The 238,331-nt window shown below is 41.3% G+C and overlaps 16 protein-coding genes across 31 annotated transcripts; 6 read left to right on the plus strand and 10 right to left on the minus strand.

Annotated features, from left to right (window-relative positions):
- The first annotated feature begins 2,021 nt into the window (after nt 1–2,021).
- Nucleotides 2,022–20,011, plus strand: ntn5 (netrin 5). The gene is made up of 7 exons (XM_044021802.1): nt 2,022–2,224; nt 8,237–9,711; nt 11,345–11,533; nt 14,116–14,265; nt 17,507–17,557; nt 18,964–19,044; nt 19,153–20,011. Exons 2-7 carry the CDS (start codon nt 8,247–8,249, stop codon nt 19,734–19,736), a joined length of 2,520 nt encoding a protein of 839 aa, XP_043877737.1. The 5' UTR covers nt 2,022–2,224; nt 8,237–8,246; the 3' UTR covers nt 19,737–20,011.
- Nucleotides 20,012–24,967: 4,956 nt separating this feature from the next.
- On the minus strand, nt 24,968–39,435 carry si:dkey-33c9.6 (active breakpoint cluster region-related protein). 6 transcript variants are annotated; one of them, XM_044021799.1, is made up of 23 exons: nt 39,071–39,435; nt 36,900–36,992; nt 36,046–36,170; nt 35,809–35,913; nt 33,401–33,634; nt 32,465–32,572; nt 32,318–32,372; nt 32,181–32,233; nt 31,573–31,710; nt 31,322–31,443; nt 30,231–30,387; nt 30,012–30,131; nt 29,860–29,935; nt 29,326–29,421; nt 29,059–29,133; nt 28,856–28,953; nt 28,010–28,111; nt 27,353–27,516; nt 26,933–27,072; nt 26,230–26,364; nt 25,849–25,954; nt 25,573–25,711; nt 24,968–25,297 (listed from the first exon to the last, which is right to left on the minus strand). In XM_044021799.1, the coding sequence occupies exons 2-23, from the start codon at nt 36,949–36,951 to the stop codon at nt 25,193–25,195; spliced, it is 2,505 nt and encodes an 834-aa protein (XP_043877734.1). In that variant the 5' UTR covers nt 36,952–36,992; nt 39,071–39,435; the 3' UTR covers nt 24,968–25,192. The 6 variants fall into 6 exon arrangements, with proteins under 6 accessions (XP_043877734.1, XP_043877732.1, XP_043877733.1 ...); XM_044021797.1 differs by having other exon boundaries at nt 26,918–27,072; XM_044021798.1 differs by having other exon boundaries at nt 29,059–29,136.
- Nucleotides 39,436–41,073: 1,638 nt separating this feature from the next.
- ponzr1 (plac8 onzin related protein 1) lies at nt 41,074–45,921 on the minus strand. 2 transcript variants are annotated; one of them, XM_044021803.1, is made up of 5 exons: nt 45,877–45,921; nt 45,517–45,650; nt 44,047–44,184; nt 43,264–43,409; nt 41,074–41,528 (listed from the first exon to the last, which is right to left on the minus strand). In XM_044021803.1, exons 3-5 carry the CDS (start codon nt 44,180–44,182, stop codon nt 41,391–41,393), a joined length of 420 nt encoding a protein of 139 aa, XP_043877738.1. In that variant the 5' UTR covers nt 44,183–44,184; nt 45,517–45,650; nt 45,877–45,921; the 3' UTR covers nt 41,074–41,390. The 2 variants fall into 2 exon arrangements, with proteins under 2 accessions (XP_043877738.1, XP_043877739.1); XM_044021804.1 differs by lacking the exon at nt 45,877–45,921 and adding an exon at nt 45,792–45,851.
- A 2,081-nt stretch (nt 45,922–48,002) lies between these two features.
- zgc:194312 (uncharacterized protein LOC794943 homolog) lies at nt 48,003–52,587 on the plus strand. The gene is made up of 2 exons (XM_044020506.1): nt 48,003–49,049; nt 52,024–52,587. The coding sequence occupies exons 1-2, from the start codon at nt 48,097–48,099 to the stop codon at nt 52,163–52,165; spliced, it is 1,095 nt and encodes a 364-aa protein (XP_043876441.1). The 5' UTR covers nt 48,003–48,096; the 3' UTR covers nt 52,166–52,587.
- Nucleotides 52,588–54,674: 2,087 nt separating this feature from the next.
- Nucleotides 54,675–70,380, minus strand: acadvl (acyl-CoA dehydrogenase very long chain). The gene is made up of 21 exons (XM_044020764.1): nt 70,293–70,380; nt 69,928–70,017; nt 69,762–69,822; nt 68,780–68,851; nt 68,409–68,481; nt 68,230–68,294; nt 67,809–67,943; nt 67,524–67,668; nt 66,718–66,847; nt 66,474–66,599; nt 65,300–65,498; nt 63,518–63,622; nt 63,156–63,242; nt 62,061–62,123; nt 59,451–59,552; nt 58,564–58,661; nt 57,452–57,524; nt 57,249–57,321; nt 56,998–57,070; nt 56,835–56,910; nt 54,675–56,415 (listed from the first exon to the last, which is right to left on the minus strand). The coding sequence occupies exons 2-21, from the start codon at nt 69,999–70,001 to the stop codon at nt 56,278–56,280; spliced, it is 1,968 nt and encodes a 655-aa protein (XP_043876699.1). The 5' UTR covers nt 70,002–70,017; nt 70,293–70,380; the 3' UTR covers nt 54,675–56,277.
- Nucleotides 70,381–70,661: 281 nt separating this feature from the next.
- On the minus strand, nt 70,662–88,537 carry dvl2 (dishevelled segment polarity protein 2). Of its 2 annotated transcripts, none has more exons than XM_044020763.1 (15): nt 87,987–88,537; nt 82,447–82,516; nt 79,906–80,060; nt 77,615–77,724; nt 77,268–77,397; nt 76,729–76,819; nt 76,497–76,566; nt 76,238–76,377; nt 76,066–76,142; nt 75,898–75,965; nt 75,681–75,800; nt 75,105–75,236; nt 74,398–74,574; nt 73,313–73,537; nt 70,662–72,353 (listed from the first exon to the last, which is right to left on the minus strand). In XM_044020763.1, exons 1-15 carry the CDS (start codon nt 88,145–88,147, stop codon nt 71,797–71,799), a joined length of 2,283 nt encoding a protein of 760 aa, XP_043876698.1. In that variant the 5' UTR covers nt 88,148–88,537; the 3' UTR covers nt 70,662–71,796. The 2 variants fall into 2 exon arrangements, with proteins under 2 accessions (XP_043876698.1, XP_043876697.1); XM_044020762.1 differs by having other exon boundaries at nt 75,681–75,806.
- A 1,884-nt stretch (nt 88,538–90,421) lies between these two features.
- si:ch73-335l21.2 (RING finger domain-containing protein) lies at nt 90,422–97,595 on the minus strand. 3 transcript variants are annotated; one of them, XM_044021908.1, is made up of 3 exons: nt 97,534–97,595; nt 93,478–93,564; nt 90,422–91,577 (listed from the first exon to the last, which is right to left on the minus strand). In XM_044021908.1, exon 3 carries the CDS (start codon nt 91,519–91,521, stop codon nt 90,883–90,885), a length of 639 nt encoding a protein of 212 aa, XP_043877843.1. In that variant the 5' UTR covers nt 91,522–91,577; nt 93,478–93,564; nt 97,534–97,595; the 3' UTR covers nt 90,422–90,882. The 3 variants fall into 3 exon arrangements, with proteins under 3 accessions (XP_043877843.1, XP_043877844.1, XP_043877842.1); XM_044021909.1 differs by lacking the exons at nt 93,478–93,564; nt 97,534–97,595 and adding an exon at nt 93,235–93,471; XM_044021907.1 differs by lacking the exons at nt 93,478–93,564; nt 97,534–97,595 and adding an exon at nt 93,231–93,471.
- On the plus strand, nt 97,319–99,034 carry si:ch73-335l21.4 (E3 ubiquitin-protein ligase-like). The gene is made up of 2 exons (XM_044021910.1): nt 97,319–97,943; nt 98,701–99,034. Exons 1-2 carry the CDS (start codon nt 97,496–97,498, stop codon nt 98,760–98,762), a joined length of 510 nt encoding a protein of 169 aa, XP_043877845.1. The 5' UTR covers nt 97,319–97,495; the 3' UTR covers nt 98,763–99,034.
- Nucleotides 99,035–99,790: 756 nt separating this feature from the next.
- On the plus strand, nt 99,791–103,058 carry LOC122766753. Its single transcript, XM_044021906.1, has 3 exons — nt 99,791–99,998; nt 100,117–100,190; nt 100,443–103,058. Exons 1-3 carry the CDS (start codon nt 99,970–99,972, stop codon nt 102,995–102,997), a joined length of 2,658 nt encoding a protein of 885 aa, XP_043877841.1. The 5' UTR covers nt 99,791–99,969; the 3' UTR covers nt 102,998–103,058.
- A 9,733-nt stretch (nt 103,059–112,791) lies between these two features.
- si:ch73-335l21.1 (insulin receptor substrate 1-B) lies at nt 112,792–158,783 on the minus strand. Its single transcript, XM_044021145.1, has 4 exons — nt 157,901–158,783; nt 144,338–144,639; nt 140,878–144,040; nt 112,792–113,648 (listed from the first exon to the last, which is right to left on the minus strand). The coding sequence occupies exons 1-4, from the start codon at nt 158,235–158,237 to the stop codon at nt 113,641–113,643; spliced, it is 3,810 nt and encodes a 1,269-aa protein (XP_043877080.1). The 5' UTR covers nt 158,238–158,783; the 3' UTR covers nt 112,792–113,640.
- Nucleotides 158,784–161,850: 3,067 nt separating this feature from the next.
- On the minus strand, nt 161,851–178,709 carry agfg2 (ArfGAP with FG repeats 2). Of its 2 annotated transcripts, XM_044021146.1 has the most exons (14): nt 178,304–178,709; nt 176,523–176,616; nt 174,051–174,166; nt 172,358–172,502; nt 170,845–170,965; nt 170,652–170,756; nt 169,612–169,644; nt 167,849–168,109; nt 166,010–166,082; nt 165,826–165,869; nt 165,483–165,575; nt 164,369–164,488; nt 162,183–162,253; nt 161,851–162,036 (listed from the first exon to the last, which is right to left on the minus strand). In XM_044021146.1, exons 1-14 carry the CDS (start codon nt 178,468–178,470, stop codon nt 161,989–161,991), a joined length of 1,491 nt encoding a protein of 496 aa, XP_043877081.1. In that variant the 5' UTR covers nt 178,471–178,709; the 3' UTR covers nt 161,851–161,988. The 2 variants fall into 2 exon arrangements, with proteins under 2 accessions (XP_043877081.1, XP_043877083.1); XM_044021148.1 differs by lacking the exon at nt 169,612–169,644.
- Nucleotides 178,710–183,032: 4,323 nt separating this feature from the next.
- Nucleotides 183,033–205,542, plus strand: acap1 (ArfGAP with coiled-coil, ankyrin repeat and PH domains 1). Of its 2 annotated transcripts, XM_044021214.1 has the most exons (24): nt 183,033–183,297; nt 183,404–183,512; nt 188,195–188,252; nt 191,425–191,544; nt 192,504–192,557; nt 192,699–192,757; nt 194,176–194,359; nt 194,669–194,713; nt 194,842–194,937; nt 196,373–196,447; nt 196,537–196,649; nt 197,188–197,239; nt 197,532–197,632; nt 197,916–198,027; nt 198,164–198,375; nt 198,444–198,513; nt 198,657–198,751; nt 199,429–199,622; nt 199,748–199,798; nt 199,971–200,143; nt 201,002–201,111; nt 202,452–202,562; nt 202,652–202,713; nt 204,848–205,542. In XM_044021214.1, the coding sequence occupies exons 2-24, from the start codon at nt 183,460–183,462 to the stop codon at nt 204,943–204,945; spliced, it is 2,298 nt and encodes a 765-aa protein (XP_043877149.1). In that variant the 5' UTR covers nt 183,033–183,297; nt 183,404–183,459; the 3' UTR covers nt 204,946–205,542. The 2 variants fall into 2 exon arrangements, with proteins under 2 accessions (XP_043877149.1, XP_043877150.1); XM_044021215.1 differs by having other exon boundaries at nt 183,033–183,512.
- A 225-nt stretch (nt 205,543–205,767) lies between these two features.
- slc16a13 (solute carrier family 16 member 13) lies at nt 205,768–212,279 on the minus strand. The gene is made up of 6 exons (XM_044021216.1): nt 212,165–212,279; nt 210,685–210,915; nt 210,189–210,332; nt 209,334–209,590; nt 208,403–208,934; nt 205,768–207,729 (listed from the first exon to the last, which is right to left on the minus strand). The coding sequence occupies exons 2-6, from the start codon at nt 210,911–210,913 to the stop codon at nt 207,503–207,505; spliced, it is 1,389 nt and encodes a 462-aa protein (XP_043877151.1). The 5' UTR covers nt 210,914–210,915; nt 212,165–212,279; the 3' UTR covers nt 205,768–207,502.
- A 3,031-nt stretch (nt 212,280–215,310) lies between these two features.
- Nucleotides 215,311–221,221, minus strand: bcl6b (BCL6B transcription repressor). 3 transcript variants are annotated; one of them, XM_044022702.1, is made up of 13 exons: nt 221,070–221,221; nt 220,220–220,967; nt 219,547–219,627; nt 219,249–219,457; nt 218,862–219,110; nt 218,653–218,772; nt 218,295–218,487; nt 217,981–218,192; nt 217,765–217,898; nt 217,488–217,634; nt 217,252–217,382; nt 216,237–216,374; nt 215,311–216,131 (listed from the first exon to the last, which is right to left on the minus strand). In XM_044022702.1, exons 4-13 carry the CDS (start codon nt 219,446–219,448, stop codon nt 215,991–215,993), a joined length of 1,665 nt encoding a protein of 554 aa, XP_043878637.1. In that variant the 5' UTR covers nt 219,449–219,457; nt 219,547–219,627; nt 220,220–220,967; nt 221,070–221,221; the 3' UTR covers nt 215,311–215,990. The 3 variants fall into 3 exon arrangements, with proteins under 3 accessions (XP_043878637.1, XP_043878635.1, XP_043878638.1); XM_044022700.1 differs by having other exon boundaries at nt 220,220–221,221; XM_044022703.1 differs by having other exon boundaries at nt 217,792–217,898; nt 220,220–221,217.
- Nucleotides 221,222–224,130: 2,909 nt separating this feature from the next.
- trip6 (thyroid hormone receptor interactor 6) lies at nt 224,131–234,208 on the plus strand. Of its 3 annotated transcripts, none has more exons than XM_044022220.1 (11): nt 224,131–224,212; nt 224,715–224,757; nt 227,898–228,114; nt 230,459–230,562; nt 230,649–230,762; nt 230,858–231,445; nt 232,329–232,425; nt 232,526–232,695; nt 232,778–232,956; nt 233,061–233,181; nt 233,939–234,208. In XM_044022220.1, the coding sequence occupies exons 3-11, from the start codon at nt 227,907–227,909 to the stop codon at nt 234,068–234,070; spliced, it is 1,713 nt and encodes a 570-aa protein (XP_043878155.1). In that variant the 5' UTR covers nt 224,131–224,212; nt 224,715–224,757; nt 227,898–227,906; the 3' UTR covers nt 234,071–234,208. The 3 variants fall into 3 exon arrangements, with proteins under 3 accessions (XP_043878155.1, XP_043878157.1, XP_043878156.1); XM_044022222.1 differs by having other exon boundaries at nt 232,332–232,425; XM_044022221.1 differs by lacking the exon at nt 224,131–224,212 and adding an exon at nt 224,229–224,599.
- A 1,657-nt stretch (nt 234,209–235,865) lies between these two features.
- On the minus strand, nt 235,866–236,566 carry sst5 (somatostatin 5). The gene is made up of 2 exons (XM_044022223.1): nt 236,322–236,566; nt 235,866–236,223 (listed from the first exon to the last, which is right to left on the minus strand). Exons 1-2 carry the CDS (start codon nt 236,442–236,444, stop codon nt 236,032–236,034), a joined length of 315 nt encoding a protein of 104 aa, XP_043878158.1. The 5' UTR covers nt 236,445–236,566; the 3' UTR covers nt 235,866–236,031.
- Between the last annotated feature and the right edge of the window lie 1,765 nt (nt 236,567–238,331).

Consider the following 238,331-nt stretch of genomic DNA (forward strand, 5'->3'; position numbering starts at 1 on the left):
TCAGCACGCTCCCTTGCTGCAGGACTCAAACATTGGCAGCACTGCACACCTGTCAAGGACCACCTGCAGAGAATTATCAAGCACGACGACAATGTCTTATATCATTTTAGCTGGGACGTCTGTTATCGCTGCAGCTCAGCTCACTGATATCTCTCCTTTGTGTTTTAACGCTGCGATATTGATGCGTAAACGTGCCATTTCACCCTTCTAATTTTCTTTATTGCACTTGTGTTGCGTCCAAGGATAGCATTTCTCAAGTGCACTGTAACTACTTGACACACACACACACACACACATACATACACACAAAGCACACACCTGGGGAAACATTCCTCGAGGGAAGTCATCAATCAGTTTTATGGCTTTCTCTGGGAAAGTTTCCTCCTTTCCAATCAAGCATCTTCTCTCTCTCTCTCCCCCTCTCTCTATTCTGTCTAATATTTCCATCTGTATCAGTTTTGCTTCACATCTGAGAACAATCCACTGCGGCCAATTAACTTCAACCATTATTCCTATTCCACCGAGGGATAATTGGAGCAAACTGGAGGGTGAGATCTCTGCCTGGACAATATGAGACAAGGCTACTGCAACTGGCTTCTCTCTGTATCCTCAATTTGCCTGCCAGTGGTAATAAACCTGAGGTGGAGGAAATGCACAGTGTAAAAAAGAAAGTCCTAACAAGTCCTGAAATGCTGAATTGAGTCTCAAAATCCATATTTTCTGCTGTAGCCACTTGAATTAATACTCTCTCCAGAGCTTGTAGCAACAAATACAGCCCGGTGATTTGTTTTCAGATTAATTCTGATTCTCAGATTTCTATAAAGAGAGTGTAATGTGTTGCCGCTGGTGGAGGAAGTACTCAGATCTCTTACCTAAAAGGTCCTCAAGACATATTTTTCTTATCATGAGCGGTGAGCTCATGCAGAGACAAAACATTTTCTGCTGTTGCTGGAACAGCTTTGGCTTTTTTCAACAGAGAGATTTTTCCGCATGCATGTGTCTGTCTGTGCTCGTCTCATTGTTTGTATTGGGCACCGTTGGGAAAAGCATTCTGGAGTTTTTCAATAAGGGAGAGACGGTGAATATTATGTCTATTATATCTAATCTGGTAGTAGAGGAAAACATGAAAAAGTAATTTATTCAAGGCACATATACGAAAGCAGGTCTGGAAGTCATCTGTAACTTTAACTCTTAATATTTAGACCAAGGCTGTAAATAAAGACAAAAATAACTTGTTAAATAGTAAATATATAAGTTGTTTTGTTTTTTTTTTTCAGTTGATCAAATTGTAAAGAATGACGTTGTCTCTTTCAGGCTTTGCTTGTTGCTGAATATAAACATGATCTACTGTAATAAGATTCCTGCACTGAAAATATTGTATTGTATATTAACAGTATAAATCTTGTGAGGACCAAAAGGATAACTTATCAAAAGAAAATTGAAACCCTTGTGTAGAATATCTATCTGTCAAATTACACTTTATCCTGTCAATTAAAATGCGTAAAATTAGTACAAAAAAAGCCGAGATAGTATAGAATAAATAGTGTAAAGCACTTAAGAGGCAAATCCCTCCATTTGTTATTTGATATATGATAACTTTTGTTTATAAGACTTCAGAATATATTACCCAAGCAAGGTGTGTATGTCCACATTCACATTAGATACCAGTTTGTCAATTTTGTTTGAGTAGTTTGTCTCATTTGAACATTAATTGACAAAATAAAGACAATATATTATTGTTACCATTATCCTGGATGGTTTAAGAAAGCGCCAAATAAGAAGTATTTTGAACCTAAAACGAACCAAACATTGAACTATAGGAGGTTATCAGTGGGTTTAATAATGCTCTTGGTTTTACTGTGATGGATATGATACTTTATTTTGTCATAAGAGACCGTTTGGCAGCGGTGCGCCCTGCGTCAAACAGGATGTGGCCCCGCTCGGGGTGGTGGGAGCTCTTTCGGCTCCAGATATAAGGAGAGACACCTCCCAGCTGGTCCCGTTAATTTGCCTCCCTCTCCTCCTCCTCCTCCTCCTCTTCCTCCTCCACTGTACCCGGTGTATTGCCCCCTCTCGGTCGGTTTATCTCGTGTCCCGCTGTCTCTGCAGACGAGCTGGAGGAGGAAGTGGATGTGCGGACACTTGCTGCGCTCCTCTTTAATGACCAGGACGCACCGCGGGAGCAGGGGAAGTAAGGAGAAGAGGAATCACAGGGACGCACATGGTGAGCACTCCTGATTTATATTATCGTCTCTCTCTCTCTCTCTCTCTCTCTCTCTCTCTCAGACTGTGAGACAGACTGTGAGAGTTGAATGTGCAACTTTTCTTTCTCCGTGCGCGCAGAGAAGAGACTTTACGCGCAAGTTTTACGCAGCGAGTGCACGGCAAATCTGAGCCTGTGGTGTTTTTTGTGACTTAAATATTTATTTACTTAATATTTATAATATATATAAATATTATTTGCAATATGTTACTTTAAGTTGAATCAGGGAAATATTTGGCACTAGATGTAGATCCAGTATTATAAAAATTAATTATTTCAAGTGCCTTTATTTATTGTTTAAACAAAAGTATTATACAGAGACGTTTTACATTTAGACAGCAAGCTGTATAAAATGTCAGATTTAATACATCGATAAATCCGTTGCCTCACATTGAACTCATCCAAGTCATTTTTACTTTACAAACTCAGACTTTATTTTGCCTCTAATTGCTTTAGTTTTCAATAGATCATTGTTCCATTATATTTAATAGTAAGAATACTCAGTCTAATATTGTTATGTTTCTGTCATTCAAAATGAAAAATATTATATGAAAAACATAAATTACGTACATGACAGGACGATACCAGGGTTTGCAATTAGTTCATCTGATCTTGGAATAATGTCTCCCCTCAATACAAACACATGCGAGTAATTACGACAACGAGTTTATTTTCTTCAATCACAATTCACTTGTTTGATCGCCTCCCACTGTAAATATTATTCTTCCTTTCTATCCCGCAGGATAAAGCGAAATTGGCGGCTGCTTAACGAGAGCAATTAGCACAGAATGGTTGTAATTAAGCTTCACTCTCAGCGTCTGCCAAAGTCATCAAGACTAAAACACGACCGACGTTTATGTGCAACGAACCGCAGCAAGTGAATCATTCTTATTAGTCCCAGCGCCATTAAATGCAACGCAAGCCGCAAACCTGTGTGTGACTCCAGGCTCTTTAAACGTCTCACATTAGTTTCCCAAAGTCTCCCTTTTTTTTCCCAGTACCTGAATGCAACACTAAATATATCATTTACAGTCTTTTTTAATCTATGTATCTATTGATACATGCACATGTAGATAAAACAATACTAACATATATATATAATAATATAAATATAATAAAAGTTGTGTGTGTGTGTGTGTACGCCATACAAACTGATAATATACAGTAAAATAGCATCATGCTGTATATTATCAATCATCTATCCACTGATATAGATACATAGGTAGACATAATAATAATACTGAATAAAACAATGAAAAAACAATGCCTTTAATATACAATATATTACTGTATTATAATCTATAAATGTACTATATATTAACTATGGAGACACATAGTGCTTACAATTTGCACATGCAGCTGCATATATAATAGACGATACACTGCAAGTTATCCAAGAATCCTAAATAAAATAAAAGTAGCATAATGTAGGTGCATACATGCACATCTAAATGGTTTTTATACTGTACAATATATAAAATCTTATTATACGATATACTGTATATTATCTGTCTATACATTAATCCATACCTGATCCTAAATAATATAAGAAAGTTACATCTATAGGTGCCTAAATCCATATATTCTTACATTTATATGTAGAATAAAAGGTGTGCATACGTATCTGTGTGTGTGTGTGTGTGTGTTACAGGGGCATACATTGCAGTGCAGTGGAGGGTGTTAATGTAGCACACAGTAGTAAAAAATAAATATTAAAACAGGTTGCTTTTTATTTTCATTTCATTTTTTTCATTGTGATTAATTAAAGAGGTAAAATATTTTTGTTTCATAGTTCATACTATTATACTATTTAATAGTGCTGTAAACAGTCTTGCATCTCCATCGCTAACCTGCTCGGCCACACTGTGTGTGCGTTTGTGTGTGTGTGGATGCAATTGTCGACGCAGTCATGACCAGTGGCCTCACTCTTATTCCCATCATGCCTGAGGTTCGTCTTTGGCGTGCCTGCAACGCGGAATCACAATGATATCATTTCCATCTGTTTTTCAATATCAACATGTGAAGCTCAGTGCTGCGCACACAAAGCCGCTTGCCAACTAGTATGAGGCTATAAAGGGAGGGGTGTAAGTTGACAGGAAACTTAAATATCAAGTGGGTGACATGTGGTTTTTTATTCAAAAATGAAATAAGCAGGACACTGAGGGTCAATGCAGAGGCAGAGGCACCCTCACATGTATCTGTGACGGTGCACTTGGCCCCCCGGGGGAGGGGAGGGGTGCATTGTATGCACCGGGGTTGGCGGTTTATTGTTGATGCACGTCTGAAGGACGGAGGCCTTTTAGCTAAAGATACGAGCAGTGATAATCCATTTTGTGCTGTCTGTTGCTTCCACCTCCTGCAGGCCCCCCCCTCCACTAAAATTAGATTATTACACCTAAAACAGAGCTCCTGGAATCTGCTCCGTGTGGAATAACACACACATGCGCTTCAACTGTGCAAGCAGGAATGCAGTTTGGGAATACAGACCGCATACGTAGCCTCTCTCTTCTCACCCAGTGTTGTATTTCTGACCGGCTGAGGACAATTGCAAATTAACAAAGGTGTCAGTGTGGTAACATGCGCCAACAGGTGCTTTGCTGCAGCTTCAAACATGTCGGCTATAAGAGAGAGCTCATATAATTGATCATATTTATTTAAAGGCCCCCGAGTCTTGGAGCAGAGTTGCAATGTAGAAGCCTGGGAAATCGTCCCAGGATATAACACTCTTGTTCATTTTTATACAAACAACTCATTTCGTCTTTTGAGACTCGCGAAGGTGCAGAGCAACTCAAATCTAAAGTGTTTGTCTCCGTCTTGCTACGCACATGGCTGGACAAATCTGCTGTCCATGACGAAGAATGTTAAAATGTGTGAGACAGGCCAAATCCAGCTCATCTGCTCACCAGAACAGCCCCAGACCCAGACAGGCCCGCAGCTCCAAAGTGTGAACAGACCAGAGCGAGTTACAGTAACAGGTAGAAAGAGACTATACCACCAGCAGAGATTTTACGATCATTTTAAGTCTTCGTTTAACACAATAAATTAGTTGGGTTTTTTTCGACAGAATAAAGCTCTAAAATGTGACAAAAAAAGATAAAATCCCATGTTGCAAATGTATTCTTATAAACTTAGCTTCATTACACTTATCTTTCCTGACCATTCAATAGTAGAAGTGCACTACAAGCACATTATATTGATTACAGGCTAGAAACAAACTGAACTGCCAAACAAGGGTTTTGTACGTTTCTGTTTGCTGACAATAACTAAGAGCATGTTGTTACCAATACCTTTTTAATAAAAAAAAAAAGAAGAAGTGTAAAACATTTTCCTTCCTTATGACATTTATCATTTCTAATCCTCCAACTTGTCAGGCACTTTAATTGCATTTAATTACACCTCAACAAAATGAAGAATGAATGAAGGTTTACGTTAGGAAATCAATACGGACTGCAGCTTGTTGCTCCGGCTTCGAGCACTGACATGAGTGGCGGTTTCCCTTCTCTCCTCTGTTCGACTATGCTGTAAACATGCCCCCAGGTTGTCAGCAAGTATTTTTCCAGCCACTTGCCAGCCAAGCATAGCTGCTTTCACAGATCACCCGCAGGAGATGTCGTTGATCTTATCATACCACAATATGACTGTATAAGCTTTTTGAGGAGGCGTGAAGAAGTCTCACTGAATGCTGTCGAAGTGGAGGAGTTCTTGTGGGGGTTTGTCGCAGACCTCAATTTGCAATTTTCTTGTGAGAAGGAATAGGTGATGACAGCCTCTTTTACGCATGAGCTATTTGTAGTCAATACAGAGCACCTTGACAACAGGAGTGGTGTAAAATACCCCTGATGTCTAGGTTTGGCATTTTTGACCCATCAAGTGACACTTAAAACGGAATGCCGCTCATCCGCAGTATGTTCTTCCGATACCCCGGCCGTGTGAATTTATGGAAAGCGGCAGAGAAAAACACTTGAAACCATATCCGATGGGTTCTGGTGGCTGTGCCAGACAGATGATCTGGTTTCAGAGGAGAAGAGAGTCTGGATTTGGCCTAGTGGGGCGCATTAAAAAACCTCAGGGGCCTCTCTGGGATGAGCATCCATTTATCAAAGTGGTTGTAATGGGGCAATGTTTAATTAGTCATGTAATGTGACAAAGACAAGAGCAAGTGCATGTCATGGGAATGTTAAACAACCTCCCCCCCTTTCCCTTTGCAGCCTTACATGTTTGAACCACCACAACCCTGAGCTGTTACTCGTCCACACTCACGTATCATTTCCCAACCAGAAATAATTCTTCGTCATACTCTCAAAGCTCCTGAATTTGCTGATAACCTTTGCCCTGCTCATAATCCTCTCTGACAACATCTTCCCTTCCTACACGGCCAAGACGTCACCACTGAATGAAACCGAACACCTAATTAATCACACCATCAGCGTATAAGTCCAGCTTTTTATCAGTGAGTTCAGATTCCCACGGGACATGTCTCGACATGTCAGGAATGACCAGCCGAGGCATTCTGGGTCCCAGGAATGCGGCTCACTGGCATCAGGGTCACAGTTAGACCGCTCATCGCCGCACTCGCCACTTGCGGTGTATCCCGTGGCAGCTTCACAAAGAGTGAGGGGAGCCTCGTATGTGGTGTCCGATCTCCCCCTTTTGTCCTTTTACTATACAGTAGCTTTAACCGATCCTACCATGTCTTCTGACTTCGACCTCAGGAGGAGAGCAGCTTGTCCGAGGGCTTGCCGTAGCCTCCGTGCAGGCCCCGCGGAGCTGTGTGGTCCCTGAGGGGAGCCTCATATTTCGGTCGTTGGCTAATTGAGCAGGATGACGAGGCCACAGAGGCTCTCTGCCACGTCCTCTCCTACGGGTTTGGTTTATGCAGCCCTGCTGACTTTGCTGTCAGTGTCAAACGCTTGTTAGGACATCATCAATCTCGAAGCAGTTAAGAATATTCCCAGACCAGAATGAAGGGGGCAGGTGATAGATGTACGGGGAGATAGAAGGGCAGGGGGGGGAAAGCCGTTTGAAACTGTGCAAGGAAGGCAGTTATTGATGTAAATATGACAGTCCTCTTGAGAAAGAAAGGGAAAGAAACCCAAAAATGAAAGTGGAAATCTGGAACTTTCTTAGCACGGAAGAATCCATTTAGGGAATGTGCTTCTGGGCTTAGGGTGAGTTATTAAAAACAATAACAACTGGTTCCGGAGAAGGACATTCCTTGTTCGTTGTGACCACATGTCAAAATTAATCTTGACAGACAAATAAATTACTCTCATCACCAGTTGTAAGGGATTTATTTGCACTGTGGGCACACACAAGCCCGTATTTGTCTTCACCACGGAAGTCTCCACGTAGTGGGCTCATGCTGAACACCCATTTTGATCTATAAATCATTTCCTACTATCCCAAGCCCTAATCTCCCAACTCCTCTTCTCCCCTCCCCTATTTTCTCTTTCTCATACACTCTTTTCTGCTCAGTAACCGCTCACACTCAGCCCCCTCGCTCGCCTGCAGCACTGACCAGCGGTAAATGATTTGAAAAGGAGAGAGCCATAAATGTGATGGATGTGGTCCAGCCTGGGCTTTAGCCCCAGCTGTTGGGCATGTTTTTTGTCATTTAACACAGACCCACTGGGTGCGTGGCCTTCTTCACCCCCACTCATCCACTACTTTTTGAAGAAAGTTGAAGACTAATAAGTTCTTAAGGGTCGCAGGTTCAAACTAGCGGCTGACACCACTGTGATTGCATTTTTACGGGTCGAGACCTTTATTGGCTTCTGCCGTGAGCCAATAAGGTGCAGTTGAAGAGATGTCATAAGCTGGTACTGTGTGTTTTCAATAAAAACGCAGGTGGGCAATCTTAGATTTCCTTCTCTAGCTTTAAATTTAAGTCGTATAAATCATTCAGATTGTGTCGTTTTACGATGAGACTCCCAAGATTTTCTCCTAAAAATCATCTTTTTCTTTCTTCCATAGGCTCAATGACATGATGTTCCCACCCTTTTCCCCTCCCCCCTTTACCTCTCTTTTCCCCATTTTCCTTCTACTCCTCCTTTTCCTCCCCTCATCCCTTGTCTCCTCCTCCCTTTTCCACACCCCACTGAGCTGGACTTCTCCTCATGACCCATGCTACCACCTAGATGGGCGCCCACGTCACTGCCTGTCAGAGTTCATCAACGCTGCCTATGGGGTCCCAGTCAACGCTAGTCACTCGGTGCAAGGGCCCAATCACGATGGCAACATCACCGCCCTGACCGACCTCCACAACCCTCATAACCTCACCTGCTGGATGGCTCGCAGAGGCATGGACACCGGGGAGTGGGTGCTCTCCATACCTCTTGGCCGCCGCTTTGAGATTACCTACATAAGTTTGCAGTTCTGCCACCAGGGGGAACCATCAGATCCCATTTCCATCTCCATCCTCAAGTCAATGGACTACGGGCGCACCTGGAGGCCAATGCAGCACTACTCCAGCGACTGCCTCACAAACTTTGGGCTGCCATCGCAGACAGTGGCTCGGACCAGGCATCAAGAAACAGAAGCTCTGTGCTCAGACCCTCGTCCACTGCAAAAGCAGAGGGGCGGAATGGTGCTGGCCTTCTCAACCTTAGACGGACGACCGTCCTCACCCGATTTTGACCACAGCCCCACCCTCCAGGACTGGGTGACAGCCACAGACATACGCGTGGTCTTCCATCAGGTGTCCAAAGTTGTCAAGACCAGCAGTTTGAATAAACAGGATGAAGCAGAATGGCGTGACAGTGGAGAAGATGACCGAAGCACTGGGCGATTGGCCTACAAGGGCCGCACTGAAGGACAGATGAACATGTTGAACACGGATAATACACTGGCAATTTTTGACAGGGAGTCCAAACAATCAGCGACAAGAGGGAGGAACAAAGGAGAGAAGGTGGACAAACATGGAAGGAAAAGTCACAGCAAGGGGTCCAGTCAGGATGAAGATGGACACAATGTGACCAGCAAAGAAGGGGGAGATAGTTTTGGTACACTCACGCATTCAAAGAAAGGTGGGAAAGGGAGAGGGCGTGGCCTTAAGAGGGAGAAGGGGAGAGGGAGTCATTGGCTACCTTGCCCCAATGGCGACTGTGATTGGACAGTGGAGGGGCAGCGTCAGGGCAACAAAGGGCAGGAACTGAGGAGGAGGCGGAACAATAATCTCAACACGAGGCAGAGTGCAAGGAACCTGCAGGTGGCGCTTCCCTCCACTTTTACCTCCCCTGCCCAAGCTCCTCTGGCTCTGTCCGACCTGCAGGTCGGAGGCAGGTGTAAATGTAACGGACACGCTTCCAAGTGTCGCCGTGACGACACAGGTCGGGCAGTATGCGTGTGCGAGCATCACACGGCGGGGCCAGACTGTGACGTGTGTGAGGACTTCTACTTTGACCGACCCTGGCATCGAGCTACACCCACACACCCAAACCCCTGCATTGGTGAGTCATGAAAGTTACACGTCACCCTCTGTTAAATGGAATAAACCTATAAATACACCACCCTCCATTTTATGAAGTACCTCTGCGTGTCAACACAAACATCTTATCAGCCAATCACAAGGCAGCGACTCAATGCATTTGGACATATACTGTAGACAGGGTCAAGACGAGCTGCTGACATTCAAACCGAGTGTTTTCTTAGAAACTGCTGATTTTGATGTACAACCATATTTGGGTTTATAGTGAATGGTCTGAAAAACTGAAAATATCCAGTGAGCAGCAGTTTTTTGGGCGAAAATGCTTTGTTGATGACAGCGGTAAGAGACGGATGACCAAACTGGTTCATGATAGAAGGGCAACATTCTATCATGACACCACACCAGTATTATTTACCAATGTGGTAAAGAACACCACACCGGGTACCATTCCTGACACTTTATAGGGTTCCAGTGTTGCTAATAAGGTGAGATCAGAGGTGGGGGGATTTGACTCGAGTCCGACTTAAGTCGCAAATGTGAGGACTTGCGGTTGGACTAACGTTGGAAAACGACTCGATGTAGACTTGTGAAAAAATGACTCAAAATGACTTCTGGAATATTTACATTTTTTCAAATATTGAGGGGGTTAACGTTCCAATTTGCTTTTGAAACACGGAACACATTGGATGTCTGCTTTTGCGGCCTTGCTTACAAACCTGGCAACCGAGCGACACCAACACCACAACGTGAAATTCCATTCGACACTTCAAATCCCACAAAGGAAGGTAACACATTGAAGTCAGTTGGTTGCTATTTTAAACGAACGTTAGTTAGTTAGTCTTGGTGGGTCAAAAGCTGGTTATGATAAGTGCACGGAACGTGCTGCTTTATTAGGCTAATAAATGCATTTCCAGGGTTTAATATCGGCCGACGGTCAGTATTCTTTACATTTTAGGCTCTGCAGTTTCATTTATTTTCATTTTATTGGTGTAAATTATATATTCTTTTACAAACAATTAAATTGTATGGCACTGTGAAGCTGTCCTTACGTTGTATGAGTTATACAGTGTTTCTGTTACTGATAAACTCTAGCAGTTCGGAATTACTTACTAGTGTCTTTTTAGCATATTTAAATGTGGAATACCTGGGAAATCATCTTCATCTTCTACATTCATACGACTTAACTTGCTTGATTTAAAGCAGAGACTCGACTAGACTTGGTTGAGGGTAAGACTTGGGACTTGCTTGTGACACAAACAGATTATCATCTACCATAACAAAATGATTCTGGATTATTGAATTCATATTATTTAAATATGGTTATTGTAGAAATGTTACATACCGAGCAGGAGTTTTGACAGAGGAACATTGAGAGTATGCTGGCAGAGGTAACAATGACCATCTGGTGAGGGAACAAAGGACAAGTCTTCTTATTTCTGGGGTTTACTGGTGGGAACTGCCAGGGACAGGAAGTGGGCGGGAACCAGGTGATTTTCATCAAGCTTGACTTGAAAAGGAAAAGTGACTTGAGTTTACAATAAAGCATGAAACGAATGAAAACTAAGCGGGTGTTACACTACTGTATAACTAACATTTCACTTCCCTTTACCTGAACATTGGAAGTAAACCAAAACTCCTTTTTCTGTTTATTTCAGCCTGTGAGTGTAACGGCCATTCAAACAAGTGCCGCTTCAGCATGGAGGTCTTCCAGCAGTCGGGCCGACAGAGCGGAGGTGTGTGTCTGAAGTGTCGACACCACACGGCTGGACGCCACTGCCAGTACTGCCAGAACGGTCACACACGCGACCACAGCAAGCCTCTGAACCACCGCAAGGCCTGTCAACGTCAGTCACTTCTACATTTATGAGTTAACTGTGTGTGTGTGTGCGTGCGTGTGTGTGATGCAGGGTCAAGTACATTCTTGTTGGTGTATTTGTGTCTATGCAAAGATGCTTAAATAAGTTTCTTTACTGAAGTGTGTTTTCCTGGAGGATGAAAGTCAAACCATAATGTGAGAGACTGTGTGTGCGTGTCTGACAGCCTGAATGCACATCTGTGTGTGTTTGAGGGTGTGTTTTTACGCAGTCTCTCTGTCTCGTACAGTTGTACAGAAGTGTTTAAAGGTTCGGTTACATTGTGAGAGTGGACAGCTATTCCTGTTAGCGGTACAAACATGGAGACACATAGAAACCCCCCTCTGGGCTGCCACCTGTAACCCCCGTCGTTACCACCGGTTGGCATCTGCTGTGACCCCTGACTTTTCACTGGTCACATGTCCTAAGTGACTGTGACACTGTGGCATGCTTTACTGCCGCACCAATATATCCAGAGTTAATGGGGTGGCTTTAAGCTTGCTGCAGGTGCAGGGATGAAAAGGATACGCTATAATTTAACCAAATTTTTAAAACTGTAGGACGTAACTTTTAAATGTAAACAAATGTGGAGCTAACAGCCAAGCTAATAGGTGAATATCCAGATTTGTTCCATACTTAGAAGAGACTCCCACGCGCTGCTTCTCGACTTCTCGACTGTATATTTTGAACTCCAAGTTGGTGTTTGACTTTCCTCCCCACTAAACTTGAATGGGTATCTGAATTTTGGATTAAAAAAAGTGACCACACTGTTGCTTGACCGAGTCTGTTCTCAAATGCTGGACTCAGCATACAGATAATGTTACATCATTTCTGTTCGCAAACATCAAACAGAGGCAGAATAATAACAGCAAAATCACCTAAAGTTGCACACTGCAGCTTTAAATTTCCTCCTGCTTTAACTTACAGCTGCATTCAGAGGACACCGGCGATATAATAACTTAGTCAGTCCTGTCAGGCTGTAAGAACTTGTGTAAACTTTACTGGAGTGTGAACAGAGCTGTTTCGAGTGTGGGTGCTTTTCTTTATCTGTCTTTGCTCATCATGTGATAGAAGTGGTAAACAGACGACTTTGCAGTGTAAACCGTGGCAAATCCCGGCTGTAATCATTATACAGCAACACAAAGTGGAAGAGAAATGAATTATAAAACATGATGGGGGCTCTGGCTTTGCGGTTTATAGCGTAAAATCAGCGGGAACAAAAATGGAAATTTATCATTCTTCCACCGTCAAGCTTTAAAGAACGCCTCATCCCTTATGTGACATCTGCTTAATAACTTCATGAAGGAATTTGTCTTTGTTTACGCATCAGGGCAGCTTAAGAATACCATCCTTGGTGTCAGTCAAGGTCTTGTGTCTCGCTCAAGGACACTCCCTCAGGACAGACGCTTGCTGTCATGCAGGATTAAAACCTGAGGTTCTGTCGTTGACGGATGGTTGACTTAATCCAGTCCATTGTACAGCCTTGTGTTTTGTTCAGAGATCGCAAATTTTAACACCTTCTGGCTTAAAATATTTTCTCATGCGTACATGTTGTCACACGGCAATTTGCCGTCTTCTCCTCAATGCCAAAGACGGTCAAGCACACAGCCGACGCTCGCTTGGCTCCGTGCTCACTTCATATTCATTCAATTGAAATCTCGTACATGTGAAAGCAAACCTGTATGACCACAGCCGTGTGGGTGCCAAAAAAACTTTATAGCTGCGTGACTTGATATTTTTATTTTCATAGCCATACCTATAATGACTGTGTGTAATTTGAGGTAAAGGACTGTGAGGTGATGAGTGCAGAGAAACGACTCCCCCGAGCTCCAACAAGCATTTTAACATCTTTCAGCTGTTGTTTCAGATTTGTAGCTGCAGTGCGTAACTTTTGGGGATTTTTTTTGTGCTGTTGATGTTATTATTCTGCTTCTGTTTGGTCTTAGTGGACGGAAACTCTGTAACATTATCTGTGTGCTGTGTCCTTCACCTGAAAACAGGCTCTGTCATGCAATACTATCAGACCTGACTGAGGGAGCGTTTCTGTGTATACAGAGGTAGACAGGAACAAGACAGGTCTGCTGAAGTAAACCTGGATATCCACCAAGAGGCACGTCTCGTCATTTTCTGGTTCAGAATGTTAAACCCTGATCTGTGGGACGTGTAGACTGGATGGCGATAGCCATGTCAGCTATGTCAATCGTGTGACATCATACCAGTGTGACACAATAATAGCCCGCCAATAAATTCAACTAAGTAGAAGAATTGGACGCAGTAAACACTGCTGCGTGCTGACATCATTTTTTAAAAAAGAAACACACAAGGTTTTGTATCCTCTCTCTCTCTCTCGTCGTGGAGCATGGTATATTTAGAAAATCTTGCATTTTCCATTTCTTTTTTTCTCCCTAAAATGACAATTATTGGTTGACCCGTCAACAAACTGCAGTGCCAATATGCACAGATTTGTACAGATTTTGGTACCCTTCACAATTGTTGAGTGCAGGTAACTGAACGAAACTGAAATGTAATGTTTTTCGGATAAAAATAAATAAAAATGTTTGAATCTTTTCCAGCATGTCAGTGCCATCCTTTGGGAGCAGTGGGTCGCTGGTGCAACCAGACATCAGGTCAGTGTCTGTGTCGAGATGGGGTGACCGGCCTCAGGTGCAACCGCTGTGCCCCAGGATACAAACAGGGAAAGTCTCCTCTACGGCCCTGCATACGTAAGTTTACAGCCAGGAGTCGGCATCATTTAAACTGTCAGATGCTGTTATACAGAGACTGTCCTCGTGGGAAAGGTTTGCATAGATACTAGGTTTTTGTTTAGCCCAACAGATGGACAACATCATAGGAGGAAGTCTTCAATGCTGGTTACTTGCAACCATAGACATCCAAACAGTCTGAGTTGTATCATCATAACATCCAACACAACAGTGGCAGATGCTGGTCTCTGAAACACTGGACGCTGGAATAAATTCTTCAAACAAACAACTCAAACAAGAAAATGCGATAATCATGTAAAACTGAAATGCAATAATTGTGTTTTTTGCACAAACCAAAATGGGCTGTACCTCAGAGCAAATCACACACAATGACCAGCTGTTTGTCTACAGCCTTCCCTCACAAAATACTCACATGGGACTGAGACAGAAAAGGCTCCGCTGTCGTCTTTGTTTCTGCAACGCTGTCAATCAAAAACTAATTCCGCCTTTCAGACAGTTCCTCCAATCATCATGCAGAAGCCCACTGACATGGAAGCTGAGCTTCCCTGGAGGTCACAATTTTGCCAAATCTGTCGAGCTCACCACAGTGAAAAAAAACGATTTGTTGCCGTCCACCAGTTGAAGCTGGGCTTCAAGTGGTTTCAATGCGGCTGCTGCTACAGGAATACGAAAATCACGCAAAAACAGATGATTCTGAACGAGCTAGTGACACATTCTAATCACGTTCTAGGGCACGGTCAGTGTTGAAATGTAAATACAAAACCGTACATATTTGACGCCATTTTAGAGGAAGCTGAGTTTCCCTTGCTGTCTTAGAGCAAACGCCAGTGAAACACAACATTCCACCTCAAAATGTGAAACACAAGCTCTGGCAGGTTTGTCTGTTCAGAAACACAATGGCACAAAATGGCCGCCTCTGTGAGGCAAGACCCTTGCCCAAAGTATATATAAAAGGCTCATTCTGAGACTACGTACACAAAATGATTTTAATTTTAAAGCAATTACACACACATACTTATGGGAAGTATATTCAAATTCTGCCAAGAAACCCTGCTAAATGTTACACACTGGGCCGTTAATACTTTGTTGTCAGTCATGACAAAGTGACCTCATTAACTTCTCCTTCAGCCTCATTTGCTTGTGGCCTAAACGGATTAAACCTCAGATCAAGAGCTCTAATCCTTTATCAAACAGTGTCTCGATATTAAAGGGCCGCTGCAGCCTGGTTTAATTTGGCTCAATCTACAAGCATGTCCCCTTCTCATCGTCCCTGGAGACGGTTTCCATAGCAGCATTAACATGAGCTGACCACCACGGGGTGGGGGGGAAACCTCATCTCCAGCTGATCTGTGATGAGCATCTGATCCAGTGGATTGTTGCTTCTCCTGTCTTTGCTCATGACCGCTACCGAACCTCGGCCCCGAGTGCTAATCCACGTGTGCTCACCGGGATAAACGCACAAGTGCCGACAACTACACAGGCACTAACACTGTGTAAGCTCCAATCAGGTGACATCGGGAGCCAGCGGCGACGAGCTTCACACCTGTCGCACTGCGGCTCAAAGCGCCCCCATCACAGAGGCCAGACTCATAACTCTCCCAGTGAAAGGAGCGAGGCAGAGAAAACCTTGTTTGTTTTTACTGCCGGACCATCTCAAGCTATGTATAGCATCTCTTACTGCCCCTCACCCGCCAACGCCGCCACATCCACCTCAGCTCCTCCTCTCATCACACTGACCAAAAGGCACGCAGGCAGCCAGGCTAAACTTAAGCTCAAGAAGATCCCAACATATCACTACGCATTTGGTCAAAAGTGCATTTATTGCTAATTAAATGTCCAGTTGGTAAGATTTAGGTGGTGAGTGTAATTGCGTTGAAATAAAAAATATTTTAGATGTGTAGCCTTAAAATAATCCCATTTGCATAATAATAATAAACTTATTTATATAGCACCTTTCAAAACACTATTACAAAGTGCTTTGCAGGACACACACACACACACACACACACAGCAATTAAAAGACATCAGAACATAAACCAGACCCGAATAAAACAATAAAAGCCGTAAAGTAAGACTCAAAAACATCAAAACCGTGATAAAACATGATATAATAAAGGCATTAAAAAGGTTTAGGCCTTGCATTTCAAAGGCAGCCATCTTGCACCATCAAGTAGTACATTATTACTCAAAGCAGCAGCTACACAACGGAAAAAGCCTGCAGAACTCTGCTGCTCATTACAGCTTAGATTCTTTAGCCGCACTGAAGTTGTCTCAGATTTCGTCTCATGATGAATTCATGCTGCCTTTAAACCACATATTTGAATAGATGAAATTATTCAATTAGTTGTGAACGTCAATAGTAATAGTAGAGGGATAAACCATCATGACTCAGCAATGAAATGATAAAAAATAAAGCTTATTTTCTGCAGCAGATCAGTTAATAGACTGAATATACAAGTTTTGAGTTTTATATAGACGATGGCTTAATTTATGAAATTAAATGAATTTTATTTTTTTATTATAATAATATTTTTCCATTTAATGCTGGGGTTTTTTAGGGAAAGTGCATGAACCGGCATCTCCAATATTTATTATTTGTAAACCTTTTTCTAAGGAAAAACTACAAAAATATCAAAATGTACAGCTTGGAAAAGTAGCATTCATTTCTGAAGATATTAAACAATACGCAGCCTCAATATGATCCATGTATGGAGTCCGTGGTGTACGTACATCCACAAACACAGTGACTTCCTGTCGTTAAAATAAAATGTGTGTGTGTGTGTGGGGGGGGGTCAGCTGGGTGGGGGTGTAGGATGACACTGTCCCAGTTGTGTCAAAGAGGACGGGACATGAACATAGGAGACACGGCGTTGGCTTAGTTTTATATGACTGCACTGTCACACACACTTTTACTAGCGGCCTGGATAATGTATGGACAGACCAGCAGGTTGTTCAGCTCACACACACACACACATGCCAACTTTATTAAGCTCTGTTTAATGTTTGAGACAAAACCATGCAAGAGTAAAGTTTGTAAGTTTGTATCTCGTGTGTCTTTGGCCCATAAAAGGACCACACAAACAGCGGCGATGACACAGACAGGCCTCACACACACACACAGGCATTCAAGCAGAACAAACCTAACACACACACACACACAAAGGAGCGTCAGCCTGACAGCTTGTGAAGACACCGTGTATCTATTCCCGTCACCTGTCTGAAACTGTGTTTATGTTTGCAGGAATTCAAGAAGCCGCTCCGACACCCGTGTACCAGCCTCAGTACAGCATAGGTGAGTGGAGTCACTGGCGAACAACAGACACTTTGATTTATTTATTAGCTACAGCCAATATCTATTTATTTATGTTTGTTTTTTCTTATGTGGCCTTTGCCTGTAACATGCCAAGACAAATAACTGTTGTCATGAACATGTGTTTGTTCTTGTCCTCGGATATCTCCCCAAATATTATTTGCGGGGTTTGTTAAACGGAGATGAATGAATTTGTAGAATATTAGTATCAGTAGGATGATGCACCTTTCAAATGTGGCCAAAAAATATAGTCAGAAAACAAGTTTTCTAACACATCTCTATGAATAAAGGCTTATATCAACCATCATTGTAATGTCACAATGAAATCAGAAAACGCATTAGCCTTGGCAACCAATGACATCAGAGATGCAACCTAATATTTAGATTAGCCGATCGTTTATTCATCGTCATATGACGTCATTATGAATGGGAACTTTTACAATTTAAATGCAAAGCTCAAGCCTGTGTGAGTGGAGCATACAGCATGTGAAAGGTATGCACCGTCCTCCTCATAATTGGATTAAAAAAAATTGAAATTTGGAAATGACATTTACGTATCACATCACTGTAAACCGTATACACCCAGCATATATATTGTTAATATGTTTATGTTGCACATAAGAAGTTTAGAAAAACAATGCATTCATGCCTTTTGCATGAATTTTACAAAATTATTATTACATGCATAAGACAAATTAGAATAAATTTAAAGTGTAGGAGAAGATTTCTCCTTTCTTTTTAAGAAACAGTGTTTAAAAACCTGATTTTAAAAAGTAAAAACAGAGCAACAGTCAGTGGCCACGGGAGAATACTAGCTTTTCTTTTTAGGCTTTTCTTATCTTTACATTTTAGGCTTGCTTTTATTTATTTGCCTTCACTTTAATAAATCACTTTAGACAACACACAAAGTGTGTGTATACACTATAAAAGAGTAGCAAGTATATTCTGTATGAGATAACTATACACAACAACTACTTTCGGTCAAAGGGAATAATAATAATAAATGCAGGCCAGTGTAATGAAGACAGGAGGAGAGTGCACACCTTTTCTAGTGATGCAAAAGTCAAATGTTCGTTTAATGTAAAACAGACTCTGATGACGTCGTCTGTTGTTGATTTTAACAGAAGGGACCTTGAACTAAATGTAAAAAAAAAAGCGCCTCCAGCTTCTCAATGCAGCAGCTAAGCACTCCCTCCTAGTGGCGGCTGGAGGAATGTCCCACCTGCTCCACTCGAGGGTCATCTGTTAGTCACAGGATACTGTGATGACAAATAGAAGCAGCCATATTGTAATTAGGGGAGAAGACATGTGCTGATATGCTTGCTATGAAATGATACCGTGTCATCTGATGAATTCTTCCTCCCTTCTCTTCACTCTCACTGTGCTAGCGGAGGAGTGTGTGTCGTACTGCCAGCCTTCTCAGGTTAAAGTCAGGATGAACTTAGAGACCTATTGTCTCAAGGATTACGGTTGGTTACTTTTTTTTATTTTTATTTATTTTTTTAAATTAACAATAATAATAATAAAACAAGTATAAACCAATGATTGATTGAATGTTTTGTACCTTTGCATTTCAGTGCTGAAGGTGCAGGTGAGAGGGATGGAGCGTTCAGGTCCCTGGTGGCAGTTCTCCATCGCAGTCCAAACTGTCTTCCGCACGGGGTCCTCCTCCCATGTTCGCAGGGGCCCACATTCCCTCTGGGTCCCCGACCGTGACCTTGGCTGCGGATGCCCCGCCCTCCACGTGGGTCGGACTTACCTCCTGATTGGCGCAGAGGAAGGAGAGCGGGGCTGGGGCCCAGAGGAGAGACGCCTGGTGGCGGACCGCTCCACTCTGGCCCTCCAGTGGCGGGAACACTGGAGCCCCAAACTCCGGGGCTTCCGGGGGCAGGACAAGCGGGGCCGCTGCCCTCCAAAGTCCCCCGATAAGGACCACCACAGGGAGTCGTCAAAACCACAGTCAGGGTACATCCCCCCTCACCTGCTGACTCAGAAAGACACTGACAATGTGAACACACACTCTGCTAAAGTGGACATAACTCACACGGACACACACGCTCAACCAGAAGGCACAGCAACCACCTCCTCCTCCTCCCCCTCCCCCTCCTCCTCCTCACACACCACACCTGCTCTGGTGTGTTCAACTCCACGTCCTGAATAAAACTAAATATCTATAAGAAGAGAATTAAAAACAAGATGACTGGGAGAAGAAAGAGTTTATTTTACACGTTTGGCCTGAAGATGGGATCAGGAAATACAGGAGTGACTTTATGTATATGAAACAACAAGGTCAAAATTTGATCTAAAGATGTGAAGAAAAACATGTTTTTACCGTGAGTCAGAAATATCGGCCGCGGCCGTTGTCAAGAGGGTTTAAATGTTTTCTCTTCATGAAACGATTTCAACAATTAAAGTGGATGAAATTCTAACTGAAAAGGCCACTCAAGATGTTTTGTTTTTAGTTTGAATCCTATTTATTGTTGATTTGTTTTTACTCAAATAAAGGGGAAAAGTGACAAAAAAAAAACACATAAAGGTAAATGTTCTACCTCACATTTCCTGCACACAAATGTAACCAAAGAGTATTCACAGATGGTTTGTGTCGTGAAAATAAATAAATGAATATATATGAATATGAATATATATACTGTACATACACAGTATCTATATGTATATTTCTTCTGCATTTTGATAAAGGTTTTGATACATATGAGGCCAATAAAATATCTTTGACTTAGTTTTCTCGCTTTTTTCTTTTTTTTTTTTTAATATTCAAAATTGAGAACAACACTAAAAAAATGATTATAATTCTTGTCACATTTATCACAATATTGAAAGACTGATTCCACATGGAGACTCCATACTGGAGTTTTTCCATGTGTTTCTTTAAATTGTGCCTCATTATGTTACTTTATTTTTTTTCATGTCAATAGTTACATTAAGAAGCACACACACACACATGTTGCATTAGTTCTGTATAATATTCAGGGAAATTGACACTATCTTCAATCTGCCGCCTCGGCAGACAGCTGACGTGAAGACCAAACTAACCCAAGCCTCATTTTCTAATCGTACAGGAATCCTCGGAGAGACGCGCACAGGCCTCAATATGGATCTAAAAGCATCGGCCTGGCCTGTCGTCACGGCTTCTGTTTCCATTTGGGAGATATGGCGTCATAGCCCCAGGGAAATAGTAGTGGACAGGCGGGAGGTGTAATAAGACAGATGGGGGATTTCCTATTTGCCGAGCAGCTACCTTGTTTTGGTAGCAGCCATGTCAGTGATTGGTTGTGCTGTAGCCTGTGATTGAAAATGAAAGGAGGAAAAATAGACTCGCTGACTGATGTACGAGCGTGTGTGTGTGTGTGTGTGTGTGTGTGTGCTGTACTGTTATGTAGTCCAAACATCCAGCTATACAAGGATCCAGAATCAGCAGCTTCTTCGGGGGCCAAAGCACACACACAGGAGCTGCCAAACAAAGTCAGTTTTTCTTAATAAAACAGCTCATTTTACAGTCTTGTTGAAGCAAAATAGAAATAATGAAAGCGCAAGTGATGTTTACCATATGTTCCAAGATATAAAATGTCTTTAGTCAGGCCTTTTATATACTGACAAATTACAATCACAACTTTCAACTGACAATTTGTGTGTCCTCTGATATTCCATCAAAATGTTATATTGAAATTGAGGAAAATGTGCTGGAAAAAAAGTGAGATTTTGGAAAATAAAGACAGAAAAAAAGTGAATTTTATATGAGGAGAGGGAATATGGCCTACAGCCTTTTACCATCTATAATTAAGCCTATAGAAAGAGAAATGAAACATGCTATAGTGGCAGGCTTTTTGGAAAGGTTACACTTCATTAAAATCCTGGTTTGAAAACAATAAATAAACGTTCCACAATTGGCACATAAATAGAAAAGTTATATAGAGTGACATTGTCAAATCAAGTAGGATGGATCTGTTTAATCAATAAGACATAAAGAATGAATTTAAAGCCACTATAAAACTTTGTCATTTTTAATTATTTTGTTTCCTGACAGTTTGGTGTTAGAAATGTAGGGAATATGTGTGTGTGTGTGTGAACACACAAAGCACCTGCTGTGTGTGGCGGCAGGAAACACCTGTCAGCGGTCGTCTCCGCACAGCCCCCGTCGACATGAGGGGGTCTGATCCCAGAACGACCCTAACACACACACTTACACAGACACTAACAGACAACTTAAGCCCCGCAGCTCTCTGCTGTGGAGGGAGGGAACACGTTGTCTGCGGCTTTGTTCACATTAAATGACAACAAACACTTTACTGAGGACGAGGGCGAGCCTACTCTTGGCATACGGAGAATTGGGCAGCAGTGTGTGTGTGTGTTTGTGTGTTTGTGAATGTGTGGTGTTATGTTTACAACCTGCTGAGGGTACATTTTATGAGAGGTGACTCCTCCTGCACTGCAGCCAGTGCCAAAGTTCAACTAGACTAAATGCAAACACACATTCTTACACACAATACACACAATCAGTTTTATCCACTGATTTCCTTTTCTCACACACACACACACACACACTCTCTTGTACCATCCTTGTACATAATCTTCCTCAAAGACCTCAAGTTCTGCAAATTTCTCCACCACACAAGTTTGTACAGCTATTCTTCTTAGGACACCGCATTGACTTCCATTCATTTATACAGCTTTAACAAAGCGTGATCCCTAACCTTAACCCGACGCATCAGAAATGAGGTTCTTCCAGATTTTTGGTCTCCATGAGGTCTACTGGTCCTGACGAGATCAGTGTTTATGCTAGAAAAGGTTCTAAATAGGCAACAAATACAAGAACACACAAACACAGAGAGAGAGAGAGCTTCTGTTAACCTGAGAGGCGGAGGGTCAATCCCTATGATCTGCAGCCTGCATGCCTTCCATACAGACACGCCGCCGACACAGCAACCTGACTCCCAGCTGGATTAAAACTAATCAAGTATGGCACGGCTCCGCACATGCCATCAAACAAACACACACACACTCAGAACTACATCACTGCATCACAAGCATGTGCTCAAAGGGAGCTTTTGCTTGTTTTAAGTTACCTTTGAATTGTTCCTGAAGGTAACGGAGCAGCCTTCACATCACGTTGAAACTTTTCAGCATCATACTTTGCCCGAGTTTTCCCGAGAGATGACGGTGAAAGGGCCCAAAAGATCTGTAACGTACAATACAGACGATAAATGTTTAATCATTTACAGTTCAAGTGGAAAAAAAACAGATGTCAGACAGACATGATTCATTCACTGTAAGCTGTAGTGTGTATTGTTAAATGTCAAATTTCACACAATGCTGATTAGGGTCATGAGCTCTGTTTCACAGTAAGGCAGCATTACTGCACTGCACACAGGAAGTCTTTATGTCAAGACAGACAGAGGCAACGTGGGTGCCGCATTAATAAAGAGAGTCTACTGCACAGACCAAATGTTACACACTGCAGCTTTGAACGTTTGAACCTCAAAAACACACACATGGTCTGCTCAAGTTGAAAACTACAGGTTTAGAGGTCAGACCCGTTTCCGTAATATTATTTTTTTTGAAGTCACTGGAACTGTGCGTTAAGTCTGTTCTACAGAACCTGACTTCTCCAGTAAAAACTTTCCCACCAGTCCCAGGTGTCGACCAGTCGTCTTTTCCAGTCTTTAGACACAAATGTCTCAGGACTTCCTCGGCTTTGTAGTCTGCAATGGGAACCTCACTTTGTCTTTGTAGTCCTCAAGCGGAACCTTGTTTTGGCAGCCACCGTGTTCGAGGGGACAAGTGATTTATGACGCAACGCGGCGACAGGGAGATCCAAACTCTTTCTTCCCCAGTTTGGGACTAGTTCTGGATTTTGTTATGGCGTCCACACACAGTTCTCAGTCTGTTAGTACTGGGAGGGCTGGATAGTGGGGTCCAGGATTAGGGGATCAAACAACTGAAGGGGGTTTTAGGGGTAAAAAGGTTGGAGGTAACATTAGCCCGGCCTGCCCAGGTGGTGCGCTTGAAAAGGGACTCCCATCTGTGGTGTGGATGCATCCAACACGGGTCATTTGTGCGTGTGTGTTTTCAACATACCATAAAGTGTGTGCTTGACTTTTATGGGGCGTACACTACGTGGTGAACTCCGTCTAGTTGGATTTGAACCGTAACTGATTGGATTTCAGGCGCGGGGAGGTGACCTCCAACCCTTTTATTACATCTGCACTGTTGATTTTTGGCTCGACCACATTTCAGCGTCATGTTACTCCGTGCCACCGAGTCCATCTGCCTCCCGAGGAGTCCTGCGTGCATATATTTAGACACAATAAGTTACATTAAGTGACAGATCAAGTAGATGGATTTCAGGTTTACTCACGTGAAATTAACTTTTACTGAAAATCATGAAGCACCAAATGGGAAAACTAACTTCTCAAATGCTGTTTCCAGGTCATACATGGATCGTAAACCTTTTAAGCCGATGTGGATGAGAAGGAGGAGGAGAACAAAGAATCAAATATCTACTATTTTAATAAAACTGATAACTCCCTCTGCTGATGGAAAAGTCATAGCTTGACCACTTGTATTCAAACTGCATATTTGTGGAGATTTTCACAAAGGTACAGCACATGTTTCATGATTGAATTCTGGAGAAAGAAGAATAAACCTGATTGATACTATCGGTGACTGCTTTGATTTTCAGCCTTGACTGCAATTTCTCCAGCAATTTCTCTTCTTTTCTTCGTTGTTTTTATGGCAGTTGGCGTCCACTGCAGTTGAATTTATTTACCATTGTAACTATCTAGGCCAACGTCTGTAAAACACCAAGAACAGACAACAACATTGCATGATGGGATTCAGAATGTTCAAGTAAAAAATCATTCCTAGCTAAAAAAAAAAAAAAAAATCCTCACAATATTACAGCTGTCACATTATAGTGACTTTTGTTTATTTTCTTTTTTCCAGACTTTTGGTCAAGTTATGATTAGAGGCTGACTTAAACGTACAATGTTGCTACAGCACCTTTGGAACCAAGAGGAACAAGGCAATCAGAGATGGCAGACTTCAACCCATTCACACAACAAGCCTCTGGCAGCCTCTGCTGGTCATAAAGGCAAGTGCAAGTGCAGAAACACAAACAAACAGACAGACACACAGAGCCACTAAAAACAATACGTCTGGCGACGATTGCTTCCTCAGCGCATCCTCTGGGGTATGCTCATGTGGGGGTAGACACCAGTGCAGACATGGTGGAGGAGAAGAATGGGGAAAAGAATGCTGCCACTGCGACCTGGATTTGGAAGAGCAGATGAAGATGAAGACAAAGAGGGACGACCATGTCGCCCTGACACTGTCAAGAGTTTCAGAGTATTGTCGACATAGGACAAACAAAAGGTCTTCACAAACAGCCATGGAAGGATTTATTGTCGACGCGTCACAATGCTGTAGCCATTTATTTACATGTTGGAGTTGTCGTTTTCACAACTCACATCTAATGTAGCAAAAAAAAAGGTTGTTAAACTATTTTTACAAAAAAAACTTCAAAAGTCACAATAATTGTGCCAATAATAAATACATTTGTTTTGTTTCTTTCTGCCAGCCGTGACCCTGCTGCTGGTGGTCTCACATGTGGGTGGTCTCGTCATCTTCAGCATCTGTGTCATGTGGCACAGAGATCTGGGCTTCAGGGAGGTTGTTGCACTGCAGGTAGCAGAAAACCACCTGGACCTGAAACACAAACACACAGACTCATGACTCATGTGCTCACAGATAAACAGTATCCCTTAACTGTTAAACAAACATTCTTTTTCTAGATATACAGTATATTATTGGCAATTGTCTTGTTTCCTGCCTTTTCTGATCTATATTTTAAATTAACTTAATAATGAATAGAAAAAGAAAAAAGGGAACAGTATAGTTTAAAATGCAGATTTACTGATTCATTGATCATTTTCTCTCTGTATTCATCAACATTTCTCTTTGTTTCATCCCTCCATCCACACCTGAACCACCACCTCCTGGGATATGTTCACAGCTGGGTCATCACCCTGTCCAGCCACAGGGGGGCGTAAAAGGCTCGGACCAAACACTGTGGCCAGGTTCATCAGAGACATCTTGTTGACGTCTTCCTTCTCAGACACACTGGAGACACATGGAGTAGAAGAAAATTATTTACAAGTGTCAGCAATGGCATTTGCGCCTATGTCGGTTAAAAAAAAAATAGAAAAAATAATGGATTTGAGATCAACTGTGAGAAAATATGTGTTGGTGTTTCAGACCGTTGCAGGTGGTGCATGAGGTAGATGAAGGTGTGGCGGTTGGTCACAGGACAGGACTGTAGCAGAGACAACATGGAGACGAGACGCGAGGGTTTGTCCTGGATATCTAAAAGTAAAACAAATGCAACACATGAAGCCCTTTAGATGCATTTAATGGTGATGTCTGTGTAGGTCTACGAGACACGCAATATTAAATTACATTTAATATAATTACAAAGGTTTGTTTGCCCCTGTCTTCTATACCTGCCAAATAAAATCCCTCCCCCTTAAGCACAGCAACCAACAACCGACACATAGAGATCTTTGTATTTTGTTCAAATGATGTCACATAAGGTTCTGCTGTGAAACTATTCTTCGTGAGACAGAATGAATTCCTCATACCCAGCATCCTTGCCAGACTGTGGAACAGCTCAGCGGGTATAAGAGGCTCAGGCAGCTCTCTGAAGTACAGCTTGAGGACACCAGAGACGTTGTTCACGTCGACACTTCTCAGCCTGGTCACAGCTTCACGCAGATCTGTGCAGGGCAGGTGATGAGTAGTATTAGAACAATTAGTCGGTTTTAGTCACTTAACAAAAGGCTCACTGTCTTCCCTGCACCAAAGTTTTTACATCCAGGTACATGAGTTTTTGATTCCCTCCATCAGTACAATCAAATGTGTTATTTTGTGATGTTAGTGCTTGAAATTCTTAGTTCACATTTACGTCAGTGACACAAACTTGCCAAATCAGACAGCAGCTCCTGTCTGTCTGTGAGCTAAAAACACAGATTTCCCTGCAAGGTGAGGTTTCAGTTGTGTTATCAGGAAGAGCAAATGTACCCATGTTGTTTTTTGCAACTGTATTCACCACGGTTACTCAGAAAGCTTTTAAAAGCCATAACAATCTAATTATTTCCAGCAGAATAAATTTGGTGTATTATTTGTTGGGATTTTCTCAAAGCTACAGGACGTGTTGGTTGAAGAGAAGGAAGAAGCAGCCTGGTGAATACTATGAGTGACTGCTTTCCCAGCATTTATTCATAACCGCATTAAAAACATAACAGCACAACCGGAAAGTGATGACGCAACTCTGTATTTTCTTACTGCTGTTGAAAGCATTCTTGAGCGCGTTGATTTCACTGGATGTCCCCGAAACCCTGTAGATTCCCACCTCATCCATGCCTCTACTCTCCACCTCCTCCACACAGCATCGCACCACGTGGGGAACCAGCACTCCATCCTGTCTGCCAGAGGATTAAAAGTATTAAGCAAAAAGGAGGGGGGGGGAGAGAAATCCTCAGATGTTTAAGACATCAGGTTGATTCACTTCATTGTTGCTGCACTTCTGCTTCTCTTTCAGGCTGCGGTGCCACAAAACAAACCGCCTCACTTCCTGAAGCTGCACAGAGGGTCAAATAAAACTAGACTGGCAGCTTTCACTTTAAACACTTTATAAAAACCTATGAGCAGAGTCTGGGTTAGTGAAAATATTGTCTCGTACTCAGATGACTGGCAGAAACTTACTGAGCCACAGTTTCGATAGGGACACTGAAAACAGGCAGTGGTGAAGCTGTGGAGCTCGGTGGTTCAAGCCGGTGGTGACTGTACTTGAGGGACAGAGTCAACTCCAGAGAACCAAGCTGTAAAATCTGTCTCCTCCATCCGTTGTGCAGGGATTTAGACTCCAACTGTGACAGCAAAGAGATCAGAGTGTTGAGATTTGTACCATGGATAGGAAACAAACTTTTGTCTTTAAGAGTTTGCATCTGCACACAAGGGGCTACACACAGGAAGTGATTAGCCTTATGTCAAGACTGTGCTAATGAATCAAAATGGCATTTTAAAATATGAGCCAAAATTAAATATAATATATATATATATTATAAACCATTTAACAAAGCAATGCTGTTAGACTGGGTTTTTCATGAACAGCCACCAATGTTTAAAAACATTTGTTGAGAATGACCAGACTGGACCAAAATGACAGAGAGACCCAGAACTACTCATTACTCTGTATTATGTAATATAAATGGATGTAATTATATATATATATATATATATATATATATAAATACACATACACATATATACACATATATATATATATAAATATGCTTCTTATATTTGTCAGTCTCTAATTATCACCTGCTGCAAACGACAAACAGTAGTTGAGGTTTGTACCTTGAAGGTTGTTTTTCCCAGGACGGTATCATCCCGTCTGTCGGACTGACTCACACAGAGCAGCCTCAGGTTCTGAGCCCCGTCAACCTGGAAAGACAGCTCCTGTTGGAAATAAAGAGGAAGTCATTAACCTCATCCCCACCGACACTGGACACTTCACTGTCCTCAAGCTTGCGACGGGAGTGCTCACAGTCCCGACTCCCAGTGGGATTTAGAGTCAGCTTTACTGCCACTGATCATGTTTAAAGGGCAGACACGCTGCAGACTTTTTAATCCGCTGCGAGTTCAGCCGAGGCCTGACATCATCATCAGAAAAAACAGACCAGTCGACGAAGAATCCAAAAGGACAAATTTTATCAAATCTGGAACAACTGGATTCTATTCATAGCTTTTTCATTCACTTTATTTGATCCCACTGGCAATTTTGTTTTATAATTTACTTAGTTATTTATTGACTGGTTATTTATGATTTCTCAAATGACAGCAGCATAGGTCCACCCTGGTTCCAATATATAGTTTCATGTAAACTGTTCTATCTACAAATAAGTTGTATTAGAGTTCTAAGTGAACATGTGACACTCATCTGGATCTGTCTATCCCAGGTAAACTGTCAGTACTAAGTACTAAGAAGATAATATGTCCACTGATGTCACAAATGCTGTGAAATGTTTAAGTTATTAGAGGAGAGCGGGCATCCATGAATATACTGATGTGCCTTTTCTGGCCTCAAAACAAACAAAACTGGAATGACATTTGTTTTTATTTTTATTGCAGTCTATTGCTGATGTATCTACATGTCTGTTTCAAATAAAGCCATAATTATTAAAAAAAAGAGAAAAGTCTGACCTGGTCCCAGTATGGGTTGAGGCTGTGGACTGAAGAGTGTGTCTGTGTCTCATTATCATAAAAGTCACATCCATCCACTTCCACACACACATAAACACCTGAAAGAAGAAGAACATGGCCTTTATTGTTGACTTGCTTGTGGAGCAAACTAACCACTTTTATCATTTTGTGTAATTTGAAATTAGTCAACACTGAAATCCTACGTGCTGGTTGCTGCAGGCCGCGGGCAGAGTGAATGGCCACACGCAGAGTCCCACACAATGACTCTGTGTCCTCTACTGCTGGGAGACAGACAAAAATAGCTTGAAAATGAGTGGATTTATAATCGTCCTGAACAAAAAAGAGATCAAACATACAAAAGCCTCACACAGTGAGTGGATTTTATTTCAGATACAGGTTGTGATTCTGCAGAAAAGAAAAAAGAAAAAAACACAGAGGGAGAGACAGATGAAAAGAGTTGGTGGTCGTACCAGCCCTGGAGATTTGTAGTGGTGGCTGCTGGGTCATTCTCAGTTTCACACATGCACTGGTGAGAGTGAGCAGGTCTGGTGGGACAGTTTCTATGTCTGACAGTGATTCAAGTCAAGAGGTGCAACAGTCAGAAAATAACACTGACATTATATAAAACGTATGTTTTACCATGACAATATTCAACTAATAATTGCAATGACCATGATGCATACACATTTTCTATATTATAAACTGTACATTATCTTTTAACCCTGTTACAGAAACACAATGGAAAACTTCACATGGCTGCAAGTAACAAGAAAACTAATCTGCACATTATCATTTTAAATAGTCGTAGAATTTGGTACATTTAAAAATCACCATAAATAAAATAATAAATCAAATTTAAATAAATAAATAAAATATGGTTAAAAAACTAATCACCTCAGTATAATGAAGTTCAAGGTGAAAGCATCAAATGATCAAATAAATTCAATCACTGTTAGGTTTACAGGGTTTCTTTGTCTGAGATTATTTGACATTTGAGAACTTACTGTCTGCACTGAGTTTATGAATGGCTTCTCTCCATTCTTCGAGTTCATACAAGGAGGAGAGGAGGAGAGTGTGACTCTGCAAGTGAGACAAAATGGATTGCTTTTATATTTTAGCTTTTATATAGTGTTGGGCTGTGTGTGTGTGTGTGTACCTTGCCACTAGGGCTGTGCAGCTCCAGTCTATAAAGAGGAGAGTATGTGAGCAGCATCAGATCCATTTGCTCTAGTTTCTTCTTGGTGCGAGCTACAAAGGACATTCCTCTGGATCCCCTCTTCACACACAAACACATTTTTCTCACATATCTGATATAAAGGTCACACTCATTTCTGTATTTGTGTCTTCCTCGCACACACAAAGAAAAAACCCATACCGATTGTTGCCGAATCTGCTGTCGCAGGAGATACATCTTGCTTCTTATGGTGTGTAAACGGAGGTGTGTGTCCGACGGTCGTTCCTGATCTGCAGACCAGTGTAGTTTGAGACCAGCCAGAGGCAGATACCAGCAGAACCTGTACTGATCCTGCTTCCTGGAATAAACAGTTACAAAAACATGCATCTCAGAAGAGTACTATATATACATATACATATATACATATACATATATATATATATATATATACACATACATATATATATATACACATATACATATACATATATAGTACTATATTACTATATACTATTTCTCGCAACTGTAAATCCGTGCAATAAAAATACATGTAATCATCCTGTAGAACTGCACTTTTCCCATGTACCTGTTATACATTTATATTATAACTTATTTTATTGCCTTATTTTGCTGCTATAACAATCGAGTTCCCCCTGCACTGGAATAATACAATTTGTTATTTCCTCACTTGACTAACTTGTTGGAGTCTTTTTTTCTCATTTTCAAACAACAAAATAGAACAAGGTGTAACACTCTGCACAATTATTTTTGTACTGTCAGTATCTTTAATAATACGGACATTTTTAGCAGTTATTAATGAAAGTGTCAATTGTTCTTATTAAAATCCTGAAGTCAAGTCATTTTGTCCTTGGGAAATAACGTACATCCAAGATAATATACTAAATATTGAATCTATCCTTGAGTTTTTGATTCACACATTCATCTGATAATGAACCTTGCAATCAAAGTGTCCGTTTCAAATCATTCGGTAATTGATTACAACAGTGGTTCCCTTTTGTCTGACATACTATGAGAGACAAGGCAGGTCAAAGGTAGCATATGCAACAAACCCTCCTAAAACACATTTTTATTAGAAGCCTATTCTTCCTGATGGTTTTTCAATTGTACTTTTGTTTTATTGTTATCTATATTATCTCTGGGACTTATTTAGCTGCAAGGTAGCATGTCTTTCTGTGCTCCCAAACATGTCATTCCAGGTGTAAGGTGTAATGTAACAAGTGGTAAAAACCACATTTCCCACAGGCCTTTGTCTTCCCTGCTCCTACACTCACCCTCTGGTGGTATGTTTTAATCTGACACACAGCAGGAGGTCGGTGTAAAGGAAAATGTGTCGCAGGTTGCGTTCTCCATCAGTGCCATCCACCACAAAGCCGTCACGCATCAGCTGACGTCTCTGGGGGAGATAGACACACACACACAGATATAGAACATTTTCAGGTGTGGTAGGAGAAGTGAAGATGGGTGTACATGTAAACATGCAGTTAAAAAATGTTTAGCCAGGTTTAATGCATACAACACTCACCATTCCGTGACTGAGCATGACATCTCGCTTGCACTGTGAACTCTCATTGACACCAGACAGGAAGCTGCGAGACAATCTCAGCGCTTCCTGCAAAGCTACGTAATCGCTATGCTCCGCTGGTGTCGTCTTCAGGAGGTCCTGCAAGATCGGAGAGAGGATTCTCTGTCAGAAAATGTCAAGTGGTCGGTAAAAGAGTGGCAAAAGAAAACAGTATCAGATAATGTTTCAAAGGTGAAGTTTGGGATGTTATGTAACTTTAAAGTAAAAAAAAACAAATCTGTCTCCTTGATGTAAGTAGTTCACACAATGCTCATTAAGCTCATCAGCTCCACAGGACTCTCACTCAGTGTTTAGATCTTGGCGACATTCCTGCACAGTAAAGTGAGACGACTGCAAACACACGCAAGCATCCATGAAACATTTCAGAAGTGAATCCTACTGCCAGACATTTAGCTCTTAACTCTATATACACACAAACGTTCCCTCAGTCAGGTCTGATAGTATTGCCTGACAGAATCCAAACAGAGGCAGAACAGTAACATCACCAACAACAACAAAAATCAATAAAAAATATGGTATGTTTAATTCATTTTCTGAGGTTTGCTCACACGCAGCACTAGTGTTGTCTTGGTCACTCTGTCCAGAGGTTTGTATAGTAGAGCTGTAAAGAGAAAAACAGTCAGACACCAACTGCCAACAAGTCATGTTATAAAATGAAAATACATAATTACACACATTTCCGTACCCTCAAATGTGTATTTGGTGCGAGACTTGTCAGCGCCGTTGTTCAACATCATGCTCTGGGAGGAACAATCAAGAGATATGACTGTAAGGCTGGTGGGTCAATATTGATGTGTTCACACTGCTGCTCTGGAAGCACAGTAGTTTGTACCTCGGCCAGAGTTCTGAAGCGAGGGTCTGACTGTGTGCACTTGCGGACAACTTCAACGGCATCTTCATAGTTTTGAATGAAACCACCGTAGAGACCGATCTGGTTCACCTGTGGAAGCAAAGATAAAGTGATTAGAACTTTCATTTACATTACATGTCATTTAGCAGACGCTTTTATCCAAAGCAACTTACAATGGTATCAAGTACAATTAGCCAGGGGTGGAATCGAACTTGCGACCATGATGTCTTTGGTACACAAGGTAGGGTCTTAACCACTGAGGCACTCAGTGGCTGGAGCCACTCCACCTTTAAAATTTAAAGCTGCAGTGTGTACCCTTTGGTGATTTTTGCTATTATTCTGCCTCTGTTCTTTATGAATACAAGCAATGTAATCTCGTTGTGGACTGTATAATGACAATAAAGGTGATTCTGATTATGATGTAACATTATCTGTTCGCCGCATTCTTCATCTGAAAAATCAGACCTGGGAGCGGTTGTGTGTACAGCAGGATCGGGCGGGGACAAGAAGTGTTTAGCCCATCAAACTGCTGACAACCAGATATTTTGAGCAGTTGAATTCACTTTCCACAGTCTATTCGTGGGCGCTTCTTGTTTTTAGTTGCCTCTGCCTGTCTTAACATAAAACAAAGCGCTATATTCGTCGTGTGGCAATGATAGAGTAATACAGCTATGTTTAAACTCATTTAACAAAGGTTTCAATAGTACAAGTTACTGCAGTACAGTTTCAAGTGATGCAAATATTAAATAGGTTATTGATTTTGGTATTTATCTTGTTTTTATCTTAGCTTTGGTCTCCACCATCTCCTGAGGAAAGTAAGTGGCTTTCTGTATCTGTTTGACTTCTGACCCTGACCAGGATGTATGCAATGGGAGAGTAGCTCAGTCATACAATCTATAAATTAACAGAAAAACTCACCATTTTCAGAAACACTTCCCCCACCATCAGCTCAGAGTCTGTGTGGTTCATGTCTCTTTGTTCACCCGAGGCAGGATCTGTGTGGCAGTGAGCGTTCAGCCGGGCCTTCAGGTCTGAGTAGAAGCTTTGGTGCATGTCTCTAAGCTCAGGCACCTGGTAGAAAACAGTGTGGACTTGTTGACTGGACAGAACCGGCTGGGAGGTCCCAGCTGAGGCCCGCAGAGCCTTCATGGGCTAGAAATAAAAATAAAATGAAACAGTCAAGGAGTTGACCTGTAGAAAGAGAGAGGTTCATGGCAGACAGTGCATGTGCTGCCGTGTAGATAGAAGAGGAAGATGGGTGAGGTCATGTGAGAAGAGGAAGATGGGTGAGGTCATGAGAAAATCTGTGAACATATACGAAGCATACATTTTACATTTCCAAGCTTCAGTCACCTGTTTCAAAACAATAATATATAGTACATAACATAAAGCAGTCAACTGAATCAGTAGAAAAAGAGTTGATTACAATAAGTTAAATGAATGGCAAACAAAATGTATGATTTTTGATGGCACTAGGACCAATTTTGACATAAAGTTGAATTTAAAGGGTGTAGAAATTGAAAGAGTCCATGAAACAAAGTTTTTGGGAGTCGTAGGGTTAGGGTTAGACCACAAACTTTGTTGTTAACCACAAATAGAACATAAATTATGCAAATATGTTGCTATTCTTAATAAAACAAATTATTTATTGAATAAAAACTGCCTAAGAATATTTTAGGATGTTCACTTTGTAATACCTTATATTTCCTTGTATTGTACAGCATAGGCAAAAATAAGCCACATGCTTCAGCCTATTGCATTTTCAGTTATTGGCATATATATCAAATTAGGTCACATTGTTTACTTTTATATGAACGTAACCGAAATAAAGATATTCATTCAAATACAACAACCTACACACAATGCAGCAACTAGCAGCAATCTGATGCAGTTCTCACAATCACTTGAGTAAAATTAGCGTGAGAATGAGGAAACAGGTTTGCCGTTGCTATTAATAGCAGAGAAAACCAGAAATAAGAAACTGATCGAGGTCTTCCTGTTATAAAGAGAACTGTCTCTTACCATGAAAAACACTTTTCCACTCTCGTCCTTTTTGTTAATGCGAGTCAGACTTCATTTATTGCTGTTGGTTTAATCCTCAAAAACAAGGTAAACGTGAATGAATGAATGAATGAATGAATATCATGTGATACAGGTCAGCAAGGAGATTTACTATTCAGCTTTTGGATTTTGATCCATTTAATTGTGCAGAACTCGTGCAGGGATCCGTCAGTAGAAATTGAATACCACATTTATAATTGTGTTTTCATTTAATTTATTATCAACTGGAAAATTAAGAGCTGAAAGTTGTGGGATCGCTTCCATGAAGTGTGCTATTTTGTACAGCAGTTAAACAGATTCTAGTGGTGCTTTTCCACTAGACATTTCTAGCGCTACTCTACTCGGTTTGGTATCAGACACGCCGTTCTCCATTACTTCATAGTACCTCAAAGCTGCATCCATCTGCCATGCTGTTGTTTTGTTAAAGTCTTTGGGACAACTTGCGGTCCTTATCAACCTTGTCACTTTGTCCATGGGTAAGAAGGCTTCTTTGGGCTGTTTTGATTCAGTTTTGGAGTAAGAATCCGCGTTAGGCAGCCGGACACAGGAATTATAGTGACGATCTTCCCCAGCTTCGCCCAAGTCAGGATAGATTTCCCCAAAATCCCTTGACCTTTTAACAAAAAAACTGACCCAGAGACGTCTGTTTAGCTGTAGACATCTATGTTCAGTTCATCAAGCTGATGGGCGGCGCATTCCCCGGAGCGGTTTGCCTTTCGCACTGCACCGATCACATGATGACACAGGAAACTCTCTGTATTTTACAGTTAGATTTGCTTGTTAACATATCTCATAGGTATCAGAATATTTCAGTCTTCAGTTGGTTGCAATTTGCAAATTCACTCATAGATGTCCCTAAAACACAAACAATGGTCCTTTAAAACAAAGGCAAACTAGCTTTTTCCACCTTCAAAATGAAGCTAACCTGATGCTAGCTGTAGTTATAGACTGTATTAGCCAGAGACGGCGAGAAGAGGAACCTCATTCCAATTCATTTATGGTCAAACACGGAAAAAGAAGAACAAACATGTTGAATGTGAACATACTGCACATGTATGTATGACACAAGTCCAGAAACACGCACGTGACTGCTACTCATGCTCAGATATAATACACACATACAAAACATTTAGAGCTTCCGTGGGAGTGGTAAAGAGGAAGTTATACAGAGTCATTTATAGTTATATAATATCAGCAGGATTTTTTAGTTTGAATATGTAAATATGTAAAAAAAAGGGATATACATGTGTTTGTGTATTAGTTACCATGAGCAGCACCTCCAACTCTCTCAGATAAACCTCCTCACTCTCCACGATGCCTTTGAGAACCAACAGCCTCCTCTCCAACATTTCCTCTGAGCTGCAGGATGTCTGGATCACACATTCATGTCCAAATCAGTCACATGACAAAATAGATATTTAACATTTTTCTGTTATCAGCTCCATTGTGTTGTGCAGAAAATGATATATTGCAACACATTTGTGAAGTGGATGTGCACTTACAGGGGTTACAGGGAGGTCTATGCTCTCTTCTTGAAGAGAAGAAAGATAAGAGGGCATCACCACCTCCTCCTCCTCCTCCTCCTCATGGAACACATCCTCCACCAAGACAGCAGTCTCCACTTCCACTAAAACAACAGACACATGAACACAATCAAAACCTTTCAATCAGACTTCTGCATGTCTATACTCTAAAATGTAAAGAGTTCAAATCTAGGAAACTTCCTTTAAAAAGACAGTCTTTGGAGCTTTGTTTATTGACATTGACTTGACATGTTTAGTTGTATTGACTTTATTTAGTTAGTTTAAATAACTTAACTTATCATAATTTTGCAGGTAATTACTGAAAAAATGAGAAAATGATTGACAGATTTAAAGTACAACTTTTAGGTTCCCCGAAATTAAAGTTAGCAAATTATAAAAAGGCAATGGCATATATGTTGATTCATTTGAGTGTTACCAATGTTATTTTTCAAGTTTGTCAAACTTCTACAAAACACAACATTAAAAGCCCTGCCCCTGGATGGGCCACGATCCACACTTTGGGAATACTGTTCCTTTTAAAGTTCATATACTGTGTGGAAACATGAAAGCTCATTACTATTTAAAAGTAAGAATAAAATATATGTATTATATATTGAATACACAAAAAAAGATAAGGTGCAATAAAATTGCACTATAAAATTAAAAATTCAGTTCAACAGTCTAAATGCTTTTCATTATTGTACATTTGTGATCCCTGGGATTATACATATACTATGAACACTTTGAGAGTATTGTCGGCAAAATCTAATGCCATACTCTAGAGTGTTATAAATTAGCATTTACTTTATATAACAAATGCCTCTGTCCCTCACCTGGCACGTGTTCTGATTGCAGATACTGCACAGCATCCTGGTAGACGTCCATCAGAGTCTCACAGGTCTTTTACCTCACAGTGTAGCTGAGGTCTGGAGATGCAGCATTTGAAAACACACACACGCAGCTGGTGAGAAACGACTTCCTCTTTCAGTCTGAGATGCACAAAAGAGGAAAATACAGCTTCCTGTCTGGGTGAAGCTCGTTAAAACAGATGACAACTGGCACATTTATCCATTGCACTTTACTTCCTGCAAACATGTTTATTTCAACATTTACTGCCCATTTACTATTCTGTACCATAACTTATGACTGATTATTACTTAACTGATAAGTATTTCAACTTTAACAAGCTGCTTTGAGACTACACTGCAAAATATGGTACCCCCATTAATTAACATGACATTAGTTGTCTTTAATAGCACATGATATTTTTTGGAACTTTAAACACACCATTAAAACATCATTCTTTTCAAATAAATGTTATATTTTTGAAGAAATGACTCACTGTGATGTTATATTATGATTAATAGCAAACATATGACAGATTCTATAAGTAGAATATATTTTTAAAACAATACTCGACTAATTTTGAATGTTTGTTAAAGTAAGGTGGAAGTCTTTAAGCAGCAAATGATCAGCAGTTAAACAACTAAAACATTTAGTGTTGAAAAAATACATATTGTCAAGTTGAGTTTATGCATGTTTTTCCAGCCACCTTCAAATTTCTTGGTGTGTATACAATAATATTATGAGTTATAAGTTATAAGAATGAAGTTGCAGATTGAGATAATGTGGAAAAAATCATGAGCTGAGTAACAAATGACCTTCCATGACATAAACATAAACAGTTTGTACTGTATATATATATATGACAGCTAAAAACGAATTACACAATAGAAACGTGTGAAACCAAATTAAAAAACAGCCCTTTTAATACATGTAATCAAGTTTCACTTACATCAACCAACAATCCAAAGTTTGTCTTACTAAAATGTGAAGGGAAGATGAACTGTATTTTAGCACAACACTGCCATCTGCAGGACAAACATCGATAACACAACCTCTTCACAGAATCACAGCTTGTGAGCTATGCTCCTTCCAATTTGTTGTTTTAGCTATTGACATTATATTTGGATGATGAACGATGCTTCACACTTCCACTACAAAAGCTCTCTGACAGCAATCATGTAACTTCTCCAGCAGGGAATTGTTATAAATTAGTTTAAATTTTGAACAACTTTATGGTTGGTGTTGGGATGTTATAGTGAAACAATCACACATTAAAAAGAAATACAGTTGACCTTTGTTTCCAGTGTTGTAATGTACTTAACGTAAGTACACATATCTCTTCTTCAAATTTGTTACTTATATTTCTAGCAACTTTTCCTCCCCTACATTTTCTAAATAAATTCCTTAAAGCCGGATAAAATCAGAAGAAGAGTTTGTCAATGGTCTGTACCAATTCACACACTGCTGGCAAGTATGTTATCCAAGGTCATATCAGCATAGTGGAATCAAACCCACAAGCTTAATTGCTCAATTCTAAATTAAATTCTAAGTACATTTATATCAGAAAATTACTTTTGATACTGGGCCACACGGTGGTATAGTGGTTATCACTCTCGCCTTGCAGCGAGAAGACCCGGGTTCGAGCCCTGGTTGGAACAAGGGCCTTTCTGCATGGAGTTTGCATGTTCTCCCCGTGTGTGCGTGGGTTCTCTCCGGGTTCTCCGGCTTCCTCCCACAGTCCAAAAACATGCAATGTGGGGATTAGGTAAATTGGACACTCTAAATTGACCATAGGAGTGAGTGTGAGAGTGAATGGTTGTTTGTCTCTAGCTGTGTGTGGCCCTGCGATGGACTGGCGAACTGTCCAGGGTGTACCCCGCCTATCGCCCGATGTAGCTGAGATTGGCACAGCACCCCCCGCGACCCTCTGGTGGAGGATAAAGCGGTAGATAATGACTGACTGACTGACTTTTGATACTTAAGTACAGTAGCCTAAATGTCATATACTTTAAGTATACTTCATATTTCTTTTTTCATATATACTTTTACTCAAGTAATACTGACAAAATTGACTTTAACTTCCACCAGAGTAATTTCCTGATACTTTTACTTAAGTATCCCTTTCAAGGTACTTTATACAAGACTTTTTGTTTCTCACCTCTCCTCTAGACTGCATGAGGCCATCATCTGCCTTGGACTCAGGGACAGTCAAACCAGCTTTTTTCTCTGAGAAATCCTTTTATGGCAGATTCCTGAAGGAAGGTGCCAAGTGAACTGGAAGGAAGGGGAACCGTTTAAGAGACATTTGGTCAGACAAGTGTTGTTTTAAAAAACTGATTTTATCAAAAAAAAAAACAATCGACAAACACTGTTAATTTCAAGGATAGCAACAAATACAACACTACGATTACTCATTTGAAAAGTTGATGGGTCTTTTGCACAGCAGCCATTTTAGGTAGAGCATGGTAGGACTATCACAGGTGTAAATGATCAACTCAATGATGGCTGAGTTCCATGTAGCTTCCTCAGTTTCAGGGTGCCTTGGTGCATTTATATTTGTTTGAGTCTTTGTAAATTCTTTTTCGCCCTCTGTTTTCGTTTTGAAACACAGCTGGGGGGGGGAGAACAAGCACAGGATGTGGTCTGTGCTTGTTATTGTTGTGATCACACTGACAATAAGGTGCTAATTTAGATCATCAGTTTATGGGCAGAGCTGTCTTAAAATATTCTACACAATTTGCATCATTATCTAAGCTATTTGACGTTTATTTATAATATTAAAACACTAAAGTTAGAATGTGTCTTTACAGTAGCTTAAAAAAAGAAAGAAAAAAAGACAAATCTACATTACTATTTTTATAATATAGGTTTTATAGTTTAATGTTCATTTGTGTAATTTTCTCTTGCCAGTGTCGCCAGTTCAGTGTATGATTATGACAAACTGAGACGAGACCATACATTTATGTCTATCAATGTGTGTAAATCTGTGGTTACTTTATGCAAGTTGAGTCAAAATAGAAACATCTGCTCAGAACATCTGTGTTGCATCTTTGCTGTCTAAACTTGTGATTGCCGGTTCCTCTTTATTGTTTCATTTACTGTATGTTGTCGTACTCCAACAGTTGTACTAGAAATATTATGCATTTTGACCAAAAACCTACAGCTAATCACATTATGCAATAGAACACCTTATATTAACAGTGCAGTTCTTAATAGACCTTTAACAAAGGGCCTAAACAGCAGTTTAGTGCAGTCACACAGACACAGTGGTAACAGTGGTGACTGTAACTGAAAGTGTGGTTGTTTAGTGGCGCCAGTTGATTTGCATATGTCTAAAGCTGATTCACTGGGATTTTCCCGCACAACAGGATGTTTTGGGATTTTCTCCATCATCTACTGAGACTGAGTGAATGTGTTACTATCAGACTGAACGAATGAGTAATTAGTAGTAGCAGCTGTTGTAGAATCATTACAGTTCTTGCAAATCTCTCAAAGTCTGAACCTGCTAAACATGATTGTGTGCAGACATCATTTCATTGGCCACTGTAATAGGTAATAGGTCTGCCGTAGTTCATCTGCTTCAAGTATAGATATGTTGTGTTTTTAGATATGGTCTTTGCCATAACTTGGTTGTTTATAAGTGTTGCTTGCTTGTGTCCAGGACAAACCAGCCTTCCCTCCCCCCCCGACTTGAACCCCTGTCCAGGGCATGCACACAAAAAAGAATAAAATAAAATGTTCATATGTAAAAATAAACAGCAGTTTTTGTTCCTATTGTTACAGTGTATATAGATATAAACTGTCCTGTGCTTCCATTACATCAAAACCAAGAATTGCCTTGTTTTCTTTTTTGATACCGGTGAGTCTTTGGTACTTTTACGTTTCTCACACAACAGGAACGTGATCAGGTGTTAATTAATTAAAAGGTGGACCAAAAAAAAATTACAGTTTGTCTTCCTCGTGTTGATGCTCCATCTGAACTTTAACAAGTCATCTTGATCACATCCCTTAATGCATTAAGTAAAATGAACAAGCAGTGTTCCTAATAAAGTGGCCAGTGAGTGTGCGTAACTGTAAATTATACACTGAGAAATGAAACATCTTTTAAGCAGCAGGAAATACATGATTAAACGACTCAAGGAATAAAGAAAAACTATTTAATACGTGTTTGAAGGTTTGTTTGCTTTTAACATTTTGAATAAAGACATCAGTGATAATATTGTAGCTGCATATGATCCTGTCATCAAAAACGATTATATTACGAGAGCATGCGATGCAATAACAGCTGTAATCACAAGGAGAGACAATAACTTGATGTGATGACACAATATAACAAGCTATAACAAAAAATCTACTTTGAAATGTGAAACAAAGCTGCAAAGCTGCATATTTTTGTAAAAAAAGAAAATAAAAAAATTAAATCACTGCTATACTAAGAAAAGCAAACTGAAACGACTGTGTTCCCACATGGTTGCGTCCTATCCCCTCATGACCTGTGAGGTGACCACTGTGGCGGTCGCCGGTCCTGAGCCCCTGATCTTCAGCTCACGGTTCATCTGGCACCACACGCATACATAACACCACAACAGCTTACAGCAGTCATCACAGCAAGAGCCCTGCGGGAGGAAGACAAAGACACAGGGCTCAAAACATCAGCTATGAGAGTTTATTTGCTTATTTTTTACCCAGCCTTACTGACAATGATGTGGGAGTTCAATCTGGATTTTGTAATTTCCCACTGAAGCTGACAAACAAGGTAAATAAAAACTAGTGAGAGTGAGGCCACACAGTCCAGTCGTGGACTTTGGAATGTTTGTCAGCACAAACAACTGCTGGTGGGGTTTCCTGCAGTCGTCGTTTAATACGAATGAGCTTTAGAAGGTGTTTGAATATATTTTCATTTTCCCCACCTTTAATTTCATCCACCTGGGCAACAACCCGTAATGCTACAGTTTGCTGTTTACTTCCATGTCTGTCTATATTCACATCTTTCATGAAGTAAAGATTTAAAAAGGACTTAATATCGATCGATTATGTGCAGTTTGTCATTGTTACCATGTGAATTCTTAATTTATGCCCAAAAACATGTTTCATGAGATAGGACGGAACAAATATGCATCAAACGTATTCAAACAAATCTATACTATAAACTGTACTGAACAATGCTCTGAATTTGAACCTCAGGATACACAAATCCAGCTAGTATGCACATTATATACAGTAGTCTGACCATCACTGGGCTAGCACTTCTGAAGAAACTCATTTTATATAAATCATTTTCCAGTGTGCTAATCTATCTCACACAGGCAAACTGAGTAGAATATCATTGATCAGATTTCAAATAAATCCTTTAATAGGTTGCTCAACAGTGTGTACTGAGTTCAAGTTTATTCTCTGTTTGGTTACAGTTACCTTTAGCAAATCTTGAAACTCACTCTTCCTCACTGACTGATGAAAAATGCAAACTGTGCGGTATTACAGTGGTGACAAATGAGGAAAAAATAGTAGCTGCACTGCAACATTCAAATCAGAATGTTGAAACACAAATGAAGAAAGAACAGAAACAAAAACACTTTCTCTCTGGGAAAAGAGTTGTGGGTTTTGGCTTTTTATGACATTCAGCCATGTTTCTAAGAAACAGATATCTATATTCAAGAGTTACCTAAATATTAAAATGCAAGATAAAAATGTGTTTAATTTTCGTGGCAGACAGAAATGATTTAGAATTTGGAGGACATGGGGGCTTAGCATGTAAATCAATTGACCAGGGAACTCAACTTCTGCAAATCTTCGACACTCTGTTTACAGCCTTGGCTGACACTGATCACTGGTTTCAGCTCATCTTCAATAGAACATGATATTGATATTGTAAATTATGCTCCCATTTAGAGGGAAACAGACTTTAAAGTAAGGCACCCGTGGATGCCAGTGTAATTGACAGCTGGTATCATCCAAGGTGCCTTGTTGGAGTTGAAGCCTATGAACAATGCCAATTCTGGAGGTTGCAAACAGCAAATTGACACATTCATGGGCGAGGTCACATCCGGACACTTGCCGCTTGGTCAAAATCAGCTGAGAAGTCGAGTCATTTGAGCTCAGGACAGAGAATTTCTGCGGATTAATCTCAACAATCCACTCAATCAATTCCCGTGTTCACTCCAAAAACTGTTAACTCTCTACTGGCTTCTACTCATGAAGATCAGTGTCAAAGCGTGGACTGTGACGTCTCACATTACAGATTAGGACAATGTCGCCAATGTACTAACTTGACTTTACCAGATGTACACGTTTTCATTGTTAGTAGCGACTATAACAGAGATTTCACCCCCTCCCTCTCCAAACCGGCCTTACAGGGATGGCGTGGCGCTCTCTGATGGAGGAGCGGAGTAAGCAGGACACCACACAGCAGGCGTCCAGGAGCGGCATGCAGCAGCACCAGTTGTTTAAACTGGCTGTCTGACACTGCATGCAGGGGAAACACCAGAGACCACAGCAGCCTCCGGGGAAGAAAAAGAAACAAGAGAAAAAAGATTCAGGAAATTTTGTCTAATTAAATTTCATATTGACATTTCCCAGAATAAAAGTCCTTCCCTCTATAAAGTAAATTGCACACAGTACATTCTGAAAAATGTGGGAAAGGACTTAACAGTAAGTTGCAAGCTGTAACTAATTAATTGTATTTTATTTTTTTACATATATTCATTATTAAATAATACAACTGTCACTAACCCTGTACTGTGGGAAAGGAAAGTTCAGAAGAAATAAAACTGAAAGTATCAATCTAATATGATGCAATCAATTCTCATGTGAATCATGTGAACTATAAAAGTGCAATACTCATTTATAAAATAAAACATCATTTTTCAAACGTCCCCATAGTAAATAAGCTATTTTTTAACTACCACAACCTTTTTTTTAATTTCTCCTCTTCACTCCTCCCCACACAGGCACATTATGAAACGTTTTCACCTGTCATTTCCTACTACAGCACACCTATAAATGTGAAGATTTCAAACTGATCAGTGCTTGTACTGCATTTCATTATGATTCCACAGAGCAAGGACAATATTCCCTCAACCACTGTTTCTCAATCCACGAAGGAACTTTTGGGACTTGATTGTTGGGTAGACTTACAGGTGCCCATATCTGAACAGCAGTCGCAGAGGCCAGTGCTCCATGTGCCAGGCATATGGGCATGGGTGGTGGTCACTGTCATCACCTGGGATGGCATTGCTGCTTGTACAGCGATTGGTTGCTGGTAAACGGCCATGGCTGAAATTTACAGGGAAGAAATTAAGAACTGTCATATTAAAGAAAAAGTTGTTGAGAATGTGGTGCTACTAATGTTAGTTTAGAAGCATCACAGATGTACCCATAATTTATGCACATGAAATGCAAATTAAAAAAAAAACTTCCTCTTTACAGTGCTCTTTCTTTTGTCCCACCCTGATAGTGTATGTTCTCATACAGGTTTATGCCGATTACCAATCTGTAATGTTCAGTAAAATGCTTTAAAAACTTTAACCATCTCTCTCTATCAATATTAACATAAGCCTAGGACCAGGTTTACATTCAGCATGGTCTGTCCTGCTAACTCAATTTAGCTTTCAGATACAATCACTCAAACACAAACGTGACATTTAATATGTATATTTGTTTTCTGACGTTCTATTATCTTACAAAAATCACAAAAACCTTCCCAAGCAGAACTAGACTCACAACCAGGGACGCATGATATTGGACTTTTAGCTGATCTATCGCTAGTGTTCGTCTAAAGGAACTTGACACTTAAATGGCAAAAGGTATCTGAGGTGTGCATGCAAACTTTCCAAGTAAGACAACTTATTCAACATTTTAAACTTACAAATAATGTGATATAATTGAGACATTACACGTTTATGAAAAGCCAAACCCATATTCAAGCACAACAATATACCCTTTCTTGTCTTTTTTTGTTTGTTTTACCCCTGTATGCCTTTTTATTATTAATAAGTCAAACTTAACCATCTTCATGTATAAGCTTAGCTATTAGCTGGGTCTGCCATGTGCAGCAGCACATTAGCTCTCATATACAATCATTCCCTAACCCTAACCTTAACCTCAAACATTAAACTTAAATTAAATATGCAAAATTGGGTTTTTAAAACCAGTTTAAGTAAATGGGGTTTGTTCATTTTAAATATTTGTATAACAAAAGTCATAAAATCATCCTGTGGGGGAAAAAAAATCAGCTAGCATAAAGTTACAGCTACCGCTGTAGTTTAATTATCTTTTCCTTTAACTTGCTACTTAACTATGGTAAAAAAAGAAAAAAAAATAAGAAATTGATAATGACTAAAAATAGAAGTTAATTGTTTTAGTGGTCAACTGTGACACAACATTTAAATTATCCGTGTAAAAATACAATAGTACATAGTAATAGTAGTTACACTTACGTTTGGCCTAGCGAGTGAGCTTTCTCTCACAATTATTCAGACATTGAACTTATGCTAAAGCTGTATCATTTATTTAGTTAAACTTCCAAATGTCGCAATATTATAAGCTCAAAACAGGGTTCAAATCAGCAAAAGTCATATTCAGACTGATAAAACAACTTGTTCTTACCTTCTTCGAGGTCGTTCTTTGGTCCTGGATGCGTAAGCTGTGAGAGAAAAGTGAGCTCTGACCACAAATTCAGTGTCTCTGCAATAAGTTTCTGTTTCCAAGGAAGGAGCAGTTTACAGCAGCAGACTGAACACCTGCAGAGAACAGGACGTTTACAAGTTAAATCACAGGAGGAGGATGTAGTGAACTCCAAAAACACAAACGTACTCGCTTTGAATGCAAGAAAATAGTATTACAAATGAAAATGGAAAAACGAAACAAAACATCAAAGTCACCAGAAACCAGCAAGATTAGGTTCTAAAATAATCCAAAACAACCAGCAGGGGGCATAGCAGTTACACAAATATAATATTATCTTACTCTGACTGAAGATATACATCTACATATTAATGTACGTTTTATGTAAACAACCAGCCATAAGCAATGGGGCCATATTTCAATATGGCAGTGGGCTGCCACCTACAGGTTGGCCTTGATAGTACTGTCTTATTACGTTATGCTTATTTACGAACACAATTTATGGTTTATTTCTTAATTATAGAAGAAACTGCAATCACAAAAGTTGTAATCTTTTATTTGTAGTGGTAATATGAATAAAACATTTCAATGTTAATGTTCTAAGTTAAGCTCAGTGTACGTTTTAGAAAATCTCGAGAGGCTTCTGCTCGACTGTACAGGTCACAATACCAGCTTTGAGCACATGGTGGCGTAGGAACAGGTGTAAATGTGTCTGAACTACAAAGATTTAAACTAAAATTATAATATTCATATTGTGCAGTGATGATAGCATGAGTAAGGACCGTGACTGTGGTATCACAGCTGTTACTTGGTTGTACTACATTAAACTTACTTGCATGTGAATGTAGCCTGATAGGGAATTTATTATTAAAAGATCAACACACATCTGATGTTACAGCAGTTACAGATGTGATTCTCTGCTACTGTAATGGCTGTAAATGTTGTTGTTTTTTGTCAATTCAGATAAATTGTAAGGTATTTCATAATGTTTTTAACACAAATAATTCTGCCCCAACAATAATAACAATAATAAGAATAATAAGAATAATAATAATAAAAATAATAATAATACATCATGACCAGTTAGTGTTGTATGCTTTGTGCGCTCTGGAGGAAAATGTGTAACTGAAAGAAATTCCGTTCACCTTGAGATTTACTGAACATCTTCCCTTTCCTTCTGATGTTTTTCCAGCACGCATGCAATCCAGCAGAATCATCATGTGTTGCCATTAAAGCAAAGTAACACACATTACTGGCAAAACATCTACAACAGCAGCAGTGGATGGCAACAACGACTCAACACATATGAGCGTCAGAGAATTAAGTGTGAAAAGTCCAAAACGTTTGTGTCAAACCCTCTTAAAACATAAATGCTGCAAGTCTACTTTAAAATAAAAAATACAAAAAAGACAAAATAACAACGCAGACATTTTGTAGTTATGGTTAGGCATTTAGTTGTGATGTTTAAGGATAGGGTAAGGGGCAAGGGAATGTGTGTGTGTACCTGGTATTCCTTATGTTGTGGGTTAGGGTTAGGTCCTAAATCTGTTTACACAGTCACATTATGGGGATTTGACAAAAATAAAAATGACTAAAAAAATCATAAATGCATAAAATCAAAAAGGTGCACGATATTAGCATTTGTTTCTCTTTGAAATAAGGTAAACATATGTCATATACAAACCACAAACAAAGTGCCTTTGAGAAATAACGCTGCTATCAAACGTCATCAGACTACTGGAGGAATTGATGTAGGAATCTTTGAGGGACAGTAAAAGTTATTTCTGGTGGAACCACAGGTTGGCCCACGGCCGTCATCTGAATAGACTGGGGTTAGGGGTGGTGTTAGGCATTTAATTGTAATGGTTAAGGTTAGAGTACATATTATGTCTATGAGTGTCCTCACGATGAATAAAGTCCAAACGCGTGTGTAATTGTGTTTGGGGGACCTTTTCTGACCTGAACGCTGAATTTGTCAGGACAACAAGTCCTCATGGAGACCAAATCCTGGTCCTAATGAGGCTGACTAAGTGCTAAGATTTGAATTGTGGTTAGGTTAAAGTTAGTGTAATCTATTGGTTATGGTTGAGTTTAGGGATACAGCTTTGTTTAGTGTGTCCAAAGGAATAGAAGTCAAAAGCTGAGACTGTTGTGTGAGTGTGTGAGAGTGTATCTGGTATTCCTTGTGTTGTTTACACACACTATGGGGACCTGTCTTCCTTATGCCCCCAAGTCCCCATAAACTTTTTAAGTTGAAGACATGTTTTAGGGTCAAGGTTAGGGTTAAGTAAAGGTTAGGGTAAGTCTTCAGGAAATTAGTGTCTGTCAATTCAATGTGCTGTCAGTGTGCTGTCAGTGTGTGTGTGTGTAGAGAGGAGAGAGAGAGAGAGAGAGAGAGAGAGAGAGACTTGTGAAACTTGTGCCGCGGTGTAACTGCGTCAATCGTCAGTGAGAGAGCAGAGAGAGAGGATCATGCAGCGGATAAGCTTTTCACCTCCTCCTCCTCCTCCTCCTCCTCCTCATTATCATCACATGAATCCCGCCATGCCCAGCTGAGGAATTATGCCATCCAACAACAGCACGGTGCCAGACCCAGCTCAGGAATACACCTGTGTGCGCTTCTACGTCTCCACCGCGTCCTTCTCGCTGCTCCTCTTCTTCAACCTCATCATCAACTGGACCATCGTTCGCGAGGAGCGTCTGCGGACTCGTGTGCGCTACGTGCTGATCTTCCACCTGCTGGTGTCCGCGCTCGTCTACCTGGGCATGAGCAGCGTCTTCTACTACCAGATCCACCTGGACGCGCGGCCGGGACGCGGCGCGTGTCTGCTCATGGTCACCGTGCTGATCACCAGCGCCTCCAACGCTCTGCTGACGCTCACGGTCATGGCTCTGGACCGTTACTGCGCCGTGTGCTACCCGATGCGCTACAGTGTCACCTGCACGGCGGGGCACTGGCCGTGGCTGCTGGGGCTGTTCACGTGGCTGCTGGCCTTGGTCATCCCTCTCAGCCTGCTCCTCCAGCTCCGCGGGGAGGACGGCTACCCCCACTATGACGAGAAGTGTGGCCCGGAGCAGCTGAGGGTGGGCAGACTGCACAAGGTGGTGTTCATTGGTTTGTGCACGGTGCTGATTCTCTACACCTATGTGCGGATACTTATTGAGGGACGGAGGTTAGGAGTGCTCAACCGGCGCAATCGCGCCGGGTGCAGGACCATCGCCCTGCACGGCTCTCAGCTGGCTGTTTACATCCTCCCCAACTTTGTCAACTTCATCCTGTCATCGCTCAAGAAGCACGGGCTGATCAACACGCCCACCAAAGAGCTGTCAGCAGTAGTAATCTTTGCCTTCTTCAGCCTGGCGCAGTGCATCGCGCCAATTGTTTACGGTTTGCGCAAAGAGGAACTCATGGATCAGTTGAGTCACAGGTTCCCCTGCTGCTCCCGGTACTTGAAGAGTGTCCTGGGCTGGACTTTGAGAGCCAGCTGGCCGCAGCACTCACAACACAGAACACGGTATGTACCAACCATACACAATACACACACTATACACACACTAGCACAGGCTGATGTACATATACACACACTGTATATACACATTCATACATGTATATATACAAACATACATACATATATACACAAACACATACAGTGTACACATACAGTGTACACATACATGTCATTTAGCAGACACTTTTATCCAAAGCAACTTACAAGGGAATTGAGTACAATCTGCCAGGGGTGGAGTTGAACTTGCGACCGTGAAGCCTTTTGCACACAGGGTACCGTTCTTAACCACTGAGCCACTCCACCTACAATCGCTGTATTGTGAGATCATCGTGGATCATGTATTGCATATCGTATTGTGAGGTACCCTGTGATTCCCGCCCCTATTCATAATTAACAAAATGACCATCATGCTCTGTGAAATAAGACCTGAAAGTAGCGATTGAGACGTTTAAGTTCTCAGGAAAAAATGCGATGCCCATCGTGTCACAAAATCTACAAAATGATCCTGTGGCGTTTGGTGTGAACAGGGCATAATAGCTTCTTTCTTTTCATCATTGAAGTCACCCCCTGGTGGCTGTTCATGATACCATTATTTCCTGGTTGGCTTCAGGCGGAAACCATATTGTTTGTGTGAGCAAGTGTTTTAGTTGGAGGAAGGTCAGCCATCTGCCATGAGCTGATCAAACAACTGTAAATTTAAGCCGTAATTACCATTTAAAAGGGGTGTCAAACTCACACAAAGACGTTTTATTTTGCATGAGGGTATTTGGATATGAAAAGACCAGTTTGGGATACAGTGGCAAAAACAGCCGACGCAGCAGCCAACCCATGCAAAACAAACACATGCCTGGAATAACGAGGCAGCATTGTTTACAGTTTTACTGACATGGTGCACAGCAGCACGTGAAGGACACCTCCACTGTCTCGTGTGTGTGTGCGTGTCCACTATTTCGTGTCACTTTTGTTTGATATGTAATAAGCAAACCAAACACACCCACGTTTATTTCACATCTGACGCTGGTTCCTGTCTATACTGGTGCTTCAGCGAGCAAATGCTGAGTAAATGCTGACAGTGTTTAATTTTAGTGCAGTGTTGTAATCTTCCCTAATTCAAAGGTATTCAGCCAGACTGAAGATCACTTGACTGAAAAACATTCAGTTTTGTTCATGCAATATTACTGTGACAACCATTCCTACAATTATTACTACACTTAAAAGGGTATTTCTGTAGAAATGAAACTTTTGCGCTACTGAACTTGTCATTATGCTGTTCAAATGACAGAGTAAAAAAATATAATCTTTCGAGAATAAAGTCGTAATATTAAAAAAGTCATATTACCAGAAAAATCATAATTTTATGAGAATAAAGTCGTACTATGAGAATAAAGTTGCAATATTACAAGAATAAAGTTGTAATATTACGAGAATAAAGTTGTAATATTACGAGAATAAAGTCATAAAATTACGACTTTATTCCTGTAATATTACGAGGAAAAACGTTGTAATATTGTGAGAGTAAAGACGTAATTTTACGAGAATAAAGTCATAACATTTATAGAATAAAGTCATATTATTATGACTTTATTCTGATAATATTACGAGAATAAAGTCATAATATTACAACTTTTTCTTGTAATATCACGAGGAAAAAACAAAATTTTATGAGAATAAAGTCATATTATTACGAGAAAAAGTCATATTACTATGAGAATATTATAGATTATACGTATATCCACGTTTCTCATCTTGATGCAGGTTGCAGCTGAGGATTCGAGATTTTGCTTGAATAATAATTACGACATAATTCTTAAAGGATTATGACTTTATTCTCATAATTACATAATGACTTAAGTCTTGAAAGATAAAAAAGGTTGGCCCTGATACTCTGTCGTACATGGCAGTGCGAATGCAACAGAAAAAGCACATCATCTGCATTCCTATTTCTCTCACTGCATTATTCTCTTGGCCACCAGGGTGCGGGTTGTTATCGGAAAAATGGCACCTGCCATTCTTCTGTATCCAAAACATGGTGTTGTGTGTTTTTTTAATCACGGGGTGATTACTGTGATACAACACCTGCTCTGAGGTCAAGATCCTTGTGTCCTTTACTGGCATCTCGCTACTGCTGCATCTTTAAAAAGGTCCACTGTGTGAGAATTAGTGACACCCGATGGTGAGACTGCAGATTGTAAGAAACAGCTCACTCCGCCTCCCCCCTTTTCCCGGTTGTATCAGGGAGCTATTCGACTTGTGCAGTCCACAAAGCCTGCTAAGAAAACAAGCACACGTTGAACACGTAAAATCAATATCAAAAGCTTATTCTAAGGTAACAAAAACATTTTCTTTTATTTGAAGGTGCTTATACACGAATACAAACATATTTATGGGTGGAATATATTTCATTTCTGCCAATGAACCCTCAGCCCTAAGTGACCGTGACGACTGTGACCACACAGGAACTACTACAGACAAAAAAGACGGCACATGGGTAGCATGCATGCAACTTAACACATCAGATAAATAGAATCTACTTCCTCCTAACATTGTTTTGCTCATAGACCGCACATGAAAAGTGGACGTAGTCTTCCAACAAGGAAGCAAGAGTATATTGATTAGCCACCAGCAGCCTCAGTTTGAATGGAAGTCCATGGGAAACATGAGTAAAGATTATCCTGAGCAGTAAATGGGAAATCAATCACTTGCTTCAGTTGTTATTCAATAGACTGATGTCAATGTTGTCAATTATGTTCTCATTTAGAGGAAAACAGATGAAAACTGTGGCACAAGTGATCAACAGTGCGAGTGTTTCCAGTTTCCGATTCCAGTGCAAAACCTGGTCAAATCACTAATCTTCAGGCGTCAAAATGGTAGTTTATGACCAGTTTTATATTGCCATCTTGCCACAAGACTACAACAGCAGCACACGTGTTCATTTATAGAGCAATGGTGTAACTTAAGCTTGTCTCTTTTATCCCCTCAGGGAGAGAACACTGACCACTCTGACCATCCTCTCCCAGGACGTCCCACAAGTCCCTGTGGAGGATGAGGAAACAAGGCCAGTGTCTGACTCGAGTTTCACACATGACTCACACTCATGTCAAGGAGATACAGACAATGCCTGATGGGGTGGCAGTGTCTCAATACGAGGATCCTGAGAGGCACTGGAACGCCTGATGTTCTGAGCCTATGAGGAACAAAAGAGGAAGCTCCTTGGACTTCATGACTGCAGTCAGTCAGAGGAAGATGTAAAAGAGCAGTGTTTTTGTTTTGCTCCATTGTGACCTTTGGCCAAGTCGTGAACAAACACGCAGACTCTCAGACCAACTGGAGAGCACAGCGTTGCTTTCAGGAGAAGTGGTTAGTTCTCTAAAATGTGACTTTTCCTGGCAGGTCCAGGGATATGAACCTCAAGACTTCAGGTCAGAGGTCATTCATTTCAGACCTCTGGGTTAGGAGCAGTGCTGCATTGTTTCACTGTGATGGAGAATGGTTGTGTTTCTCATGTGTTCATAACCTTGTGGATATTAAAAGCTGTTTAGTCGGATGGACTTGATCCACTTGAATGTTTCTAGTGCCCTGTGATTACAAGGGAGGTCACATTGAAGGTATTGAGTCAACACTAACAAAATCTGCATATGAAAACATCACCACACTGGGTTTAGAAATAGTTGCTCATTTGTCCATAGTAGATGTGGACAGCTGAACCACAAGTGTTTTTTGAGGCTCAGTAAAAAGAAAAAAAAGGGCTTTTTAATCCGATTAGATATTTTATAGGCATTCAAACTTTTTTTTTAATCTGATGTGAACTAATTAACAGAGAACAGTGACTAAATAGGCCTAAATCTGACACAAATAGTGCTTGATAATAATCTGATAATAACACAGTGCTTTCTCCCCCTGCACATTACAGCACCTTAACTGATCTGATTTTAATAATAAAACAGAATCGATATTTGCACTTGTATTGGAAATAGCAAGTCTAATCAAACATTAAGACATGATTCAAATCAAATTCACATTAGATCTCAAAACATGTTGCAGTTTCTATTTCTATTTCAGTTAATCTGATTGTGATGTATTTGACATTTCCTGTTTGCCTAGTATTCTGATAAGTTCACTACATCCTGGCTTCAAGCTAACACTTACTTATGGCGCATTTCCACCGGCTCTACTCGCCTCACCTCGGCACGGTTTAAGTAGCGTTTCCACTAGCATAGTACCTGGGCGTGCTTAAGCAGGTACGATGCGATGATTGGTCAGACTGCCGGCCGCTGACTGGCCAGAGGCCCGTCACAGGAAGAGACAACCCACACAGAAATCAAGCCGAACTGTGCCGAACTATAGATCACTTAAAACGTCTTAACAATCCTAAAAACGGGGCTTAACCTCCAACAACTACAGAAGTGTGGTATAAAGTCGCGTGTGTGTCACGTGTAAAACGAAGTCACCGCAGTGTCACTCAGTCGTGCATTGATGACTCCGCCCACATTAATTAGGTACTTTTTTGTAGTGAAGATGCAACCTAATCGTGCCGTGTCGTGGTGAGGCGAGTAGAGCCGGTGGAAATGCGCCATTAGACTTATTAGATTTGTCAAAGTGTTTAGAGCTGCAACGAGAAATTATTTTTACGGATTAGTGACAAGACACTGACTTTAATTTACCAAAAAACTATCAAAATGCTTCAGTTTGTCCAGCTCACTGTGTCAAACCATAAACACAAAGATGTTCAATTGACAATGAGCCACAATTAAACAGCAAGACAAGAAATCCTCATACTGGAAAAAGCTGAATCAAAGATGGAGACTGGTACGACTCGTACACTAGCAGTGCTACTTTAACTGTTAGCAAGTGTTGACAAATAGAGATAAATAGAAAACTCTTCAATTTCAACATCAAACTGAATTCAGTGGTCTTTAATAAAGTCTAAAGGCAAAGAAAATGTGGCAAAACACATGAAATTGTCTTCATTTAACTTGCTATTAACTTCCTTTATTTGAGCGTTACCAACTTATGTACTTTTGTGCAGGTCATTTTCTTTTTCCAGCGTCAGGAAAGGACTGAAAATGCAAACTTCCATCAAAGCAGCTTATCATGCTTCCTCACTCTACGACTCTTACTACGACAGAAGAGCAAAATTATATCATCTGCGGAAAGTGTCTACAGGAAAGCAGAGAAACCCATTTTGCTGAACTTTCAGTTAGACGGGGCTCTCGATTGCAGGGGGAATTCGCAACACTTTAACCACACGTCTCATGAAGCGGTCACACGCACACAGAGCGAGAGAGAGATCATCAGCATCGTCTCTCAGACTCACTCCCACATCAGCAGCAGCAGCAGCAACACTTGAAAAGTCTGTGTATGAGCGGGAGGAAGGAGTTCCTGTTATTAATTTCACAGCGTGTGGTGACAAAGCCCTGACTGGCATTCCAGTAAACTCTGGGCTGCAGAAGTGAAAGCAACATGTAAATTATTCTACAGAAAAAAAGGAAGCAAGTTGGGCAAGAAGGGGCAGTCTTTTTTTGACAGGTTAAAAAGCTTGTAGATTGCAAAAACAACTACATTCACAGATACTGAGACAGAAGGAAGTGGACTTTAGAGAGGCACACGGTATAAATAAATGAAACTACGTGATAAGCAGCCAGATGAATTTCCATTTTATTTGTTCCAATAACAGTGTGTTGAGCCAAACTCCTCAAAGCACATGTGCACAAACACAGCAACTCGTCTTAAAAACAGTGAGGACAGTCAGCTATGGATCAGATCGCTTATGGATTCTGTACAGACAGTTTGAACTGCAACAAACAACTATTTACATAACTTATTTTTAATGAACTATTTAATGAAACCAAGCACTGATGATTGATTCTTGCTCTTTGGGAAACCCGTGTGACTTCCATGAGTAAAAGAGTGACTAACTGACCCGCACATTTTGTGGTGGACTCAAGTCGTAACAGGAACTTCAAACAGCATCTGTGGACCGGTTTGTTAAGGCGGAAGTTTTCATGTTTCTATGATTAGCACTGAGTGGACTTAGTAAAAAATGCCTGAAGGCCAATACAGTACCCAAAACACTCCGTTTATATGTACATTACAACACAACGTAGATAAGTGTACAAAGTTAAGGCAATGTTTATTTAAAATACCCCTGTGTATAAATTAAAATCACTTAACATTGTTCCAGGACTTGTGTTCACTGGCCTCTTACATTAAAGTTGCATTGATGTTGTATATATGTACATTTTGTCATTGATACTTGTAGCTTCAACATGTAAAAGGACCATTATCTCCATGCACAAACAGGTTGGGGTCACCACTGACCAGGTTTTTGTTCGACAGTCCCGCCTTCGCATATGTGCGAGTGCCATAAAACCAAAATAAAAAGTCAAACGTGTGGGTGCTGAAACTCCCATTTTGCCGCAGCTACATGGCTACGTTCAGATTAGCAGGTACTTTGTTCAAATCTGACTCATTAGACATCAGATATGACTGTTCACATTTGCAACTAAAGGCATCTGAACTTGCATCTGAATGCGAACATGTCTAAAATGGCACACGCGCAGAAACACATCATATTTCAGACCACTCTGCATTGAAGCAGGAGATAAATAAAGATGTACCTTTACTGAAATTAGCGTGAATGCATGGGTGAGATTTAGCTTGAGAGCAGTGATTCCCAAAGACTGGGTCGGGACCCACCGATTAGTTTAGGGGTTAATTTTTTCTTTTTCATTTTTCCAAATTCCCTTTTCATTGAAGATGTAAGTGTTTACCATTTACATGCATACACTGACGTTGTAATTAATTTACCAAACACCTCAGAAATGATTTCAAATTCTGATATTAGATGTTACAGATATGGCTGTAAATTAGTCGCTACATTACACACAAACGTGCTCTTGTAACGATACATAATTATGATTATGATAGTTTGTTATTCATGTTGAAAAACTATGAGGTTGCAAAACACAACTTACTGCAAAAAAAGGAGAAGCTTTATCAGTGCAGTACAGTGTGTATCAAAGGCCGCAGTGAGTACGCGAGTACGCGCGTGTTCACGTAAATCACGTAAATCACTGTTCATGTGGTTTGACACTTTATCACAGTGTCTGGACGAGACACAAGAATCCCAGAAGTCATTTTGCTACGGGTGTGTGATGACGACAGCAAAAGTAATGAAGTGAATGTAGTACAGATGAAGCTATTGAGATGGGGGGGTGTTTCATGAGTGGTGTGTTCAGAAACCCAGAGGGTGAGGAGTCACCACTCCTCCGTTCTCCACCATGGCTGCAGAGATGGTCCGCAGGTTCTTAAAGAGCCGTCGCGAGTCACTGGAGCGCAGGGTCTTGATGTCACGCATGACCCTCTCGTGGGTCTGAGGGAATAAGGGCAACAGTGACATAAGATTAAGTGTTTCATCTACAACAAGTAGAATAGTAGAATTTGTATGTAAAAACTATTTATCATGAGCTTTTGACAACAGATGTGTCGGCAAAATGTGGAATCATCAATTAAAAACACAAAAGCAAGTGATTTTGACCAGTATCGGACCAATTCTGATACTGACCGATACAGACTCCCATCCCTATATAATTACTATTATGGATTTCTCTTTTTCCTTTCCTTTTCTTCTTCTTATCCTGACATCAGAAAAACAGGGGCAACACTATCTGCTATGGCATCACCTGCCATGCATCTCCATTTTAAATAAAATGCATGTTTAAGATGTGGGTAGGTGACGTTTTTTACCTAATTTCATGAACACAATTAGGTAGGATTCAAATGGTGTCTCACCTCCATACACCAGGTCTCACACAGCATCTTTTCATGCTGAGCTGTGGCCTGGCCTTGACTCAGAGAACGTGAAGCCCTACAGAGAGAAAGAGAGGAACAAGAAATGAGAAAGGTCTCAAGGAGTTAATATGTCACTTTGCCTTCTAAATTCACATCTTTGTACCTGGACAGGACGACCACCATGGCGTAAATGTCAATGGCACTGTCTGCAATTCTCTTCAACACAAACTGTTCATCTGAAACAGAAAAAAACCTTTTCTTTACAAAGCACAGCATGGCAGGAGGATTTGTGTGGAAAATTTGGAATTGAATGACTCAAAGTGAGACTGTCACAAATGTTTTACATTAATTTTACATGCAGGTGAAACACCAAGAATGGAGCTAAAGGGGATTTTTCACTACACCCACACTTACCAATGATCTTCTTGCCGTGTTTGACAAGCAGCTCTTCAACGACTATTCCAAACTGTTCAACAGCTTTAACCGTCTACAAAATACACACACACAATGATCAGGGAGAAACAAGTGGCGTGAAAACAGAAGACTCTCATCAAACACATTCAGTCCGCATTGTCAGAACGTTGTCTGGACACCCACTCGTTGTCACTCCTACATACCAGTTCACCACTGTGTGCCAGCTCCGGGTGCACGGCTCCCTGCAGTGTCAAGCCTGTGCTCAAACCTGCCATTCTACAAACACAACAAAGAAAGACAGTGTCTTATTAGCCATAGAAAGAAAACAGATCAACAACAGCATTGAGTCCACCTGCACTGCAACTATTTACTGAAATGCTGCAAACACATGCTCACAAACTGGTTTCCACTCAACTCCAAAGAAAACAAACATTAAAAAAAAACCTAAAACGGTTCAAAACGTTGTTTCACACACACAAATATCAAATTCAGACTCAGAAAGTGTAGCATGACTAATTTGGAGTTCATTTATTCCATGGGTGACTGAAACTCGTTGGCCGCTAATAGAACACTAATAGAACATGAGAAAGTGGAGCACAAAGCTGGCCATCATACAGAGAGGTGAGATTAGTCTCTGGCACATATTTTCTACCAATCTCTCTATGATATATAGCTTGTGTTGCAACTGTGTTTTTTTTACATGAAAAGTGCCAGAAATAGTTATTTTCTAGGCTTCACAGAGCATCAGTTATGGAAATGCTTTATGGTTGATTTAAGGCTGCAAAATATAGTATTATTAATCACAGACTGAAATATGACTGAATTTCCTAGCTATTTAAAGTTGAACTGTAATGCTCTGTCTACAAAAAAACTGAAATACATTTTTCTTTCTTTTTCTTATTTCTTTCTAATCATAGTAGATCAGGTGTCAGTACTTTAGCACCTATTTTTCTATTTACATCCTCCATTCGAACACATATCTGGACTTTCTACTCCTTACATTCTTAAGTAATTAAGTTGAATGTAAGTGAGGGGAATTGACGATTAGTTTGTTTCTTAGTCTCTGATTTTAACCTACGAGGACGCAGTCACGACATTAAAGAGGCGATGACACCGACAGGGAAAGACAACCGTGGATAGAGCGCATAACAGATTCAGATGAGCGAGGCACTGCACAGTGCCATTAAAGTCAAAAACGTATCTACCTTTTACTTTTGCACTTGAGTAAAAATATTTTCTGAGCCTGTCATTTCTCACTCTTCCTGTATTAAGTAAGTTGAATCATTGCTTAAGTTAATGACGTGTGTGATGCAACCTTTTAGCTCTCTTGGTCATTTCTCCTGTGAGCAGACCAGCGTTGCCGAGCGGGTTCTTCAGTGCCTTTTGCAAACTCTTCAACTGGTTACCAGCATTCTGTAGGGAAGCAGGAATCAGTCAAATACTTAGAAAATATAAGTAAAAGGTTTATGTATTTTAAGCAAATTAAATACTGTGAGTTGTTAAAACCTCTATCTCCAGATGTTTGCTTTACTTTGAACCTTGGTTATTTCTCCTATTTAGATACAAAGGCTTTAAAAATATAGTAATTGCAAAAACACTCTGTGGAAAATACTAACTTATGATTTCCAGGAATGTAAAAAATAAAATGTCCATTATATCTGGAAGAAGACATTGAAGGGTTCATGTACAAAACAAGCTGGAAATTGTCACCTCAAAAATATTTCCTTGCTGACCTGACAATAACAGACAGAGAAGTGCTCTGTAATTTACCAGGAATTCATGAAAAACAAGCCGTTTTCAGCACCATTAGCTAAAGACGACATAATTGTGGCTGTATCCAGTCCAAGAATTTAACATTTTCTCTTTAAAAGACCAAGTCATAGAAAATAAAAGAAAACCGTGTCAGTCAGTGTTGCCGAATGTGCAGTTTTAAGGCAAGTTCTATTGGTAGTGTGGGTAAATTTAAATCTAATTTAAATGGCTGGATTTCTTCTGCTTAATATTAAGAACATAAGAGACTGACAACAAGTGTCAGGAAACGGTGTAAAAATAGGAATAAGGAAGTTCTACAAGCTCAAGATGCAGAGCTTTAGACAGTAGAAATAACTTTGTGTCTATGCAACGTCTGTACTTTTCCACTAGACATCTTCAGATCACCACAGACATGTGAAAAAAAAGTACAGATAAGTGGTTTAATGTTACCTGGAAACCATTGAGGGCCACAAAGAGCCGCAGGATGTCGTTGGTTCCCTCAAAGATTCTGAAAATTCTCAGATCCCTCATCACTCTCTCCACTCCAGAGTCCTTCAGGTACAGATACACAAAAAACCATCAGGACTTCCATTTTATTACATTTTTTTTACCTAATCCTTTCTAAACTAAGCTGCAAAAATGACACGTATGCCATTACTTCATTTGAAAACAAGCAACACAAAGAAACATGCTGTGCATTTATCATACACAAAGACTCAGATCTCAGATTCTCACACAACTTTAACAAGGATGTGAAATCTGCAGCTGCAAACTGCAATGAAGAAAACCTTTGTATTTCTGGTAGCACAGGTGATAAATTCAGCCCACTGGAGCAGAAATGAAAATCTACAGAGCAAAAGTTGGATATTACTTCCTTGGTGACATGAAAACCTGAGTCAAAAAGTACACAAACTCTATGTGTGAGAAAAGCTTGAATTATCTTACACAAACACGTGGGGCAAAAATCACAGAAAGATCTGTGCATATCCATACAACAAAATATCCGATAACAACTTAAAATCTTTTTGAGAAAAATGTTTATTTTCTGCCTCCAAGTTTGTGAGATTTTAAATAGTTTTGTTGTTAAAAGAGATTGCAGTCTTCACCACAGCCTCTTTAGTTCTACTAAGTGGTGTTTCATGATGGGGCATACTTTCCACTGTGTTGATGAGAAGCAGCACGGGCGTTCTAAATGTGCCCTCCTCGATCGTTTGGTTTATTTTAAGACCGGCAACAGTATTGTTTACACAACTTAAAGTCGCCCACACATCACCCCAGCTTCTTTGTGCGAGTCTATTCTCAGGTTATTGGTTGACATTTTTTTTAAACTACGGAAAGGAAACAATCAGTGAGGTTTAGGGTTAGGATTTTAAAATCTGTTGAGAACGAGAGCTTTGCACGTAGCAACTAAGTCACTCACCACCAGACTGATGTTTGCACAGAAACATCACTTTCAACCGTGAACCAACTGCTAATCAAGCATAGACAGTGTTGAAACAAGCCTTTCACTAAATAGTTTGAGGTCACGTCGTTCAGAAATGGCAAAATGAAAATGTGACACTATTATTAGTTCAGGGCCTGGAGTGGTGCGCTCAAGCATGAAAAACAAACCCTTCCACAATTGACAGAATCGAGAAATGTGCACTGTCTGGGAAGTGGGAAGTCAAATTCTACTCATCCGGTTCCTTGTTTAATTTTCCACTGCGAGTGAAGAAGCGTGAAGACTCAGTCAATAGATTGATGACACATTTTAACACAAAGCCGTTTCAGACTGCAATGTATATTCATTGTAATTCCTGAAAAGAATTGTAAACACAAGAATGACTGTTAATTTCATTGTTTTCTTTCACATTGATTATAATGTATGTTCAGTCCTAATGTTGCTACTTCTGGCACACATTACCTGCCGAGTGTATGATTCAATGAAGTACATAAGAAGCAGAAACACGACGCCTCCTGAAGTGTGAGCCATAGTCTGATTTAACGCAGGTGGGCCTCGGACAGGGATGTAATTATTTATCACCGAAAACATAATGTTCTTTATTCTGGGGGAACGCAACGATTTATGTTCTGTTAGGCCACATCCAGACGGAAACATCGTGAAACGTAAACAATCTTGTTCTTTGCCGTTTTCAAAAAGAACGGCATCGTTTCAAGAAATATCACACAGAGAGAAGAGCTGTGTGAGCGGAGCGCACACACGAAATCAGAGACACAGTGCACATAAACAGAGTCACAGACGAGCTGTGGATGTTCAGTGCAGTGGACTGTGTGTGGAACAATCACTGATGTGTAAGTTTTGTTTCCTCCTCTCTTTCAGAGGATGTTTGAAAGGCTTTGGCTTTTATGAGTGACTGTCACTTTAAGCATTATCAACTATTAGACTGATGACAATACCGAGTATTGGAAATAAAATACGGCTGGAACACAAAACAGTCCAAGAAGGAATTACAGCTCCCTCCCTTCATTCCTGTGTCTCAAACATCTCAACCTTGTCTCTCAATTTGAGCAAAATAATGTTTGTTAACTGAAATGTTGTGCTATATAACAGATAACAAACAGGGCTTGGGTCTTGAAAGTTCTGCTAAATTATTGGGTGGCCTTATATTGCAGAAAATTGGGGAGTTGGGGCATTTTGCACGATGGCACAGGAACTATTTGAATACGTTTCTAAAAGGCATAACATTTTTCAGGAAAGGTCCCTGCTATGAAAAAGCTGTTCTGACCGCATTTTATTTCATTCTCTAAAATCTTGAGGACTATTTTTATGCAAGTTTAAATATGTTTGTCTCAACGACGTGACGGAGTCTTTAGAGTCAAGGAAGTAATTTCTGTTTTGGGAAAGCATGTTTAGGATGAGCCACCTAAGACAAATGTTGACCTTGCTTGTTTTCATTGTGATGTGTTTGCTTTTTTATGACTTCATGGATTTGACTGGACTGTTTGTAAAAAAAAGAAAAAAAACAAATCAGCATATCAACAGCTGGAAGATTTCAGCACTTAACACATATTCAACACCCAGCTGGTTTGTGTGCAACAGGATGTGGATAGAACACTAACCTTCATGAAACCCATGCCGCCCATAACCTGAATACACTCATCAGTCACGTTCCATGCTGCTTCCTGTCACATGGGGGGCAGGGGGGACACACACACACACAAAACAAATACAAATACTAGTGAATTTCAAAAAAGTAAAGAGCTTTTGCTTTGCTAATATACTAATTCAGCTATCTAATTTTAAGACACCTACTTCCTCTGTCATGCTTCCTTCATTGTTTTCCACAGAATAAGGAACATAAATATGACGAAAGACGTGTGGTGTTCCCCAGGGTGTTATTTTGTGTAAATGGGTGCAAAGTATACAAAAATAAAATCAAAATACTGCCCTATTATCAAGATGTGCCCTGTTAAAATGAAGGAAATAATTAAAACTGAAGACACACTGTCAATCGGGCACTGTAGGAACTATTAGCACTTCTTGAGTACCTCTCTATACTTCTTGTTAACCGCTGAGCGTGTTGTGCTACTAACGCCCCTTTTTCCACTATGGTCCTGTCCCAGCTCGCCACGGCACAGCAAGTTTTCCACTACCACTCTAGTACCTACTCAACATGGGTGGAGCCATCACTGACACTGTTTTACACGTGACACACTAGTGTCACACTCGTGAAGCAGTTGTTTTCAGTGTACTGAATCATCAGAATCAGTTAATTAAAATATTTGTTCAGTACTTCCTCCATGACCGGAGCACAGACTCAGTGCACTGACACAGGGCTGCAGGGTTTTTGATGCCGCTTGGGCATACACCAGACTCCTCTGTTTAATATGGAGATTTTGGACATTTCCCTGGTAATTGTTGGAGATTGACCCATGTTTTTAGGATTGTTAAGTCTTTTAACTGATCTACAGTTTTTTACAGCTTTCTGTTCCTCCCATCGGACATCTTTTCCTGTGCCGGCAGTCTGACGACGTCAGGCATGGTACCTCGCCAGAGCAGGTACTAAAAAAAGTGGTAGTGCAAACACAACTTAACCGTGCCGTACCGAGGCAAGGTGGAAGACCTGCACTTTTATTGTAAGTCACTTTGGAAAAAAGCGTCTGCCAAATGACATGTAACATGTAACCTGTGGAAACACGCCATATAACTCTTACAGAGGCAAAGATCTTGCTCATAGCAGCTTCAATCTGGAATTCAGTTGCTCCACTGTCCATGTTGCCACTGATCATGTAGGCCATTGACTGCAAAAAGATGGGAGATGAAGTGTCAGTGAGGTTTACGGATGTAAGACATCTTGTTCTTCTTTGCGTCAGATGTTTGCAGTAAAGTGAAAGTAGTTAAACTGTATGAGATTCTAGCTCAAAGTGTGTTTTTAAAAATCAGGAAATAATCTTTAAAATCACATGCACTTTATTGGTGTGGCAACAATGTACCACCTAAGAGTGTGGATTTTTAAAAATATCTTGGCGAAATGTGAATCAGAACTTTTCAAAGATTATCTGTAATTTATTCTGACCTCAGTAACATACTGCAGCATTGCCATGCGTGCCATCTTCTCCTGAATGGCTCCATAGTTGTGAATCTTGTTACCAAACTGGGTTCTGTTGGCTGCATGATCCACCTGATTAAAAAAACAAAAACAAATTCAGCTTTCTGTCAAACTTTTAAGTCAAAAAAATCAAAAGCACTTTGAAAAAACAAACAAACATCCAAGCCCCCCGATGGCCGTGTGGTCAAAGCTACACTGCAAAAACACTGGAGGTCACTGGGTGGTGTATATTATAAATTTGCATAGAAACACAGAAACTTAAAAGAAAATCTTGAATTACTTCACAAAAGTTTTAACTCTTGAGGGAGGGAGTAGGCTGCACCTAATTAACCTGTGGTAAGCCCAATTGGTGACCAGTTGTGACACCAACCATATGAATCTGAACTCCCATTGTGAAGCCTCGAGATGACCAACCCCATGTGGATGTTTTACAAACCAAAGTTCATACTCACCTGTGACAAGACTCTAGAATGTGAAAATATTTTACAAAATTGACAAAATTCCATTAAAGAAGAGTTGAAACTAGTGACTGAGACACTAACTCCTCAGAACACCATAAAGCAAGTGGGAAGTAGGCTGATATTCCCATAGACTTCCAAGTTCTTTATCCAACCAGTGGTGTTGCCCTCTGCTGGCTATTGAATACATTCTTATTCCAAAGAAACCTGAAGACTATGTCTATTTTATTTTTAGATAAAAGAGTGGACTTCTGCACCTCCTACTGCCTAACTGACATTTGCTTAATAACAGTGGCTGGAAACAAGTGCATTTTCATTTTTGAAAATGTCCATGCATTGATGGAAACCTAGATATTGTCTGTAGTAGATCTGGAAATTTGGAAGCACTCAAGAGAGGAAAACGCACAGTTGAGCGTGTGTGTCTGCTCGTATTGAGCGAGAAAGAGGGAGGTATTGAGAGCGTGTGCGTGTGTGTATCTGCGTATATTATTGGTAATACGTTTTTTTCTGCTAAGTTGGTGGAGTAAAGTGCTCATCGCTGCAGTTACCACCACAGTCACTTCCTCAGCTAAGCCCTTAGCGTGTGTGGTGCAGCAGTGAAAAGTGTCCCCCTTCGAACAGTGTTTTGCTGCGCCACATTCTGTTGAATTTAACATATCCCGCAAGATCGATATATGGAAAATTCATATCACTTAAAAACCAATACCAGTTTTCGGTATGAATCAGTACACCGTCCAGCACTACTCACTATTTTACTGGCCTGTTTACTTTTCTTTTTTTAGATTAATTTATTTATTGACATCATATTGGTTCCAGAACAGAATTACAGACCCAAGCTTTAAATAGACAGAGTGATACTAAAAAAATCCATAAATAAGACAACACTCTCTGTATGTACTGGTAATGATGCTGTTTCTGATATTGCAACATAACAATTTGCTTACACACGTTACACCATTCAGAACAATGTCAATGTTTGGGGAAAACAAACTGATAGGAGGCCATCTAAATCTTCGGCACCTGTAACATCAGCGAGAAGTTGCATTATAACATAAGACCATGTTGAAGAACAATGCAAGACGGGGGAAATTCCCTTCAGACCCACAATGAAGGAAATACACAACTGATCGAGGGGGTGGTAACACTGAGAGTATAGATAAAGATCACTGCAGCAGATGGAAAACACCTGCAGCAGATACAGAGACAAAAAGCTGTGAGCTGAAGTTTAACACCTAACTTATAAGAGGAGTCTACTGTCAGACTTCTGCCCATTTCCCTTCCTTTTACTCACAGCTTTGGTGATCACGCCCTTCATGGTGCCAGCGAGGGCAGCGGCCATGCCAAAGCGCCCATTGTTCAGGATATTCATGGCGACCTTAAATCCGCCACCGACCTCTGCAAGCAAACAGTCAGCTGGCACACGGACGTTATCGAAGTAGACCTCGGCTGTGTTGGATGCCTTGATGCCCATTTTCTTTTCTGGGGGGCCACTGTGATTAAGAGAGAAAGTCCCATTGAGTGACCAGAGAAGACATGAAATTTGACCAAAAGGCTCAACTGTAGCTAGGGCTGGACGATAAGGACAAAAACTTAACCACAATCAACAATTTTCAAATCGGTCAATATGGATAACTAACAACCTGTTTCAGTCTCACTTATAAAGCACTTGGGGTGGAGTGGCTCAGTGGTTAAGACCCTGCCTTGTGTACCAAAGACATCATGGTCGCAAGTTCGATTCCACCCCTGGCTAATTGTACTTGATTCCATTGTAAGTCGCTTTGGATAAAAGCGTCTGCTAAATGACATGTAATGTAATGTAAAGCAGAGTTTAGTCTCAATGTGACATCCTAGTAAAATCAAGCTGCAGTGCATAGCTTTTGGTAATTTCATCTTTTTTTTACTGATGTTTTTGTTCTTCAACGGCATCCATGGTGTTGCATTACTGCCATCATCTGGATTTAGAAAACTCCTACACTTTCCAGTCCATCATGTTCTTTCTTTCTTTCTTTCTTCTCATCTCCTCTCCTTTTTTCTACCTCTGTTTGGCCTTTGTTAACAAAAACAATGTAACATTATTTGTATGCTGCATCCTTCATAACAGGCTTTGTCAAGCAAAACAGCACGGGAATGTCACCTGGCGAGCAAAGACATCCAAACACCAATATACTGTGAAACACAGAATTGTGTCGAGCTGGGAGCCTTAATCAGTATTGTGTGAACTTGACATTCCATTCATCCCAAGTTACACGCTTCAGTTTTAAATAAAACATTTAAATCAACTAAAACCCGATTTTTAAACTTGTGTGCAAATTGTAGAATGCAGTAAGTTGTGATTTTAAACTTCTTTATCTTAACGGTCAGACGTGAGAAAAACTTAATTGACTGAGGTAAAACATCATATGTTTTCATAATGTTTAAACATAATTATATCACAATATATATAATGCTTTTTTTAGTGCGCTCACTGTGTCACTCCTCCAAAGCTCCTCTCCACAATGAAGGCTGAGATCTTGTCCTTCACCTCTCCAGTGTTTGGATCCTTCACGGGCGTCTTGGCAAACACTGTGAAAATCTCAGCCAGTCCTCCATTACTGACAGAAGGAGTTATTGCATCATCAGACTTTAGCAAATCCATTACATGTTACTTGTCATATTATGCTGTGCTGCCTCCTTGTGGTAGACATCACAAAAAACTGCAACTTCTCTCACCTGATCCAGATCTTGCTTCCATTCAGAGTGAAGTACTTTCCGCAGGGAGACTGCACAGCTGTGGTCTTGATGGAGGCAGCATCAGAGCCACTGGCAGGTTCAGTCAGACAGAAGGCTGCGATGTGTTCACCTGCAGTGACAAATGTATACATTATTACATTACATTACATTACATTACATGTCATTTAGCAGACACTTTTATCCAAAGCGACTTACAAAAGTGCATTTAAACATTTGGGTACATATAAGAGCTAGAAGTAAGTAAGAGCTTCAAGTACTCAAGTAAGTAATACATGTACTCTCAACCATGTGCATCAGTTCTACAGTTTTTCTTCATTTTGTCACTTCTCAGTGCAAAAACAGGAAAGGAAAGGCCTATGACTTGAAATAAATGTTATATTTTATTATTTTCACTGCCAAAATTGTAAAAAATAAACAATGTTAAGCATTCTGGATATAGTTCATAACCTAATATTACAGATACACCAATTCAGCAAGCTTGGCATTCCATTATTATGTGAAAAACAGGCATTCAAAATTTAGAGTAAGCATTTTTAAAAAAACACTCAACATGTGTTTTATTTATTGACGTTTAGAGGATTGTTGTTTTCCTTGTATTATCACATTTTATCAGTCTAAATTGCTTGAGTGTCTGAACTTCAGATGTTTCATTTTAATATGAGAGGCTGGCTGAAACAGCGTATTGCCAGCCTGATTCTATAACAGACATAACAACTGTAATATACAGTGTTGAAATTGATGACTTAAGATGCAGCAAGACACTGACTGCCTGCTGGCCATTGTACCTGTAGCAAGTTTAGGCAGGTACTTCTCCTTCTGAGCTGGGTTCCCAAAAAGCAGAATGCCCTTGAAGCCAATTGACTGGTGAGCACCCAGAGTGATGCCAACACCCAGGTCATGACTGCCGACGATCTCAACCAACCGTCCATACTGTGAGACAGATAGGTTTACATTAGACTATTTTCACATGTCTGTTTCGCTTTCTCTCTGACGCACTTAGCACGTAGATAATATTTGCTAATGTCTCTATCATTGAATAAATAGCCATAAATCTCACTGGGAAAACGTACTTGTGTGTTTGTGAGGCCAAGGCCCCCCAGGTCACTTGGCACTTGAAGGCCGAAGGCACCCATCTCCTTCAGGCCCTCCATGGTGTGATCCTCCACCTTTTCCAAGGCATCGTTTTTGGCAGGATCATTTACTTCCTGTTCACATAGAGCAAGAACAGAGACGGTGAGGTGTGAAGATGGCCACATCCATACTACTACATTTTCAAATAAAATGCATCCAGACGCCTGTTTCAGCTCTAAGTAATCTGCATCCAAATTAACAAACATAAAAACACACAGTATATCGCAAGGCTATTAAGGAAAGACATATTCGGGCTTTCAAATACTGGGGTAATATGGATGGATGGCATATCCTGAATTTTTCAAATTTAACAAAAAATAGAGTAATGCAGGTGTAGCTTAAGGTTTTTTTTTTAAATACCTCAAAGAACTTGCACACTGGCCCCACAAGTTCTCGGAGGAACTGCTCCTGCTCCTCGTTGAGAACTATGGCACAAAGCAGAAGAGCTTCAGTTTGACATTTTACAGTTTGGCAAAGCCATTTAATGAAATGATGGCTTCCTTAGAAAATTATAATAACCTGAATATCCTCTGACCTACCTGAGGGAAAGGGAAACACTTGAGAAGTGGCGATCTGTCCCTTGAAAATGTTGACTGCGAATGATTTGGATTCCTAAGTAAATTGAAGACAAACATTGTTAAGTGTGTGCTAACAAAAGCTTCAAAATGCAGAGTTAAAAGGTCATAAAACATTTGTAAACACACTAGTTTTGCTAGGTAATACTTACTTAGTCACTAAATAAAATATGGCATAAACTTGTAATGTGTGGTATTTAAAAATGCCATAAAGAAAATGCTCTCCAGTGCACAGATAACCTTGTTATGCTTGATACAACTCAAATACAATTTAAAAGCCATAATAAAAAATGATCTATACAATAAAATTGAATTATTGAAATGAATGTACATACATTAGAAACTGCTTGTTTTTCCACTTTAGCAGTTGCATGACTTCCGACTGCCACTGGCTTCTCTAGCACAGCCTTAAGAACAATAAAACACAAAATTCAAGTTCAATACAAATAGTTTTCATTAAAGATTAAATGCCTAGAAATTGTGGGGTTAGCATAGCAAGTGTTATTTTGTGGTGCTCTTTCAGTTAAACCTGTAGAAATTTCAGAATGCTCGTATGGGCTCTTTTTGCACAGCAGCCATTTTGACAGTTCAAAGTAGATAAAACACAGGTGTAAATAATCAAATGTATGATGGCTTAGTTCTATTTGGCTTTGTTAGTTTCAAGGCGCTTGTTAACTCACTCTCACTCTGTTCTGAATTTGTCCACTGCATATAACCCATCCTTATTACACACCAATCTACTTTTAGAGAAAGCGCACCAAGCATACAATAGAGGTTTAAAAACAAACAGCAGAATTGGTCTTTGTGGATTTAGGAGTGTTATCTTTACTGACACGTTGAACATCAATCATTTTTGTCAATGTTAAACCTGTTTCCACCGAATTTGTAACAAATGCCCAATAAAGGTACTATGCTCCACAAGCTACCACCAGATCCATTACAACCTTTCTAGCACTATCATGTGTAAATCGCTCTTGTATACTGTAAATATCATACAATAAAAATGCAGATAAGTTTAATATATTTATAGCTTGTCATTGTGGAGTGAATAGACATCGGGACATCAGCTGTCTTGTATGAACTCTGTCCAGGACAACTGCAGGGTCACCTATAAAAACTGTGTCATGTGACCAGTGAACCTTCACCCACTTCCAGCAGGAGGGGATAGCGTTATGTCACCCAACCAGTACATTTTTGCCAAACAAGGACAATAAACAGACTCTTTGTGATCCTAATGTTATTTAATGCAGCATTCACATAGGAAACATTAACATTTAGAGTACTACTTAAAATATAGGTCAGTCCGTGTTTTTGTACCTGTGTCGCTTCACTGGCATAGAGACGGGAGTTCACCACAGGCCTGGCCTGACGCTGACCTCTGTAAACCAGACAAATTACATCACTAAACCCCTTGTTTGAAATAAATATTTCATTGTAGTCTTGATTAAATATGTTCAACAAGAGTTCAAGACAAGTAACTTACCCAGACAACACGGGTGGAATCCTTAGGATGGTGCCGCACAGAGCGGGGGACTGAGTCACCTTACGAAGCAGCATAATTATACAATTTAACCTGACGAGAGGAAAATAACATATACATCAACCAGTTAATTAACACACGGATGGTTATATAACAGCTTAAGTAGAATAGCTAAAGGCTAAAGTAGCGTTTTATACCATTTGTTGGCTTAAGTAACGCATAGCAATAGCAAGAAGCTAGGCTAACTAGCTGTTACTTAGTCACTTTTAATTCGCTGTTTATATTCCCTGCACCAAAAGTAGGAAAAGCAAGTAAAAAGGTTGACGTGTTTATATCATAACGCATTGAGGGAAAAAATCATGACGAACCTCAAAATCTTATGCTCAAAGAAAACGTCCCGGATGCTCCAAGTGAAGCCGACAGTATCCCTCAATAAACTGCTTTTTCCTCTCTCTCCCTCTCCCCTTCTCTGACGTTGCCGTCCTCCTACCGCGGTGCTTCACGGGATATGTAGTTTCACATATCAGTGTTGAGAAAGTCCATAGAATTCAACAAAGCATTCTTTTACCTTTTTTTTTAAATGTTTTTATTATTTTTTTATTTTATGCTATTGTCTTACTGTGTAGCGTGTCATTAATGGATGTTTTGTTCTTGTAACCAGTAAACATTAGGAAATCAACACATGAGCATGACCATTTACAAAGGTTCACTTCCACAAACTGAAGTCAGAACAGTAATGCAAGTATCAAATTTATTCTCAAATAAACAAACAAAAGGTGGCAATATGAAATCAAACAATGTGACACTGTCAAAATGTCATTTTTTTAATGTTGACTCTTCATTTAGCACCTTAATAGTTGGGTTACACATGATTGATATAGTCACTCATACAAAAATGAAATAGGTGAATAATGCGAGTCAGTAACATAAAAATGAGTATGGGGAGCTGGGGCTTATGGATCACAGTTCCTTAAGATACACGATGTATGTAATCAAAAAGTACCGCTTACAGTATCTTGTTTTAATCCACTAGTACCATTATGCCTCTAGTCCCACACCAAAAACCATAGTACTCCTCACAATACATTTATTTGAAGACTAGGCCTAGACAGTGATTACTAAACACAAGTTCACCTGACATATTTGGACCTATTTTCTTTTCACATTAGAGCTCACTGTTCTGTATTATTGCATGTACATTGGAGTAGTAGATATATACAGAAAAGTTCATTGTCAAACAATGCTGGGAGCAGGAGTTATTTTACGTACTCTGAGTGTAAAAATGTCTCTAAAAATGCAAAGAGTAAAAGGCACTTGATATACTCTTGTGCCACCAACCCAATCTGGCATCATGATGCAGATTTATGTACAGGATCATATCCTTTTCAAGTACACAGTGCACTGGGCACCCTCTAGTGTTTAACTGTGGTCTGTGCGATTTCTGGATGGGCAGCTCTGACTTGAATGGTGGAATTGGGAAGGTGTTTCCCCTCCAACAATTTACTGCATTTCTGTTTTGGCAATAAAAAAAAACACAGTGCTAAGCAGCTCTGAGAGGCACTAAAAGACTTTAAAGTAAGTTCGCTTTTTTGAGAAAAAGCGTACTGCAGAGGTTTAAAAACAAAGAGCAGAACTGGTCTTTGTGGATTTAGGAGTGTTATCTTTAACGACACATTGAACATTAATCATGTTTTAAATTTTGTCATATTTTCTTTGTCAATGTTAACCCTGTTTACACCAAATTTGTAACAAGTGCCCCCAGTCTAATAGGTGCTTGTGAGCTAAACAAGCTACCTCCAGATCCTTGTCAAAACAAGCGGGAACCGTACACTAACTTCACATGAACTGTCACTCAACAGCAAGATTGAAAAACTACATGACATCCACAAAGAATTCGCTGGGGTTGCCCATGGCCAGATGGAATGACTGGCGTGATGCAGTCAGCTCTGGTGGGACTGAACCGAGGTCACGGGTGGGTGGGGCACCGGGAGGACCCCCTGGAGTGGAGGAGGGGAGTGGAGGTAAGGCCGGGTGCATGGGTGCTGTGGGCAGCTGCTGCGTGTGAGAAAGAGTGTGAGCCATGGCCGGGTGTGGGTGCTGGGGAACCATCATCACCATCATGGGGTTGTAAGGCAGGATACCTGGGGGGTATGGGGACATGTGTGGCGGCTGGGGCATGCGGTGATGATGCGAGCGCTGGGAAGAGGCGTGGCTGTGCTCACTGGGCGCAGCAGAGCCGTGGCCGCGCCGCAGGCTGCTGCGAGTGGAGTATTCTGATTCGCTCCCGCTGCCGGAGCGCGAGTCGCCCCCACCACCTTCCCCACCAGCACCAGAGGGGGATTTCTCTCCTCCGCCCACTGTGCTGCCGGGACCTTTACTACTGCGACGTCGCTCACCCTCGCTCCTTGTTGATCCACTGCTTCGGCTCCCTAAGGTCAGACAGAAAAAAGCTTTTCAACTCTATTTTACACACATTTGCTGCTGGGCATCGGTCTGATGTTGCTGTGAACCAGTCATCCAGTTACAATCATTACAAACACATCCTATTTGACTCTCGCAATAAATAGTGGTGCATTCCAGACATGGTCGGAAGTCAGAGCAACCTCACAAACCCAAACACTGGATTCAAAGATGGCTGCCACTCGAGTCGGTAAGCTTTTACTGTTAATTGCTCTTTTGTCTCATTGCTTCACATTAAATTTGTTGTACACATAGTACTGTTAATTTTTTTATCTGTAGACGTGTTGCTACTATGCTTGTTTGTAGTGTACAATGGTTCATACTCCAAAAGAGCATGAACAACAAAGTCCTTTGTCGCTACCTGTTCTGAACGCACCACATAATTCAGATTTAGCGTCTGTAGTGGCTGTCTACAAGATCAACCCTCATTTATTGTCCATTTTCTGTGTTTGTCACAACAACAGAGCTTGTGAATGCAACATTTGTTGGCAGCAGACTCAATTCTACAATATCTGAAAGTGTTATCAAACAACTTAATATTACATTTCCATTAAAGTTACAGAGCTAGTAAGTTAAAAAAAATCATCAGATGTCCTGATTTGTAATTGATAAAAAAATATGTATCATAGATATTCAATGATGTAACTCTTTGGCAGCTTTTATTGAGAGTCCTGTCCACATTATGCAACTATTAACAGCTACAAACAGAACCAATTATGAACATTGTCGAGATGTCTTTTTAAAACAGACACAATAGAGAATATCCAAGAATGTATGGTGTGTTTTGGAAATAGACTGCAGTGATGCTAAACCCATATGCAAGTAGCTTGCAGTTAATGGCCTGTTGTATGCAAAACAAACGATACAATCCTTTAATGATGAACTAACTCCATGAATTGTGCACATGGTTCTCAGCAGCTGATCTCACCTTCACTGTGCTGACTCCCAGTGCTGCCCGGGGCGTAGCTATAGCTGGAGAGCTCATGATATGGAGGCGGCTGGCTGGAGTAGGGGTGTGTGGGGTAGGGCTGATAAGGGAAGGTGTGCATCATGGGCCAGGGGGTGGCACCGGGGAGTGGCAGGGGGGCTAAAGTGTCCTGATCCGAGGCCCCACTGGAGCCGTCATTATCGTTCAGGGACAGATTGGCCATATCTGGGTGGGAGATGAAAGGAGAGTTAGGAAAATGTAGTCTACAGATAAAACAAGCCAATAGAACTTGACTTGTTACATATCATCTTTGTTTTTGTATAATTCACATATCTTTCTTTTACATGCATTTAACTCGATAAATAAATGTAACTGTTGCTGTATACACAAAAACACTCTCCCAGTCAGATTTGATCGTTTTGTTTGACATAGTTTTCCGACGAAAGGCTCAGCATACAAATATTACATTGTGTTCATTCACAACAACAAAAACACCCAAAGCTATGCACTGCGGCTTCAAAAGGTCCAGTACTTAACATTTTGGGAGGGTTTATTGGCAGAAACGGAGTGCGTAATGTAAGTGTAAGTGTTTAATGTAAGACAAAAAACTGTTTGGTTTTCCAATAATGTACTTTAGACAAGGGCCTTGATTTACAGAGGCTGCCTTCTGGTGCTGCCATATGTTACAGCAGCCCAAATGGACGTGTACACCCCCATATACACAATGAAGACAAGTTCTTTTATCCTTTCTGGTTTATGAAAGCCACTGTAGATCACTGATGTGCTTGGGAAAGGGAGTTGTGATCAAATGAGTCAAAACAGTAAAATGCGATGGCAACTAAAACTGGAAACTAATGCTACAGGTTTTTTTTCTTCCCACTCATTATAAAAAGTGTTTTTGGAACTTAGGGATGACAGGAACTTTAAAAAAAAATAAAACCTGCAAACTAACACATGGACAGATGTTTGACTCCCACAAATCCAAGACCACAAAAACAACCCGTCTGCAAAATGTTACCAAATGTTTATGTTCAGCAGACTGATCCTGAGCCAGACATAGATGTCAGCGTTTTCTAGCAACTCACAGTTCTCACAGTCGCTCAGGTCTCCAAATACGTAGTAGCACTGTTCAGAGAAGGTGATCTTGTTGACGGTGTGTCGAATAAAGCCGGCCTTTAATAGGTTGCTGGCATACTTCCTGGCTTCACGGCGGTCCTGGAATCCCTCAATGTGATGGAACAGCCATTCCACTACGTCCGAACCTGGACGTGTAAACAGAGACAAGAAAGAGAAACTGAGTGAGAAGGACTATAAAGGGACTTTTTGCTAGATAAAACATGTTATATGGGTATGTATATATACTGTACATTGTATGATAAAAATGGGGGGAAAAAAACTGTCGGCTATCCAAACTTAAACATTTACTAATTAAAGGAAATATGTAGAGCTAATGTAATGAAACATGAGTGTCCTGCCCATCTGATGACCCAACATCTGCCGTATTATTCCAGTGTTTACACCAAAAATGCAAGTCAAGTCTGAAATTGCACACAACACAAAACTTCTTCAAAAAGTAGAAACTGGGCAAACATAGTTTATGTAATCATCCCTCATGATTCTGTTGCAGGTGATTCCAATTTAACAGATGTTTTCAGTCAAAACTTCCCACAAGTCACACGGCTTTAATTCTGTGAACATAATGGCTGCCCTGTAAAATTCTTCCTAGCACAGAAAGTTCATGATCCTAATGTCCTCTCTTTTTTTGCCTTGTTTCCACTCTTTTTTTTCTTACCAAGGAAAGCATTGGGGATGGTGATTTTAAGCCACATGCGGTCCCTGACCTCCAGGCCAGACTCCGGTGAGGCCATGGCCTTAGCAACTGATGCCATATCAGAGTGTAGTGACAAGTTGAAGTCATCAAAGCCTGAAAAATATAGAGGGAGAAGGAGTTTATTTTAAAAATCTGAAGAGGAAGCAGTGTAGACATGCATGGATAAATGAATGAATAACAAAGATGAAATCAGAACTGGGACAAACAAGGAGTGCAACTTTGAAAAGAAGATCAAAGGCTGTAGAAATTTATCACATCACACACACACACAACAGCGGCACAGGCAAAAGCAGAAAACCAGATGTGAAAGATGATTCCTGTGCCAGTGTCGTTACAAGAGAAAGATGGATGACGAAAACTTTAACAGGAGCAAGATACTTTGTAATAATAACCATCCTTTAGGCCTAGAATGCTGACAAAGACGCTGGATATAGTTTGAGACAATTGTGTAGATGTGAAAGGGCTGAGAATAAAGAAGGGAGGTTGGTTACAGCACACGGAAAGTGAAGGGAGAGGAATATGGAAAGAGGGACTCACGTTCTGTCTCAGTGACAGAGGAGGAGGAGGTGATGGTGCCTGCGTAGGGAGGGTAAGCCCCGGTCATAGCCACAGAGTGGCTGACCCACGCTGCAGGGTCGATAGGTCGGATCGGTTCATCTGCACCAGTAGACGAGAAATTAGGAAAATCTTACTGGCACTGACTTAACAAGGGGAAAACTTCTTTATAATGAGTGTGAGGCAGTCTGGTACTCACTGCGAGGCAGAGTGAAGTAACCCTGAGGAGACGGGTCCCAACACTTAGCCACTGTGAGGATGATGGGCCTGGAATTCACAGTTAACAATAGAAATCAACATTTTGTTTACCAAAACATTTAACCAAGATCTCTGGTCTGATTATCAAAATCAGAGAGCAGCAAATTACCCAGGCTTGTGTACGATCTCCCTCAGGACCCGCACTGCGTCGTCGTTACTCATGTTTTCAAAGTTGATATCATTCACCTTGTTGTATCAAAGCAGAGAGGATTTCCAGTAGTTCATAAAAAATGTCAAGTTCTTGCTATAGATTTAGGGTTTAAATCATTGGCCTTGCTCACCTGCAGCAGCATGTCACCAGGCTCGATTCGTCCATCTGCAGCCACCGCTCCTCCCTTCATGATGGAGCCAATGTAGATGCCTCCATCGCCCCTTTCATTGCTTTGCCCGACAATACTGATGCCCAGGAAGTTGTACTTCTCTGTGTTGTTGAGAAATCACACCACAGATGTATGAATATCCACAATGCAGAACTGATTTGAGAGTTTAATATCTGAGAAAGACAGTTCAATGACAGGAAAACATCAGGGGTTTACAGACCCATATTGAGAGTGACGGTGATGATGTTCAAGGACATTGTGGAGTCAGTCACGCTGCTGAAGGAGGAAGCCTAGAGTGGAAAAAATAATTTCACAATTTCATCAGCTTGCAAATGAACTTAAATACGAAATTTCAGAGCAATCTCTTCCAATGACTCCAGGACATAAATGACTGATTTAAGAGGAGCAAAAACCATGAGAAAATGTTAAGAACTACAGGACGTTGTACATACCCTCTCCAGACGTGGAGGGCGCTGTTTCCGGCGTCGACGGTGCCTCTTCAGAAGCCTGGAGGCTGTGCTCTGCTCAGTTGCACTGCTGAACCTACAAGTTCAAGGGTCAAGAGGAGGTGAAAGGTGAGATGTAAAACTTTTATAGGCTTGTAACCATCAAACCTTACATGTCCCTTTTTGTGGATTTCATGTTAAGTTTTAATTAGGGGCCGAAATAAAAGATACAAAATGGCAATGACTGTCCATGGTGGTGTTTTCTTCTTTCTCCAACTCATTTTGTTTCAGGCACAATCGTCACACATCACAATGATAAAAAAACACCATAGAGTAGACCGACCACTGGCAGTACAGATGTTGTTAACTGCCCTTTTTAGTGGTTAACAAATTTGGTATACCCACTCATTTTAGTATCAAAGAGGTTATACTGCAAGAAATAATTTATTTATTTTTTTAAATCTTTGGGCCATATAAAAGTTATTTTCTCGAGAAAAATACTACACGTACTGTTGACAAGCTCCTCTCTTAAATGAACCTCTCACCTGCTCATGGTGTCGTCATCCTCAGAGTCGCAGAAGCTGGTCGTTTCTAGTTCGCTGCTCATCACTGTGCTGGAGCTCTCATATCCTGCCAGGTGGCGCTCCAGACGACTCTGGCCATTCATCCGAGGACCTGAGATACCACAGAAGAAGCCGTATGAAAATCAAGATGAATGTTCATCCCTTCTCAGATCAGTGTCTCTTTAATACGCTTATAGATCATATACATTCCTTGCTGCTCAACATTCCTTGATTAAATCACAGTCTATTCACTGTTTGGATGTTGGGAGCATGCCAAATCTTGATGGCGCTCCTTGTTTTCATCTGAACGGAGATTCTGTGTTGCTCACCGTGTTGCTCCATGCCCTCTCTGTGGCGAGGTCTCTCTCTCCTAAATGAAACTACAGACTCTGTCTCAGTCTGGTCGTCCAAAGTCTCCACGCTGCCTGTAGCATTGGGACTGTACAAGAGGAAGCAAGAGCACAGTAGTTGGAATTAGACCAAATGTGGACTGAACAGTTATGATTTAACAAGTTTCAAGCCTGGCTATTTTTTTTACTAAAATGGTATTCACAAAAATAACCACTTGGCTATAACTTGAGAGTTACAACATTGACTCTCTTCAGTTGGTTTAGTAAAGTTGTGCTAATAGCAGCTAATATGGCCCCAGCTAGGGCTGCAACAAACAAGCACTTTTATCATCGATTAATGTGGCGATTATTTTCTCAATTAATCGAGTACTTGTTTGATCCGTGAAATGTCAGAAAATGTCTCATTTTGTCCACGAACCAGAATTATTCAGTTTTAATTATTTATTTATTACATGGAGCAAGAAAAATCTGAAAACCTCCAACCGATTAATCAATTATTATAGTTGATAATTAACATAGTAACCGATCAATAAACAAATAATTGTTGCAGCCTTAGCCCTAGCCCCAGCTAATATGCTACATGTAGCTAATATGGCTTTCAGGGGAGCTATTGAAATATCAGTGCACAAACTAAAGTTGGAAATAATTGTTCTGGTTAACTTTGCATGTCCATCTCAAATAAATCAATAAAAAAAATAAGCTGCTGCCTGATACGATGTCAGCTCAGAGACCAATGTTGCCAGCTTCAATTCTTTCTACCTCCCCTAGATTTTTCTTATTTTTGTTTTGGCTTCAAACTTGCCATCTAGTCTCAAGTGATCTCAATCTGGAGCCATAAAAGTCTTTAAAGTTGTATTTTTTTTATATTGATACCATCAGTTGATCTGTGGCTTTACAATCTGTCAAGACTGTTTTGGAGTTCAACTGTGCTGAAGTTTATACGCAACACAATCCAGTCACACTTGTCACTTAAAAGCCATTCTTGTCTGATATTATGGGATTGCATTACACTGCATCCAGAGATGGATGCAACTGAAACATTCCTCTCTTGTAAAGATCAGATGTCAAATATGAGGATAGTGTTGTTTTGATGGTGAAGAAGAGAAGGTTTGTTTTTGACTTGGTGTGATTTTATTAAAAGTGACATCAAGTAGGTATTTGTGCTATGATGTCACCTTGACTCTTCACAATAAAAAAAAGAATCAGGGACTTCAATCAATTAACTTTGAATTTTCTGCAGTTGGTTCTCCTCTTTGTACTGCCAGACACTAGATTAACTAAAAAGAGGAGAGGACTAAGACGAATCCAGAAAGCAGCTGCTCACCATGTCACAGCTGGTAAAAGACATTTGAGCATGAAGCAACAAATAAATGTCCTGATAAGCCTACATGAGCAGCACACGTCTGCCACATGTGATGATTACATCCAATAGACACAGAAACAGATTTGGCTTCATCCAGCAAGACACATTGACGCAACTATTTGGAGTAATTTTCCACTAAAGGAAACAGCGTTAATTGAACTAGAAACAAGTGACTACACCTGTTTAAGTCTTCACTATCTGCACACTGTACATTTATTTTACGAAAGAAGAAACTGCCTTAATTGTATTTGGATAAAGGGAAACAATGGCAACCAGCAACTGTCCTAGAGTCAAAAGAGACAGACAGTTTGAGGCCCAACCATAAATGAATCAGCACATTGCAGCCTTAATGGGAATTTGCACTGATGTGTGTGAACTCCATTTGACCTCTAATCCAAACTTAAGAGCTCCAGACAACATACTTCATGGGGAACAGAGAGCTCTGGTAAGAAGTTAATAACTATGCTTGTTTTGAGCTCTTGTAAACCCAGTTGAAATCACAGTAACACATTTCATCGCTCCATACATTAATGCCATCAATACATTTATGTAAATTAGACTGTTAACCGTGCATACATGTAAAAGTAAATTTTTAGAATCAGTCAGTTGGGGTTAAGCAAATCAAAAGGGCTGGTCATGTTAATAGCAAGGGCGGTCCCAGCTGAGATCAGGTTTAAATGAGCAGTGTTCTTGTTATTCTTGTTGTAACCTGATGACAAGAGAGTATGACATATGCAGGAAAAGACACTGTACCTACATTTCAGCTATGGGAGAAACATGAGTGTTAAGTTTTGAAGTACTGGTAAAAATGTGCAGGTTTGAGCAAGGTTTTTGGCGTTGTGATGTCCCTCTGCAGGTAAATACACAGCAGAACAAGTGCCAAGCACCAAATGAGTGCTTTGCTTACTGGAAGGAGGGCGGCCTGGAGTCCCCAATGCCCCCTGTCCTCTCTGCAGGTGGAGGTGGCAGGGGCGGTGGAGGGGGCGAAGGCTGGGTAGTCGTTTCCACAGGTGGAACCACTGCCACTGGAGGCTCTGCCGTTGGAGTGTCTGAGGATACCAGCTAAAAAAGAAAAGGGACAAAAAGAAAATCAGCAAAGGTAAAGAGAGACAGGATGAAAAGAAGAGGGTGGGAGAGAAAGACGGTGTGTGGACTGTGCAGTGGGGAGAAATTGGTACAAGGCAAGAAAAAGTAATTGAGAGAGGGCAGAGAGGAGAAAGGGTGAGAAACTGAGAGGAATGAAAGTAGGAGTAGGTAGAGGGTACAGGGAGGGAAAACGGGTAAGATGTCAATTACTTTGACACACAAACGCTGCACTCTTTTCATTTGGACGTCTCAAGGGCATAATGAAACGCAATCCTACACTTAACCTGTCTCTCTCCATTACACAACAAAAGAGCCCATAAATGCTCACACACACAAGTAACAACAATTAGACTAAATATCATACGGCATCCATTACCTGAACCATAACAGCACATGCAGCAAAGGAATAAAATATAGTCGAGACTGGCTGAGCAAAAATCTTAATAAAAAAAAACAAAAATTCACCAATTTAACACTAAATTACTGCACCTTTCGTTGTATAGCTTTTGAAGTTTGGTGCATTCACAATCAAATGGAGTCAATCACTGAAATGTTCCTTCTTCTAAATGTAATGGCTATGCAATGATGAAATACTCGTCTTCTGGGATCCCTCCATCCGCCTCTGCATGCAGATCACATGTCAGTCCCCCTGGTCTCTCAGCTTTGTTCCCCCATTCTTTTTCATGCCTTTCCTCATTCTTATGCATCTAACAGATGCTTTGGACTCAAACCTGCTTATCTGGGCCAAGTCCCCATGTTTTGTCTGTATTCAGATGTAACCTGCTGGGCGGGGCGCAACAACTGGGCCTCCAACAGGAGCAATGGAAAGTATGAAAACCGTACCTGCAACTCAAGATTTGCTGCGATGAGAGAAATGTTCCTCCCCTGTGACTCCATATGTTACATCTTCAAATAATTATTGCAATGTGGAAATTTGCTGTGTAATGTGATCAATCTTTTCCAACTCTAACATCAAACATTTACTGACATTCATTGTTACATATTCTCAGTAAAAAAAATAAAAATATACAACCTGCTGTAACTAAAGATAACCGCTCTGCCATAAATCTGACTTTTACGGGGATTATAATGTCTATTTTCATAATAATTATAAGAGTATGTTAATTAAGCACGTTAAAGGGTTACTAATCTTTGTACTGCCCTATATATCAGGTTGGCAAAATAGTTTTGTTTTTTGGGGGGAGGTTGAGTAGTATATTTACATTTGCCAATTTTTAAATAGGGTTTGCTTTTGAAAATTGCAACTCGACATAAATATTAACTTGTAAATGCTCTAACATGCTCCTCTGCACTCAAGAAAATGCCAGGGCTCTTCTGTGTGGTCCTGCAAATATTTCACAATAAAAGCCTTGTTAGAAAAGAAATGAACAGAACAGAAACGCCAGTACTTTACTATAAAACTTTGGTGCAGGACGTGTTGTGTTTGGAACACATGAAATAGATTACGGAACTGATGAGCTGTTCAGCAGAGAGCAATTGCTGCAGCGAGGTGGAGAGAGGAATCTGTCATTGTCACACTTTTAAAATCAGCTGATCATTGTGTGGCATATGCAACAAAAGCCAATAAGTTTGCAATACACTGCGGGGAAAAAGTCAGAGAGGATCTACCACACATAATTCATGATTTGTTTCTTGTTTCGCTAAATTATCTTTACACGTCACAAGAGATAAAATTATATATATAAAATAGGCATTACACTCTGCAAATGAGTTTTCTGGTTAAGATGAAATTATACAAATCTAAAGAGGGACTTGACATTGGATTCAATGAAAGCTGAAAAGAGTAGTTTGGCATGCTGCTGCTCAAAGTGAGTCAGACTGAGGATTAAACTTGGAGAATATTTTCCCCGTGTTTTCTCTGGTCCCTTTCCTCCTGTTTAACCTGGACCAGGACACTTATTCTGTTTCAGGCTTTCCACTCTTTCCAAAAGATTATCCCAAGGTGATTTTACCCAATACTTTCCCCAGGATAAGCTGAAACAACACAAAGCAGTGATGTTGCAATACATTACACAATTATGTACATTTAAGGGCATTTAATTTTATTTGATTTAAGATTATTTGTTTAAAATGGAGTGTAGAATTTTGACGTTTTCACACAAATGGTGGAAAATTGTTCAAATTAAGTCACTTGATGTATAGGTCATAATAGGAAAAGCACTGTTTTCATAATTTACTCAACTACTTGAATAAAACAGAGCCACCTTTAATGTTATCAGAAAACATCTGGGTCTTTGCGACTGTGACAAAGTCAAAATGTCTGCTGTGGAAAAAGGCCTGTTCAGTACAATGGCCACCAGTGAAATAGCTCACAACATGCAGCAGGTTTATTATTTCTTACCCATGACACCACCCTGCCGTTGAAACACGGCAGCTTGGCACTGTCATCAGAAATCTCTTCTTTCACCACCCTGAAAAACACAAGACGGAGCCAGGTTTAGAAGGCGGTATAAATTGTTCTGCCCTCACAATGTTTTGGCATAGTATGTGGTGTCTAGATGGTAGAGCGGAGAGGAGGAATGAAGGAGGAGAAACCATACCATGGCTTTAACGCGTTCATAAAGAGAAATGTGAAGCTGCAGGGGAATTAAACGGTTTACATTACTGACACTTATTAGGCCATTACAACAACATGGTCAGAATAAATCAATAAATCATTTAAACAACTGCCTAAAGTTATGGAGTTGTTTCATCTTATACACAGTAAAAATGCTAGAAAGTGTTAAAAGAAATTTGATTGTTGTTTCCAAAACCTCAAAATGGTGATGTCCCCAAATGTCTTGTTTTGTTCACAAACCAATATTAACTTTTCATACAGAGCAAAGAAAGCAGAACATATTCAGGGTAATCCATCATCAAAATAGCTGGCATATTTTGATAATTTAGTAATTAATTTATCAATTCACTGTTGCAGTCCTGTAGATGACAATCAAAAAATAGTGTGTAACTAAATCTACCCGCTTACTTAAAAACAACACAGAAAATGTTCATAGATTAAACAATTAGCCTTACTATAACAATTTAAATCTCTGAAAAATCAAAGTACATCCAAAGTACAATGCTGCAATATAATTATATTAAAGTTATACATTGTGCAGAAAAGTATCTCTTTGGTTTATGCTGCCATTATTTTTTATATACTAGCAAACATGTTTAACTTCCAATCCTTAAAATATAGTCTAGTGTATCATGTAGTGATGCTACATCACAGTAAATACTAAATTGAACTTTATAATTTGGACACAAATATAATTCAAATCAAATCTATGACAGTTAGTCATAGTATTTCATTTTCAGTATTAAATTGAAGAAAATAAACTTAATTAATTAATTTAATAGTCAGAAAACTGTACAAAACTATCACTTTGTACTATTATGATTGATTAAACTTAAAATAAAAGTATCAATTCACTCGTTAAGCTTCAAGCTGAATCAACAAAAACTCTCGTAGTACTTTAAGTACAATCAAATCATTGGGATTATACTGGCATATTGTATTATATTATATTATGACTAAAAGACTACCATGTCTAGTTTTTGCAGTAAACTTATGTGCATAAAAGCAAGAGACACTATGTGTTGGTTGATGAGCTAAATACACACATTTGTATTGCTTTTGTACCTCCTTGTAAAGTACCTGCAACTAAACATGCATGCAAACGTAACAACATAACAGCAGCTCATAAACACAGCAACTGTCGGGAGTTGAGACTCTACAAAGCTCCTTGGAGGCGATACATTTGTCTGGCTCCCTCCTCCATCCTCCTCCATGTTTGACAGAAAGGCAAACATTCTGCTTCAGGTGGATCATTTCCCTGCAGCAGACTGCCAATACATTATTACAGTGGTTTGTCAAGATATGAGCTGGGCACACAGAGTGAAAACACTTGACTGCTTTGAATCTGTTGGAAAATGTTCCCTCTCAAGCTTCAACTGCCAGTGTGCCTCTTCTTATGTGTGTGCGACTTGGTCAAGCTCCACTGGGCTTCCGTAAGCAGCTGCTGAGAGCTGGTTTTGTGGGTGAGTGTTAGCATGCGGCCAGATTGTTGTGGGCACTGGTGGGGAGCTGCTGCAGCAAGCCTCAACTTTTGAGAGCCACGTGTATCACTTCCGAACAGGAGGCTAACAAATAGTTTTTTCTCCTTGTACACTACGAGAAAAACGACATCTTGGCAGGAGATGAACCCATGCAACATTTTTCTCCCAAGAGAGTAATTGTCTACATTCCTCTGGCCACCAAACAAACAAGTGACCACAGTTGATCATTTCACGCACACTCAGAAAAACCTCAAACAATGCACAGACAGTCGTGAATTATGCAGAGTCCTGTTAGGTTTACTTAAAAATAATTTCACCCCCACTTCCTTTTCCCCAGTCCCTAGATACCACTAAATTCCTCCCATCCTCCACAGCATCTCTTCTCTGACAATTAATCTTACTGAAACAACTCCCCGATCCCCCTCTGCAGCACATGAACACAGCGGAATATCCAATAACTGAGTGAACACCATCCCACTCTTTCTCCTCTGCCTTCTCCCTGTGGACAAACCCAGAAACCCAGCAAATGGCCCCTGCCCTGCGCCTGGTTCCCAGCATCGGCCCAGGCTTGCTCTGCCTACATGGATCTCCCCCACTGCCACACACACAGCCTTAGTCGACAGCTGGCCTCGTACCAGGGCAAATGAAAACACTCGCTATTACACACTCCTCTATGGGGTCAGGGAGAAGGGGGGTAAACATCCCTGCTTGGATTGGACAGCTGACTCAGAGCTATGTTTGAAATTTTCTCATCTGAACTCAGCTGGAGATGTTCAAATGAAAGCGTGACATGCCAGACTGTAATTTAAACTCAAAATGGGAATCTTTCTGCCATTTCCCCCTTGATAAACTTTCCGTGCGCCGACACAATATGATGTGGGTGGCTTGATTGACGATAATTAGCCTTTGGAAAAAAAAACATTATGCGCTCACTTTCAAAGGTCAAACAAAATAGCATTAAGTCCACTTAATGTGACAACTAGCGAATTACACTGATGACTGCGGTGAGTCTCGTCAAGTTAAAACAGTTGAGACCATTAGATGCCACGGAACTATTGCAGGTAATAGCTTCACAGAGTCATTACGTGCATACATTTGTCAGATTATTAGGTACACCGAGTTAAAACTGTTGCAGTCTTTGCTGCGGTGAATCATACGTTCATAAAGGTTTGGGTGTTCCGTTGTTGTTGAAACTTGTTCAGATAAACGCGGATTGAACTTTATGGTTACATTAGTAATTCTGCAATGCTACTGAATTGTATTGTTATAACATATTTAGTCTGTCTAATCATGTGTATTAACCATACACTGTATAGAGAAGCAACCTGAAATAAAACAGGAAATGAGGATATATTGAATGGCCACTTGGGGGCAACTCTGTTGATTGCAAAATAGAGTCTGTCTGAAGAGAAGTCATTAGGAAAATAAGCCTACTTCCCCAATTAAACAGTATTATGAGGAGTTAATGGTCTCGCTCAACAGAATATGATGTTCAATGTGTACATCATATTCCAGCTTAGAGAAAAATGGAATATTAAGTACGACACATACAACTGGACACCAGTGTGATGAACAGCTGGTGTCATCAAATAGGAGCCTAGTTACAGGTGACGTCTGAGGAACTTCCATTAGCAAAATGTCAACATGGCACCAGCCAATTCACAAAACCGGAGGCTTCAAAACAGGAGTTCAGATTCTGACCGGTTGCCACTTAAGATATAAATATTGGCTAGTCTTATAAAATGTGTTTATATGGCTAGCTGGAATTGAAACTACTAGTTAGTAATCACAACAAACTATTCGGGTTAAATGTTGTGTGATGTTTGGGTTTTTTAAGTCTTTTAAAAAAAATGTCACATTGGGCAGTTGGAGTTCCATGTGTAACATTTTCAAACAAATGTCTCGGGTTCATGACGCAAACATTTCATCTGTAGAATATAATAGTCATGTCACCAGAAGTCACATCGAACAACTGAGTAAAAGTTTACTGAATAAAAGTCAGTTTGTAATGAATGGGTGGTGAATCTCAGAGATGGTAAGCTGCCAGAAATATTAGACACAAATAACCAAAGCCACAAATGATGTCGTAATATTACTCCCTGATCTGATCAGGCATCATTATGATACAGCTCATACTTGATCAGCATGGTCTTTAAAAACACATTTATTAATTTTTAGTAACCCATGTCAAGTTATTTTTAAAATACCTTGAGACAGATCTTTCCAAACAACATCTGTTCAAGTCGGTTAGATGTTGTTGGTATTAATGTTCAAATGATATGCTTCAGCAGGATTGCTCCAGCTTGGCAGCGCTAAGAGACATAATGAAAAAGTATTTCATCCATTTCATCTTGGTGTTGAAGCTGATATCTGCTCCCTCTGGCACAGGCTACTACGGTGCCATCCAAAGAGGAAAAGAGGCAAACAGCCCAGCCTTAATGCCCATCCAAGACTACAATGCATTTAGCAGAAAGCCTAAGGGTCTCACTGGGTGAATAAACCACAAACATGCATTCCTGTGCAGGAAAATGCACAGCAGCCACGCAGAAAAAAGAAAGATTAATTGATAGAGAGGAGGCAGCTCTTTCTGGAGGAGTGGTGTTGGGAGAAAGGGGAGAGGATGGGAGGAAGCCCGGGAATCAAAGGACGGCCAGCAGGCCAAAGTGTTAAAGACGGGAGAGACAAAACCCTGGCTTCAGTCCTGAAAGAAGGGAAGGACGAGGATTTCACAAGATGATGGACTGAAGGAGGGAGTGAAGAATAAGGATTAGGGTAAAGAAAAGCAGCAGGGACAAGGAATGCCTCCCATTGTAATGATGATGTTTTCTGAGAAATGCCTTGGCCTACATACCCTCAGTATTTATAGAAGCACTGGGACATTCATCAGCAGGCATTATAACTTTTCTGATAAGAGATGTGTTAGTTGAACGATAGTGATGCATCAGCATTGTCAATGTCATGACGCCGCAAGAACAAATGCATTTCAATACCACTGTAGAACTGCAATGCTATCAAGCAATAGGTATTCCCAGCAAAAACAGAAACTATGAGGTAGATTAATGGTAGGAATAAAGAATATGGAATAAGAAGAAAGTTATACTGCAATAATATGGATTCCAACTGCTGTAAAACACAAAAGAACAAGAGGCAGATTATTGCAGAGCCTAATACTTCTTACTTGGACTCTATTTTTTATTTTTTGCCAAGTAGATTTTAACATGCAAGGAATTTGGTTTGGCGTTATGCTGCATAATAACTGTGATAAACATACATACAAAATAGATTACCAATCTCTGTACAGGAACTTGTTACTAACAGATTATTGTATCGAACAGTGACTTAAAGAACTTAATAAACTATATTACTATTGTTGCCACATATGTATGTGTTTGTAACAGATTTGTGGCCATTAGGTGTGTCCGTTTGTACTGAACCTATTTTGGTCTACAACTACAGTCTTGTATTATGAGAATGAGTCTACTCGTAATTGTAATCAATAAAATAAACGGGATTAAGCAGCTTTTTGATTTAAAAAAAAGGCATGAAAGACACACCAAAAACACAAAAATGTGAATAAGCGACCAAAGCATATATGATAGTGATGATAACATTCTCAGGCAGTGAGTTAATGATGCAAGGGTTTACTTAGGCTAAGTTAAAGGTCTTCCTTTCATAAGGTAATGGCACATTTGGAAATTATTTTCCAACTTTTGTCAGTCCCTTTTACTAAACATGGTTTGCTGGCCGTCTATCGGTTTATTTTAAACCCGTGTCTTTCAACATTTAAACCAACCACACTACTCTTCTTTGCTGCTACAGGAGAAAAAAGTCGCTGCTGCTCACCCGAAGTCCTGGTCCATAGACTTGAAGAAGAATTTGTAGTTTGGCTTGTTCAGGACCTGTTTAAAATCCAGCAAAGTGATATTTTCGGCAGCAATGGGTATCTTCACCAAATACGGCGTCTCCTCTTCGTCGATGTGATAAATTATTTTGGTTTCCGCCATCTCTGCGGTGGCTTTTTTCCGCCCCTCCAAACGGGAAAGTCACCACAAGAAACACACACCGAAGAGGCGAGGTAGCGTTAACTTTGTTAGGAGGTTAGCTAGCGGCGGAGCTAGCTGTGTGGCTAATGAGACGGCAGAGGTGAAACGATGATGGCCACTGAGATTTTTCAGTCCGAGCCAGAGGAGGACGCGCAGTTAAAGCGCTGAAAACCACGCTCAAAAGCTCGCACTCGCACTCAAAAACTCGCATTCCCTCCCGTTCACTGGTGGAGAAGTCACAAAAAAACGACGCACACGCTACATTCACACACAACACCTAACTAGCAACAACTTTTCCCCCAACAAAAACATACAGGGAGGGGGTCTAAAAACTTTTCTCCACTGGCTTAATGCGAGCCAGCGAGGCGTGTGACGTCACCACGTAACCCCCACCCCCCTTCACTGCCCTTACGTACCATGCCGACCATGCACACACACACACACACTTATATTATTATAGGAAAATACTGTAATAAAGATAATGATAACAATAAAAACACTAATATGTTTTATTTATTCTATTCAGGTGAAAACAAATGTACGTTTAAGAAGTATTAAAGTCTATATGTGTCCTTGAGCGAGACACTTAACCCCATATTTGCAGCGTGTGAATGGGTATGAAAGATGTGTGAATGGGTGAAAACTGTAGGGTGTGAATGGGTGAAAACTGTAGCGTGTGAATGGGGAAAAACTGTAGTGTAAAGCAGCTCGTCAAGACTAGAAAAACACAGACATTAATAACTCTACTTCTTCTGATTTTATTTGGTAGTGACAAATAACAAAGTTATTATTAGTGGAAATGTAGTGGAGTAAAAGTAAAGGTTGTATAACAAGAAATATTTGCATTTTGTAACAATTTTCGATAGTATTCTATATTTCTATTTCTGATATATACACATAATTTATAAAACAAGAAGGCATTACTCAAAAGCAAGTGAGAGTGAATAAAAGAATAATGATAAAATCAATGCAAAACAATGTATGCACAAATATGGATTTAAAATATGTATTTTATTTGTATGTTTTGTTTTTCATCTCTTATATTGTGTACTGTTTGTGACGTGCATAATGCTATTTCAGCAAGAAACTCACTGCCTTCATTATTTTTAATATTTGATCTAATATAAAATTCAGTTACTTCAAACTGAGGCATGTTATTAGTTGTTTTTAATTGTGATCCAACTTGTCTGTCACTGTCGGTGAACTCTTGCTTCACACCTTATAATGAACTTTAAACACTTTTTTGATAATAGAAAAGACAGTAATACAACTTTTAATTCTACCTAATTACTGAACTTACCTATAGAGGTGTCAAATGCAAATTTATTTGGGGATATACTACATCAAAATTCAAATGCACTGTAGTACAAGGACCATCAATCAATAAAATTCTATAATGTCACGCAGCAAAAACATTAGTAGAGGGACTACCCATGCTCAGGACCAAAAAATACAGTTTCAATCTCCTCATCTTTATTTGTACAATCCTCACGATCATCAGCTGTAGTCTATAACAATAACAACAAACGGGTGCAAACAACATTAAAAATTAATGACAAATAAGACCACATCTGAGAAAAGATGACAACATAATAAATTTAATAAATACAGCTTTGTAGGGCTTGACCTTTGTTGGTACATTTTCAAATAAACCACTAGAGGGAACCCTTCATCAGTCTATCATTCATCAAAGCACTACAACCATGCAGAACTGAGAATAAGTGAAAATGATGAGCAACAACATTCACAATCTGAAAACAATACAATTGGTAAATCATGAAGACTGCAATTTAACATAACTGATATAAACTTTATGGAGATGAACTTTGTTTAGCACTTTTCTACACTGTTACTTAAATTGATGAGACAATTTAATTTAATTTAAACTAAGTTATAGTTTAGAAGTTGTGTGTTGTTGTGCTCATTTAACATGTTAATTTTAATATCAGTGGACTTTCGTTTATCTATTACAAAGTGAATAGTGAACTATAAATTGACCTTAAAGGTCCAGTGTGGAATATTATTGTCCATTGGTTACTATCCATAAGTATGTTTGTTTAAGTAAGTAACTGCTTTAAGGTAAAATAATTTTGTTTTCTTGGCCCTAGAATAAGCTTCTTATTTCTGGTTTAAGTAACTTTACAGAGGCTGCCATCTAGCACCACCATGTTTCTACAGCAGCCTGAGTGTTTAAACCAGCCAGAGCAGAGTTTCACTTTTTGAAGAAGAGGGTTATTACGTAAACAAAGAAAAAGGTCTTTCTGGTATTCAAGGCCACTGTAGTCTCCTGATGAGCTTGGGAAAGGGAGGGGTGAGGGGAGGAGTCCTGTGTTTGTTAGTGTTAATCTAAACACCAGCAAGTTTCGGGGAATACACAAAAGTTTTGTATATTGGCTTTTTAACCACACGCAAATGGCATTTTGCAATGGCATTAGTCAAAAAATCTCAAAACCGCACCTTTGCTTCATGAATTTTGGGTAGTTTTGTGTGTATAAAGAAATGTCTTGAAATCATGCAGTGTTCACGGACAACTAGGAAGAACAAAAAAGATTTGCTGTGTGTCGTTAAGGTCTAAATCTTACACACTATACCTTTAAAAAATTATTGCAAATAAAAAAAAACCTGTCGCAGTATCTGTCTTCATATCAACAACGACAGTATATCTGCAACAAAATGGAGAGAACTCCTTTTTCCTACTATAACTTCTTGTTCAGAATGTGGGGCCCAAACACCACCCCAACCACGCAGGTGATGACGAACAGCACCCAGAAGACGACAGCCAGCAACTGCACACAGAACAGCGTATTCTTGCTCTGCTCTATGACTTCCCCTTCGCCTATCAGGCCCGGCGCTGTGCCGTACGTTGTGTCCGGGTGCATCTGCTGCACCCGCAGGCTGACGGTGGGCAGGATGATGAAGCGGGTGTCCCTGTTGTCGCCCTCCAGGGAGAGCACCACCCTCTGGGTGACTGACGACAGGCAGGCAGCCATGGAGGCAGGCAGGTGTAAGGCCAACGGGGGCAGCCTGGCCAGGATGCGGGAGTTGCAGGGTAAGGTAAGGGCATCGCCAGATTCGAGGGGGGTTAGGTGGCGACACAAGGGACAGGGGATGGCTGGTGGGCTGTGAGGGTCAGGGGGCTCAAAGCGGCAGAGCTGGATCCTTTGGAGGCACTCGGTGCAAAAAACATGGAGACACTCCAGCATCCTGGGGCATTTGTTGTACTGGTTGTACTCCTGGTAGCAGATGGGACACTCCACATCCATGGGATCTCCTGGGATAGATGCTGCAACAGCTGGGTCCCCCTGCTGGTGGGCTGGGACAACCTCGCCCATCATGGTGGGAGGGAGTGGGGTTGCCTTGGTGATGAAAGCTAATCTTTAACTGACAGAATCTGCACAGAGAAAAAAAATGCAACATCAGCTTTGAGTTTATGTCCAAGAGGTTTCCTGATGTGAGGCTGATGATGTAGCATTTAGTTTTATGATCAGATTCCACAGCCTGTGAGTCATAACATTCATCCAGCTACGTGCTCAGACATCCACCATTTTACACCCCCTCCCCCCGCCACCCCTCCCCCTCTCCCCCTCTCCCCGTTGACCCGCACTACACAGTCAGAGCATGTCCAGGAAGTTGAGACATAAAAACAATGAAAGCAGCAGAGGAGCCTTGAGGGAAAGTAGTAAGTCACGCCAATCAAACACTACCCATATGCTTACAGGGTTCTCACCTTTTAGATTAGTTTTACGTCAGTGATGAGTCTGATGACGCATGACTAAAAGGCCATAGACGGGAAAGAATGTAGCCTCTTGAGTCAGACTTTGTTTGTCTGTTTTCCCACTGAGCCGGAGTTTAATGTTTTGCTCTGTAAAAACTGCCAGTGGTGTGCAAAGACATTTCAGGGCCAGGGACTCAGGTGAAAGAAAAGGGCACCACCTCATAATATTCTACTTTAAATAAAATGTAATGTTACAGTGGCAAATCTTGTACTTAAACTAAACTCCTAACTTCTCCGGCAGCTATTTGGGGATAAAATAGGTGACATTTCTGCATTAAAATACCTAAAAACAACAAGACTATTTATTTTTTTTTTTATTTTGGTTGCCCTTTTAATGGTAACATCTGGGGCAAACCACCATGACACACCAGAGTGAGGAAGTACTAAATATTCAGTACTAATATTTAGCCAGTGTGTTGTCTTTAGTTTTTCTTTTCCTTATGTGCAACTACTCAGGGCCATTTGCACACACAAATGACAGGGGAACGAAACAAGACACAGAACAATTCCTATGCTGCTTTTCAACGTCATCAAACTAAGTATTTTGTTGTCGTTTTGGTTGAGAGACCCCTGGTGGCAGACATTACATATTGAGTGTTTTAAAGGCCAAAGTTTCTACACAATTATTGGCAGAAATAACAACTTAAATAAAAATTGATACCTTTAAATTGAGGATTTATGCTATTGGCAACATAAACAATGAAATATAGAATTAGAAATGTATAAGGTCAACGTTAAGGTAACTTTATGTATACCCAAAGGTAGATTTGGTTCTACATGGTAAAAAGATGTCTTTCAAAAGGGCCAAAGGGCAAAAGGGCAGGTACCTGGTCTTATCTGTGCATGAGAACCGCAATACATGATCATCTTCTTTCCCCGTTGATAGCTCACATGGGACAAGAACAAAACAACCCATGCTACTTCACGAGGGATCGTTGCTTAGCAGGATGGGATCTCCTTTGACTGCTCCCATGGAAACACATTGGCTGAAACCCTATTTCGTTCACTGGTTAACTACACGTTCATGTTAGCAGAGTTAGTTTGGAGAATATAAATACAGCAACAAAAAGCATTTTGTGTTTTTAGGGGGAAAAAAATCATATATCTAATGACAAACAAGCACCGAAAGAGAAACACTGAATGGCTGCTCTGTGTTAATAAATGGTGCCTCTGTGTGCACCAGCCACCAGTTGCAGTGAGAGCCTTCAGAGAGAAATATGACAGTGCTCCATTAATAAACACTTAGAAACAGATAAGAGTGCCACTTACCCACCATATAAACCCCTGTGATCAGAGCACACTTTGATGCCCACCCTCGACCTCACTGTTTCCTCTCTCACAACTCATGCTCCTCACATGCTGGTGCAGATCTCATCCCGGCAGACAGAGGAGTCTTCCTCTCCTTTCTATGTGCACATAAACTACTCCGATTTCGATCTTAAATGGCGGTAGATTTGCAGTAAGTGTCTGCGCTTGGCTCACTGGTGGTTAACTCCTGTTTTCTGCTGCGTCTCACCTGATTTTTCTCGTCCCCGTCTCTCCGTCAATGTCTCCCACGAGGTTCGCTGAGCAGTAATTAAACCCTTGGTGATCTGAGTGTAACCTGGACACATGAGACAGAAGATGACAGACTGCAGTCTTTCAAACCTTGGTCTGCTCGTATCATGCTTCCTTACAGTCAGCATGTTTAAAATAGCGTAATATAGAGTAAGTATAGAGTAATATAATATTGTACAGTGACTTTTAGCATTTAAAACAGTTACTGGCAACACATACATAACTGTCCCTCAGTCTGCTTTATTGACTGTACACTGAAACTAACTTTTTGTGTGTGTCAGCAACAGGCAGAGATTGAACGTGAACATCGGTCAACAGTGCAAACAGGCTATAAAAACATATGAGTCAAATATCCAACATCATATGACCTGGCCTGTCTTCAACTTCCTCTCTGGTTTACGTCATCTATATTTTAACGCAACGCCACTGAAAATCCTGGTTTTTCTAGGTAGTGAGACTTTTTAGGTCTGGTAACATTTCTGACTCATAGCTGCAGCTCATTGTTACTATTAATTAAGGAAAAGTCTTAAAGTATATGGCATTTACTGTACTTAAGTATCAAACGTAATTTTCTGATATAAAACATTAGGGTTTAACCATGGTAGCTCAGTGGTAGGGCGAGTTGTCTTTCAACGGGAAGGTTGACGGTCCAATTCCTGGCTATGCTAGTCTATATGTATCCTTGAGCAAGACATTTAACCCCGTGTGAATGGGTATGAAAGACTAGAAAATCACTATATCAATACAGACTGTTACCAACTCTTCTTCTTCTGATTTTATTTGGTAGTAACAAGTAACAGTCAGAGGAAATGTAGTGGAGAAAAAGTACAAGTTGCTAGAAACATAGATAAAGCACAGAAATGAAATGTCCATTGTTATCAGTGAAGCCGAATTTCTTATATAAAGCCCCCTTTCTAAGTGAGGTTTTTCCGGCTTCTCTTTTTCTAGGGGTCGCCACAGCAGACAGTAAAAGTAAATAAGTCATAGGAGCAGAACAAAAAGTTCATGTTTGTGCTGGCGGCAGAGTAAATGTTCCTCTCCAGCGTAAAAAAAAGGTCAATTATTGACAGATAAATAAAGCCACATGAGCCAAAGACACTAAGTGTCCGTTGCACTTTGATTGAATGTTATGTTCACGTAGCCTGTGCAGACTTGACAGACACGTGCTCTGCTATTTTCAGTGTAATTATTTCTCACACACCTGGATTCAACCTCTGGGGACCATAAATTATCAACTATATCTTGCAGGTTGAACTGTCAGTTTGGACACACATTTGGACTTAGAAAAATGATGATTTTACATTAAATCAGCTCTATTTAAATAAAGGGTAGTCTATTTTTATAGCACATACAGTCTTTCTAGTCTACATTTCTATCATGCATCTTTCATAACCATTCACACGCTGCATCTCGCCCAAGGAAACATCGACATGTAGACTAGCGGAGCCGGGAATCTAACCCACAACCTTCCACATGAAAGACAACTCACTCTCCCACTGAGCTCCCAGGAGTTTACTGTCTCTTTGAGCCAGTAACTGAAATAAATTATTATAATGACTCTTTCTTTTCTTTTCCTTTTTTTAAATCCTGACCCTGATAAAGCCAATTTTCCAGGAACTGTGAACATTTATTTTCTGGTAATATTCTCCTAATCTTCTGCAAAACTGAAGCGTCCTGACATGCATAACCAAACACATTTACAGTAAAGAGGAGAATGAAGCAAATGCCGGGAAGGACTAAAAACAGGAACAAAAACAAAAAACAGCGAGAAAGAAAGAAAACAGTGGGAGAGAGAGAGAGGAAAAAGATTTCAGCGGATATCACCATGAAAGGCTGGAACAACAGACAGGAAGAGGGTTGTTTGTGGATTATTAAGGCGGGGGAAGAGCACGTCATACTGTACCTGACACACCGTCATGTGTAAGTGAGCGCGAGAGCTCCGAGTCAAAACACAGCCAGATTTCATTGTGTGATTAGTGGTGGTGGATTAAATCTCAAAGACTTATTTTAATGTTTCCTAATCTTAAACCTTTAGCATGTTAGTAAAGCTGTATCAGCTTGTGGTGCTGCGGATTGTCAGGGTCACTGACAGTGGATTTGTGTGTGTGTGTGTGTGTGTGTGTGTGAATGAATGAATGAATGAATGAATGAATGAATAATTAACTATGTGTAATGTTTGACTGTGTATACATATGTGTAGGTGAATATGTGCTGGACTGACCTCATTTTTCAAAGGGCTGTTTGACAATTAATGCTGTCATGAGTAACTTTTACACTTCCTGTCCCCGCCTACCCCTGCACTGCTGCTGTATACACACAAATGCTCCCTCAGCCAGGTCTGATAGCACTCCGTTTGTCAGATGCAAGGTTATAATAGTTTTATTTCATTTTGACGTTTTAGTTAGTTTTCAGAGAGGATTTGCTAGTTTTTATTATTTTTTGTTTTTTGTAAATGCTTAGTTTTATTCTAGTTTTTATTTGCGGACGTGTCAGAATGGTCAATTATGAGCTCTATGTGATCTTTTCTTAACAATTTGTGTGTTTGTACGTCGGTGAAATACGTCCCCTGACTAAATACGGCGACCGCTGGTCGCAGTCTGATGTGAAGTGGTGCGAACACACGAACACACGATCTGATACAGCAACATACAGTTTATTCCGCTTACACGGTGATCGCCACCGCTGATCGCCAGCTCGCCGGAGCACCGGAGCTGGTCAGCGGTGGTGAGGTCTCCGGAGCACAGTCTCCGGTCTGATACAGCAACATACAGTTTATTCAGCGCGCCGCTGGCGATTAGCGCTGGCGATCAGCGGTGCTGCACTCTCTGTGTCACCGCTGATCTTCTGTTCCTAAGTGTTTTTAACTGATTTACAGTTGGACAGTGTTCGGCTCGATCCTTATGTAGGACGTCTCTTCCTGTGACGGCACTCTCGCTGACATGTTGATATTGTCAGAGAGCTAGTGGAGGGAGGGGGAGACGAATAGAGCTGTAAAGCGCTGTAAAGAGGACAAATCAGAAACCCCCTGGAAGAAGTGGGTGTGTGTTTGCCTGTGTCTCATTTGCATATAAAGGGACCATGCACGAAAACCGAGCGTTCTGAAAGGGGCGGGTTTAGCAGGGTTATTGAACTACTATGATTCTTCATCCTTATGGTATTTTGACCAAAGCATGTACACCAGGGAACCAAAGCATAGGACACCAGGGAACTATTTTAATGGGGGAAATAGGGTATAATATGTCCACTTTAAGTTTTTTGTAATATGGAGTATTGGCCAGCTGCAAGATTCAAAAAGGCTTATGTACAATTTTAGTTTGTTTTGTAAACACACAATTCAGTTTCAGTTAGTTATCAAGGTTTTTTTTTTAACTCTAGTTTTTATTTTTATTGCAGTTAACGAAAAAGGTTTTTTCAATTCTAGTTTTCGTTATTTCATTCGTTTTCGTTAACTATAGTAACCTTGGTCAGCTGAAGGACGCAGCATACACAAATAATGTTCTGTTGTATCACAAAAACCAAACAGGCATAATGATAACATCAACAACAACAACCAAATAAAATCACAAAAAATGACACACGGTAGCTTTAAGGTTTTAACTTTAGATTCACTGGGATTGTTTTAAAGACATGGCCATGTTCAGACTTTAATCGGATTTAGACAAAAGTCTGAAAAAGTCACTACCACATATGTAAACAACACTTTCTAATGACCTCAACTAATAGGATTCTGATGTCATTTAAATTAATTGTATTCATACATTCGACAAGGGGATAGTTATTGGTATCACCCTCATAAATGTTGTTGCTGTTGTGTGTGTGTGTGTGTAGTCACGCTCCTTTTGGTTTCATTGCGTCATCATGTGACTCATATTTGCCTCCAAACTTAACTCCTACGCACTTCCTCTGTTCCTCTGTATAAAGTACAGTAGGCAGCTCCCTGACTCATGACTTAATCCACAACACAGCAGAAAAACAGCATGTATTCAGAGCTAGAGTGCGGGATATGTTACCGGACCTACAACGCGGGTCGCCGGTGTCCCCGGGAGCTCCGCTGCAGACACACCTTCTGCCAGAGCTGCCTTCTGTCTCTGGTCCTGCCCCAACACCTGGGAGCCGAGGACAAGTCTATCCTCTGCCCGCTGTGTCGACAAAACACGTCCATCTCCACTCCGAACATAAGAGCTGAACTCCGAGTAGATGAACACGTCCTGGATCTGCTCCTAGAGGAGGGTTTCCTCAACCGGGACGACGAGGAGGAGGACCAAGTTCAGGAGGAGGGGACGGAGGAGGGAACGACTCTTCCTGAGACTCCAGCCGAGCAGAGTGACTCCTTCGCGGGCTCCAGAGGCGGCAGGCTCCGGCGAAACTGGAGGAAAGTTTGGTCGGCGATTAGCGGGAGGAGCTTCCAACAGAACGTCGCACACGGTAAGTACACACCGGGTTGTGGTTCATTAATCATGACGAATGTTATACAATATACTTTTACAAGCTATTATGGTGTGGTCTGAACGAGAGCTATAAAAAAACTTCTAGAGACCTCTGGAAATTGCTACTAGCAGTGGCGAGCACAGTGATTTCAGGGAAACAAGGAGACCCCCCTCATAAATAATCATTCAACAACAAAAAGTTACATATTTTGTTGCCTCATGTACTTACATTAGCCTAAACGTTTCCATAAGTCTTTAAATCAACAGAAATCCATATTTCTGTCAAAAGTAATGGAGCATATTATTTTGGTCGGCTTTTAATAATATCATCCACTTTACCGGTCTCTGCAGTAACTTTCTAGGAAATAAGACAACGATTCCCATGATCCCACACTGCTTGTCAACACTGTGTGTTTTGTGTTATTATTTTGACCAAGAGACCCGTAGAGGCCCGAGTACACTGGATGTGGCCCCCCCAGTGACTGGGTTTAGGCACAGTATAATGTATGTGACTATTTTACTGCCATTTCTGTTAGAGGTGGATGTCATCAAGATGCAACCTCTTATCCCTTTGTGCTGATTCTGACTTTTTTACCTCAGTGAACTAAGTATAAGGTGCTCAGTCATTCTTTGGGGGTGCTTTCCCTTACCTGTAGCCATGTCCCCAGTCCTGCACTACAACAAGCTTTTAATACTTGATATATGATAGATATGGCAAGTAACTAATCAGTCTTATGTCTGCTCTTATCCTTCAGGTGACTGTATGACCAATGATGACATGCGGAACCTGGCCATGATGTCCTGCTACATGTTCTGATGTGACGACAGCCTCACACACCTCGGACAATGTGAAAACCTACTGTATTTATTTTTCGCTGGTTCCACATGGACTGATGAACAGACTGTATGTAGCTGTTGAAAGAAAGGAAAGAAACTTGTTCCTATATCAGGCCTACACTAATGCACAAATGTAGTTGATATACTTGATATGATATTATATTTGTACTATTTATTGTTTTTATTCATGTATTTTTCTAATAATTGTTACATATTTATGGCAAAAAATAAACAAGTTTTATTTGAATTCTATTTGATGTTTTCTGTTCTCTGTTGCAAGCTTTAGGGTGAAACAGCATTTATTATTATAATGAAATTTATCTTGGACTGGTCTGTCCAAATGCACAATGTAAAGAACACATTGCAACTCCCTGGTGGGCTGATGAAGGTACTGCAGGTTAGCCACAAGAGATAAAGAAAAAATAAAAACATAGCAAATAGATTTTAAATTTGAGTTTTGTCAATAAGCTCAGTCATCATAAAATATACATTTTGCATATTGTTACATTAACAGGGCAGATTTGAACTGAGAAAAAAACATGATTTAATCTTTACTTGTGAGTTGTGCACACCTGCACAAAATGGATTAAATTCAACTACATCTTGAGTAAACAACAAGCGTGTAGAAAGTAAATAAAGCTTAAGACAAATAGTTACATTTACATAGCTTTTTCAAGGAAGCTTTCTAGATTTATTTAATTATCACATTTTACAGTGCAGATCTTGCCCATATTCAAATGTTTTAAACTTCTGACCGTTTATGAAACGAGTCCTGTATACTTTAGGGTTTTCGGTGGACCGCAGAAGATTTTTTAGAATTAAAAATGTGCAGCGACATTATTAACACGGATCTAACTGATTTCATCCACATATTCAAGGAAAATTAAGGGGGGAAAACACATAAACTGGGGAAAAAATATGAACAAAGTCAAGAAACTACGAAGCAGTCTACATGAATGCAGCTAACACAAGAAAAAATCTTCACAGGCAGGTACAGGAAGTGGAAGTTACCTGAAAGCAGGTGACCAGCATTGGCTCCAATCAGACCCACCCTGCAACAGAGCAGCAAAGGTCCTCAATGCCTCATTTGTTTGACAAGTAATATATGTGGATTAACAACACTAATGTATTAGACTGTAACTTCTTGTGTTGACAATTATACAAACCTTGGGAAGAAGCTGTCCACCATGTCAGGGAGCACTGCCGTTTACTCAAGGTAAATATCACATTTTGCATATAAGCTCATTACAAAATTGATTTGATTTGACAACATTAGGATTTTCACGCGATACAACAACACTCCCTCTGTGCTTTCTTTCTTTTTTCTTCTCTAGACTAGAACTGTTCGCTGTCCTGCCTGTCTGTGTAACTGTGATGTTGTTTGTCATGTGTTCTGATGCTGCAAGCGGTGAGTGTAAACAAGTCGGTTTCTAAAACCTGCAGAGTCTGCAGTTTCAGTGGGCCGCCGCTCAATTTAATTGCTTTCATTTGTTGGCTGACTGGGTTCAATGGAGACTGTTATGCTTCTTTCAATTTAACAGCATAAAAGTTGTAAAATAAATCTGCAGACGTCGAAAAAATGATGCATGCATTTCTTAAAGTGGTTTTGTCTCTGGTGGTCTATTGTTTACATTATTTTCTTATTCTTTCTCACCTTTAGCCAGTCTCGTATTATCCCACGCAAACAGTGGAATGAAGCACGGTCCCCTGAGTTCACTGTTTACACCATACAGCCAACGTCAGCCTCTCTCCACTGGCCTGCTGCCAACTGAAACTGGACTCCAAACTGGAACTAACGGTGGAAGAGAGATTAGCAGGAGTTCAATAGAAGCACTGTCAATCACTGAGCATCGGTCAAACCCCCTATGGATTACTGAAGGTTCCTCTAGTTACAATCAAAACAGGCTGGATAATGGAGGAATTATTAGAGTGTACAGAGGTCAGAGCGTAGATGGAGTACGGCCAGTGAGCAGGATTTACACCAGTCACTCTCAGAACAGTGAACAAAGCTTTGAGACGCCACAATCCAGGTTAAATTATCACCCTCCCTCTGAAAAAGTAGCCCAGACTGGATATTCTTATAACTCATACCCACTGATTATTGGAAAGTCATCTCAAAATGAAGGCTGGGGCCCCAGTAATCCTCAGACGTCCTACCATGTCCATAAAAATGACAGAACAGCTTGGGCGTCACAGCCTGGTGGACATGTGAGAACTTCACTGTCAACTTCTCGAGGGCATCACGGTGGCTATAAAGAGACAAATGAGCTCTCTGCAGCCAGGCCGCAAAATGGGTTTCACTCAAGTAAATTTTCCCCATCAGTGAGAAATGGCAACAACCCCGGCTCAGAAAGAGCAACATCATCCATCACAAGTTTCTCCCAGGGCCTGAACTCGGTCGCCAGAAGTGATAGTTTAAGACCCAAAGAGGGCAAGTCGTATCTCTTCAAGGACTCTTCAAGCAGTTACACGCCGATGCCACAGAAGCCAAGAGCGTCTGACGCTCAAGGCCACAGAACACTTGAGTCAAAATGGAAGCAGTCACACAAAAAAGATCCAATAAAGGGAGAAGATGCCAAAGTCCTGCATTTTAACACCAATTCGGCCTGGTATGGTGGTCAGACAGGCTTCAGCACGTATCCTCCTGCTCAACTCTCTCAAGGCAGGACGACTAAAGAAAACTTTGTCCCTTTAGCGACTTCCCAGAAAAAGTCTGCTTCAATAAGAGAGAAATATGCTGCAGGAAGTCCAGTTAATACTAGTACAATATCCACAAAAAACATCTATAGCATCAGAACATTTACAAATCCACCACAGCTGGCTAATCCCTCCATCAGGGAAAGGACCAACTCTAGGCCATACAGCTTTGACAAAGAAAAGGACAATATGTTTAAATTTGCACATAAATATCCATCTTTGTCACCAAAGTATAGCTTTGGCCAGAAACGAGCGTGGACTCCGACTGTGACACCTGCAAAGCTTGAGAGGACGCCCACAGAGAATTCACAAACTGTTTCTACTGCGAGGCTCTTCAAATCACGTCTTAAGAACGTCCAGCCTCTGCTGCCTGAAAGTGATGCCGCTATGAACAGCGGCCCGGACCACAGACAATCCAGGATCAGCAGATTATATGGTCTCAAAGGATTTGGCACTCGGCCACTTGAGGGAGCCAGAACTTCACTTAGAGAATCAGACAAGTCTGTCACACCCCAGCGAGGTCCTGAACTTCGGAGCTCACAGACATGGCAACCCAGAAGCAGCCAGATTTACAGAAAGTACATTAAAACAGGTGAAATGGAGCCAGAAAACAGCAATATATCAACACAGACACAGAATGAACTGAGCACCAAAGGCTTTATCCCATATTCTGCAGGAGGCACTGAATCAGCCAAGCAAAGCACCTTTACACCCAACAAATTCCAAAAGAACCACAATATCTACACATTTCGGGGATTTAATCCTGCCCAAACTAGGATTAAAAGTGCATATAAGAAGACGGACCGGAAATACAACGAGCAGCACCCAACTGTAGCAACTCTACGAGTCTCTGCGTCTTATCTCAGATCTGCCGGGGGGCTCAACAAAACCAAACCCGTTCCAGGGAGGTCGACTCTGTTCAACAGAGCCTCCAGCAGCACAGTGAGAGGCAAACGTGTGAGAGTAAAACAGAACATGAGCAACAAACTCAATGAATCGACCATTCAGACCAGTAAAAGTGTAGATGCAGCCATTGTCAGGCTGCCAAAGCACCCTCACAGGGCGAATGTTGTCACGTATGCTGATATTCTTGGAAGTGCTTCATTCGCCGGTGTCAGAGCAACAACCCAGACGCCGATCACGCCACCTGATAAGGATTCTTTTCCAAGTACTACGGCTGTGACCGGGCAGAAAGAAGGGGCACGTTCCTGGACACCTGTAAAAAACACGAGCAGAGCCGCAGAAGCAAAATCTGAAGATGAGGCGGGAGATTTCAGTCGTGTTGAGGAAAAGGAGATGGATTTGGAGCTTGGCAGGGGAATGAAAACATTTGATGCTCCCTCAGATAATGAAGGAAGTGGAAGTGGGGCCTTTAATCTGCCTGATGTTGTTTCAGCTGACAGCACAAAGAGTCCGAGACTTAGTGAAGATTTGTTGGAGCTAGATTACCTACGGATATCAACGGGGAACATCTCTTTCAAGTCAATGAAACTGTCTGAGTCCAATGCCGAGAAATGACAGATACTTGTTGAACTGTGATGTGGAACAGGGGAAAATAAAATAAAACATGGTAAAAGTATATGTGATTTTGTTCCTTGGCAAAAAAAAGTTTATATTTGGGATATTTTATACACAGGAAAATGTTGATAGTTATTCAAATTGGACAATTAATAATAACTTGAATAGTTCTGACATTTTGGGGACAAATAACCTTCTGCAGTCTGTTAGCTGACTAGCAACTGGTCATTAACCATTGCTATTTATCACAAGTTTTATACAAGTAAGATGGTGTTTAATCAATATTTTGGACCTAGGGTTGTTCTTTCAGAAACTCTGCGGGCTTCCCGGGGTGGTAGCGACACTTCCTGTGTTTTGATGACAGAAGTTACACACTGGAGCTTTAAACTCTAAGAAAAAAGTCAACAAATGTCAATTGGCAAACATAATAATACCACAATTACTGATAACAGACTGATCAACCCCTCCATAGTCCAACAGTGAGATCTGATACCAGGGTCCCTTTTTGAGAATAAATGATTCAGTGAAGTAAGAAAAATAGATCACAATTATTTGACAATATAAAATGTGAGCTTCTGATCCAATTTGCTCATTTCCACACACTTCCCTTCCTCAAGTACGGAGAGGGAAAGTAAAGGAAGGTCATACTCGATGCTTTTTATAAATTGATCGTATTCCCATTCCTTGTGTCCTCATTCCCATGCAGGCAGCGGCGATTTCACTATGCTGACACAGATTTTCCATCTCGGCTGAGGAGGAGGGTTTCAGCATGCTGGTCTCAATAACTCATTAAACATGCTGTGAGATGGAAAAACTTGATCTTCCCCTTTGTGAGAGGGTCTGTTTTTCTTTCTCTGCCATACCGTTGATACATATTATACACGCGGTCACTGAAGAAAACATAATGATTCAGTCATAAACACTGACTGAACACTGAGAATTAGCACGCACCCACAGTATGGTGACCTGATTGTGCACATAAAGCAAAACCAGGTTCCATGCTCCACTAGAGGGCAGTACTCTCCTAATGTATACAGTATATTCCAAGTTCTGACCTGAAGTAGAGGGGTGCTGCAGTCCCCACGTGCTGCTGCTGCTGCTGCTGGGCAACTGTAATTTTAAAGCTGAGCAGTATTTACAAAACAAGTTACAGATGACGAAATAATTCACTAAATTACTGTTATGGATTCAATGTTTTTCAAAAGATTAAGAAAAGAAACGGCCTGCAATTATAAAAGTGGCGTTATAATGTTCTCATCTTCACCGATCGGCCAACCACACATTCGGTCTCGGGGAGCACCGGGTCCACGCTAAGCCTAGATCACAGCTCCACACAGCTCCACGCCACAGGTTCATTCACACCATCTGACCCTTCACCTTCTCCCAGTCAGCTAACTCCACCTAAATACCAGCTCCACACTCAATCTGCAGCTAAAACGGGGCCCCAAAGTAAGGAGAGGGTAAAGGGATCTGTCAGTCAAAGTTAAAGGCATTGTGTTAATGCCCCCCACCACCCCCATCATCACCGTCCTACAAATACCCGTGGAAAACGGCACCCTCCTCTTTCCCACAGAACTTAAAAGATATTAAAGTGAATATGATGTTTTGAGGTTTTTAATGTGCTGGCACATGATGGCAACGACTTGCCGACACCTTCAAAGTTCTCCTCTTTCTGAGCCGCCTTTTTTGTAGCTGAGTGTTTGAGTGTCTGCATCACACACTCCCCTTGTTCTCCTGTGTGTGTGTGTGTGTGTGTGTGTGTGCGTTGATCACAGATAGTGTGGTGTTCTCTTGCAAAGAGCCTCCCCCTCCCCTCCCTTCCCACTGTGAGGGGAATTCTGGACCATGTGTCCGCGGTTTTCAGGGAGCTTTCAAGGAAAATAATGCACAGAGGCCTCACAGTCACCCACCACCGCCACTCCCCCAAAACACCCTCCTTCGCCTTCTCGTTTTCCCTCCCTCCTTTCTTCACTCACTCCATGTGGCACTTTTTTACAGTTTTAACTTCCCCCTTCTTTCTCAGACCGTGCAGCCAGCAGCTCCAGAATGACGGAGCTAATTTCATACACAGCCTGTAATAACGCTAAATCCATAATCATGGCAAACATTCTCTCATGAGGCAAGAGCGAGGGAGAGAGTAAAGAGAGAGAGAGAGAGAGAGAGCGTTAGTCGTTGGTGGGGAAGGGGAGTCAGGGAAAGACAGAGAAAAGCTTTTTGTTTGGCTAAGTACACTATGTGAAAGAGGGGGCGGTGAGGAAAAGAGAGCTGGAAATACATTAGAAAATGGTCACGTCGCCTGTGGCATTCGTGGATCAGATTACCTCACATTCCATGCAACAGATGAACCCAACCGTCGGGGACTCTTAGTTTGACCATGGCTGTGTACGTCAACTAACTCTATTGAGTCTGCAGTGATAAACTTTAACCTAAAATCCTTCTATGGGAGAACTGTGGAGAAGGAAAAGATTAAAAGTTGCAATGGTGAACAGAAAGAGTTTGCGGTCCAGTTTGTTAACATGTATGAGCCAGTCTTAGTCAGATTAACATACCTGGATAATGCAAAGCATAGTCCGATTACTCCTGCTTGTAAAATCGGACTGGATTAGGACTTGGCGTTCTGAGCAGGCATCAAAGTGCACGGCAGCTTCATCTTTCTTCGGACAACACAGCAACCACAAGAGCCGTCCTCGATCTAATCTGTATCACGATTAACATGTAGGGGAAACATACACAACCACAGCCTGATCCATCACTCCTGTTTGTTTTTCTGTGACATAAAGGTCAACAGGAAACAGCACTAGATTACAGAGAGATACGGCGCCATCTACGGGGGCGGAGTCAGACGTACACGGCCAATAAATCGATACTCGGACTTGGCAAGTTGCCCGATTGCCCGTCTTAGTCAGACTATGGCCTGAACTCGATGAAACTGTGCATGTGAACAAAGTGAGGGACTATAATCCAGGGTTTTATTCGCTTGGTCAACACAGGGGTCTAATGGTGAAGCTGCAGATTGCAACAAACGGAGGATTACTCTCCTCACCTACTGCCTTCATTGTGCGCATCTCCTCTCTTCCACTATATCTGCCATTTCCTCCTCCTTTTTTTTGACTCACAAGGTTGGAGCAAACTCATATACCCCCAAAAAGGGTAGTACTCACTTCAAAACTTAAAAAACGGCTAGTTTTGCTGTTAATTGCACTCATTTGTCACTTTAAGTTAGTCATACAGAGAGTACTGAACCTCATGAATGTCCAACACTGGACCTTTAATCACATAAAGTGCATAACTTTCCCCGACACATACTGTATCTGCAGCAATTGTTTACTGACCCACAACTAAACTCTACAATAAGAGTGGGAATGATGGGAAGGAAGCAATTGGGGAGCATGGAATAGCACTGACATTAACATTCCCACATGTGCTTTGGGAGTACGGACTATTTCTGTGTCCTACATCCAGCGCGCTTCCTGTGGTCTGAGCTATGAAGGAAGTCATAAAGACGGGAGGACTTTATCATATCATTGGCAGCATGCAGCAGAACAGACTACATGATCTGCAGGGCAAGAAAGCCATGATGTAAAAATAGCCCCGTCTGTCCAATCAGAGAGGCAATTACATACAGTACGTCTGGCTACAGAGTCATACCATTCCAGTGTTTACGTCAGCTTTGAGACATGTTTTTACTGGTTTTAGCCGAGGTGTAAAATGGCTCGGAGGCAACTTCCTCATTTAGTGTCATATTAACCACATGTATATTTTGCAGCCTCTTAGATCCAGTGTTCCTGCAGCAGTTTCCCCGTGTGTTGCTGTTTGTGTGTATTTTAAAACAAGGGACGCGACGATTACCGTACCGCACAAAGGAAGTGATTTGTTTTATGTCAAGACAAACAGAGGCAACAGCAACATTGCACTAGTAAAGCCCGATGGCTACAAACAAGCTGTAATATGACGCCCGTGAAGACTCTCAGAAGTGAAATGTGCTGCTTGAAACCCAGTCGTTCAGCAATCCGACGGGATAAATGCTTTTTGTCCCTCAGTCAGGTCTGATAGTATTGCTTGACAGACGCAAATAAGGTCACATCGTTTCTGATCACGAAGACCAAACACAGGCAAAACAACAAACTAAAAACACATTTTTATGTGGAGAGGAAACCCAGAACCAGTACTAAACACTGTAATATACACTGCAGTCTAATTTACATAATTTCCACAAATTATTGCTTCAAAGATTTCCTGTCAAATCAGATCATCTTGAAATGAATGTGTCTTCACCGTGAGATTCAAACTGGAGCTGCCCAGTAACAAATATCCATTAGCAGGTCAACTTTACCCTGTTGTCATGGGAGTCTATTTGTTCAAATTGGATGTGATATGATAGAAAAAAAGAAAAAAACACGCTCCAGAACAACCACTAAACAGCCCCTCCTGCTTGTTGTCGGATTAGTTCATATGGCACTGGACAAATATACCTGTATCCAGCGTGTAGTGTGTCAACAAGTAAGGTTATTGAGCTCATTTCTGCCGCCATCTGCCCAACGTTGCGCTCAAAATGTGCATCGGCGGCATCAACCTTTACACTGAGCAAAGAATACTGTACAAAGAATTACAGTTCTATCACACACTCACTCCCATGAGAGGATGATAGACCGCCTACTCAGGATCAACAGGTCTACCTGCTGGACTCTGGCCAGCAAACCTCTGGGACTGAACCCTGTGGCCTCTTCTGTTGGTTCACATTCACTATCCTTCCTTTTTCCCTCCCTTGTCTTCACCGGAGATGTTGCCACCACATAATGAGAGGAGGCCCTGACGCCGCCCATCACCGCGACAACCAGATGGCAGCTGTGCCCACTTGCCTGCTTCTGCGCCCCCATGCTCTCTTTATGTTAAAAGCAGCACAGATAGTGCTCTCTTCATTTCCTCCCCATGATGATTGTCCATAAAGCCATCACGGCGACTAAAAGCATGAGCCGGACGACTTCTCATGACAGTCAAAGAATTACAGTGATCGTTAAGATATTTTAAAATGTGGCTATATGAGGTAATGACACATGATTAACATTGACTTTGCCAAACAGTGCCAAACTTGTCCTGATCCACATATTTACTGTGTGCCAGGCAGGTTTTCTCAAGCATGAACTACATAAAATCCAAATATTGCTTTATTTATAGGTCTAGGTCTACATCATTTTATTTCAAAGTTCTCCACTATATTAAAGGTTTCTTTTTGTAGTTCTTAAAGCAACAACATATCATTATTTTGTATACAGTACATCTGTATACAACATTTATATGTGATATTATTTTCAATTTTATGGGTTAAATGGGTTTTGCCACCCAAGATTAATTTTATTTGGACTCTTATTAATCAATGAATGGCTCTTTTCATAGTAAAGGATGCAGACCTCTGGTCAGCAGCTAGCCACTAAGCAAAAGGCTCACTTAATAAAATCTACACCTACTAAAGGCAATGATATCTCACAACTTTTTCTGAAACTACTGTTTCCCCGCACCAAGGTCCATAGAGGAAATCAGTCATTTTGCATCACAGCACTCAGACGTCGTTGAGCGACTGCTGCATCCATCAGTAAGTTCAAATGTGTTATCTTGTCACTCCAGTGTTTGAAATTCTTTGTTTGGATTGACCCACGTCAGAAAAACCTGCCAAACTAGTCAGCAGTGGTCCTGTGTTCAAGCGAGCTAAAAATGCTGACTTTCTCTATGAACTTTGGAATTGGAGAGTGAGCAGTTTTAAAACGACTAAAGTCGAATATATTCTTTAGATATTTTAGACTTAAGCAGGTATGGATCTTATTCAATGAGCCTTTTGTCAAGTGGCTAAAATTTGTTTTTTTCTTTCTGTCTCTGCTGAAGGCCATGTTTATCAATAAGAGCCGTGTGTCCAGATCCCAGGCTGGTTTTCGTGGAAATGGCAGCATGCTCAGCAGCATGCTCAGCAGCAGAATCAGCAGGATGCTCGGTAAAGTCGGTGTTAAAAATGTGTCAATATCTTATACAATCACTGAGTTATCCCTTTAAGGATTGCAATGAAAGGCAACTGTGGTTTTTCATTGCGTAAGGGTGCTTGCTCCATTCATAGAAATGCATCTCCAGGAACTTTCTTACTAACCTCGGCTCTTGCTAGTACATAAGCAAATCAGAGTTAGGGATAAAAATTCACCCCAAGAGATATAAGTGTTGTTGAGATATAAGTGACCAAGGCAGCAACATGAGCTGTGTAGAGACAGACGGGGCTGCAGTGTCAGTTTCAGTAACCTTTAAGCTGTGGGTGCCGGGGCTGCGTCTGCTCTCATACAGGTGCTGCCAAGCTTTTTATTGTCCACAGTAACCTTATTTATACTCAGTGAGGGAAGTGAGCGCTTTTGCAGGTGTAAGCCTCATCTGTGTGTGTGTGTGTGTGTGTGTGTGTGTGTGTGTGTGTGTGTAAGGGTGGGTGGGGAGGCGAGAGAGAGAGAGAGAGAGACTGTGTGTTCTCATCTCTATTAATTCCTGCACTGCCCTGGTAGTACAATCACACCTGGGCCTGGCTGGGATTGAATTACTTGGCCATCTGTGGACAATGATGATACAAGATCCTATACATGTTAACAATAACAGGACAAAGACGCAGATATACTATGCCTCAAAATAAAAAAAAGGCCTATTTAATCTAACAGAGTGTTGAGCCAGACACTATCAAGTAAGACAAGAGGAGGAGGAGGAAGGTCGCATAGCTCACCCAGCAAACACGACGTTGGTCAAATTACCGGTAAGGCGAGTGATCAACTATGCAGGCAACACACCAACTGTGAGTGCAAATGATCTTATCAATGGGAGTGGTGAATGTGACTAACGCAGCTAAAAAAGCTCGGTGGAGAACAAACAAGGCTTTCCTTTCCCACATTAAAGTGTGACATCTGCACTGTGGTCACGGTCTCTACGAGCGACTGTTTGTGAGTCAAAGATGGTGAGTGTGTGACGGGCACGGTCCCGTCTGTGTCTGGCATTTCTTGCAGATGTTCACACTAAGCCTCAGCCAGTAAATTGCAGCATTTCCCTGTCTTTGTCTCCTCCTCGTCCCTCTCTCACTGATGACCAACTTGTTTTTGTGTCTTACAGCGCTGCCACTTTTGAACGGCCGTCCCCATTTCTTCTCTCGAAAAGGAAACATCACAAGCCAGTCACAGAAACAAAAGAAACCACAAGTCTGTTTGTTGTTGGACTCTTTTCCTTTTAGTTGATTTTGTTTTCTCAAGCAACAGAAGTAAAACTCTCTACATCAATGGCAAATCTCACAATAATCCCATTCAGTACCATCCCACAGGGGAGCAGGAGGAAGGATGACAAGATTTTAGAACAGCAGCAGCTCTTTTCCTGCATGAGCTATGAATATTTATACACACAACAGCGCAATGAATAAAATCACGCTGCAACTGGGATGGCGATTTTCTGTGAGCCCATCCAAGGAAACAATTTTCTTGATATGCGGCTGTAACCACTGAGCCCTTTACCACAGGTGGTCAAAGCAAAAATAAAATGTCCAGACAGAACGAACTGTCTGGACAAATGACAGTAAAAACGTGGGGGATTTAAAAAGTCCACCAGATACTTGAGAACAACTATAAATGTCTGGTTGTGCGGTTTCATTACAAACTACATGTACCTTCAAGCATGTCTGCTTTGGCCGAAATCTGCTGAGTTTCAATATGAGAACATCTCCAAAATATATTACATCATCATTTTTAACTAATCATCACGTGTTTCCTTGCATGAGTCTGCTCGAAAAGCAAATTGTGTGTGAATTTCTGAACCTGGTTTGATGTCCAATTGATTTTTTTTTTTCTGCATAACTAACCACCATTATGGGGCATTTCCAACCACTGATCCCAATCTGCTCATTCATTTATAATTAAACTGCATTGTTACGCTCCAAGCCCCTGACAGTTATGTGACCAGAGTGAGAAAGTTCATGAACTTCCCAGGGCAGGCAGGAAAACACACAAATACAACTCTGAGCTATGTGGATGCACATGTATTTAGACATTTAGACAGTTTGTTATCGTTTTTCAGGACGCCCTCGTCTTTCATTCCATGCGATTTCCCGTCAAAGTCATAGGAAAATCCAAGGTTAAAGCATACGCAAGTCTTGACGATGACCTTAATCTCCAAGAGTCATAGTTCCCCCCGGCACCGCAAAACAACGAGGGAACACAGAAGATTACATCATTAAAACAAAACAAAACAATACGTCCAGACAGGAGAAGTGAAGGTTGCTTCTTGAGGTGCTGTCGGAGTAGTAAAACTGATCAGTCTTTTTTTCTTCTTTTTTTTTTTTTTTTTTTGTGATTTGGCACTGATGCCCCGCAGCGAACAAGTCCTCCATTACCGACAAAATTAGACAGTCCAAAACTCCTCTGATTAGAGCCATGGCTGTGAGTCAAGTCATCTGATATTTCATTGTCACACTCAAACAAACAGAAACAAGTTATTTTATGAGAACTGTACAACCCAAAAAAAAAAGACACAAAAATAGATTTGTTATATTCTGCTAGGACAGCCCAATTAGTGCTTATAGCTGCTAAGGCGGGGCAGAGAGACAGGCAGGCAAACAGGACAGACAGGCACTTAAGTGCTGATGCATAGCGGAGATTACAGTAAGACCTAAGCAAAAGCAGAGGGGGGGGGGACATAGAAACTGTGTCAAAGAAGGATTTATGGTTTGAGTACATCCAATTCAATCACATTAAAAATTAAAAGTGTAAAAACATTCATCATGTTTGGTACCTCAATGTCTACAAGAAAATCTGAAATAAGGACTGACCCTCTTCCTGGTGCGCCGACCACCACAGTGCTAGCATTAGCATGGCTATTATTGATAGGGGCTCTATCCATTGTACCTTAAATGATATTTAGAATCCTGAGACGAAAGGGATTAAGTTAGACACAAGTGTCTGGAGCTAATAGCACTAATGGGATTGCTTGGCTCTGTAGAAGGGGTCTCACCCTGAGCTGATGTCAGCAGGAGAGGGAATTTATGTCCTGGCATGATACGTACGTCTTAATCTGAAATAGCTAGCTGGATGAAGCTAGCTAGCAAGCTACTGTATCCCCTGATACAACTGTATTTAATACTTCTGGTGATATGGCTCTAGTTAAAAAAACAACAACAAACAAACATGTATGGAGAGAAAGGAAAAAGGCTGGCAGAATAAAAGCAAACAAGTTATAATGAGCAAAAAAAGCAAACAGCTGCTATGCTAATATTTCTCACAGTAGACAGGAACACGAGCAGATAGCTAGTACCATTCATTGTATGTTAGCGAAAATGCTGCGTTCACATCATTGCACATTCACTATTAGCATCAACTTGTACGTTGTAACTATGAATGAGGGGAAATTTTGTGTAATTAGTCCTACAAATTATATGAAATTTCACTTAAGAGAAGGAAATCATTATTCAAGATGGTTGTTTATATTTGGAAATTGTGAAGTGAAAACAAATGTTGAATAAATATAAATATATAACTATGGAATGGTCTCGGAGGTGAGATGAAATTGTGTAGGTCTCTGTTAAGTTTCAAAAAAGCCTTCAAGGTAAAATAAGTTGTTGACACTTTTCCACTATACAGTTATAGCACTCCTCGGCTCGACTCTACTCGGTTTTTAATTTTTTTACCCGGTACCTGGTGCTTTGTTTAGTACCTGCTCTGGTGAGGTTCCAAACGAGCTGAGCTGATACTAAAATGACGTGCTAGAACTGTATAATGGAAATTGTTGAAATTATGAAAATGTAAAACAAGATTTATTCTGTACTCGTGTTGTTTTGTTTTTTTGGTTTTGTGGTAGCGTTAGTGATATTCTGGGTTATTCAATGAATAGTTTCAGCTAAAATAAGGCTTGAGCTCCAGCTTATTCCTTTTTCGTCACTGATTTTGAGAACTTTAAAAAAAAATAATCATTCATTCATTCATACAGATGTGCATATAATCAATAAAAACAGATATCTGCAGCCTTCCAGTCCTCCAATCGCTCGAGTAACCCTGTGATCATATCAAAGTACCATCCATCCGGACGTGAACGCAGCAAGTTGGCTAAGCATATTTGTTGCTATATCTGCTGCTTGTTTGTAATTACAACAAACTGAGCACAATAAAAGGACCTAAAGCTTCACTTAGTTGAGGCTAAGTTGAAGTTGTGTGTAAAACGGCTACATACTGAAAATGAGGCACTTTTTGAACAGTTCTATATATCTTGTTATAGTTCTTTTTTTTCTCTTAGAAGAAATCTAAAAAAGCAAAACAAAATCACAATAAAATAAAAATATCGCGCCCCACTTTTTATACCCTTCTCTGATTGGCTTTCACTCAATGGAATGAGAGCAGCAAATATCTTTACTAGAATGTCATTTGGCACACATCCCCCCGCTGGTTTCCATAACTAATGAGATGAAAGCAGAGGAGAAGGAAAAAAAGAAGAGAGAGAGAAAGACCCTTTTCCATCAGTCTCTGTCAAAGTGCTACAGGGGCGTGTCCCATCCAATTGCTCTTTCCATGCAATTGGTTGTCGCAGAAAGGAACAGGCGGGGCTGTGAAGCTCTCTGAGTGGTACCAGATTGTCTCCCCAAGGACGATGCACCAATATCAGCACTCTGGAAGAAAAAAAAACACGGACACAAACAGAGGGAGAGGAAATTGTTTGGTTAGATGAAGAATAAACAGTAACGCTGATATGAGAAAGAAATATTATGACATGTATATATACAGCGTGTTTTGATTATCGGGTTAATTATAATATCTATCGTGAGATATCCGTGTCTGCTTATCAGCCCCAGAACACAGTGACCTACAATGAAAAACAGGAATATTACAATACGGTGAAATAAGCCGGAAAAAGACTCAGACGGGATGAAAGTGATAAAGAGAACAGCAGGGAAGATGAAAGTGAGGACACCTACTGCTGCAGGCAGAGTCAAGTGTGTGTGTGTGTGTGTGTGTGTGTGTGTGTGTGGGAATACACAGATCCAGAAAGGATGTCAGTTTTTTTTCCCCCAGCTGTTTTACATCACACTGGACATATAAGCACACAGATACACACTGTCAGAAATGTCACGACTGCAATTATTGGAAATGTCAAGTCCCACCCACACTTGTACAGTACGACCGTTTCCTGGCCTTGTCTGCACAGGTGATATGATTAAGAGGAATGCGAAAAAATTCCGCTCCAGAGACGAAAGAGCGAGAGCATCACATGACATCACTCAGCCATTGGTTTGTTGATATGCTGTGCCTGGATGTGACGCTGTGCAGTTGACAAATGAATGTGGAAATGAAAACAACCGCACAAATCTACCAAAAAACAGATAGAGCAATAAAAGACAACGTATCAGGAGCCTCGACAGTATCTCATGCTGTCCAAATATCTGCGCACAAAGGTAAACATTGTGTGCCGCTGCTTAACGCTACCTTAATCTGTTCAGATTAGGGTTTTGTTGAATATTATTGCTACAGGGCGGCAAAACAGCCTTGTCCCACCTGGAGAGGTCATGTATGGAAAACGCTAAATAGTGGGTTTGCTTTGCAGTGAAAGCGGGATGGGATTATGACGACTGTAAAGATTAGTCAGTGCTCTTTAACCTCGCTTGCTCTCCGTCAACTGCGATGACTCACGCCAAAGACTCTGAGCCAAAATAACAAAGCCACAAAGCCAGAAAAGAGAACAGGCTCGGAGAGAGTTCCCCGTGCATGTTTTTTTCCCCCCAAAATCTTCCCAAAAGTGTCCGACTCTGTAATTGCACAAGTGTACGCTACATTTGTGTCCCTCCCTCTCTCTCTAGTTTTGTCGTCTTCCTGGTGCAGAGAGCTATATTTAGTCTCCCCCCCCCCCATCCTCACAGCACAGACGGTGCCCGACAGCCGGCCAAGCCGCGGTGGCCTAAAGCGGAGTAGAGAAAAGAGGAGCGGACTGGAGCAGCTCCCTCATTCAGGCAAGCGGGTCGAAAAAACAGCAACACTAACAATCAAAGCAGCCAAGCAAAGGGACCAGAGGAGACAGGCAGGATACGCACTGGTGCACTGCCATGAACACACACATGCAAACTCCCATGGAAGCGAGCAGCACAAAGCAGCACAGCACAAGACACTATAATTATGCGGATGACATTCACTTAATGATGACCTTTCCCTAAAATACAGACAGGGGAAATTATACACTGAAACATGCTAAACAACTGCTCCTCTTCCCAATGCAGTATCACACGCGCTCTCTTTTAAGCAACATACGCGGGGCAATGTTTCCTCTTCAGGCCACACTAAATTAGTTATTGCCTTCTTATTTTCTCTACACTCTCCCCTTGCATCAGTTTGACCCTCCCCTGGCGGTTTGTCTATTGATCTCATTCATTTCCTTGCATCGTTTCTCCATCTGTGGGCCAATCGATTTAATAATGACCGTGGCACTGATTGTGCGAGCGCATGTGTGTGTTTCTGTTCCCCTTCCTCTCTCAGACTGCCTAAATCAGGAGGTTAGACAAGGCTATCTGCCTCCGCAGGCTGTGTCTAGCCAATAACTGCTCTCCAGCCGCCTGTGCCTGAGTATGTGTGTGTGTAATTAGGAGAGTCTGGGTCTATGTGATGTCTCAATCGAGGGCTGCCTTAAAATTGAAAGCCACCCTGTTCTCTGGCCGTAAATCCAGTGTGTCAGTCTGTCATTTTCATTCTGCCCCGGCTCCCACAAGACACAGAGCTGGTCTCTGCAACACGATGCGAGTCACTGGACACTCCATTCAATTGGGGTTGAAACAGGCTTTATTTTAAAAAGAGAAGCGCTCACATGTATATAAGAGACGTGCGGGTCCATCATATGGTTACAATAAATGAGATCTGAGGCAAGAAATAGTTGAAGAGCAGAAAAACATCAGTGCTGTTGGAAATCACTCTATCAGCCTTTGGTAGATTCTTTGAACTTCTTTGGAAATCCCCATTGTGTTTCTCATGAGCTTCACGGCAGAGAATGTGCTTCTCTGATTCAATGCGTCAATCTGTGATTTACATTCAAGGAACAGCGCAGGACATGAATGCAATCTTAGCAAGAATCTGACCTGCAGAGATAGAATCTGTCCTTCAACTCCAAGGAGTAGCCAACTCCAAACTCTGACCCACACACAGGAAAGCAGAGAGTCATCTCCTGGAAATCATTAAGGAATTACACTGGTATAAGTATGCGTAAATCCCCGCATTCCCCCTCAAACTGTTTTTCCACTATGGCAGCAACAGTTAATCCTCCAGCACTGTTATTATGCTTGCTTCCATTAAATCATCAATCCTGCAGCCAGGCAAGCGGCTGGGGTAAGAGGTGCAAGAGCGCAACATGAGCCGGGATCCAGCGTCAAGACAGCTGCAAATACAAGGAATGAACAGTAGCAGTCTGTAGCAGCTCCAGTGTCACCTCATTTCATTTCATTTCTTCCAGTGACGGCACAAAGTCTGTTCGTCATGGAGATCTAATGTTCGCAGGCTGACCGCAGTTTATGCGTCCGATTTCACAGTTTCGTATTTGTTAGTTAAGAATCTCGCGCGTGTGAAAACGACAATTTGGCTGACGCAAAAAAAAAAAAGCCAGTTAAATGCACAACAAAGCATCCAAATTCAGCAACACTGCCCTACAATTGCAAAAAAGGTCTGGGGTATGACTGAATCAAACTGGCTCCACACACGACGTGTTGTGCAAACATGTCTGAAGGCAAAAAGTCCTTTCGAGCTGTTCCAAAAGGCTCCATTTAAAGTGTCAAGACATGGTAATAGTACAATTATGGATGACGGAGCATAATGAACCCAGCAACAGCTTTTTCCCAAATACATTCATCACATCATCACTGGGTTCTGGCCAAAAAACTGGTGATATAAGAGGTACAAAAAATGATATGATTTCAGAACGACACCAACACAAAAATGTTCCTCGTAGTTTTTGCTTTTCTAGCGTCAAAAAGTCAGTCAACAGTCAAAAAGCTCCAGCGTGTTAGTAACTAGTTTTCGCTGTCCCCCTCAGGCAGCACTGTTTATCATGACCCGATGTTCGGCGAAACGTTTCCAGTCGTCTCGCTTTTAGTCTCGATGTAAAATGACGTAGAACTTCCTTTGAGCAGAGAAGCAGAGAGTCATGCGAGGCAGAGGGTTCAATCAGCACTTCCATTTATATTTAGTTACACATTGCAGCTTTTACTATTTTTATGTTTGCTGCCTCACGCAGGCCCAGAGAGAGAAAAGTCCTCTGGGACACAGGGAGGTTCTGACGTTTGCAGCGCTATGTTTGGAACAAGCGCAAGAAGCATGGACACACGTGTGTGTGTGCGTCCATCTTCGCCAAGGTCAACGCCATCAACACAAAATTTGTCGCCGCAGCATCCGCCGCCGCCGCGCTTGACAAACAGGTGATTTCTAGTGTGGTGCAGTTTATGATCATGTTGACTTTTATTGAAAATGATGGCGCAAACCACGTCACACCTAAATACTAGCAATCAGTTATGTCGCTGGAGGCTTTTTATTATTTTAAAAACATCCACCCTCCTGTGGACGCAGCACATTCTCCCTTTATGCTCAGCTGTAAATTTCCATAAGTTACACTATGCAGTCGGCAGCGGAGAACAGGGCGCGCGCTGAAAGACGTGCGCTGTGTGTGCTTATTGCACTTTCACGCACGCACACACGCACACACACCTGCTTTTAACCCTGCCACTGACAATCACACTCACACTCTACAGCGAGAACAGTGACTTAACAAGCTCTGTGTGTGTGTGTGTGTGTGTGTGTGTGAGAGAGAGAGAGAGGGTGCTATGAATATGTAAATTAATGCAACAAGCTGATATTAAATCCAAACACAGAAAGGTGAAGTGGGGGAACAAGAAAGGCCAACAAAGGCCCTTAAAAGGACAAATTAACAGCATTTATCATCTCGTCACATATGTGTGTGTGTATATTGTCAGATTTTTTTCTTTATTCATTTTTTTTTTTTTACATGATTCAAGTGAGAGAGAGAAAAAAAAATCAAAACAAAGACAGACAGGAGGCTCGGGGCTAGTATTCATTTTGCAGTGACAGCGAGGGAGACTGAGTGGGTGTGCAGTGGCACACAGTGGAGCTGGAATGTGTGGGGACAGGAAGAGACAGACAGAGACAGAGCTGCAGTGCTGAGTGGGAGGAAAACGGCGGGAGAGGTGGGAGAAACTCATTCTGTTGGTCCACGTGCAGCTCATTGAAAAGGTTCTTACACAATATGTAGACTTTCCTATACTTTCCTCTATCATAAGGATGAGTTGATGTGATACCGGTCCGATACTGGTCACAATCACCATTTTATTCATTGACTGCCCGCCTCCACATAAGGGTCGTGGGGTCACTGGAGCCAGTCACGGCTGACATAGGGCGAAAGGTGGGGTGTTTTTGCTGTAAGGCAAAATGCACCACTAAGCACAGGCTGTGAAAATGAAAACAAAAACTAATTTTGTCTTTGTACGCAGAATTGTAAAAGATGTAAACGATTTCAAAGGACGATTGGACGATTGTCAAGATTGTGATATCGTATTGGTATTGGACACTAAAAAGTGAACTGTAAATGACAAACGACTGGTGGCACTGATTTAAGGTTCATTGACTGGACTAAAACCTTATATCTTCATTCAAAAGTTCAAGTTTTATGATAACCTATGTCATGTAGTTAATTTCCCTTTTTTGTACATTTCTTTTTTGAGATTTGCACATTAATACTAATAGTTTCTCTTCAACTCTTGACCTGTTTTATCCAAGTGTTTTTGTACATTTTATTTTGTATTCATTTATTTTTCATTTACTCACTCGTGTCAAGTGAATCGACCTAAACCTCTTCAAGAAAATGTTTACTAAAGTAATAAATCCTACATACAGTACAGACATTTGTAACTGGTGTCGTCGCCCCCTGTTGGCCATTTAAAAGAACACAGAATTTTAGAATTCCACAATGGTTTTCATTTTTAAAAATGGAAAGATTTCAGCTCGTCCAGATATATTTGTAAACTCAAATCCATTATTTTTTTTTACAGATGGGTCAGAAAAACAAGACATTGAAGCTCGTCAGCTTTGGCTCCAAGAAACTATGTTGTCTGTCATTTTTTAAGCCAACCTACTTCAGATATCCTAGCATGTTCATTCACTGGTCGTTTAGTCCAAGATAGAGTGTAAAATAATAAAAGCACAATTAGGTTTATTGGTACAACACGTTTATGGAGTTAGTGCCCGAAGTTGAAATGTAACTCCCTTATCTGACACATGAGCACAAAGCGGTTTTAAAGTGCTAATAAAAGCACTTTAACTGTGAGTCCAGAATTTAAACAAGCACCTCAAGGGAAAGTATATGTTGTAATTTAGTGGTTAAGGCAAATTCCTGTGAAAGTTAAACCCTGTCGGAGCAGAATCTTCCTTTAGTGCTTATAAATATAGCATTTGAACTGAGTTTGTCCTTGTCCTGAGTTTGTAAAAGAAATTGGCTTCTGTGCTGAAATCTGACATGGGACGTCCTGTCCCTGGACAGGACACACAAAACTAAAGCCAGCAGGGACTGAGGGTTTGTGTGGGGAGTGTTATCTCACTCACTCACTCACTCTCTATCTCTCCCTCACACATTTTCACTGTTTGCAGATTTCGACCACCACTTTCTCGCTGGCTCTGTGTCATGTGGCTCCACCAGTTTGGCCACAATCTGCCAACGTGTGCGGCACCTTCTCAGCGCGCTCGTTCACCCGGCGAGCGGCGTCTCGAGTCGAGTGATATACGGAGTAATTGCATAAGCAGGTGTGGTTGCGACTTCTTGGTAAGCCTCTTCTCAGGATGCCAGTGGCCCACACCAGCTCCAGCTCACTCAATCACACAGAGCTAAAATGAAACCCAAGACACTGTTGCGCCATCTTTCAGAGAGGCGGCGAGCGACGGAGCTGCTGTTCAGACATTTGTGTGGCGAGTTGCTTCACTCGGCACCATGTCAGATGATTATCATTCAGCGCTTTGTCACTTCCTTAGCGAGTCAAGGCTTGTGAAATGAGAGATAACGACACATTCTTCATTTCTTTACATTTGCATTGTACATTCATGCCACCATCATTAACTGAATAATCCAGTGAAAGAAATAGAACCGGAGACACTGGTGGTGGTTGGACAATGGCAAGGACTTTTAATTAACCTGGGAAAGCCAGAAGGTAAACGCCAGTTTATATAAAAACAAGAATCAAACTTCCAAAAAACGTCACCGCCCCAAACTTCAAATGTTCATTACAAAGTCCAAATGAGGAACTAAACACGTGATCGCAATAGGAGTATTCTCCGCTATTGTCCTGTGTTGTGAAATGTTTGGAAAGCGTCCGTACTCCTCACACTTTCAGTTTGGCCACCCCCAACGTAAGGCGTGTATTAATGGAGTCATGTTTATATGTCCGTGAGTGAAAATAAAAGGCCTGTCCATGATGTTTGTGTTAAAGGAATACTTTACCGATTTGCATTTAGCTTTGTATTATTAGAATAGGGGTAGTGTTTTTGAAAAATTGTGCGTCGAAACCTCAGTTTCCCCTGAGTTGAGAAATATCTTAAACTGCAATGCTAATTCCACACTTTTTAGACCCACACGTAGGGGGACTGGACCTCATTCCCAGAATGTAAACATTGTCCGCCATCTTTGCTAACAGTTACGCTAACAGGACCCAGTGTCACTGGTGGGCAAAAACGAAGATATTTCTCGACTCAGGGGAAACTGAGGTTGGGAAGCACAATTATTCAAAAATATTATCCCTATTCTAGTAAAACAAAGCTAAATGCAAATTGGTGAAGTATTCCTTTTAGTGTATGAATGTTCCTTTTAGTGTATGTAACTTTAACGGTAGCGGTGTGTGAAGTCCGTGAAGGTTTTCAGTTCATGCCTGAAAGCAATTTTACAGGTACCTTAAAATTTCCTAACAAAGGTGAGATTAACGCGCTTCTCAGATGATACATTTAATTAGTCGTATCCATCTAATTAAAGCGATCACGACGCATAATTTATAATGAAGAAATAAATGTTCCTCACACACACCTACTGAACCATATTCACCCCGAGCTGTTGAGTCATTAAACAGTGACAGGCGTTTGGAAACATCTGTGCTCTGTGTCTCTCTCTTTGACCTCTCTCTGCTCCATGTTGACAATAAATCGTCCAACTATTAATAGAGACACCCCTGACTCTCCATACGGCAACAGCGCAACCACGAGAAGCCGTCCCATCCCTCTTGATTTATATGCTAGTTTATTATGCTCAGTCAAAGGGGAATAATGTATTTGTACGAATGTGACCCACTGTACAGGTGTGTGTGTGTGTGTGTGTGTGTCTGTGGGTAGATGGCCAGACTTGGCTCGCATGCACTGCAAATATTTATTCATGAACCTTCAGGAGGCTCCTCTGGCAACACTTCTTGCCTTTGCCGCGTCTCCACAGGAGGAGAAAACTGTAGTAAAATAGAATCTTTTCTTCCTCCATCCCTATCCACAGCGAGTTTGAAGTTGGCTTTGCATTTGTTCTCGTCGACCCCCCTGATGCCATTCAGAGGCGTTTTTGGAAAAAAAGACACATTTCTCTAGGTTTGAGCTGTGCTCCGGCAGAAAGTCGACATCGCATGGAAAAAAGCGCTGGACCACACAAATGAAAGGTGTAAACACACAGTATGTACGGAAAGTGCTACACATATAAATAGAGGTTGATTGACTGATTGAGGGATGGACTGTGATCAGGTCGACCACAACACCTTTGATGGTGGACTGTGACCACATTACACATCCGAATAAAAGCAGCTGTGTCGTCAATCACACATCAGAGAACGACGACGTGGGTGGAAATTCTCCAAACCAGGGAGGAGACAACTTCTGCGCTGTTGGCCAGTAAGAGGCAGCCCTCGACTCTACAAGATGTAACCATTTGAAATCGACATTGGCTGAAACTTGATAAATGTTAAAGGAATACTTCACCAATTTACATTTAGCTTTATATTACTAGAATAGGGTTAGTATTTTTGAAAAATTGTGCTTCCCAATCTCAGTTTCTCCTGAGTTGAGAAATATCTTCCTTCTTTTCTTTGTTACGTGCCCACCAGTGATGCACCAAAGTATTGTTCAAAAATACTACCCCTATTCTAATAATACAAAATTAAATCCAAATCTGTGAAGTATTACTTTTGAGTCAAGTCATTTTTTTAATTCAAAAGTTGTTTGTTTTTGGTGGCCTGATCATGTATCTAATATAAAAGTAAATACTGCATATAGGGACAGGACAGACACAAAATGGAGATTGGAGACAGAGACCAAACTGGTTACTGAAATATTTGTTATCTTGAAACTGTTGTATTTTATCAGATGGAGGAAGAAAATCGGCCTGAAAACTTTGCAATTGTCATTGTCTGCACTGATTTCTTCACATCGGCACTGGCCATAGACAAATCCATATTAGTCAACCTTGAATACAAAAGATCAAATCGGTAGACTTTTTGTCAAATTTCGATCGAAGAAACGGTGACGTTAGCGGCAAATTGTGGGACACTTTAACCAGTATTTGACGTAAAATAAAGCATTTTGAAAGACTTTTTAAGAATGTTAAACTCGTGTGAAAATGCACCAAAGACTACAGCTACAGGACATGGTAAAAATAAATCATATTGCGATAATTAATCATTGATATTTTTGCATCTTAACAATCAAAATCTTAAAAATTGGACAGGTTTTCTGTAGCTGTGTAACATTTCTCAACTAAGGAGCAAGGAACTAAGGAGGATTTTGGGACCTTTAAAATACTGCAGCCCAGCAGAATTTGGTCATGATGCTGTTTTGACACACCTTTTGTCTTATTTTGCAATGAATTGCGCATGTATAACCATGAACATAGACCTTTAACCTACATAGTAACATAGAACCCTCTAACCAGCGCAAAGCACTTGTGGTGCAGTGCCATCAGTGTCTAATTTATTAAAAAAGCAAAAACTGCAAAACACTGCTGTGCCTTTATCTCTCTTGGACAATTTAGAATAAAAAATAACTAAAAGAAAAAAAAGAAACAGTCACTTAAATAATACATAAAGATGTGTGCATATTAAAATTATTAAAATAAAGATTTGTTCTCAAAATGAAGTCATGAACATCCTCAACTTCATTTTAAATTCTAAAAAAAAGACAGAAAAAACACAATGCTTTGGGGTGGGTTGCAATTCGTCAGCCGCATCCCTGTATAATAATGAATATAAGAATATAAGGAATATAACATTCAGTCTATGAACTTCCATTCAAATCTTCTAAAATGATTCATTAAGTCATCATTTCAGGGGTTTTGCTTGGATGGTTTATTTAATTAGTCCCGGTACCCCCACCATTTGAGAAAGAGTGCTTTACCCCATGAACTGAGCGTGAACAGAGAGTGAATAAACGGGGACAGGGGTGCCAGCGTCACTTGGCTCTGTTACAGGACACACCGATCATGTGTGTAACGCAGGAGTCAATGAACTGCAAGCTGTTGGCAAATCAGTGCAAGTGTAGAGTAGAGGAGGGAAGTGAGGCGTCTGGTCCAACGTTGCACAACAAGCACATTACCACAGAATCACACATACAGCGAGGGAACAAACACACAGCATATAAAGATAAGAGATAAGAAGATAAGATAAGAATATACGTCGATTGTTTTCTCGATTCATTGATTAATCGTTTGGTGCATAAAATATCAGAAAACCTTAATTATGTTGATCGGAAAATGATGAGGTCTTGTTTTGTCCACTAACCAGAGCAAAGAAATTAAGAAAGTACTCACATTTAATAAGCTTAAACAATCAGAAATCTTGTTTTAATCATGAAAAAAGCTTTGAACCGATTATCAAAATAGTTGTCGATTCATTTAGTCATCGATTCATTGTTTCAGCTCTAGTTTTAATGATTTCTTGGATACATGGGGCAAAGAAACCAGACAATATTCACATTTAAGAAGCTGAGAAATCACAGAAGGGGGTTTTAATTGTTTAGAAAACACTCAAACCAATTAGTCGATTATCAAAATAGTTGACGATTCATTTCATAATCGATTAATAATCGAGTATATACATATATACACATATATCCATCATATACACACATACAGTATATATCTTTGCTGTAACCTCCCCTATATCACTCGTGATAAAATATCCCGTCAGACAAAAAATCCCCATGTCATGAAAGAGAGCGGCGCAGGATGACGCACACGTGTGTGTGTAATGTGTGTGTGTGTGTGTGTGTGTCCATGGTGTTGTTTTGGACAGGAGGTGATGATACATATTCAGATTGTGCCAGGATATGAAGAGCCTTCAGCAGCACCATCATCTCGCACAGGAAATAACAACAGCATCATCGTCATCATCGAGTCAAACCCATGCCACGTTTTTCTTTCCTCTCCGCTGTATGACAACTGCTCATGAATACAAACAGTTTCATTAAAGGCAAATGAAAGTCGGCACAGACATAGCGGGTAAACACCGCAAGTGCGTGCACATACGGAGCGCGTGGCACCTTTCAATCACTCCCCGCTCATCCACTTTCCCAGAACGACCTCCTGACTCTCCCTCTCTTCTAACGGCAATTTCTACTTATTTGTTCTTGACCAGGTAAACTAAATGACTAAATGAGGAGGAGAAGTGAGCATATTCCATTTCCCGTCTCTGCTGCCAATTTGAGGCTTTTAATGTACTGGTAAAGAGCAGTGACGCCTGCAGCAGTCAAAAGAACATTGCGCTAATGGCTGTGAAAAGGTGTTATAGTTGGGTTGGCGTGTTTAATTGTAGAATCTTGAGCCGTTTCCTGTGTGATAACAACTAAAAAGAACACTGTGTATCTGTGAAGCATTCAAAAAAACACTTAAGATGCACATGAATGCCACACAGGCAGCACATACGTCATGTCAAGTATAACGGTTCAGTTTGGTAGAGTACGATACATATTTTTATGTTTCCATCAGGAATAGTACCAAAAATACAGTAAAGGTACTGTTCTCAGTCGAAATGCAAGCCTGACCTAAGACGACAAATACACACTAACTTGCAAACACACCTGAAAAATAAGAAATATGAGCATATGTGCAATTGACTACCTCGTTCAGGAAGTGTGGTTGTGTGAGTATTGTCACAGTGGCAACACCAAAGACTTCACCGAGTGTGCCCTTTTTTGTGCTACAATATTCTGAGAATACTTTGACCACTCACTCTCCTGCACCAACGTCCAGAGAGAAAATGTTTGGTCTATCGCTGCCTTGTTTGGTACGTTTCTGTCAGTCAGGTAAAACAAAGAGTTTCTAGTACTAAAAACCATCAAAAGAACACATTTGAACCATCTGATCAGGGGAAGCAGCAGTGGGGAACATACTCTTAAGATATCATGAACTCATCTGTTTCCCTTCTGTCCCTGCTGGCAGCCATGCTATCAGTGGTTCAGTTGAAACTTTTAACAGTGTTTTCAAACAATTACAGAAAGACTGATAACTATAGGAGTATTTCAGAGTTTTTTTTGGCTTCTTTGGTGAAAACAACAACAAGAACAAAAATCCTAGCTACACTAACACTGTTACCCGTGTCGCCCGGTAACAGTGATTTGTTTGATATCAAGAAGGAAGACAGAAACAGCATAGTGCGAGCAAAGCCAGACGTCTGCAAACAGGTTCAAGGAAGACTGCAAACACAAAGAGGCGCTCACGACAACTTTCACAAGTGAATTCTTCTGCTCCAAAAAAAAAAAAAATCCAGTCAATCAACAGTTATTAACGTATCTTGCCCCACCCACTCTTCACCCAAAGCTTGACAGAGTCTGCTTACAAAGGAAGGACTCAACCTACGTTACATCATTTCTGTTCATGGGGCCCAAACTGAGGCAGAATAATAAAGTAAAATGAGTTAAAGCTGCAAACGTGTGTTACTGAAATCATCGAGAAGCAATCATCTATTGATTAAACTACATCCTTGTCTTCTAATGCAGGAAATGATTTGAACTCAAACATCCCGAGAACATCACTTCCAGTCAGAGAACACACACATAAAAGCTACTAAACACACACACACACACACCGGGAGTGCAATTTAGGCAATTTAATAAATAAGAGCCCGCAGAGCACATGAGGGAGCCGTTAGTTCTAGCACCGAGTCGCGTTGGCCACGCTGATACTGAGGTGACGCAGAGGTGAGGTACTACTCTAAAGGTTAACGACCATTCTCAGGCCAATAATGGCAGCGGTGAGCAAACATCTCGGCCCCCTGTTCGATCTGCACTGATGAGTTACATAAAGCAGGTCCACGGACTGTTTGTTCTTTCTCACACAATCACATTATAGAGGATTTCAGTCATCCTAAGAAAGGAAAACGTTGGTGTGGTGGTGGTGAGAGGGAAGGCCTGCGTGCTGAGATTGGTTCATATGTGTGTTTGCATATGGAGGGGGAACTGTCAGGGGTAAATCTAAAACTCCACACTGAAATAATTATGTTCTTTTGTTTAAAAAAGAAAAGATGATTAAAAAAAGGTTTGACTATTTATCAGTCTGAGCAGAGGTGGAGAGGCCAGCTGGTCGCTGTGTCAGGATTAGGTAACCGACATATAGGCCCCGCGCGTGTGTGTGTGTGTGTGTGTTGTTTCTCCTATAGTTTCCCCTTTAGGAAGTACGAGTTGAGCAATCTGTGTGAAGCAGAAAGATGGCCCCAATGGCCCCACGATCTGCCGCTCTGCCGTTACAAACCCTGAAACACGCAGCAGCTCCACTTCTGCTTTGCAGAACTCAGTTCAGGCTCCTCTGTGCAGGATGTGCCGGCCGCAGCTACCAATGAAAAAAACTGGTCGGGTTGCATTTCTACGTCACACTTGATGTATTCTTAAGCCTAAAGGAACTGCGCGCTGCTGTATGTTCGAGGTTATTGCCGCAATAAAAGTCACAACTTTAAAAACACTCTCTGACCTTTGACCGACATGACGGGTAACTATGAGCATAATATGAAAGATAGTTGACTCGATGAATGGATAGTTTTATTCATATTTCTGAGTTTTTGACAGATGATTTGTTTTTTGTTACACCCGTTTACTCGTTAACCTCATATACAACTGCTTGTTAACATCAACTTTTATTTACCATAAAAAGTGGCCAAACATCACTACTTCTACTTCTCACTTGACTTATAACATCAATAAACGTTCCCCCGAGGCGTCAATCAGATAGAATATGGCGTCAGTTTTGTAAATTATGTTTACAGGAAAGAAGATGATACGGCATTGGCAAATATGAGAGGACACCAGTGTGACTGACAGCGGGTATCGTCTGTGTGTCTGTGAACTTCCGGGCTGTAAAAACTGACATGCCGCGAGTCAAAATGAAAAGCGCAAGGCTTTGAAGCGGTAGTTCAGATTCTTATTGGTAACACCGCTGCTGTCCGCTGGTGTTTCTGTGATACTTCAGAACCAGGAATCAAACCATCAACCTTTCACAGAGGTGTCAAGTTCACAAAAGTGAAAAGTGTGCTGGGCCTCTCAGCATATGGCTACTATAATATCCTATTTATTGGGGGTGAAATTGGTCCATATTTTCAAAGGATATAAAATCCCCCTGCTGCGTGTTGAATACAGAGGAAAACACGCTTGGTGTTCTCCCAAAAAAATAAACCATATAAAAGCTGCACACAAGGAGCAGATGTGAAAGAACAGAGAGAGGTTGATTTAAAATCAACATCTCTTTGCTGACAGCTCTGCTACTTTTGACTAAATCACAACCTGACTGACAAACAACGGTGTGCAAAGCTGATGTTTCCACATCAGAGGATCAAATCAAAGACAGTCAAATATGGGTCATGCAGGTGAAATGTAGAAGCTGGCTGATGCGGGGGTTTAGTGTTTGGAGGTGGAGGTGTAGTGGGGCATGAATAATATATTGATAACAGTGTGAATAGCAGGTCATTAAAAGAGTAAAGGAGCAGTTAAACTATTTTCTGGATTGAATATGATAATTTTTGTTTTTTTTTAATCCCCGTTTTTAATTGCTCTCATCACGCAGAATGAAATGAAATGAAATGAAAATTGATTTAGTCGGAAATATGAGATCCCGAAGAAAGAGTGGACTCTACTCTACTCTACAGTCACTACTTTAATATTGTCATTTTCAAACCCTGTTCACTGGACTCAATTAAAACAGTCTAGTCAGATCAGGGCTTTGCTGGTAAAAGAGAACAGGATTTAATGGCGGCTCCTCTGCCGCTGAGAATAACTTGACCCCCCCCCGCCACAGAAGTCTTATCTGGACTGACTCCTTGTTGTCAGTGTCAGCACTTCAACTGATCCGAGATCAACTTTGACCTCTTCTCACAGCCTGACCCGTCCTCCACCCTGATCTGTCCACCCTTGGCACGACTGAAGACGCAGTCATGTGCACATGCGCCGCCGCAACCACACACGGTCGGCCACGTAAACAAACAACCATACAGTAAGCCACGCACAAACGCTGTGTGTGAGAAGTGCCTTGTTAGTAGACGGTAATCAGCTTAGTGTTCGCCGACACCCACTGGCACTAAGCTCTTTACAGACAAACACAGTTAGAGAAGTGGGAGCTGAGTGATGCCCGGGCTCCGGATCCAAAACATCACACACACACACACACAGAGAGTCAGACGCACACAGATCATGGTGGAGACATGGGGAGAAACACTGTGGCACCGCTGACAACAAGACAATTACCTGAGATAGAGGGAGGTGTGAGTGTGTGTGTGTGTGTGTGTGTGTGTGTGTGTGCGTGTGTGGCTTGGCGGCGTGTGTGTGCGTGCGCATGTGAGGGGAAAAAACTGAGGAACAAACTCGGGAGTGAGAAGAACACAGAAACCTCAGCGCTCAAAATAAAGCCAAAAGGAGCTCAAACACTTTCCTGGGAGAGTGTGTGAGGAGGGAGGTACACACAAATAAGGAGGACTGTGTGTGTGTGTGTGTGTGTGAGAGAGAGACAGAGAGTGTGTGAAAAGAGGGAAACACTCCCTACTCCTCTTCCTCCTCCTCCTCCTCCTCCTCCTCCTCCTGTGCACTCAGTAACCTCAGCGATGTTGGTGGGTGGCTGCAGCGCTCTTTTAGGCAGCACCCGATGCTCTCTGAGCCCGGCATGCATCTCATACCACAGTGCACAATCAGCACACTGTTGCCAGGATCACACTCCTATAGGGCGCAAACACACTGCCACACACGCACGCACGCCCACACACACTAACTGAGTGGCATGCATACTGTATATCTAAATGGAAAAACATACACACACACACACACACACACAGAGAGAGACAGATGATAGGACAGGAACATACTGTACACACACGTCAACGCAAACCTCAAAATAAAAGTCTCAAACGACATATAGCTAACACATTGATTCACTGTTTGTATATATGTGTGTTTCTGATATTATAAATCAGAGAAACTCGTATTACTGTTAAAAGGGTAAGAGTAATACTTTATTTTGAAAACCAAAAGAGAACATGCACACATTTAAAAAGACAAACTCAAAGACGCCATGTTGGCAAAAAAATGTTGGCAGTCTTAACAATAAAAACATAGACGGATTAAGCTTTTGCTATTTGCAATTAGATTATTATTATCTTTTTTGAATCAAACTATTCTGCCACTAAAATAAGTCTTTGTTGTGAAGCTTAGTGAACTGGTTTGTCTCGTATATACTTCAAGGATAATGACAGCAGTGTCACTTTCACTTAAGAAAACAAACGCATTAAGATTCATTTCATTCATTTATTCAGACTATGACATGTGCAAAGACGTGCCTAACAATTACGCAGCGTGTTACGCAACACGTGGCGGCGGCGGCCAGAAATACGTTCAGATTTGAACACAGAGGATGTGCTCGGGCAGGTGCCTCGCTCAAACTTGGCCAGGGTAGACGCCAAGTTAATAAAACTGTTAGCCGGTGAGCTGCTCATGTAGCCATGCTCTGCTGCTTTCTGGAATCTTCCCTCTGATCTAAATCGAATCATGTCGAGTATATTATATCTGATGAGAGGCCTCGAGTCACAGTGACCCTGCAAGAAGAGCGTTCATTCATTCATTCATTCATTCCTTCGTTCATACATACAGTGAAGCACAAACCTCACTCTTGCACACGTCACAGCTAAAGGTTCCTTCATGTGTGCAAAATGATTATGAGAAACAGAGAGAGAGAGAGAGAGAGAGAGAGAGAGAGAGGAAAAACAGTGACACGTCGGATGTGAAAATAGAAAAACAGAGCAAACAAAAAGACCAAAGAGAAAAAGAAGAAAAGGCAGGAAGAGGAGGGGATGAAGGAGAGGTTTGGAGAGTGGAGGAGGGAGGCATGGCCGGCTTTGTTCAGAACAAACTGAGCAAAATACTGTTTACAAAAGAAACTGGACGGGTGTGTGAGAGTGTGCAAGTGCAAGTCACATTATGGGGACTTGTCTTCCTTATGTTTGACAAAGATCAAGTCCCCATGATGTCATTTACTACATTTTAAGGTGAAGACGTGTTTTAAAGTTAGGCTGAGGTTAAGGGACAGGGTTAGGATTAGGCCAGTAGTAATAATGGTTAGAGTAAGTTTCCAGGAAATGAATTTAAGTCAATGCAATGTCATCTGAAGTCATGGAAACCAGTGTGTGTGTGTGTGTGTGTGTGTGTGTGTGTGTGTGTGTGTGTGTGTGTGTATTATGGTTATGCTTAGGGCTAAGATTGAATTGAGGTTAGGTTAAAGTTAGGGATAATGCTTTGTTAAGGTTGTCAATGCAGTATCAAAAAAAATGCTGTGTGTGTGTGTGTGTGTGTGTGTGTGTATAAACAAACAAATGAAGACTTTGAAATGTAACCAAGGAGCTCTGAACTGAGAGGCAAGCACATGCAGGTGTGGCAGTGAAATATGCGCCTGTCACATCTATGACAAGTTCAGAGGCTAAAGTCCTCAAGACACAAAAGCACACACACACACTTTGTCCAGCGGCGCCTCTTTGACTGACCAAGTTGCCAATACTATTCATTCTCCTGTCACTGTGCTTGTGTGCGCGCGTGAATAAGCCACTAGTCAGTCAAAACATGACTAGAGTACTGAACCATTAGCTGAGGTTTTACTACCTAATTAATATTCACTCGGCCAGGCAGTTTACCAGGAAATCACACACACACACACACACACACACATTTTTTGGCAGAGCTTGTAAACACCTTCTTGTTTTGATGTTGTTTTTACGTGGGTGCAACTGTTCACTCAAGATATTTTCGTCATATGATATGTTTATCATCCTGCTCCACATGTGTATCTGCACAAAATGTCAGCCTATAAAATTGAATAGTCACTCTGACTAACTTGAGACATGCATGAAGTCCTGCTACATAATATTTTGGTTTACACACCTTAAATGTACAAAGCTTCACTTTTGATATGTTGATCAATTCATTAACAATAAGAATAATAATAATAATAATAATAATGATGTCTTTCAGAGAAAAAAATCCACATATTTCAAACTTTCTTCACTTCGCGCTGCTGTGTGTACGAGTGCACTGCTTATCTTTGTTATATTTGATCATTTTTCATCTATATTTCTGGGCTGAGGACTGTTAGTGGAACAAATTAAGTGGCTGTCACAGTTTTAGACAAAATAATAAATGGTTTAACCGAGAACACAATCACCACATTAACCTCATAAACAGCGATAGAGCTTTCGGAGCCTCCAACACTGATACAGTATCGCTGGAGCTGTGGTGGACACATTCCTTCTACGCAGTATCAGCATCATCATGTGTCAGTTGACAGACTTCCTGAACTCCTTATCGTGAGATGATACCTTTGTTGAATTTGTTTTACAGGTTGAGCCGTTCTTACGCAGGAAGTGTGTCTGCATCTGCGTTTGACTTCAAGCTGCAGTCGAGCAACTGATAAGTGAGGTGTGTGTGTGTGTAAGCGATACCTCGTGTGTGGTGGAGCTGTGGACGACACCAACAACAACAGTGGATCAGACTACAGCGCACCTTTTCATGATAGTAGTAGTAACTGGTCTCTTTAATATTCAGGTCCTGTCCTGTCTCGTGTCTTTCCTGTGCCAGCGCGGACGCCTTCACCTCTCCGCACTCTGAACATTCAGGTTATTCTTCCGAGACGTCAAAATGTGCAACTTTCCTCCCTCAAAACTCACCTTGTACAAACCTCGCTAAGTATGTACACAGTGAGTATTATAGTAGGTTATGTGTTCAGTGTAAATGAACTAACTCCAAGTCTCTGTCAACGGTACACGTAAACAAGTGTGTTACAAGATTATTTCACATAGAGCTGCGTTTCCCCCATAGGGTACCAGCACAGTTCAGCGCGGGGTGTGTAGGGCGGGATGGTGATAGCTGTGTCAGGGCAGGTCAAATAACATGACATTAACATGGGGCAACAATGAAGGACATTGGCAAAGCCTTAAGCCTGCCCCCACACTAGAGCATTTTCACTTATTTTCCTTTGTGACTTTGGTCACGGTTGAGAAGATGGAATCAACTCTGTTGCATATACTTCTACATCTCCCAATCACTGTTCAGTCATAAATATCAAACATGTTCAAGATTTACGATTTGAAATGGGGAAGACTCTGATGTGTCCGATGACGATTTCAAAATTTTGCCAGATAATCTCTTCAAATCAGCCTAAAATCAGAAGGACCAGATCAGGATCAGGTATCACAATATTGTGATCATAGCTCTGCAATGTCACTTCCTTCAGCCATGGCACTATTCAAAACACAGCCGACGGACTGCTCGCACCAACTCAGACGGATCTCGGATCACGACACCGCAAACAACACGAGCGATTCCCGCATTGTTCTGGATGAGTCACGTGCATGATGCGACAAAACTTTTAAGTTGCTTTTATAGCTTGACTTTTTAATGTCCCACTATATGTTGAAAACAGTCATTGGCCCACACTTACTCAGGCTTAGTTTGTTCTGTTGGGACATCACTACTGGGAAGTACAATGAAAGATGGGTCTGTTACATCAAGGACCAGAAATAAAACCTGACTCCCAGTGTGGAATTACAGGAATCACACACACACACGCATGTACACACGTGTGTGCGTGCACACAAAAGCGCAGGTTTGTGCAGCTATTCTTTTTGGGGCACTGCAAACCTTAACATAACCAATTCAAAACGTAGCCCTAAACTTAACCAGTTCCCCAGAAATGAGGTTCTTCCCCATTAGGGCCATGGCAAGGTCAAGATTTATGCCAGAAAAGGTCCTGAGGTGACAACAAATACAAGTATTCACACACACGCACACCTTGTCCAATTAGCTGATTAGCAATAACGAAGCCACTCAGGTCTACTGCCCTCGTCCTGCATTGAGAAAATGTTTCTTTAACGTCATTGTCAGCAAGCTTGTGTGCGTGTGCGCATTATATAAAGTAGCATGTAGTGGGAGATAAGACACACACACACGTCCTCGCCAAGGTCTTGGGAAGATGAAAATAACACGAGGCGTGGGAGAGAGCGATGAGACGTCAGAGAATGTGAATGAATGAATGAGTTTTCTTGACTGGTGATCACCAAGGCAACAAGCACACACACTTTCAATAGTGATGTTGCATAAATGTTGGTAGGAGTTTTTGGTTTGTGTCTAAAGTTTTTTTTTTACAAAATGTGCTACTGTAACATTATTTTAGAAAATAGAATAGCACATAGAGGCGGCATAACACTGCATAACACTAATCACGCACAATGTCACTGACGTAAGTCATACATAAAGAATCGTTTTAAAAATCGGATCAGGTTATGTAATATGAATCACACCCAGCAGTGATTTAGACTCCATTTATCCTGAAAAACCAAATCCACTTCCTCTTCTCCCTGACACTGTAGTCAATAGAGGACCTGGGGTAATATCTGAAACGCACACCTGCACGGTACTGCATGTACTCTAATGCTGAACCCTCAGTGACTGACCGAAGCCTAAACTACAGCACATGTTCTCCAGGTGTCAGCCCCTGTTGTTCAGTGGCTGTTATATTCAGCACATTATTTGCACACAGCAAATGGATCACCATGATGCTGCCAGATGTGGCTGCAGAAAAAAAAGAGTTAGGCCCTGGCAAAGCCTGCACAGACTCTGGTCCTTGAGTCTTCTACTACAGTCAAGGCCAAACGAGACTTAGGAGACTTCGCAAACGTGTTAAATAATTCCTTCTTGTGCTTGGGAGTTTGTTTTACTCACTTTATGTTACCTTTATTTTCTGTCCCTCTTACCCTGGTTTGGATCATTCTGTCTCTATTTCAGTGATTGCATGCACTGTAATGTATAAAGCTTTATTTAAAGTTCTGTTTCTGTGTAGATGACTGCCGAATGAAACTGCCTCGTTGGGTGTGTGGCAGCTTGATCGTGCGTCACAGATCGGTGTATATGTGTGTGTAGGTAATGAACTCGGATTATTCGTCTAGGCTTCTGATTCGCCTAATAGAACAAAGATGAGGGGCTGGAATGAGACGCTGCTGCGCTCCAAGTCGATGGGAAAAAATGCCTCAGTGTACGAGTCCTCTTACATACACATATGTGGTGGGGACTAACACACAAACGCATGCACGCACGCACGCACAACCTTCAAGAGTCGGTGAAAACCCAAACAGAGGAGAGCTGTTGCTATGTGCGGTGTGAGCCCGACCACCCAAACAAATCAAACTGGACTTTAAAGAACTAAATGTCCTTGACTTTAACCAAAACAATCTCTCTTTCCCCCCAACACACTCACACACACACACACACACACAAAAACGTGGTGGCTTTTGTTGGATAATATGAAAATGAAGGGAATGTAATGGATGAATCTACATGAGAGCATCTGCTGTCCCTCTACATGTAACATTCTCATTAGGCTAATGAGGGAAATGAGGGTTAATCCATATGGATTATGTAAGCATAAACGCAGGGCCTTAACTCCAACTGCATCCACACAGGTGATGATACAGTTGAATAGAAAGGAAATTAAATGAATCTGGGCAACTTGTAAGTTGATCTGATTATGATAAAACTGTAAATGTTTAGAGTCAGAATAAATGGATGCTTGCTGAGTCACTGGAGAGAAGTGTGTTTTGTTGTTTTTTTTTTTTAAAGTCAAATATTAATCTTGGTTTTGTCCACATGTTCACTCCGGCTGCCACGGCTCCACATCTGTGTGCTTTAACACTCTGGATATCTACGAGCGGAGCTGCGTGTCACTGCGCTCTGGGTCTGACTCTGCAGAGGAGGCGGGAGCTCGGTCCGCCTCCAGAACACAAATAAAAAAAAAATTAAAAAAACAGATAAACACTGTGATTCAATTCATTCAATCACTGGTATCTGGAGTCCAGGCACCGATCCGATAGCTCAATACTACACTATTTAAAGATTTAAATGCCTTTTTATTTTAGTACATAATGGCTGCACTTTAATTTGTTTTTTATAATTATTCCTGTATGTATTTAAGTTGCTGTTGCACTACTTTTTTTATACTGTTCTGTTAAATAAAATAATAATAAATAAATATAAAAATAAATGGATTCCATTTTTTAAACACACTAGTATCGGTATCTGTACTCGGTATCGGCCAGCATGAGTATCGGAATCGGTATTGGGAGGGAAAAAATGGTATCGGAACATCTCTAATATCTATCTCTCTATCTCTCTATCTATACATATATATATATATATACACACACACACGTCACATGACTTTTCAACCATTTTAGCAAATGCATGTTATTAAAGAAGAATCTCGAGGCTACATGTGCATTATTGTGTGCAGTCAGAGCACATAGTATGTATTACGTGAACACAACAGCAGGAGTGTACTGGTGCTATGTGCATATATCGGAACTGAGGCCCTATTAAAGGTTTGGTGCATGTGCTAAATGTGCCTCGAAAATCCCCCACCCCACACACACACACACACTCTGACTGTGCACTCAGCCTCACCCTCTTTGGGGGTCATGTCAAATTCACGAGGTTTTTTTTTTTTTTACGTAACTATACCAGTGCCATTAATCTTTGGCCTGGTTTTACACAACCAGCGAGTCAAGTCTGTCATATCCGTCTGACAGGAAAACTGTGTGCAATGTAGAGAGGGCCGTTTGTTACAAAATGGATTGAATCAAAGCCATTTAATGGTTTAATAATTAAGACCTTATTAATAAAAATGTAGCTGTCATTTCTATCAACATGGTGCTGTGACTGAAAAGAAGCACCACAATTAAATACAAGCACAAACTCCCAAGTTAAACAAACATATGAAAGAAAAAGATTGAAACTTTCCCCTCCGACAGCACATATGTACATTTCTCTGTGCAATGATGAATTATTGTTGACATTGCTAACGCACTCGCTCTCTGTTCTACCTCCTGCATGAAGTGGTTTAGAAAGGGTGTTGGCTCCTTTGTAATTTGTCCGTTTGTCCCGACAGATATCGAAACAAAAACAAAACTGGAGTTGTAATAAAGTGGATCCACCAGACAGGTGAGGTCTGTCAAAACAAACTAAAGCTTAGCAAACTAGCTAAAACTGGCTGTTTATTTACTTCCAAACTTTTTTTTTTATTACGTATGTTTCACCATCAGAGGTTTCGAGGGAAATGTATGCATTACATTTTTATCGTAGTGTTTCTCTCGTCTCTTTCCTTGAGTATCCTTAATGTTCTTTTTCACATTTTTTCACGTTCTTTGTCACATATTTACATAAAATGAATCACTATCCATCAATAAAAAATATATGGAAGGGACTTTTGCTAAACAGGCTTTTTTAATTAAATTTTAAGTCTTAACTAACCAATCCATTTGTCTGCGTAACAACTGGACATGTGACAAATGTTAAGGGTGCAGACATGAGGAGACAGCGCATAGGATGCCGCAGACGAACAAAAACAGGCTGTAGATACTGATCCACTCGATCAGTTGCAGTAAACAAATGTAAACGGCCTCATACGCAACACAACAATATATGTTAATGTGACTCTTGATCAAAGAACAACAAAACACAAGCGGTTTTAGGTTTCAATCCAACTGTAATATTAAAAAGATTAAGTTTTATTAACATAATCTTTATTTTACTATGCATGCAGGCCATATTTTATACTATAGATACATATGCATGAAGGTCCAACCACGGTAGCAAGTCTGAGGACAGGAAATTTTAAAAGCCAACAGGTTATTTTGAGACCAGCACACGTCCTCCTCCAGATGGTAAGGAAATAAAATAATTGGCTGGGAAAGAAGAGCTGAAAGTTCAAATAATAAAGTCCTCTCATGGACTTCTTGTGGGAGTGGTGGCTGATTTGACTCAATTTCTTTCCCGCAAAAATAAAGAAGTGGATCACTCTGTTCTGCTCAAGGTCACGTCCCTCCATCACATGACAAACGCCATCGCTCACACACACACACACACACACCAAAGTAGCCTTTACTACAGACGCACAGCGTTAAAATGTGTGTCACAAGACAATCCGTTTGGATTTTTCAGGGGGTTATTTGGAGTGGCTCACCCTGCTTATCCTCATTATCTAAATCATGAGAGGTTAATTTTGCACATTACATAAGATCCAACCACTGGCCAACAGGATTGTTTTTGGCACATGTCCCACTCCTGATGTTCAGATTTAGCCTATGGGCCTCTTTGCCAAAAGTATGTGAGACACACACACAGTCTTTCCCTAAACAAGCCAGAGCCTGTTGGGGAAAGAGAAATCCCTGTCATTACAACAGATCAAAGTGATTTTAAAAAGCACACAGGATAAAAAAGACAAGATAATAAAACATTTTTAAAAGCTATTTCTCTCTGCAGTAAATTGTGATTGTGCCATGTTCATAATAATGTCATTTTAGTTTAGTCTGATTCTCTTACGCTGCTCGACAGCAAAAAGAAAATGTCTACATGCAAGACTAAAATCTATTTTTAAGAGCCTCCACAAGCGTTTGAAGGATGGAAAGCAACACAATGTGAAGAGGGAGGAGGACGAGAGGCGTGAAAACAAGAGAGGTTTTGGTGAGAAGAAAAAAAAAAGCTGAACAATAGTATGTGCAGTGAACAGAAGGGAGGGAAGGAATTTCAAGTATCCATCTGCCGATACGTTGGACCAGGATTAAGATTGTGAAGACTGAAAAAGTGTGAGGACAGGGAGGCGCACTTGAGAAAAACAAAGACAGAAAGACAGGCCACGAGGGGGGGAAATAATAAGAATAGGGATACAAATTATACACTGCAAAGGGAAACAGTTTGAGGAGAGTCCACTGGTCCCGGGGCTTGGCCCTGCTGAGGCCCATCAACCCACTGTGGTAAAAAACACTCAAACAAAAGGATCATTTATTGAAGGAGGAAAGAGGGGGAGGTGAGATGGAGGGATGAAAGGAGGGGGAACACTGTACAGAGGCATTTGAGAGCTGTGTGAGTGAAGCACTGGCCTCATCTCAACATTCACAGCCAATGTGTAACATTCTCCCCCACGCTGCCTCTCTGACGTACTCAGCAGCCAGGGCCCATATGGTCCCACACTGCTAGTACTACTATTTAAAATACAACCAACACCCACCACCCGCTTCCACCAGCGCAGCTTCCACTCCACAATAAAACCAACAGTGCTACGTATATGGATGCGGCCAGATGGTTCATTTCCATCTGTGGAATCTCGAAAAAACCAAGTGTTGAGCTCAGCCACGCTGCACTCGCCACAAGATCCCATGATGAGTTTCTGCTAATGCCTCAGATTTTTTTTCATGACATCCCACTGTGGAGCAGAGCTATGAAATGTTTACCACAGAAACCCAGGGGGTTTCAAGTCTAACACAACCTACAGTGCAAATCATGGGGAAGCTAGCGGGGCTACACAAACAACGAGGCTTGGCAGGATGCATTCATCACAAGAGCCCCACTGTGGAAGGTTAAGTAAGACTACTGAGTGTTTTACTGAAGCTTATAAATCCACATCTCCATTTAAATGCTGCTCTCGCTGCCTAAACTGCAGACATCTATTTCTTAACAGGCCAATTTGGTGCAGACAGTGGCTCAAGGAGAATGTTTTTCTATGAGGAAATGTCTCACAGTGACCTAGTTGAGGCATTGTTTAGCTGTGGTGGTACCCCACAGCTACAAAATTACCCCACACAGAAGGAAAAAATGTAAATACAATGAAAACTCATACTCTGCCCTGACTGACCTTCCCTACTATGACAACACAGCAGTTATAACAAAGCAGACACACCGTATGTATTCCACATAAGTTTGTGGGGCTCCTTTATGAGGTCCTTTATGAGGTTATTGACGAGGTTCTCAAGGTTGTTTAGGATGTTTAAGGTATCAGTAAGAAGGCTGCCAAGGTCCTTTAGGTGATTCGAGCAGTTTTTAAGCTTGTGATGGTCCTTTATGGAGGTCCCACAAGTTCTTGAGGAGGTTTCTAGAGGGCCTTTGGGGGATTTTAGGGCTCCTCCTCATGGTTAAACTACAAGTTTCCCATCACCGTCAACAAAACATCAAATGAGGGAAATGACCTTCGTCAGAATGCAGTTAATCTCTTCAATCAAGTTCAATTAGCTTGCTACATTACTAAGCTACTCAAGTTACGTTTTTTTCCTTTAATTTGTCCTCAGTATTTTTATACACAGCCGAGCCTACAAACCTGGCAACCCCATTTTTATTGGTTGCATACTTTCCTTCACAACAACATCACAACTTTTAAATAAAGTCGGGCAATGAAAAACTCCTTAAGTAAAGTTTAATAAAATCTAAAATTCTGGTCCATATAGGGTTCAGTTCAGTTTTCTGTTCCATTAGTTTCACCCTGTCACATTTAATTATCGTAATATGACAGGTCAAATTTCAAATTAAATGAACAGAGTACAAAGTTTTGCTTCTGAATGGTTTCCGTTGCTGGCACTACAGTGCGATGGGAAAACAGGGCAGGTCAAATCTTGCGTCAAAATATATTTTATAATTATATTCATACATATATATATATATATACACATATATATATATATATATATATATATACATATATATATATACATATATATATATATATATATACATATATATATATATATATATATATATACATATATATATATATATATATATATATATATATATATATATATATATATATATATATATATATATATATATATATATATATATATACATATATATATATATATATACACATATATATATATATATATACACATATATATATATATATATATATACATATACATATATATATATATACATATACATATACATATATACATATATACATATATATATATATATATATATATATATATATACATATACATATATATATATATATTAAAACTGTATGAATCTGCCCCAAAATACTTAAAAGGAAAAACTGGGTTGACAAGGTGCAGCAGTGAGAATGCTTACACAACATTCAAGAGACCTCAAGAGGATCAATACTCATTTCCAGTATATTGATGTTGATTGTTATTCCAATAGGTTGTCTAGCCTTCAACACCTAACATAATCACATCAGGTAAAAAAGTGTGCACTCCCCTTTAGATGTACACTAAACTCCAGCCAGGAAAACCAATTTACAGATTGTGAGTGTAGTTAATCTTTCATAGTATCTGGACAGTCATACAAATCCAAGTGAAGTCAACATTCTAATATGGCGCCAAGTGAAGTATGAATGGGATGGAGACTATGCTTCATTTGATTATCTTGAAAGTGTATTTCTTTGTGTGACTTGTGTGACAGAGCAGATCTCGCAAGACAAAGAGACAGGAGGATGACACAAGATGAATATAGACATAAATGTGTGTTTTTTATAAAGAAAATGACAAATCTTACCTGTTCCTTCCTTGTTTCCGTTCTGATGTGTCCGCAGCTCCTCTGATTTGTAGAAGTCAATGCTGGCGTAAGTGTTGAGGCTGGAGCTGCTGCCAACTGCTGCACCCACTCCCCCCATCCCAGGACCACCCAGTACAGAGAGGAGCCGGGAGGAGGTCTGGCTGCCTGAGGGTCCATCCAGGCCCAAATGGGGGCCCTCTTTGTTCACCAAGTCCAAGTCAATGTAGTTAAGACCTTGCTCAGTGGATGAGGTCTGAGTGTTTGTGGGAAGGGATTGCTGTCCAGGAGGGATGCACTGACTGGGGGTATCAGTCACAGAACCATTACCCCACAGCATGCTTTCAAAGCCCAGCCGACGGGCCACAGCTTGGGTGTGTTCAGGAAATAGGGAGGCAGTGGACGAAGAGGATGTAGAGGTAGAAGTGGGGAGAGAAGGCGAGGCAAGGAAGGTTTCTGAGCAATGTCGCCTGCGTCCTTGGAGGTCGGCACGGATAACTTTAGCCCCATGGTCTGGATTTAGTCCGGGTTTGGACAGGGGAAATTCCAGACCACGTGATAATACGGGAACAGGAGGATCAGTCCTAGAGGGGGAGGGGGCTTTGGGGGAGACACTTGATGATGACCTTGGGCCATTGTTGCTATTCAAGTTGAAGACCATCTCCGTATAGTCTCCACAAGATGTAGGGGACTCAGCCGCCACTGGAGCACTTTCTCTGCTTTCCCTTATTTGGGCCTCAGCTCCTTCAGCGCCCCCTTCACAAGGGCCAGCAGTACCTTCGTCGCAAGCTTTTGGGGCATGAGCAAGAGTTGGAGGCGTAGGAGGGGTGTGGAAAGGTGGGAAAACTATTGGGGTAAGGGACAGAGGTGAGGGGGATGGAGAAGGACCCAGGTCCATGTTGACATATTCAGATGCAGATGGGGGAGTGACAGGAGCAGAGGGACTACGGGAGAGAGGGACAAAGTTACCTAGGCAAGAAATTGGCCTGTGTTGAGGATTCTGGTTGTTTAAGGAATGAGGCAGTGTTGAGCCATGTCTGACACCCCTGCCACGGCCTCCTCCAGTCCCAGTCTGGTTGCACTTCTCCCCCTTAAACTCAATGCTCACATACTCCCCAGGGCTCTTAGGTTCTGGGAGCACAGGATTCTCACGGACTCTAGGAAGAGTATTAGCCTTGGATACATCAACAAACAGACTCACTGGTCTGTTTCTAGTATGGCTGTTATGCTTGGACAATCCACCAGAGCCCCGTCTCTGCTGGAGCTTACTCCCATCTTTAGACTGAGATCCCCCAGCCATGGTGTTCACTGCCTGTGCAGTTCGCTCCTCACTTTCCCCAAGGCTCTCACTGCTGGCTGAGCTGGAGGAGTATGACGAAGAGGAGAGTGACAGGTGGCGTCCTACCACTGAGTTGCCGGCTGCTGCTTGCTCCTGACGCACTCCAATAGTCTTACTTCCACCAATTCCCCTATTACAAGTCCCATTATGCCTTCTTCCTCGTCCAGGTCCATCTTCAAAGTGTCCAGCAGAAGGGTTATGTTTGTATGACCGGGGAAGGGAATAGTAAGAATACACCATTTTTGGAGCTTGCTGTTGAGAGCTGGATTCTAAATGGCTGGTGTGTTCGGGAGGTGGGGGGCTACCATTTACAGAACGTGTACTGATTGGAGACATGTTCATATAGTCACTCCCTGCCCTGCTGTCTGCACTACCACTGCCCACCCAAACCCCTCCAGAGAGACCTCCACGTTGGTCAGGAGAACAGCTGCTATTCGGGGACATTATCATATAGCCATCAGAGGCTGGTGGAGGCCGTATTTGCTGTGGAGGGGACACACTGTTGTTAGGGGTCATGGCCATGTAATCATCGGCAGGTTTAGAGTCTGAGTCTGGGACAGAGACAGCCAATGACTGGGACAAGGATACTGGAGGCTGTGTGACACCAGGAAGCATAGACATATACCCATTGTCTACACCTACATCTATATTACCACCTGCTCCACCACTCACTTCATTTCTGAACTCCCCAGACACATCCAAGTATCCTCCACCCCCTGCTGACCCAGGACCCAGGACAGAGTTCCTCTGTGTGGAAGAGGAGTTGGAAGTGAAGGACTCACGGCTAGTGCTCCTCGACATAATGGCATAATCAGCAGAATCTTCATCTGCTGGTTCCTCAGCTCTACGCTGATGTGGGGCCAGCCTCTCCAGGGTCATGGGAGGTAAGGAAGCCCGCTTGCTCAGCAGCCTACGTTCAGCTTCACATTCACGACTGGAGGAGCGACGGAGCACTCTCCTGGTATGGGCCTGGGAGACACAGGTTGGTGTTCCTGGTACTGGAAGGGAAGTGGACGTCAAGTTCCCCTGATTACTGCCACCACCACCACCTCCACTACTTCGCTGACCCATCAAGATGTAGTTTGCTCCCTCCTCACCAAGAGATTGGCTGCAGACACTACCAACAGAGCTTCCAGGGAGACTTGGGGAGGGAAGGAGCGTGTGATCCCCAGGACTAGAGCCGTACTCATCTGAGGAGCCATAGTCACTGGGAGAGCCTGAGACAGAGGCACGATGGGAAGGAAGTCGACTGTAGGTACCACAATTTGGACCAGTGCCAGAAGATGTTACGCCTCCAAAGTCAGAGCCATGCCCAGAACTAGATGAGAGGCTTTGGGCTGGGGAGGGTGCTGGGGTTGAGATGGAGCGCATCAGCCCAAGAGGAGTTTTAGCAGCTGTGGTGGGGACTGAACGGACAGACTTAGACCTGAGGATTGGGGTGTTAGAGGATGAGCCATTGGTGGAGGGATTGGAGCTCGGTCCTTGGAGAGGTGTGGTCATCCCATCCTCACTTTTCCCCCCATCACTGGCAGTGCGAGACCTTGGGAAGATGTCCCGTGGTGTGGGAGAAGCATTGGCCCCATTGCCTCCACTGTTCACGCCTCCAGGGGGCTCGGTTCGGGGCCGGCGGGTAAAGCCCACCTGGCTGGGAGGAGGGTTTGGGTGGTGGCGGCGTGAAGGAACACTGATGGGATTAGAGGCAGTAGCACCGCCACCAGGGCCGGAGTTTGATTGTGATTTGCTGCGTTGGCGGAACTCTTCACTCAATGCCTTCATGGCCTCAAGCAAAGTTTCATGCATGTTCTGGGCCACCACTGAATCATCCACCTATGATGTGACACAAAAACTCTTTAAATAGTAAACTTAAATCATACTTCTTCAAGAGACTGAATATATAAATTAAATTTTAGTTACAATTTTGATTATTATGAAAAAAAAAATTGGAATTTCAATATTATTGCAATTTAAGATGCACCTTTAGTTATGGAATTGCCTTTTGGGATTGTTTTAATGTTGGGTTTCTACAACATTGCATTTTTTTCACTCTGTTGATTATAGGGTCTTTACATTTATGTCGGGAACAGAGGCTGAAACAGTAAAACGGACTGCAGATTACAGGCTCACCTGCATCCAGAACTCGCCCGGGCCTGTCACAGCAGAGCGTCCCACCTCAACAAAGAAGAAGTTTTCTGAATGGCCGCAGCGTCTGACATTCATCAGTTGCAGCACCACAGCAGCAGCATCAGAGTTGAGCTTGACAAAGTTGACCGTCTTTTCAGTCAGGCAAAGGCGATAGATGCCCACCAAATTTTTAGCTTGACCCAGACCTTTGGGCCACACCTTCACCTGCCACACTTCTTTGAATGCAGGACCAGGACTGGGCACGCCATAGTCTCCTGCAGCTTCACCGTCGGCTGGGTTCTTACCTTCAGGGACAGAATGGAGAAGAAGATTAAAAGGTTGCTTGGGTGAAAAAGAAAAAAAAGAGAAGGCTGTGGCTGGAAAAATTGAGGGGTAATTAAAGTGTTACGGAGCAGAATTTATGAAAAGCACTGACATATGCAACTGATGCAACAAAGCACAGAGATGACCTTCATGGGTATGTTCGCAAAAGGACATACCACGTAAAACCACCACTATTTACCTTAGTTACTGGAGGGCAAGGTGCCTTTATTATGTAATCTGTGCTGATATTGGGCTTTTTACAGATTTTTTATACAACATCCGAGTTCAACCAGTGCATGCAGGAGCTTGTGTGACTGGGTCACTGTACCTGCAGGCTCCATACCTGGGGTCTCATTTGTCAAGCGCACACACACAAGCGGACATAGCAGTGTGGAAGAAAAAAAAAAGAAGGAGCATGCAACAGTTGACAACTGAAACCCTGCACAAGAATGATGACTAAGTAAAGCAACTGTTGTGGAAAACAAGTGAACCACCTTGGAAAATACTTTAAAGTTAATCTCACCAAACAACGCCAACATAGATTTCACAGGGGGAAAAAGTACTTAATAAGCTCCTCAGGAGCCATTTTCAAGAGTGGCTATACTGGCAATAAACTGTCTTTGTGAACTAATAAAATCTAGTGTCTTTAAGCAAGAGTACCTTTGTGTTGAGCGCTCTGTATTCAGACAGTACGTAACTACTGCGGCAATAAAGGACAGGAGATAAAGCTCTTGAGACTTGAAATTTGAACTGTTGGGAGCCATACAAAAGCAGAAGACTTATTTAAGTACTTAATATTTGGTCAACTGTTCGGTGTTTAAAGTCACTGTATTGTCCACAGAACTATAAAATAAATAAACGATGGTCAGTTTATTGGGGACCCACTGAATTTCCGAGGGACTCATACAAGTCACCACCCATGTGTCCTATCAACCTATCAAAATCACTGTATTAACCCCTAAAAAAAAAAAAATCACACATTCACCTCTAAGCTCGTTTACTCTACAAGGAACCCCACAACTTTTGACCAAAAGACCCATGAATACCATGATGTGACTCATGCTCTAGGGTGGGTGTTTGTTCGTTCCGACTCAAAGAAACCACCCTAAGAAGTTCCTGAAGTAAGGCCTCTTTCATTTCATGTACCACATTTCTTTGTTTTCTGTCCAAGTGCCAGGTTGGATCTGTCTGAGCATGACAACAATCACTCTGCAGACCAACTCAGTCAACATCATGACAAGGCTAAAGACACAAACCTCCACAAAAAGTTGCTCACCTGCTCCCTTCACAGGAACAGGGTGTTCTTTGTACACTAATGTGAACTCTAGCACCTGCCTTATTAACATACCACATCTGGCATATTGTAGTTACTGAGTGAGTGATGTCAATTTTACAGAGCTTGTGTAGTATTCTACATTAACCATTGCTTTTGGCCCAATCAGTCCAAACACCATGCACCCCCTGAGCACACGATTCTGCCCGTAGTTCTTCTTCTTCTCCCAGTGACTCTGCTGCAAATCCTACAATGGCAACCATATGGAGACGAAAAGTCCCAGCATGCGCAGTGAAGACACAACGTTAACTCAGCTGCTGCTGTGACAAATATCTCCCTAGATCCTCTTCCCAAAACAATTTTACTTGTTATTGCAAATGAAAAAGACTAACTGTGTCTCGCTGCGTCTTCTTCCAGTTTAAAATTGGAGACTTGCTCGAAACTTGAAAGGAATTCAGAATAGATGTTTTCTAGAAAACGATGGAGGCTGTGGCTTAGTGGCTGTGTGTATGTGTATGTGTGTTTGTGTGGAGGCACTCCTGCTACATTAGATGACTCACTCAAGGCCATGCATGGTTGTTCTGTGTTCGGCTTTTCTCCCTGTGTGCAAGGAGCTGTGTTTGAGAATCCCCATTTGACTCCTCGATTTAGATTTACAACAGGAAGGGGTGGTTTGGGGATTTTTCTGTGGGGGACCGAGGGAACGAGACTGTGAGAGATTCCAAAAAGATATCAGAGAGTCATTAAGAACCAAAAGAAGGACTTTGTAAAGGAGGAAAAGGAGGTTTATTTAAGAAAATTGCTTTGATTTCAGAAAAAAATGAGTGAATCTACAGTCCGGAATTGTCCTCAAAGACTAGCCCATTTAGCATGTGTTGAGAGGAAAGCGCAAGTATTTCGTTGGTTCTGGGTACAGTGCAGCCTTAAACCTCAGCTGTACCCTAAGCAGCACTTGCGTACACATCGTATACCCAAACACCCTTGATCTCTGTACTGTGGACTCTTATCGGCAACTCTCAAAAGCACTCAAACCCTTTAAGAGGTTTTGCTAGAATCCCTTAGGGATATTAGCCTGATCTATCGAACATCACAGACCTTTCTTCATGGTTACATAAAGTTGGGGCTGATGCTTCTGCTAGAAGCTGAATGAATTATAGATCTCTCCTGGCTGTCCTAGGGGGAGAAAGCTCAGTGAGGACTCAGCAGAGGTGCCTCTTCTGTTTTCTTTTGTTTTCTTTTTTCACTTCACATAGAGGTTATCAGCCGGTCAGCTGCTGTGCAGTACAACACCACCCCTATACAACATAAGAATCCCTCAGAGAAGCATGCACACAAAATGGCCCTGAGCAAAAGATGAATCCGTGGACTGCAGCCGGATGCGCATGAAAGCAGAGCACACCTGGAGGTAATGAAGCATCTGTGTTAAGCGCTGGCTGAATAGGCGCAATGTGTGCAGCTAAACATTGTGCCAACTGCCAACTTGCATGCAGCCTTGATGGAGTGTGTGTGTGTGTATTAGGAGCGAAGAGTTCATACGAGGCGATAGTTTCAAAAAGTTTCAATAGTTTTTCTCTATTTAGCATCCATGAAAACAACATACACTGGCTTATTGATGCACAAGTTGTTTACTTTCCTTGCGCCGCGACCACACATGAATCTCGCAGCCTACAATGGCAACCTACACGGGCATCACTGTCGCCTATTCATGCAGATTTATTTGCTGTGCTTGAGCCACGTCCCGGGAGATCACATACTGTACATAAAGAGGTCATAAACCAACCCAAACGTCTCCAAATGTGATTTCAAATAAAAAAGTGGCGTTGTATCTGCTACGGTCTTCATGCTACTCGGAGGAGCAGCCGAGATACTGACAGCTCCTCCCTAAGACACAGGCTGGATAATATTGCCGTTATTACACAAATCCTATGGAAGTGAAGAACATAAACCAGTATACCGAGATTCTGGTGTGTTTAAGGTTTAAAGCTGCATAGCAATTGATTTCCAAATACTTGCCAACTATTATAAGCAATTCACCTTTTTGAGTTAAAAAAAAAAAACAAACAACTCTGATACTAAAGGTTTGGGAAACACCAATCGATCGTTTACACTCACACAAGAAAATAACTGACACATGTCACAAAAGAAAATATCTGTTGGCCATTTGTTTTGTTTGTTTGGTCGTTGTTTTTCCCTTTTTTTTCCTTCATCTGATAAAATAACAGTTTAATACAAATTATGAAGCTGAGCAAAGCTGTTTAAATGAAAATATTTATTACACTTATGGTCTGGTTTTCCAATCTGCATACATATGTACATCAATTTTGAATAAAAACAATTTAGCATGAACTAAATATTAAAAACATAAAAACAGGTCATTAAAAAAAGCTTTATTTGCTCCAATCCATTTTTGAATTAACAAATTAGTAAACGTACATAAATAAGTGCCCAATTAATCTGTTGACCAATGAATCAGTCTTGCACTCACCACAGTTTTAGTTGAGCAACAACTTACATGAAGAGTATTTCTTTGGAAAAACTAAAAGAAAGATTGAAATTTATAGCCAAGTCCATAATAAAACCCTTTTACTTAGTGTAGTTAAGTAATGCAGCCTGTAAATCAGGGGGAAACTACTCTGGCAATGAAGCGACTCTCACTGGGTTCTGTCTCAAGTATCTGACCTCATTGCCCCAGCATGCTGAGCTGCGCCATAATACCACAAAACACTGCACGGGGACTTCTGAAGACGAAACCCCATTTTCTAGCAGTTTCCCCTGCTACTGTGCCCCCATAACACCCGCCTCCTTTAACCGCCCCGGGTTACTGGCGCGGACAGATAGGAGACAGCTGTGTTCTTTTTGTTCGAGCATGTATCTGAGTGAGAAAGACAGCGAGCCACCCAGGACCAGCAGGCAAAAAAAGTCTGCCTTATTGCTGGCTGCCATATGTGCCCATGTTCCCCTTTCCCAAATCCTCCACTTCCTATCTCTTCATCCATCTCCACCATCTGAAATCCCCCAATCTGGGCCCACACTCGGGGACACAGTGCTTCCCCAACACCAGCATCTGCCTGAGATTGACTTCACATGTGGTTTGTGTTAGCCAGAAGAGCTCGCCCGCGCACAAACACACACACACACACACACAAGTGCAAGAAATTACTGGTGACGCATCCAACGTTTGTTGTCCCTCGACAAGACAAGAAAAAAACAAGCACTGCAGAAGTAAGCTAAAGATCTCACACAGCCACCTCAGACGCCCTCGACGCACTGGCAGCCATCTTGGACGGGGAGTTTGTAAACATGCAGTCTCTGGATTATTGAGTCTCCAGAACTTAAGAAAGTTCTGGAGACTGTGAGGTCAGAGTCCCCAGAGTTACCATGTGTAATGTGAACAAACCCAAACCCCATAGATCAGTTATTAGCAGAAACACAGATGTCTCGCATTAGGTATTTCTTTGGATCACCAAAACATGTATCTTGAAAATGACTGGTTTACCTATTTAAACTAATATGAGGTCAGAGGTCAAATAGAAGTGTAGCCACATATTGTCCGTCATCATTTTAGAAGTCTCGTAGAAGTCTGGATTACAGGATTACATTTTTCTTATTTTCTTTTCACATAACACATGAAATCTGAAGTTCTTGTGCCAATTTTCCAAAGTGGAAAAGTTCTTACAGTAGTGATTTATTAAAAAGCAGGGACATTTTAACAGACATTATTTATATTTTAATATTCAATTACCATAACTACATTTATATTACAACTTGTAGCACATTACTTGACGACTACGGTTTGTTCTAGATACAGTCTAACAGCATAGCACGGAGGCTAATGATTAATTAATTATTGATCAATCCATCAGCTATTTCACTGATTAATAAATTAGTTATAAAATAAAATGCCATAAAATGCTATAGTTCAGTTCTTCCAAAACCTCAAAAGGTCTTGTTTTGTTCAAACCAAAGTTATTCAGTTTACTGTCATGATGGAGTCAAGAAATCCAATAAGAAAATGTTCATCGTCAGGAAGCTGAAATTAAAATTGTTAAAGTTGATTATTTGACTTGTTGCAGCCCAAAAAAACAGTATCTTTATTGATGATTAAACCAGTGTTCGGTATTAAAAATAATGAAAAGCTAAAAGTGTGTGCACTGGTAGACAGCCATACATCATTTAATTCATCACCAATTTGGCAGAAAAAGAATGAGTTCTTAACCTTTCACTTCTACACTCATGCAAGATGCAATTAAAGCAAAGTTCTGTATCCAGCATACATCTCTCTCACTCTTGCTCAATGTTGCTCCAGACTTCCATGAGCTTTTATTCCCAGGACTAAAGCATACGTGTTCTTTCTACATTCTTTGTGATACTGTGAATTAAAACTGAATTGAGTTCAAACTGAACGGGTTTCTGAATTTGCAGTGCAAAGGCAAAAACTGGCAGGATTCATGTTCTGTCTAGACAATCAGTGCAACATCCTGTGTATTGCATATCCCAGAGGAACAACCCACCAGTTTGTGCGGATGCGGCTTTTTTTTTTCTCTCACTCTCTCTCTCTCCGTGTTTCTAATCATTTCACTGTATGGCTGATAAATCCCAAGTCCCTGACCTCCACTATGACAGCGCTAATGTGCTTTTATCAACCAACAGCGATCAATATAGCACACTATACGAGGTTACTATGCATTTAAAGCCCCGTGTCTAACATATGGGAGCTTATTGACTAAATGGATCATGTTGCCCTTGGCCTTGCTCGTTGGCCGAGCTGTCGATCATACCTGAGAACATAATTGACGGAACACACGGGGAGAGCTCAAGGTCACTACTGGCTCCATCCGTACTCTGCTTCATTGCTATAGTTTCCAAATGGTGCTACAAACACAAACCACAATGATGAAACTAAAAGTGGAAGCTTTAAAGAGCTCTCACCACCAGGATATGGGATGTCCTGATTGACCCAACCAGTACGCCTTGTAACTCCGTTCCAACTCAGTAGGGCTAAAAATAAGGACTGGGATTGGGCCTTGACACGGAACAGGAGTTTCCAAAGAAAAACGCTGCCAGCAGTGTTTTCAAACATGATTTTCATGGCTGTAAAACGCATATCCAGAGATTAATTTATGCATTTGTTGTTTTGTTTTTTTAACAGCAACAAGCCAGAGCTGTGTCCACATCGAGGACTGGCTGTCTGGGTCGTTACATCAAATTATAGGGAGTTAACATGCACAGAGTGTTAATGCAGAGGAAACAGTCCTGTGGCAGCTCACTGCTCCGTCTGAATCCAATCTCTATAGGTTTGCGTCACTGCAGACGACAGAGAGCAGGAGAAGAAGGGTCAGTGGTTTTAAACTTAAGACCTCAAGACCCCTCGTCTCTAGTCTCCTCTTTGACTTCGTTAGCACATAGTCTCTGGTGAGCCACCAGCAGCAGACCCTCGAGACAATAATTACTGACTAATTAGGGAGATGAGCGGTGCTTAAGCACAGCTTAACGTTCAAATCGGCCAACTCAGCCAAACACCGGTGAGATGCACATCTCACTGACCAGAGCAGTGAAACGACAGACCGCCTGACGAGAGTTTGTTTTTCTAGTTCAGACCGTAAAGGATAGTTCGCTGATAATGTCTCTCTATTTCTCCTCCGACTTTTGCCAAGATGAGGAAACATGCGCAGCAGCTCAGTTTGACACATTGACCTCAAGTGCATTTGTTCTGCGGTACTTTAAGTGTCATAGAATGACGTCATGATAACCCGCAGACAACTGAAAACAGATTCACAGTGAAGGAATAACTGTTCGTGGATTAGCATCAATAACCATGTCATTATATCTGGAAACAGATGTTTCCAAATGTCTTTTTTTTTTATCTTTAAACAGGGAAAACGTGACATAGATCACAACAAATCTATTGAATAATGTGTTAAGTTAAGTTTCTTGAACACTTGTTAATGCAAAAAAAAAAAACATGCATCCAAAAAGTGATTTAAATGCTGCAACTTATTTATTAAAGCGGCATTTTTTTTGGCACTTTTTCAAGAAAAATGTCAAACAGAAACAAAGAAAATTCACCTGTGACAAGTATGAAGCCATCTTTCTGTTGACATGTTATGCACTTGCACAGTTTGCTCAAAAAAATCAAATACAGATACATTTTGATCAACTTATTATGAGTTGACTCATAATTTTAAATATAAAACTTAAGCCTGAAAATGTATCCTTTAAACTTTAAATGGTTAAAAAAAAGCAAAAGTGAGTTAGCATAAACGCATTGTGACAGTGGCTAATTTGTTCTTTGTGTAAGTTACTTTAAAATAAACTAAAATGTGGTCTAATGAATGTCAGACAATGTATCTGATGTAGCTACTTCATCAGATTCTCGATTGTGTTTTGATTTTTCCTCCTGTTTTTGCACACTCACACGAGGGTGCGCGTGTGTTCTGATAGCGTGTCTCTTTTGGTGCGACGATGTCCAAAGTTTGGCTCCGGTAGATTGATTTAATGAAGTCAGAAACAGTTTTCCCGGCTGGGCCGATGATCGTAGCCCACACCTCGGACGAGGGGTAAGCTTTTACACACTCCACTGGCTCTTCATAATTGAGCAAATAGCTGCCCTCAATCCTGATACTGTACTCGCTGCCTGAAAGGGTCTTACTGGACTCAGCTGTATAAATAACCGGGATGCTAATACCGCCATGCACGGCAGCTGCCTCATGTTTGTGTAATTACCACCAGCTCAAGAGGGAGCCTGTGTGATACTGGACCATTCCTGAGCAGATGTAGGTGAGTTTCCCAAGTTTCCCAGGACTGTGGTGCAGTATGGAGGAGGCCGCACTCTACAGTATGGCAGCATGGACATCCTCAGTATTTGTTATGCTTTCACTGTATGCTGCAAGCTGAGGAAACTGTTGCTTCACCTGAAACTATGGTTCCTCCAGCTCCAGTTGAGGCGTGCTGCTCAGGACTTCACCCTCAGATTTGATGAAAAATGTTGATCGGTGTTCCAGCTCTGGAATTCCCTCCCTCCTGACCTCTGCACCACTGACACATTTCATCCCTCCCACATTTCAAATCAACCTGTTCAGAACTGCATATTCCCAATGACCCCTCAGAACTTTTCTTTATTATCATATTTTGTATTTTATTCTAATTTTTATGTTTGCATTGTACGTGAGGTGACCCTGAGTGTCAAGAGAGGCGCAAGAAATAAAGTTATTATTATTATTATTGTTATTATTATTACCAAACCTGGAAATGATGATGTTCTCGATTGTCTCGATTTGTCCACAAACCAAAATGATTCCGTTTTCATGATTTCTTTGTTATATGGAGCAAAGAAACCAGAATACATTCACATTTAAGACGCTGAAAACTCAATAGATTGTTTTACTCTGAAATTCAATGAATCCGTTTGAAGCGCTTTTCTGATTTTTTTGCTCCATATAAACAGAAATCATTAAAAACTGAATAATTTTGGTTTGTGGACAAAAAAAGACATTCGAGAACATCATCATTTCCAAGTTTGACAAACACTGATAGATATTTTTTAACGTTTTGTGACATTTTATGGACCAAACAACTACTCGATTAATTGTGAAAATAATCGACAGATTAATCAATTATGAAAATAATCGTTAGCTGCAGCTCTAGTATAGATGGCTTATCGTTAGGGCTGCACAATTAATCGCAAAACAAATGAAATCGCAGCACTACAAAGTGAAACATACTAATTGAAGTACACTTATAATTATATGATTAAAAGAAACCACTGGCCTAGAAATATTGGTCTTCACACATGAAAAACGTGCCACAAAATGTCAAATGTTGTTTTTATTTTTTTCTGTTAAAATAACGGTTCATATGTAAAAACGATCAGCTGAATTAGGAATCACATCGCAAAAAATGTGCTCTTCTGCCGGCCGCCAGTGAAATGAGTGGGTGACGATATTTATGATGTGGAGACCCGAGGGGACCTCTGCCCTACAACCCAGCTTTAGGGGACAGCTGGACTTGTGGTGTTAGCAAAATGTACTGGCATTTTGTAATTGATGGCCATTCTAAACTCAAGTTTATGTAACACAAATATCAACCGTGGGGCTGTTCCCATGTTTATTGATACTGACAAATGAGATCAAGGTACCAATGTAATACCAGATCATACTTTATGACGCATCCCCGGGGAACAGTGGTGGACAAATTCCTGAGTGAGAGAGTGTTAAGATGAGATGAAAGTGTGTGAGTTTGCTACCTCTTTAGGACCTTTTCTGGCATAAACACTGCCCATAATAGGACCAGCAGTCCTCATGGAGGCAAAAACCTGGTCCTAATGAGGCAGAAACTCATTTCTGAGGACCTGGTTAAGTTTAGAGTGAAGATTTGAAATGTGGTTTAGGGTTAGGCGTTAAGCTTAGGGATAATGCTTCGCTCAGCCTGTCCAAATTAATGGAATTCAATGCAGTGTCCTAAAAAGATTAGCTGTGCAAACCTCTGTGTGTGTGTGTGTGTGTAGGGAGGGGTTCGATCAGGCACAGAGGACTTGAAACAGTGCGAGAGCTGCACATACCAGAGCAGCGTTACTACAGACAAGAATCCCTACAGCGCTCAACGTGAACGCGCATTTGAGCTATTTTCACACAAGCAGGTTTAGGCGGCGATCGGCCGCGACCTCGCACTCCCCCGTCACAAAACTCTCCCCTAACAAGGCCGTGTGCATTATTGTGCGGCCTCTTCTCTCTCTCTCTCTCTCTTTTTTTTTGTACCAACAGAAACTGCATACGAGCTGCAGCACATACCACAACAATGCCTGCCAGCGCGCGAGTTTACACAGCCACTGGCCGCAGCCCTTTGTCGCTGTCAGCCACCGTGATTTACACGAGAAACCCAACACTCAAAGCAACAAAGCGAGAGGAAAACTGCACACTGGACCTGTAATTCCAAAGATGGATCACAACAGTGATGGCACGAAGAGGACGACTGTCCAGCTACATGGCGAGGCTGAGCTCTTGCACCTGCTGAGCCACTGCCCATAAAACCAGGTTTACTGTACAGCTGACCTTTATTTACTAGTCACACCTAGCAACTGTGGATTGGATTATTTGCACTACGGTGATGTTTTCTCTCTGGAAAATGTAAAGGTTACAAAGTCACTTTCTCACAAGCCCCCAGACTTGCATGTCTGCTCCAACATCTGTCGACTCACTTCCCCGTCTCGCAGAAACCCGTGAAATACTTGGGAAGAGTGGGCTTGTACACCCACAAACACACAGCCACAGTTGTGTTAAAGCAACAGGGGGTTGAGAGCCACAATGTTGACAACTGGCAAATCCAAAGTTCCACCAGGCTCCCCTAATGCACCTACTGGCAGCCGGCAACTGTGTTTAAATCAGCAAGATCTGCCCACCACTTGACTCGACTCGCTCTCTCTGTAGCTCCAAACAGAGTCGTGGCTACAGAGCATTTAGGCTGGCCGAGTTCTCCCTCTCCTCAGGTGTTTTATTCCCCCACCTTATCATCACTCGCTTTATGTAACAGAGCAGCAGGTCATGTGTAAGAAGCACCTTGAATCTTTGTTTGCAAAGATTGCATCATGTGTCCCCTCTGGCCTGTGTCTGGTCTCTAACGGGGAGAAAAAGCTGAACAGGTGATTCAAAGTTGCTGTGCTCACCACTTTTGCTGGGGCAGCTGTGTTTATACAGTGGCTGATAGAAAGAAAAAATGTACATAGGAGACAAATAAGGCAAAACTACTTCATGGGACACACGTGGCAGGAAATAAATGTTAGAGGGTTTTTTTTAAAGTGTGATTTTATCAGATATCGTTATCTACACTGACCGTCTCTGAGAACCGGCCTGGGACACAGACACTGAAACCATGTCAGCAGGGACACAAGGAAAAACAGATTGTAGCAAGAAGGCTCACCTAATAAAAACCTAATAAAATACTTAATGATCAGTTCTCTCGGCAGCGTTTCTCCGGCTGGAAAATTTAATTTAATTTAAGTAAAACTATTCACTTTCCACACCAAAGTGTCAAAGCACTCAGGAGTTGTTGATCCACTGCTGCTTCACATAGTAAGTCAATAGTAAGTCAATGTGTTATTTTGTGACTTCAGTGTTTGAAATCGGTCAGCGGGATTTACACAAGTAACACAAAGTCCTCATACTAAAGTCTGTAGCTGACTTTGCGCGACCTGTTTACGCCACTGGATTTTAACGTCGACGAGAATGGCGTTACTTCGAGAGCTCAGTATTTTCTCAGGTGGTACAAAAAAGTTTGAGAACCACTGCTCTATGGAACTTGGAGCAGGAAAAGTTAACTATTCCAGACAGAAAAGGTTGCCTCATGGTGTAAAGGAATCATAGATTTAAACTGGCACATATCAGTGTTGACAATGTGTCAATACCTCACTTTGTGACCACACTTTGTATGAAAAGATGAACTATGCCTTCAATATAAAGGTGACTCATGACAGAGCCGTCAGGTGCAGTGTTTGGGGACATTTCCATCCTCTTCAGGGATCAATGCCTGATGTAATATTGCAGTGTCAGCACAAAAGCAGAGCTGGCTATGTCAACAAGAGGCCCAATTGTGTGTGTGTGTGTGTGTGTGTGTGTGTGTGTGTGTGTGTGTGTGTTCGAGCACTTGAGAAAGAGAGGCAACCACAGCTGGGGCCCTCAGACGTGAACCTCCAGGAGTCTGAGAAGCAATGGGAGTAATAATACAGAGCGGAGCTGGTGGGGAGGATACACTCCACATGTTTACACACACACTCCTGTCAGAGATCACTTGCAAACTAACCCCAGGCTGTTTTTTTTTCTTCTTCTTCTTCTTCTTCTTCTTCTTCTCGGGGAGAAGGACACCGCCCAGTTTAAAATACCAATCATGTCGAAGGAAGCGCAACCACACACACCACACACAGACTCGTGTGAAAATGGATAATTACACTGGTCTTTAAATGATCCCTGCATGTTCAAATCTCTGGAGTCAAACATGTTTGCATGCTGCGCAGTTCTGCCACGTTTCTCCTCTCTTGCAGAGCCCCGTGCAATAATGAGTGCATTATATGCAAAAACCTGTGCATGCATACGCTCACTGGCCACTTTATTAGGTACGCCGGAGGACACCGAATTGAAGTTAGGCACAGGATCCTTGCTCTGTACTGAAAACAAGGGTCGACTGTTGCCTTGCTTAGTAAGTCTGTGTCTTTTTAGGTGGACTTAAAAACAGATTAAAAGCCAATAACTGAGCTCCTCAATTGTTGCTCCAAACACAGACAGCTTGCTCCAACAGACTTCTCCTCTCCTGCAGAGGTTCCTCGTGCATGCACTCTCTGTCCACATTATTAAGTACACAAGAGACATTTGATTGACAGCTGATGTGACAGGTGCCCTTCTCACACAAAATAGCAATATCCGAGAGGACATGCTAGATGCTGAACGCATGGAGACAAAAAGCAAGACACTGTCTTCAGGAAGAAATGATATTGTCTCATTTGCACTCACTAGCCACTTTATTAGGTCAGAGGGCAGCTAATAAAGTGGCAGGACTGTCGCCTGGGCAGGTCTTCTACTGCTGAAGAGCATCTGCTTTAAGGTTTGTGTTGTAAAAAGTGGTCTTCTTGGTAAACTGAGTGCCTGTTGCTTTATGTCGACCCAGGAAGGTCACTCTCCCGGGACCCCTGGCATCAACATGGCATTTCTCACCCAGAAAACTGCTGCTCGCTGGGGAATTTCCCTTCACTTTTTCTATATTTGACCACTCTCTGAAATACTCCAACCAACAACAAAAAGAGTCACTTAAATTACATATTTTCGGGTTTTAACTTGAGCGGCCATGTTTAAATGCATGAGAGTTGCTGCCACGTGATTGACTGACAATATGTTTGCGTTAACATGCAGTGGAACAGGTGTACCTAATAAAGTGGTTAATGGGTGCACGTATGTGTCAGTGTGTGTGTGTGTGAGATTTGTGCTCACTTTTGCACTGCAGCTCCACCATGGCCTGGTACCACTCGTCCTGGTCCGCCTCGTTCTCCGCGGCCACGGAGAAGCTCTCCGCGCGGGTGTAGAGTACTATCATGTGCTTGTTCTTGGAGTCGGCCCGCTTGTTGATGTTGAAGCAGGTCTCCAGCGCCACCGTCTTCTTCGGGATGGGGGCCTTACCGCGGAATTTCTTCTCGCTTTCGTAGTACTCCAGGCGGGCCGGGCCGCGCTCCGACGCGGCGCGGAGCACGAAGTACCGCCGGTGCATGGACTTCTGCTTGCGGAGGTAGCCGCTCTTGCGCACGTCCTCGTTGCTCTGGGGCTCGTCCATGTCACCCTAGCTTGTCTACCTTATTTCCGATAAAAATGAACTTAAAAAACAAACAAAAACTATTTCTTCTGCGGTGCTTTTAGCAAGTTTAATAATTCAAACATCCCTCTATCCCACATCAACGCAGGCATGTGAGAGGAGGAGAGGCAGGAGATCAGACCTGGAGCAGGGGGTTCACTTCAGGCTGCAGCTACCGTTAGTTCTCCTCTTCTTTATCTTGTTCCTTCTTTCTTTTTCAATCTTTCTTCCCGCTCCAGCGCAAGTTTCCCAGCCGCACTCGAACGAGCACATGCGGCGACGCTAAGTGGCGCGGAGCTCCCCCTACTCTCCTCTACTGCTGCTGCCAGTGTTTTTAAAGCGCCGTATGAGCGGTTTAATCCCATTTACCGCACATTTACACAGTAATGTGCCGCAAGGAACTGCGCGTCTCTCCGTCTGTCTGCCCCCTCCACCCCTTGCTCGGCTCGGTTCGGCTCCGGTCGTGTTGCCGTAGCGTGGAGAGGAGAGGAGAGCAGCGGAGCAGCCACCGTGGAGCTGCAGCTCTGTCACTCACTCCCTCACTACTCTACTCTGTGGAGTACACATGGTGCGTTCACGGACGCAGCCGGAGCTCCGACAGCAGAGCCTCTTACATTTCCTCCTAATTGAGACAAGATCAAATTGTGTGTGTTGTACTGATACAAAAATACCACTTTCATTTATTTGTAATTGTTTTTTAGATTAGCTTTTATTGTTTAAATTGTTTTTATTCTCATATTGCATCTTCTCATATTGCATTTGCATGCCTAATGCCTATTATTTATTTATTTAGTTAGTTAATTAGTTATTTTTGTACATTTTCTTATTTGATTTATATTGTTCCAAACATTGTTTTGATTGTTTTATCACTATTTTAGGGGATTTATTTACATTCATAGTCTGTTTATGTCTACATTTTCATGATAATCTTGTTTGTGTCGGTCTATGAACGCTGTGCATTATGGGAGATTGCAATTTTGTTGTATGCTTACTCATCTAATGTCTCTATATGTTTTGATCTTATCAAGTAAGTATAACAATTATAACAAGTTGCGCATGCATGTATTCAAATTTTAGTTATGTTTGCGCATCAGACACAATACACATCTCTGTGTAATACAGCCATTTCCATTTATTTTAAATAATTGTTCTTGTTATTGTAATTTGTATTTTGTGATAGTTTTGTTTCAATACCACATTCAGTATTTCCCGAAGTACGTGAACGCAGCGCCAGTTCCAGCATGTGTGTGAAGTATATTTCAGTGTTGCTGCTCCCATGATTCCATCCTGCTCTGTTTATTTAGAAAATCCCTTACTGTCATGTTTTATAGTGTTAATAAACAATATTTACAATGCACTGTCCACTCAATGACTCAATGACAAATTATTGATTTATTACTGTGAGGAAAGACATTAAATATATTTCATATTGAACTCAGCTCAGAAGGAACACTGTGTAGATGTTTTGATGATAGATTCCTGTGAATGTGCAATTATTAGCAGCAGATTAAGCAGTTGTACTTAGTTAAATAAAGGAATAAAATGCAGACACATTAGTAGAGTCTGTGCACACCATGTCCCAGATCTGTCTAGACTGTCCCCGTGTGAGCTGACAATCCTCCATCAGTCACTGTTCACATCAAGAAAAACAGCTTTTAATGCATTTTTATTTTATTAACTTCAGATTTGACTGAGTTTGAGTTTCAAAGCAGCACTAAATGATTCAGATGTGTGAAATGGTGGAGTTTCTGACAGCTCTGAAAAGGGGTTTCTATCTTATGCAGTATGTATGCTTATGCAGTATGTATGTTGTTATGCAATAGAAGTAACCTTTACTCATGAGGTCAGGGAGAAGTGGATACCAGGCGCCCCCTGCTGTTTCAACACAGCATTAGTCAGCTTTATTGGCAAGTTACAAACCCCAATTTGCCATGCTTGTGTATTCTGCCTTTTCATGAACACATTTTAATATAAGTGAAGCAAACAAACACCAGGAGCCAAACTGTGTTGAGAAGCAACAAACGGATTTTATGAACATGAACACTTGTCATTATAAAGACAATGTAACACCATTCTCTCTTTCTTTTATTCTTTTTTTTTTTAAACAAAAATGCAAAAAAACTAAATTAACTTCCATGTGAACCGTAAAAAAAAAGACATAGAGAAAAGAAAAGCGAGAAAACATTTTGGTCCAGTACATGAAGCGGTACATGACATTTATCGTGCACATTTATGTTAAGTTATTCTGAAATTGCTTTTACATTCAGTAGCATCTCCTTTAAAGCCCTCTAAGCGCATGCAGCCTGAGAGTGAAAAACAGAGATTATCCTTAAAAGAAAACAGCGACAAAAAGGTTTTGACACTTTTGCGTTACAGTTTAGTAATAACATAGTAACAGTTTTGGTAACAGAGACGTGATATTATGGCAATACCATCTTAACTCCAATGCAAAATCGTGTACTACCTTGGCAATAACAATGTTTTAGTGAGTGTGTGTGTGTGTGTGTGTGTGTGTGGGGGGGTTGGGGCAGCTTAAATGAGCATTTCCCAACTAAATTAAACAGTTTCAAATCAGTGTGTCCAAATAAGCATTTGAATGACGACGCTCTTCTTCTAATAATGATTCTCCATAGCCTTTACACCAAGAGGTGCAATGTTGCTCTCCACAGGAAAACAAGTTATTCCTCTTCTTCTTTAAATAATATCCAGCTCTTTCTCTTCTTCCTCTTCTTCTTCTACCAATAAGTCCCTGCCCATGCTTCCATCCACAGTTCAAAGTCCGAAATAACAGTTCAACGTTGCCCTTCGTTCTCATCCATCCGTATTCTTAATCCTTCAGGATCGCTGCTCTTCTTCCTCCTCAGATAATAATAATAATTTCCGTCAGTCTGTACACTGAAAGGTGTAATGCTGCCCTCCAAAGTTTACAGCTCCTGTTGGTTTTTACATTTAGTGATGAGTACTCATGCTGTGTGACCTACTGTCTCTGTTCATTTACTGTGAAAAAAAATGTTCAAATCAGCTGAAAATCAGCTAAGATGGTATTACCAAAATGTTACCTCTTCATTACGACACTATTACTGTGTCTTAGTGAACTGTAAAGTGTGACCAAAACAAACAAACAGAAACGGTGGGAAATGAAGATGTTCTTCACACTCATGACAAACAGAAGCCCAAAAATGTGTCGTCCAACACTAATTCACAGGCTGTTGTTTTTGTACTTTTTTAGCAGGAGATGAGAGCAAAGTAGCAGCAGCAGCAACACGTGTATAATATATATACTGTAAATATATATGTGTGTGTGTGTGTGTTCCTGCAAAAATCATAGAGGCGTTTTTTTTCCTCGTGACTCCCGCAGAGCCCTGAGGTGGCGTCTACTGTCCCACATACAACTTTCAGCACGCGTCTCGTGGTACAAACACAGCAAGCAAAACACTCTCACACACACGTACATACATACATACATACATACGTGGATATCGCAATTACATTCACACGTTTCTTTTCTTTTTTGTTTTCCCCGCTACAAACACATAAATAGACAGAGAGGGGCAGAGAGGAGGGAGGGTGGGTGACCTGCAGGGACCTCAAACCCTCCATCAGGGGATGAAAATACTCCAGAGGCTTTGAAATGGCAGCGACTCCTCAAGTTCACTTCCCCCGGCTCCCACGGAGGGACGGGTGGGTGAAGTAAGGAGAGGAGGAGGAGGAGGAGGAGGTGGTGGTGTGGGGATCAGATGAAGGGATTTCGCGACGTCCCTTGGCTGGGGTAAACATTTCCCTGGAAGGCAAGAGATCCGGGGTGAGAACAAGCAGCGAGGCAAGTGCTACACTTCCTGTAGCTTGCAAAACATACAAATGAGCCTCCGCCACCCAACTTTTCTTCCCTCCCTTGAAGTCTGTGTGTCCCTTGATTGCCGTACTCACAGTAAACGGGTTCACCGACATCGGACGTGGGACTTTGGGCTGAGAGTCAGACGCAGGGAAGGAGGCAAAACCTGCAACGTGCACACGGAAATATATTTAAAAATGGTTTATGTTTAAACAGAAAACTGCAGACGAGAGTGATAAATGGTCTGTATTTACAGTACATAGTGCTTTTCGAGTCTTGGTGCCCACCCAAAGCTGCTGTGCACTACAGTTCACCAATTCACACGCTTTCAATAACACTTTCACACAGTCATATCACACATCTTTCACACCCATTTGCGGGGTCACACCCTGGACAGATCGCCAGTCCATCACAGGGCCAACACATAAAGACGAACATCCAATAACTCACACACTCACACCTACAGGCAACTTAGTGTGTTCAATTAATGCTTGTTGTTTTTGGACATGTGGGAGGAAGCTGGAGAACACGTGAACTACTGTGTAGCCCTGAAAAATGAATTCGGAGTGGGGGGGGGGAACCTAATATGAAATTCCATTGCAAAAAAATTGACAGTTCTAGAAGTCCAAAGGCTTTTAAAATTCAAAATGTGGTGAGACAGATTTGCTTCCATAGAACTCCTGTTGAACTGCGTGTGTGTGTGTGTGTGTGTGTGTGTGAACTGGTTTGAAATAGGCCTCACAGCCTCCTGGTGTGTTTGATCTGCAGTCAGTTCACATAAAGCAGGCGACTGTTGATTCAGGATGCAGCAGATCCTCACTTCTATTTCAGGTTTTATGTTCAATGCATTTCATAGCAGCTTAGGGTATTTTTTAGTCACCTATACTGAAATATACACATCCAGCATGGATGATGTACACAATATCACCATGTTTCCTCATTTATTGGCCACTTTCTTAGCTTTTCACTGCTTGTTCACATAAATATCTCATCAGCCAATCACAAAGCAGCAACTCACAAGCACAAGACGACCTGCTGAAGTTCAAACTGAGCATCGGACCTTGACTTTATGTTTTATTATACTATTATACTACTTTCTTGTTGAGATTGTACCTATTGTGAAAGACAGAATGAGTGAATTACAGATGAAACAAAATGTATGAAAATCACAAAAGTCCATCAGTTTCACACAAACAAACACATTTTACTATAAGATAAACTTTTTTCCCCAGACTTTTTCAAGACTTTCACACAAAATTCCAGACTTTTCAAGACTTTTAAGACCTGGGAAAGGAGAAACTGTTGATCTAGAGCAAAAATGATATAAAAAGGCAACAGTAATTGTTATTAGCATTAATAATTATTGTAGGGACGCGTCAATGTATCAAGTGTACAATAGAATTGGCCAATAATTTGCTTTTTCGACAAATAAATGTGATTTGTATCGATACAGACACTGATGTTTAATCTGGGCAGTCTATGCTGGATGAAATCTGATATCTGACTGATAGAAGAAGAGTGATTTCGTGATCTGAGGCAGTAATAAGGGTTATTTAGCTTCAGAAGTTACGTGAAGTTGTTTAACATTTGTTGCACTTACTTCTAATGGAAAGAACTTTGCGAAAGTTGCGACACAAACAGACTTCACTGGCTATTACGTAAACGTGTATGATTGAACTTGTGACGGTTCAACGATAGAGTGATTAAGTGAAGAGTTGAAAGACTTTAGATAGATATTAGTTTGTATATTAAAACACAGCCATTCGCATGCACGGGTATCAGTGTGTCAGTATATTCAAATGGAGGAGGATCGCATGAGTTTAGGTGAGTAAAATATCTGTGAATGACCTCTGAGTTCAGGTCCACCATTCAAGGCAAATAAACTACTATAAGCATAAAAAGGCTTTCCTTGTTCAACAATATAGGGTTATTTCACATCACACACACCCAGGGCTTACTTAATACGTGTTTTTAATAAAACTATAAATAAACATTTTTAAACTCTCTGGCGACTCCCTGTGGTTGTTTAAAAACAAAGCAGAACTTGGGAAAAACAGGACAACGTTCTTAGCTTGCACCGCAATGTTAGAAGTTCACATTTGACGAATGGTTCCCCCACTGCAACAATATGTCTGGTGTCTTATTCAAGGCATAGAACCTTTCCATAGTAATAGAAAGGTTATTATATAAAGGTGTTTTTAAAATGACATTTTAATAAATAGTCCAGTATTTGTTTTCCTAATAATAATAATAACATAATAATGATGATAGTAACAGTTACCGTTGGCTTCCTGGTTGCTGGCTGCCTCGTGAGGAAATGCACAGTGGGTAGCAGGCGCAGGGAAGGCAGCAGATGGAGGGAAAACAGAAGTGGGCGAGGTGACGAACGCACTGGAGTCACCTGGAGAGAGAATATCCTCATCAATATTTGATCAAAAATTATCCACCGCTGTACAGGTATATGAGACAGGCTTCATAAATGCATAATATGGTTGAATAATTCAAATCAAGCTGAGAGGTCAGCATTCATGTAATGAGCCTTATATTCACATGGGATTATAAGGCTCAGATTTACGATGACACATTACAGCTTTCTTCAATCGTGTGTACTGTACTGTATCTGGAAATGAATGTTTTGATCATTTGATAAGTTTATTTTTTTTCCTCCTTCCTTTACTCATCATGATTATATTTTCCTTTTTTTTAAAAATAAATAAATAAATAAATTATACAGCGTTGATGCTTCCATGCTGATCTGAGGAAAAATAATACAGAATATTATGATTAGCAATTAGGTGTATGAAAATATTGATATACTAATGATACTGTGTGGATTCTTTGATATGGACATATTCTTGACTGGTTTGGTGTTGTATTTAAGCCTCCGACCGCTTGTCGGCAGCAGCTTTCAATCAAATGGCTCTCTTTCTCCTGCTACTCCTCACTTGACTTGAAGAAAACTGTATATTATTTATTATTATTACTATTATATTAACGTTGTTGTTTCTTGTTTTTTTATTAACTTTTTATTAATTTTAAAATACATCATTTCCTTCTGCAAATGACATCCTCCAGACATACAATCAGTACAGGAATTGTGTCGAAGAGATGCACATCTGGGACAACCATAAACTCATTTACTGTCATCCATAATCAGGAAAGTTTCTCTTTAGAGTTTTTGTCACACTATGTCATACAATCACCCCATGAAAAAAAGATTTGTTTACATACAGACTATGTCATATTTGTCAAAACAATACATCAAATAAAGTGTAGATGCTGCAGCATAAAGAATTACAACTAAATCAGTGTTGTTTTTTTTTGTTTTATTTTGCCACTTTGAAGTGTTGAAAAGAAGAGTTCAATGTCTGCAGGTCCGTGAACATGAATCTCACCTCCTGAGGCGTTGCTGAAGGGGTTACTGGGGGAGAGGGCGACAGGCTGCTGGGAAGCAGAGCTGGAGCTGGAACTGAATGGGTTGGGGAAATCTGAGACACAGACACACACACACACACACACACACACACAGACAGGCAGAGAGGGGAGATGGGGGATATAATTCACAGTCCTTGGGGTTAACAGGGTACATTCCTGCCTATATTCAAACCAACGCTGCACTCTCAGGCTCACTGATGAATCCTAATTAGACTGATGGTGTGGTGTAAAGATGAAAGAGCTGCATGTAAAGACAGTCCTGATTAACAGGAGACATCTATGAAGTGCATGGTCAGTACATACTTGAAAAGGTTTGGGAACTGGACACCGTATCGACACCTGGGGAGCTGCAGAAAAGCAGAAAAACGGAGCATCAATCAGAATATGACCTTCACGCGGCACCATACGCAAGCGATTTAAAAAAAAAAAATCTGTCATGTCATGGTAACCACGAGCTGATTGGAGAAGATGAGTTGTTCTCTTCTACCTGGCAGGAGTAGAGCTGGATGAAAGCCTGCTGCCGAAGATGGCGCTGTACTGTGGAGGGCCAGCAGGTGGAGCTGAAAAACAGGTGTTTTTTTGGTGGTTTTACACAGGCCTCAGTGTGGAGTGTCACCTCAGGACTCTAACAAGCGCTGATTTATGAGATGGAGTGCAACTATTATCTTAAGAGTGTGGAGTTGAAATATCACAGAGAGTTCAAACTGTTGATCCTAAACATGTAAGTCACTGGAGAACAAACGAGCTGTACAAACAGTCTGAATAAAACATGCTCTCTGCATTAAGCTTGATGTGAATCAAAGTGAGCTGGAGCAGAAAATCAATAATTACTCTGCCTAGCAGGGCAGGCTGTGATGAAGGTGCAACACAACAGGGCTGCTTGTGGAAAGCGCTGGGATTTCTGTGGTTGTTAGGACAAATTTGTTATGGGACAAACTGAACGAATCAACAAGGTGCACGGTCCAGAATAGAACGAGCAAAAACAATGAGGATAATTCAGCTGCTAAAAGCCTTCGTATGTGGTGTAAAGATGTTATGAAACCTCGCCGAGCTGGTCGTGACGATCTTTACAGTATATCACACACACACTCTCCCTCTGCACTCGACATGGTGGAAGAAAAAGCTCAGGTCTTTCAGGTTAGTCATTCCCAGAGACTGGGTGGGGACCTGCAAATGGGTTGTGGGAATTTATTTTCTGGCTCACAGAATAAATTTGCATAATTTGCTTTCAAGCTTTTTACTTAAAGCTGCAGTGAGTAACGTTTGGTCATTGTCGATGTTATAACGGTGCCTCTGTTTGGTCTGATCTGTGTAACATTGTTTGTTTGCTGAAAACAGGCTCTGTCAAGCAAAACTATCAGACCTGACTGAAGGAGTGTTTGTGTGTATACAGCAGCAGCGCAGGGGCGGGCGGAGACCAGAGGCTTTAATCCCGTCAAACTGCTGAACGACTGGGTTTTTTCCATTTTACATAATGGATCTCCAAATAAGAGTGTTCTGAGGCAACAGGTTTTAGTATCAGGTTATTTTAAAAACTAAATTTGTGAATATTGCTGTTAAAGTTCTGCTCATACACCCCCCCTAAAATCTAAAACAAAAAAAATTCAAAACATTTAATAATACATCTAATTTTTCAATTTGGGCCTTAATTGTATATTAGATTTAAAAAAAAACATTTTAAATGTTACATAACAACAGCAACAGCAACATAAATATTACCTATTATTTTAGTCTTTAATTAACATTAGCATTAGTATGCACAGTTTTACTCCAGTGATAACAATACATTTAGTTTTGGAACATACTGCTGCAACTTCTTATGTCCATGTAAAATATTAAGAAATTGTTGTTTTATTAAAAGGAAGCGCTGCATTACAACTTTAAGTCCTGCAAATACATAATGGAAGCCTTCCAACTATTCTAAGTGGCTGCAGTGCAGTAGGATACTTAATGTACTGTGATATATTTTAGCCTGATGGTTTAGATTTATTGTTCTGTTCGAGGTGATAAATCTAGGCAGTCATGAGAGGATTAATGAGGCAGAAAAGAAACATTATATTTTTATCCTTTTCATTTTATTGGGGTTTTTTTTGTGACATGGGGGATAATTCTGCCTCTTAGAGTCATCGTCATTATTTTAAATCACCAAAGAAAATAAGTATTATAATAAAACTATCAACAGGGTCCACTTTCTTTAGTGATTATCCAAAAAATGTGCTTTAATCGTACATAACATATATGCATTGACAGATTTCCAACATGCAGATACAACAGAAAATATTAGCATAAATATTAACACTTTATTTTAATATTAACATTTTCCTACCTGTGGTTGACGGTGTGTCGGAGAAGACGCTGTCCAGATGTGACACGGCAGCATACCTGTCCTGGCCACCGGAGCTGCTGACCTGTGGTATCGTCTGGCCGACGCTGGCAGGCTGCTGCTGCTGCTGCTGCTGCTGCTGCTGCTGCTGGGACAGAGACTGGGGCAGAGGCTGAGGATGGTTCAGACCTCCAAAGTCCACGCTGAGAGACTTGGGGAAGGCCCTGAAGGGCCCCGTGGCCCCTGAGGCCGATACTGTACGACCTGAGAGCGAGAAAACAAGCGTCAGTCTCAGTGCAGCGGAAGCAGATAAAAGTGGAGAGGTTCTACTGATGCTTCGAAGACTGAGACAAAGTAGCCTAAATCTTATGTAATTATACAAGTCATGACAAATTGTAGAACTGATTGTAGAGAGAAATACAAGGTCAATTTAGAGGGCATTAAAATACAGTGGTGTAAATAGGACGAGCAAAGTCAGCTACAGATTTTTCGGGAGGCAGATTCATTTAATATAAAATATTTAATTTATTATACTTTTCTTGGTATTTGTTTAATGTTCTACACACTCTGGTAAAATTGCTCAGCTCTACTTTGATCAGTATATAGAGTAGAACAATATCTCTGATATTCCTCCAAATACTGCCAGCGTAGGCTCAGTTTGAGAACCACGGATAGAAACCAATTCATTTGTCATATTTAAGAACCAGAATGTCTTATAACGCTAATATCAAAACAACTCCCGGACATTTATCTGATGCTAGAGGAAACACATGACACAATAAAAAGGAGAATATTAAGGCAGACCACATCACATACGCTTTTTTTTTTTCAAGCTGCATTAGCATTGTCATGCTTCGAAGCTCCACAAAGGCAGGATTAGCTTTACAAGTAGCATATCTGTCAATAACAAAAAATATGAAGAGGCAAAGCAGCAAGCCAACAAGTTCTTGAAGAGTCTTCAAATCACCAAACAAAAATAAACACTTGTCAAACAGTAACAAAGGCAGGAAATTACAGTCAACGTGTTTCCAGGGAGCAAGCATTAGCCACAGAGCATGCTAGGGTAATGTTAGCATGTTAAAACAGCTTGTTTTTCTCTGTCGGCTAAAAAGTATCTGAGGATATAATTCATGCAAATGTCAGGCAGCATGTTTTCTGTGACATGATCATACTTTATCCTCCAGGAGAGCTTACAGATGCAGCTGATATAACATAAACTTCTCAAAGGCACTTGTTTGTGAGGTTACAACTTGAGTTGTGGGATTACAACTGTGGCCTACATAGTTTTAAGTACTTCAACGCCAACATGGAGAGAAATACCAGCCAGCAGCCCTCTCCTGACAGGGAGCGGCGGTGGCAGCGGCAGCTACGGCCTAAAAATAGGGCGACTTTATACTTGATCATTTTCCTCTGAGGGAGCGGTAGGTATGTGTGTGTGTGTTTCTCCTTGACCCTGTGGGTTTCAGATCTGGACTTTGAAGTGGGAAACCTGACTGTCAAAGAAAAATATCAACCCCTGTTTCTGTCTGTGACTGTGACCAGCCAAGGCTCAGGCAACTGCATGACTTCAGAGTGCTGTCGTCTCTCAAACTGCTCGAAAATAAAGTCAAATCTATACTTGCAATGCGAGAAATGGTCAGTGCCAGTGTGCCTGCAGTTCAGCGATGTATTATGAATGACACAGCATATGAAAAAGCTTATTGATCTCAGCCATTCAGCAGCACACACTCAAATCAAAAAAAGCATAGTCTGGAGCCATGTCTTACCTAAGGTAAAGTGGTTTTTGAAAGAGCTACTGGCTACAAGGTTGAGGAAGAGAGGAGAGAAAGAAAAGAGGAGACAGTGTCACTTTTTTAATAAAAAACTGTTGTCCCTGCTGTTATCTGTGGCCAAGCTGTCTGTTGAACTTTAGCTTTTTATAATAAAAGGGAACCCAGTGTACTAAGATGATGTCATGGACCAAATTTAATCATCAAGCATTATCATGCTGAAAAATATTGCTGCGACCAGTGTGCGTCTCTCTCTGTCTTTAGCGAGTGCTTGTTTTCACCAGATTGTTATTGTAAGAGTCTGGCAACATCACCAAGGGCGTTAGTTTGATTACAAGATTGGTGAGGACACACTGCTCCACTGTGTTGTCAGAGCATCACATCTCTCTTGTCTCCTCTGTGACTCGGCTGTGATGCGTTCACTGATGCTCGTAAAATCCGCTCGCTCACTCTCGCTCTCCTCTCACAGCATTCGGACATATATTGTCAACCAGATTGTCCCTACCAATATTAGAGACGAGGCAATGTGCTGAGAGGAGAGTCGTAAGATTACACTGTCGCCAATTATGAAACTTTTTATTACTATTAGTACTATTCACATACACACATTTATAAACATAGGGCCCAGGTCGAAAAATGTATCCTTTAAGGAGGCACAGATTTGATTAGGTGAGTCTTTTGTGAAATTGCTAAAAGTGTGTTTTCTTTCTTTCCCTGCTACTAGCCATGTTATTAGTGAGAGCGAGTGTCCCAGCTCTCTGGCAGGTCCAAATGTCAATATCTCATACAACCACACTTCAAAATAGCTCAACTATGCCTTTACCTTGAATGTTTGGTCATTTTGCTGTTTAAAAATGCTTTACTGCGCACAAACTCCTGAGATGTTGAAAACGACAAGTGGCTAACCTGTCACATGGGAAGGGGCGTGTCCTTCAGAGTATAAACTTGCCTTCAAGTGTAACGAGAATATCACAAAAGACAAAATATCAAAATTAAGACAAGGAAGAAAAAAAAGGTGTCGCAGTGAGGGGACACACCTGATGGTCGTGGGAGGGCGGGAAAGGAGGGGGCGTGGCTCTGAGCCCCCAGCGCTGACGACAGGGAGCCTGGCCTCTGTCTTTCTATCCCACACAGTGTGGGGTCTGTAACGGAGAGACATCAGATAGAACGTGAAAAAAGTATAGATCAAATTTGGTCCCAAAATATCGATTCGTCCAATAAATTGCTGACCTTTCAGAGGGGGGTCTCTGAAGCTCTGGGAACGCGACGGCCGAGCGGTGAACACATCCGCACGCATGTCGGCAGGTGAGATCGCGGGCACTCGATCCCACGGCGGCAGCTGAGCCTGGGACTGGGGTAAAAGAGAAAGGAGCAGATGGGAGGTAGAAGAGAAACACAAAGGCAGAAGAAGTGAGCCGCTTTCACGTGCTCTCAATAATTCATAAGCAGAAGCTTTGATGTTGAGGTTACCTGGGCCCTCTCAATATCCAACCCATCAGTCTGTGTCTCTCTGTGGAGGCCAGTTCATGGTCATTTCTTCATCTATTCTCATTTTCTCTCTTTGAACTACTTGTCACTTCTCTTACAACACCCACTTTCTCTTTTGTTTCCTCATCCTCGCACTTTCACTACCCCTAACGTCTCGCATATACAATCCATTACATGCACAATAAGAACACATTGGCCCGTGTTCAGACTTGGCTCTAACATCTGCGATCAGTGATCCGATAACATGAGGTCAGCCTTCACCAGCACTGTTCACACCTGGCATTAAAATGTGTCCTGACCACAACTGACTGGCTTCCCCCTGCCCTTTATTCAAATACACACGCACGTTCTGACTGTTCACAAGAACAAATGTGTCTGTTTTACTCGCGCTGCTGTAACATGAAATAAGTTATGTTAATATTTTATAAACAGTTGTTAAATGAGCTCTTTCGACTTCGCCTTTTAGCCAAAGTAAAGCCCTTTCTTAAGCGGCAAGATTTGGAAACTGCAATCCGCGCTTTTATTCGCTAAAAGGCTTGACCTATGACCAATGACTCTGATTCTGATCCCTTTAAAAGTAAAGTCAATATTTAGTTGATATAGTGGTTAGCAAGAATACACAGGTTTGTGACCTGGTCAGAAAGTCTTTTAAAATTCAGTAGAACATTGGCACTTTCCATCTGTTCTTAACTGTACGTTTTCAAATCGTATACATTATTTTTACCATGTATTTTAATCCTGCTAATTTATAGAGTGTTTTTTAATCTTTCCTTTTTTATGAGAAAGTCTTCGAGTACCTTGCGGATATTGTAAAGTGCTATATGAATAAAAAATGATTGATTGATAATATTGTGGCAGTGGATGCTGTAGGTCCATTCGGACCTGTTGGGATATTTCAGGGTGCATGTTCATACCAGGTCTGAAACGATTAATTGATATACTGTATATTGATTATTAATCAACTAATCATCAACTCATTTTATAATAGATTAATCCGTTTGAGTGTTAGTTTATTATTCAAACAAGTTTCTCTGATTTTTCAGCTTCTTGAATTTGAATATTTTCTGGTTTCTTTGCTCTATATAACAAAGAAATCATTAAAGATATCATACTTTTAGTTTGTGAACAAAGCAAGACATTTGGGAACATCATCATTTCCTGGTTTAGGAAACAGTGATCAACATTTTTCAACATTTTCTGACATGTTAAAGACCAAACGTGCCCTCGTCTGAACGTGATCATTTAAGCCTCTTACCAGTGGCCTTGTGGACCGTGCATTAGAGGGCATGTTGTGGGCGGGGGCCTGATTGGCTAAGGGACCAAGGGAGGGCGGCATGGCCTGGACCCCTGGGCTCCATGGACCCTCCACATCCCGCCGGTTTTTGCTTTTGGAAAAATGCCTGCAAAAGATGAAGTATGAAGTGAGTCTGTGTGACTTAAATGGCATCATATTAAAAAAAGAAAAAGAAATCGTGACCAAAAATATTTGAAGAATTTGAAGTTTAACCCAGCTTCTTTTTTTCATACACACACAGGGAGCAGCTTTTTTATATTATCTTTGTTTTAAACAGTGGATATAAGTTTGCCCTTTCATTGCATCAGACAAATGTGGTCAGATCAACAAATAGTAACTGGACAGAGTCATTTTTATAATTCCTTTAGCTGTGTAATTTGTCATATCAAACATTTAATCTCCCACATTTAAATCTTCAATGATGATGATCACATACACGGGTGCCTGTAATCTCACTCATGACTTTATTGATAATTAGACATTATTCAGATTAAGGTGTTGCTGGGTTTACATGTTGTTGCAGAGCATAATCCAGCTATTATTTATGTCCAAATTATTTGAACATTATAATGCTATTAAATCTCATTAGTCTACAAATCTGATCCTGTCTTAATCAGATTACAGTGCAAAAATTACTGCAAAAATTTCATTATGTCCTCATAATGACAATAAAAACTTCTTGAATCTTGAATCTTGAATCTTGAGTGTATGATGATCCTAATCAAGTAAAAGTGATCAGGAAAAAAAAGTGTTAGAGTATTTTATTCGCATTCTTGTCTTAATCTGGTTAATATCAGAATACCGCCGTGTGTAATAAGACATTACTCAGGTTATAGTGCTAATAGAATATTCCCATATTCATGTACACATGAATTTTATAGAGCACAATCTGATTATGACTCAGGTCCAAATTGCATCTACTGCAGTGAAAACTCCAACAGGATGTGATAATCTATTTTAATCTGATTAGTCTACAATTCTGATCCTGCCTTAATCAGATTACTGTGTATTCCAAGTTTGACCTAATTCGTGTTAAAGTGATCGGGGGAAAAAAAAAAACTGTTGACGTGGCAGTGTCCTATTCAGGTTGTGTTAATCTGGTTATCATCAGAATACTGTTGTCCATGTCATTTAGACGCCTTTGGGATGAATCTTTCCGTAGTGTTGACTGTGACTTGTGGTTTGTTTGTAGACATGTCGCCAACAGTGTGTTGACACGGCCAAAGTTCTCAACAAGTGGGGGAAATTTTCCCTCTCAGAGACTTCAAATATCTCTGACTGTGAATAACAACTCAGATGCTGATGTAAACAACTTTTCCCTTTGCCTGGTAATTCTTCTAATCGTGTCAAACTAAAAGCATGAGACGTCAAACTCATGGACACGCTGGAATAAAAGTTACAGGGTCAGCAAAATCACAATGTGTGATTCAAAAATTCAAGTGTCTGTTTTCCACAGTAAATGTAAGAGTTTATCTGTCAAATGAACACATTCTGATGACCTGGGAACCTGTATTAAGCATTTTTACACCAAAAGTTAATCTGGAATCAGCAGAGTGATCGATATTTTAAAATAATTATCGGTTGTAGTCGCCATACTCGGCTCAAAGCTTGCGCTCCAGCTCATGTAGATCAGCGAATCAAAGTGAATCCTCACCATTTCTTCTTCTCATATTTGTCCTGCAGGAACTCTTTGAACTTCTGAGAGTCCTTCATATCGGAGCAGCCGTCTGTCTTTGGGTCAAACACGCACAGCCACGTCCTCCTCCCGATCTGAACACACACACACACACTTTAAATTAATTCATTTGGACAAAAATGAGTATTAAACACTTGCAACATCACAACAAAGTCAGGAGATTGAAACAAAGACAATTAAATGATCCATTGTTCTTTGTCTGAAAGTGTAAACTACTGAGTCTTACCCCGTTTTTGCATCATGATTTTAAATGTACAGTAAATGTTATCACATTCATATAAACTACTCAAACACTGTTTTTCTCTCAGTTTAGTTTTGAACACTGTTAGGTAAAAGTTAGTTTTTAGGTTTTTAAATTTGCGAGTAAACACATAGGAGTCATGCATCTTGGGGGAAAGTCATGGTGCACTGCTCGCATCAGATGAAGTCTGTGTCTAATCGATGGAGCATAAATATCAAACCACAATTGCCACTTTTGTTTGGCATTTAGCCTCAGCGAGTCCTCTCACAAACATAAACAGGCTTTTTCATCAGTGATTCATCTCCGGCGCCAAAGTCAGAGTGCGGCAAATATTACTGTGCCTGTGAATCATGACCAGCTGGATCTCTCTTCAGAGGACGGGGAGGAAAAGGCTGGACGGTGCGCACCTCTGCCTCTCCTCACACACACACACACACACACACACACTGACTTCCATTCATTTGGCCTAGCTAACCAAAGCCTTATCCCTAACCTTAACTATCACAGTTTATGCCTAAATTCAACCTTAACTTAACCACCATTCAAATCTGAGTCCTCAACATAACCGGTTTCTCACATATTAAGTTCTGCCTCATTGGGACGAGTTTACAGTCTCCATGACGACGACTGGTCCTGACAAGGTCAGTGTTTATGCCAGAAAAGGCCCCAAAGAAGGGAGAAAATACAAGTACACACACACACACACACACACACACACACACAAAGACACACACAAATCCAAGCCAACAGGGAGCTGATAAAACTGGACAGCACTCATCCTGATAGCCTGAGACGCTTCACACTTTATCTGTGTGATAGGAGCTCAGGAGCGAGCACTGCTCTAGCCAGCACAGACACATTCTTTTTTAAACAGCACTACCATCAATCCATATCAATAACACACCACACCAGGAGATACCAGGAAAAGGATATTAATTTAGAATACAATTAGATTGCCAAACAGGAGAAATTATGAAAATGTGCATATTGACAAGCCTGTTAAATATTCCATGAGGTCAAACAACAGAGCAAGGTCACCGGGTTGCCAAAGTAATGAGCGCAGCAGCTTGGTGAATACTGGATTTTTGCCCCTAATATCAATGTTTGGACATTCGGAAATTGAAATAGCAATCTGTCTGCAGGGGAGCCTAAAACATGAATTCATTTTCATCAAGCAAAAATATCGATTTTTTGTATTCACAGTTGAGAGCCGATCAATAAAAATGGAATTTCAAGACGAGACTTTGGACCGAAAAGGAAATTATTTTAGGCGTTTCCCTACACTTCAATAAAACAATGAGCTGATTGTTTAAATGATTAAGCAGGGGCAGTCCATGGCCTAACGGAAAGGGAATTTGGCTTTTCACCAGAGGGTTGCCAGTTCAAATCCTGACAGGTTCCAATTCCCTATTGCGCCCCATTGACGGGCATCCAGTGAGAAATCTCTCAGATACGCAGTAGTGACCCCTAGAGAGAGAGATAAGTTGAAAGGAAAGAAAAATGTGATGCTTAAATGACGTAAAGTGATGCCTTCACCTGCTAATAGTTACTTGTTTTTTCACTTTTCAACCAGAATCACTTGAATCTATGGTGGGAAAAGCATATAAACCAATGTTTGGGAAGCTCCTGACACACACACACACACACAGGTTCACGCAGCTATCCTTTATAGGACCAAACCAAAGCGTCATCCTTAACCTTAGCCATTAAGTTAATGCTTGACCCGAACCTTGACCAAACGACAAATCTTAGTCCAGAACATACATAGAAATGAGCTTCTGCCTCTTTAGGACCCAGTTTCTGGCCTCCATGGGGACTACTGGTCCTGACAAGGTCAGTGATTCTGCCACAAATCCAAGCACACACACATACAGAGAGAAAGGAAACAGACGGTGGTTTGGGTGGGACACACAGAGCTGGCCCTTTTGTTTCTCGACGCTGTGCGAGCATTCTTCCCGAAAAAGCTCGACCACAAAGACTGGTTTTACTGGTAGCTGTGAGCGACGTTTCATATTCCATATCAGACACTTTAAGAAAAAAAAACACACAACAAAAGCGATGGGCTGCTGTTGCCGCGTCTGATAAGTGACCTTGGGTCCTGACACAAGTGTGAGCAACGTGAAACCACATAAAACATAAAGGTGTCCCACCGCCACCTGAAGCTCCAAGTGGGCCGTCGCGTCACTCACCTCGTTGCCATGGTTCTGCAGGAATTCCACTTCCTGTTGGGAGAAGGTTGTCATGGAGATAGACTTGACTCTGTGGGGAGGGTTGAGGCCTCTCCTGGGACACAGGGAAGAGACAGAGAGAGGAATTTGGATGAAAAATAACACCAACAAACGAAGACGTGTGCTCTTTCCGTTGCCTGCGAGACGCGACGTGAGGACAGAGCAGGTGAGGGAGGAAGGTTTGAACACGTGACATGGGCAGATTTGTACTTCTCACACACACACACACACACACTCCTTATGAAAGAGCATCACGTGATTTCATCGTCATCAGAACCAGTGTGTGCTTCTCCATGCTGGGAACATAAAGTGGGTCACTGCTGTAGGTGTGCTGGATTGTGCAACAATAACGAGGGATGTATCTACGGCTGATGTCCATCTTTAGAAATGAGAGCGGCTGACACATGTCGGCGACGTTGTACACGGGCTGATGATATCTGGAGCTCTCGTCTGAGAAAACAAGTTTAAAAATGACAAACGCAAAACTTCCCTAACTTAAATAAACATTTACCAAACAACATTGTCCATGGACGATTTTAGAAATCAGTGCAGCTGATAATTGATGCTGATTTTCTCCCCTCTATAACAGTTTAATGAGTAACCAGACACTAGTGGTCTAATGAAACTGGTCATCAAGCTTCAGTGACTCCACTGAAATGTAGAATTTGTAATCACTGATGAAATTATTGTCAAATGGCAAAAAATTGGCCAACAAAAACAGTCTACCTCTAGTCCACATAATTCACATGACCCCTAAAGACATGTGCATCACATTCTGGTCACGTGACTTCACTGGTACATAATGTCTCTTGTGCAGCCTACATTAATTATGGGATTGTCGATCAGGGCTGCATCGATTACTAGATGAATATTTTTGAGCGTAATTTAATTTTGAGCGTGAATATTTCCTGGTTTCTTTGCAAGACGATTAAAACGGAATCATTTTTGGTTTGTGGACAAAACAAGACCTTTGAGGACATCATGATTTCCTGGTTTGGTAGACACCGATTGACACTTTCTGACGTTTTACGGAACCAACAGGTGCTTGATATCATTCGCTGCAGCCCTGTGTTCTTGATAGTCATCAGATTGTTTTCCTTTTGTGGTGGAGTGGTTTTGACCAATAACAGACCAATGCCTATACTACATGCATTATCGGACTAATACCAATGCTGAATGTGGTGTCTGCTTGTCTCTAATGGTAATAATGAGAAAGTCTTTTCTTGAGGAGAAGGAGGAAGAGGTTAGTGCTGGGACTGGGCTGAACATGCAGAACAAAATGTGACAACACACACACACGCACGCAGACATACACGCCCACACTGGAGAGGAGCCTAGAGAGAGAGAGAGAGAGAGAGAGAGAGAGAGAGGTAGTGTCAAACCTGCACCATGACGAAATGAAACGTAACTGAGATCTGTGTGGTTTATGAAGCTGCTGGAGGACACGCGTGAGAGAGAGAGAGACTGCGTAAATGAATGCGCACACACTTACACACACATTGCGCTGTTGCATCACACCAACACTCCCTGTTTACGCTGTCAGTCCATTATTGGTGTCAAGATAATTCTCAGGCCTGCTTTACTTTTTACAGCTGAGCTCCAGCTCCAGTTTGTCTCTCACTCACTCACTCACACACACACGTTCACACACACACACACACAAAGATGCTGCTGAATGTGCAGTAAATAAAAGCAGCAGGAGGACAGAAGAGGAGGAGGAGGAGGCTCCTCTCGGTACTCACAGCATTCCGGAGCACGACGTGCACACGAAGCTTCCCACCGTGATGTCGGTGTAAGTCACCCCGGGCTGGCTGCACTCGAAGCAGTGTTTGTTTACTCCAGACTGGGCCAGCTCCCGAACCTTACGGGCGCAAATCTCCTGGTTGTCCCGGTGTTTTCGGTTCGACATTTTGAATTTGATTTTTTTTTTTTACTCTAAACGTCGCTGGTTGAGGCTCGGTGTTACCGCCGGGTGACGCCTCCCTCCTCCTGGCTCCCCGCCGCTCCTCACCTCGCCTGCATTTGTGGAGGAGCTTTTACGCTGCGGCTTCAACCCCAATGCATGGCTGCACAGAGAGGAGCGACAAGTTAGAGAGCGCGAGCTCCGTGAGCTCCCCACACACACACACACACTCTCACTCACGCATAAACCGGAAATGTTTTGCATTCCCTTCAGAATAAAAGCCAAGCATAACAGGTGGCGCGTCAGGTTTAAGTAACGGTGTCATTGAAGTAAGTTGCCTGTTTCTTTAAAAAATATATTCCACTATAAACACTGGTTATCTCATCAAAATTGTTAGTAGGTCAGCTCTATCTTTGAAAGAAAAAAAACTATTTAATTTAACACCTGATGTGGGTGGGTCTTTTTTAATTATTCTTTCCATATTTATTGTATTGGTCCAGTGGTTCTGTTGTCTGTCGTGTATTTTAAAGGTCCTGTACATCATGTGTGAATGTGTGACATCTAAAGACAGAACTGCAGATTGTAACAACCATGGTGGCCTCCACATACCACAGAGCAGGGGTCTCAAACTCAAATGACCTGAAGGCCAATGAGTGTCAAGTCTGGTCATGGGGAAAAAAAGTTCACTTATGTGGGGAAATTAGCTTAAAATGATGTCACAATATTCCATCATATTTCACAGAATTTCAAAGTAAAAGTGTTTGTTGTGATATGGAATGATACACACTTACAATATAACAAAGCTATTTATGATGCAAATTGAAATGACTGACAATAATGATATGGACAACCGCAATAAAAACACTTAACATTGTATGCTGTTTGTAAGGTTTTAAACACAAAACACACCCTCTGGCTGGTTTGTCCATTCAGGCTCCCGTAGAAACAAGACATCCCTCTTAAATCAAGAGCCTTGCCTTTTATTTTGAAGTAAATATACACGTATACAAACATACTTATTGGTGGTATCAATATTTTATGTTTATTTACATGTTCTTCTTTCACATTTTCTACATTTGTCATGTCTGTAAGATGTCAAAAGATGTCTCAAAACTGCAAATCTATGCGTTATAAAGTGATCTATAAGGAAAATAAAAGCAATTACTAAAAGCAGACATGGTAATCAGATTATACATGTAACATAAAACACAAAGTTATAGTTCCTGGTTAAAATACCATCCAGATTGCTGGATGGTATGATTTGAATCATCAAAGACAGCAGCTACAGAGAACTTTGACAACAGAGCCAGGATTAAAAATAAGTCTGTGGTGACATGTGATGTGACTTTGGTAAAATTTGCAATTGATTATGCAAATGTCTTCTGTAGTTTCAGTTCATGTCATGTTGTTTTTTGAAAAAGCCACCGGATGTGACACCATGGATCCTGTCTGACTTGACAGTTGGACAGATGAGACGGGGATCTCCTCCTGTCAAAGACAAACACAAACCTGCCGAGTTGCCAAGTTTGACATGGTCCGAAAACCACTCTTTATTTGTCTTTCAGAACCGCAGACTGTCTGTGCGCGGGTGACTGCGTCTGCTGCGCTCTGAATGTGCGCCGTTTACGCACGAGTTCCCAGCTCTGTCTTTGTTTTTGGCGCAGCGCTGCGCTCCTGAAGCGTTCTGGAAAAGGAGGCGGATTATTTTTAAGGGACTCAGCACAAGGCCAGCTGGGTACAGCCAGGGAAGACAAAACAAGCAGACCTACATTCATAAAACAGTTTTTTATTGGTTACCTTTTTGTATTATTATTACACTTTTCCCCCTGATTTTTCAGAACTTTATGATACTTTCTTTGTCATCAATATTATATTCCCAGTGTTTGTCAGTGTAGGGCAACATATTTGAAATAAACTCCCCTACATTATTTATTTTGATGGAGCAACTTAGCAACACAGCAACTTAACTACGCCCTTTCCATTACGTCTATGACTGTAGATAAACTGCTTCTGAGATTTTCACTCACTGGCGCACGCACGCACACACACACACACACACACACGCACAGAGGCAGAGAGAAGGAGAGCATTAGTATAATCAGAGCTGAGGTCAGTGAAGGCACCACCACATTACTGTGATCCTCTGTGAGATAGTTCCCCGGAGAAGGGAAAATATTATCTGCAACATCACATGAACCAACGTGAAAAATGTTACGTTGTTTTCAGATGAGCCAGTTCAGGCCCTCACTGAGTCTGCACTGGCTGATTCTGATCAGCAGGGGGAGCCACAACAAACAGACAGACAGGTGGACAGAAGGACAAACATAGATAGATAGATAGATAGATAGATAGACAGATAGATAGATAGATAGATAGATAGATGTTTGTGCAGTTCAACACTGTAAAGAAAGAGCACAGTCACACTTGAGTGACTGTAATTACACTTGAACACCTCTCTGGCTTCAGTGTCTGGTCTCTAAACCACAGGCTTCACATTGTCTTTAGTGTGTGTGTGTGTGTGTGTGTGTGTGTGTGTGGTGATGACAAAGCACAGTTGCTTATTTAATGTTGCCTCACACACTGAAATGGTTTGTCTGGTCTTTTTGTGTCACTTGTGCCCGTTGTGTCAGACACAAGTGTCCTAAAATGTAAACATGTTCATACGCTTGAGTTTTGACTTTTAACATCATCATATGAACCATTTTCCAGAGAATGCCTTTACTCCTGCTTCAGAAATTCCGGTGGAGAGGTGTCACTACGACGAGTTCCGACTTCTGACCTTTGATGTGACTGGAACGTTGTCAAGTGTCCACAAACCTTTCCTGTGTTTCACATTTCCAGCCTCTATAGCATCATGAGTCACAACAACACCATCATTCCTGTTTTGCTGAGTCGTGTTTACAGTTGTGCCTGAATGATCTGTTGGTCGACGTCGTCAAACATGGAGGGGTGATATACTGGTGAGAATAGTGCTAACACACTAGTCTTTTTTTATTATTATTACATATGAGACAAAATCAGTTGTCATGGACGACTGCCATTTTAAGGGGAAACACCTTATCAAGCATATATCATCTAGTCTGTATCAAAGCAATAGAACATCACAGCCTAGTCTCACACATTTGATTCAATTCAAGATTCAAAGATTCAAAGTGTTTATTGTCATATGCACAGTAAAGAAACACGTTTCCCTGTACAATGAAATTCTTACTTTGCTGTCCACTCACAAAACACCAGCATAAAGTAGAAAAAGAGATGCTTTTGTAGAAAAAAAAGTATAAATATACATAAGAAAAATATAAATATTACAAATAACTAGAATAACATATATGCATAAAATAAGTGTAAACATATGCATATAAACAAGAAATAAGAACTGTACATAAAGTGAACACTGGTTGTGCAATTTAACAGATTTAAAGTGACATGTTTCAGGGTTTAAAGTGACGGTAACAGATTAAAGTGACAGTGTAACCAGGTGACAGGATTATTGTAGATTGTAGATTTGATTTGTTCTCTTTTTTATTTATATGCATTTGTTTTACCATACGAGGCTCATTCATGCTTGGCCTACTCGGGCTTCCACACAGGTTATTCATTTGCACTGGGTGCCTCCTCTTTTTGCACCTCAGCAAAAAAAAACACAAAAGGCTGCCAGACAAGAATACACACCCAGTGTGAGTGTGTGAGGCTCACAGTTCATTCAAAATGAAGGAGTGGAATACACACACATACACATTCTACAGTACTGAGGACACGCATATATTCTCTAACCTTTTACATTAAGCCTAACCATCACAACTAAATGCCTAAATCTAACCCTTAACTTAACTTAGTACAAAATCTTTTACTTTTACTCCACTACATTTCCTCTAACTGTCTTAGTTACTTGTTACTACCAGATAAAATCAGAAGAAGCGTTGGTAATAGTCTATATTTATATAGAGCATTTCTAGTCTTGATGAGCTGCTTCACACTACAGTTTTAACCCATTCACACGCTGCAACATTTGGTTAAGTATCTTTTTCAAAGACACATATAGACTAGCAGAGTCAAGAAATGAACCCACAACCTCCCAGTTGAAAGACAACTCGCCCATGGTTCACCTCACTTTTTTAATACCTAAACTTAAACCTTTGTAAGTTTTATGTCAGAAAATTACCTTTGATACTGAAGTAGAGTAAATGTCATACTACTTTAACACGTTTACTTAAGTAACAACATAAAAAAAGGAAGATACCTAAACCCAATTCTAACCCTAACCCTAAAACCAAGTCTTAACACTGAAAAGGCCCTTTAATGTTGTGGGGCCCAGACAAAATGTCCCCATAAAGATAGGTTTGTACATTGTGTGGACCTCACAAATACAATGACTCACACACTGTAGCCATGATATTAAATGTCAGAGCAGACATTATAGGGTTTTTTTGTTTTTACACGTGATGGCATTCAGGGGAGTTTCAACCTACACGTTATTAAAGACCTCTGAACGTAACCCGTCATTTTGTGTAGTGTCCTAAGAAAAGAAACCCGGAAATAGTGAGCAAGAGAGAGAGAGGGAGAGAGAGAGAGAGAGCGAGAGCGTAGTACTGTGCAGTCTGCATCTGTCCGTGGGAAGAGCGAGTCCACATCCACTCCACAGGCTGTTCATGGGGGAATATTATATCTGACTTCGCCACGAAGGATACTTTGTTTTACGTTGTTTTTGTCAAACTGTGCGTATAATGGCACCAAACGCAGTCAACGTCCACTTCATTCATAAGCGGTGACAAGTCCTTTCGTGGCTCTTATGTGCGGCAGCTGTAGCTGTAGGAGGGAAAACACGTTACAAGTGTAAGTGAACGTCTCATGAAGGAAGTCATGAGACGCGCTTCCTCTGTGGAGCCTTGAAACGTAGTAAGTTTGACTTTGTTCTGTTTTCTTCCGCCACCGTCCACAGCGAGGATTTTCACCGAGGTTTTTTTCACTGACGCGTGACCTACAAAACAAAGAGGGATGACAGTCAAACTGGACTTCGAGGAGTGTTTGAAAGACTCTCCGCGCTTCAGGTGAGTTTCACCTGTTTCCACCAGCTTCCTCCTCCTCTTCTGTGCTGATGCTCAAGTCAGGCTGTAACTCACAGAAGGACTTTGTTAGGTTGGATGAAACCAACAATATATCACATATTTTAAACCCAATATTCTCACCCAATCAAACACACACTAACTCGTCCCTTACCTTAACTATCACTTATATTATAGTTATTTTTCCCCACTTGGTCAAATGAAAAGTAAACTTAAAATCAGTATGATGCTGTGCAGCTTTTATTTTCTTTCAAGGAAGTGACTTTGAAAGCTCCGTTTTGTCAATTTGATTTGATTGAATTAGATTTTTTTTCAATCCCATCTTCCTCAGATCCACTGTCTGGTGATCAAATAACATTTATCTCCTGAAATAAGAGTAAAAGTAAAAAAAGCTGTATTTTATTCTTGAGTAAAGTGGCCCTTTAAGTGCCTAACCTTAACACCAACCCTTTATAGTTGTGGGGGCCCAGACAAAATGTCCCAACAAAGATAGGTTTTACTTTTTTTTGGACCTCACAAAGATTTAAATATAACTACACACACAGTATATGTACACACACTCTTCCATAATTGATCATTAAGGATAGAAAATATAGGGAAAAAAAAAGGCTCCTGAGGAAACTCGTGTCTTCTGACTTACCAAGGAGGAAACACTAGAGACAAGACTCTATATTCATAATCTTGTTTAAGAATAGATGGATAAGAGTGAGTAAAACTGAAGAATAAAGTTTTCCCACAGTTTCAAGACACTGTTCAGATCACCACCTGAATCAAATCATTTCTTCCTCGGGTCATAACTGACATCTAACCTTAGATCATTTAATTAACTTCCAGAGTTATGCTGCGCAGACGTAGGTTATAAAAAATGCCAGACTATTTGAGTAAATAATTGAAAAAAGATGGAAATAAAAAATGAAAAACACATAACCACGCACAGTTTCAAACCAGACTGAGCTGCAGATTGAATCAGCGGTTCCTCCGGGTCAAGTTGTGTCATGTCCGTGTTGGTGCTGGGGTCAATAAAGGGATGCGGGCCTGCAGGGCTGAACACACTGATCTCAGGTCTGATAAGGTCTGCAGTAGACCCGTGTTAGCCCTGGAAATTCATCTATATTTAAAGCTGCAGTGTGTAACTTTTCTTGTTGTCGACGTTATTATCCTGCCGCTGTTAAGTCTCAGCGAACGGAATCGATGTAACATTATTTGCCTGCTGCGTCCTTCATATGAAAACTCTGAAGCAAAACTATCAGACCTGACTGAGGGAGCGTTTGTGTGTATACAGCAGCGGCACAGGGAATTCCATCTTTTGTGGACATGCCTTTGTGTTTTCAGTCATACTCCCACCTGTTCGGGCAATATTTGAATAATAACTCATCTTGAAATTCAGTGTTATTCAATATCAGTGTAACAAAGGCCCAATATAGATAGATACTGTGTTCATGCAAATGTGCAAATGCACCTCCTGCACATCATCAGTGTCTGAATTTTCCTTCCACACGGTTTCAGCATCTGGTGTAATTAATCAGAAGGGAAGTGTCACTAAGTCGGTTTTGCAAGCAGATTAGGGGTTTGGCAAAACTTGGGTGTGTCTGACTTCTTTTTTCTTTTTCTTTTTTTTTTGTGGCTGCTGCTGCTGCCATCATCTCCTCCATCTGACTTGGCATATTTCAGCCATGAGTCTTGGACTCTATCTCTCTCTAGCCCATTTTGAGTTTTTGATACTGGCACAGTTGTGGAAAGTGGAAAGTCTGAGCTGTGGCAGCAGCAGCAGCAGCAGCAGCAGCAGCAGCAGCAGCAGCAGCAGCGAGCTCTCGTGTGGAAGAAGTGCTGATGGAAGTGTTACACCCTTCATGGTGATAAAAGAGGGAGAGTGGAGGAAGAGGATAGAAAAAGCAGATTCTTGAACTGAAAACACGGGAGGGCAGTCACTCAAATGTGCTGTGCCTCCTGTTGCTAGGTAACCTATTGCATGGGGGGGGGCTTACAGGAAGTGAGGCGAGATGTGCAGAGGTGATCAACAGGAGAGACAGGAAGTGTGTTTTCTGTGGGCAGAAACCGCGGCGGAAACTTCAGCTCTCTTTTCTCGCCTTACAGCGCCTCCATAATCTGTGACACTGCACGGGGAAATGAAACGGAGGAATCTTTAATCCTCCTTTTCACTTTTCTTGTTCACCCTTCCTTTAATTTGCTTCCTTCCCTCCTTGGCCAACTTATTTCGCAAGGTCGTGACCTCAGCCTTCGACTCCAGCATCCCCACACTAACAAACACAGGGACACAAACAATTACTGTCTGTCCAGGCCTTCCTCTCTCCCTCAGTCTCTCTGTATTTTTCCTCCTTCACTCTCTCTCTCTCTCTGTCTTTCTCTCTCTCTCTCTCTCTCTCTCTCTCCCTCTCTCTCCCTCTCTCGTTCTCTCTGTACTGTTGGTGGAAGGCAGCGGAAACCACATGTTTGAGACAGGAGGCAGAGAGAAAACGATACTCACTGTCTCACCAGAAACAGGCACGGTATTGGCTCTGCACATGACCATAGATGTGTGTGAGAAAGGAAAAGTTGATTGTGGCATAAAAGAGGGTTGTCTTTACAGTCTGAATACTTTACATCATCCCCTCGGTCAGTACGTTTACATGAAAAACAACAAATGATTGTGTTAATCCAATGAAAACCAGGCTTTAAAATCCATGTTAACATATCTGTCTGACCGTAATTGTACTCAAATCTCTCAAAGTGGAACCAAAACATCCACATTATTCTGTACGTACACATTTAGTTGGACCACTGTGGGACTCAAGCTGGCCTGGAGGCTCTGTGCATGCGCCACAGTTCTTATCCGCAGCTTAGAGCCTGAAAGTAATAGCAGAAGCCGGCGCACAGGCGAGTACGACAACATTGTGGCTGCTCGAGTCGTTCCTGTTATGAAGGCTGTTTCCATGGTTACAGGTAGGGTTAGGGTTTCAACATGAAGTAGCTGCACATCTGTTGAACAAATCGGGCTCAGATCAGGCCATGACAAACGCAGATGAAAACCAGGTTGGACTGAGGATGAGACTGAACTTTTGCTGCGTCTGCAAAAGTTCACGGATGGTCGGGAATTGAGTCAGATTGGTGTTTGACATAGGGCCACACGGTTGGTGTAGTGGTTAGCACTCTTGCCTTTGCAGCAAGAAGACTGTGATTCGCGATCCAGTCAGGACACGGGCCTTTCTGCGTGAAGTTTGCATGTTCTCCCTGTGTGTGCGTGGGTTCTCCGGTTTCCTGCTACAGTCTGAAAACATGCAATATGGGGATTAGGTAAATTGGACACTCTACATTGACCATTGGTGATATTAGTGTGAGAGGGTGTACCTGAGATGGGCACAGCACCCCCGCAACCATCATGTGGAGGATAAAGCAGTAGGAAATGGATGATTGGATGGTGCTTACTGCCAGCTAAACTGGGAAACACCTTATACCAACAAGCATATCGCCACCTAGCATTGGGGAGGCAGACACACTTCATTCAATAAATCATTTCTGCACTTTTGCTTGTATACTGGTAAAAGGAAAGTAGCCCAATTGAACGGTGTTGTGCATGTGAATGGCGTGTTGTTACCTCCTGCTCTGCCATGACTGAAGAATCTGTACAGGCTGTGTTTTACCCCTCACAGAGATGCATGTTAAATTATGCTCATGATCTTTAAGAGTCCAAAAATACCAATGTAATAAAAAAGAGTAATATAGAACGGTCCTGTATTAATGTTGAGGCTGATGTTGAGTTGTGAAATTTCATGAGCCAAAAGGTTAGCTTTTTGGTATTTTAATGACACCATCCATTTATCTGATAGAGGTAGATGAAAGAAGAAGAAGATTAATGTTTTCTGTAGGGATGGGCCGATACCACTTTTTTCTGTCCAATACCTATATCACAAACTCGAGTATCTACTGATACTGATACTATTCCGATACAGTCATTTTAGACCATTTATGAACGTATGAAGCTGTGAATGACAACATTTGTGCTGAGTCATTTCAAATTTCAAAGACATCATTCTACAACCCTGTAACAAATATGCTTTTGCTGATTTTTATTCAAAATGTTTTTACAGTCTGTGAATAGTGAAGCATGTGACATACTGTATATGATTTTTGCATTGTATCGGATTTTACATTTTTATCTGTCCACCATCCAATCCAGTGATTTTGACCAATATGGGACCGATAGAGATACTGACCGACACCTTGATCCTCCTGTAACTTGGAATTAAAACATGCACCATACAGAAATGAAAAGCAATAGAATTCAGACATGAACAGTGTGAGACAACATAGACATATTGTTTCACCATATGTTCATTCAGTCTTTTGATCATTTGTTGAATGTTTTCCATAATAATTATTTAAGTGGTTAAATTACTTATTTAGTCAACACTTAATTGCCCTGTCATTGAGAGAACAGTGGAGCGGGTGGAGCCACATGTGCTTGATGAATGACTTCAACAGATTTAATTTCCCCCCTCCTTTACTAAGATTAATGCACTCATCATTTCACTTCAACTGACGACATGTTTGGCTCTGATGTCTCTCTTCATAAAATCTAGCAGGATTTTAAGCTCCCTTGGCTTCGATGCAACAGTGACCTTTGACATTAGAGTGCCGCGTATGACTGTGTGTGTGATTGTCTGTTTCAGAGCCGATATCGAAGTGGTCCAAAATGACGTCAGTGAACTTGAGACGCGATTAGACAAGGTGAGCTACAACACTCCTCCTCACACCTACACCCATACGTCTATAACACCCGCATGAGTCATTGCTCTGTGGAAATGTTCAAACACACACACACACACACACACACACTTTTACACACACAAACCAGAGAGAGCTATTCTACAAAACCTAGACAGTGGATTTAGCTTGGATTTTCCGGTTAACCTTTAAAGCTGCAGTGCGTATCTTTTGTTAATGACGTGTCCGTCTGTCTTGACATGAGAAGAATCACTTCCTGTGGTATTGCCGGGTGACACCAAATCTAAACACTGCTTTGTATGAACACATTTTGGCAGCAGTTTGAATGTAACGGACATTTGTTTCTATTTAAAAGTCATACAGTACAGCTTTAGTTAAATTGAATTAAATGAGCCCTTTATCAGCCCCGCAGGTGAAATTCCTTTTCTGCATTTAACCCATACTAGAAACCTTCCTAGAATTAGTGGAAAGGGCTTGTAACCCTCCGGCTTGTAAGCCCTTTCCATGCAGCCATGTCCTTTGAGCAACATTCTAAACAGTTAATAAAAAACAGTTTCTTCCATCTCCGTAATCTCTAAATTGAAACCCCCACAGTCTTGTGGTCCCAAAGACCCATTTCATGACTTATTTCAAGAGGCGACCGCTCCTTGGAAGCAGTAGCCCCGAGACAGTTGAACGCAGTTAAAAACGTATCTTTTTAATCAGGCTTCTTGTTAGACTATGGTTCCGATTGTTTTATACTTTTTATTGTGTTTTACCTGTTTTTACCCTGTCAGTATTTTATGTATTTTACTTACTTAGTTATTCTATTGAACCAAGATTTGCAAGGAAATGGATTGCATTGCGGTTAAAATTGTGTTTTTGTGAAACAGCCACCTGGCATTAGTTGGACACGACAGAGTGAAGTGAGAGGCAGGTGGCGGTGGCTGAGGTGTATTTCACCTGAAGTCAACAAGAAGTAGATGCGGGCGCCGCTTCCCCATTGTATTGTCCTGCCACAGAGAGAACTTCAGTATCTTCTGCTTTGATGGGATAAATTATATTCACCCCTCACATGTTCACACGTCACAGTTTCATTTCTATTCAATTTACAAGTCACACACTGTGTTTCTGTTCTGTTCATGAGCACGAAAATGCCACACTGCTCCACAGAGAACACGTTGTCGATACTGAACAAACAATTTGGTTTATTTAACTTTCCCCGCAGAGTGTTGTGCATGTGTAACGTGTGGTGGCAGGAAGTCATTTGGAAAACTGGACCAACCAGGTTTAAACTCCTCAGGCAGATCCGTGCAGGTGCCTTTGAGCAAAACTGTGATTCTCCATTGTTTCTGCTCTGCAGATGAACTCTGACCTCCCTCTTTAAGAAATGATTTTTAAAGGTCCAGTGTCTAAATGTCTACGAGGGCTTTATCGACCAAAATACCCCAAAGCATGTTTGTTAAAGAATAAAGCAAACATATAATGTGTTTGTTTTTGTGGCCATAAAAGCTTTTAATCATTTCACAATTTTAAGCATTTTAAGGAAGGGCCTTGCTTCACAGAGGCCTGTACAGACACACAGCGCGTGTGTGTGTGTGTGTCTGTGTCTGTGTGTGTGTGTGTGTGTGTGTGTGTGTGTTTCACAGAAGAAGAAGCAGAAGCTTACTAAACAAATGAACAACAATGTCAGTTCTGGTATGCAAAAGCCACCATAGATTCTCACACATTGTCTGACCATTAAATATAGTTCCTCTTATAAGTTACCTGGCAGAAGAAGAAGGAGTTTACAGCAGGGTAATGGAGGAGAAAGCTACGTTAAAGTAATACTTTAGCTTTGTATTACTAGAATAGGGGTAGTATTTGTGAAATATCGTGTTTCCCAACCTCAGTTTCCCCAGAGCTGAGAAATATCTTCATTCTTTTCTTTGTTACGTGCCCACCTGTGACACTTGTTCCTGCTAGCGTAACTGTTAGCAAAGATGGCGGACACTGTTTACATTCTGAGAATGAGTGTGAGGGGGTCTCAAAAGTGCAGAATTAGCTGGTGGGCACGTAACAAAAAAACATTACGTGCCCACCAGCTAATTCTGCACTTTTTAGATCCCTCGTAGGGGGACGGGACCTCATTCCCAGAATGTAAACAGTGTCTGCCATCTTTGCTAACAGTTACGCTAACAGGACCAAGTGTCACTGGTGGACACGTAACAAAGAAAAGAATGAAGATATTTCTCAGCTGTTGGGAAGCACGATTTTTCAAAAATACTACTCCTATTCTAGTAATACAAAGCTAAATGTAAATCAGTGAAGTATTCCTTTAAGAGTTGCTCCATCCACATTCAATACATAGACTTTATGCACTTTGTTCTCTATGCTGTGAATAAACAGTGAAATCCTGCACTTTTAACGACGTTTTGTTTTCTTCAGTTAGACAGATATCATGAGGTACCGCTATATGATATTGATTAGCACAGAATCGTTGTATCGTGATTATTATTGGTATCATGGACCATGTATCACATATCGTATCGTGAGGTACCCTGTGATTCCTACCCCTAATTGGGCAGGAAGCAGCAGGAAATCAAGAGAACTGTCGTCTCGTCTGTTTTTCTCCCCTGTGAATTTGCACTTGAGCAGCTTCAGCAGCAAGTGGCAACGTGTGGACACGATCCATTATAAATAACAAATGCCCATAATAAATGACAAAGAAAAGACAATACGCTGGCATAGAGGGTTTGCCCTGAAAGTTATAGCAATGTTGTTGAAGCAGATGACGTCAATAAAAGGCCGCCAGAATGAAAAATGTGTTTCTGTTGATTTAAAGTGTGGGAAACGTTTCAGCTCATGTACGTTTGCTACTTAGAACCTTCGTGTCATCATTCTAATGCAAAAATGTTTATGAACTATGAATTATATCTTGAACAGTGTTTGTTTATAGCTTGTTCTGCCTCCTCCAGATGGGCAAAAGATCAATAAATGCAGTTCTAATTCTTTTTTCAGTATATCTATGAAAGCACTCCGCCTGTAAAATCCACCACTGTAGTTTAAAGAACTCTGGTCAGTAAATCCAGTAACGTCTCACTCTTTTATTGCTTCTGCGTATAGTCTCCCGGCATAACTCTTCATTATGTGTCATTTTTCATGCTCTTTATGGCGCTTTTGTTGAAGTACTGAAGGTGTTTTGTGTATCCTGCAGCTTGTGAAACAATGCCAGGCCATGCTGGAAGCAGGCAGAGTTTACTGCCAGACCAGCAAGAGCTTTGTCAACGGCCTCAGGGAGCTGGGACACCAGTGCTCCAGAGACACGATGATGGAGGTGAGAGGAGCGCACTGACACACCAGTCCTCCGGGAGTTATGTCACGTTACGGGGATAGTTCAGGGTTCATTAAATGTGTGTGTCAGCGCTGACGTCTCTGAGACGCGGCCTGGGTCTTAAGAAAAGACTCACCATATAAGATCTACTACCAGCTTAAGTCCACCATATCTTAAGAAGACGTGAGATAGATTTTTTTCAACTGGAAATAGACGTTTGTAAACTCCTTACTCTCCCGCACCAAATAGTAGATAAAATCTGCATTTTTTTTTTTTAGCTCACTGTGACACAGGAGTTGCTGGTCTTACCACTCCATCGATTGGTACGTTTGTGTCACTTGGGGAAAATCAAAACAAAGAATTTCAGGCACAGAAGTCATAACTCATTATAACTTAATGATGTAGGCAGTAGTGGCTCAAATTGTCCTCTGTGTCGTGATGCAAAATCAGTGATTTTCTCTATGGACGCTGGTGCAGGGTGGTAGTGGTTTAAAAAGCAACAAAAAGCACAATTTTTCTGTTGGTAAATGCTGTCTAATGGTGAGGAAAAGTAGCAAAAACATTCTTTACATATTGGACATCAGTCAAGCGGTCTGTTTTCATGGTGAATTCCCTTGAAAACATTATTTCCCTATTATGATTAGGATTACACTTCAGCACATATCTGTTCTTACAAAATTAATATCGTATGTGTTTTTATTGAGACTTTGGGGGCCAGTGGACCAGGGGCCTTTTCACACTTGACATTTAGCCTAGTTTGTCAAATGATGGCGTCATTGCAGTACATTCCAGTACATTGCCGACTGTAAAAGTTACGTTTGTTTGTTTGTTTTTCCGTTGTTATGTCGGGTCTCTCTCTTACTCGGGCAGTTGGACGCTGTTGCCGAACCTGTTGCGACACACCTTCGAGTGTTTTGTTTCTGAATTTGGAGCGAGTCTAATCTAAGATCTCTGTTCCGCAGGAGTGTTTAGACACATTTTCCCAGAAGCTGTCAGATATCTTGGAGAGACAGGGGGTGAGTATGTGTGCTGAGGCTCTCTGTCTCCATTCCAGCCATGACTCTTATCAGCTGTATGTGGTCAAGCAAGGTTGCAGCACGCTGTTCTGAGTGCATTACATTTGGAATTTGGCAGTTATCTTTGTGTCTCCCTGCTAGGAGGTGATCGAGACCACACAGAAGTCCGTTAAGACGAAGCTGCAGAGCTTTGTGAAAGAGTGAGTGAGCCTTTTTCCATGTAATCCATTTCTTTTTGTTGTTTCTGTCACACTGGCAACAGTGTAATACTGTATGTGTCAGCCACTGACTTACTCACCAACCATTATCCTCCATTTTTCCTTCTTTCACATTTGGACTCCACGCTCATTCGTTGGAATAATAGGGTGGATTAGATAAGAGAGAGGGAGAGGATGTGCGATAGAATCTGACAATAGTCATTAGCCAGCGACGGATTATGAATCGCTCTCATTCTTTCAGCTCGTAGATCTGAATGTTACTCATAATCATAAGCACTTTCTCTTCAGATAAGCTGTGTTGAATTTAAACAATGCTCCGCGGAGAGCACGTGAATAATATATGCATGGACACAGTGTTAATCCAGTATGAAAACTTGAATTCACAGTAATAGAAAAAAAATATATATGATGTTAATAAAAAAAAAAAAAACTGAATGATGAAAAATGAAAATAATTCACAGTTACAAGAGCAAATGTGTGACAACATGATTTTGAATCGGTAAACTAGCATTTTTAATAGGTATTTGTTTAATAAATGAATTAAAAGGCCGGAAAAGAATTCTGCAAAATCATTTTGCGACCTGACCCCTGATAAAGTATACACTCTATAATTCATCATCAGAAGTATTCACACACAATTACTTACTCTTACTCTTGCTCTGCATTGGTTTTAAAAGAGAGCACACGCCTCTTGCTCATAGACCTCATCTCACAAACTTGCTTTGTGTTTTTTTCGTATAATGTGGGGTGAATGGAAAACCTCAATTTCCCTTTTTTTTTAATGAAGCGACGCCTGCAAGCTATTCAGGCGGCCGACTCCAGCTGCACCGATTTACGCGTGTGACGTGCCTCACATTCCACAGTCCTCCGTGTAGCCGTGCTTTTCAAAAATAAACCTTTACTTACTTCCTGGGAAATGGCTGTGAGCTTTCCCATCACTGCCTCTGCTGTGCGTCGTTACTGTTGCACGTGTTGAATCAGCTGCGGCGGCGCTCCAGCATCCACCAAGTAGATTGTATATATTATGGGAGGGAGACATGAGATCTGAGTTCAGAGCCTGAGACACCAAATTCAAACCACGTTCTGCTGCTACAATAAACATTTTAAGGATGACTGAATTACACTCGCCGCAGAATTTTAATTCACTCTCATAGAAAATACCGGATGTTGCACTACCTTACTTACTTCCTGACTGGCAGTCTCCTTAAACGATGAGAGTTCCCATCACCCCCCACATATTCTCCAGCTGGGTTAATGGGTTATTTGTTCCTCACTTCATCATGTCTCGGTAATTATACCTGGGGAGGGAGATGAATTTGAGACGCCAGATTTAAAGCGTGTTGTGCTGCTTACAATGAACATGTCACGGTGAACTAACCCTAACTCTTCTCCTCTCGCAGGGACGTCCGTCGGTTCAAAGATGTGCGGAAGGAGTTTGAGCGCAGCAGCGAAACCCTGGAGGGGGCGCTGGTGAGGAACGCTCAGGCCCCGCGGGGAAAGCAACATGAGGTGGAGGAGGCGAGTAACGCGCTGCTTAACGCGCGTAAGACCTTCAGGTCTGAGGCCCTGGACTACGTCCTGGAGGTGAGGAAGCACACCGAATGAAGACCATGTAATCTCAAAAGCAGGATCTCATTAAACTGGGACTATATATGGGAGAAAGCCGAAATCAAAGACTTCCGAGAGGCTAAACAGAACCATAAAAACCTACTACAGCCTTTTCAGGGACAGATGAAGCTTAAAATGAGTTATGACTTGTGGAGTCAAGTATCAAAAACACCTCCGGGTTTCTCTCCATGCTTGTGGTCGTGTCGCTGTGCAGTTGAACTGGCCCCAGAGTTTCTGGTTATGGAAACATGAAGTCTGTGAACCCACTGTTTCCCTTTGTTTCAGATCAACGTCATCGAGGCCAAGAAGAAGACCGACATCCTGATGGCAGTGAGTTCACACGGCGACCTATTTCAAGCTCATTACATTGCTGTGCTGGATTTCTTGAGGGCGTCTCATCGTGAGAAACGTCCCATGTAAGAGTCCTTGTTCATGATTATCCTCCCGTTTGGTGTCAGATGTTGTCACTGATGGAGGCCCAGGCCCAGTTCTTCCAACAAGGCCACGAGTCCCTGTCAGAGCTGGACGACTATCGGAGAAAGCTGAATGAAGAGGTAACTGTTTGTTGGACTCATTTCATTCCCTTTCTTACCACTGTGGTTCTCTGGAAAACCAGTGTGAGGTGCCAACAACAGATGACCCAAAGCAAACTCTTCATGCCTGAAATGCTCTGCAGATACTGTTGCCTGCCCTGGATTTAACCTGATAGAAGCAAACTTTATGTCCAGCACGTGATTAAAGTGTAGAATAATCGGATAAAAACAAGAAAATTCGACCATCTCAGAGATGAAAAATACACTATCATATTTGGACTTATTTTTTTGGACTTTTCTGTGTAAAAATGTGTCTTTGTGTAACATTTAATTTGATATTGTAAGTGGATTCTTTTTATAAATCACACATGTACATCTGCCGTGCATAGAATACAAAGGCATATCCTGTCAGGTCCCCACACTGCTGTATTCAGAGGAATACTACATTGTAATTCCAATCAATTATTCAAATAAAACTAAATATACATTTTAACATGGTTCATGAAGCAGGAAGTGGATTCAAAAGTAACTGTTGGTGAAATGACGTAGGGACAAGATCATGTTTGTGCTCAATTATCTGGAATCATATGGTCGTTTTCTTTTTGCGGGCCTGGTGCTTTCGGAGTTGATCACGCTGTCACCATGACAGGAAATAGTGAGCAACAACAGGAAGTATTTCACATGCCTGTGTAGATGCGTGCATGCGTGTGTGTTTGCATGCTTCTTAAAATTATCTATCAAACACTCTCACTATCAACCTTAAAGACTCCAGCAGCAGTTTTATTGTCGGGTCAATTATTTATTTTTTTTGGCTTCACACATTTTGACACAGGAAATGAACGTGTCAGCGTTCACTGGCCGAATCAAACCTTGCACTTTGACGCTCTTCCTGTTTGAGCAGGAAACAACAGGAATGAGAATAAGCAGATGAGACAGAGCGGAGGAGGAGGACGAGGAGGAGGAGGAGTGATAGAATTAACACAGTGTTGTTTCTCAGTTTGGCACAGGATGTTCAACACTTCCGAATTCCCTTTTCGTGAAGAGTCAGCAGGACTGATAACCTCTCCCCTGTTCTGTCACGGTCACACACGCAAACTGTTTTTAACTGTGAGAGGAAAGAAAAGACATAATAAATAGGCATAAAAAAGTGAAATACCATGATGTGCCATGAGTCAGATTATACCAGAATCTGAATTTGTCTTCACTTCTTTATTTTATTTTTCACCTAATTCCCCATTTTCAAGTGTTTTGAAGTATCACTAAATGTATTGTAGTATTATTTAGGGATGTATTCATTTCGTAGAATCGCTCCGGTCGCTCTTTAAAGCTGTTTATGTTGGAGCCCGGAAGAAATCCATCACGGGGAGTGATTATGAGCGATGAGTGATATAAATGATGTGAAAATCAATAGCCGTGTCTGGAGAATGACTTTCTCTCTGTGTCTTGCGCTCATCAGCACACTCAGTTTGTCCTAAACTCAGCCAGAGACAAGAGGGACATGGAGCAAAGACACGCCGCAATCAAGAAAAAGGTAGCATAAACGTGTAAAAAAAAAAACAACAACATAGAAATGCAATGACAAGGAAATCACCTCATTTGTTTCCTGTGAAATATTTGTAGGATGTCTCCTATGATGACTCCATCATGGATTTCAATGCTGATGCAGCTAATGGGATTGCCATGGAAGGATACCTCTACAAGAGAGCCAGCAACGCCTTCAAGACCTGGAGCAGGTATACGTTTACCCATGACATGTCTCACACATGCATAGTCTTTATTTAAAAATGGACATCACAAAACAAAACAAACTCTCACCAGCTGTCAATCACACTGGTGTCCACTCATACTTATCTATTTCCATCTAAATTGGAGCGACATCATTTTCTGCTGATAGAGAGGCCATTTACCTGAAGGTAACTGAAATTATAAGTCATGTGAGAAGTGGAATCTCATTTTCTCATAGACTTGCATTTAAACAGACTTCATTTTGCTTCTAGTGGAGTCGCCCCCTGGTGGCCAATGCTACTTCTGCCCTACATCCTGACTATCACTTTTCAAAATTTCTTTTTTTCACAATCATCACTCCACTGCAACATAGGGGAGTGTACTGACACTACGGGAATCTAAGCGGCCTTGGCAGAGGTTTGAGTGCTATCTCTGGTCTTCACTTGTCTTATTTTAAAGTAGTCCCTGAACTGTGCTCCATGTGTGTGTGAGTGTATCTGTTCTGCAACAATGACTGCAAAGGGCTTTATTTTGTCTTCTCTCCAGGCGCTGGTTTTCAATTCAAAAAAATCAGCTGGTGTATCAGAAGAAAGTCAAGGTAATGTTTTTTTCCACAATGCCTTTTTTAGTGATCTCCATAAAGGTCCAGTATGTAACATTTAGCAGAAATCTAAAATTCTATCCAAGGTATGGGAAGGCCGCCATAGTTCTCTGACACTCTTGGGAATGGGAGGTGTCAGCAGAAAGAATCCTCCGTTCTTTGCCACTGGCACCATTTCTTACATACTGGACCTTTTAAGGAGCACAAGTAGCCAAACATAGAACAAAGATTGAATTCAAAAACAGACGATGAGATGTGTGATGTCCACATTCATGTGCGCCTCTGTCAGGACCAGCCCACAGTTGTGGTGGAGGACTTGCGTCTCTGCACGGTCAAGCCCAGCACAGAAAATGAGCGGCGGTTCTGCTTTGAAGTGGTCTCCCCGTCAAAGTGAGTCTGCGCGGGCAAAACATGTCCATGCACACGGGTGTCTGCGTAGATTAAATGTGCGGTTCTCACGTACTAAGAAAAAGGGGCTGTGTGTGTGTGTGTGTGTGTGTGGTGTGTGTGTGTGTGGTGTGTGTGTGTGTGTGTGGTGTGTGTGTGTGTGTGTGTGTGTGTGTGTGTGTGTGTGTGTGTGTGTGTGTGTGTGTGTGTGTGTGTGTGTGTGTGTGTGTGTGTGTGTGTGTGTGTGTGTGTGTGTGTGTGTGTGCGTGTGTGTGTGCACTTGCAGGTGTTGTTTGTTACAGGCGGACTCAGAAAGGCAGCAGAAAGCCTGGATTACTGCCGTCCAAAACAGCATCGCATCAGCTTTTCAAGAGAGAAGAGAGGACCCAAACAGCCCAGTGAGAACACACACACACACACATCATATATTTATATAGCAATTTTTGAGTGTGACTTTAATCCAAGGAGATTCCAGAGGAGGCCGTGCAAATTTTTGTCCATCTTCTCATACGTTTATTGCTGTGTGGTCATCAGAGGCGGCGCTGCAGCTCAATGTCGACGGGCAGTTTGGGCAGTGGGGGAGGAGGAGTCGGAGCGGATCAGGAGAACCAGGGCTGCAAGGCGCTGGAGGAGGTTCAGGCCATCTCAGGAAACCGGCAGTGCTGCGACTGCGGAGAGCCCGGTCCTGACTGGGCCTCCATCAACCTTGGCATCACGCTGTGTATCACCTGCTCTGGAATACACAGGTACAGTCGTCACACACACACACACACACACACACGGTGTTAGTTTTAATAGGTTTTCTGTCTAACAGGAGCCTGGGAGTCCATTTCTCCAAGGTGCGCTCCCTCATTCTGGACTCCTGGGAACCGGAGCTCATTAAGGTAATTTAACGGCCACACAACCTCATTACTGCCTTTTCTGTGTTGACAAATACGCTCCTTTGAGAATAATGATCATGCAATGATTGTTTAACTGAACTCCTAACCAACTAGCGATGCTCTTTTTTTTATTATTATTTCTTTAGTTGATGTGTGAACTGGGAAACACAGTAATCAACAGGATCTATGAGGCCCGCATTGATGAGATCACCATCAAAAAGCCACACTCTTCCAGTCCCAGGTACGAATGATCGATGCAATCGTTGACAAGAGCAATTACACATGCAGTTCAGTTTACATTATTATACGCTATTGACGTTATTATAAAAATGCAGAGCGGTGGTTCTTTTACCGTGTTTTGTCACTAAACTTTACACATGTGTTGTTCTATTAAATGACAATGTTTTAAAGGTGCACATGTTCATCACCACAAAAGTCACACTTCATCTCTTCCTACTGTGCTTAACTTCTGCCTCTGTGTGCGTGTGTGTGCGTGTGTTCGACATGTTTTCACAATAACCGTAAAATGTACTGTCACACTCTCGCCTACAACTCTCTCGAGATTTATTTTCTGACTTCCTCTTCTCTCCTCTCTTGTGCCGCAGCAAGACAGGAAGTGCAGGTACATGACACTGTGACTAAAGTTTCTCTAAACTGGCTTTGAGCTTTCTGCGGCATGAGCTTCCATTCCTGTTTTACATTATTGGGATGTTTTGGTGTAATTCATATTGATTATATAGCTGATAAATCATCCTGCAGAGCATTCTTGTTGCATAGCTGCACAAGCAAGTAGTGGAGTCAACGTGAGAGCAGGTTCAACAAGTGTGTGTTGTCTTCTGTCTCATACCGGGAGACAGTTTATCGGAGAAACATGGACACGTCCCCACGTCACTCTTTCTGTCATTTTCTGTCCTTCAGGGGAGACAAGGAGTCGTGGATACGATCAAAGTACGTTGAAAAGAAGTTCATACACAAGCTGCCAGAGACCGGACAGAACCCCCCGCTTGGACAGTCCAGCGTCACGAGGAACCGGGCGACCACGCAGGACCGCAGTGCACAGCGGCCGCCGCTCAAACCCAAACCGAACCGAGCCACTCTGCCCCGGGCCACAGGTACTGACGGGCGGATGAATGGAAATTGGTTAAAAGTTGTAATTATTAACAAAAGAGAAACACACACAATTCCCAAAATGGTGATTCATGGTGATGTATGTGTGTGTGTGTGTGTCTTTCCTCAGGATTGAGCTCCACTGACCTTGTCCAAAAGAACAATACAAGTCCTCACAAAAGTGAGATAACACACACAAGAGCACATTTCCCCGTTTGTACAACATGACCTGACAAAAACAACCTTGCACAGCGCTGATTAAAACACACACGCTCTTGTTCCGCATTAAATGTATGACAGCAGTTGTCATACGGAGGAAAAGCGTTTAAAAAAACAAACTCTGCTGCCCTTAGACACGGACGAGGAGGAGGATCTGAGCAGGCTTCACTCCGGGGCGCTGCTGTACCGATCTGCGGCCCTGCAGAACTTCCCCGTCATGGCGGACGCGTTGGCTCACGGCGCCGATGTTAATTGGGTCAACGTGGCGGAAGAGTCCAGCACGCCATTGATACAGGCCGTCTCAGAGGTGAGGCCAAGTGGAAAGGGAACTTGGCTTGTGACCAAAGGGTTGCAGGTTTGAGTCCCTGCCAGGTCTATGGCTGGGAGGGGGGAACCCCTGTCCACACCCAGTGTACTCCTTGTGCTGGTCCCAAGGCTTTATAAATAGGATGGTTGGGTCATGACGGTCATCCACTGACCCGGACGGAGAGAGGGAAGAAAAACCTCATATACAGTACATACAGATTTTGGTGATCCACCTTAACTTTACTTCTAGCACCACCTGGAGGCCACTTTGTACTATAGCTTAAAACCAAATAACTGGATTTCATTTGTTATGACATCATCTTTATCATCCACAGATGTGGACGTTTTTGGGGGGGATTCACAGGCCACTTCACAAACAATGCATCACATAAATCACAATATAAAAACAAACCAACAACACACACAATTCAGATAATGGAGACTGTCTCAGGGTTAATGTAGCAGCTCTACAGCGCCTCCCTGAGGGCCTTTTTTTTAAAACAAATTAAAATCACATACAATGTGTGTGGATTTTTTTGTGTCTTATATAAACGTCACAGCTGCTTCTGCTCTCTCCTAATGGTTTTACTGGGCCATATTAATAATTCTTAACACTCTGTTTTTGTTTTGGGGCCCCAGAGGATAAACCCTGTCAATGTTGGTTGCTTGCCACACAAAAAAAATTTAAATCCACTTCCTATGAAACCATGGGGACCGACACCTTCGATCTTCAGGCATGACTAACAGGGTGTTTTAATTCTAGACTTGCAGTAAGTCGTGTGTGTGTGTGTGTGTGTGTGTGTGTTATCTGAGTATAAGAAACCAAACCAGGACTAATGTCTTTTTGTGTTTGGACCAGAACGCCCTGGCTGCCTGTGAGTTCCTGCTGCAGAACGGCGCCAACGTCAACCAGGCGGACAGCAACGGGAGAGGCCCGCTGCACCACGCCACCATCCTGGGTCACACTGGGTAGGACATATGCACACACACACACACACACACACACAGTGATACTGTCAAACACAGACCACTGAGGCTGGATTAATACTTTGGTGGTTATCAAAAAAAATCGACCAATCATCAACATTTAAGTAAGAATAAAAAATAACAAAAGACGCACAACAGAAATAATAACCTGCAGAAATCCCAACCACTGTGAGTCATTTCTTAAGCTTGTGAACTCATATATGAGCATGGGTGAGTTGATTACTTGGACACTAAATCTATTTAATCCTGTGGGCACGGTGCCCGGCACCATTAACAGAGCGAAACCTATTCTCCCTGTTTGCCAAAGTGGCTTTTCTGTGCTGTGTCAAGTGGGAGAACCTCAGCATCAAGGCAAGGATGAATTCAAATTAAAATGACTCCAGGCTCCTGTGGAGCACACACGCTGGCTGGTGTCACCACTTTAATATTTTCCCCTTCAATGGGTTTGGGTTTTTTTTATTTTAAAGCTGTGGAACATTTTTCTTTTTTGCCTTACAACACATTTATCTTTTCGATGACTTGTTACAGGGAGGAAAGGAAAAGTGCCAGATTCAGAATCTGCTGTTGTTGTGGAATGTTTGTTTAGTTACACTGTATTCACAGGACGGGATTTAGTTCAGGTATTGATGTCAGATATTTAATTTCAACGCGGCGTTCACGGTCACTTCACAGCAATGAAAACGACTCCATTGTTTGCTTTCTAAATGGAGGAAATGTAAGTATCGCATTATCAGTGGAGCCCAGTATTTCCATGCTTATCACAAAGTAAAGCTGGAGTCTGGATCTAATCTCTTTACCTCTCTCTGACCTGGGTGAGATTGCAGAGCAGCGCCGTTGTGTTGCACACGTTTGGAATGTGATTTGTCATAATGATGTAAGAATAAGAGGAAAAAGAGATTTGTGTGGGTTATTTGAGTTGTCTCTACTCACTCAGTCTCTGCTTTTGACCAAATAAGTCCTGCAAGAAATGAGCCACAGGGACTGTAGTACATTCCTTTACGTGTTTGAGGAGCCATGCAGACGGAGCAACTAAATGTTAACTGAAAGTTTCAATGTGTAAGAATTAGTGGCATCAAATGGTGAATCCTCCTTTCACTCCTCCCTTTTCCCAAGAGTGTCAGGGAACTACTGTAGCCTTTGCACACCTGAACGGATGCTGTTCTTCCTCATTTGGATTCCTCTTCAAAATGCAAAACACAAGCTGAGTGCGTTGCTTTGTTTGAATAGGGTTTCCGAAAGTAGGGATTACCTGGCTATCAACTACACAGGCTTTTATTTTGAAAACACTTCTTCGTGTTTTCTCACCGTCTTTTCTTTTGTAGTTTGGTGTGTCTGTTCTTGAAGCGAGGTGCAGACTACAATGCCAGAGACAAGAACCAGAAAGACCCCATAACCATCGCTGTGGACAACGCCAACGCTGACATCGTTACTCTGTGAGTGTTGTGTGATGAGAGAGACGTGACGATGTAAACAGTTGACCACAGCAGCTCCTCTGACCGATGCTCTCTCTCGCTCTCTTCAGGCTGCGGATTGCCAAAATGAACAAGGAGATGCGGGAGATGGACGGAGCATTCGGCCAGCCAGGTCAAATAGGGGGTCAGGGGTCCGGGGGCATTACGGGAGGTGGGGGGCTGGCACACACCAGGAAGAGCCTTCAGGCCATAAAGAATCATATAAGTGGCTGGGCTCTTGGGGGGCAAAATGATTAGTGGGAGTAAATGTCAATTGAATTATTAATTAAGATTAAGATTAAAAAAAACAAAAAAAAAACCTTTACTGAGACTGTATCACATAAGTGGTTCACTTGTTTTTGGAGTGTGGTTGTACAGTGAGGTAATCTCCACACCAAAGTCCTTTGGAAAACATCAGCAAATTTAAATCAAGGCACATGGTAGTCGGTGATTTTCTCCATGGCCTTTGGTGCAGACGAGTGCAGCGGTTTCCAGATTTCAGTTTCCAGGTGCAAAAAAGGGTTTTCTTACCACAAGAGCGAACAGCAAACATAGTCTTAAGATTGGTTCTCGAAGGCCTCACATTGTACAACCACACTTCAAAAAAAAAAGAACCAGGGGTACGACAGAGTCTGAATGAAAACAGATCTATTGATCAGTAAACACGGGAAAATGTCATGTGAAGCAAAGAGTGAACATTGTGTGAAATATTTCCACATGCACTTTGAATTACAAACGCACACTATCCTGCACTTTGAAAACCACAAACTCCACACATCCTTTTTTATATATATATATATATATATATATATATATATATATATATATATATATATATATATATATATATATATATATATTGTTGTGTGACTGTTTCAGAATATAAGTGTATACATGTACATATAAGACCTAGATCAGGTCTGTTTTTATGATGTTGTAGATGTGGGATATTTTTATTTTGATCAGATGTTGTTGTTTTTTTTATCATGTACTGTTTTAGTCCAGTGAAGCTAAAGTAGGTTTTGTTCTCGAGGACGGTTTCCTGCAGCTATTCCGTGAATAGTGATGCAGTTTGAGCTTTTATTCTGTTTTACATTACATGTTTGTATTTATCAGAACATCGAGGAGTCAGGTCAAATAGCTCTGTGCTTAACATCTGGGGTTTGTTTGCATTTTTTTTTTTTTCTCGTCATTTGGCTCCTTTTCTCAAGCTGCAAAGTCCATTCTTTCATGATGAGTCGACATCATTATTAAAGCGTATTCAGGTTTCGCTCATGAGGGAATGGAAACACGTGTGTCTTTTTGTCTGCTTGAAAAAAAAAAACTGCTGGTCAGTATTTGACGTGCTGTGCTTTATCACTGTGTGTGTGTGTGTGTGTTCCTTTGTGGTCTGCACTTGTGTGCCTTTGTCTTCTGCCCGCTGAGACGTCCAGCTGCTCTCAACTGCTTGTGCAGTGTGCCACCTACTGAACACTGAGAGGTAAAGAGCATGTGCATGCCCCATTAATTGGTCCGTATTTGTTCAGTTGCATGCCTCTTGCTTTAGGGCTATGACTCATCAATGTGAATGTGTTCAGGAAATAGTTGAGGGAGGGGGCTGAAATCCTTGAAATTGAACATGTCCCCTTAAAAAAATGATGTAGTGTTTGAATCACGGTGTTAAGCAGCTTTTAGGAGCCGGTGTGTAACAGAAATTGACTATATGTGTCATAAATATGTATGCATACGTGTACAATTACTGTAAGATAAAAATAATTTGTTTTTTTGTAGCCTTAGATTAATATGTTAATCTATGTTTCTCGCAGCCAAAATGAACAAACTGGTCAGAGCGTGGGTCCTTTAAACGTTCAGTATGTAAGTTTTGGTAACATCTAATGTTGAAAATGGAGCGCTCCTCTGCTCACCCCTCTCAGGGAACTGCAGTGGCCTTTGCAGACGAGAAATTATCTTTGCCTACAGTTTATATATAAAGCTTTGTTTTTGTAAAATTAAGGCTACGAAACCACAGCACTTTTGATTTTAAAGCGGTCATACAGTTGCACAAATGTACTAATGGGTACTGTATTCAATTTCTGACAATATACTTTCCCGAATGGCACACACTGGGCTTTTAATATGGAGGATGTCCCCAGAACGAAAGGGAACTTGAACCAGAAAGATTTAATTTATTAGTCAGTGTGATTGTTTTGTTTTTTTTAAACTGAGCAGATTGTAAACTTTTAATGTCAGGATTTCATTCTCATTTCTTTCTTTGTGGTCTCCCCCAGGTGATGAAACATACCAGGACATCTTCAGAGACTTTTCACACATGGCCTCAAACAACCCCGAGAAGCTCAAACGCCGCAGTGCAGACCCTAAATCTTAAGCAGCTGCTGGCTCTGCCGTCTCCTCGGCCCACATCTCACATTTCTCAGCTAGACATTCTTACAAAACACATCCAGAATCCGTGCCAGCGTTCAGCTCGCTCTCTCTCTCTCTCTCTCTCGCACACACACACACAGACACACACAGACACACTTTCCCTGGCTACCTGCCACATGTTCAGTCATGGCTCAGCTGGTGTTGACTTCAGAGAGATTTACGCTCCAGACACTGAACTCTTTGTCCAAACATGTCACAGCAGAAAACAACTGTGTTCAAGTGGAAACACTGGAGCAGCTTTATGAGAGCAGCATGAGGTACTTTTTATGTCCAGCAGAGGGAAACGCCATCACTCTGCCAAGATTTTCCTAATTAAATCCAGCAAATCTATTTTGTAAACCAACAAACCAAAAAAAAAAAAAAAAAGGTTTTTCTATTCCTCTGCCATTTCTGTTTACGTTCTACATGAAACCAAAGTGAAACTCTGTCCTCCATTAAATATTTTACATTGGAAACATGTTTAGACATGGTTCATGACTGTATTTTGTTTAAGGTACTTAATATTTGTCTCATGCTCAAATAAACCATACCTTTAATTGTGCTTCAAACTGCTGTATATTTAGAATAACTAAATATTTACAAATGTGGTTGTATGTTTTGATGTCAAATCTCCAGCAGAGGGAGCCATCTTTGTGATGGAGCTTGCTACATACAGTGTATATATATATATATATATATATATATATATATATATATATATATATATATATATATATATATATATATATTTACATGCACAGTATACAAAAAAACGTAAAGAGTGAAGTGAAATGGAAACAATACATAATTTTTTAATCACAATTTACTACAAAATATCCCACTTTAACTTGTTTCTGAATAAGTAGGAAAATGTTTCAGAGTACAATTAGCATTTCCCCCTTATTCAATGAAAGCTCCGCTGTTGAGTAGCAGTCATAAGGCCAAGTGTATTTCATGGTTGGGTGAAACAGTTCTTGCACACTGAAATCAGGATTATAGAAAACCACCAGGTCACAGTGACCTGGTCATGTCTTGCTCTGGTGGCCAGTCATCTGTGGTTCATTAAGGCAGGCTTGGTTTATGTTATGCAACAGTTCAAAGTAGTCGTGCACCCTCATGGGTTGTTGTCCCCCCCCCACAAAATGTACTTAAGAAATCACAGTCTTTTTCTTTTCCCATAGAAAAACAAAGAATTGCTGAAGAGAAACAGTGCTGGTGTGTTGGTCTGCAGCTCTAACAGAGCTATCGTGCTCACAGTAAATCAGTGTTAATGGTCAGCAGCACAAAGTGGTGCAGCCAATTACAGAGACATTTACGGTCTCTAAACCCACGAAGAAGTGTAAAGCCCTCATTATTGACCCATTATTTACTCTTTAAACGCATGGACACCAGCAATTTGATGACTAAGACTGTGATTGCTATCTGTATTGGTGTTCTGTGTCATTTAATTTGGTTTGTAATGTTGTGTGGAGGAGTGAGGATGTGGTTGTGTGGACTGTTTGGTCCACAGCTTGGAAATGAAATGAAACCTGGCAAATATAAAACTAACTGTTGCCCATAAAATCCAATGCTGGCTTGAACTGTGTGCTTATGAGTGTGATTGATTGAGCATAGGTGAAATTAAATTTAAACAGGAAAAAAAAAGCCAAACTAAATGAAAAACAGGCCTTTTACAAAACAAAACAACTTTGTTAAACAACAGTGATCATTTGGTCAAATAAATGCCTTCACTTGGTGAGAAAGTAAAACCTTTAAAATCTTACGTGGCTCAAACTGTCAAAATGGTGACTTCCTAACAGGCTACACAGTTCACCTCCTTTGTTCAGCAGCCATTTTGACAGGTCGCAGTCACACCTTGAGGAAAATCACAGGTGTAAATAATCAAATTAATAACGGCCGAGTGCCATTTCGCTTCCTCGTCTTCAGGGTGTGCATGCTGCTTCACTGACTTGTGTGAAGTGAACAGAGTCATCGTTAACGTCATCAGTAACACCTGTGCTAAAACATGTAAAAATGGCTGCTGTGCTTTCCTTTCATTAGAGTTTGGTTTTTTTCATAATTGTCTGTAGTTTGTAGCATTCGTCATGTTCTCTTTGTCCCCCTGAACTTCATAATTAAGATTATTTATGTCTAAATCGATTACCTCTTGGCTTTAACATAAGACACTGTGTTTTCTGAGGCGGTTAATATAGGAATATTGCTGTCCATGTAAACGAAATTAGAATTACAAAAAGAAAACAGCCTGTGCGGGCGCAGCAGCTATACATCAGTGCTTTGTAACTAAGACATCTCACATTAGATCAGAGGTCCTGGCCTGATCATTAAACTGAGGTTAGGATGTGTAACAGAGTGAGCAACTCATTGGCTCCTTTCCACTCTTCAGTTTCCACAGTGATATTCTCTTTGGGTTTGAATCTGTGAGGAGGTGTGCAAAAATGTAGCCACTTGGCCATTTGTGCAACAGTAGACTAACTGAAGGTGGCGTGAAGTAAACCTTTGAACCTGAATCTTAGACAGTCTTATCATTGTGCTCCTTTTGGACTTGTGTCAGACGGCGAATTATTGATGTGCTCCAACTCCAAATGCACTCCCCTGTCTTTGACATCGTGGGGAACTCTGTGTGGCGGTGGAGGATCTGTGCGGGAGAAGTAGTGCGGAAGAGTGGTCATGATCAGAGTTCCAACAATGAGGAAACTTCCTGCTACAATGAAAGAGACAGTGTAGTTTCCCGTCATGTCCTTAAGCAACCCTTTAAACATGGAGACAGGAGCAAAAAAGAGAAAAGAAAACACATCATCAGATTGAAACACAAGCCACATTAAACAAAAATAGCCTCTACCACTTGTCTTAAAGCAGTGTTTCTCAATCCTGGTCCTCGGAATCCACCACCCTGCATGTTTTAGACGCGTCCCTGCTCCAACACACCTGATGACGAAGCATTCATTTAAATCAGGTGTGTTGAATCTAAAATATGCAGGGCAGTGACTTCCGAGGACCAGGACTGAGAAACACTGTCTTAGAGGAGCAAATGTGACAATGGCAGGCAGAGCCACAGGGCAAACATTCAGAGATAAAAAAAAACAAACTTTCAGATACAATACTGGGAGCCACATTATCCTGATGCTGATCTTTATGATTTTAGACTGTGAGAGGATGCTGGAGTTCCTGGAGAAAACCAGATGCCCACACACACATACACACACTGTACATTCCTCTGGAGAAATTGTGTGCAATGGTTTTTGAGCTTGACCCCGATCACTGCAATTCATGTTTAAATACTTTCAGCTTTAGTAAATGAACTTGTGTTCAGGTCACTTCAGATAACATGCACGTGGGTGCATTTTTCTTTTTTCAAAACTCCATGTCTCTTCATCTCTTCTAAGGTATCACGTGACTCCACAGTCCCTCCGTTGCTCTCCTACCTGACAAAGGTGCTCCCAGCAGTCCCGCGCCGCTCTCGATGAGCTGCAGCAGCCCCAGGGCCCCCATCACCCGCTCCACGCCCACAATCATAGGCATCACAGCAAAGACCAGAGAGCTCAAAGCCCCGGAGCAGAACCCATAGAGGAGGCTGATGGCCATCAGTGCAGCATAAGAACCCGTCAGGGAGCTCACAGGCAGCAGTATGATGAACAACCCTGCCAGCACTACCCACAAGCTCAGCAAATGGATCGTCCGAAAGTATCCCAGGTCGGAGAACCAGCCTGTCGTCACACGACCTAAAATGTCCGTCACTCCCGTGGCTGACATGATAAAAGCAGCTTGGTACTCGGAGAAGCCGGTCATTCGGCTGAGAGCCACCAGGTGGACATATGGCACAAAGTAGCCGGCATTAAATATAGTAATGGTGGCTGTGTAGGTGAGATAAGGCCTCTCTAAGAGCACTGGCAACTCCAGGTAGGAGGAGACCCGTCTCAGCACTGTAGCACACGAAGACCTGGGCTTTGAATCCACCTGAGGAAGGATGGGAAAAGGAAATGAGCACTTCAACCAAATCTAATAACAATAATTATAAAAAACTAGTGTTAGATTGCTTTTTAGAATTGCCGCTGAATTGCATGTCTTCAAAACCTCAGTATTATGATAATGTGAATAAACTGTTGTCAATAATTTGTTACATAACACTCACAGCTACACAGGATACACAACTAAGTAGTTCACTTTGTGTTATTAAGAACTGAACGTTTTTTCTTTCACATTCTGCCCTTTTCTGACTTTGAGCCCCTGCCCCTTTATAATCATGTGCACGTCCCTGAGAGAGGACATGGCATCGTTTGGCTGTCACGTCATACTACACAAAGTATAATCATTTCTGAATCATGACCTGAATCCGGTGTATTTGTTTCGTCCCACCTTTTTTAGAGCCTTGGAGCACCACTGTGGACGGATGAGCGCCCCGCAGACCATTATGTTGAGACTGAGGCCCCCCATAATCAGCAGGGCCCCTCGCCATGTGTACATCTCCACCAGAAGCTGGAAGAGCGGGGACAGAGTGAAGGAGAAAATGCCAATGCTGGATAATCCCAGTCCCAACGCCAAAGCACGACGCTGTGAGATGTTAGCCACAACGGTGGCCATCATCGGAGTGAAGACCAGCGCCCAGCCCAGGCCTGGAGGAGAGGGGACGAAGGGTTTGCTGTGAGAGGTCAGTTTGTTCATCTGCTAGTAACTTGACTTGCATCTAAAAGTAAACAAGAGTCATTTTCTAATCCACAAGAAGAGGGAACAGTGACCTTTGGTGTTTTAAACTGTTACTACAATCCCATTTCAAAACATTAGAGAATGTGAGCTGAAACATTTAGGTTAATTTTCAGAAATATCACATGATGAGATGAGACCACAAGGCGACAGCGGCCTGTAAACACACACTACATACTTTAAATATCCACTGATTCAGTGTATGAGAGAGCATTATCTAAACTTGGCTGAGGCTTCAACTCTCTCTCCACTTTCAGACGTTTATATTTTAACACATCTCCACTGCAGACCCTAGTATTTCATCTCGGGTTGAGGCAATCTTGAGAGAGGTAGTGGGGCTTTTCCGACCCATAGCTGCAGCTCATTGTGTAGAGGAAAGCCAGTTTATGAAATAAACATGTTTCCTTAATCTCTGATGACATATCATGGTCATTTTAATGACTTACTACAATACGTTTCTTACATATAGCACCCCCTGAGTAATTTGTGTAAGACTGTGAGTCGCATCACCAGTAATGACACCCATACTGAGGTACAGGTGAACAAGGCAGGTGGCCTGCGATGCAGCAATGAGTCCGAGTCCAGAGAGGAAGCCCCCTGTCATCACCACCGCCCGTGTTTCATAAGCATTACACAGCGCTGTAGCCACAGGACCTGCAAAACAAATGCAGCTGCAATGAGTCTTTTGTGTTTTTTGTTATCTTTAGCTGTAGCATGTGTTTGCATTACAAAAATGTGCCTTCACTAAAAGTGATGAAAATGGATACTGTCAATGAAATAATAAGGCAAGTTTCCCACTGATTTCACCCCATTTTCCATCTTATATATTCTTCATGAGCCTGTTTGAGCACTTTGATGAAGCTTTAATGAAGCACACACTCAAACCTAATGCCGCTTTTCCACAACACGGCTTGACTCGGCATGGTGACTCATTATAGAGAGAACTCACTATGTCATATATCCAATACTTAAAATAACCATCTGAGGCACAATGCAGAGGACTTACTGAAAAACTGCTGTGTTGCCAAGCTGATGGAAGTGATCCAAGAAATGGACTGAGAGCTCTCCTCAAAGTAATTTACAAACTCCACAAAGAAAATGCCCATGATTCGCATCAGTCCGAACACAAGGCCCGTGCTGATGAACAGGGCACCGACCAGCACCCAGCTCCAGTCCCCATTCGGCCCCTCGGCTTCACCGCTATGACTCTTTGCTTTGGGTCCATGGTTGTTCATGTCTAACACAGAGAGCATACAAAACAAAAATGAAGGTGAAACTAAACTGTAACAGCAGAGTGAGAAGGGAAGACCAAATGAAAAAGAAAGTTCCAGTGGAAGTAAAAGCTCTCTTTGCACGTTGTCAGCAGCAGTGCTAATCTTAGATCCTGTTTGCTGCTGTCAATGTCCATAAACATTAACTTCCCACAGGCCAATAAACAATAAATCCCCCCTGGTTGTGACCTGTAAGAGTGAGTAAGAGTAATTTCAGAGCAAGACAAGTCAACTTTGTTTCTAGACCACATTTAAAAACAACCAAGCTTTACAGTTAGAGGCTCTGCAACATAAAAGGTATTAAACATAAAATCAATAAAAACATAAAAGTAGTGACATAATTAAACAGTAAAATAGTATATACTGCAGGTGAGAGGCGAACTCTGACCAGTGTCCATGCATCAGCCAGGATATCCTGGCAGGATGTCTTTGTATTTGCACAATTGAAATGTGAAAAACTCAAGTTTCATTATTATTTTTTACAATAGCAATGGGATAATGTGTTTATGTATCAAGATAGTATTGTAATAAATGTAAAAATCTGCTCAAAACCCCATTAAAATTGCTCAAACTAAAATCACTTTACCTGTAATCATGGAAAGACACTGTTTATACAGATGGAATATAAATGTTTTTGTCTGAACATGGTAAAGTGAAAAACATAAACTGGATAGATAGATAGATATTCACTACAATCGATTTATTGCAAGTAATGGATCATAAGTTAAAACGACTTTTGTCCCAGATGTACAACTTATACACTAACTGTTTAAAATGACCCAGTTAAGTGTATTGATGATTTACAAGGTTTTTGCAAATCTATACATCTGGTTCCAAGTGTTTGGTGTGCACACACTGACTAAATGTCAAAGCACAGAAGGTTAAAATAATCTGTGTTGTAGATTCATAGATTCATATCAAAAATAATGAAGTGGCATCTCCAGAATTATGTAGTAACAAAATAGCATTAATCATTGTAAACAACATATATATATGGTTTAAATGTGATTAAAGAATATAATATTGCAATAAGTATTGCTATATTGCCATGCCTTATCGGTTGCAGCCTGGATTTTATGATATAGTGAGTTAAATAAATAAATAAATTGGATTCATATAGTGAGTAATGTTTAGAGTTTGCCTGAATCAAAACAAAAAAAAAATTTGAGCCAAGATTTCTTGATATATTGTACATATATATATATATATATATACCTTTAAAACTTGAACACACGCTCGTGCAGGGCGCGCTCACTCGGCTTCACTCACAGTGGACGTCGTCATGAGCAGGTAAGGACGGTCGAGAACGCGCACTGGGAACAGTAAACGACGTCACTGTAGAAACAAAAACACAATTTTCGCAAAATGTGAACATAATATATATTTTTCTAAAATAGATATAGCATGTATGCTCGTGTATTTCATACTAGTCAACATGACAAAGACTTATCATTGCGAACGCTGCCGTAGCGGTGTGAGTTTGGTCGTGAATGATGAAATATTAACAGCTGCTTCACCCGCGTGACTGAAGCAAAACACTTCACTCTGAGACTGTGACCTACATTTACGGGGGAAAAAAGGAAAGAAAATAACGCGCGTCTGTGACTAAGCACGGTGCGTGGAGTACTCACTCAGTCACTCAGTCACCCACCCACTCACTCACTCACTCACCCCTCTGCCTCGACTCGGTGTGTCAGTATTATCTGTCCGAAGTGACGCACACACACACGCACGCGCACTAAATTCACTGTGGAGAAAACGTCTCAGCCAGTGACGTCACAAGCTCCCCTGGACACAGCTGCACCAGCTAGTTTCATATTACTTATAATTGACTATCCTATGTTTATATATATCATTATATATCTTGTTCTATTTTGTACACACTCTCTTTTATTTAAGCACAAGCAATTTCACTTTATATTAAGGAACACATATTCACCATTAACTAGGTGCTTACTAACATGCATATAAGTAGCATACTAGCCCTTTATTAGTAATTATTAAGCACCTTATGCATGTTAGTAAGCACCTTAATATAAAGTGAGACCCGAATCTTGAATCTCTTGACTCTTAAACCATCAATTATTAGTCTTTATACAGTGCACTCGTCTGATCTTTTTCAATTTTATTGTATAGATTTGACCTCACTTTGCTTTCAGTTTTGCCTTATTTTTGTTTTTACTATGATAGTATGCTTCACTCAAAAAGTTAATCAATTGATTACCAAAACCTACAATACCTGACAATATACCTGATTCTAATATCAAATAATTATAATGACAATTTTAGATATTCTCACTATATTACTAAGTCAATATAGCTTCCCTGCAGTGATTATTTTGCACATTCTCCCTTTTGCATTCAATAAGAACAACAAAAATGTTGTCTTATCTCGTTTTACGTAGTCTTATTTAGTCTTATCTTGTCTTATATCTTTTCTATCTTGTCTTATCTTATCTTATCTTATCTTACCTCAGTGTACCATAATTTAAGAACACTGCATTTACCCCCCTCCCTTAAGTCCATTAAAGAAGTAATGGTGAAAACATCTTGAGCATTTTTCATCTGCAATGTTAAGGTAGTCTGTGAGTTGTTGTTGTTACACCCTGTCACACGCTTGCGTCATAACATGAAAAACAAGAACAACAGGAACAAATATTATAATTCTAATCATAATAATAATGATCTGATGCATAACAATAGGTTCCTCACAACATTTGTGCCAGGAACCGTTTCGTAAAGTAAAGAGTACAGACACATCACCACTACAGGGCTATGACAAACATAGATGACATGTTGACATCCACTGCTGTGTTTCAGGCCACATCATACCAGAACCTGTTTCTCAGTCCCAAAATGCAGACTTACTTGTGGTTCCCAGAGTCTGTAAGAGCAGAATGGGAGGCAGAGCCTTCAGTTACCAGGCTCCTCTCCTGTGGAACCAGCTCCTAGTGCTGGTTTGGGAGGCCGACACCCTCTCTGTATTTAAAGTTAGACTTAAAACCTCTCTTTTTAAGGAAGTGTATCATTAGGGCTGACTCAGGGAAACCTGGACCATCTCACACTCACTTCCTCACACTCACTTTCTCACACTCAGGGTATGGATATGGCAGCATTACATGGCATTAACCTTATTCTTTCACTCCCAAGTGTGTGCCTTTCCTCTCTGTCCTCATCTTGCAGGCTGCAGGATCCAGATCCAGTTATTATTATCATTATTATTAGTATGATCAGTATCATATCTTTTCAACAATCTATGCCACTGCATGTATAAATGACATTGTTGTGCTATAAACATGTCATAACTGATTCAGAACTGTCCCTGTAACTTGATACTGTCTCTTCTGTCTCTACCTCACCTCCCTTTCTGTTCACCACTTCTCCTCTGTCCCCCATTTTCCTTCACCCCAACTGGTCGAGGCAGATGCTGCACATCTCTGAGTCTGGTTCTGTCAGAGATTTTGTCCTGATAAAGGGGAGTTTTTGCTTTTTTCTCTCTCCACTGATGCCTAGCGCTTCTTCATTTTTGAACTGTTGGGTTTCATTTCTCTGATTTTTCTGCACACAAATAGAAAAAGGATGAGAAACTTAAAATGATTACTTCAATTGGTAACTGAAGTTAAACTGTAAATTAATTTGGTTCATTTCAACTAAACTTAATAATTCATATGAAGACAGCGTCATATGAAGACTAACTTAATTTTGAATGGATTTATTTGGGTGTGAAGTGATTTTAGGGACGACCCCTTATGGGTACAAGCATGGTTGGCCTCAATTTACTACAGCTTCCTTTCTCTCTGTTTTTTAGCGAAGGATGGGCGACGAAAGTTGGAAAGTCCCGTCAAACGGCCAGTTTGTCTGCCGAGTGTGGACAATGAGCCACAACTCATCGGGGAGTGGGAAGTTGGGATGACAGAGGGTGGGAGAGTTCAGCAGGAGTCTGCCGCCTCTCTCCCTCCACCATCACCCCCATCACCTCCAGGAAGCACCCGCACCACAACACAACACGTGTCGCCGGCTGGTAGTGTGTGTACCAAGTATGTGGACGCCAGAGGAAACAGGTGCCTTCTGCCTCATTGTTTCCACACAAGCAGCAACAAAAAAAAAAATAAAAAATGGAGAAATTGGCGGGGTACTCAGCGTGATTCATGAGTAGAAAGAGTGAGTTAATGAGAGGAAGGAAGTTCAGGGAGGAGAGGGAAGTGTAGCAGAGAGAAGTTCATTTGGAGCGAGAGCTTGAAAATATTCCCTATCTATTTTCTTTCTTTCTTTCTTTTCATTCACTTTTTTTTTGTTTCTTCCATACAACCTCACGTTACGTCATACTATGATAAATGAAGGAAACACCAGACACCAACATGTCCAATTGGTATAAAAATGATTTAATTTATCTTGTACAAAAACCAACTTTGTCCAGCAAATTACCCCATACAAATACAAAATCAACATTATTATTAATTATCCAGTTGCTTACACTTGTCCCTTTCCGTTTCCTCATTTCAGAAAACAACACATCATCATCTAATTACGCTCTATTCACTACAAGACAGCTACGTCCTTTGCCTGCTTGGACCATAAAAAGTGAAACATATCACTGCATACACACGGGCCCCAGGCCTCAAGGTAAAGATAAATACATGTCAAAGTTTCCTCTTAACACAACTTCAGTGTTTCTCCGCACTTAAAACCCATGTTCAGGTTTAATTATCTTTAAAACACACCACCTTCATATCTTCCTCCATAAAACCTGCTTCAGCTTTCTTTCAGACACAATTCACACACAATTCTTCACATGACAGTTTAATCCCTTCTTTTCACGTCTTATTTCCTTCTTTCTTTCCCTTCACAAACCCTCAAAAACACCTTTCTTAACATCATTTCCATCTCAGTAAAACCACCCAGGACACTAAGTTAACCTGTAATATATATTTTTTGAATAGACAAACCTCACTGAAGCAGAAGAAACTTGAACCAAGTTTCACATTCTCTAATTCAAATATTATTCTGCTCATCGTGATTAATGAGTGACGGGCCGTCCTCTTCAGCAGGCCTGCAGTAAAGGCTGGTACGGTTCAGTCAGGACCTTGTAGCGGATCTTGGTGTTGGTGACAGCTCCGTGTTTCTGCCGCAGGTGGAGACGCAGCTGGCTCTTGTGGCGGAAGTGAAGGTCACACTTCTCGCACTGAAAAAGAAAAAAGAAAAAAAAAGAGTCAACAAGGTGAGATGAGGCAGGAAAGGGACACGGGACGAACCACGTTTGGTGGAGGAGGCGGGCGCTCCGACTCACAGTGTAAGGCTTCTCCCCAGTGTGGATGCGTAGATGGCTCTTCAGAGTCTGCAGATGGCGGAAGCGGGTGCCACAGGTGTGGCAGGGGTAAGGCTTCTCACCTGTGTGGATCAGGACATGGGCCCTGAGGTGGGCTACCTGTAACACACAGGAAAACATGAGATATGTTAAGCTTCATCCTCAGATGAGATAAGGGTTTCATTTCCCATTCATAGACATTAATTGGACATTAGAGTGAATTTTAAACCTCTAAACCTCACTCCTCCCTTTACCAAGCTCATCAAGGAACTAAAGTGGCCCTCACATACCAGAATGGATGCTGTACTTCTTCATTTACTCATTAAACTTCCGCTTTCAAAACACAAAACATGGTTTGTGTGTTTGAAGAAGGTTACAAAAATGAAACAATATTTATTTTGAAATGGATTATTCACATACAAAGATACTTTTCGGTAGTGTATTCGACTTCTACTGATAGAACCTCTGAACCTGGACCTTTAACCAACAACCAAACTGACTAAAATCGTTAATTTCACCGGTCTCTTTTTTAATTTGGTTTGCAGAACAGTCTTTCATTCGGCTACAGATTTTTAGTTAAAATAATGACCGGATACATTCTGGTTCAGAGATATGCTCTAGAACAGCCGTGCCACTGGTCCATTTTCAATTCTGAAAAATTATATATTGTTTATTTTGTTATTGTCAAAGGACAGAAAATACCATTTTAACTTTGAATCAGGCCTCTGCATATGTATTTGAAGTGTAGTAATCATAAGTCCATTTTACTAAAAACTGATTGCCTTAAAAAGGGTAAGACTGTTGGATTTAGTTGGATGTACTTATTAGTGTGATTTTGCAAGTTTAGCTTAAATTCAGTATACATATGTTATTGGAAGCGTCATTACAAAGCTAATGCAGCATCAGCATGGTCCGCAGGGGGCTACAACCCAGACACTGGGAATCAATTCTCTAGAAACAACCTGCAAGTGTGTTTGCACACGGAGGTCGACCTCACCTGAACAAATCGCGCTCCACATGTGTCACAGCGGTACGGTTTCTCTCCTGAGTGAATGCGGGAGTGAGTCTTCAGGTTGGCGGGGCGGTTGAACTGGGCACCACACACATTGCAGCGGTACGGTTTGTCACCTATAAGAGCAAACCTCTGTCACTGTCACATACTGATTTCAAATTTCTACAACAAAATGGAAAAGATGGCACCGTAGAATAGGAGAGTTTGTCATGTCTCCTCACCTGAGCAGGTAGCAGTCTTGGTTCCTTGTATGTTGCCGGAATAACAGTAGGGCACATAGTAGTTCTCTCGCTTGATTGCATGTTGATTGTGGTGGACAGCTTCTGGATCAGTTGGGTCCAGTTGTGGGAAGATGGAGCAGGGTGAAACTGTCGAGGCAAACAAAACACAGGCATAAGTATACAGTATTTAATATATCAGTAGAGCGTTACTCTGCAGCTGGAAGGTTTGTATTTGAAATATTTTGGGCTAACATTGTTCAACTTCTAATTTCTATACTTTCTGTAAAAGTCTTTTGGCATTTACCATTTCCGTCCTTGTGAGTGGGTGCCACTTTTGGGGGGTCCAGAGAGGGGGGTGGCCCGAGGGGAGGGGCTCGGCCAGAACCCTCGTAGCAGGAGGCCTGCCCCTGTCTGATGGAGAGAGATTCATATGTTACACATATCGTGTTTTTTATGTCTCCTCTCATAATTCTCATAATTCCATGATTCCTACCTATCAATCTGACCAGGCACTTCTCCAGACCACGCCTCTGCTGGGGCTTTGGGTGTCAAGCCGGCCATATCCGTGATGGGTGATGCTTGACTTTGGGCTTCGTCCATGTCCTCCTCCTTCACTGTGTTTGCAGCACACAGAGGGTTGAGGACAATGTACTTGTATTTCTTCCAGTTGCAGACCTTTGGGTCTGGTGTGGCTTTGGTGTCACTCTGGAGGATCAAACATTACTTATTTTTCTCAGTGAAACAAAACTTTCAGGAGACATTTACATTCTTAGGTGTTACAGTTGAGCATGTTTTCTCCAGACTGACCACAAGGTTTTTGTTACAGGTGTTGGACTCGGCTGGAGAGCTGGGTTGGCAGCTGGAGCGGGCTGGGCTGTCAGGAGATGGGATGGGGGTGGATATGCGGAGTGATTCTGACTCTCCTCTTGGTTCCTTTGTCCTGGGCTGGCAGGACGGGAAAGCCCCTCGCTTGAGAGAGCCCCCACCCTCCTCAGGGAACCTGCAGGAGAAACAAAGGAAGTGCTGTAATGAGCCAAAAGTGTCAACAGACAAAGGCACATAAGCCCAAACACACTCATGGCAGTCAAAATACACCCCTATATTCTAGTTGCCAACTTATCTATTGATCAGTAGACATCCATCTCAATGAAGTGTTTTCTCTCACCTTGTTGCCCCTGCCACTGGTCCTGAATGAGGCAGGTCCCCTAACTTCGGGGCTACAGAGGCTACAGACACTCTGGAGTCCAGCTCCAATCGTAGGTGTCTTGCACTTATATTCTCCCTGCTGAAAATGAGAAAACCCTTCAATTACTCAAATGAAAAACATTAATATCAGCTAAAACAATAAAATAAATCAATTTCTGGCTTTCTCACCAGTGCAGGCGCATGAAATCCTTGCAGGTTTCAGCCACGTGGTCCATCTGCAGGTAGGCTGCAGCAGCGAGCACACCCGGGACAATGCTTGTTGTCAGAGGGAGACGGGAGGTGTACATGAAGTCGAGGAGCAGGGAGACGCTGGATGGGTCCAAGGTGTTGGGAAGAGTCACAATCATGAGCTGCTCCCCACTGCCACCAGGCCCCTGAAGTGTCACATGGCGGGAATACAGCGAGTAGAAGAACCCACTGGGAGAGACGGGGAAAGAAAAGCAAAATTTGGATTTAGCGACATGTTAATCTGGGTGAATGAGGAGAAGACGCACACTACAAGTCAGAAAAAAGCAACGAAAGGAGAAGATTTTTTTGTGATGCCATGGCACTGACCTGCAGGCCACGAGCACAGCACAGTGAGCCCGTAAGTGCACCTTCCCAACGACCAGGGTGGTGTCAGTCAGGATGTTGCGGTGCCGGAGTTCATTCAGGTTGAGCAGCACATCGTTGGAGTGGCGTGTGAACTCCTTCACATATCCCTCAGCTCTCAGCTCCTGCTCTCTTTCCATCCTGTAACCTCCAAGTGCTTCCATCGTGCTTGTCTGTGTTACAGAATAAAACAACAGGGATTACAAAGTTGCATGATCAGAATTAATCCGGATGCATGAAAAGGTCCACATTAATAACCTACCTGTGTGTGTAAATGATTTAAATAAATAGACTGGAGTGTTCCAGACACATCTGTTAGGTGAGACCAGCTCCCTACTCGTACCTGCATGAGGAAAAATGACACAGTTTCTTCTTAATACAAGTAGAAACACTTTTACACATCAAAGCAAAGTGCAAAAAAATCAGTCGCTGCAGAGAGTTCATCAAGACATTACATGTGAAAAAAACAAAAGAAAATGCAAATAAATTTAAAGCTGCAGTGCATAAGGTTTGTTGTTGATTCTACCTCTGTTTGGTCTTTATGAACGGAGACAACATAACATTATTTGTATGCTGTGCCAAGCAATACTATTAGACCTGACTGAGTGTTTGCGTGTGCAAAGTGGCAGCACAGGGGCAGGTGGGGACATGAAGTTTAGTAACATGTTTGCAGTCATCTCGCTTTACTAGCTCAAATTTGAGAAACACAGAAAGAGTCTTGGCGAGCTTAATTATCATTACGCAAACTCATTCGACTCAAACTCAATTGTTTGAATGGAACGGTTTAAAAAGTTGCGCACTACAGTTTTGAATTCAAACATACTAAGATGTGTGACTTTTTCAAACTAGTATCTTAAAACCAAATCAAGTAAGACATGTAGTTATTACACAGACAAATTGTAAAAAATGTAACTGCAAAGATTTCTCAAACTCACCCCGACCAGCAGGGACGAGAATTGACGTCCACCACCGCGACGTCAAACCTCTCAGCTTAGCGTTCAGTCTCCGATCAAAGATGTGGAGCAGGGGCTCACCCACAATCTCCACCGGCTCTGGTCAACAATGTGCGGGGAGGCTGAAGGGAGGGAACTCTTTATAAGGTCGTGCAGGAAGCCCCCACACAGCCAGAGCTGCTCGTTTCCTCCTTCCTCAATAGCCCACGCGAACACTGGAAGCAGCGCAGGAAAAGCCCCGGCCCAGGCCCCGGGCTTCAAGTATTTTTAGTGGGCTATTAGTTTTTCTAAACCCCCATAGCGTTGAGCAAAGTAATGGCAGGAAAGCATTGTGTGTTTGTGTGCCACGGTGAAAAAATATATATGAGGACCCTTGGGGAGATGCGCTACGTGCCTCGCCATCCAGGGGTTGGAACTTCAGGCTTCCCCCACCAACGCTTTCCGACCCTTCACCCCTCTCCAGGACAGAGGAAACTGTCTAAGAGGAAACTGAAAGACCAGTTAATTGTCAGATAAACAAGCTTTGTTTTCATCATTTAGATGTGTTCTAATCGAGGTCTTTTATCGATTATAATAACAAGTTTCACAGATACTGTTGGTGCATGTGCTCTCAAGAATTTGTTCCATATGCAAGGATATCATTACTGTGTCATTGCTGAGTTGAATAGTTCAGGTATATGGGGACTAATAAGGGCTCCACAACAGTGTCCGGAAGCTTCTGGCTTGCTGCCTGAGAGCAGAGGCGTTGTGTTATGAGGATGAAGAGGAAGGAAGCGGAACAGAATTGATCATTTTCAATGGGAGACACCTTCTTTTGGTGCTGAAAAACAACCTTTTGCCCCACCCGAACTGAGAGAGCTGCAGCCGACCGATAACTACAGGAACTGCCCTTCCACCAGCACTGACCACGCACACATGCACACACTTCAGTAAAGCATCCTGCAAAGCTGCTCAGAGACATGAATGAAAACGCCTGCGCAGGACATCCGTCAACAATAAAGCCAGCAGAAGACAAGGGAGGAGAAATGGAGATGGGGGAAGCGAGGGTACGAAGGTTTAGAGGTCACAAATAACACAAAAAACAACAAGTGGAAACTTACCTCATCCCGAGAGCAGCCTTGGGTTCACAAAGAAGCAGGAGAGTTGACTGAGGCACCGCAGAAGTGAACTGTGAACTCTGTGTTTCCCTCACATCAAAGTGTTACACAGAGGGAGACCTTGAGGAAGAAGGGGCGGATATTTTACAGTAGATTAAGCAAATACATGGACAATAAGCTGGTCAAAAAGTGAAACTTTGATTAATGCAGAGAGGAGTTTTGTCAATGAATACTGTGGGTATGCAGTTACTGACGAGTGAAAGGCAAATGGGCAGTGTATGGTGTTTATTTGAGTTTGAGCTTCAACTAGGGCTGCAGCTGATGTTCTCAAATATCTCATTTTGTGAAACCCGAATTAACCAGTTTTAATGTATTTTTTGTTATATGGTGTAACCAAAAATGTTTCCATTTTAGAAACTGAAAACTCACAGATCTTCTTTTAATTGTTAAAAAAAGTCAATCCAATGATCATCATGAATCATGAATCATGAATCATTGGATTGACTTTTTTTTAATAATTTCTTAGTAAACACTTTTTAGTAAACCTGAAAAATTACTTTAAAAAAATACATTATTCGTCCAAGTATTAGGAGTAAAGTAGGCTAGGAAGCTCTTCACTATTCATGCTTTGGGTGTTAAACGTTAAAGCAAATATTGGTTTGTCGGCAGGTACTGTACGAACATGTTATACCTGCCTGCAGGTGTGGTTTAGTAAAAAATAGGCTTCATAGATGCACTTTTTTTTTTTTTAAATCAAATTAGTGAAACATTACATAAAGGTCATAGTAAATGACTGTATTTTAGTATGAATCATTTTCTTCCTACAATGTAAAACAATTTAGTAAACTTGAAAAAATAACCGAAAATAATCATTTGTATGTAGGTGTAACATGTTTGGTAGAAAACAGTAAAGTGAAAGACACTCATGCATGAGGTGTTTAAATTTAAACCAAACACTGGTTTGTGTCAAGTATGAACCAGTTACACTTGCCTGAAGGGGAATTGTAAGAAGGACGAGTCCAGCATGAAACAAACATAAAAATCAACTGTATTTCTGCATAAATCCTTCGTAAATGTGAATTGGAACTGTTTGCATGAGGTGTGGAGTTGCATACGTGTCTTTCTGCCTTTATTTGTTTGGATGGAGCTCAGATCAATTGTGTGCTTTGTTGAAAGAAAAAAAAATCATAAAGGAAAACAACAATTAAGAAAACAGAGAGGGAGATGTAGGTCTCGGCTACTTCCAGGCATTGTGAGAGGTACGGACGGATGGTGGTGGTGGTGGTGGTGGGTGGGGGGTGGGTTGAGGAAAAGTGAGAACATTAGCAAACAGGTTCACAAATGGACGGAAACCATTGAGTATATTCCGTTGGCAAAGCTGGGCAATGCTCGTGGTGACTTCCTGCATCTCAACTCATCGGTCGGTGACCATCAATGATCCACTAGCACTGTTTGTGATTTAAAAAAACAAAGACAACAACAACTCTGAATGCTCCAGTTAACATGCAGTCATGAGAATAGTCAATTTAGTGAAATTTCATGAAGAAATTAAACGATCATGATACTGTCACTCCCTGTGAAAGAGAACAAAGACTGGGATTCCCCTGCTTTTGTGGCTTCCTGGTTGCCTGGACAGAACTTTATTGTTTCTGTGATAATGTGTGGACTGAAGCCATGCTTTGGCTTCAAATCCTCCCGTTGGTGCCAGAGTGTTGATGGCTCCTGCAACAATAACAGATCTGCTTAAACTGCCTCTTCCTGCGAGTGCAACGCACCAGTCTGGACATATATGGGCAAACCGCACAGAGCTACTGGAAGGAGGGGCAGGAGGAGGAAGCAGGGATATCCCAGGTTGTTTGTCCACTTATTGGCACAAATAAACCCGCAATGAAAACATAATAGACAGTTATGAAACACTTCCTCTGCAGTAACAGTGGACCTTTAACACGGTGCTGAGTAGAGTGGGAGGAAGAAGAAGATGGAGAAGAAGAAGAAACTGGGTGGAGATAATGGGAGGACAGTTGACCCGAATCTCATGAACCACAAAACAATAAAGCACTTGACTTTCATTTACAATTGCTGCTGAATAAACAACTTTTAATGCAGCCACAAACTTGACATATTTTACGTTTTTTTTTTTTAACAAAATCACCCTGCTCCCTTCACCTTTTATTTGTTACTGTTTCTGATTGGCTATGGCTGCGAAATTCACTTTAAAGTTCGTCAAAGAATATAAAATAAGGATGAGAGATTTTTTTGTGCCTTTTTGAAATGTAAAAGGATATTTTGTATTTACAGTGTTGCTGAGTTTTGAATTTCTATTTTCACAACTGACAGACCAGCTGCCTCTTTCTTCACACACACAAATAAACGTGTTTTTATATATTTTAATGAGGACACATCATAGACATAATGTATTCCCTAGCCAACTTACCCTAACCTTAACAATCACAACTAAGTGCCTAACACTAACATTAAAACCAGGTCTTAACCCTGGAAACTTTAAAGCTGTAGGGACCAGAAAAAATGTCCCCACAATGTCAAAATGACCTTGCAAAGATACATTTGTACGGTTTTGGACCTCACAAAGAATAAATAAATAAAGTACACCCTCCCTCTCGCTCGCTCTCTCTCCCAAACCTAACCACAACTAAAATCTCAGCCCTAAACCTTAAACTTAGAAATTAGGTTCTGTTACATTAGGACCAAGTTTTGTTCTGGTCCAATACAGCGTTTATGTCAGAACAGGTCCTAAAGAGGCTCCAAATACAAGTACACACAAACACACACACACACGGAGTAGCAGCTACGTCACACACAGGGAATGCAGTGAGGAGCTGCTGCTGCTGAAGCTGAAGGCCTCGGGATCCGTGACAAAGTAGGTTCATGGCGTTCAGGCTAAAGGAAAGTTATTTCGGGACAACTTTCACTGGCCTCTAGACACATTTAAACGGAGAGTGTGCAGACTGTGTTTGTCTGGGTCACAACAGGCGGTCGGTTGTCGTCGGTCATTTCAGCGTTTCCTCCCGTTCTTCGGTGCCGTGTGAAGTTAGCCCCGGAGGCGACGAGGCACGAGCTCTGCTCGAGTTCACAACAGGCGAACAAACAAGTCAACAAGCCCGTTATTAACGTTAATGACTGCGAATTAAACTCCATCGTGGTTTTCTTAGTCGCGTAAACGGCGTGCTTTTCATACTCGTTACGTGACGCATAAAGAGCAGATTTGCTGGATTGTCTTTACTCTCGCTGTTCATTCGTTGGAGACGTCAGTATAGCTACGCTCAACTAACGTTAAAAACTAGACATCATTCAATAATGTGTCTAAAGAAGTATCGTCTGTGTCGCATTTCATTTGTTTTTATTTTGTTCTTGATTTGCAGATGAGACCGAGGTGAATAAACCGCTGCAAAGCTACTGTAAAAGGTAAGAGATGCTAACGGTTTGCTAATATTTATTAACGATGATGTTTGTTTTTTTTACATGATATTGTAATTCCAATTGTAATTGTCTGTATGTCACGATTTCTTCTGGTCATTTCATATATTTTAGCCACTTCATATGTATCCACCAAGCTAAAAACAATACAGCTAGCTATTCCAAGTCGCTTTCAAAATAAAAGTACAAAAACGGCTAGCATGGGAATGTGACTATTCATATGGGTGATTGATTAGACAACATATTTTGCGTTTGCTAGTGGGTTTAATCCACTCACTGTAGCTGTACTGCACGTAATAATACATAATTATTGATAAAGCTGAAAGAGTATGGACTCATGCACAAACTGTTCAATGCTACTACACCATGTAGGTCTCTTAAGTGTAATTATCAGAGCATCATTATACTCAACTTGCTTGCTAGATTTCTTGTACTTTTTTCCGCAAAGTTTGCAGCATATGGAAGTGTACAATACACTATGAAATATCTTCACAGCATTGGAGGTCTTACTAAACCAGTCTGCATGGATATTTGCTTGAGCATACAGCTTGCAGCATGTCATCATCAAAAGATTGCATGAATAATAAAATTCAAAAGAAGTTTCACTTTGTTACAGGCATCGAGATCATTACCCAACTAAAAAGAACTATAGTGAGCTAATAAAATGACAAATGCTGCTTTTTAGTCACACTAAAAAAAACTCACATATGGTCTCTTTCCTGGCCCCAGTAATCCTTAGATTTGTGTGTTTGTGCTCATCTGGAGTCAGCCATCCACCCATCATCTTCTACTGCTTTGTCCTCCACATAAGGTTTGCAGGGGCTGCTGTGCCAAACACACTCACATCTATGGTCAATTTAGAGTGTCCAATTGATCCCCATATTACATGTTTTTGGCCTGTGTGAGGAAACCAGAGAACCTGGAGAAAACCCACGCACACACAGGGAGAACATGCAAAGGTCCTTGTTTCAACTGGGTTGCGAATCGGGGTCTTCCTGCTGCAAAGGCGAGAGTCATCTGGACTAAGATTGGTTTAAATCTGGTTGATTATAGTGGAGGTGTGTGTTGTCATGAAGTGCTTGAAGTAAAGAGCCTTTATTTTGAAATTAATAAACACCGGAAGTTATCTTTTTAAAACCCGTTTGATGGAATTTTGTCAATTACAGACAGTCAAATAACTACACTCTGTGTTTGCTGTTAAGCAAATATTAATAGTTAGTTCACTGTGGAAAAATAAGTATGTGGCGCAAAGCAGGTCACCATAGAAGAAGGATAAGAACATGACGAGTGCCAAGCAAGATCAAAAAGTGCATAATGGAAGAGTTTCATTACTGATGCTTTCTGCACATAGTTGAGGAACGTTGTGGTTTCCTCTTCAGTCCACACTAACCACCTCTCCTTCCACTGCTTCTGCTATTTTTCCAGTGCAGTGAAATGCGGAATGTTAGCCTTCATTTGCTGAATCAGAAAAAGAAGAGTATTGACTCATGCAGACACAAACACTTCAATGCCACTACACCACGTAGGCCTGTTAAGTAGAATTATCAGAACAACATTATACTCTACCTGCATGCTAGATTTCTTGTATTTTTTCGCCCAGTTTGCAGCAAATGGCGGTGTACAATACAGTTTAAACAGAAATATCTTCACAGCATTAGAACACTTACTAAACCAGTGTGCAAGGATATTTGCTTGACCATACAGCTTGTAACACTGTCTGTAAATAGCATCATCATCTGTGATTACATGAGTAATAAAATTTCAAAGATGTCTTACTTTACCCAAATAAAAAGAACTATAGTGAGCTAACAAAATGACAAATGATGCTGGTTTTTAGTGACACTAAAAACCTCAAACTTGGTCTGCACGATAAAACAAGTGTGATTAAATTTGCTGAGATTAATTTCCTGGACCACTCATCCTTAGATTTGAGTGTTTCTGCTCATGTGGACTAGGGTTTGGTTTAAATCAGGTCGATTATAATGGAGGTGGTAGTTTTTCTCCACAAGGCCATTGTGTAATGTCAATGTGTCCATGCTGGCAGGGCATCGTTCAGTGGTAACTCCCAACAACCCAATGAATAGAAATGACAATAATAATAATCAACAACAAAGCAAAAAGCTTAAATCCTGTGTTAGAGCATTGTTGTGTGGCTGCCTGCATTATCCTCTCATCCATCATTGTAATCCTCTTAAAAACACAGCCCCGCAACCCACATACAATAATTCAGAGGGGGTTATTTGTTTCTAGACTGACACTACAGATTCACTGTGGCTTGGGATTTGTTTCTGCACAAATGCATCTCTTAAAGTCAGCCTGAGACCAGTGTATGTGTGTTCTAACATATATAATGTAAAAGGATCCATCTATAAGCATTAGATTTATTCTCTCGGTGCTGAAAATTGACCACCTGCGTGAAATTAGATGTTTCCAGAAGCAACACTGGTCACCTGAGGTCCCTCAAACACAACTCAGTACTTATATCTCCAGTGTCAGCTGTGTGCTCCACGGTTGTTATTTATCCCACTGAGAATACGTAATATATTGTTATGAGCCAGGTGTTCACGTGTACACAAACACATATCATTGCACAACATTTCCTGCCCTGTTTTTGTCTCCGCTCTATTTGGAAATCATTGATACTGGTGTGTAAACACCCGGACACAATAACCATTGTGGAGGATAACAGGCAAAGGATAGCCACACTTTAGCACCTGTTTGTGTATTTGTGTCAGTCCGTGGTGTGTGTTAGTGTTAGTCTGTGCTGGACTAATTGTGTCTCCAAGTACACAAATGCACTTATTTTTTTAGGGGACAGTGTGTAGGTCTGTTGGAAATCCCCTTGTCGTTCATAGTGGCTGCTCTCTTCCTGCTCCACAACTAGAAACCTATTGTCCAATCTGTGTCCCTGTTGCCATAGGAAACAAATTCTGAAGCATCCTGTAGTTTCCATTGGTTACCTATGACATAAATACACACAACAGCTACAGCACTATTTGTACAAATGATTGGAAAAGTTGAGATTTGTGAGACAATATGCCCTTTAAATGCATGCAATGTTTCACGTAATAAATGTTACTATCAGAACAACAGGACAGAAGTGTTTTCCTTCCTCTTTCCGACCTCAGGAGTCTGTCATGTCCGGTCCCACCTGGCTTCCACCGAGGACTCTGGACAGCCCAGAGCGAGCAGTGCCCCAGATGTCCCACTCTACCGGGTCAGCAATCTACCGAGCCCCTAACAAGAAAGGCGTGTCAGACTTTCGCCCGAAATATGGTGCTTATGACCAGAATGGAGGAGGGGGAGGGGAAGTGGCCAACAGGTACATGGCTACTGGACCCACAGGTGAGACAGTGCCACAAGACGCATACTGGAATCATGAACCAATGTACAAGAAAAATGAAGTACAACACTGCTAATAAAGTTAAAATGCTCAACGTTCTTTGACGTTTGACACAGACTTCCCCAAATCACAATATCTATAGAGAATAACCTGCTCATCTTTTGGTCTGGATCTGTGTTATAAAAGCTGCACAAACGAACATGTACTTCATGCGCATGTACTTCCTCATCATGTGGTTACATTTACCCTCATTGATGGAAGAGATCATCAGAACCGCACTGTAAAACCTCTTTCCTCTTGGCAGTAACTAGTACCCACTGATGATTCTCTTAGCTACACTAAAGTAGGAACCAATTTGAACACAGTCATCCATTAAGCAGACGTTATTATTATTATCCATCCATCTTCTACTGCTTCTTCCTCAACATGAGGTTCACAGGAGGTTCTGTACCAATCTCAGCTGACATAGGCCGAAAGGCAAGGTACACCTTGGACAGATCGTATTATTATAATTCCATGGGAAAATTGAAATAAATGTGTTCTGTAAATGTAGACGTTGCACCCCTTTTATGTCCAAAACCTCATTTATATGATCCTATTAAAAGTTGAAGAGACATTAGTATATTATCAGTAGTAAATGTCTCCTTATTATACTACATTAAGCAAATTCAAAATCAAGTGATTGAGAACAATATCTTGTGTGTTAAAAGTGCTTCCCAAGTTAAGATACAGATTATGCATTCCTTTTTTAGTCTTAAGTTACCTTTTTCTGTTCTCATCATGTTGCTGAGCTGCTGTGGACAGATTTTGACTCGGAGAGCAAATTTGATACTAAAACACTGTAACTTTCAAAGATACTCAGCTGGTTCAATTCAGACAGCCACTATCAGTTTGTACACATGAGCACCTTTATTCATTTACACCACCATCACAACATTTTGCACAGCTGTCATTTTGACATGTTTTTGCCAGAAAATCACAGGCTTCACTGATCGCATTAATGATAGCTCTAGCTTTAGCTTTAGTTCACTCACATTATGACATTTGGAAAAAAAAGGTGTTGTGTTAGTCGGACCAAAACCAAACTCTTAAAATGCATGTTAAGGTGTTGTTAATGTATTTCTCAAAGTCAGACTAACCCAGATAATACGATTAGGAGTCAAGCTGCTTCTGTATGTATACCTTCAGTTCTGACTAGAGCTGAAACGATTAATCAATGAATCGATTATTAATCGATTGCTAAATTAATCGACAACTGTTTTGATAATCGAAAAATCAGTTTGAAGCTTTTTTCATGATTAAAACAAGATTTCTGATTACATTACATGTCATTTAGCAGACGCTTTTATCCAAAGCGACTTACAATGGAATCAAGTACAATTAGCCAGGGGTGGAATCGAACTTGCGACCATGATGTCTTTGGTACACAAGGTAGGGTCTTAACCACTGAGCCACTCCACCCCCGTTGTTTAAGCTTCTTAAATGTGAATATTTTCTCAATTTCTTTGCTCTGGATAACAAAGAAATCATCAAAAGTGAATCATTTTGGTTTGTGGACACAAAAAGACATAATTTCCAGGTTTGACGAACACCGATCCACATTTTTTAAGGTAACACCAAACGAGTAATCGACAGATTAATTGATTATGAAAATAATCGTTAGTTGCAGCTCTATTTCTGACCAGAGTTCCACAACCCAGAGATAATAGAAGAAGCCTGTTCACAGAAGAATAAGGCAGCAGTGGCAAAAACATGGTGAAATTCATATGTTGGACAGATGAGGAGACTGGTTTTATGCTCTATTAGCTTGAAGAAGTGAATGGCACTTGACATTGTAACAACTAGCTGCATGTTAAACCAGAAACTGTCTAATACTAAGAAATAGGAAAGGGATGTGTTGCCTCCTAGCGGAGCAGAGTTCAACACACTCCATTCAATAAATTAATTCTTCACTAGTGCTTGTATCCTGGGACCAGTAGAGTAGATGATTGCCATAGTCACTGTGCATGGCAACGCACTGTGTGTGAGAGTGAGCGAGCATGCACTCTGAACTAAACGGCCGTCTTTGATTTGATTACATACACCTATGCTTTTCCCACCTATCAAAATATCTACCATGCACTGGACGCATGTATAACACAAAGCTCTTCATGGCCTTTATAGACCGCAGGAACAATTTCAGTGACCCTAACCCAAGACGTGACATGAGTTTGGGATGAATTTAAAAGTCTCATTCTCATCATGTCTTTCCTCTGTTGTTTCCTGTTTAGGAATCAGGAATCATGGAGTCACTGTCTAAGATGGTACTGTAACTCATATTTGTAATGTTTGCTCTTAAATCAACAGGTGGACCCACTCATCATCCATCAAGTGATCACTATTACTCGCCTCCCCATGGTCCTAAGGAAGATCGGCACTGGAGCCCTCACATGGACAGCTACGAGCGAATGGTTGGCACATTCTTCAATTTGGAGGTATAGAGTAGAAGTGCATTTTCTATGTCCTAATATTTCTCCAATGCTTCTTCTGATGTTAGCACCGAGGGCCCGAAAAGCCAGTGAGCTATCACTCTAAAATTGATGCAGACATCGACTCCCTCACCAGTATGCTCGCTGATCTCGACAGCCACCCGCAGGACTCCAGCACACAAGTAGGACAGAACTCTGGAAATCACACAATTACTGTGGGGGGGAAAGAGTCATCACTGTAATGATAAAATTCTCTGATTACTCCTTCTCCCTGCAGCTGTACGACAACGTGCCTTACAACAAGTACCTCTCAGGTGATCATTACAATCCTGCACACCAGAGTGCAGCTCCTCCTCAGGGTCGGCCCTCCATGGGTTACCCTCCTCACTCCCAGAGCCAATACCACCCTGTGCCGCCGTACCCCAGCGAGCACCAGACATCTCAGTACTCCAACTCCCACCAGCAGGATTACTACTCCTCAACCCCCAAACCCTATCCTCAGCCCGTTCCAGCCTCCTACACCACTGCCTCAACTCCTACTGGTCCCAGGTTCAGCGTCCAGGTCAAGACGGCACAGCCCGTCACCTACTCGCAGACGGGGAGGCAGGCTGAACAGGCCTACACGCCGCCTCCTCCTCGCCAACACGTGTCACGCCCCCAACCCCAGACTCAGGCAAGTCCTCAGGGCTGGTACCCCCAACACCCTGCTTCACAAGGTCAGGATCTGCACCCCGAGGCGGGCTACAAAAGCAGCAGCTCAGGGTCTGCGGGAAGAGTCAGCCATGTTCCGGTGAATAAGAGAGGAATGGAAAATAATCAGCCTGTGGCAGGAGCCGTACAGAGTTCTGCTTATCAGTCCAGCAAGGTAGGGGCACACGTCTGCATCTCCAAGTGAGATTTAAAATGACTAGGGCAGCAACTAACAATTATTTTTACAACTGATAATCTTACTTTCTCAATTAAGTGATTATTTGTTGGTCCACAAACCAAATGTATTGTTTAAATAATGTCTTTGTTATATAGATATATAAAGAAAAAAATTATTAATTCATAAATTAAGTGGATATTCTTTGTACTTATGGAATTTATTGCACATATTGAGTAAAAGTGTAAACAAAATAGTATCATAAGGAGTAAGCCTTGTTTTAAATGCATTACTTTTGAAAGCACATACATTTTGGTACTAATCAGGGCTTGTTGATTTTTGGAAAATTGTTGTAGTTTATTGTAGTATTGTAATATTGTAGTTTGCGTTTTCAGTTCAATATTCAATGTGTAAGATAATTAAAATGGGATGGAGCATCCACCACCAAAACAGTAAAAACATTTTTATGAACTGCTTAACCCTAATACCAATGCCACACTATATAATGTTGGTGTTTCTTTCTGTTTTGTGTTATTGGTATTCAAAGTGTTATTGTCCAGAAACAAGCTGTCATACCAGATAATAATTACAGTAGTCAGAAATTCATAATATGTTTTATAATGATTTTAATAATTCTGTTAAAAGCTGCTTTTATGATTTGTCATCAGGTGCATGATTGTTAATGTTGTTTTTCTAGATACGTACTTATAAACAAAAAATTTATTAAATACTAGAGAGACTGGTGTCTGACAGGATGTCAGATAGGATTCAAACAGCAAAAAAACAAAACAATCCCACACTTTCTGAATTGCAATGATAAATGTATTTAGAACGTTTTAGGGTTAGACCTTCATCAGTTCATCTGGCATCATCTCTTTTCCAGCAGGGGATTGCAACAAGCAGACCGGAGGAGGAGTTGGAGCGACTCACCAAGAAGTTGGTGTATGACATGAATCACCCCCCTGCGGAGGACTATTTTGGTACAGCCCCACCTTTTTACATTGAGTACTTTTTAAAATTTAGAGAGGAAAAAAAACATGCAACATTTTGACTTGTATTTACTGTGTCAACTGTCCCAAGGCCGCTGTGCCCGCTGTGGTGACAATGTGGTTGGAGATGGCAGCGGCTGTATCGCTATGGAGCAGGTGTTTCACGTTGAGTGTTTCACATGCATCACCTGCCACGCCCGTCTCCGGGGGCAACCATTCTATGCTCTGGACAAGAGGAGTTACTGCGAGAGCTGTTACATTGTACGTGAAGAAACTTTCAGTTTTCTTTCTCTGTCAGTTTTGCTTTGATTCACACAGTGTTTTTTCACACATTTGTGTTTAGAGCACATTAGAGCGCTGTTCAAAGTGCTCCAAGCCAATCCTGGACAGAATCCTGAGGGCCATGGGAAAGGCTTACCATCCTCGCTGTTTCACATGTGTGGTTTGTAACTGCTGTTTGGACGGCGTGCCCTTCACCGTGGACGCCACTTCTCAGATACACTGCATAGATGATTTTCATAGGTACAAACAAACCATGCTTAACATCTTAACATATTATTTTTTTCTAGAAATAAACCAAACACAAAAATATCACTGAACAGTTTGGCTTTTGTTGTCCCTGACAGAAAGTACGCGCCACGCTGCTCGGTGTGTGGCGAGCCCATCATGCCTGAACTGGGCCAGGAAGAGACTGTCAGGATAGTGGCGTTAGACCGCAGTTTCCATGTCAACTGTTACGTCTGTGAGGTGAGTTTAAGTCAAATGCAAGAACACGAACTACCTCTAAACATTAGGACCTGTTGATTTAATTTAAGGAAATTGAAAGTTGTGAGAAATACATGAGTTATAGTTGCAGTTTTACACTCACCTTCCACTTGCAGCTGAAGTTTGTAACTTTCAAATATAAAACTTTTAAATTTAAACCACTGCCAAAGAGGTTTGGCTGAAAACACCAAGAAGCACCAAAGAAAGGTTTTAGAAGTTTTGGCAAAAAGTAAACATGGACAGTGGGTAGGACATTCGATTTTAGCCTCTCACAGCAATAGTAAAATTAGTCTCTGTTTAACACAGTGTTTTCTGTTCATTACGGAGTTTAAAAGTACTGTTATCTAGTTTTTTTTAACATTCTTTCTGGAGTAAAACTTAATCTGGGATGGTCTTGGTCATACCTTGTGAATATTAATCACCAGAAAGATGGTTTCTGAAATATTCAGACCACATTCAAATCACAATTACAACACACAGTCTGTCACAGTCAACAACACACTCTGTTACTCATTTTAAGCACATGAAGGACATTTAATAATTTCTGCAAAGTTGTGAAGCTGCTTGGAAAATGTGGGATTAAATCACCATATATTACCATATTCTCTACAGCGAAGAAGCTTTACTGTTCCAAATGCACTCTTTGCTGGATTTATTAGCTACCGAAACACAAATATTTACAGTAGGAGTCAATGTGAGAGTGTTCAGATGAAGTGACTGGAGTGTCTGTGTTCATCAGGAATGTGGCCTCCTGCTGTCGTCTGAAGGCGAGGGTCGGGGCTGTTACCCGCTGGACGGCCACATCTTGTGTAAGAGCTGCAGTGCTCGGCGCATCCAGGACCTGTCGGCCAAAATCTCCACCGACTGCTAACAAACTCTCCTTCATCCACTCACACTTCTCACACAGACGGAACACACCCCTGGCTTTGTTCCATTAAGTACATTACTTTTTCTTTTTTTTTTTTGCTGTGGTTGCTCTGAGTCAACAAACACTTCTTTAGCTCCCTCTGCTGGTCTCCTGTTGTAATTTTATTTACAGTGAAACATTTTCTGTTTTACTGTTACTGTCGGAGTTAGAGAGACTCGCTGATTCCCTTTTCTATCAGATGTCACATCACATTTTACTGTTTTTATTTGGATGGTACACAATCTCCCTGCTTCTCCCATTCAGTTCAGTGTTAGTGTAACTGAGGCCTGACCTGCAGGCAGCTTGGGCTCCACCTAATATCATTTATTCAAACCGGTACTACTCACCTGATAGTTTGCACATGATGATCACTCAGATTATCACTGATGGATAGTTTAAGTACGGACGGATATCAAGGCTATAAGTTGAGTTAAACTCTTAACTTTTTTTTAAAACACTTCAAAGTGCAAACCTGCCTCAAAACAAATATTTAAAATCCACAAAACAACTGTGACTGTACATAACAGAAATGTAGACAAAAGGAATGTGTTACATCCCAAAACAAAACAGGGTTTTCTTTATTCTCTATGACTTTAACTGAAAGCTAGCACAACATGCTTGAACATTTCTCAACAATCAAACCATGTTTAGATGATAAACTTGTTTGTAACATGTTTTTTTGAATGTCGAAGTTACACAGTCTCACTTTGGTTTTGTTTACTAGATGTTGATTCATTTATACTTGACTGTTACATTGAAGATGATGGTGAATGAAGTCAAACACTCTCTTCTGTCGTCAGGAAAACGGGGTGTGAAGTTACTGTGGGGAAGATATGAAACTGAAATCGTAGTCAGTATAAAACAACTTTGCATAGATTATTTTGCTTCAAAAGTAGGTTTTGATATTTTTATTTTACATATGACAAAATGAAGGTGGTCTTCAAAGTAATAATGCCTCCAAAGAAGGATACTATTAACTTTTGGTTACAAGTTTTGACATTTGAAGTTCATTTTTGTTCATCACTGCACTCGTGTGAGCCAAGTTTTCACATTGTGAGACTTCAGAGCTCCAGTATTTGTGATGATAATTGTCGAATTGCTTTTCTCCGTCCCCGTTTTGTACATGCGTAACTTAAAGGCCTAACGATTTGAATCTCAAGAATGTCATTCACTTTCATAACGATCGATCCTTTTTCTGTGAATTGTTGTGACAGAACATGATCTTGCTACAACGGTATGTCATCTCTTCATAATTTATCTCCACATGTAAATACTGCATTTTGAAAATCCTGCATCGTGCCATCTCACTTGTGTAAAATCCTGGTTGTGTGCTCTGTCTTAAAAATGCTGTGAACTGGAGCTTGTAAATCAAAAACCTTCGGTACTGCACCAGACTTCAGTTTGCTGATGAATTCACACTGAGAAGAAGGAGGAGAAGGCCATGCTGTGCTGATTTAACAGGACTTCCTAGTTGAAAAGTTACATCCTTGTGTGAACCCAATGGTGAGTTTTCTCCTAATGCAATTTGTAGCAACATATTGATTATTAATATTAAAATGTCAGAAAGTTAACCACTGCTGTCTTTGTCTCTTTTCATAAACGGCATCATGTGCTTAATTGTTTAAATATAAGAGATAAATTCCAAACTTAATCCCCGAAAAGATATTAACAGAGTTGTGCTTGTTTGTGTCAAAACTCTAAAAGTCCAATATAAAATCTTTGAAATTCTTTTTCAGGAAAGAAAATGAAGAAGCCTTTCTCTATTAAATCCGACATTATTTATTAACATAGTGTACATCCCTGCCAATCTTCAAAAACACATCCCTATTAGTTTTAGAGCAGTAGACACAACAGCTGTCACCACGCTTGGATTCAATCAGCCTCGTCTAAAAGATGACTCTCGCTTTGCCAGCTCTTGTCTTGTATTAACAGGAGGTGAACGTCTTCCAGAAGAAGTTGCGGCAGCCTGCTTTGCGCTCCCTTTGAGAGAGGGGAAGGTGTCGCCGCATCACTTTCTCCCTGACTCCCATCTCATCCTCCTCCAGCTCAGGAAACATCTGTTCTGCTCTTCCTGACATCAACTCAGGCAAAAATTTCAGCAGCAAGTGGGTGAGATCCTAAAGGAGGATGTGAAAAAGTGAAAGAATGATAAATAAAAAGTTCTCATCCTTAAAGAGAATCATTCCCTTCACCTAAGCTTATATCAGTGATTTACCTTTACATCTGCGTAGTTTGCCATTTCTGTCTTCATGTCCCTGTGTGGAGCACTGCTGACCTGCACCAGCAGCACAGAGGAAAACAAAGCTGCCACAAGTACCTGCGCCTGAGAATGAAGCATCTCCAACTCCAGACAAAAGCAGAACCTTGCTCTGTAATATTCCCTGATCCTGCCCAGTCAGAGGGAAGGTGGTGCAAGAGCTGAATGTTGTCAATGATGGAGTGGCAAAGTGTGGAGCTGATAAATAGGTCTCTTCATCCTTCAAATCCTCTTTCTCAAGTCTAAGAAGGATGTGATTGGTGGAGGAGAAGAAGTGCTGTGGAGGGGATGTAGAGGTTTTTGGAGGACGGTGATTAATTTAGCTGTGATTGGACACGAAAAGGTCATCACTGGAATAAACAGCCTACGTATCCAACCCAACCTCCTGTCTTCAGTGCAACTTTGAGGGTGAAGTGATAGTAAAAGTGAACCTTTATCCCCTACTTCTGTCAGCCGTGATTATCTTAGTTGTCGTCTTGCACAGCACGACTTCCTGCGTTCTCTGTTGTGTTATTTGTGACACAATGTGACTCAAATGTTAATGAGGCACCCTGGACAGTGTTAACCAGCCCAGCCCTCCACCGTGCTGTCACTATGAGCCAGTGAAAACAATAAATGAGAAAAATTGACATCAAAATATCAAACTGCACACAAAAAACTTCAACAAAGTGTAATTAATTCAAATTTCATGTTTTAACTTTCTAAAACCCAATTTAAAAAAAAGGTAGGTGCCTGAGATTTTTGACAACGGGGTAAAAATGTATACACTATTGACAGGATCTGATCTGCTTTACCTGTTTTTCACTTCCTCCACAACTCTCGATGTTTTATTAAATAATGGAAACATGGTGTTTCTCCCGCTCAGGAGGCTGTTCCTCTTCACTAATATCACTTTCACGTCCTCCTCCTTTAAATAGATATTGACCTTTTCTGACGATGAGTTTTCTTATTTCCTCTCCACAGGACGCTCACTCCAATTACTCTTCCTTTAATCATGGAATGACGTAGTGGAGTATGTTGTGACTGCAGGTGTCCAGCAGGAGCAGAGGCCTCCAGCTGTGATGACCATAACGCCTACATACTGTATATGTAGCTGCATGATATAAAACACTGTCAACTGCTTGTCAGGTGTCATTAAATGTATAAATCTATGGTTAATTATAGGCAGTGATTCCTCATTTTCTCTACACATCACTCCATGTGATCCTCTGAGCTATGGTTCATTTCTGTACTTCATTCTATATTTAACTTTGGTAAACAGGCACATTTCTCTGCTATTTCACATTTACTGACAATCTTCCCAAAAAAAGAAAGTCTCAGAGTAATCAAGTTGACAGGCAGCCATGGTAAACACATTTAGCCCACACACACAATACAAAAAAGAGAATAATTTATATTTGTAGAACAATGAGGAAAATAATAGGAAAGCATTCAATAACACCATGTGCTTAGATTAATAAAAGCCTGTAGCATGCACAAATTTGCTCTTGCCACAATTTGTACAGTGAATGGGAAATGTTGTAGTACAGGTTTTTTTACTCTGTTTTTTGTTCATTTATTTATGTCGAGACAAAATACATCCGGACCACTAGGTGTCACTGTAGAACCGAAGTACCTGATGTCATTTATTTATTGGAAGCTAAACGCAGCATTTTATCCTTAAAGGTATCCTTAAGAAATAAATCAGTTCTTATTTTTGCTCATTGTCTTTCTGGTTACTTATAACGTCAGTGGTGTGGGGCTTGCCTTTTTTTCTTTCTTCTGATTCTAAGCAGGAGTAAGAGAAACCGGATGTTCGCGCTAATTAGCTTAACAGGTGAGTCAAAAATGGCGTTATTTCTAAAGTAAAGTAAGACTTACAGCTTCCACGTTAAATACATTTTCTCGATAAACTTGTCAATTAAAGTAATGGTTCTTCATGCTTTGTGCGGGTAAGTTTTAAATTCAAACGTAAAAGTGTGTCTAAAG

Source organism: Solea senegalensis, linkage group LG3, assembly GCF_019176455.1.
Source record: "Solea senegalensis isolate Sse05_10M linkage group LG3, IFAPA_SoseM_1, whole genome shotgun sequence".
NCBI classification, from domain to species: domain Eukaryota; kingdom Metazoa; phylum Chordata; class Actinopteri; order Pleuronectiformes; family Soleidae; genus Solea; species Solea senegalensis.

Coding starts and splice junctions, on each gene's coding strand:
- ntn5 (XM_044021802.1), top strand. CDS start 8,247: ATGATGTTCCCACCCTTTTCCCCTCCCCCCTTTACCTCTCTTTTCCCC. Junction 11,534..14,115: donor CCACCGCAAGGCCTGTCAAC/GTCAGTCACTTC, acceptor AATCTTTTCCAG/CATGTCAGTGCCATCCTTTG. Junction 19,045..19,152: donor CTATTGTCTCAAGGATTACG/GTTGGTTACTTT, acceptor TTTGCATTTCAG/TGCTGAAGGTGCAGGTGAGA.
- si:dkey-33c9.6 (XM_044021796.1), bottom strand. CDS start 36,951: ATGGACGTCTACCAGGATGCTGTGCAGTATCTGCAATCAGAACACGTG. Junction 31,711..32,180: donor AGACAACACTAGTGCTGCGT/GTGAGCAAACCT, acceptor CCGATCTTGCAG/GACCTCCTGAAGACGACACC. Junction 27,517..28,009: donor TGGGAAAAACAACCTTCAAG/GTACAAACCTCA, acceptor TTGCTGTCACAG/TTGGAGTCTAAATCCCTGCA.
- ponzr1 (XM_044021803.1), bottom strand. CDS start 44,182: ATGGCCGTTTACCAGCAACCAATCGCTGTACAAGCAGCAATGCCATCC. Junction 43,410..44,046: donor CTGTTCAGATATGGGCACCT/GTAAGTCTACCC, acceptor TCTTCCCCGGAG/GCTGCTGTGGTCTCTGGTGT. Junction 41,529..43,263: donor GAGAGCGCCACGCCATCCCT/GTAAGGCCGGTT, acceptor TTCCTCCCGCAG/GGCTCTTGCTGTGATGACTG.
- zgc:194312 (XM_044020506.1), top strand. CDS start 48,097: ATGCCATCCAACAACAGCACGGTGCCAGACCCAGCTCAGGAATACACC. Junction 49,050..52,023: donor CACTCACAACACAGAACACG/GTATGTACCAAC, acceptor TTATCCCCTCAG/GGAGAGAACACTGACCACTC.
- acadvl (XM_044020764.1), bottom strand. CDS start 70,001: ATGCTGCTTCGTAAGGTGACTCAGTCCCCCGCTCTGTGCGGCACCATC. Junction 67,944..68,229: donor CAGTGTGCAAGTTCTTTGAG/GTATTTAAAAAA, acceptor CTATGTGAACAG/GAAGTAAATGATCCTGCCAA. Junction 57,525..58,563: donor ATGACCAAGAGAGCTAAAAG/GTTGCATCACAC, acceptor TTGTGTTTGTAG/AATGGCAGGTTTGAGCACAG.
- dvl2 (XM_044020762.1), bottom strand. CDS start 88,147: ATGGCGGAAACCAAAATAATTTATCACATCGACGAAGAGGAGACGCCG. Junction 77,725..79,905: donor TCCAGGCCGCCCTCCTTCCA/GTAAGCAAAGCA, acceptor CCTCTTGTACAG/TCCCAATGCTACAGGCAGCG. Junction 76,567..76,728: donor GCCCTCCACGTCTGGAGAGG/GTATGTACAACG, acceptor TTTCCACTCTAG/GCTTCCTCCTTCAGCAGCGT.
- si:ch73-335l21.2 (XM_044021908.1), bottom strand. CDS start 91,521: ATGATGGGCGAGGTTGTCCCAGCCCACCAGCAGGGGGACCCAGCTGTT.
- si:ch73-335l21.4 (XM_044021910.1), top strand. CDS start 97,496: ATGTATTCAGAGCTAGAGTGCGGGATATGTTACCGGACCTACAACGCG. Junction 97,944..98,700: donor CCAACAGAACGTCGCACACG/GTAAGTACACAC, acceptor CTTATCCTTCAG/GTGACTGTATGACCAATGAT.
- LOC122766753 (XM_044021906.1), top strand. CDS start 99,970: ATGTCAGGGAGCACTGCCGTTTACTCAAG. Junction 99,999..100,116: donor AGCACTGCCGTTTACTCAAG/GTAAATATCACA, acceptor TTTCTTCTCTAG/ACTAGAACTGTTCGCTGTCC. Junction 100,191..100,442: donor GTGTTCTGATGCTGCAAGCG/GTGAGTGTAAAC, acceptor TCTCACCTTTAG/CCAGTCTCGTATTATCCCAC.
- si:ch73-335l21.1 (XM_044021145.1), bottom strand. CDS start 158,237: ATGGACGAGCCCCAGAGCAACGAGGACGTGCGCAAGAGCGGCTACCTC. Junction 144,640..157,900: donor GGTGGAGCTGCAGTGCAAAA/GTGAGCACAAAT, acceptor CTGTCCCTGAAG/GTAAGAACCCAGCCGACGGT. Junction 144,041..144,337: donor CGGGCGAGTTCTGGATGCAG/GTGAGCCTGTAA, acceptor GTCACATCATAG/GTGGATGATTCAGTGGTGGC.
- agfg2 (XM_044021146.1), bottom strand. CDS start 178,470: ATGTCGAACCGAAAACACCGGGACAACCAGGAGATTTGCGCCCGTAAG. Junction 170,757..170,844: donor CAGAGACCCCCCTCTGAAAG/GTCAGCAATTTA, acceptor TCTCCGTTACAG/ACCCCACACTGTGTGGGATA. Junction 165,870..166,009: donor TCCAGCTCTACTCCTGCCAG/GTAGAAGAGAAC, acceptor GCTTTTCTGCAG/CTCCCCAGGTGTCGATACGG.
- acap1 (XM_044021215.1), top strand. CDS start 183,460: ATGACAGTCAAACTGGACTTCGAGGAGTGTTTGAAAGACTCTCCGCGC. Junction 198,028..198,163: donor GAGAGGACCCAAACAGCCCA/GTGAGAACACAC, acceptor TGTGGTCATCAG/AGGCGGCGCTGCAGCTCAAT. Junction 202,563..202,651: donor AACGCTGACATCGTTACTCT/GTGAGTGTTGTG, acceptor CGCTCTCTTCAG/GCTGCGGATTGCCAAAATGA.
- slc16a13 (XM_044021216.1), bottom strand. CDS start 210,913: ATGAACAACCATGGACCCAAAGCAAAGAGTCATAGCGGTGAAGCCGAG. Junction 210,333..210,684: donor GGCAACACAGCAGTTTTTCA/GTAAGTCCTCTG, acceptor TTTGTTTTGCAG/GTCCTGTGGCTACAGCGCTG. Junction 209,591..210,188: donor CAGTATGGGTGTCATTACTG/GTGATGCGACTC, acceptor CCTCTCCTCCAG/GCCTGGGCTGGGCGCTGGTC.
- bcl6b (XM_044022702.1), bottom strand. CDS start 219,448: ATGGAAGCACTTGGAGGTTACAGGATGGAAAGAGAGCAGGAGCTGAGA. Junction 218,773..218,861: donor GATTTCATGCGCCTGCACTG/GTGAGAAAGCCA, acceptor TCTCATTTTCAG/CAGGGAGAATATAAGTGCAA. Junction 216,132..216,236: donor CTGGGGAGAAGCCTTACACT/GTGAGTCGGAGC, acceptor TTTCTTTTTCAG/TGCGAGAAGTGTGACCTTCA.
- trip6 (XM_044022220.1), top strand. CDS start 227,907: ATGTCCGGTCCCACCTGGCTTCCACCGAGGACTCTGGACAGCCCAGAG. Junction 228,115..230,458: donor CATGGCTACTGGACCCACAG/GTGAGACAGTGC, acceptor TTAAATCAACAG/GTGGACCCACTCATCATCCA. Junction 233,182..233,938: donor TCAACTGTTACGTCTGTGAG/GTGAGTTTAAGT, acceptor TGTGTTCATCAG/GAATGTGGCCTCCTGCTGTC.
- sst5 (XM_044022223.1), bottom strand. CDS start 236,444: ATGCTTCATTCTCAGGCGCAGGTACTTGTGGCAGCTTTGTTTTCCTCT. Junction 236,224..236,321: donor CAAACTACGCAGATGTAAAG/GTAAATCACTGA, acceptor ATCCTCCTTTAG/GATCTCACCCACTTGCTGCT.